Source organism: Equus caballus, chromosome 4, assembly GCF_041296265.1.
Source record: "Equus caballus isolate H_3958 breed thoroughbred chromosome 4, TB-T2T, whole genome shotgun sequence".
Taxonomy (NCBI): domain Eukaryota; kingdom Metazoa; phylum Chordata; class Mammalia; order Perissodactyla; family Equidae; genus Equus; species Equus caballus.
In genome coordinates, this window is record NC_091687.1 from 95,046,254 (window position 1) to 95,334,611 (window position 288,358).

At 37.4% G+C, this 288,358-nt stretch overlaps 1 protein-coding gene and 1 non-coding gene across 4 annotated transcripts; both read left to right on the forward strand.

Moving 5' to 3' along the window:
- Positions 1–47,912: 47,912 nt before the first annotated feature.
- On the forward strand, positions 47,913–194,047 carry CHRM2 (cholinergic receptor muscarinic 2). Of its 3 annotated transcripts, none has more exons than XM_023639765.2 (3): positions 47,913–48,303; positions 48,570–48,732; positions 188,654–194,047. In XM_023639765.2, the coding sequence occupies exon 3, from the start codon at positions 188,701–188,703 to the stop codon at positions 190,099–190,101; it is 1,401 nt and encodes a 466-aa protein (XP_023495533.1). In that variant the 5' UTR covers positions 47,913–48,303; positions 48,570–48,732; positions 188,654–188,700; the 3' UTR covers positions 190,102–194,047. The 3 variants fall into 3 exon arrangements, with proteins under 3 accessions (XP_023495533.1, XP_070122004.1, XP_070122005.1); XM_070265903.1 differs by lacking the exon at positions 47,913–48,303 and adding an exon at positions 48,377–48,428; XM_070265904.1 differs by lacking the exon at positions 47,913–48,303 and adding an exon at positions 124,099–124,164 and having other exon boundaries at positions 48,614–48,732.
- MIR490 (microRNA mir-490) lies at positions 83,737–83,805 on the forward strand. Its single transcript, NR_032828.1, has one exon. It is a non-coding gene; the product is annotated as a microRNA mir-490 (primary transcript).
- Positions 194,048–288,358: the final 94,311 nt, after the last annotated feature.

Sequence of the window (288,358 nt, forward strand, 5' to 3'; positions counted from 1 at the left end):
CAACTTCAGCATCTATTTCACTCCAGATCCAACTTATTATACCTTTTAGAACAAGTTCATTAAAGGATGGCACAGTCAGAGAATATTTTAGGCGAAAAGAACTATAACATTCCTCTTGTTAAATCCTCTCATTTTACTGATGGGGAAACTGAACTCTGAGCAATTATGAACCTTTCCTGAAGTTAGTAGATTAAGCAGGACTACAATCCCAGTTATTTGACTCCTAGATCACTGATCATTCTGCCACATTGTGCTTCTATAGGCTGGCAACAATAAAAATAAGTCCAAAGATTGTTTTAAAACAGTCTGTAAGGCACAATGAATACAGTGTTGAAAAAATTATCTCCAAATAGATTTCCTCTAATGAGAAACAATTCATGTCCAATAAGACTATAGAAATTTACAAGCTCTTGAGACAATTGCCTTGTGCATCTCCCAGACATCTCAAACTGTGTCTATTGAGCTAAAACACATCAAATTGAAATCCAATTGAACCGATCTCTTGGATAACTACAATGACCGCACAGGTTTAATTTGCCTGATCAGTTGAGTGAAGATGAGTTGCTGAAGAGAGCCAGAAAATTTGCCTGGAAAATGGGTTCAGTTGTAGATGTGGTCATGGTGAAAAGACAGTAACTTTAAAAACTACTTTTAAAAAGTCTATTTTGAGTTCCAAGAAACTTTCTGAAATCAAGGTCCACCATTTATGTATAATATATATATATATATTCCCAACTCCAACTCCTTTGGAAAATCAAGATTATATGTGATTGTTTACCATTTGTAGAAATGTATTTATAATTAATCTCACACATTTCCTTGTGAACTATTTGTGTTTGGGAGTGGTAAGGACATAAGGGCAGAGAGATTCATATTTTGTATATCTTTCTTTGTCTTATAGCTAAAATAAGATAGAATCTTAGCAGGTTGGAAGCAAAAGAACCTTTGTTCTTTCTGAGCTCAGACTAAAAGTCATACCTCATAATTCCCAACTAAGTGCTCTTTCCACTACATTCTATGAATTGTTGGCTCTCTTTCATGAATATCCTCATTGATCAAACAAGAAAGCAATTGTGTCCTTAATCTTCTGATCTGACTTAACATGGTGTCCTATTCAAAAGAAATGACGATCTAATATCCAAAAATAACTGAACAGCTATTTAAATTTTAATTAGAGTTTAAATGAAAATCCTCTCTAGAGTTCCATTCACACACAGTGTAATACTTCTTAACTCTTCTTTTTACCATCTGTTTCCCCAAAGCTCCCCTCATTAGAGCTCAATTGTCAATTGCTCCATATCTGACTTAAACCATTCTCCACTTTAAAATTCAGCAAAGGAAGACTTTTGTATTTCTCATCATTCCCCTCTCATCTTATGGCCCTTTTCTCTGCAGAGAGTTACTATCCTTTTCCCCATATAAATCAGTCCAGCCAATCTACCCCTTATGCTACTTTGCACAAATTCAGGAACCAACACATGATGATAGAGACACTCCTTGCATTGTTTTGTTTTTGCAAAGGGAAGAGATAGGACTGTGAATGCTCAACATTGATGCCTTTCTCTTTCAGATATCTTTTTGACAATTCAAGTTCTTTTCTTGGAATGAGGCAAAGTATACATTCATACATAAGTTATATGATTCTCATTTTATTTGACATTTTTTGTGTTTTTTCGTGTCTTCTTCCAGCTATTTGTTCCATGGTATCAATACCTACACCCAGCAAACCTTGTGTGAAGAAGGACTGAATGAGTTCTGTAGAACAAGGTAAGATATAAATTCAGACAGAAATAAATATGATTATATATTTGAGTTTCTGTGTCTCTGTTCTCAATTCTGTTTTTCCCTACGAAGCTACATCTGTGCCTAGAAAATTCTGATTGATGAAAGTAGCAGGGTGGATGAGGACTGTAAAAGTAGTCACTTTGTTTACATTTATACAAGTGACAATTCTAAAGCCATTGTGTGATATTACTAAGTGTATCAAAAGACAAATATAATTTATTCAAATACAAGATCTGAGATGGACATGAAAAAGGATTAATAATTCACCAGAAACTATTGGTTGTATTGTTCAACCACCACACGTCTGTTATTTTACATATCAAAAATTCTTCCATTACATAACCTTTATTTTAAATTTGGAGTTCAGAATGATAGTACTGTTATCACAATATGTCCTATTGTGTTTAACTAAATGATCACAAAAATATCTCCCATATTACTTGCTCTTCTTAAGTTAGACAATGACAAGGTGGGGACTATGTTTCTTCCTCTTGAATTTGGTTAGAGTCTGTGACTGCTCTGACACATAGAAGGAAGAAGTGATACTATATGACTTCTGAATCTAGGACATCAAAGGGATATAGTTTCCTCCTGGCTCTCTCTCATTATATACAACTTTAGAGCCCTCCGGCTCCAAAGAAATCTGACTATCCTGAAGCTGCCATGCTGGAGAGACCATTTGGAGAGACTATAAAGAGATAGAAATCCTTAACTGCTGTTTTAGCTTCTGCATTTCCCCAAATCAAACATCAGGCATATGAGGGAATAATGCTTCTCATGACCTCAGCCCCAGGCACTGTCTGTAGAAATCAAACAAAACACCCTTAAACAACCAATGGAAAAAGGAAGAAATCACAAGGGAAATTAGAAAATACCTTGAGACAAATGAAACAAAAACACATAATATCAAAATTTGGGGATGCAGTGAAGGCAGTGCTCAGAGGTAAATTCATAGCTATAAATGGCTACATTAAAAAAGAAGAAAGATCTAAAGTCAATAACCTAACTTTGTACCTTGGAGAACTAGAAAAAGAAGAGAAAAACTACATCCAAATCTAGCAGGAAAAAGGAAATAATAAAGCTTAGATCAGAGATAAGTGAATGGAGAATAGAAAAACAATATAGAAAACTAACAAAATCAAAAGTGGGCTCTTTGAAAAGATTAATAAGTTTGACAAATATTTAGCTAGACTGACAAAGAAAAAAGTGATAAGAGGCAAAGAAATAAAATCAGAAATGAAATTGGGGACATTACTAATGACGTTACAGAAAATAAAAATATTATGAGAATATTGTGAACAATAGTATGCCAGCAAATTTGATAATCTAGATGAAATGAGTAAATTCCTAGAAATATACAATTACTCAAACAGACTCAAGAAGAAATACAAAATCTCAACAAATTGATAATAAATGGATTGATTCAGTAATCAAAAATCTCCCAAGAAAGAAAATTCCAATGCTAATTAGCTTCACCGGTGAATTCTAACTAAGAATTAAAGAGATTTAAACCTGATCTTTCCTAAATTCCTCCAAAACATAGAAGATTAAGGGATACTTCTTAACTCATTTTATGAGACCAGCATTACCCTAGATACCAAGCCAAATAAAAACATCAAAAGAAAAGAAAATTATAAACCAACATGTCATGAATACAGATGCAAAAATCATCTACAAAATACTAGCAAAGTGAATCCAACGGCATATTAGAACAATTACATAGCATGACCAAGTAGGATTTATCCCAGGAATGCAAGGGTGGCTCAACACAAAAAAATCAATGTAATGTACCATGTTGAAAAAAAAATGCAACATCTCAATTGACACAGAAAAAGTGTTTGACTAAATATAGCATCCATTCATGATAAAAACACTCAGAAAACTAGGAAAAGAAGAGAACTTCCTCAACATGAGGGCATATATAAGAAACCCACAACATCATATTCAATGGTGAAAGACTGAAAACTTTCTCTTTAAGATCAGGAATAAGACAAGAATGCCTACTTTCACCATTGCTATTCAACATTGCACAGGAAGTTGTCATCATATCAATCAGACAAGAAAAAGAAAAAAAGGAACCAAATTGAAAAGAAGAAGTGAAATCATCTCTATTCACAGATGACATGATTCTATATATAGAAAATTCTAACGAATCCACAAGAAAGCTACTAGAGATAATAAACACATTCAACAAATTTGCAGAGTACAAGATTAACATGCAAACCTCAGTTGTGCTTCTATATATCAGCAATGAACAATCTGAAAAAAAATTTAAAAAGCAATGCCCTTTACAGTATCATATAAAAAATAAAACACATAGAATAAATTGAATCAAGGAAGTGAAAGATTTGGACATAACAATGACAAAACATTGCTGAAAAAAATTAAAGAAGACCTAAATAAAAGGAAAGACTCCCTACATTTACGGATTGGAAGACAATAATAAAAAAAAAGAATGAAAGAGTAGAGTTGGGAACTGAATTGAATTGAAAAGTTTGGAACAATAGGAAGTCAACAAGAAATAAATAGAATTAGTGAGCATCAGCAAGAGTCCAGTTGAGGTTAGAAAATATAACTTTTGCCCCATATTTGATCGAAAAATTAATTTTTAAAAAATTAGTGGACATCTGCTCTCTATCAGAAAGTTAAGTTCATGGTATTCAAAGTAGAATAAGATAATCTTCACCTTTGAGGTGAAGAGAGGTGAGGAGATATACTTAGGAATTTCTTTACACTAGTGATTACCAAAATTTAATGAGCATTAAAATTAAAATCAAAGGCTTGTTAAAACACAGGCAGCTGGGTCCCACCCTCAGAGTTTCTGATTCAGTTGGTCTGGGGTGGAACCCAAGAATTTACATTTCTAACAAATTCCCCAGTGTTGCTGCTTGGAGGAACCACACTTTGAGAACCATTGCTCTACAGAAACTGTTGGAAGTTGCTCCTGCTGGTGATCTGCAGACTCTTCTTTCCTTCATATTCTCTGTCATGTTCCTATGCTATTTATTACTCTCCCTCACTCTACCACCACTCCTTGTCTTGTCTGCTTGAAATACAACACCTGCTCCTCTTCCCCACTGCCATCCATGTGAATTTAATTGCATCCACTTGAAGCAGGAAAGGCTGGTGTTTTTCTCACCTGAGAAATAAGAAAAAAAAATTTACAGTTTTTCTCACTGTAAATTTTAAATGGCCTGTCCAAGATTACATACTCTGATTGTTGACACAATTAGAATTTGGATCTCTTTACCCCCAGCCTCAAGCCCTTGTCGGTAAAACACAGAGAGAGCCCATAGCTCTTATTCAGCTAAAGCTCTGGGAAAGGGCAGACATCACAGGAAAGCAATGCCTTATGAGTGCAAATAAGTCTTTTGAGGATCTTCCCTGATTTTCTTCTCTTTAGCAAATGATAATTAAATTATGACACTTGAGTGCAGATGGACTGTGTGTCATAAAATCAGGCGGACTTCCGGATTAGGATGGTGTCTGACCAGCACTGCCTGACTTAGCCTGTCTGAGATTTCAACAAAATGCCTGTGAAGACTTAAAATAAGAAAATCTGTAACGTCAAAAATTGAAAGTGAAAAACAAGTTACTGATAGAATCCTAGAGGAATTAACACTAATATAAGACCTATAAACTGCAATAAGAAACCATTAATCCACAATTTATATTGACTGCAGTGCTGCTCAAGAGAAAATCTTCTGACCGGTGTGAAGGACCACATGGGGGTGCCTATTCTCATTTATAGTCTGACACTCAGATTAGAAGTCCAGAGCAGTATCAACCAGAAATCCAAGCAGTGGTCCCTCTGCTGCCTTATTAGCTGACTGAGTTAATTCTGTCCCCTACCTTATATCCTCCCATCATTCTCTCCCCACATCTGTTTCTGTATAAGAATTTCCAGTATCAGAACACAGATGAATGCTGAAGTGGGAAGTGCTGCATTGCATTGAGACGTTGAAGTCAGCAGCAGAAAGGGCAGAAAAGGGTTAGGACTGGAGAGGCTGAGTAAGCAATATCTCTTTGGAGGTTACAGCAAAACAATAGTCTCTAGAAAGAGAAAAATCACAAATAGCTTTAGATCATTCCCGAGAAAATTCTTTTCTTTACAGTAAAAGGAACATGTACCATATGATGGTTAATTTCATGTGTCAGCTTGCCTGGGCTAAGGGATGCCCAGATAGCTGGTAAAACATTCTTTCTGCATGTGCCTGTGAGGGTGTTTCCAGAAGAGACCAGCATTCGAATCAGTAGACTGAGTAAAGAGATTTGCCCTCACCATTGTGAGTGAGCATCATCCAGTCCATCGAGGATCTGAATAGAACAAAAAGGCAGAGGAAGGGTGAATTATTTCTCTCTTCTTGTCTCTTCTTGAGCTGTGACGGCCATCTTCTCCTGCCCTGGGACATCAAAACTCCTGGTTCTCTGGCCTTTTGACTCCGGGACATAGACTAGTGCCGCCTCTTCTCCCTGTTCTAAAGCCTTAGGATCTTAGGTGTAACTGGGAGTTACACCATAGCTTCCCCTGGTACTCAGGTCTTCGGACTGATACTGAAATAAACCACTGCCTTTCCTGGTTCTCCAGCTTGCAGGTGGCACATCAGCAGATAGTGGAACTTCTCAGCTTCCATAATTGTGTGAGCCAATTTCTGTTACAATTTGCTTCTTATATATCTCTTTCTATATATATCCTATTCGTTCTGTTCTGCTGGAGAAGTCTGACTAATGCACACCAGGTCCAGGATGCTCTGTTTCAGAATAGTTTTCACCCTAGTAAAATTTGTCTAGGCTGCATATTTATCTATTAGTTCTCTCGTTTGATATCTGCCAAGAGAATTCTAACAACAGTTGAGGTACAGTGATAACAATTAAGAAGAAGTTTTGTTTTTCCCTTCATCTTTATCTCTCTCTTGGTAAATATTAAGCTTTGCTAGAAGATAGCTCTTATGTGAAGGATAACTAATAGAGTGGATAACTATAACACAATCTGCAGCATAAGAGGAAAATAGTATGCAGGGTTAACGTACTTTTGAGAAAATCTTTCAGGAAGCAAGATATAAAATTTAGAATGCATCAGTTCTTATCTTCTCATACAATTTAAGAAAATATGGCCTGTAGGATATGAGAAATGAACAGTGAATTGATAAGACTACAGTCTGAGATGAGAAAAAGCTATGAGGCAGATATAAATAAAAGTCTGATGAAAATGATATAGTAGCTTGTAATAAAATTAAAAATAAAAGGGCAGAAGTAAAATATGTATGAGAACAATAAGGGCAGAGAGGCACTACAGAAGATTAAATTAGTGAAGAGCAAGATGAACTTGAGATATTACTTAAGGAAAGGCAGAGGAAACGGAGGAGATGAAACATATTAAAAAGTTGAAATACTTCCACCTTTGGCAGTATGACCCCAAAATAGAATTATATTTTCGATAGGACACATTTTAAAAATTTATTTCTGTGTTCACCATTCTACTCAGCCCTTCAGAGAGTAGGGGGATTTTGTTGGGAATGATAAGCAACAGAAAGTCCAAGCGACAGGTTTGTGCTGAAGATAATTGGCTATAGCAACATTACTGTTGGGATATTGAGCCTTGAGCCAGCTAAGAGGCACAGGTTTGAGCCAAGAGTCCTGTACTGAGCCCAGATGCCCCATGTGCTAGACTCTGGCTCCTGGCAGAAGCTGAAGCAAACTTTCCCGGGAGGAAAAGCATCATGAATTTAAACTCATAGGAGTTGCATAGATTAGCATCAAACAATGATATCCTATCAAAGATCTAAAATGCTCAAAGAGACAGAAAATCGTAAGTAAAAATCAGCAAAAACAAGAAATAACAGGTATAAATGCCGGGAATGGAAGACACTGTAATTGTCAAATATAAACTGTAGACTTCCAATGTATGAAACATTTAAAGAAATAAAGGGTAGAAACAAAAATGCACGAGTGATGAGAATAATAAGGTAGCTCTTTAAAAAAATAGAACTTCAAAAAATGAGATATAATTGTGAAATCTAAAACTTAATTGATGGTTTGGACATCAGGTACACACACACACACACACACACACACACACACACACCTCTGATGGTTAAAATTTTAAAAAGCACTATATATCATGATAAAATAGATAACATTAAAGGCTGGAAGAAGATGTTGAAAGCAGACAAAGAGAAATGATAGACTTAAAAAGAATGACAATTAGACAGACAGCAGACTCAAAAGCAACAATGGAAGTCAGATGACAGTGAATTAATAAACTCATAGTGTTTAAAGAAAATGACTGTCAAGTATAATTACATACCCAGCAAAATAACTTTTGAAGAACAAAGGAGAAATAAAGACATTTTAAGCAAAACAAAATGAGAGTTTGCGAAGTACTGGAACTTAAAGAAACTTCTACGTATCAATGAGAAAACAGTCCAACAGAAAAATAGGCCAAAATATGAAGAGACCCTTTACAGATAGGGATACACAAATGGTATATAAACATGCAAAAAGATGCTGAAAATTACTATCAAAGATATAAATTAGAAGTATTTAATGAGATATAATTTTGAACCAATTAGATTGACCAAAATGATAACCTTGAAAATTTAAAAAAAGGTGTGGATCAGCTTGAATTTTTATAAACTGATAGCGGAAGTATAAATCTGTATAAGCAGATTGAAAATAATTTGGAATTACTTTGAAAACATGAGTATTCGCATTACCTATGACAGCTATTACACTCAGGTGAAACTGTAGAGAAACACTTGAAAATGCAGCAGAACGCATTCAAAATGTTCATTACAGCCCTAATCTTAAAACAAAAACTGGAAGCAACATATCTGCCCCCACTGTTAGGACAATGGATAAGTAAAATAATTTATCAAACAATGGATTATTTCACAGCAATGAAAATAAGTGAACTCTAGCTACATGTAACATGAAGAATTTTAGAAACGTTATATTAGATGGTTGGGGAAAAAATAAGGATCCCAGAAATCTATAAGTAGGTTGATACTATTTTTATAAATCTTAAAATTAAGCAAAATTAATAAATGGACTATCATGAATATGAATGTATATACATATATTTGTGATTTTTTAAGACTATTTTTAAGATGCAGAGGGATGATGAAAACGAAATGAGACTGGCCCCTCCTTGGAGAGAGATACAGGATGGGATGATGGGGAGCACACAGGGAAATCCATTAGGATCATAGTGTTGGTCATGTTTTAGCCATGGAGTAGTGTGACAGGATTGCTAGTATTTGTATTATGCTTTATAACTGACACTCATGTCATCTATAGTTTTTTTGCATGTCAACTATTATATTAAAATATAAAGAAAAATAAATATAAAAAAGAGCAGTTGACAAATGTTTCATTTTGGATATAAATTAAGATAGTTTGACTTTCTGAAGAACAGAAAAGGACAAATGGAAGTGAAGCAGTAACCAGAATAGAAAAGAAAAAATATCCAGAGCTGAAGAAAACATGAGTCAGTTAAAATATAATAAAAAATTTTAAAAAAATGAAAATCGAAAATAAAATATGGTAATATTTTTTCTCTTAAAATGTGCCCCAGTAAACAATCACAGAAACACTGAGACCAAAAAAAAAAAAAAAAAGAGAGAGTAAAACAGAACATAACAAAAATAACAGCTTACAAAGAAAGAAGAATTAGATCCTGGATAGAACATAATTTTTATTTATTTCTGAGTTCATATAAAGAGGGTTACCTGCCTAGCCTGAAACTTCAAGGTGGGAAGATGAATGAGGGTGGAGTGTAACAGGTTACTAAGAAAAAGAGAGCTGGCTGACTTTGAGTTATCCTCTGCAGTCAAGAAGACAATGAAGCAATTTTTTAAACAAAATTAAAATTTTAATAGTGAAAAAATGGAAGCAATTCAAATGATCAATAATAGAAGAATTGTTAGATTTGGCTATATCCATACCAGGAACATCATCTATGCCCTAAAAATAAGATTGCAACCTGACTAGTACTCCTCAAAACTGTCAGGGTCATCAAAAATAGGAATATATGAGAAACCGTCACAGCCAAGAGGAGACTTAACCCCCAGCAATAATCAAAGATGTGAAAAAAATATTCAAACACAATTGTTTATTCAACACTATTCATAATACTGAGGGTATGAAGCAATCTAAATATTTAGTAATAAGATAAAAGTTTTAAAAATTTTGATACATGCATACTATGAAGCACTATTCAGCTATCAATAAAATTTTATGACATTATGAATTAAATGAGATAAGAACATTATCAAGTAAAAAAGCACGTTACAAAACAATATACTGCACAATTTCTGAACAAATCTGGTCTCAGAATATCTGACATCCACTTTTAAAGGTTTCTTTTCTCCCACCTAGGTCCCCAGGATAACCTGGATACAGCAGATAAGACCAGAGTGGCCATCTGGCCTAACCACGCTCTCTGCTAGCCAGTGGCCTGGGATGTGGTTGGGTAAAAATTTTGGCAACTCAAGGATAATGGAGACTATTCAGAACAACTGGATTCAATCTATTAAGGAACTGGAATTTTTTTTTTTAAGATTTTATTTTTTTCCTTTTTCTCCCCAAAGCCCCCCAGTACATAGTTGTATATTTTAGTTGTGGGTCCTTCTAGTTGTGGCACGTGGGATGCTGCCTCAGCGTGGCTTGATGAGCAGTGCCATGGCCGTGCCCAGGATTCGAACCAACGAAACACTGGGCCGCCTGCAGCAGAGCGCGTGAACTTAACCACTCGGCCATGGGGCCAGCCCCAAGGAACTGGAATTTTTAAACAGAGAAAGAGTTGAGCAGTTTTTGGTAGATATGTAAGTCAAAAAAACAAAACTAACACCTGGAAAACAGCCTTGACGTGGAGACACCATCCAAGCTACAGCAGTGATAGAGCTCCGGATCAGGAAAACACAACATTTGCTACTAAAACCTGATGAGTAGACCTGCTTTAGAGTCTGGATGACTTTCCGATCCCCAATCTATATTCCTGTCTCCATAAGGACAAATTACGTTAATATTCCCGAGTACCTGAAAGATGTTGTTTTTTCCATATATATCCTTATGCTAAATCCTATATTACCTCAAGTCATTTTGTTCCTTGTAACGGAAAAGCCCCATTTTGTAATTGTCCTTTTTTTGGATGACAAATCTATGAACACATGTCCATACACACTAAAGATAAACAAAAATGAAATATAGCAAAATCTTAACACATTTATTGAAATATGCACTGAGTGCTTACGATGTGCCTCACACGAACCCAAGCACAGGAATATAGCAAGTGAACCAAACACCTGCTCCAGAGATTGCACCGTGGTGGGATTCTGCCAGTAATTGTTCTTTGAATGCTGGGGATTTGGGAGACTTTGGTTTTATACTTCTTTATATATTTCCAAATTTTCTACAATACACTTTTTTTTTTTTACCATGAATCAATGTTAGTTTAAAATATAAGAAATATGTCTTCCCTAAGATTTGCTTCTGATTTCCACCTCTCAAGGGAAATGCACTAAGAGGAAACAAAAGCCAGAGAACTAATATTTTTTTCCCTTGGATGAAATCAACAAAGAGAGTAGCATCCTGTGAAGAAAAGATTTTATTCCTCTGATACAAAAAGGCAATAGAAATAGTTTAAGAAGAACAACAGCATGGCTTCTGAACGGTACACTACATTCTGATTCCTGCTATCATCACTGTCACACCAAACATTTACAGAAATTTGCTGTTTTTCAAAGCATTGCCTTCTCTTATTCTCCCCAAACTTTGGGAGGCAGGCAATAACGGCAGATACCATTATTTCTAGCATGCAGAACCATCATAGGTTAAGAGAAGTTAAGTCACTCTCCCCTAGTGACACACTTTAAAAATGGCACAGACTCGATGGAACCTTTGAATTCTCACTTCCTGTAAGTGTCTTTCCGCCACACCCCCATGCACCTTGTCGTGGGGCTGGCCTTTGTTATCATTCATCATGATTATACTACCTCAGGGAAAATCATAGTTACAGTGTTAAGAATTACTTTCTAATGAGGTTTTAGACTTCAAACAGGCTCTCTGAATCCCTGAGTTTTGGTGGAATAGATCAGCGAGTACTTTGAGAGGCACGCTTCCATAGGGTGCGGCAAAATATAACTTTACTCCTTCCTTTCATTGTTCTTCTAAACCCACTATTTGGGCTCAACATTTTTGTTTTCACTGTCTTTGGGCAGATCTAATAACTCTTTTACTCTCTGGAATATTAAAAAATTCCTCTAGTCCCATTTATCACAAGAAAATCTCCATTTCCGTAATTAAAATGCTCAATCCAGTCTAATCACAACTCCAAATTTGATGTTAAATAGTCACTCCTTCCCAGCGTGATACGCTTCAAGCTGGGCAGCCTTCAGTGAAGAAATAGGCTGTGCCCCACAATGTCTCCAGTTCCTTGTCTTTTGCTGCTTCTTATGCTGACCTGCTTCCCCCTACAGAGTGTTCTTGTTGGCCCCTGGCTGGATGTATGAGCGGGGCAGTATGGAGGAAAACGGGAACAGAAAAGATTTTATTTAACATGTCAAGATATGGTCTGGTGTTGGTGTTCTCTGGGTTTACGGAGCGTTTAAAGCTGACTTTCCTGTATGGTACTTAATGGATATCTTAGAGGTTCTCCATGGGAAATATTTGGTTGTATCTCTCTCCACATGGGCAACAATCCCTCCTCCCACCAGACACCAATGTGGCCATTGGAGACAGTCCCCTCTGCATGTGTATCTGAGGGTACACCTTCAGCTTCTTCCTGCTGGGATAGCGTCTCCCTGGAAGGAAGCCCTCTTGGAAGTGTTTCCTTTAAAATAACCTGCAGACCAGCTCACTGCTGCACGGCTGTCACCCTATCCAGAGCAAAGACACAGTCTGCCTTGCTGCTAGTGGATGCTCGCCTGACTCCTGTGGAGACTTCGTTTTCCCTCTCCCATTAGCTCCAGCCACAACTTTTGCCTTTAAATTTCTGAGACATGGGACAAAAATCTGTCTCTTGTGTTCCTCCAAAGTGCAAGGGATATATCACAAGCTCTCTGAGTGACCCTCTTAAAACCCCTTTCCTTTGACTAGAAATGAGAATGAAATACCCTTTCCCCTTTCTCTGGGGGTGGGGGGATGCAGGAAAATATCACAACTCTCTCAGAATTTGACCCCTAAAGTCCCCTCTCTAAGAAGAATCATGACTTCTCTTCTATAGCCTGGAGGTAGGTGAGTGTCATGAAACTGTCTTCGTACATCACTCTTGCAGGTCCTCCATAAGTGGTCTAACACTTCTTTGAATGGTATAATTAATTGGCCCTTATTGTTTTCTTTCCGACTTTGGGGCCATAATAAAACCTAGACGGAAAAAGCCCTGCTTTTTCTGTTATTTGGAAGTTCAACTGAAGATTTGAAGATGTAGCACCTATGGGTTCTAACTCAAGAGTTTTTAGAAACTGTCCGAGGGAAGGTAGTGAACTCAAAGACAACTCTCAATAAAACCGAAATATGTTCACCTGGTTCCATCTACAGCAACTTGCCAAAATGACACTATTGAATGTTGCTAGGCGTTTCAGTGTAATAATGTGACTTTCTTTGTAAAACGTAAACACATGTCTCTACCTCTTCACACATCACCAACTGCCTCTCCACACGTTTGCTTCTGCTCATTACCATTTATCTAGAAAGATAACTATAAGCTACCTATAAACCAGTGGTTCTCAAACCTGGATGTATTACGTGAGGAGCTTTTAAAATATACCTATGCCCAGGCCCCTCCCTAGACCAATTAAAGCAGAAACTCTGGCGATTGAAACTAGTCTTCACAGTTTTAAAAGCTCCCAGCTGACTCTAATATGCATTTAGGGTTGAAAACTGCTGCTGTAAGCTCTCAAAGCTGGGATGCCACTTAGAGCTAATCTGCATTCAATCTTTTCATATCCATACATAAGGAAGGATAAGCTACTTCTTTCTTAAGTGATTCTGGTTCTTCTCTTGACCTCCCAACCCAGATGGGGTCATGGTTCAATAAAATACAGAAGCGTGGATAGACAAAGAGGGAAGGACCCCAGCTGCCTGGCTCCTGGCACTTCTACCTTTTCACCTGAAGATTTGCATTTGACCCCTGCAGGAGGAGAGGGAGGACAGAAATCAGATTAATTTTTCTGAGTTTTAGCCGGTGGGATATGAATGCCTTTCATATCTGAGCTGCAAAAAGCAGACGTTTGCTGGATCCAGGTCATAATAGCTCAAGAGAGACAACTGTTAAATTTTCAGGAATTTTGGAAGCCAGTGTTGTCACATTAGTAGCTTGAAACTGGCCGTGATGGGAATATTTACACCATAGAAATGAGCGAAAGCAACAAATCAGGGCTCCTTCCTTTGCCTCCAGAGAACCAACTATCAAACATTTACCAGCAAAGCACTGAATGTAAGCATTGAAAAGGTGCTTCTCAAACTTTGTCCTCACTATTGAAGTTCAGGGCAAAGGATAGGTGGCTTTGCAGCTCAATCGTTCTTTTCCTCAACAAAACTGGTAGAATTACCTCAATAAGATATTATAGGACTGGAGAAGAGAGGACCATGAACCAAAGTCCGTTCTAATAAACTGTATGCTAGTTTATGTAGATCTACTAAAGTGTATTTAACATAATGAAGATAGAAATGTACTGTAGGTGTTTCTCAACTTATTAAAGTTAATTGGTGCCCTTGCAACAGTTCAGCTTTGCTAATTAGTACCCAACTTGTATGTTTTTCCAACCTATGCATAAGGAAGCAGTGTTTTTGTTTTACTAAATGCCATGTTTATTGCCTTATCTTGATGTGCAGATATGTTTAGGTAATTTAAAAAATTGTTTCTGTAAATTATGGATAAATAGCATCTCTCTTTCTCTATAGAGTAAGGATTCACTTTAAGTGGAAAATACTTTATGCAGGATTGTATTACTTTGCAAGAACATGTTACTGTCATAAATAGGTGACATACAATGAAGACTATGGTGGAAATATCCTGAGATAGGTGATTTTTTATCTACTATCTCTGTATCGTCTCTTTCATCAAATAAACTAAAATCTTAAACTTAACCCAAACATTCATGAAGACCAGCCCAGGTAGTATCAGCTGTTTAATGTGTAAGTAATGTTATATATATGAGTAGCAGATTCTAAATAAACAAGTAAATATCCTGACCTTGACTTTATTAAACTTGAATGCTTCATAACTCCTATAATTTTCCACGTCTAGCAAACCTCAAGCAGCTTCCATGTCCACGTCCTCCCATCTACATGTTCCTCTCTGCATGACATACAGTCTCCTTCTGTCTCTATGTGTCCCATATGTCCAATTTTCAAAGGACTACCCATGACCCCCGCTTTCCTGGCCCCCTCCTCTTAGCTAACCTCCGTGATTCAGAACTCCATTATGAACTGTACTTCCACATCCTTTATTCCACCTTTCAGGCTTCATTAAAATGCATTGTGCCTGTGATTCCCCCATCCCTTCAAGGACTTATGTTGTGGTACTTACATTCATAACCGAGGACTTCCTGGAAGAGTCAGTGTCCAATCCAAAACATCCATCTAAATACTGAGAGTTTCAAATCAAATGTAGAAGAATGTTGGGGCAATTTGAGGGTAAATGGTCATTTGCCAGCTCCCGGATCCAAAGTGGAGAAATGCCTTTCACTTTTCCCTAACGGAAATCCTTGGTCAACCCACAGCTGGGATGGCAGGAACTTTGGTAAGATTAACTCTCACCAGTAAATATTTTTTGGCAGTTTATCTAAACCACTACATCTGTAGCAGTATTTTCAGCACTTGAGCTTGGCATATGATAGGAGAGAGAAACTGGCATCTTGTTAGGTAACCTCACCCAGTCCCTACTCATCACATGTATTAGATTGTGCCTAGAAACCTCAGAAAGGTTTGAGTCTTTTTTCTTTTATTGTACATTCAGCTGATGTACTGTTGTACACCCAATCCCTTTTGATGTAGGAAGACTCATTCATGATATTAGAAAATTCTTAGGATATAGTAAATGAGTTAATAAAAACAATGTTGATAATTGTTCATTGTGATTATAACTTAAAAACATGCAGGAAGAGAAGGCCTTCTTCCTGGGTGGTGTAATTATAGGCCAGTGATGTTTATTCTCTCTGCTTTGTTTCTAAACATTAACATAGTATGCATGCGTAAATGTCTTTTTTCTCGAAAAATACGTTTATTGGAGAGAAATTCCTGATCATAGGCTCTTCATAATCCATTTAACAGGACTTATTAAATGAGTCAAACCTAGTCATACAAGAGACCAGCTGAGCTTTAGAAATCAGGGGAACACTTGTTATTGGAAATTTTTCCCATCAGCTCATTGATACCTGATATTCTTCTAATTAAGAACCAATTATTTTGATCTCTATTGAACAACTAATGTCCAGTAACAATCCCACAGAGAGTCAAATAACAAAAGCCACATGCATATTGAGATATGAAGAGTCTATCCTGAGTGCCAGAAGGAAGCGAGTTCCTCTACTCCTTCCCCACCCCCTACAAAGGAACTTTAGCTAACTCAAGAAATTAAATCAACATAGAGGACTCCCATTCTCAGTAAGTTAGCGCCATGACAAGCGGCACTTCAAAATCCAAACCAAGAAAATGTTCGCATCCCTTCTCTTCACACTTCTCCGGATCTCGATTCCCTGGTGCAGGTTTTAGTTCCAAACAGCAATCTTTCTACTTTTTTGTTGCCTGTGCAACAGCCACTTTGTTATCTTTCCGGAATTCATTTCATTGTCTCCCTTTTTAACTATGCTCTTCCATCTGCTGTCACTAAACTGGAATGTCCCCAAAATGTAAAGTGAGTCCCACGGGGAATTGCCTCAAAGAACCATTTGCCTGATAAACAGCAAATTGCAAAATGGGTTTTAAGTTCTTTCAATTAACAAAAAAAAAGGAGAGTAGAAAAAGAAGAAAGAAAAGAAAGGGAGACAAAGCCTTGCTCAGCTGTTGAAGGAGCCCAAGACTTCACACTTCGTGGCAGAGTAGCTTGAAATTTTTCTAGGGTGGGGGTTGGACAGAGAGGAGGATAGGAGCTGTCACATTTCTGCTTCTTATTATGAAGGATCTCAGAGCACTTAAAAGCTCGCCCCTTTAAGGTACCTCCCCACACAATATTTACAATGAGGATGTTTCGTCTGCCAGCTTGATGCTTGATGCTCCATGCTTGATGGAAATGGAAGTGCTCCCTCCTCTTTTTGTGGGAAAGTAGTAGTACAATTTTGGATGCTTCAATATGTACAACTAGATCATGGTTCAACAAGTATTTATTGAGTGCCTAATGTGCAGAACCTATGCTAAGCACTGGGTAAATTAAAGTATACATAGTCCTTGACAATTGAGCTTACTGTCTGGCGGAAGAGACTAATACTAATAGGTAATCATACAAACAGCTGAACAATTGCAACTGTGAGTAGGGCAATGAAGGAGTGGTACATGACATACGAGAGTCTGTAAAAGAATTTGTTCTAGCAAGGGGTGCCAAAGTGAGATGCTTGATTGGAGATCTGAAGGGTGAGTAAGTCCACTCAAAAGGTAGGTGAGGGCTTTAATTAAAGCCAGAGGAAAAATCTCTGTATGCTGTGCAAAAGCCCTGTGGTAGGAGGAAACATCCCAAGTATTGAGGGCTAGCAGACAGCCATCCTCACTGAGGCAGGAAGAGTGAGAATGACAGAGGTAGGCGGGGTCCATATTTTGCCATGTAGACAAATATTAAGGAGTTTTGCTTTTGTAGTTTTTATTCTGAAATAATTTTAGTTTCATAGAAGAGTTCCAAAGATAATACAAAGAGTTCCTATATTCCCTTCACTCAGGCTTCTCTAATATTTACATCTTATATCGCCATATTAACTTGGTCAAAACTAAGAAATTAACATTGGTACAACAGGATTAAGTAAACTACAGACTTTATTCAGATTTTACCAATTTGTCCACTAATGCCCTCTGTCTATTTCAGGACCCAAATCAGGATGCCGTGTTACTTTAATTATCATGTGTTCTTAGTATCCTTAGTGTCTTTGACAGTTTCTTAGGTTTTTCCTTTTCTTTCATAATGCTGACACTTTTAAAGAGTACTGCTCAGAGATTTTGTAGAGTCTTCCCTCCATTTGGTTTTGCCTGATGTTTCCTAATAACTGGAATGAGGTCACGGATTTGGGGGAAGCATACTACAGAGGTGCAGTGTCCTCATCATTACATCGTATCAGGAAGTACGTGATATCACTAGGACTTCGTACTGATGGTATTAACTCTGATCATTTTGTTAACGTAGGATCTGTGAGGTTTCTCCACTGTAAAGTTACTATTTTTTCCTTTCCACACTCTATTCATTAGAAGTGAGTGCTAAGTCCAGCCAAATAGAAGAGGATGAAACTCCACTTTTCGGAGACAGGAATAGCAAACATCTATGGACATCTGTTAGAACCACCATAGAAATGAATATATACTGGAGGGACATACTTTGAAGCTGCGTAAATATCTTGCTGCTTCTTGAAATTTCACCCATGAATTTTAGCATGCATTAGTAGATCATGCCTGGAGCAATTATTACTGAGGTGAATTTTTATTTCCCTCATTCTTTCTATTTTTAATATTTAGAATTCTTCTGTAAGGAAGATTTGTCCCTTCTCCTCCATTTATTTACTTATTCAATCATTTACTTATATCAGTACGGACTCCTAGATATTTATTTTGTTTGGGGGATTATAATCCAATGCTATGATTCCTTATTTTGTTGTTCAAATGGTTCTAGCTTTTAGCCATTGGGAGGTCTTTCAGGTTGGTTCCTATGTCTTTTGACATGTTCTGACATTGTTTTTTGAGTAATCCTTGCTGTCTGGCCCCAGAAATGTTGAACCAACTTTGCGTTTCTGAGAGAAACTCCATTTGTTTGTGAACATATCAGCCTTTTTATACGTTGCTGGATTTGACTTCCTAATATTTTGGGGTGGGAAGGAAGTGGGTGTAGCTATAAAAGAGCAACATGAAGTATTCGTGTAGTGATGAGCTGTTTTGTATCATGGCTATGTCAACATCAATGCCCTAGTTGTGATACCGTACTATACTTTTGCAAGATATCACCATTGAAGGGGAACTGGGTAAATGTTACACAAGATCTCACCATAGTATTTCTTATAATGAGGTAAATCTACAGTTATCTCAAAATAAAACTTTTTGTTTAAAAAAATGACAATTGTACAATGACAAATGGAGGAACAATAGAAATACACTGTTGTAGGATCCTAGCACTATACCTGACGTAATATATTAGAAAAGAATACTGTAAACTTTAAAGAATCTACTAAAAAATTAAAAAGTTACACATATGTGTGTGTATCTATCTATCTATCTATATATAGTCCCAATTAAGGATATATAAAGCTAATTAAGGATATGAAATGAAATCATGAAAGATAATCAATTAAAAAGAAAACATACAAAGAGGAGAAGGGGAACAAGGAATAGATAGAGAAATAGAAATCAACTATTAAGTAGATAGACTTTCATCTTAAAAAAAGTACATTAATATAAATTATCTAAACTCACTAATAAAAAGGCAAAGATTTTCAGACTGGATGAATAAGCTATACTTCACCATAATCCACAAAAACCCCACTTAAATATAAATATAAAGAGTATTTTTATATTTATAAGTATATTATGTATAAAATACAATTAAAATATGCAAATGTAATATTTTATTAAAAATAAAAGGATGGAAATGTATGTTTTGCTAATATTAATTTCAAAAAAGCTAGTCTAGTTTTGTAAATTTCAAAGTATAACTCAGAACAAGGAATATTACCAGTGATAAAGGATATCATTCATAATAATAAAGCCATAAATTCATCAGGAGGACACAACAATTCAAATATTCAGGCACCTATAACAAACTTTCAAAACACATGAAGCAAAATGAATAGATCTGGAAGGAGAAATAGACATATCCATAATTACATCTGGAGGTTTCAATAGCTCACTCTCCAAAGTTGACAAGTCAAGAAAATAGACAATTAGTGAAGATAAAGATATAGGGAACAATAACAGATTCATCAAGTAAATTGACCTGATAGAGAGTTGTAAAAAATTACGTCCATCTTCTTTACAAGTACACATGGAAAATTTCCTAAGATAGACTACAATCTTGGCCATGAAATCTCAATAAATATGAAGTGATTAAAATCATACAAAGTGTGTCCTCTGACCACAAAATAAATTATAAATTAATAACAATAAGATATCTGGAATACCCCAAATATTTAGCACATTTCTATAAAATTTATAGGTAAAAGAAGAAATGTTATAATGAAAAGATTTTGAATGTAATAAAAACAACAATGTAACATCTCAAAATACATTGGATGTAGCTAAAGCAGTGCCTCTATCCAGTGAAACTTGAGAAAAATCCACTTTCACACCAGTCTCTACATTAAGCACAAGATGACACAAAAGGAATTTGAAGCCAATGGTGAACTGAAAATAATCATAAAAATAACAAACCCCAAAACAGATCAACATTTGTCTAGATTAATTCAACCCTCCACACAGAAGGTCTGGCAGCAAAAGAAGCATGTGCATCTCAGGCATAAATACTAATTATCTTAGTTATACTACCTTACAAACTATGTCCAGTAATCAATCAAAATTATAAGACATCCAAAAATGCAGATAGAAAACAATACGTGGTCAAGAGACAAAGCCATCAACACAACCAGATTGAGGAATGATTGAGATTCTGGAATTTCAAACAGGCATTTAAAAATAACCATGATTAATGTGTTCAAGACTCCAGTGGAAGAAATTGACAAGACGTCGTAATATGGGACTTTTCAACAGAGAGGTGAAAACCATAAGAAAAAGTCAAAAGGAAATACCAGAAACAAAATCCGCAGTAACAGAGACGAGAAATCACTTTGATAGAATCAGCAGTAGACTCAAAACAACTGAGAGAAGAATCCGGGAATTTAAAGATTTTTCCACAGAAATTACCCAAACTGATTTCAAAAATCATAACCAAGTGGAATTCTCTCTGCCTGATTCTCTCCCTCTCCTCACCCCTTCAATCCGCGCTCCAGACCCCTGTCTCTCACCCAATAAAACACATCAGCCGTCAACAGGGAGGGTGGTCATGTGCACCACGAGGCCATTACAAAAGCATCACAGTTTACCTGTTGAAATTGAATTCTGATTTTAGACAAGTGAAAAGAGGTGACAGTGTTCTGGAAAAATCAATAAAATAAAGCAAATGCAAAACTAAGGCAAATTTCTTTCTAAAAAATTACGTATTTTAATTCTTATACTTTCTTGAAAATAAGTACAATAAAGAAAGAATATCCCACCCCACCACCAAAAAGGATAATCACAGTCACTATTTTGGTATAGCTTTTCAGACATTTTCCCATGTAATTATGAAAAAGAATATGAAACACCTTATAAAAATAAAATCAAATATGCATATTGTTGATTTTTCCCTTTTTTTGCTCCAGTGTTCACTTTTAATTACAATTTTTTACTAACAGTTTTTAGTTCATTTGTTTTCACTATTTGCCTTGTTTTTCCTTGGTCAATGATCTTTCATTTAGTTTTATGATTATTATTGAAAATACTTTTGTTGTATTTTAACATGTTAAATAATAAGTTAAAAATGTTATGTTAAAAATACGTTATGTTATGATATGTTTAAAATGATCCACTCTAGATGTCATATAAATATATGATATATTCTCATTTATCTGGCTACTTTTGCTCAGAATTATATTTGGGAGATTCAATGATGCTGTTGCTGTGTATATCAGATTTCATTTCTCCTTGTTGCTGAATAGGAGTCCATTGTTGAATGTTCCAGAATTTTTTTATCTTACATTTAATGTTTTGATAAATACTTTTGAAAGACGAAGAGGAAACTGGAAGAAAAGTCATTACTACTTATTGGGCATTTGTTTGACAAGCACTGTGCTCGACAATTTACATGCATTCTGGCAATTACTCCTCACAAGGAACCTGTAAAGTGTATCAAATTGCTAATAAGTGACTGATCCTGGACTTGAACATTTACCGTATTTATTCAGCACCCTAAATCTTCACAAACATGAAATGTTCCTTCTTCACCTACCTCCAAAAGTATGTAAAACTGTTTCCTTCTACAGTAACCACCACTGTGGTAACAAATGGTTAAAAAAATCCTGCCATATTTGTAACATCAAATCTTACATTGATAGCAAAAATCATAAATCTGCAGAGTGAAGCCATATTTTTCAAGTGTATCTAAAAAACACTTTGAAATTCTTTGATATTTCTAGGGTGCTTTAGTTTACCTTTCTTCTCTTTTCTTTTTATCTTTTAACTGTTTATATCAGGAGTTCCTTGCTTCTTACAATAAGGACTCGTATAAAATTCCAGAGACAGAGGAATCCACAGTTGGTTCAATATTGATATCTAAAGTAGGCTTGCCACTGTTAGTAAATAAAAATATAAGAATACCCAGTTAAATTAGAATTTCAGATTAAAAAATGAAAGCTTTTTGTATTTAATGCTGCTGTGAAATTTTTGGAACAATTCATATTAAAAAATTATTTGTTGGGGCCAACCTAGTGGCACAGCAGTGAAGTTCGCATGTTCCACTTCAGTGGCCTGGGGTTTGCCAGTTTGGATCCCGGGTGCGGACCTACACACTGTTTGTCAAGCCTTACTGTGGCAGGTGTCCCACATATGAAGTAAAGGAAGATGGGCGCAGATGTTAACTCAGGGCCAGTCTTCCTTAGCAAAAAGAGGATGATTGGCAGCAGATGTTAGCTCAGGGCTAATCTTCCTCAAAAAAACTTATTTGTTGTTCATCTTAAATTCAGATTTAATCGAGTGTCTTGTATTTTATCTGGCAAGTCTGATTGAAATTAAAACAATGTAGTTTTTGAGATTTTCCCCCCTGATGAATGATAATCCTGTGTGGCCCAGGCAAATAAAAACAGAAGATATTATCACAAATGTTGCTTACTGGGTTTGTTTGTGTAAAAAGAACAACTAAAGTCTACAGTTAAAAATGCTTTCTCCCCTCCTCCATACTAACCCCCCTCCCAAATACTTTGAGGGAAAAAACAAACAAAAAGCAAGGCACTGATAGCATGCGTGAGGTGCCTTAAAATAAACAGGGTCCACTTTTTGTTCAAGGGAGGGTGTTCTCATGGAAGTAAGAACTCATAAATACAGGCAAACATTCCTGCAATGAAGATGATTAGTTGGGGAGGCATCCTCTTCTCCCACTTCTGTCCCATTTCCCACTGTATTGCAATCTTGAAACAAATCTGGAGACAGCAGCTTTGCAAATCCAGTGAAATCATTTCCAAGCAGCTATTATGAACCACCTAGAGTAGGGAATGCCTTCTCCTTTTCCAACCATAAAACTGGTGAAGATATTGAGGGTAGGCAATTCGAGACTCAGACTCCATTAACTTCCTCTTTGGCTAAGAGCTGGGCAAGGACTCTGAGAGTTATCGGCTCCCTCTGGCACTAGCCTCAAGCCCCCATCTGCCAGAATAAGAATGAGGCTCTCCTGGATGGCATGGTTATTATTCAAAGTTAGCATGCCATTCAATACAGTCTATTTAAAACTTTATTAAGAGCTTGGATTTTTCCTCCCTATAATTTAGAGGGCAGAACAGAGAGGCAGTTTGCTCTTAAGACAATGCAATTGTGAGCTCCTAAGCTGTTGTCAGACCGACTTCTCCTCCATGGAAAGTAAGTCCCTTGATGTGTGCCAGAGACCTGTGTACCCCTAGATTAATGAGACAGGGTTCGTGTAGCTTGTGCTTAATTCTGGACCTTAAAAAATGGTGAAGCGACAGTAGTGGAAAAAATAGAGGAAGGAATCTAAGTGGCAAGTGGGAGACTCGAGTCTAGTTAACCTTTTTCTCAATCTTGCTACCCATTAGTTGTATGACCTTAGGTAAACTACTTGTCATCTTTGAGCTGCAGTATCCTCTTATATAAAATACTGAGGCTTGACTAGATTATTGTAAAGATCCTTTTGAAGCTAGAGGTTTATGGCATTTTATGTTGGCTTTTTGCTTCCCCGGAGATTCTTGTGTTTTGTTCAATTCTTCCAGCTATGCCACTGCTTGAGCAACAGTCATAAATCACAGAGCTCACTGGCTCCCTAACAACTCTTTTAGAAACCTTTATGTAACAAACTAGCATAAGAAATATCAAGGGCTGCAGCCTAAAGGGCCTCTGGGAAGAAAGGTAAAGATGTATAATTCTTAAAAACAAAACGAAAACAAAAACAACCAAAGCACTGAAGTATAAATGAGAAAAGGAATAAAGGGGAAATACATCTGAGGTGGATATTCAGATAGTTGGACAAAAAATGAGTAGGAGAAAAACACAGGGGAGCAATCTAGTAGTACAGGTTTAGAATGAGCTCCTGTTGTTTCCATGGGGTGGTAAAGATATTACCCAGGAAAAGAGTGAAAGAGATTGCAATGCAAAGGAAGGAAGAAGTTCAGGCTGCAGAAGCAGAACTGTGTTCGTTCTTCTGGGGAGCAGAAGGGCTATAAACTTTTCCTAAACATTCTTGAAAAATAAATAAAGCATGTAGAATCACACGCACAACTACCAATTTGTATCCTTGGATTGTTGGGCTATATGACAGAAAGGGGCCAGTGAGGCAAGGTAATGAGTGGGGTGGAGTAATTGGGTAGTGGTTCGTATTATGGAATGGAAGAAACTAGTCTTGTGGGAGTGGGGATGCAGAGGAAATGATGGGGAAGAAGAGCAGTGATGTGTGTCTATATTGCCTGAGAACACTGAGCAACAGCATCCTACTCAGGAACTCTTGACAGTGTTGGAGAGAGCTCTGAAAGTTGAACACTTAAGGAAAGATGGAAATTTCTTCAAATTCTTCCTATACTTTTCATTGAACAGTATATAGTTCAGTGACAGAACAGAAAGAATATTTGATTTGACAGACACTTAAGTTTAGATTTCATGGATTTTTTCCCTTGGGCAGCTGATGGGTAACTGCTTCCTCAAGCTGACTAAAAAAGTAGGTTTACCCTGAGCAGCAGAGGCAGCTGGAACCATGAGACTAAGTCTCTTCCTGAGATAGATACAAGCTTCACAGGAAAAAGATACAGACTATGTTCTTCCCCCTCTCTTTCTACCAATTATGCCTATCCATTTTATTGGGTTTTTTTTTTCATTCACTTGGATGTAAACAGTGGAACATAGTCTCATCTGATCAACAGAATGGAAATGGACTGAGTATATGTCTTTGACTTTTACCAGTTGATGTCAAGTGTAGTTCACATTTTCTACCAAAAAAACATGATATGAATTTAAAACATGAGGACACAAAATAGAAAGGAGCCTTAAAATGTGCATGACTTTTGAGTAAAGAGGGATATAGACAGTGGAATAAACAGTGAAGTGGGTTATTGTTTTCTAAGCAGCACTGTCTCATAGGTCAGGAAAGGAGATGACTATCCCTAATTCCATGAACCTTTTAAAGCTGACCTCCTTCGATAGCCCATTGTGTCTATAACCATGGTATCCAGTCAGTAGGCTCTGCACTCCTGGCTCTACAGCCACCATGTTGGACTGAAGAAAGACTTTGTCACAGACATTGTCCTCTCAACCCCATCTTTCAAATGTATCTGTCCTCAATTATCTCTTGTTTCTGTTTAATCTAGTTTTCAAACTAGGCAGCTAGACAATATGTCATAGAAAGCCAAATTGCAGTTACTGAACACTTACTATGTGCAAGCTCTGTATTAAAAACTCCCGAGAAAACAAAGATGAAAAGAAAAATCTCTGCCTAAGATTCCCCTTCTAGCTTTAAATAAGGGAAAAACACTGAACAAAGCTAATTCACAACAAAATATTTAAAAAAAACAACCTCAGAAAAAGAACGGAAGAAGTGTTGAAAATGAGGAAAAGACAGGAAAATGTACAGAACAAGAAACATGGCTTAAAAGCAGCTTAAAAGATAATAAATAAATAACAAATAAATGCAATGTATGTACACACATACATATTCTAGTAACGTTAGCATTTTTATCAATCAGATTGGTAAAAAATGGAAACATCCAGATTTGTTAGTATGAGGAAAAATAAATTCTTGTATATACTGTTGGTGAATTTTGGAGGGGAACTTATAAAACTTTATCTAAATTTTAAGCATATTTACATTTAACACTACTAATTGCTTTCTGATAAATCTCTTCTATAAATGTTATATAAGTATTCTATGTATGAGCAGAAACATTCATCATCAAGTTCTTTGTCATAGTAAAATACTGGAACAATCCAAAAGATGTACATATATATAGATAGATATAGATATATGACCACATTAAAAACATGTGTGTGTGTGCACATGTGCATATGCTCACTTTGAGAAGAGAACAAAAGAGAGATAGTGAGGGGAAGTATTGAATGTGAGCTCTGTGGAGCAGACTGATTCTTTTTCTAGGTACGCTCACTACATATGTTATTTAGATGAGTGGAAAAATAAGTCTAAACATTAATAAGTTCTTAGGAGTTACTACTTTGGGTGGGGAGCTTGTGGGGAAGTTAGTGGTCTTTCCATTTTTTCTTTGTCCATCTCTGTGCAGTTTGAATGTATTATAGTAAGTAGGTAGAACTTTTGTAATTTAAAAATCAATAAGAAAAATTGAGATATCACAAAGCACCATATGGTTAATATTCAGGTGAGTTACAGAGACAGTAAAAGTGATGTAGGGATTCAGAAAAGAGAGAGAATGTCCAAATGGCTTAATCATGCAGGATTGATAACAAGGGTCACATTTAAGTTAAGTCCCAGAGGATACTGCATTAGAATCCACGGAATCTGAGTATTAGCATCGTCTTAGGTGCCAACTCACTGAAAGTTGCTGAGAACAGTGGAAAAAGCACAGATATCATATTTCTGAGCTGTGGATCTAAGATATGGAGCTTTCACTTACTGAAGGAATTGGGTCTGCCTAATCTCTCTGTATCTCAATTTAAAATAAATGACTTTAGGTATCTCTCAAGATTCTTTACATTCAAGAATCAAGTAATATTTGGGAAGGAATGAGCATTTCTAGGGAGGAGGAACAAGATGGCAGAAAGATGCAACTGTAGTTCAGAAATTAGTGAGTAAACCAACTTTTCCCACAGAAAAAGGTTAATAGAGAAGGATAATGGCAAATATTGCTGAAAAGGTAGAGTGTGAATCAGATTGTAGATGACTTTGAATGTCAGGCTAAAAAGGGTGAACTTCACCTAATGGGAAATCACTGGTGATTTCAGAGTCGGAGACTTATATTGCCAAACTACTGCTTTAGGAACTGTATACTTTAGGAACTTTAGGCAGTGATATGAAGAAATAAGAGATTAGAAGTAGGGGGCAGGATTTTCTGGATGTCCTGTCAATAGACAAATGTGACGTAAAAATAATTTGCATTGCACACTGGCCATAAGAATAGAAAAAAGGAGAAATCTTTGACCTGGTATTAGAACAGATAACAGAGGCCTCAGGGTTGGAAGATGTAATTTTGTTGCTGATATTTCAGTTTGAGGAATAAAAATATTAGACAGAAACGTGAATGTCACTATTGGATCCTGTTGTGGAAAAAAAAGAAAAGGGATTCAAATTTAAGCTCTGGGTAATATTCATTAGGGCCTTTGTCACTGACTTATAAACTATAGGGGGTACATTTAAAATCTTTATTCTTGCCTGTAAATGGAAGTGGGATGATCTACCCAACATTAGCTAACACAAACACAGTGCATTAAGATTTGAAAACCACAAGGGACGTGTGCCACACATAGGACAGGGCACAAGGAGCTCCCCTCCCCCCGTATTTAAATTGTACAATTTTTATTCTAACAAGTGAAATACTGGGAGGTTTAAATTTTGCCAATTTTATGATGCAGACTTCTTTTGTAAAGATAAAAATATATTTTATTCTTGCACACCCTTTCTAATTTACATAGCCCTTGTAAACTCTTTGACTTTATTGGATACGCACAACCCTTTGAGCAAAGGATGCTGGTTATTACAACATTGTTTTGCATGAGGGGACTTTAACTCAGAGAGGCTATGATGATTTACCCAAAGGCCAGTGGCTGATTAGCAGTGGAGCTGAAGTTAATCGCCCAGGTCTCTTTCACTGCAGTTACTCTGACAACAATGTTTCCTAAGGCGCAGTGACTACCAAAGGGTAGTTTCTCATACATCCTTATACAGAATATCAGAGTAAATATAGACGATTTCAGAAAGAAAAAAGGTTTATTGATGACTGCATTTTAAAGTTTATAATGTAACTAGCTATATATCAAGGAATAAAGCTGTCACGTGTGTCCATCACTGAAGATGAAGATTGTCACTCAGAGGAGACATTCCTCCCTCCAGCATGTCCAGTAGGGACAGCTGTCTGGTGGTCATCACAGTTCTTGCAGACTCTAACAGTGGACGTGGACTCACCATTCTCCCATATCTTCTTTCACTTATCTACAGCTCAATATCATTTTTTCCCTCTCAAACTGAGAAAGTTTACATTACTTTTCTCCATTTGGATCTATATCACACAACAATTTCTACAAATCTCAGCCACAGTTATTTTTCCTATTGTAGCCATCCCAAAAATTAACCGTGGAGAATTGCCACATTAGAAAAAGCATCCCTTTTGCACATCACGAGGATGGATGTAACCTGTGAGATTCCACTGGAGGGATTTTGGGATATCTTGTGGACACTTAATGAGGAATTCTTAAAACTTCGGTTATTTTGAAAGTTATGTTGAATCTTGTGTTTGAGTATAGTAAATGGTGAGATGGAGGTGGAACATTCTGCAATACAGAAAGTCTTTATCCTTTGTATTAACTTGAATCTGCTAAGAAGCAGATGCCAATATGGCTTTAGATATGCATATGAGATTTGTTTAGTGGAGTAAGGAATCGTAGAAGGCAGGGAGATCCTTTAGACAGCAATATAGATCTAACATTTTTGGAATGTGAGAAGCAAGGTAGGAGGATTGGGCAAAAAGAATCCTGGACTGTAGCACAGTTGCAAGAACAGTCTAGCCAGGTTCCTATAGAGTCCTTGAGCCAAAGCCAATAACTGGAGAAGTCCCACGTCTCACCAGCTTGGCCTACCTTGGCACCTTGCCAGGTTTAGTCATTCACTGGGAGCAATCCGTGGGAAGTATGGCTTCCATGGATCCAGAGGGATGGCAGCTAGGGTCACCAGTCAGCTGTGCTCACCACAGCAGGAGATCTGGGCAGGGCATTTTCATGGCTGCTACATATTGATATTATTCATGTTTCTCTAAAACAGCTTTGATGTCTTAATATCATTAGATGTTCTTAGCTTGATTTGCCATGAGATTCAAGTGGCCCATTGTGAAGTCAAAACTACTGAATGTCTTGTGCTTTTAAAAAACCACTTAGCTGGAATTATACATGTCTTGGTTGAATCAATTTTTTTGTTTTGTGTATTTATGCATGGATGCATAAAGACAGTTTTCTATGTTAAAATAAAATATATATGTAGTATATTAAATATTTTGTGCATATCTCCTATTCAACTTTAGACTTTATATAAGAAAGTTATATTGACAAACCATATTGATTTCTCGGTAGTAACAGAACTAATTGGTGGCACTTAGAGGGAAGACTTCTGAAGATCAATGGCATAATGACTATATTTCCCGCAGTGTGTGTTAAGATCTTCACAAAAGAATCTTAAAAGCAATAGAACACTTTCTATTTAATTTTCTACTTGTTTCAACTCTACAGAGGAATTTGTGAGTTTTAATCAAAGAGGGATGTCTGGTCACTTAAACAAGGACACTAAATTTTAAATAAAGCTTGGGCAAGTCACGTGTGTGTGTGTAAATGTTTATACTTATATGAAATTAATATAGTCATTAATGGCTGGATTTATTCTTAACGAAAGATTGAAAAGGAACATAGGCCAAAAATTCAGATGACCTGAGTTTGGGTGTTAGTTCTGTTATGTCCTAATATTAAGGGGCCTTACATAAGTCACTTTAACCTTTGCAATCTTGTTTCACTATTTAGAAAATAGAGATAATTGCTCAAATACCTTCTTCATATAGTTTTTAGGAAGGTCAAACGAACTTTGAGCTCACACTGGAGTGGCTCTGGATGTTTCTGTGAAAACATTAAAAACTGGAATTGTGATATGCCGGATAAATTATCTATAGGAGTTGTTGATAGTGTGGCAACATCCTTCTTCAAAGGAGTTTATTAAGTCTCCTGAAAGCTGCTCTGTATTGTCTCCCAGTAAAAATATAGAGAGTCCCTCCATGTCCATAAATTCTCCTCCACGAGGAGAGATGAGTGTCTTCTCATTCATTTATTTGTTCAATAAGTATTAATCAAGCACCTTTCAGGCACTGTTCTAGACACTGAGGGATGCAACAGTGAATAGGAGTGAGTCAGATGTTAGACAGAGTCCCTGTTCTCATAGAGCTTACCCTCTATGTAAATCCCAGGAAATAGAGATTTGTGTACAGGAGGTTTATTGGGGATCAATATATATCAGAGAGTGAATGAAGCAAGTTTGGGCAGAGGGAAAGGCTAAACTGAGAATCAGTTGCAACAAGGGCCTCAGAAAACCCCAGATGCAACCTGGAGCTGAGATGGCATTCACACTGACCATGTGCTTGATGTGGTTGCCCTTAGGGAGTGACAAAACCTTGAGCGAAACAGCTTCCTTTAGCTAAGGGCAATGTCGAGGGGAGCGGGTTTATCACACATGACCTGTGAGCAGGCAACACTCTCCACAGCTTGGAGAATGAGTGTCTAGTTCCTGAGGGGCTATCTGAGTGGTTCATCACAGCATCTAGTACAACCAATAAATGTGTGCTGTCAGGTGGTGACTGGTGCTATGGAGGAAAATAAGGCGAAGCAAGGCATTAAAGTCCTAGAGGCAGAGGGGGCCTTTATACAGAAAAGGCAATAGAGTATATTGAGAAGAGACATGAAAGAAGTGAAAGCATGGGGCATGCAGATTTCTGTGGTCAGAACTTTCTAAGTAGAGGAAAAAGGAACTGCAAAGGCTCTGAGGTAGGATATGATGGTTGATGTGTTTGAAGAACAGTGTGGAAACCATTAAGGCTTAAGTGGCATGAATAGAGGGGAGATGGGTAAGAGATGAAGTCAGAGAGCTGGTTTGGGGACACAAGGGGTCATAGAGTCATACTCACCAAATGTTGAGTTTCTACTCTAGCCAAGCCTGATGAGTAAGATATCAGTAAGCAAGAATGACAAGGCTCCTGCTGTTGTGGAATTTATATTCAGTTGCAAGGCTGGGGAGTACAGAGCAGTAGATAGCAAAAATATAAAAGATTATATTCACTGGTGGTCAGCACTAAAAAGAAAATTTCTAAAAGGATATAGTTATAGAAAATGAATGAGGTAGAGAGATATCTTTAGATTGCATGATCTGGAAATTACCTCCAAAAAGTGATATTAGAACTCAGACTTGAATCATCTAAAATGACATTAGAACCTATACATAAACAAGTGAACAATGTAGAAACTATACACAATTCACACGTATTCATACTTTTTCTCTCATTTCAGCTAATAGCGTGTGGCGTTTGCGTAAATTCTATCGGGTATGGTTAACTTTAATTGTGCCAACCTCACTAGCCGGGTACAAGATGCCACTGGACTGACTTTTGAAGACAGGTGGGCCACCAAATCCTTGGATTCATTGTTTTAGGTATGAGACCAGAGTCCTGATCATCCCAACTCATTAAAATCACTCCTGGAATGCAAGGCTAATGAACGTCCGGAGAACAAAATGGATAGAATTGGTCTAATTTAGCCACCATTTGTCAATTTTTCATTACCTTATGTAATTAGAACGTGGTGAATGAGACTAAGGCAATCTCTTATGTGAGTCAGTTAACTTCACACTGTTCTATAGTCACTTAAATTTATTATCTCAACTAACACTTCAATTCAATTCACCTCAGAAAATGCTTATTAATGACTGATCGTGTACAAAGCACCATGCTAGATGCAACAAGCATACTTAGATGATGAATGTATGGTCCATGCCCCCAGGAAGATGACAACAAAATTAGAGGAGGTGATATTTATGGAAGAAGAAGAACCAGACTGACTGTGATCAGTATTATGAAATCACAGTGGCTAATCATTAATTATTAAACACTGCTTTTGATCATGAAGCAGATAAGGCAAGTGGACTTAAAGCAACCCATCAGCAATACTAAAATAAACTTTAAAGAGCATGCCTTTGACCAACATTAGCAGCGGGTAGAAAATAGAACATTTATTAATTTACTTATTCATTTTTCTCAGATGTAATATGTTATGGATTATATTGTGCCACCTCCCCATTCATATGTTGAAACCCTAACCCTCAGTACCTCAGAATGGGACCTTGTTTGAGAAGGGGTTTTTCCAAGTTAAGTGAAGCCATTAGGATGAGCTCTAATCCAATATGCCTGGTGTCCTTATGAAAAGGTAAATTTGGAGACAGTCTTGCCAAATTTGGAGAACGCCATGTGAACATGAAGACAGCATTTTACAAGCCAAGGAGAGAAGCCTGGAACAGATCCTTCTCTTGTAGCCTTCAGAAGGAACTGACCCTGCCAACATCTTGTTTTCAGACTCCTAGCCTCCAGAACTGTAAGACAATATTTTTCTGTTACTTAAGCCACCAAGTTTGTGGTACTTTGTTATGGCAGCCCTAGCAAGCTAATACACTAAATTTAAATATGCTCTGAGTTAATGTTTAAAGATGGGAAAGACGATAGCTAATACATTGATTAATTCATGCTTATATATTTATCTAGCTTACCTGGAAATTAGAGGTTTGGAAAATGTTTATTTTTAAGATGACTAAAGTTTGCTCACTCAAGTGCTGCCATTTTTTTCCTGTCAAAGAAATTAATCTAAAATGTGCATAAGCTTTTCTGCCTTTTTAAAGAGTGGAGTTAACATAATTCAACCACAGGATCATCAGGATGACTCAAAATATTTAGCCAACTTGTAAGATAGCAAAGGCTTCAAGGGTTGTTAGGGTGCACGTTCTGGCTGTGGCTCCAGAGAGCTCTGCTTCTTGAGGTCTTAGGATGACCTTTTATTATTTTTTCTTCCTTTTACTCTTGCCAGATTTCTAGCCATCCATTCTCCTTAGTGTCTGAATGCATGTTCCTTAATTTTTATAATTGGATACAGTTAATCTTCTGTTGGTTGAGAAATCAGATAACGGAGTCCATAAGAGTTATATAAAAGAAGAAAAAAATTGGATCTGTGTAAGTGTCTGAGGAATTCCCTCACAAAACATATCTTGTAGTCTTTTTTTTTTTTTTAACATCTATTTTTAAAGCAAAGGAGACGTCTGTTTTCTTGTTTGCTCGGAACATATAGATATGTTCCAAGTACTGCATTTGGTGGCAGTCTGTCTTCTGACTAAGTAAGTGATTGCTTTATTTTAGTCTTAAAACATAAGGCTCACTGCCCTGTTCTCACGGGTATGTTAATCATCTGCACATTCCTGAGTGCACTGTACTGAAAGAGTCATGTTCTTAGAATGAGTCTCTGATTTATAAACAGCCAACTTTGGGACAATTGTAGGGAAAAGATTAGGAGCTGATTTCAGAGAAGAGAACTGTCCTTTGTTCTCTAACTCAGATGATCTGAATGCTTAATTTGTGAAGTAAATATTCTTATAGAGAACTTGTACTGGAAACTCTTTAAACACTTGTCACTGGACCAAGGTGGTCAGAACCCAGATTTCATGATATTTTCCCTGATCCAGTTCTAGTTACAACCCTGCATCTTCTGCTCCTTCTCTGCTTGCCCTGCTAATTTTCCATTAGTCTCCCTGCCTTCCCCCCGTTTTTCCTCCTCATCCTAAGATCTCTCCCTAGGCAGTCTCAGCCTTGCCCATGGTTTCAATTACCACCTAGGAGCAAATGACTCACAAAGTTATATATCTAGCTTAGACCTTTATTTGAGTTCCAGATCTGTTTTTTCAACTGTCTATTTGTCATCCCCTATTGTTTGTCTCAAAGTTCCTTCAAATTTAGTATGTGCAACATGAAACCTCCTCTGAGAGCTTTGTTCTCTTCCATTGGTTCCAGTTTTGGTCTATAGCATGATCACCTCAGATTGCAAGATGTCATCCTCAAAACCCCCCTCTTCCTCCACCATATCTACTCTTCACCAAATTTCATAAAATTCACCTCATCGAATACTTTGGAATTCATCACTTTTCTTTATTCCAACCACAATGCTCCTAATCAAAGTTGTCATCATCTGTTAATTGGTCTTAGGCAATGGCCAAGATGACTTATCCACATTTACTCTTGCCTACCTCCAATCCATTCTCCTCTCTGTGGCCAGAATTTTTTTAAACACATTTGATTATAATCATCTTTCCCCTCCAATAGTCTCTCATTACGTTCATTATAAAGACATTTTTCCTAAACATGGCTATAGTTCTGTGCATAGTTTCTCTCCACAGTGCCTGCCCAACATATCTCCTCTCATGAAAGACATCCCATAAATCTCCTCATTTCTCCACACTGGGTTCTTTTCATTTTTTCTATTCTCCATGCTCTCTCTGACCACAGAAGATTTGACCTGTGATTCCTTTTTCTTAGCAAACATTTTGTTCCACTCTTCACCCAATTAATTTCTCCTCATCTGTGAGATGTCAATTCAAGCTTCACTTCCTCAGGCAATCTTCTCTGACCTCCCTGGCAGATTCAAATCCCCCTATTAGGTACTCTCAGAGCAACATGACCTTTACTCCCTTACATTTATTGTAGTCCTCATTTTCTATTGAATTTGTGTGATTACTTGCATAATATTTGTCTCCTCCACTACAGTGCAAGTTCTATCTTTGTTCACCATTTTATCCCAAGTGTTTTGCCCTGAATCTGGCATATTATAGTTGCTTAATAAACATTTATTTAATAAGTGAATGGATGAAAAATGATGACATTGCAGTGATTCAGAGGCCATCTTGACTCCTAAGCATTGTCCCAGGGTTACAAAGAAAATTATGAGAAGAACTTGGGCTAGGGTATAAAGATAATGGCAAAAAAAGTGACTGCACCTAAGTAGTATAATTGTATAGGTAAGAAATAAGTTAGGTCCTTAGCTATATTTTTGGGGTTATATTTTTAAGAATTGGAGATACTGGTTCAAACTTCTACTGTGTTTTTCAAAATAAATATTAACATGTGAAGAAATAGACATTATTAGGCAAGAAAAAAAGTTGTCATTGTTCAGAACTATGATCTATGTCCAATCTTGGTTCAGAGCTGTGCAGCACTTTCTTGGACCCTGGCTTATGCCTATCTCAAAGTCTTTACACTAGCTGTTTCTTCCAGCTGAAATATTCTTACTCCAAAACATAACAGTGCTCACTTCTTATCACCATTCAGGTTGCCACTGAAATTTCAGCTCCTTAGTGTCATGCCTTCCTTGACTATCTTTGTCAGTCAGACTAGGATAGATTATGCTGTGGAGAGAAAGACAAATATTTGTGGCATAAAACAACAAAGTTTTATTTTGCACTCCCACTGCATATCCATTTTGGTTAGCAGGAGTCAATCAGGGACCCAGGCTGCAGAGCTGCTACCATCTTGAATATTGCCAGTTGCTGTACTAGAGAGAAGGAGAGTCCTGGAGGTTCTCACAATGGTAACTAATGCTCATCTTCGAGTCACATCAATGCAATTCACATCTCATAAGCAGAACTAATTGCATGACCCTATCCCACCACAACTGCAATCTAACCTTATGCCTGTAAGGAGAGAGAACTATAAATATTTGGCAAATGGCACAAGATCTTTTTACTTGCTTTTGCATTTTATAGTAATTATCATTGTTTGATGTGACTATATAAATCTTATCTACTATTTAAATTTTTAAAAAATTTCTTTTCTTCCCCAAAGATAGGCCGTAACATCTGTTGCCAGTCTCTTTTTTTTCTTCTTCATCTTCTCCCCAAAACCCTCCAGTACATAGTTGTATATTCTAGTTGTAGGTCCTTCTGGTTGTGCTATGTGATGCACCACCTCAGCACAGCTTGATGAGAGGTGCTAGGTCCATGCCCAGGATCTGAATTTGTGAAACCCTGGGCCACCGAAGTGGAGCATGCGAAGTTAACCACTCGGCCGCAAGGCCAGCCCCCATATCTATTTTTTTATTTCTGTTTACTGCCTGCTTCCTCCCACAAGATGCCCATGAAAACAAGATTTTTGTCTTAGTCAACCTTTATCTCTAGTACATAGAACCATGCATGGCATATTGTAGGCAGTAAATAAATATTGTTTGTTACATGAATGAATAAACAATGCGTGGTGGCTTTTCTTAACCCATACCTTCTTCTATCCAAGGCTTCTAGTACTGAGCTCAGTTTTTCTTTATTATAAGTGAAGAGCATTACTGGACTTCAATGATGGGTTATAAGCAAGGGCTGTGAGATTCAAGGCAGAGATTGAGACTAGTACATGCGCAGACAAAGGGAAGGAAATTCAGACTGAGGAAGTTCACAAAAGCTGCATGAGAAATGCAGCATTGGGTCAGAGAAAATCTGACATTCTGGCTTTGCCAAAACTTGACTCGGGGCACTTGATGGTGAGGCAAGAGCTACTTTAAAATGGAGGCAACTTTATACTTCTTTCTCAGGTTGTTATCATCCCAATCACTGCACAAATCTCAGAAATGTCAATACCACAGAACATTTGACCATTCAGACCTATCCTGATGATCAATTACGAAAGAATGTGTTCTGTCCTCTCTCCAAGGTACTGATTCAAAACTGGTAAATATGGCTGAACTGTCCTAAGTGCTGAACATTTAGAATCAATAAACTGCTTCCTCAAAACTTTTGTACTTCTCCCCTCCTCACCCCAGGTAAGTTATTGTAGCCACTACACTTGACTGAGACGTTTGGGAACAACACTTGGCACAATTATATAGCCACTAACATAAGCACCCATCTGGAAATGTGGACAAGATAAGTTAATGCTATACCTACAATACCTAAATCACTTTCTTTGACGCTAGTGGAAAACTTAGTATATTAGTTTCTTAAGGCTGATGTAACAAATTCCCACACACTTTGTGGCTGAAAACAATGCAATTTTGTTATTTTATCATTCAATATTTCAGAAGTGCAACACAAATGATAGTGGGCTAAAATCAAGGTGTCCGCAGAGCTGCATTCCTCTAGGAGAGAATCTATTTTCTTACATTTTCCATCTTCTACAGACTGCCTACAGTCCTTGGCTCATGGTCCCTTTCACCTTCAAAGCCAGCAATGGCAAGTTGCGTCCTTTTCACATCACATTACTCTGATACTGAGTCTTCTGCTTCAGTCACCCACTTTTAAGGACACATGTTACATTGGGCCCAACTGAGTAATGCAGGATTATCTCCCTATCTTGAAGTTAGCCAGTTAGCAACTTAAATTCCACTCCCCATCTAAATTTCTTTTTTGCCATGTATGATAACATTTTCAGAAGTTCTAGGGCTTAGGATGTGGACATCTTTGGAGAGGGAGGCATTGTTCTGCCAAACAAATTTAGTACATATAAACATTGAAGATTATAAAAATCACCATAAAATTGGCCAAAGGTGTATTATATATACCTGGGTTTCTCAAAATATAATATAATAAATATTGAGGTATTAAAATATTTTTTAAATAATCTGGAATCATTAGGAATTAGGATGGACACATTGTCATTTTGCAGATAAAGAGAGTGAAGCATGGATGAGTTAAATTACTTATCCAAGGCCAAAACCTTGGAAGAATTGGGATTAGGATCCAGGGCACTTTCTACTAAGACATTACTGTTGTATTCCATTTAGGAAGCCAGGTTATTTTGTAATACATTTTAGAGCAAATCTATCAAGTGGCTAACATTTGTTCTTAAATTCATGAAGCCAAAAATCCTAAATTTACATTACTAGGGTAGTTTGAAAATATAGAATGAGTTCATCCTTTGATGTTGGCCAAACGATCATTCCTCTAAGTACATGATGCAAAGGGGTATTCTGATGCTTATGGTGACCTAGTTACAAGAGGCTGATGTTCGCAGATGTAGCCAGGTGCTTATTCACTCAATTCATTCCGTAGTGAGAGGGCAATATTGTGTACAGGATACATCCTTTCCTTGAGAAACTGAAGTTTGCCATTTGCTGATCTCACCACATAAAATTGTGCACGTAAGTAGACAAACATTTGGCAAGTTATTTTTAAGTGAGTCAAGATGGTCACTATTAAGGAAAAGTATAAACATTGGTAATGATGGGGGCAAACTTAGGAGAAGGTGAATGGAGACTTGAGATCGACTCCAAAAGAACTATTCATCTACAAATTCATGTTTAAAATTGTATTACGAAATACTATCTATACTAGAGAGTCACTCTTATTTTTTAGGGCTAGCTGAAAGCTAAACCCTCTGGGTGTTTATACATAGTCACACAGAGATGCTTAAAAAATGCTGTCTCCCTAGCACTGCTGTGCTTTGTAAAACTGGCATAGGAGATGCTATTTATATCTTTAATAAAACACTTAGATTAATTTTTCCGGTTCACCACGGATCCATTTTAAGAGCCAGAGTGGCACACTGGTTTTGGGTATTAGACTCTGACCCTGATCCTTAGCAGCTAGATTGCTATACATCTCAATTCTTCCCTCCACCCTGTCACCACACCCCCGGTCTCTTTTGAATAGTTCTTTTTGTCTATGCCATCAGGTTTTTAAAGAGGCTCACAGAAGACTGTCACCACACAAGGGAGAAAGCAAGCAAAAGCCAAGAAAAGAAATAGAAGCTTTCTCCAACTATTTTTGTTTTTGCTACTTATTTACCTTAAGAGCTCAGTGGAGTGCGCTTATAAGCTGCATTTGAGAAGCTGAGAACTTTCATCTTACTAGGAGAGGCATGCTATAGTTTCTAGCAGTTTAGCAAAAGAGCACAAAACCGTGGCTTGCTGCCTTTTTCTGACATCGCTTGTTTTAGTGTCCCATCCTCACGGGGATATGTTTTGTGCTGGACATAGGGAACTAGCTCTTGGTTGTCTTTTTTAGATTATGAGCATTGGCTCCATTAGGATATCTAATTTCACTAGGTAAGTGCCTTTTTCACATTTTTTCCCCACATTCCCTCTCTCCATCTTAATCACTTTCCATCTACAGCAATCATTTTTAGAATTTATTCCTATTTTTTTCTCTCCTCATTAGTCTGTTAATTTGATGTTTTCCTTTTAGTTCACAAGTTAAATTCACCAGGGATATCTCCAGATTATAACAACAAACAACAATCAGGAGTTCTGGAGAGGAGAGAGAATAAAATAAGAAATTTTGCCACTTCTAGTATTGCAGAAATAAGTCATGGTCACTAAGCAGTCACAGTAAAAAATGTTTTTAATGTGTTGGGATTATTTTTAATAATATATAGATAATACATTTATGTTAATATGTATATTACTGTTCTGGCCAAAGATAATAAGCTTAGTGTCAAAGACAACTCATATTTTAATACGTTTTAAAATTCTTTCATGAGAATCATCATCATATTCATATAATAGCATCCTGAGAAATGATAGTTGTTTAAGTTGTGTGCAATTGATCACATCAAAATAAAGTTGAGATTAAATACATTTAAATGAAACTGACTTGATAATTGGAGGAAGGGTCTACTATGCGTGTTACTCAGCTGTGGTGAACACACTGATTTTTACAAGAAATGTTGTCAGGTTTAAAAGAGACAGCAGGAGCATGGGTCAGGTCAGAATTTTTTTCTTTTTTAAATATAAGAAGGAAGAGTCCAAATCTAAACTCACACAGAAGCACTAGGCAGTAGAGAGTTTGGGTCAAGATTTTCTGGTGAATCTCAACCCAATCTGTATAGGATGCATAAGAACAGAGTAATTATTGGGCCTGGGAGAATGTTTAAGGACAAGAAGGCTTGGAATGAAAAAACATTTGTGAATTTAAGTGGATCAGAAAGAAAATCTGAGTTTCTTGCGTAAAGGCATAGATTCATAGGGAGTTTGTCTGTATCATTTTACTATCAGAAAGTATTTATGGTCTAGAGGATTAGAAACTAGTTCCTATAGTTAAGAGATATCACTGCTCATAGTTTTAGAAGCCAGAGCAAAAGAACTGTTGGAGTCCTATAATTGACACAGGGCAGGGCAGGCGTCTTTGTTTCAGAGTAGAAATTTCATCTTTATTTATTGAGAGCCGTATAAGGAGAAGGGGTACCTAGATTTGATATTCCAAACCAGGAGCTGATTGACGAGACTAAGAGAGTAAAGAAAAAGAGACACAGTGATTTCCTCATCTTTCTGGTAAGGATACACATATATTCTTTTTCTGGTGTAATGTGAGTGGACAAGATTAACACCTGCCCAAAACTTTGCCTGTTTCCAGCCATATATTGGCTAATATTCTCCTAAGTAGACATTATTTTTAATTAAGAAGGAAAAACTTGCCTGAGGGAGTTGGAATTGGGCAAGGAGAAAAGAAATCAGTCATTCACATCACCATTTAATTACATATCCATAGTCAATAATAATTCACTTTTTACAAAATGATTTTCACATATATGATTTCATTTAATCATCATGATGACTCCAAGGCAGAATTTACACATTATTTACATATGAGAAAACTGAGGTGTAAAGGGATGAAGCATTTTGTCCAAGGTCACATAGCTAATAAGTGGTGAAGTGTTTGCTCTGCTGTGTGGAGAGTTTTGGACCCCCTCTTTCCCACATTTTGGTCCTAAAAGCAAGTCTACTGTTTATACTTTAGCAATTTTCCACCTTCTTTGCTCTCCTAGTATTGTTTAGGTCATCCCTGCTTCTGAGATGATGATAAAGAAGCTTCTATAAGGCATTGCTCTTCTTAGATACTGGGTAGCCTATTCCCGCTTTCTCCTTGAAAGCTTACATCCTTTGCCCATTTTCATTCTCTCATTCATCACCCTGGGCCCACTCTAGGGAGAGATATAGAAACAGAGAGAACATTCCCAGGGATATGTCTAGTATTATTCTGTAAATTGAAAGTTTAAACTATGGCTCAAAACAGGTTTCCATTCCTTTAAGTCCATTCTCTGAACAGGGACTGCATTCCAGTTCTTAGTAACATTGCCCTCATCCCCAATGCCATTATATAATTAGAATAAGCTGTAACAACCATGACTAAGAGTCTTCTTCTCAAGAAATTATGGAAATTTCCATGTGCCAGAGATACTCATTGCTAAGTAAATTTGTAGTCACCTTATTACTTCCAAAACACAAAACAAAATTAGCAAAAGAAAAAGAAAAAGCTACAGAGAAATTGGAAGTACATCCTAGAACATAGTGCCCTAGACAAAAAGTGTATAGGGATGCTTCTGTCCCATTCTAGCGTGAAGATATTAAAAGAAACCTCAACTAAATTGGAATAGGGAAGGCCTCTAGGAGGAGCTCTCGTGCCCTATCATACCTTGTCAGTAAGTCCAAATAGGAAGAGACCTGTGCTTGCATCTCTGACAGGAAGGTGCCTACTACTTTACTACACAGCAGAAGGAAGATTTCTCTCTTTGCTGGGCAACAGTTCGGCCAATGAGAGACTGTGGCAATCCAACCAAAGAGAAATCTTTACACTTTGGACTCACAGTTTCCTCCAATGGACTCTTGGTTTATTAGAGCCTGTCCCCACTCCCCCTTTTCTTCTTTAAAAGCAAGCCCCTCCTTTTGTTCCTTTGGATTTGCCTATGGTCCACCATAGCCTGCATTTCCTGAATTACAATTCCTCTTGCTATTCCCCAATAAACTCATTTTGCAGGTAAAACTACTGGCCAATTTGCTTTCTAAGTTGACACTAGGCTTCTCCATTAACTAACTTTGGAAATTAGACATTAGTTACATTTGTCCACCTTGAAAACTATAAAATATGAGTCTGAGGTTTTAGTAGATCGTATGGGAAAGGAAAAATAATTTTCCCTCTACCCTTCTAGGTTCTGGGCTGAGATCTCCCTGTAATAAAAGATAAATTAACAGGAGAAAAACAAATAAAAGTTTAAGAACATGTATAACTCCAGTATACATGGGAGAGACCCAGGAAAACTGAGTTATTCTCTGAAATGGCCCAAGCCACCCCCTTTAAAACATTTTCAGCTAAAAATAAAAGAAGATATTGGGGAAGAGGTTGGAAGAAACCAGTTATGGGAGGTTTCCAGGAAAAGCACAGTAAAGAAGGGAAAAGTTGTTAGGCAGATTTAAGCCATTGCTTTCTCTATTGGTAAGAGTTTCTAGAGATTTAGAGTTATTCTTCCTTTCCTGGTACATAGAGAGAGGGAGACACCCTTACATATGTAGATTTCTCTTACAAATGTAAATGTCTCTTACAAAAGGGTAACTTCTACTCAGTTTTCAGAGCTTCTCCTGTGTCTACTGTTTCTTAAAAACAACCAGCTCAAAATAATCAACATGCCAAAGAGGCATAGTTTGGGGTGGCATATTCTGCTCTCAGAATATGGTCATTAATATGTGTCTTCAGTTTTGCTTTCCTGTACCTTCTGGTGATGGCTTTAAATATTTTAAGTATTGTTTCATCATCCAGAATATCTAACTCCCAAGACCTAACTTGTTGTATGTACCTTACAAATCCCAGGTAGAGTATCCCTTAGGCAGATTCCTCCTCTGGAATCAGCTCCCTGATTTAGTGCTAAGGCACTTTCCTGAATTTCCAATGGGTTATGACATCCAAGATTTTATCTCAGGTGCCTAAGAACAACATTTCTGTTTATTTTGTTCTCTCCAGCTGAGTTAGCTTGGGGAGGACAGGAATCTTTTCTTATTTTTGTGGTTGCCCTAATATCTAAGAGAATATTGAATGATATATAAATATTTGTTGAGCCAACCTCTAAACTTCAAATTCAGTTTATGGTAGGCTTCTGAGAAACACTCAGCTCTCAGAGGTGCAAGCAGGCCTTCTCTGAAGTGTCCCTGCAGTTTACAGAGCTGCAGAAGGAACCACGGCAATGGCGGCTTGTTTACATGAGACTTGCTCAAGAAAGAAACGTTTCCAGTGAATTACCATCACGTGGGAGAATTTGTCTCTTCATATCCTGGCATCAATAAAGGAGAGCACATTGTGTCAGTTGTGGAGCTCTAAAGGTAGATTTTGAGTGGTTACTATTGAAGACGTTCAATGATTACCAATACACAGTTATTGGGCATCATTTTTTAATTTTTTTTGAGGAAGATTCGTCCTGAGCTAACTGCTGTCAATCCTCCTCTTTTTTGCTGAGGAAGACTGGCCCTGAGCTGACATCCATGCTCATCTTCCTCTACTTTATATGTGGGTCACCTACCACAGCATGGCTTGCCAAGCGGTGCCATGTCGGTACCTGGGATCTGAACCGGCAAACCCCCAGGCCGCCAAAGCGGAACGTGCGCACTTAACCCCTGTGCCACTGGGCATCCTTTTTAAATTAACTCACTTTCTAGGAAAATATTTGTCAATAAAAGCCTTGTAGGAACGTAGGACATGTATTGACTTTGCCTGGGGTCTTGCTTCCTTCCTTTCTGCAGGGATTTATAGAACACTGCCCATGAGATTTTGCAAATGAGGGCCTTAAGCCCAAACGCAGTCACCTTGCTGGGTAAATGAGGAAGAAAGGACAAAATGTCCAGGATCCGTCTTATTAGGCACAGTAAATCAGGGAATGCTTTAGAAAACACTTCTTTGGGCACACTAGTAGGAGAAAGAATCTGTTTTTAAAGGGAAAAGGTCTGTAGGGGGTGAAAGGATCAAGACACATTCAGCTGAGTCTTGCTTGGCAAAACACCTCTTTGTGTATCACAATTACCTCAGTCACTCTCAAGAAATAGAGGGTAGATCAAATTTAGTGAGGAGGCTGTCCTATGTTGTGGTGGCTCCCAGGATATGTTTCTTTGGAATATGTTAGCATTTCCACCTGTCCACTGAAAAGCCATTTCAGTTAGCTTAAGAACCAGGTGGGTATATGATCTGAGAAATTATGTGAATTCCCAGGGGTAAGTGGTTAATTCACTCTTAATTCTAAGAAATTAGGTTTCCCTACAGACTAAAAAGGTTTTGAGTATTCCTAGACCACTCTTTCCTGCACAAGCATCATTGATTCAAATAATTTGGAGCTTCCTGTGCAGAGAAGAGACTGATAAGACTTCCAGTTTCAACTTGACAGAATCTTATCTCCATCTGAGATTCCAGCTTCTAACTTGGGGTGTGAAAAGGGGAAATTTAAGCTGTTTGTCAAAATACACCCTGAGGTAGATGTGCTTGAAGCATTTTTTGCTTTCGTTCTCCCAGTCTAAGAGATTCATCTCTAAAGGGAAGCTGGGCGTTTCCTCCTGGAAGGAGGAATGTGCATACAATAAATGCTTCTCTAAGTAAACGTGTGTCCCCTGTGGCCTTTTTCTCCTGCTTTCTTAACACTGATTTATCACCATCATTGCAGCTGCTTAACATTTTGCAGGGCGGTGTTTCACTCCTGCCCGCCCCCCCCACAGCTTCTTTGTATTCCCTGTTTGAAAAAGAGCTCTGTATTTTAAATGTTTTAGACTCAGCAGCAGTAAATGTTTCAAGGCTTTGGATAACACCACCACTGCTAGGAGGGGATGAGTTTAAAACAGCTGTGATGCCAAACTTCAAGAAAGAGGAAAAGAAAAAAATAGCAAAGCATTGTTAGACTGTCACCAAACATTATCACTCAGAATCAGTCTCATTTGTATATGGAAACTCCTATGGCAGGCTCTGAAAAAGAAAAGCTTAGGATTTCCTCAGAGAAAAAGAGATAATCTTTTTTGGCTGAAGAATAGAAGCATTTAAATGACTCTCAGGGAAGGTTTGTAGGGAAAATAAGTAACTCTAAGAAGAATAGTGTGTCTATTACAGGGCTGTTATTAAGATTTCAAAACAGTGAGGGAGACTGAAGAATCCATTTTATGCAGTGACTGTAATCTAGCTGAGGTGCACTTTTAACCCGGGATTGTTACATTTCAAACTGAGGTCCAGGAAAAGAACAGTTCCTTTGGCCTACATCAGATAAGTCAGCCCACCTTTTCCAAACCTCCTGCTGATAAATGCTGTGTTTCCGAGTCCAACTCTCAAACCATTTGTGTGAGTGGGAGATGAAGAACAGGCAAGATCTTCTGCTCTTGGCTCATCTTCCCCATGTACGCAAAGTCCTCATCTTCATTTTCTTGGTTCTTTGAAAGCAGAAAATTAAGAAAATGTTATGGCTGCCATACCTGGTGGGAGATCACTCAGGTTGAACTTGTTACCCTCTTAATCCACTTATGATGACCGAGTGCTGATTTGTGCATCTAATTATTGAAGTCTAATTATTGCTGCACTGAAATTAATGTGGCACAGGACAACATGCACTACCTTCCCAGGAATGAGACCCGTCACTCCCCTTCTCCTCACCTTAGCGGTGACCTTATTTACAGCCTTGTTCAAAAGCAACTTTGTCAAAGATTCAGAGCTCTTCAGTGTATGCCCAAAAGTGGCTTTATGAGGTTGCACTAATGAAATTTGGCTTCACAAGTGGAAATTACTAATTTATTAGTGTTCTTTGAGGTGGAAAATAGGCTTGTAGATAAAGGGAAACCCATAGGTGCATTCTATAAAGTCTTCACAAAGAACTTTTGAAAATGTTCCACACCATGGCTTACTAATAAATGTAAAGCTATATTCCTGGGATGGGGGAGTACTCTTTTATCTCAGAAAGTAAACTGGCTTAAGAAGTAAAAATAAATGCCAGAATATGCATGATCTTTTCTTGTATAGAAAGAAAAACTAGAAGGGGAAAAGAATGGGGTTTCTTGGGGTCAATATGATGATGGATGTTTAACACTCTTCTTGCATGATGTTGATGAGCAGTATGGTTTTCACCAGCAAAATTCACTCCTAAATACTCTGATTCAATAGGTCAGAGGTCTGGCCCAGGAATGTGTGTTTTTAAATCCTCACTGACAGACTTACAACTATAGTTAAGTTGCTGTCTGCTGGACACTCTTCTGAAAAGTTTACATAAATTAACTCTGTTATTCCTTACAACAATCCCAGGAGATATTACTATTATTATAGCCCTTTTATGGATAAAGAATCTGAGGCACAGAGCAATTAAATAATTTCTCCAAAATCACACAGCGAGTGGCACAACTACAGGAATATACATTTAAAAAGTCTCTTCTGTGATGACCTAAAAGAAGAAGACGTACATCATTGCGGATTGTTTGCTGAAAACGCTGCTTCCGTTTGCAGCTTCTCTCTAAACGGCCATAAGTATAGTGATTTCTATTGAACATAGCAGTTCAATTACTCATGGACCCTGTTTTATTCAAGCTTAAGAAAATAGTAGTTAGTTTTCATTGGCTTTATGCCTTATTGCTCTTTTTGGAGTACGCAGCCCTATTGGTAAGAAGGCACTAATAGCATGAAAGAACAAAATAGCAACAGATCACTGGGTTTTCTTTTTCTCCATTGCTGGTCCAGGCTCCATTCCTGTTTCCTCTTCTGCTTTGTTTTGTGTGTGATTGTGTGTTTTCAAAAATACTCAAGAAACTCCATGGGTTTATGGAGGCTAATAGACAGAAATAATGGAGTAAGGAAGGACAATGTGAATTTATTTTCAAAAGAGCACCTAAAGGAGAAGAAATGCAAAATCAGATATTTAGTGTAATGGCCCAAGTGCTGGGGGAGGTAGAGATCAGGACAACGCAGAGCTGTCTTGATTCTCTAAAAAATATCTTATAATCTCCCAGAGATGGTGGGATGCAAGGATGTGGAGGCTGAAGGCAGAGTCACAGTATTATAATGCATTATTTCAGGATGACTTCAATCAGGCAAAATCAAGTTTGTGCTATGTCCTGCTTGGTGATAGCTATGAGTTATCAGACGGAGTAGAAACTTCCAGCTACAGGATTTCAAGTTATCAATGAATTTATATTGCTGTATAATTAATTATCTTGATTGCCAACTGCTGTATAGATGTTCCATATGAGTGCCTTTCCCTGCTAATATGCTTGGAAGCTTAGAAAGAACAGGGGCAGTGACTTTTGCTATTTTCTATGCTCTTTGACAACTAGCAAAGGCCTGGGCATTGAGAATTGAACTGAATTTAGTTGGATATATTAAACCAATGCATGTTTAGCTTGCTTTTTTCCTGTCTTTGTGATCTAAAGGTGATGGATCTAATTCTGTGTTATTCAGTTTAAGGTTTTAAGTTTTTTCATCTGATTGTCAAAGGTGGATGAGAGAAAGTGAAGCCTATACAACATATCATATATTGATGTTATCTTCTTATACTTTCACAAAAGCAAGTCTTGCCCTCAGCTATACTTTAGAACCATATCATTGTACCTTCATCAAATGGGTTAGTACCTAAAACTAATGAGTACTCTTGTTGGAAAGAACTTAAAATGAAGACATAAAAACCTAAGGCTGATCAGAACACAAAACGTTTGCATCCTAATTTTTTCATAGCTCAAATTCCATAAAGCACCATAAATATTTTATAATCCAACGCCTGTTAGTTGAAGAAAACATGGTCACTGACCTCTATAATAAACCAAAATTAACTTTCCCTCTAACACATTTGCCGATGTACCCAAGTAACAATCAGTGAATGGTTCAACACGATTATATGTTTACAAAGCATTGTGAATTTATTCTAACATTTTCCCACCTGGAAAGATTGAGTTTAAGCATCTTCGGTAATCGAAAAGCAACGCTGCGTTTTTCCCAATAGTCACGTCACCTTTATAGCAATCATATACTTGTAGGAATGGGACTGAGTAGTGGCGGTGGTATTTGTATAGGTTCTAATGTAGAAATTGCAGATGGAGAGCTGGGCTCTGGGGATGGCCATGGAGAGGAGCGGAAAGGAGCCTGGAGAAAAGGCTGTCATGTTTGCTCAGAAGAACCGCCAAATCAGAGAGCAGAGAAGATTTCATTGGAGGAGCGCCTTCAATAGCAACTAATCCTGTCATATTGAAAGAAAATTGTAAATGTTCTCTCCAGAAAGTGTCCGCCCATTGCAGCTAATCGAACACACACGCACCAACACAGACACGCTCTGCTGCGATACCAAAGGCGCCCGGGAGCAGAGACTTGCTCCAGCGAGCGCGCGCGCGCGCACACACACACACAGGAACACAGGCACGCGCGCGCGCGCGCGCACACACACACACACACACACACACACACACACGCCAGGCTGTGGGTTGACCAGAGGCTTGAAACTGCAGATCCCACTAGGAAATTGCCAGAGGCATAGAAGTAGGTGTTGCCTCCCACACTGATTACTACTTCCCCAGCACTTTGGTGAAGAAATGAATCCCGCCCAGCTCGCCGGTCCATCCAGGTCTCGGTTCTCTTTTGCTCTCCAAACTCGTCTTCGTGAAAGACAGGTTTGAAAGTCCTTTTTGCTTCTTCTTTGGTGGTTTGGTGTGGAGAGCTGGGGCAGCGTGGGTTTAACTCCAGTCCAAACCGCTAAGGGGATCCAGATCCGCCAAGTGACTGGGACGGGTGTTGGGTGAGCGACTCTGTTCGCGCGCGCGCGAGCCCCGCAGCTCTAGCCGGAGCCTTTGGGTCCGCTCTCTCCCCGCCCCCCCCTCCCGCCCCACCCCTCCAAAGTGTCGCGGCGCCAACTAATCTTTTCCCTTTCTCTTGGAAGATCAAGGGAGAAAGCGAGCCAGCGGCTAGCTTCAGATACTGAGCGGTGCGCAGCTCGCTCCCGGACTGGTCAGCCCTGAACCCGCGAAGAGCTCCGCGCTCCTGCCAGCCTTCACCAAGGAAATCGCAGCTCGGGGAGGCAAGTGGAGCTAAACCGGCGGCAGGTAAGGGCACCGCGCTGCCCAGCTCTCAGCTTGCCCGCGCCAGGGGCCCTGGCACGGCGGGGTCCCTCCCAATCCCCAGAACCCGGGGCCGGGAGGTTGGGAAATTGGAGGATGGCCCTCCACAAGTGCAGCTTCTCAAACGGAAACTTTGGCTCCTGGGGCTTGGAGGGTTGAAGGCAGCGATGGCGGGTTGGCAGGATGGGGCAAGTGAGGCACAGAGCGGGACGAGGGCGCGATTGCGCGGGTCACTGAGTCCGGAGAAATGTGGCGAAGGCAGCCTGGGAGCCGCGCCTGCCGAGGCATCGCTCCCTCTTCCAGCTTGCCATCCCCTCCACTGTCACCCGACCTCCCTACCCCTCCCCGAGATGCCGTCATGGAAAAGACAGGAGAGCTTCTCCCTCTCCTGCCTCTCACGCTCCTTCCTGCCCGGGGTCTGGCCCCGTCTTCCAGGCGTTTGGGGTGGAGGCCCGGCCATCTCCGGCTCGGCGCGGTCCCCTAGTTTCGCCTTCCGAGCAGCCCCTCAGGTTCTTGCGCCGGGTGGCTGGAGGGAGGCTTGGTGCTGCGCTCCGAGGACTATAGCCAAGAGGCAGGAGGGATAAGAATGAGGAAAGGGTCCCAGGACAGAGGAAGAGGAAGCCTTTTGCAACCCCATCCCATTTCGTCCCCGCAAACGAGGTCGGCTGTCCGCCTCGGCTTGGGAACTGGGTCTCAGCTCGGGGCTCGCGAGGTCCTGGACAGTGCCTGGGCTTCGCGGACACCCACCTCGCCATGGGCCCTGGGCCACCTCGTCGGCGCCCAGGGCTGTAGATAGGGGGCCGCTGCACCCAAAATGTCCCTCGCCGTCCGCGCTTGCGGACCTGGGCTACCGCCGCTAACTTGTAGCTCTCGGAACCCGGGGGGTGCAGTCCAGGGTAGATCGCACAGAAATTCCACCTGTGCACCTGCCCTGCGCCCCTGGGGCGCCCCCCGCGGGGTAAGAGGAGGCTTGTCTAGGGGAGATCTCAAGAGGTGAAGATATTCCCCCGAATTATTGACACAGAGAGTGGCACATCCTCTCTGCCTCAGTCCCCCTCCAGCGTCCCCATCCCTTTCTCTATCCTCCTGCCCGTCGCCGTCCTCGAGGCTGCTTTAAACCACAAAATCTTCCAAGGGAGGGTCCACCGAGCTCCCCAGTCCCAGGCCATGAGACCAAGGCTGTTGGCTGTGTGGAGATATGTGGGGAGTCGCTCGGCATGGAGAGGCAGCGGGAGAGCAGAGAAATGGAGGCAAACACCTAAGGCAAGAGGAGCTGCCCGCTGACTTCTCACCCAAGCCGCCCTCCTGTGTCCTTATGTCAGTTCATGGCCATGGCACGTCTGTGACTGAGGCCACCAAGGGTTCCAAGTCTGCCAGCCCCGGCGCGGTGAGCCCAGCAAGAGCACGGCGCCTCCCAGTCCTCAAGCTCTGGAATCCCCCACATTGACTTTCTATTTCCCTTTCATCTTCTCTTTTCTTTTTTTGGTTTGTTTTGCTTTTCTTGCTCTTTTTCTTAGCACTGGGTGGCAGTGGGTACGTGGCAGCCAGCCGTATGGTTTTTCCGTCCCCTAGTACACGCAGCCAGCAGCACAAACACACGTCCCCACACTCTACCGCGCACTGGCGGGCGCTCAGGCACGCAGCCCCCCTGGACGGCCCCAAGCTCCTGCGGCCCCGGTCAAGGGCAGGGCCGGAGGAGAGGGGAGACAGTCCAGTCTCCTGAGACAAACCGTGGGGCGACAGGAAAGGCCTGCGACAAACTCAGATTTGGGTTGGACGTGGGGTGGGGGGAGGCTCAGGGCGAAAAGTCCCCCAGAGCTCAGGCTCCAACTGAGCGGAGCTTAAAAGGGCCGAGGTTGGGGCGCCCCAGACCTCCGCCCCCGCGGTGCCTCAGGCCAGAACGCACCCGTCGTGCGCAGTCTTTCTTCAGCCCGCCTAGGGAAGTCCAGACGGCCAGGTCCTGGGGTGTGCCAGCACCTCACTTTGCTCCAGGCATTCTGATTTACCGGGATTGAGAGGGTTCTGAAAGTGAGGCAGCCACAAACTCCTGATGCTCAACCCCGCATCGTGCGGCTGTTGGCAACCTGCATGTGCGTGTACACTGTATTGAAAAACATCTGGCAGAGCACATTTTCATTGATAAGCAAATAATAAGGATGATGCTACACTTTAGAAACTACAAACAATTAGGCGCGCGCCCGTGTGTGTGTGTGTGTGTGTGTGTGTGTGTGTGTGATCTTTGGGGCCGTAACAACAAGGGCATGGGTGATCATAGAAGTAAACCAGTTGATTTGGTCGAGAGACAGTTCCCTCACCCCCCACCAGGAACTGTATTGGGCTGCAATTCAGAAAGTGGACTTTCGAAACTCTTGTCAAATGGATGGAGGAATTTTGTGCCAACAATGTCGCAGCTTTGCAGGATTTGGCAGCTAAGGACTCAAGAAGTAATAAGTTAAAGTGAGATGAATGTTTATTGTTATTACTATTATTAGTAATGTGTCCCAGTTGTGGCAGTACAATAGATAAGCAACTTCTATTGACTGTAAAAGCTTTACTAGGCTAAACAATTCTGCCAGTAAAAAAGGAAAAATAAAGCTTGAGCCTAAAAAGGAGTGGAAATTCCAGCCAAATCAGCTTACTGTTTTAAATATCTCTGAATGAGGTGGGGTGGGAGTGGGGGAGAGTCCTGGGACCTGAAGTACAGGGTGGGCTTCCTGACAGATGCTTGGTCTTCCTAGAAGAAAGAGGTGTGTTGTTTATTAAGTGTGCCTGAGGGTGTCTGGAGGGGGTTGGAGTGAGAAAACAGGCAGGTTGTAATATCCCTACCATTGTTCAAGAGAGCCCAAAGCACATGTTTGCAGCTCTCAACTGACGTCAGGTGCAGATGTGGAAGACACTAGCAGTCAAACTTAGGTAAAAGTCCCCTTGGAATTAAGCCCCACAGTCTCTCAATTTTGGGGTCAGAGATTGCTATCTTCCCATATGTGACCCCATCCCCTTCTTTGCCCAGATACTCCCCCCGGCACCAACATCAGGGTCTTGGATGTACATTCAGTGGCAATTTTCCAGGTCCAGCTCCAAGGCAGGCAGCCCCCAGGCCGAGGGCACAGGAAGGAGGGGCAGCATCAGAAGTTTGGTGAAAACAGCAGTCCCCAGCCTGCTGGCTGGCAGGGAGGCATGGCCCCCGCTTCAGTGGAGGAGGGTAGGCACACTGATTAGGAGGCACATGGCTCTCTGACCCACAGCAATGAACAGAGGTAAAGCAACTACAAAAAAGGAAGAGAGGACAAGAGAACAAAGGAAATGAAGAGGGAATAGGAGAAAGAAAAAGAGTGAGGGCAAGAATCTGTGGGTATGCCTTTAACAGCCCCCAGAAGTGTTGGGTTCACCCTACGTGACCTGTGTCAGTCTGTGTTTGGAGTCTGTATGCCTGTGAGAGAGTGCCTGTTCGCACTTGTCTGAAGACCACCACGCAAGCCCCACTATTCATCTTATCTTCATCTTTCTTCACTTTACTCAGTAGTTTCAGAGACTAACAAACATTTTGCCACACAGTTAGCTTGAAGAACTATTTTTCTTCTTTAAACTAATAATTGAGTTAGTTGAGCATTTTGTGATGCAGACTCTGTGTCATTTTCCTCAGTGAGTTCCTGTATGTTAAAGACTGTCAACATCCTCCTTGTGACTATTACCACCACCTGGCTGTCATTCCCTATCACCTGTCCCCACTTGGTCTACCTTTGGTTCATTAGCAGGTGTTGAGGCTGCTTGCATTAAAGGGTATCAGAGCAAGTGTGCTGATTGCATTCTCCAAAGCACAGCGGGGTCACGTGGTGGTGGTGGTAGCGGTGGTGTGTGTTTTGTTTGGGGCAAAGGAAGCAGGTCATTTTAGTTTGGGATGGAAGATAGAGTCTGTCACATCCTAGGAGCTTTAAATGTTTGTTGCATGAGTGAATAGACGAATCCATTTTCTCATTGCAACAATTCTATCAAGTGGGTGTTATTTTCCCTGTTTTACAGATGAGGAAAGCAGCATTCAGAGAGGTCAGGTAATGGCCCAAGATCACACAGCTAGTAAGTTGCAGTCCCTGGATTCAAACACAAGCCTGTTGGACTCCAGTCTTTGTCTTATGCTGTGCTGATGGGCTCTCTATGAATAGTCACAGTGCTTGTTTTCCTGTGTTTGGGGAAATCAAAACCGTGGTGTTCGGAGTTTAATCACGTTCTCCTCATCCTTTAATTCAACTCTGCATATTCTTGTTGGATCTCCCAAACAGTAAGCAGGGAAGATTCAGTGCCAACTAGGTTCTTAGTTGGCACAACATGCTTGTTCTGCTTAATCAGTGATGCCTCTGGCAGAGGCAAACAAAGGCACAGAAATTACCTGATATTTTGGCAGATGTTATTTCCACCTATAGCTATACCAAGATTCTCTTTCGTCTGGTGCAAAAGGATGGAAGAGAATTTTGATATCTTCTGGTTTAACTCATAATGGGTGTTGAAGTGGATCAAGAGGCTTTTACAACGTGATTCAGCTCACCAAGAACTGCCTAAGGACACACGGATCTCCCTTCCAGTCTACTTGTTTCTTCGTTTCGCCATGCTGAATGAGTTGCACTTTCTTTCTTAAGATTGCTGGCACTGAGGTTCTAAATTTCAATGGAAACTTGTAACTTTAGTTATAATGTATTAGCCACCTTGGCTCTGAAAGGCATAACATGACTTTGCGAAACTATTAGCCAAGGGTGAGGTAGGTTCTGGCTGGTTTGCCTTCTTCCACACTTTATATATTCTTGTCTTTATTTCATTTCCATTTTTTTCCCCACATGTTCCAGCTCCTTCTTTTATACTGTGACCTAAATATACAATCATCTTAACTGGTGCTGTTACCATGGGAATGTTTCATGGTGGATAAGGTTACATGCTAAAAAATTGGTTTCTTTCATTAGCAATGGAATTCCTTCTCTCTCTCAAATCCAGGCTTCCACTGAGTGATGCCCTCTGGTGTTCAATAACAGAAAGCACATTACTCTGGAGCACATCATTTTTAAAACTTTGAGAGAATTTCAATTTCGATTGTAATTTGAAATGGACAAAACAACAAAGACTTTTAATTAGTATATTTTTAAGCAAAGAGATTAATAGAAGATGTTCATTGCCTGGGCATATTGACTACTGTTTGCTATGAAGAATTCTAGAAAGTTACAGGTGAGGGGGGATATTTATAGCCTTATGTGTTTAACGTTGTTGTGAAAATGTTCCTATAGGAGACAAAGAGATTCCATTGAGATATCTCAGGAAGAAGAATCTAATAGAGGGGCCGGCCTGGTGGCTAGCAGTTAAGTTCATGCACTCTGCTTTGGTGGCCCAGGGTTTGCTGGTTCGGATCCCGGGCTCGGACCTAGCACCACTTATTGAGCCTTGTTGTGGCAGGCATCCCACATATAAAATAGAGAAAGGTTGGTGGCAGATGTTAGCTCTGGGTTAATCTTCCTCAAAAAAAAAGAAATCTGATGGAATCTTCTACATGTTTAAGTCTTTAAGACTTCAAAATAGAAGTTTTCAGTCTTTAGAATGGGAACATTTTCTTGCTGGATAGGATATATAAATATTATATATATTATATTAAATTATATATATAATTCCTTGTTGTGTTATGTGATAAACTTGGCAGTTTTACTCTGTATTATTATGTGAATAGTAATATCAATTTGCACATTATTAGTAATCAGAAATTACATGACAAATTAGAAGTGAGGCTGATATGCTACAAATGTGCCTTCTTTCCTTCTCCAAATTCTACTGTCACCACCTATTGGTGTCACCAAGACACACCTGTCTCTAAGACTTGTCTAGAATTCATCCCCTCCTCTCCATCCACACATCTTTTGCAGACCTTTAGCATCTCTCACATGAACTATCACCAGAACCTTATGTTTCTAACTAGTCTCCCACCTCCAATCTTTCCCTAGTACAATCCATGCCTCACACTGCCAGAATGACCTTTCTGAAATGCAAATCTGAACATGTTATTCTCTTGTTAGAAATTCTTCACTCTCAACTATCTAGGATAAACTCTAAAATCAAACCCACATGAGATCTTCCATAACTGATCAAAGCCTTTTTGCCAAGCCTTATCAGCCCTTTCTGCCTTCCCCCACAGTTCGAGGACGTAATACGTAGAAATAAGCTAGTGGAATGACTAGCACAGAGTAAATGTTATTAATTTGTTGGCTAACGTACTTCTTTTTCTCTTTATTCTTTTGCTCCTCTTCATCTAATTTACTATTATTACAATACTAAAAAGCAATGATAAGCACGACTTACACTAGCTATCCACCAAACTAGTAATAATAGCTAAGAAAGGCCATGATGTGGCAAATGTTTTGCTGAATATTTTACATCTTATATCATTTAATCTCCCACAGTCAGGGACATAGGCTGATACATTCTAGGTACTCAATATATGTTTGTTATTGTGGTATGCACAGTCAATATAACAATAAAGACATTTTTGGCACTTAATATTCACGGCAAAGTTCTTTGAAAGGTGAAAACTTTGTTTTTTCATTGCAAAGAGCTCTATGGGGTTGGCTGAACTGTTTTCTTGGATATTAAACTAAACTGTTTACAAAAGGGTTAACCTGTAAAAGTGCTAAGCAACTTGGATGATCTTACCCAGTCCTGGTAGTAGAGCACCAACTAGAACTTGTTGGGGATGCTGATGAGGTCTGAGATGAGAACAAAGGCCATATTTTTTATAAATATATACAGTTCAAATGTATTGGAAATATGGAGCTTTGTTTTCTCTAATATTTTGCACAGATAATATGTTACCCTGTAAATATGCCTAGTCCCCATTCCATTTTATTGTATCAAAGAAGTTATAAGCATCTCTATAGCCTAAACACCAATTTAAATTCAAATTTCCAGTCCATGGATAATATGCAACAACAAACATAATAACAAAACTAAGGATCTATGTTTTTAAGATCAGTGAAAATAAATAGCAAAGAGTGTGGTAGCAGGGCAGTATTTTGAAGTTGTCTGTATATACCGGGTTCAGAAAAGCAGAACTTCTCTTTTCTGAGGTTGAGGACCCTATATACTGAATGTTGATCTCATGGCAGAGATGAACCCACTTTTTCAGCAGTCAATATTCATAGTCATGAGGTAGAGTGCTTTGAATAGCCAGATTCTGAATTAGTTAAGTCACTACTGTCTTCTAAGAAGTCTCTTAAAAATGATTCATTCACTGGCTGAGTTCTTGAAATACTCTACTCCTCTTGCAAAGACTTTGAGTCAGCAGGTTTGGGGTCAGATGTAGGAATCTCTATTTTTAACTAGTACCTCAGGTGATACTGAGGTGGATAATCACAGGACAACATTAAAATAATACCAAATTGAAGAATAGGCATATATGGGGCATTGAAAAGGAACGAAGATAGGATGCTCAACCCACATCTTGCTGCCAATATCATCACATGAGCTTTCCACTTTGTGTGGGCCATCGAGACTGAGAGCTTAGCTGTGGCCAGAGACTTTTTGATTGTCCAGTGTGGGTGATGAATAACAATTCAGGAGGACAGCCATGGATAAAGATGCTTCTCTTCCATGTCGTATGATACCTGTACCTGTTTGTTTACATGGGGTAACCCCCATCTGTGTAATTAATGTTCTTAGAGTTAAATCAGTCCTGGCCATTTAAGAAATAAGCATGTGATTTCTTTTCTATGCCTTGTTTCATTTTTCCCCTGTCCACAAGTCCTCATTCTCCCTGATATCTGCCTGGGAAGATAGCTTCATGAGTCCAAAGCTCCTCTGTGCTCCCTCCTATCTAGTGTTCTGTCTAGGCTTTTCATTACTAATCTAGCCTGACCAAGAGCCTGGCATTCTTCCACTCCCTCTCTCACGGCCCTAGTGGAGCCGTTCATGGGAGTGAGGGAATTGTCATGGGGATACATTTCACTGTTACTATTGCAGAATGTTGGTGCACTGTGCTGATCCCCAGTCAGTGACTGATAGAATACTCTTCTAGAAATTGGAAAGTTCTAACGATTTTTCCTGATGCTATTCCTCACCCTTGGTCGTGAAGATGATTCTTCCACTTTGAATAAAGCAAAGAAGCTTTTTTTTTACCTCCACAACTATTCCAAGTCGACAAACAACACAGAATAATATAGAGAGACGAGCCCATTTTTTCTTGATTATTTAATTAACTACTGAGGAGCTCTTTAGAAGGCATGAGATAGAGAGCTAAAGAATTACCTGAAGGCGATTTTTCCCACTCTTCAGAAAAGCTAAGCATATAATAATTTTATTGGTAGAGGGAAGAACATAGTTTTCACACGCAATTTCGTATTGTTGAACACAAGGAAGCTTTTCTAATACTCCCTGCCTTCCTCGGGACTGCTATGCGGAAGAGGCTTCCACCACACAACTGGCATGAAAAGAGGAAAACGCTACATCTTTGTGTTTTTTGGAGAGCATCACAGCATTTGGTTTCATTTTTAGGGAGAAGGTAAAGAGCAGCCTCAGGGCCAACGTGTTTCCCAGATCTGTCAGCTGTTTTCTTGCTTCATCCTCAAAAGTACTTTTCTATCCGATTTTATCAGCGGAGTGGCCAATTATGTGTTCATATGTAAGCCCAACTAGTACAGACTTTTTTTCACCTTCTGTCTTGTGTTCTGGGAGTACTGAAGGCGGGGAGAGTGGCAGATGCTGTAGGTTTAATTTCTGTTGTCTCTGAGCACTGGGTGTCATTCAAAGGTAAACAAGAAGTCACCATTTTTCTGTTATTTTAAAGTGAGCATGACTGGATCTTTTCCACGACTGGATATTTCCACATTAAGGAACGTTTCAGAATTTTGGCTGAGATACTCTTCCGTGGCAGTAAGAACAACAGCAAAAACAATGAAACAACAGCTGCTCTTTCTTGAGTGTCTACCAAATTTTAGGACCTGTGCCATTTCTTTACATATATTATTCCTATACCTCACGCCAACCCTATGTGGTGGATGTTTGTTGTTTTTTCTTTGAAGTGTAGAAACTGGTGTTTCTTGACACTGAGTAGGTTGCTCTGGGTCTAAGAGTGAGTTTATTCCTTTGGGCATCAGTCCATGTCTAAAATCGATGAGTTTAAAAATTTGGGGTTTTTTTGTTTGTTTTGTTTTACTATACCGTAAGCACTTTCTTTAAGAGAATATCCATTATGTTATTTGGCATCTAATTCTGATAAAGCCAAGGAGAAAGAAATAGGGAAGAAAAAGAAATAGAGGCCCATCACACTTTGAGTCACTGTTCAGAAAAGGGAATCATGGAAACAGAGTTTATGTTAGAGAATCAGTCTCAGATGAGATGGAATCTGTCTTGGCCACTTACCTCATGGCTTAGCCACATTATAACCTTCACGTTTGAAAATGCTTGATCCTTCACAGTCCCCGGGGAGATCTTTTTAGGCACAGAGGGGGAAAGAGTCTCAGCAAGGCTTCCAGGTATAGAATTTCTAAGGCATGATATGTAACTTCATCAATATCTATAAAACATTGATATATTGGCTGTGAAAACACTATGTGTTAGTAAAATGTTATTTTTTAATCTGCTTCTATTCATATTGTTTTATCTATTCCGTTCCTCTGTGAAACAATTGCTGTTACATTAACCTCTGCATTGCAGGTAAAAAACAAAAGGCCAAAGTAGTTAATTATTCCAAGGGATGAACCATCAGTGGATTAATTCTGTTCCTGTTTACATGTCCATTGTCAACTCTGTTTGTATGTCTCAAGTCTCCTGAGAATCATTAGTGTCTATTGGTAAATGATAATACCAGCTAATTTTTTACAATTAATTGAAATTTCACACTCTTACATTTTAATATCAGTCAATATTTTTATATACTGACACTTTTAATCAAGGATTATCTTTCGCAAGGGAGCTACAATAGGGCTCTAATTAATTAAAGTGATAATTGCTCCTCTCCCTTGCAATTTGTTAGTTACATAACACATTCTTCAGGAAATTCACATCCTCAGCATTCTTCTTTAAAGTTCCCCCATTTATAAGGAGATTCCTTGGCTTCTATCTCTGTTGGAATTTACTAAAAATGCAAATTACTTTTATTTTCAAGCAGTGATACAGAAAGGAGGTCATATTTATTTTCCAGCAAGTTTCTATATTCAAACAAAATAAAATGACATCTTTCTATCATTGAAGTGTTCAGATAGAATCCCAGGGGTCATTTTCACGGAAGAAAGGTTGTCAGATGTTTCCACTTTGATGTGCACTGGCTTATTTTGGCTTCTTTATCACAATGCAAGTTCCCATGGTTCATTCCTCTTGACTCTTTCTTCCATTTCTCAATCCTCAGCTACGTAATTGCTCCTGCCTCTCTGCAGCGTTTTCAGTGCCCAAGGTTTGTTATATTTTTCCCTCTGGTTTAGTCCTATTATTTTAGTAGACATTGAATCTAGACTGTTGGCTATAATTGGCAGTCCTGCTCTCTTCTCCTTTGATAGATATTGCTCCAATTTCTTTATTTTGGCACCTCTTGGTGGGAGATGCATTTTCAGAAATAATTGATGGTGGCTGTAAATCCTTTAGCTGATTTCCCTAAAACTTAGGAATTGCAGATCATGGAAATCATTGCAACATATACTGGTCAGATCTTCTAAAGGTCATTATCCCTATTTGCTTCTTTTAATTAAATTAATGTGACTTATTCACTCCACTTGCAGCAAATATTTGCCTACTTTTTAAAATTATTTTTTCCTCCCAAGCTCTCGTGTGTTCTTACTTTACTTTCCCAATATAATTGAAAATGAAGTGATATCAACAGTTCAATTATTTAATATTCAAACTTATTTTTTCATTACTCTGTATAATTATCAAAAGATAACTTTTCTTACTGCATTAGTTTGGTTTCTTTTAATGGATTTTATTTTTTAGAGCAGTTTTAGGTTCACAACAAAATTGACTAGAAAGTACAGGGAGTTCCCAGATACCCTCTTCCCCCCAAAACTGACAGCCTTCCCCACTATGAACATCCTGCACTAGAGTGGTACATCTGTTCCAATGAGTGAACCTACACTGACACATCACAGTTGCCCAAAGTTCATAGTTTACATTGGGGTTCACTCTTGGTGTTGTATGTTCTTTGAGTTTTGACAAATGTCTAATGACATGTATCCACCATTATAGTATCATAAAGAAGAGATTCATTGTCCCTCAAATCCCCTATGCTCCTCCCAACTTATCCCTCCCTCCTTCCTAACCTTTGGCAACCACTGGTCCTTTGACTGTCTCCATAGTTTTGCTTTTTCCAGAATGTCATATAGCTGGAATCATACCATGTGTAGCCTTTTCAGATTGGTTTCTTTCACTTAGTAATATGCACTTCAGTTTCCTCCATGTCTTCTCATGGTTTGATTTCTCATTTCGTTTTAGTGCTGAATAATATTCCATTGCATTAGTTTTTCTTTGGTATTTTCATTAAATCAGTAAATGTTTTCCCTTACTTCTTGAAGGTAAATTTTAGCTACACGTTAGAGAAATAGTCTTTTCATTTTGTCGTGTATATTATTTTACTCTTGTATTGGATTTTCTCTACTCTTACGTTTCCATGTTCTTAAATTCTGGAACTTTCCAATAATAGCCAAAGAACTTATATTCTGAATATTTTATTTCTATCTCTTTTTTCTTCTTCCTTTAACCCACCCTACCCTTATTTCAGCACTTAGTGAGAAAAGAGTATCATTACTTGGCATTTGTGGGTTTTATTTAACTATTTTTATTTTCCCATTATTAAGTTTTTCATAAGATGCTTTTTTGTAATTCAGGCCACAAACATCTTCACCTCTTTCTTGAAAGATTTAAATGGTTTGCTTATCCATTTTGGAGACGCTCGTGCTCCCTTGAGTCTTTAAATACAAGGAGAGGGAGAAAAGGACATCCCAGAACTGTTCTTTCCCATTTCTCATTACCAATTGGTCTTCCAAGACTTAGCAGTCATGCTCATGATGAAGCTAAGTAAAAAAGCTGAAAACTTATTCAAGATATGTCTACTGACCCCTAAATGGAACACTATAAGCACTAGAAGTAAGAGAAGTCTGAGAGGTTGTTTCGTATGCCTCTGGGTTGTGTGCTTTTCTCTGTTCTCTGCTTTTAGGAAAATTGATGCTGTTCGATATATTGGTCTAGTCATTCCAGCCGCTTAGATGTGGCCTTGCACTGGGCAGCTAATAGTACCCACTTTTTTAACTTGACTTTTAGTATCTTTGCTTGGACCCACTCTTCTACTTACACACATCTTATATTCAGCTTCTTCACACGATGAAATTGTCGTGGATATTCTTTGGCTTTATTAGAAGAAACCTGCTCTATAGGGGCAAGATTTCTTGTTTGTTTGTTTGTTTTAATTCTTCTCAGCATTGAATCTTATGCCTGGCTCTAAGCTTGGCTCATAGCAAAGCTCAATAAATATTTTTTAGCGATGATTTTATGCCACTAGTCTGCTAAAAGTCCAAAGTTTCTTTCGACCCTAATCTCCTTCTCTTGGTTTCATAACAGCAAGTCATCATTGTCTGAAATATCTCAAAGAAACTCTCTTTCTAGGTAAAGTTTTCCTTTCAGTATAAAGCTTCCCATCTGACAAATCTTCTCACTTTTGAAACCAACCCTTCATTGAAGCCTAAACAAAATGTCCTATGGGCTATCTTTTTAGCTATATAGTATTATTACTTTATTTCAGCTGAATCTAATTAATATCTAGCACATGAACTTTTAAAAGGACCCAATTTGTTTGTTTTTATATGTAAAATGATTGAAACAAATTTTAGCTAGGACAGATCACATGTGATTTAAACAGATCACTTTTTTCCCCGACTCTAGGATGGATTTACAGGACCACTGACTCTTTTTGTTTGATGCTATCTACAAGATATATGACCAAAGACGGAGATTAATTTACATCATGAACCTACATACCATTCTGGATAATTTGCCACACTATAACTTTGGTCTTACACACAGAATTGGAGTATTCATTTATTTGTTCTTTTATTCATTCATTCATTCAAGAGATATTGGCAGAACACCTGTTTTGTGCATAACACTAACCCTTGTGCCCTCGCTATCCCTCTTACCTGACTCATTGTTATCATCACACAGGAGTATCCATGGGGGAAGGAGAGGTACTACACTCACATGCCCACTTTCACCCTCTGTTATGCAGACTTAGCATCCCTCCTAACAGCACTGCTGCAGTCTCCGCAGTTATGGTGGAACTGTGCTCCCCGGAAGTAGGAAGACCGCTGACTGACCTTCACCACCTCCTAGAGAGCTAAGAAAGATAAGGTTTCAACCTTTTCCCCTGACTTGAGTTCCTGGTATACTCCACTGCCAGGTAGTATAAAGTAGTGGTTAAGAATATGCACTTTGGAGACAACTGTACCATTGTCAGTTTGCCTTTAGTTCCTTCGACTTCACAGATTCAAGAATTTAGTGAAATGTTCAACATCATCGAGTCTGACACCTTTATTTTGCAGTTAAGGAGACTGTGAGCAAGAAACAGTAGTGGTTGTCCTGTAGGTGATAATGAGTTGAGGTGATAGAACCATTCAGATTTGGGGTCTGAACATCCTGCCCCCCAACCCATTGTCAATATCATTACCCTACCGTGACTACTCCTATGAAATGTTCCATGTGATTATTTTTAATCTTAGAGTTTAATTCCTTCTAAGAAAGATCTGAGACTATAAAAACCCCCTTGTTATTCTTCCTCATTTGTATGGAACTTCTGATTCTTTTTCCACCTCCCTTCCTCTGTTCTCCTGACGTTTTACAAAGGGGTCTCATGATTTAATGGTAAGATTTTGTCGGAAAGCCTGAGGTTCAAACATGAGTAACCATGAAAACTTTAATGATGGATACGACATGGTGCCAGCCTGTCAGAACAGAGATCAACCATTATGTCATTCTTCTGGGTCCCTGCTGAGAATCAACTTTGGTTCAATGAGCTACTCCAATCTTGAGAGTATCTACTCTCCTGATTTCCAGAAGTTTGGGAGACCTCATCCATTCATTTTTGTTACTGAATTGCATGTAGATAATTACGATTTTACTAATCCTTGCAGTATCTTTTTGGATCAATATTTATATTTTTAAATAATATTGATGCTTATAAAAAGATATCAACTCAACCTTTTAATTTTATGTAATAGAAAATAATTGGAAATAAATTACACAATGTTTTTGTTCCTTAGAGATGTATGACAGCTTTTAAAAAGCAGAAGAAAGTATGATGAATAAAGCCTTTTAGAAATAGAATCAAAATCCACTTCTTTCTTTTGCTTCCCCATTTCCTGAGGTCATTAGCAAACTCTGTTGTCACCTCTACTGCCAAATTGGCAAACATTGTCCATGCAGTATCTTCAGAGCAAAAAAAAGGGACAAATAGAAAAGCTGTATTTTGATGTCATCTCTCCTAATTCTGTCAATGTACTTTTCTTCCAAATAGCAGATTACTTCATCCTGAAGTCCTGATAAACATAAATGTAATTAGCTTTGCCACAAATGTTTTCAGAATGAAGTGCCCTTTTTTTGGTTGTCTTTTTGCTTTGTTTTATATCAAAGGAAAGTGGAGAGGAGAAGCAATTGGTGGCGAGTTGAGGAACTGGTGTTGCCTGGGACACTGGGCATTTCATGGTCCAGAGAAATTCACAATGAGGTGACAGAATGCTCTCTCAGACCACTGTCACTTACACTGGAATGTGATGTACTCCTGGGGAACGTGGGAAAGGCACTTGCAAAGCTATTTTAAGAGGCATTTGCAACTATGAGAGGATGAGGAAGTACAGGAGAACATCCCAGAAGCCTTGTTTGTAAATACTGTATTCTTTTTAAGGGTTACTCAGTGGCCAAAGCAAAAGGATGTTTTGCCAGGAAATAAAGCTGCTTCTCTTGCCTAACTAGAAGAGATTTTTACACTAAATGAAGACTTAAAATTAAAACGGAAACATTTCAACAAAAATCACAGGAAATTGTTTGTTTTGTGTTTCTCCAATGTGAGCTCCCAAGCTTATCAACGATCTGTTGCCATTAGTTAGTACCAGTAAGCAATCCATCAGAAGATGGATAGGAATTTGTGTTCAGAGAAACCATATTTGAGAAGGCTGAAGGCTAATTTCCCTCCACGTTTTTAGAAAATGTTTCATTCATCTTCATATAGGCTCAGAGAAAATAATTTGGACATAGATGACAATCTTTCTTTGGCAGATGGCGCCTCCTTAATGATGGAGAAAAGGGAAAAACAAATCGGACGCCAGTGTTTCCCACCTTCTCTGTCTGTGGAACCCCTATGGATTCCCAAGAGAGCTGGAGTACAGCTTGCTCCCAAAGATGAGCAGGACTGGGGAAAATCCTTCGACTCCAAATTCTCCCAGAAAAAGAACTCAAATTCCAGAGATATCATATATACAGTAGTCCCCCTTTATCCACAATTTTGCTTTCAGCAGCTTCGGTTACCTGCTGTCTGAAAATATTAAATGTAAATTTCCAGAAATAAACAATTTGTAAGGTTTAAGTTGCACACCATTCTGAGTAGTGTGATGAAATCTCCTGCTGTCCTATTCCATCCAGCCCAGGATATGAATCATCCCTTTGTCCAGCATCTCCATGCTGTATATGATACCACCCATTAGTCACTTAGTAGCCCTCTTGGTTATGAGATCAACTATCATCAGATAGATTGTCCTATTGCAGTGCTTGTGTTCAAGTAACACTTATTTTACTCAATAATGGCCCCAAAGCTACTATTAAAAGCCATCACAAGAATAGTGATGCTGGCAATTCAGATATGCCAAAGAGAAGCCATAAAAGTCTCACTTTACGTGAAACGGTGAAAGTTCTTGCCTTTATAAGAAAAGAAAAAAATTCTAACTTTTATTACTGTACATTGTTATAGTTGTTCTATTTTATTATTAGTTGTTGTTAATCTCTTACTATGCCTAATTTATAAATTAAAATTTATCATGAGTATTTATGTATAGGAAAAAAACACAGTATATGCAGGATTTGGTAGTATCCACGATTTCAGGCATGCACTGGAGGTCTTGGAATATATCCCCTGCAAATAAGGGGGGGGCTATTGTATATTCACATTACCCATATTTAAAACTGAGAAAAAAAAGCCACTACTCCTGTCAGTATCATTCTCATCATTCTGCATTTTAAAGTTTACTTTGCTGTCTCCCTGCAGTATTCAGTGGGTTATTGTACAGAAGGCACATGTAAGTGCTTTGCAAGGGACGGACTTGGGTACACTGCAAATACTTGTTTATTCATTTATCCTTCAACATTGATTGCTGCAAAATTAGGTCCAGCCAGGTACTCTGCTGGACATCTAGGATGCAAAGATGATTAATCATAATCCCAACCCTCCCAGTCTATCTTGGGAGGTAAAGTGAAGAACAAACAAGGATTCACAATAGACTCCAGCAATCGCAGAAGCAAAGGGTGGGAGTAACCCAGCTGAAGCTTGGTTTAAGAGAGCCTTTAAAGAGTGAGTAGGGTTTACCAGATTGATGGGGGATGTCTTAGTCAGCTTGGTCTCCTATAACAAATTAACCATAGACAAGGTGGCTTCAACAACAAACATTATAACTGAGTCCTTATATGCATATAAGGTGTTTTGAACATATAAATTTATATACAACAATTCTAAATGTAAGTGCATGTAAAGTATGAAGAGAATAACTACACTTTACTATAACTTAGCAAGCAATGGCCGTCTCAATAGAGTAAACAAAAAGTATCAAAATATGTAAAGTACACATTGAGAGGTCAGAAAAAGAATAGTGTGGATTTGAGCAAATAACCCCTTATATTTGCGTGTTGCTTTAGAGTTCCCAAAGCCCATCATTGCATTGTTTTAGAGCAGGGGTTGGGGCCAAGTACAGCCTTTGACCTGTTTTTATATGGCTTCTAGTCAAAAATGTTTTTTGCACTGTTAAAAGGTTGTTAAGAAAAAGAAGAAGAAGAAGAAGGTGCAGCAGAGATCGAATGTGGACTCCAATATGTCTAATATATACTACCTGGCACTGTGCAAAAACTTTCCCGGCCCCCCTTCAGAAGAAGCTGCATAGATAATTGTAGTGGTTCTCCCAGTGTGACTAGTTCTACCCAGTTCCACTCATGGAGCTAAGGCAGGATGGCTAAAGCATAATGGCCCCGCTTCTTGTAGTTTAGGTTAAGGAAACTCAATTTGTTGTGGTGGTTCTAACTGGCAAATTCTGTATTCTGTTCTCTCATAAATGTGCCTAGTGAATCAAGTGTCTCAGTTTGGGTTTCAGAACTGTCGACGAAAATAATCCATAACCAATCTATAAATGAAAATTTGGGATGAGTTTATTCTGAGCTAAAATCTGAGGACCATGGCCGGGGGCCTTTCTGCCCGAAGGAAGAAAGGGGACCAAAGAAGTGAGGTATACAGAGTGGTTGTATACCCCCAAACAGGATGTTTCACGTATGATTGAAATGTCCCTCCCACAATAGTCACAAGATTGCCCTGAAGGCACAGTGCTTGATGGACACAGCAGGTAGTTGGTCTGCTATCTCCAAGGGCGTAGCAGGAGGCAAGTCTATTGTCTCGAGCTGGGCGGTCACAGGTGAGTGCAGCAATCAGTTCCTAGCCTAAGGAAAGATGCTTAATCTCTAAGGAAATGCCAACTTTGGGAGGGGGAGGGAAGTTGCACCTTTATCTCAAGGGCCTTTGTTCTTGCCGTAGGGAATATCTAAAGCAGATATACAGTGGGTGCTCAACGGCCTCCGTCAGACGCTTTTGGAAAGACAAGGTCAGGCCAAATTAGGTTTACACCAAATGGCTTCCTCATAGTCTCCAATATATCCTATTGCTTGCCATTTCTATTTGTCAGAACTCAAGTCCATCTCTTCATCTTTGTGCTTGATTCCCACTCTCTTGACATCATATTTGTGGATTATTTAATGCTTGTTTAAAATAAATAATACGTTGTTAAAAAAAAACTTTACAATTTACAATGGATTCTCAGACCCATCACCTCATTTCATTTTCACAAAAACTCCAAAAGGATGATAATAACAAGTTGAAGAAATTCAGAATTAGCAATCTCAAATGATTTGTCTAGGGCGATACAGCCTGCAGGAGAATTCAGAATGCCCCACTCCCATCCAGTTGTGTTTTCCATCCTTCTCTCAGAAAACCCATTGTCATTGCCAGACATGCCCTTGAGTGTGCAGCAAAAGTCAACTGCAAACTCGTCTGTGATAAATCCTCTAGATGGGTTACAGAGAAGTAAATTAAGAACGATGGGTACAAACTTTTCTCTTGAATCAACTCACCCTCAAAAACAGGCAATTCATTGTGGAACTCAAAACCCCAGTCACCCTGCCTCACAGGAATGACTCTGCCTCTCTCTAGAGGAAACCAAGTGTCCCCTCAGGGGAGATGAGGAAGAAGTCTGGATGCTTGACCTCTGTGGAGCAGCTCCCATTTGCAGGACACTTAGGATGTATTTATTTTTTAATTTTACTTGGAAATCCCTCGTGACCTGACTGTGTCTTCATTTTACTTTTGAAGAAGCTGAGGTGGAGAGGAAATGTTCTCCGTCCTTGAAGGTGCTTTGATGGCCACGCTTGATTCACTGAGAGACAACCGCAGCTCCAGAAATTTTGGGAAGACAGATCTGAGGGAAAGCTACCTATAGGAATTTAAATCCTCTGGGTGGGGCATAAGGTTTCTCCTGGGAGCCCTGAGGAGAGCATTCCAGGACTCCCTGATACACTACAATTTCTCAGGGATGGATTAACATCAACAATCCTCATTCTCTTTTCTTCCTTGTCATGGCTCTGCTGGATGTCTTGCTTTGCCCTGCTGTATTTAAACATTTGAATTTTACCCATGCACCGCCATTCGCCACAGAGGACTAGAGCATCAAGTCATAGCTTAGTCCATGGGCCCCTAATACGAAACCTAAGAAAGTTCTTCCTATCTTAAAATGGATAGGATCCAAATTCCCTTCTTTCCTGTGATGTCATGCCCATGTCTGCACTGAGGAGAGGAGAGATATGAGGCCTCCAAGAACCTTCCTGGTCTAATCCTTGCTTCCGCCTAAAGTGAACAGTGGATCCGTGGTGTTGGAAGCTATGGGAATTCAGTGAGAAATATTTTAGCAGGCTTTCAGAAAGAAATTACATATATGAGTAGGAATAACATTTTTCAAGTCACACCAATCATCAGCCCTCAATCTTCAGGGCAAAAGGTCTCTCTGCTAGCGAATGATTTTTGAGAAATGAGGAATTAGCATTTCCTGCTCAGACTGTTTGTTGATGAGACTTATGCCTCACTCTTTCCCTTAATTCAACCTGGGGCCAGGATCTGATTTATTTCCTCCAGTGGGAAAATCATAAGAACAGTTATTCTTCTTAATAAAGTGACTTGGGAGCTTCAAAGAAATGTTGCTGTGATTATTCCAATTAAAAGAGATCGCCTATTCAAAAAGGAACTTTTTTTGTCTCATAGCCCAATTTGCACTGTCCTCATTTCCTTCAGAATTATTGCTTTTGAATATTGATAATATTCAGTGCTGGTGGGTAGGTGTGTTCTGAGACAGGCTGGTGCGAGGTTGCATGCTCAGCCATCACTGAGTGCTAGCCCTTTGCAGGGAGCTCTGAGTGCACAGGGAACCACTCCTTCCGCAGAGGGCACTTGACTTCAAAGCACGCCTAGCTCTTCTTGGGCTAAGGAAGAGAATAACCCGTTTATGCTTGTTTAACATTTACTGTGTTCACATTTATGTTTGCTTCTATTGCTATCCTTACCATCTTGTGAGGTGGGTGTTATTATTGATTTCTAGGTGAGCAATGTGAGTATTTTAAGAGTTTGCCCAATCTCAACTGTAAGTATATGACAGAACCAGGAAAAAATTAATTTTCCCAACTGAAGTGTGCCACACCTCTTTTCAAAAAAAGTGACTCTCAGGACATCATCCAAGCCTGCAGTGTCTTCATTTCTATAATGGATATCGCTAATACCTGTACTTCTGACTTCATAAGATTATTCAAGAATCAGAAGAAATAAATTTGGAGGTATTTTGTAAACACTTAAAATGTTATATAAATGAAGTGTACTAAAATTGTTATTGCTGTTTACAATAATTTAGATTCAGATAAAACCTCCAACTATATTTATTTTATTTACCTATATAGTACTGTTACAAGGATGCTATTTTTTTCTACGTTGAACATATTTTTAAATTATATTCCTTGTCTTGTTAGACTGACTAGCTTTCTCCTGTTGGACCCAGAGATATTTCACAACCACAAAGCAGACATGAGAACTTGGCTACCTTCTCAGTCAACTAGGATTATCCAGTGAGGATGAAAGACTTCTCCTTGCCCTGGCACACCTTATCATATCCAGCCGTTCATAACTGTTTTCTGTCAAAGTCCAGCATGAAACTTACAATTAATTGTCCTATGGGAATTTTTTTCTAACCTGGGGTCATAGGTTCAAGTTATTGCCAAATTTTCAAGGAAATTCCTTCAAAACTGATATAATATATTCCTAATCTTGGGGAGAGTTAAGGAATATCTAGTTTGCACTTAAATATGGTTTTTGAAAGTGCTGACTTGTATCCTGCCGAGATGGATTGGGAAGGAGGTAACTGAAATATAATCTAAGGGAAGGTGTGGGCACATGGAATTGGAACAAAGCTGTCACTTCAAAGCTCTCTCGTGTCACTGCCTCTAATACAAGGCAATGTACTGCAGTGCGTACACAGCTAAGAATAACCAATGATATTGATCATATGGTCTGAGAAAAAAGGAAGGTTCTGAACACAGTATTTTGTGACCATTAGCTACCTTTTAAATTAAGCAGTTTTCCTTTGCAGAGTCCCAAAAGGATGTCAGTACTCAAAAGAAAATTGCCATGTTCTGCAGTAGTGAGAACTTGTGACTCAGAGGCAGAGAGATCATGAATAGAAACAGTCTGCTTCTCAGGGGTATTCTAGGGAGAAGCCCCAGAGGACTGGCTTCATCTTAATAGCCAGAAACCATGGCTTCTGCTCTAGTCAGTAATAGAAGCTTCCAGCCCAAAGAGGGGGCAGGGTTTGCCACTTTGGCTTTGCCAACTTGAAGTAGACTATGACAGTGCCCCTATCCAAAGATGCTTTGTAGTTATTAAAGCTGCCGTTTACTGAGTACATCTTCAGATCTAATTGCCATAAACGTATGCGTATATATATATGTATACACATATGTATATACATATGAAGCCGTATATATGCATACATATAACCTTATTCAGTCTTCACCAAAACCTTCAAGATAAATATTATCCCCATTTTACAGATAAGGAAAAAGAGGTTTAGAAAAGTCGAATGACGTAAACAAGGTCACAGTGCCAGTAAGAGCTGGAGCTAGGATTTAAATGCAAGCCAATGTCTTTGTCTCTAGATCACATTATCATCCTTAGAAGTTGTCATAGAAGTCATAGAGGGGTCAAGGGTGTTTAAAGAAAAGAGGTTTTGGGAAAGACATATAGAAAAAAGTCAAGCAACTGAAAGTCACCCCTTCTGAGACGCTCTCCTTGACCTTCCATCTAGAGCAGGTCCCCCTCTCAACCTTCAGTGTTCTTTTCAGCACTTTTTGTTTTCGTGTGTACACTGGTGTTCTTTATTATTGCATTTATAATACAGAAAGGGATAATAAAATAAGTACTTGTGTTCCTGCCACCCAGAAACGTTTACTTTTTTTATTGCAGTAAAGTAAAATATATGTAATATAAAATTTACCATATTAACCATTTTTCAGTGTACAGTTCAGTGGCATTAAGTACATTCACGTTGCTGTGCATAATTACCGTTCTTTATCTCCAGAAATTTTTCACCAAACCGAACTGAAACTCTGTACCCATTGTTCTGTATCCTCTGCCATCTTCTGGCAACCACCATTTTACTTTCTCATTCACTTGTTAGGTATCACCTAGACATCCATTCCCACCTACCTAGCATCTCTCTTTGGATGTTTCACCACATCTTAACTTAAAGTACTCCGAAGTAAAATTTTGCAACCTCTTGAAACTTGTTTCCCCTTCTTCCTGCATTCATCCACACTGTCTCCCTATCTTCCTCATTTTAGGAAATGGCACCACCATCAACTAATTTGCCAAGTCCAGAAATGTAGAACTCATTTTTTTAAATAAACTTTATAAATTTTAGCACAATTTTAAAATTAACAGAAAAGTTACAATGATAGGTCAGAGAATTCCTATATACCCCTCAACTAGTTTCTCCTGTTAAGACCTTACATTAATATGAAACTTCTGACCCAACTGATGAACCAATATGGACACATTATTATTACTTTATTGAGATTTCCCTAGGGTGTTTTTTTCCCTGAGGAAGATTTGCCCTGAGCTAACATCCATTGCCAATCTTCTTTTTTCTTTTCTTTTTAATGTGGGCTGCTGCCACAGCATGGCCACTAATAGACGAGTGGTATAGGTCTGTGCCCAGGATCCAACCTAGACCACCAAAGTGGAGCATACCAAATTTAACCACTAGGCAACTGGAGGTGGCCCAGGATTTCCTTAGTTTTTACCCAATGTCTTTTTATGTTCTGAGATCCCCTCCAGATACCACAATAAATTTAGTTGTCATTTCTCTCTCCCGAGACTATTTGACACTATGACAGTCTCTCAGACTTCCCTTATTTTTGATGACTTTGACAGCTTTGAGGAATCCTGGTCAGATATTTTGTAGAAGGTTCCTTAATTTCAGTTTGTCTGATGTTCTTCTCGTGGTTAGACTAAGCTAAGATTTTCTAGGGGGGAAGACCACCTAAGATCAAGGGTACATGCTATCAACACGACATCATTGTTGATGTTAAGCTGGATCACCTGGCTTTTTTAATTCTTCCCTCGTTACACTCCTTATCATGGTCTTCAGTGCATGATCTAGAACTTCTCACCTCTCCAGTCTCATCTTGAGCTACTGTCTGCTCCAATCAAGTCTTACCCACATTTGTTTGTCTTTCATTATTTTGAAAATGATATGCCCTCTTCTGCTGTAATGCTTCTGCTTAATGTATGCCATATACTGGTCACTTCATGGAGGACCTTCTCATACTTAACATGGAAAGCATCTTCTCATTATTCAGTCTGATTATCTGCCACTCCTCAGAAAGCCTTTCCCTGTGAACCCACTCTAAAATAATGGCTTGGATTATAAGCCATTTTAGCACCTTATCTATTTCCTTCCTAGAATTTAATGCAGTAATTTATGTAACTTTTACTTTATGTCTTTAATATCCCACTAGAAGGCAGGGACAAGAACTCACTGAATCACCAGGGCCTAAAATGATATCTCATATCCAGTAAATAGTAACATTGGTTGAACAAATGAATGAATATATTGTCTTAGATAAACACCAAGCTTGACTGAAAGATGAGGGGAAATTATCCACATGCATTAGGTAATTCTAATGACAATTTATATTTAGAGAAATCTCTTTTTCTTAAATTATTGATAGTTGGTAAATTGTGCTTCATTTAATTTATTTAATGTTATCTTCCTTGCTTTGATACAAGAATTAAGAGTATATTTTAAGAAGATTGAAAGAACAAGATTTACTTTCTGTGATAAATACAGGAAAACTTTCATCTAAGTCTTCAGTGAGATGATATTGGTCTTGTGAGACCCTAGCTGTGTTATCATGCTTAATGGTCCCTGAATATCAAGATCGTGCAAACCAATAGACAAAGCTCAAGGGTGAAAGAAAAAAAAAGATCCATGGCATGAGCAGAATGGAGAATTATGGCTTAAGCCTAAAAACAATCAAGCAATCAAATAGGTGTCAATAAGTTCATTTGGGCCCAAATATGATAAGAGCTTAAGCACCAAGATGGAGAAAATTTGTGCATATCTGAAGATGCCTAAGGGTGATGGCAAGGAAGAAAAAATAAGGTACTCACCAAAGTACTTTTACAGTGAAGTTAGATTAAGAGTTCATGTCTCTTCTATCCTCCATACTATGAAACAATAAACAGAAGTCCCTCTATCCTGCTCTTCTCTCTTCTTAAAGCTGCCATTCCACCGACCTCTTTGAAATTGCCATCAGACTTTTGGGAGCAGTCCTCCCCTCTGCTCACCACCCACTTTCTATCTGATCTCTCCTTCCCGACTTTACTGACAGTGGCACCCACATTTTCCCTAATCCTGTGGTCTTTCTAGGGCTGGTCCTTCTTGACTGGGAAGGGGTGCTGCAAAGACTTGCAGTAACTATTTGTTTGAGAACGTAGGCAGCAAATGTCATCCTTGCATTATGCCCCAGCACTTCTGGAAGGACTCATTGGAACCATCAATTTGCCTGAATTAAAATGATCTTACCATTGGTTGATCATAATGACATAGAGTCAAGATAATGGTGCAAACTCTTTCTTTTCTTCTACCACTGGTTCACCATTTAGGCCACAGAGTCATCAGTTAAACCAAGCTTACATTGGGCTACCTTCCACTATCCTGAGCTGCTGCCTGATAAGGTTTTAGCTTCATTATTAGGTTTTGTCTCACAGTCAGGCTCATTGAGGTTACTGAAGATCCTGGCTCCTGGATCCAACCTTGAAGCCAGATAGGAGAATCTCTGCTATATTGGAGTCTTTCATAAGAGGAAGTGTAGTCATTTCAATGAAGCCTTTTACCTGAGAATATAGCCATATCGGATTAATATCTAACTGTTATTATGCTGATAGACTGCCTTCCTATCTGAGGCAAACAGGGGATGGGCTGAGGGGTTGTGTTGACCTGGAAGCGCCATCCTCCATTAAAAGAAGGGAGATTGTAGATAGAGAGGAAAGAAACTCTTGGGAGCATGAGAGATGATTGTGATTGATTACTAGGCCTGAAGCACTCTTCTCCGTAAATACGTCTCATATTTTATTCTGCCCTTCTTTTATTTCTATGTCCTCAATTTTTCTTTTTTCATTTTTTGTGGCTATCTGCTCCCTTTGCTCTTGACCAATTCATTCTACCTTTACTCTCACTCTAAAGTTAGAGTATTTCCCACCCAAAAGGCCTCTTGGCTCTTCTTGGTTCTATCATCATGGAATTATGCTCAGCTTGGAGGTGACACCCCTTCATGTAAATCATTATGTAAAATCATAGGAGATTACGAAGTATTTTATAATGATAAGAACAGAAGCATCTCATCTCAAAATATCCTCTCTGATCACTCTCTATATGAATGATACCAACGATGTCATTATTATCATCATAGAAGGTATATAAAGGATAGCATATGAATAAAAACAATCCCAAAGGATAAGTAGAAAACATAATGTTGGTTATCCCTCAGAGAAAAACATAGTGAATTTTTATTTTTATACTTTATGGAGTTGTATTTTAATTTTACAATGTGTATACATTTATTTTTCAATGAGAAAAAAAGTTCTTAATGCTTTCAAACGATAAAAAATATGTAAGCTACTATATTCCATAAGCATCCAATGTTTAGCTGTGGTCAGTCATCAATCCCCGAGAATTCTTCAGAAAGCGCAGTATTTCTTCAAAAGGACCTGATTGTCATTGCTGTCAATGGGGCATAGCGTAACCAACAAATTGAAGGCTATCGTTGAATGGTTTTGTACATTTGCACTTGAGCTTGCTTGAAATGGTTTTTGTTTCTTTTTCTGAGTCAGTATTCCATAATTCACAGAGCTTTGGAATATCTAGGCATCTCTTTGCATCTTAGAGTTGGAAAATTTTTCTAGGATCAGCAAAGGAAATTAGGGCAAAATGTTTTATCTGTATGAATTCAGATATTCCTGGAAATAATAACAATATATTTTCACAACGTTATAGAATTATACAAAATATTTTCACAATATTATTCTTTATTTGATCTTCATAATGTGCCTGTGGGTAGAAATATAAAGCTGTGTGCTTAAAATAGCTCCATTTCCAGTTTGATGAAATTTATATGTGTCCTATAATGCATAATTTTGAGCCTGTATAATGAGAATCTAAGTCTTAACTTTGCAGAACTCTCTTAAAATAAAATATAATTTGAAATCCTCCAGTTTTTAGCAAATCAATACCCCAATTTTTCTTTTTGATGTATGCTTGGAGCTACAGCCTTTTTTCCCTTGTTCCATTCCCATCTCTCCATTAGTCCAGAAGTTGTATTTAAAATGCAGAATTTGGGGGTTGGCCCATTGGCATAGTGGTTGAGTTCACACATTCCGATTCAGCGGCCCAGGGTTTGCAGGTTCGGATCCCAGGACCAGACCTACCACCACTCCTCAAGCCATGCTGTGGCTTGCAGGCATCCCACATAAAATGAAGGAAGATTGGCACAGATGTTAGCTCAGCGGCAATCTTCCTCAAGCAAAAAGAGGAAGATTGGCAACAGATGTTAGTTCAGAGCCAGTCTTCCTTACACACACACACACACACACGAAAGCAGAATTAATAGGCAAGTTCTATGAACCTTTTCTGATGTTTCTGCTCTTCTGGCCATGCTGTTTTCATCCATGACTCAGATTACACTTCTTAGCATAGATTCTCTGAAATTAAATTTAATACCTCTGTTAGTAAACAATAGGAGTTTTAGTCTTAATTTGCCCATTTCCCCCTGTCTCCCTTGGTTTCAATGGCAGGATTCACCCAGTTTAAACTTTCCTGCTACTAAACTCTCATCCTGCCCATAGCTCTTGACATTCCTTTGGTAGATCTCTTTTTCCCTTTTATGGAAAAAGTCTCAAATGCCAAGTTGTATTTGATGGATTAATATGCCCTTTTGCTGGTGCATTCTATTATTGATGTGATTCTGTTTTGTTGCAGCCTTGCTTTGTTTAATGAAACATACTTGAAAACCTCTTTTGCACCTTTAAAAAGTAAAGAATCCACTGGAATGCTCAGGTACCTGTAAACAATTTTCTCAACCTATTAGATGTTCAAATAAAGAACTAAATAAAAAGAAAGTACAGTTACCATCACACAAACGTGGATTGGATTCCAGGACATTTAGGAATATAAAGCTCTGCTTCTGGCCTTGCAAATCTTGAAGGTGTAGACTGTCAGTGAGATCAATTAATTTGAAACACATGTCAGGGGGCTGGGAGAATGTGTGGTGTGTGTCAAGTTGGGAGGAGTTCTTGGGTGGACTTTTTGAACATAAAATTTCTGCTACCTGTTCCATGCTTCAATAGGGTAATAAAGATTCATCTTTCTATTTCTTCACATATAATGCAAGAGGAAAATGAAAACATTTGAGTAGTCGGAAAATTACCTCTAAATCTTTTTAAAAGAAAAACCCTCCAAAACAATAGTAGACCTGTTCAGAGAGAGTGTCACGTCATCTGGGCGTCAGTCCCCTCATCTGAAAGTGAGAGGGCTGAACTAGATGACCACTGAAAGATCTGTGAGATGATATCCATCAGAGGCATTTGGAAAGTCAGTCTTAGTTTCCTATTACAAAGAAAGGCCTTGCCCCACAATTCTCTGAGAGACGGAGCATGATTTCTAAATGATTAAGAAGGCTTAAAGTAAACGTTGCTTTCCTGAATTCTCATGAGTTCCCTGAATTCCCTCTCCTAGTCTAGGTCTAGGAAAGCATTATAATGCAGTCTTCTAGTGTATCTAAAGGCAACATTACTTTTCTCACTAGAAGGGATTATTTCTCTAAGTAGAGTGTGGTACTCTCCAGGCTGGAAGATTGATTATTCAGTAAGTTGTAAGCCCATACAACCCAGAGAGATATAAGGCCCCACTGCTTTTTGAGTTAGTAAGTTTGCCTTGCATACGTGTGCATGTGTGTGTGTTCACGTGCACACTCATGTGTGTATTCAGAGTGGTGGTAGCTAAAAATGAAAAGTACGCAAGAACATCTTTAGGGTCATGGAATGAATCTCAGATAAGGTTGAAGAATCACCAGATGGGAGAACTTGATGTGTTTGCTAAATTAAAGTAGTTCAGAATGACAAGACTAAAGAGTGGTGGGGAAGGAGTGGTGAAGATGTGGCTGCCTAGGTTGGCAATGACACACTATCAAGAGCCTTGGATATTGCCTTAACAAGGCTGAGTTTAGGAAAGTGAGGCATCATTAGAGGGTCAATCAAGGGAGAGAAATGGCTGATTTGTGTTTAAGAAAAATGAATGAGATTGAAGAATGCAAGGTGATTTAGAAAGAAGAAAGATTGAAAAGAGGGAGGCCAGATAAGTGACTCAGATAAGAAAGGGTGATGACCTCTGACCCAAGTCAATGTTGATGCAGGTGGCAAGGAGGGCACGGATTGGAAGCATATGAAAGAGGCAGGGTAGATTAGCCTGGGTGATTTGGCATATATGGTGGCGGTGATGGTGGAAGGTTGGCCCAAAAGGATGAGGCCCAAAGAGCAGTCAGCATTCTAGGTGCGTAACTGGGCAGATGCAGATGGAACCAGTCTTATAAAATTGATGATTAGTTCAGTTTTGAACTTCTGAGTTTGAGGAAATCAATGCGTATTTAGACAAGTATAGGGGTAATGCTATTGGATATATAGGTTTTAGTAGAGTGATTTGGACTGAAGATATACATTGAGTATTTACCAGCATATTCATGGCAAACTGTTACTGCATATGTATATTCACATATAAACAGTTTATTTTCAACTCAACATTTGTTCCCGACTCAAAAGCTCTCTTGCTGTATCCCTTTACGGAGTAGAATTGCCAAGTGGCCATAAAAAAGGTAGATTTGTAATAAATGAGTACCTAAATTGGAAAGCAGTGTTAGGTCATTTTTCTTATTAGAAAACACTTTATCTTTTATGTATTTGCTTGCTTTTTGTTTTCTGTTTGCCTTCTGAACACCTAAGTGTAACTCAAATTATAATTAAAGGGTCATGGTTGCACCACTGTTAGAGCCATTTTTAGTAACTGTTAATAACAGTCATTAAAAGTCAAAACAGATGTGGCTTCTGTGTATTTCACAGAGGACAGCTCATATTTGCACACCTGCGTGTCTTCATTTTTACTTTTGTGTAAACCTAATCACTATTTCTCCCCACTTTTTGTCCTTCATTTTATGTCTCCCCTCAATGTGTTTTTTAGCAGGTTTTTAAAATAAGAATGCTGGCCAAAACAAAATAAAATTTTAAATGTCATCTCTTTCTAAAATCAACATACTATCTGATTTTTATACCTGTTTCTGTAGTGGAATCATAAAGGCCGGCTTATACTGGGTATACATTCCTCTCTTGAATACTTCGAGATTGCTAATGATGTCAGCAATGGTCACATCGTGATGGCAATAAATAAATTCCAAGTGATCATATTTCTTCTTATTAGATACTTCAGCTAAAAAGTTGAAAGTGAACTTAATGAAGAGCAAAATGTTAAAATTAACATTGAAGACTGTGAAATATTTTTCCTGGGATTTATGTATTTCTCATAGTCCATAAAAATGGTTTCTTGGAATGCTTCTGTGATAAGCTCATGTTAGCATCATGTGCTTGTAGAATTAAAAACAAAAATTTAGCAGTTGTTAAATGCTTCATGTAGTGCTAACTGGAGAATATTCTTAATTTGATGACAAGCTATCTTTATTAACAAGCACTAGATATAACTAGTAGAAGAGATAGTTTAGGTCCTATCAATAACCAGTTTTTTGGTACATTGATTTTATCATTCATGCAGTTAATTATTTCACATTGTTAAATCTCTGAAGACTATGGATTGAATATTCAGTAGTGTGTGTCTGTGTGTGTATGTTTTAATTAATAGATTATGTGGAGCCCTTTCTGTGACTCTGTTAGAGAAAGAATGAGACTAACTGTTCCAGTGGCTAATTCGCTTTCAAGGTTAGAGAAAGAAGCTGACCAAAGAGGATGAGCCATATCTTGACACACAGTAAATAGAAAGTAGGATAAAAGATGTATTCAGTGTACACTGAGTACAGTAGATCCTAAAGGAAGAAAGATTGATGCCACGACATGGCTACACAAAGTGGTAAATTAAAAGGCTAAAATGAACACTATTTGTTTTGATTTGTTAAAGAAACCTAACATTGTTACCTATCAGGACGGACACAATAGTGAAAGATTTCAAAGGGCTTCAAATCTTGTTGCTAATATAAGAACACACGTAAAACAGTTACAGAAGAAGAGAAAATTCTAAAGAATTAATAGTCAAGAGTTAAATTATCTTGAGCAAATCTTCTGTGCTAAAGTGGAGTTGGCGCTTTATGGCTTATAGTGAGTGTGTTGTGCTGTACAAATTCATTCTTCTTCTTCGGAAACTTACTGCTAAGGAATATTATGTAATTCTGAATTTCAATATTTTAATTATATTTCTAGTGATTTCTCATATCTTATAACCTGTAGTTTCAATACTAAACTAGTGGGCATATTCTATCGCCCTCAAAACAAGCAATTTCATTTTAGGAAGTTCTCACGCATATGTTGCTTATTTATTAATTTAAAAGGAAAGCTAACTCTGTATTGAAATCTCATCATTTAGCAAACTGAAAATGACCCCACAATTAGGCACCCTGAGAGAACTTCCTGTTACAGCATAGAGCACAAACGACTGTTCGTTAACTTTGTAACGTGAATAATTGACTTCACCCCCAAAAGAATCTGAGCCACTGATTCTAAACTGGGTGGGTGTTTGTAGGGTTCTTGGGGGATTCTTACTAACCTGCCTAGTTTCCATCTACTACCCAAATGAGATAAACAATACGAAACTTGTTTTTAAGATGTCACATCTTTGCATATCTGTTGGTTAAGAAGTATATGATACTTAAACAGCTAATTCATGTCACTTAGAGCCAGAATATATGTCACTCAATCAAATTAAGAAATTAAGGAGGCATTAATATAAGAGGCTTGAGAAGTATTTCACTATTCCCTCTAGAAAGAATGCAGTAGATGTACAGAGAATATTAAATTCTGCATCCTCCTCCCTAATGTGTTTATGTGCATTGTAGATGTAGCAATCCATTTCTTGTTTTACAGTTCCTTCAACTAAAAGACCTATTTTTGAGAACATCAGAATCTTCTTCAGAGTTAATATTTGGAAGAAAAGATACAGAGTATTATGAATTAGCTGACACACAGTAGATGTGGGTGCACTTCAGAGTTTAAACAGCATGTTTTCATGCAAATATCTATAGCAAATTCTTGAGAGAAGATAAATACTGAAAAGTGTATGATCAAGAAAAATAATTTCCTCTAAACAGCAGTGCTAAGTTTTTATTATTGTCATTATTTTTCCTTTTGTTTTCCAGGAGGCATTGAAGACTGTTTAAATAAACAAAAACATGCACAGAAACCTAGTGAGCCATGATTGTGTTTGCATGAATTCATAGGAGAAAAGCAATTTCACATAAACAGAGGCAGGGTTGTTTCTGATACCATCATCTCCACCCACTGTGATATCTTCCCCATCCCTCCACTCCGAACCTGAGAACAGCCCAGTGTGGACATGGAGATACTGGTGAAAGGAAACAAGGACCCTTCAACAAGTCTCATACTAACCAAAATGTTTTGCTCCCAAGTTCGGGTTTTTTTTTTGGGGGGGGGGGGATTATACCACATTGCAACTACACTACAGCACAGAGAGCGGTAAAACAGGACTGACTTTGCTCTGTCAGTGATTGGGAGCAGATTGCCTTGAAAATCCATAAAATAGGGCCATGGTTTGGAGCAGTAGCATCTGAATGACTCTGACCCCACACTTGTTCTGGTTTGGGTTCTCCCAGAAACAAGACCCTACTTCTGCTTGGAAAGTAAGTGCAGGGAGCTATGCAGGGAAGAGGGCATGTAAAACGGGAAAGGACAGGCAGCCAACAAAAGGTTTTCTAGTAAGCTAGGCACCTCGAAGTGTTACTGGAGCTTGAACAAGTGGGAAATTCTAAAATATGGTGACAAATCACTAGCCTCATAATTATCTTGCCTGAAGATTGAGGGAGCCGGAGTATTTATATACCAATGGCTGAAATAATCATTATTTGAAGGCTGCTCCTAGGGGCTATAAATTCCTGGGGCATTTCCAACTTGACACAAGGGGTGGGCAGAGCAGACTTCCTAGGTTCCTAAAAAAGCTTTCAGACACAGAGAAGCAGATATGGGCATATGGAAGCCAGCAGGAGGACGCTGAAAGACGTGAGTGATGTGGGTGGGTACTGAGAATGTCAGCTACATAGCTCTAATAACAATATTTTGAGCTCTGATCAGTGTATGGATATTTATTTATAAATTATATGGATGAATGCGCTATCACTTCGTTATATATTGTAATGGTAACATGCACAATTTTTTAAAAGGATGAGTTAAAAATAAATTCTTCCTGTAAGCCTGTGGATAGCCTTGCACAGCCCCTGGAGTGTAGACACCGCTGTATGAAGATCACTGTGCTGGGAAAGTGAAACGTCCTTTCGGGATCCAAACAATAATGAATTGCACGAAATTAAGGACATAGAGTGGTGAGCCCTGGTTCTTGGAAAAGTAGAAAGGTATAGTGGGTTTGCAGCAGTAATCAAGGTAGAAATGGACTGAGGCAATTTGGATACACAGGCCCTTGAGAGACAAGATTCCAATATCACTGTGGTTATGGCACCTAGGCAGATTTGAAAACAGACACACTAAATACTGACCAAAAGAGAAGAAAAACAAGTATTTCTTCATTCAGTGGATACTTATGTTGCATCTCTCATGTGCTGGGCCCTGTGCTAGAGTGAAACAGACAGGCCAGCGGCTGCACGCTTGAGCTTGTAGTATAGCGACAGGAATACCAATGATCTTCCATCTTGAGGAACCCACTGTGGCCATTCCCTTCTGTCCTTTTTTCTCCTTTCCATTACTATTGTTAGACATATATGGATGCTTTCGATCCTTTTGTTGTAAGGACCCAGCCCTTTAGTTTCTTGATCATTGCACTTATTAAAATAAGAATATTAAAAATTTCTTAAGTGTGTAAGCTTTACAACTTACAAAGAACTCGCACACACATTATCTTATTCATACCTTACCAAACCTCCTGTTATTATTTCCAAACAGTACATGGAGAAGCATGGAATTGGGGTCTAAGTGACTTGCCAAGATGTTGCTGGTCATAAATTGTTAGAGCCCTGAGATGAGATGAAATCCAAGTTTTCGGACACCGGAGTGTGTCCGTCTCTGATTATGTTAATCTATTATATTGCTGGAGAGGAAGAACTGTCAATAGACGCAGTCATTCTCTCCTCCTATAATGAAACGGTATTCTTAGTTAAACTAGATTAGATAAATTAAGAGCTATCTTTAACTCTTCAGCCTCCCCTTACCAGATCATTATTCTTTCCATGGCTGTCAACAGGCACCAGGGTCCTCTCTGATCCATCAAAGCCTATTCACAGATCAAAATATGAAAATATTCATTGACAACTAACATTCATACTATGATCTTTCTTTTAAACTCAACTGTCTATCTATATATCCATCTATCTATTTTTGTAGTCAGTTGCCAGTAATTAAGATAATTAGAATCATTTTTGGAATTAATAATTGATATAATTTCAGAAGAGTTTGGGTTTGGATAGCAACTTCATAACAAGTGAGAAGTTAACCTATAGTGTCTTCCAAGAGTACGCGCCTTTCAATTTTTCTCTATCTCTCTAGTTGAAAAATAACAGACATAGCCCCAGTTAAATGCACCTAAAAATCAGAAACAGGTAGGATATATGTGTTTAAACACAATCCTCCCCTGGTCCTATGACCTTGCACTATATGTGCCAGCACTTTCATTGCCTACACCTCAGTTCACCCTGGGGACAGTGGCTATGTTTGCAGAAGATATAACTGCAAGGCTCTGGTGCAGCCAGTGTGCCTACCTGTGAGGAACTGAGGAGCACAGTAGAAGTAAGCAGGGCAGAAAAAGATTTCAAGGAACCCATAAAATGTAGCTCCACGGGCACCAGGAGCAGACCACAAGGAGGATGGAGCAGCTTAGACTGGGGACAACCATGAATGGAAAAGGGAAAATCACAGAAAACTAGGCCCTTAAAAGTTGGTTGCAGTTCCAAGTGATATCGAACCTGAAGTGAGTTCGCTCACCCGTTGCGCAGCAAGCCAATCTCTGACACCGAGGGTAGTGGAAGAAAGTAAGAACTTTATTATTGCACAGCACTGAGCAAGGAGAGAGGGCAGCTATTGCTGAAATCTCAAACTCCCCAAACAGCTAAAAGGAAGGGTTTTTATTTGGGGTTTTAGGTACGGGATGGAGAGCCTATGGCCTTGCTGGTCAGAGCTTTCCCTCCAGCCTGTATCTCTTTACAAGGACGAGATAATGAATCCAGGTGATTGTCCTTGGCTGTGTCTGTCTCCCTGGAGGATAATGGATTCTGGAGCCAGGAAGCCAGGGAGTAAGCAGGGAAAGAGTGTTTGGGTTTTAACCCCATACATGCTGGGTTTAATGTTGGGAAACCAATATTAGTGTCGGTATCACAAGCCCAGGACAGTTTTTACATGTGACTGTTAGCTGACCATCCTTTCTCTGCCTTGTAAGTATAGATGACAACCATAATCAGAAGCACTGTCATTGAACTTTGAAATTCCACAGCAACATGTAAATACGGCCACCAAGCACAATTTAATACGTTTTGTTATACAGCAACCTAAATTTTGTACTCTCTGGACCTTTATGATAAGGCAGACACAACGTGCAATTTTTTGCTAGTTTACTTGTTCATTTTTCTTTATCAAAGGCAAAATGTCCACGCCTGGGATTACTCTGGAGTCTAAAAAGTATGCATCATGGCTAAAAGCTTAATAATGGGCCAGAAATGGAAAATGGATGGAGAAAATCCTGACAGAGAAGACCAAGGACAGAACCTAATGTGGGCTAGTGTAGATCTAGGTTGTGAATTCTCCAACCAACGATGGTGAAGAGGAGCTCCCTTCACTTTATGGAGACCTTGCTGGTTTGCAAAGTTCATTGTTCGACACCATGGATCTCCAGGTGGGTCACGTTTAGAGATACACCAACCTGGAGGACTCCATGCTGTTGAGCTGTTCACAAGCAGCGGACACTTCTAACCCACCTTCCCAGGAATTAAATTGGTGTCTTCCATGTATGTGCAAATCTTCTTCATAAAGAAATCTTACTCTTCCCTCTTTCAAAACTGGAGATAAACTTCCCAACTCTGCGTCAAAATATGTTATTTTGTGGATTTTATTAAAGCTGGTGTCTCAATGCACTCTATTAAAATGGAAGCAAATATAAAAATTTATTTTTGTAAAGGCTAATTAAAAATAAGAGAGTAAGTAAAATACTTATTTGTGGATTTTAATTATGTATAGAAGGATTTTTAGTGATAGGTAAGTCTAGTATATAAAACACTGAATTTTTTCTAAAGTTTGAATTTATTGGACTTAGGTTGTATGTAAGTATATTATTCATAAATAATGAAAAATTATCCCTTGCTTTGCAATAAATTAGTTCCTTGTTTTTATTTAACATCTTTTTGAATTGGGTAGATGTTTTATATTAATGTTATAAAATGGTCAATATAACTATATTATTTTTATAAAAAATAACAAGGTTGAAACAATCTTTCATGTTATATTTTAATAAGAATTCTGTTGTCTTTTACCAGTAATATGGCACTGGGGTTTGGTTTAAAGTAAGTGTTATGTAAGGAATTTAATTTTATCAAATATTTTCTTTTTAATGCATTGGGATTATTTTATATGCCTATATTTTATTTATTTATATAAAAATAGGTATATAAAAAATATATACTTTTATTGGGACTGTTATATGATGTACCAAATTTTAGTTTTCCTAATATTAAGACATTTCCAAATTCAATGGCTTTAATTGTCATGATATGTTACTCTTTTAATGTACTGTTGAATTCTATTTGCCAATATTTTATTAATACTTTGGGCATTTACATTTATAACTGAAATTGATTTAAAGTTTAAAAAAATTTTTAAGTTATATTTGTCTCATATTTATATCAGAGTCACACTGATTATATAAAATTAATTGGTGGCTTATTTTTCCTTATGCTGTTGAAAAGTTTATATAGCAGGAGGGTTGTTAATTCTTTAAATATTTGAATGGCCCACCTGTAAAATATTTGGTACAAAGCTCAGTCTTTTTTACAAAAATTTTAAAAATTGATTATAACATTTTTAAGCCATTTGCTTATTAATATTTTATGTTTCTTCATTCATTAATTTTGGTAAATTATGAATTCTCTATCGATTATCTATTTAATGGAAATGCTTACAATTTTTATCAAATAATTGTGTATGATTCTGTTAAACTTGATTAGTCTTCAAATCTGTTAGTAATTTTCTTTTTCTAATTTTAGTTGTATTTTTCTCATGCTTTTTGGTAAAGTTTGCCAGGTTTTGTGAATTTTAAACTTCTTAATTCTCTTGGTTTTGATTTTATAATTTATTACCTATCTTATTTTTGCAGTTCTTTCTAATTCCATGGTGATTTTTGTTTTCCTTTCGTTATAATTTCTTGACTTGAACACTTAGGTCCTTCTTCTTTTTAAGAAATCCTTCTTATATAGTATTGAGAACATTTATGACTATGAATTTGTCTCTAACAAATGCGTTGGTCTCATCTAAAAGTTTGATACAGAGTCTGGTAAATAAGAACATCGGGCTAGAATGAGGCCGGCTTAAGTGTGATTTCTGCACATGTTGTGAAAGGAGCTTGAACTCATCAAGAACTTCATTTTAATTTATAGTAAAATTACTTACCTTACAGTGCCTTGCAAGATTAAACGAAATAATATATTTGTAATTGTAGAGAAGAAAGACAGCAAAATCAAATGCTCAACACAAATAGTAGTATTTGTTGAAAATCATAGTTTGGTTTTTCTGTTGACTAATAATCACTTTAATATTTAATAGCTAAAAACTGTTGAGTATTTGTTGCTCTTGTTCTTCTTGTTTAAAATTTCCTTATCAATTTCTAAATTTATTACTTTTTAGTAACAAATGTAGTCTTATAATATCTATTTTTTGAAATTTTCTGTTTTTCAGTTTTTGATTACTTGGATAATTGAAAAGAAGTTGTCTTCTTTATTGAAGAGGACCAGTTATATACACACACATATGCACACATTTTATTTATATTCATTCCCCATATTCACTCTATTGTTTATTTCCTTTTGTTCTTACTTATTTTTTTAAATCTACCTGATCTATGGCTGAATTTGCATTTCTTGCGCCTATTATGTTTTGGTCAAATTCTAATAGCTTTTTTTAACACATTTTGAATTTTATAATTCAAGTAATCATAATTCATAATTATCACTATTTTCTCTGTTCCATTTAAAATATTTTCCCTATTATTCTAATTTATATGAAACTAATATTGCTACCTCCTATTTCTTCTCTTTTACTTTGTCTGAGAAACATTTGCCGTACTTTTATTTTTAAATTCTCTGTGCCATTTTGTTCAGGTCAGTTTCTTTTAAGTATCATATAATTGAATTTTATTTATTTTTGATCCTCGAGTATTTGCTTTTAAATTGGTAACTTAATCCTTATATTTTCTCTTCTCACATTTTTTCTGCTTTCATTTTATACTTCCTTTATGTTTCATTTCATCTCCATCTTTTGCTTTCTGAACTCTCTTTCTCACAAAATAGTGATTTGGAGAATATATATGTTTTCAAGATTTAATTAGCCCTTAGTTTTACTTAGAAAAACTATATTTTATCATTATTTTATAGTAATTATCAAAGCCAATAGTGGAATGTAATATATTTTGAATTAGCATTTGCTTATTTCAGACTCAGTTTCAGATCTTTTGTGATATAATGTAAGGATTTAGAGTGAAATTATTGCTATTAAGTTTTTGTATTTTCATTGTTTATTCATATCTATCTATACGTATTCTCTTTTATTCCAATGTTTTCAATCAGTTGTGCTGTACGGTACAATCATTACTTTACTACTTCTTGTTTCACTGGTTTCTATGATTACAAGTCCTTGTAGAGCAGGATCTCTCTATTTCTAAATTATTTATTCTGATTCAATCTCTTGGAAAATTGATTTAAATACTTAGTTTTGTTTTAATGAACTTAATATTTCTTGAGCCAACGCATATTTATGTATATCTTTATATTGCCTTCACACATGAATATCTTAGGTGACTATAAAAATCTCAAATTCAAAATCTTCTATCCCTCAAGACTGTAAGTGCTTCTTAAACAGTCCATAAATGTGGAGGCAAGAACAACAGTTGCATCACCTCCCTGGGTGAGAACTAGGATGCGTTGCCTTGATAGAACCTGAGAACCCAGCCCTCAACTGGATGGATATTTTTGTGAAATATTCTAAGCTCTTTACTTATTTCACATTCATTCCGATTATTAAGAAACACAAAATCAGGAATGTTCTAGTACATTCTAGTTACGTTTATATTGCTAAATTTCACCCTGAATCCCTAATTTTTTCATATTCAGGAAAGAGCAAATTTTTTAAATGAAATTCACGGTGCCCCTTTGTGCCTTTCTCTTGAGGGTATTGACAGTCTGTGTAGCATGCTTGTATTTTGTACTCTGTCTCATCCCAAGGTACCTACAAAATAGGCATTACCAAGCCAAAGAATAAAAGAGAGAGAGGAAGATTCAAAATTTCCAACAAAAAGATCTCACTTCTAAATTTTCTGAAGTTTTGTAAACCCCTCATTTCCATCCTCGAAGTTTCATCTCCTCAGACTGTGAAGGTGCCATCAGGGATTCAGGAAAGAGAGAGCAGAGCTCGCCAAGCTCTCAATCCAGGGCAGGATGGAGTCCATCTCTTACCTAGTTTTTCTTGTTTCTTCTGCCAGTATCCTTCTGCCTTCCCAGAGTGCTGCTTCCCTGTTTCTCCATCAGGTAAATCTGCTTGACTTCCTGGGAGATGCCATGAAGCATTTACAAAGGAATCCTTTACATTCATGTTTGAAGTATGAGTATCAGTTTCTACTGGGGAAATAGGAAAAGAGCATCTTCAGCATAGAGAATAGGAAAAATAATAACTACTAAATGTTTGAGGACTTAATATATGCCTGTAACTCTAAGCCCTTTATATTCATTATCTCATTTAATTCTCAAAACAACTGTATGAGATTAAAGTTTTAATTATCATCCTTCTTTTAGGGAGCAAGGTAATTGAGCCTTGTGTCATTTGCTCTTGATCAAACATACAGGAAATGAAAGGACACGGTTACAACGTGCTTATTCTTAAGTGCAGTGCAATATAGCCTCCATGCTTTAGCATCTTTGGACTAAAGGCAAAGTAAGATAGGGCATAAGTAATTGCGTTTATTCATAAGCAAATATATTTTCAGATTCTATTATGATAGATTTTATAAATTGGTGTTTGTTTTGTTTTGTTTTGTTCTGTGAGGAAGATGGCCCTGAGCTAACATCTGTTGCCAATCTTCCTCTTTTTTACGTGGGATGTCACCACAGCATAGCTTGACAAGTGGTGCTAAGTCTAAGCCCAGGATCTGAACCCGTGAACCTTGGGCCACTGAAGTGGAGCATGCAAACACTACGCCACCGGCTGGCCCCTAAATTGGGGTTTTTAATATAGACTGTGGTAAAGACTTTACAAGCCTGTAAATTAGAAAACTGGGGCAGTCGGGTAGCAGAGGTGAGGTTACTTACCCTGATACATCGGTAGAGTCGAGCATTCTGACTAACAGTTGTTGAAGAATTTTCATCTCTTCTCTCCTCTTTGGCCGTAGCAGTATGCTTACGTGTATTGACAAAATTGTGAATGATCATGCTTTTTTTTTTTTAACGAAATGAACAAGCCCATTGTGATTTTCAAAGTGGAATTTTTGACAGGATCAGTATGTTTATCTGCAAATCTAAGTTATTTTGTTGATGAATATCCTGTAAAACATCAGCAGAAAATCTATTTTGACTATCTACAAATCTTATGATATATCAAGGAAAGGAAGAGGTGAAATATATATGAGAGAGTAAACTTGGAGGATCAAAGAGAAGTCGGCACCTCTAATATACAGGAGATTGCCTTAACATACGCAGAATTTGAAATGCTAGAACCACTTATACGGGCACTGAGCAACAGAGAAGTTTTTAAAAGATTTTGAATTACGAGTTGTCGAGTTGACGTCTGCCTAGTTTTCTGCTTTATTTTTATGTGTGCTAATTGTGTGCTAATATGTTTAATTATGCTGATCGGCGAGGGCCACACATGCTTCTCACTGGGATTTCATCTCATTGACTCAGGCATTACTCTGGGCTCAATAAATGCTTCCAATTATTCTGAATATTACTTTATTCTAATGAGAAGCCATCAACATTCGTTGGGGGAGAAAAGGAGAAAATAATAAATACGCACAAGGCATAGACAGTGTTGTTCTCTGACACGGAGTCGGCAAGCACAGTTATATTTATTGGAGCATGTATCCTTTCTTTGTAGGGGAGATAATACTAGACAATAACATTTACTGATTACTGTGTACCAGGGCTATGCCTTTTGAAAGATTCCTTTATTTAATCCTTATTACAACATGAGGTAGGTACAATTTTATGCCCACTTTGTAGACGTGGAAACTAAGGCAAGGAGAGTTCAAATAACTTACTCAAGGTCACACAGCTCACAGCTTATAAACGTTGGTCCTAGGATTTGAATTAAAAAAATTCAGCTGCAGAGTTCAGGTTCATAATTATGCTAAATTGCACCCCCCCCCAGGATCTTCTATATGTATACCTATGCATGTACATGTATATACACATATACTACACATGCAGAATAAACACATTCCTAAAACACACACTGTTCAAGCATGTCTACAGAGACTCTCAAACACAAACCTGCCTCAGTGTACCCCTTTAGGTGCACTTCCTTCTTCAATTCACACACACATTTATACCTATTTCTCACATAGCTGACACAAATCTATACAAATATGCATAGATAAACAAGCATTTTTGTCAAAGTTGTCAGAGAAGGGCTGACTTTAAGGTACTGAAATCATCTTGTACTAGGTCATTTGCAGAGCATACCCAACAATGGATGAAAGAAGTGTTACTGATTGAATAAACTTTCTCTCCAAGATAAAATCCCTCCAATATAAAAATATATATATTATATATGACATACTCCAAGAGCCATTTATCTTTAGTAATTGGGTGACTAACAGTAAGTGTGATTTTTAGCCAGGTAATAGGTTGGGTTGGGGCTAGGGCTAGGAGAGCAGGTACGTACGTGGGAAAGAGAGCAAAGACAGCATTACATTCAGATTATTTAGTAATTCAAGCAGACAAAAAGATCCCTCCCTAATTATTTTGTTCTTCATATTTAAAGTATTGCCCAGTTTTGTATATAGTATCATAACTTTATAAATACTCATCAGATATTAATTAGTTATGATTTTCACTAGCATAGTAAACGTACGTATTGATTCTTTTAGTAACATTCTATTTCCATATGATCTTAATGCTTCTTTGTTTTCTGGAAGTTTGAAATAAAGCCAAGTAATTATTGTTGGAATAAGATAGACCCTCCAACAGGATTTTGAATCATCTTTCAGAACTTTAAAGTCCTTCTATGAAGGCACCAAATGCTCTATTGGCTCAGCGACTACACCTGTCACCTTTGTAAGATATGAAGACTGCAAATCTCTTTTCATCACTGAGATGCCCAGAATAAAGCCTTTCATGTTTACCAAGGGAGGACATACAAAGGAACGTGATTGGAGGTGTGCAGATGCTTATGCACAGCTAAATCTGCCATCACTCTCTCCTCTCATCTTTCAACAGCATGTTGCTATCTTTGAAAATTTGAATCTGACTTTTTCATTATTGTTACTATTTTTCTGTGTGACTGATGTTTTGCTAATGATGAGTAGTTTCTCACTTCTGACTGTATCATTCTTAGGTTTAAGTGTGACTAATTAAAATTAAGTGGGGTGTGTGTGAGTGAGAGAGAGACAGATGATGTCAAATTAAATCATTCAAATTTTAGTCACTCCGCTGTCTTTCCAAGTAATGTGTTTTTAACTTAGTTTTTGCTTAATAATTTAATTGTTCCAATATGCAAGTTCTATTCCTGAGTAGTGGAGCTAATGTTTCATGGTTTCTGTCACTTCCAGAGAAAAGTTTAGCTATTTCTGATCAATCTCTTCCAAATAGCCTTGGTTTAAGAGTAAGTGACAGAACTAACAACCTTACTGTACAATGATGTTAAATTATTCATTTGGGGAATAAATTATTTTTTATTTACTTTTTTGCAAGGAAAGATTAGCCCTCAGCTAATACGTGCTGCCAATCTCCCTCTGTTTTTTTTCCTCCCCAAAGCCCCAGTACACAGTTGTATACCCTAGTTGTAAGTCACTTTAATTCTTCTATGTGAGCCGCTGCCACAGCAGAGCAACTGACAGACAGGTGGTGTGGTTCCAAGACCCAGAAGTCAACTTGGGTTGCTGAAGTGGCAAGAGTGTGGAACTTTAACCATTAGGCTATCAGGGTTGGCTCAGGAGTAAAGTAGTTTTATTTAGCAAACAAAATGTTGGATTTCAGCAATGATACGGATTAAATATTAATATTTTTTCATTTGACATCACTAAAATCATAGCTGAACATATAATACCAAACAATATATCTAATATAATATCTTAGATTGATAGCTCCTAAACATTACAGCAGCAAAATCAACAACAAAAAGAAAACTTAACCTTTACTTAATTCTTACTATACATTTAGTACTTGCCTAGGTATTCTACATATACAACCTCTGTGTAAACTAGATGCCATTATTTTTTTCCAATTTACGTTTGAGGAAACTAACGATCAGAGAACTTATGAAGTAACTTGCCCAAAGTCAGACAACTAGTTTCTGGCAGGGCTGGGACTCAAAGCTGTGCCCCTCACCACCACACAATGCTGACGCTAATTTATTTGCATCCTCAGGCTATATCATCACATACACACTAGTGTGTGGAGGAGGGAGCAAGTGGAGTGATTGCATTTGGTTACAAACAACACTTAGCAGCTAGTTACAACCTAGCTATAAAATGTCTCACTTCAATCAATTGCCTTCTTTTCAAACCAGTTTATGTATTGAATTTTCTCATCCTTTTTCATGTAGGTGAATCTGATTTTCTTCTCTTTTTATTTGCTTTTTTTCTCTATCCAGATTATGATATTCGTATCAATGTGGATTAGAATAAATCTTAAGGCAGCTTTTTAGACACTGTGGAGAGGGGATCTGCTTTATCAATAGATCCAAACGAATTCTCAAGGGATCATCCATAAAATTCTTCCATTTCTTTTTTACATATTAAAACCATATTAAATATCTCTTCTTATAGACAATGCTTTCAAAAAATAAATTAAATCAAGAATAGTAGGCTAATGGCCATTTCTCATTTTCTTTATAATAATATCTTCGACTGTTAAGATTTTGTCTTTGCAATAAAAATGTGATTAAAACACAGCTATTACTTTTTATATTTTCCTATGAAAGTCTCTTTATAGGAAAAGGAATGTTTTAATATTAGAAAAAAGATAACTAAATGCTTCTGACTCCCTCCTCCCTCAATAACATTATGGTTTTCTTTAAGCAAAATATGCTTAAATATTTACTTCTTTAATATTGGATGCTATCAAAGAATAACATAGTTGTTTCACTTCTTTCCTCCTAAATACATTCAATTCAATAAATATTTATTGAACACGTACCACAAGTTACCTTAGATTTCCTGTTGTGTTTCCATCAATTTTTGACATGTTTTACAAGTAATTTGTTCACAATAATATTTAAGGGACAAAAATCTGAGAATGGTTTATTTTCTTAATAAGTTAGAGCAGATCTATTTTAATCTTAGTCACTTCCACTTTAGTGTACTCACTTGAGTGAGAGAAAAAGAAGTAGAATTTTAGTTATTGCTTGTTAATTTCCGAGTATGCCCAAGGGAATGTCCCTTCACTGCCGCATGTGTATCACAGCAGGGAAAAATATTGGTTTGAGAGATATAAAGATGATAAATCCTGCTTCTTGTCCTAAAGGAACCCAGACGCTGTGCCCACTTCCCATCCTTTCCTGCGCTCTCTTCATCACACTTAACAATACTGTCACTCTATTCTACTCTTAAGTACATGTAGATCTTCTCTTTCTCAGCAGTGGAGAGCACAGCAGAGACTTGAACCCAGAACTTTTGACTCTTGGCATAGTTTATTAGGTGGTAAAGAGTTTACCACCTAAAGTATTGCTATTTTAAATGAGAAATAGGACTGAAGCCTAAATCATCCCATGGAAATAACCATATTAATTATAAAAGCATAACTAAAATGGATAAATATTTGTCATTACTACCACAAAGCTGCTGACTGACTAAATCTATTACCAACATACATAATATTAACTTATCTACACCTTAGTTTCATCCTCTGTGAAATGGGGTAATAAGAATACCTGTCTCATGGGGTTGCTGTGCAGGGTAAACATGGGAATTCACCAGACAGCTTGCTGTGATGCTTGGCACATGGTAAGCCTCAATAAGTGTTATTATAGTATTGTTATTATAGTTTTATTTAGCTCCTTACTATTACATAGAAATGAAAAGAGGGGAAAAAACCTAGAATGCAAGCGGAAAACTGACATTTATATATTAATTTATGATAAATATAAATTTGTAATTAATACATTTTAACAAATTAAGCTCACGATAAAATGTTTAACTTAATGAGTAGTCAATATCTATCCAATAAAACAATATTTTATTAATTTATATGATAAATGTTTTTGAGTTCATACCTTCTTCATGGCTGGCATCATTCTGATCGAAAGATTTAGAATAAAAATAAAATAAATTATGGATTAGTCTATTTATTATTCAAGGTGGCAGAATATCGGCTTTCTGTTTCTACAAAAAGGAGTTAAGGAATCATTTTTCAGAAGCAAAAAAAAAATCTTTGGAAATCCTGCTGAAGTAAACTCTCATATTCTGGAGGAGGTCTCCAGAGCACATTTACCTATTTTGAGGAAATATTCCTTCTCAGCTTATGCCCACAGCAAGCAGAGCTGAACTGTCTCTGCTCTCCAAGACTGGAGACCTGAAATACAGAGTAGCTTTACTGAAGACCTAACAACCAACTGCCATTTATGAGTGCATACTAATTGCATATCACTTTGGCAACATTTAATTTTCAAAACAATGCTTTGAAGTGGGTATTATTTTTTAAACACAATGAGGCTGAAGCCCAGAGAAATGACAAACCATGTAGATAGCAGGTCTGGGATTCTGAGTGCAAACGCCTTTCATTTTCCATTATAGTGTATTGCCCACTTTAGGCTATTTCCCAAAACTCATTTCCAAATGCAGGAACTATTTCCATCCGGATTGGTGGCACATTGTGCCAAGAAGAGTGCCATACTCTTCATTCGCTATCTGGTCATTCATTAAATGCCATTTTGGTATATTGAATGAAAAGTCTGGACCTTATTGCAAAAGATCACACAAACCATGAGAGTGAAACCTAACTTTAATGCCTTCCCTCTCATGCTTCACTCAAGCTCCTGTCTTGCATCAGGATTCCAAAAATACACATGCAATCGCTTACCTCCGCTTCCTTTTATTTCATTTCACTATTGTTCCGATTGTTAGTCTTGTTCCCGGTTCATGCAATTTTTCTCAATTGATTATGCAATCACTGAAGTGGCAACCTCAGACTCACCTACCCTCCAGTTGATTGCAAAGGATTCATACAGCAGCGTCTGAAGAAAGGTTATATTTGGAAGAAAAACAATTACAGCTTTCATTCGTTATTGCATATTATAGTGGTTAGTAAAAGAATAAATACTGTCAGCCTTCTTGTTTCAGAAAGGCAGAGCCGGGCTCTTTGGAGGGTGCTACAGGGCTTTCACTTTCGGTCCCCACCTGGGAATGACTTCACCTCTCCCACTTCTGGGAGGAGGGTCACTTAGGAGCATCATGACCTGCACCTGGAGCAGCCCATGAAAGGAATCAGGATAAGCACCTTTAAAATATGTAAAGAAAAGAAAGCAGAATTATATAGGAGAAGGAGCATGGCATTTGCTGATTCAAGTGCCACCTTGATGGTGTGTTGGGTAGCTCTAATAAGCAGTGGGATTTTGAGCCTCAGTTTCTTCATTTGTAAAATAGAAATATTAATCAAACCTACCTTATCACTCATATAGAACTATTGTAGGAGAACAAAAAAGGTAATGCAAATGACAAGTTTTAGTAAATTGTAAGTTACAGCCACATGTTTGTTATTATAATGAAGTAAACTCTGTTGAGTGAATGGCAGATTAAATCCTTGGGCACTTTTAGTTTTTAGATAATTGCTGATTTCTTTTCAGAACAGAAAGAACTGAGGTCCTGTGTGATACCCTAGTGGACTAGAGGGAGGGGTTAATGCATCCACCAAAGTGTCCACACTGTCTCCAGAGTATGACTTACAGGCCTTTAAAGAGTTAGTATTGTTAATTAACTTAACAGACCTTCACTGCAATGCTCATATCATTCCTATAAGAAATATACTTGGGGAGAAAAGAAACGTATTTGGAAAGAGAGATGTATAGCTATTGCAAGGCTCATTTTGATAATTTAGGGAAAGCAGAATACAAGGAGATATGCCTTAGTAAAGTTGTTATATTACTTGCTTAAAGTCACAGAGTACATTCATGCATTAGCAATCTCAGGTTCAACGGGACTAATTAATTAAGGCTGTGCGTGCACACCATAAGATTAATTTACTGAATAATTCACCGAGAAAAGTCTGTTCAATTTTCAAGTGCTGAGACTATAATAAATCATTGATGTGACTAATTTACGTTCCTTGAATTGACTGATAGGTTTTAAATTGAAGTGATCAGTAATTTGGACACATTGATCCCACTTCATGTCATATATATTTTTAAGAAATCTCGAGACTTTTGAGGAACTGGAACATGTTTTTCTTTATAGGGAGATTGAGGAGTCTCGTAAATTTTCAACTAGGAAATTCTTCTTTAGACCCACATATATCAACAAGTTCCAACTTCTGGTCACAATTGATAAATCAGGAGAGAGAATTATGTTGGTAGTGATATGCAAAATTCTCAGGAACTCAAGGAGAGAGGCTGACAGAGAAATGCCTGCTATTATTCTTTGTGACAGAGTTCTCGTCTATGCTGCCAAGGACTAGCCTCGGTGAATTCAGTACAGCATCACACCAAACGATAGAAAATGTGGCAAGCACAATTATGTTTTCCAAATCAGGAGACATTTTGAAAAGAAGAAACTCATTTTTTTTTTTGGTCCTGTGAGACAGTCTAAAATGTGTATTGGACAATCACACTTTCTTATTTAGAAACAGAAACCAGGCAGAATTGGATATATCTTAAAGGCTGTGTCATATTCATCTTTATAGAAGTTCTGTCCATCTCCAAGCCTGGCCCATTGTAGGCGCTTGCAGATTGTTGTTGTATTAATAGAGTAATGATCTAAGAAAAAAAATAGAATAGTGGATGATCTAACTCAGTGGTATAGGTGCTATTTACAGGAACCATTACTGTATCATTCTCGCTATTTTATCGGACTAGCACCTCCTATTGGGGAGAATGTTCTAGCTTTCCTTTTACACCATCATTACAGTTGCCATCTTAGTTTTCATATCAGAATTATTATGATTGGGAGCGATGTAAACATATAAATTAAAAATGATCTTACTTCTGTAGTATCTCAATTTGAGAAATAGCTGCATAACTTTGGAATCTATTTTTATATTAGAAAGAAGTATAAATGAAAATAAGAACACATTTTACTAGTCTTTGGCTTGTGTTTCTTCATGTTTTCTAATCCTCATTTGAGATACTATACTATTCTCTACAGAGAAGAATTCACTTTATATTGGGTTGACCTTGGACTTCATTGAAGAAGGTATGTTTTTTTTTCAAGAATTGAAAGAATTTCATCTTATCTATAAGGTTCCCTCAAAATATGGATTCTGAGAATCATATGACTTTGCTCAACTGAAGATTTATTTTTTTATGCTATTTTCTTTCTGTTCTTTTCTTTGAGTGGGTATTGCTACATTTCAAGTTCTCAAAATATTTTCTTCCATATTTCTCTATTTTTTCCTCTAAATGTACGTTCCACTTTAAAGTTTGTCTTTTTATCATATTTTTCCCTTTTATTTACTTACTCCTTTTCTCCTTAAATATTCATTTCTTTAACTTTCCTCATTTTTAATATTATAGCATATTATGTACCTGTGTTTTTTAAACAACCATTGAAAATGCTATTCACTATATTATATAAGGATCTTCCTATATAGACACAAAAGCCAGATTGCTATTACCATTTAGAATCAAGAGAAATTGACAGTTCATTGTATTGTTGCCTCTGTGTGTCGGTGTGTTTGTGTGTGTGTAAATGTGTACATGTGTGTGGTTTCTTCAGCTATCAGGAAGCTCAACTTTAGAGCCAAGTTTTGATTTCAGTTTAGAAGTTTCCTTTGTTAGATACTTCTTATGTGTCACTTCTGCCCTTTTTCCTATGAATCCTGTTTGCTTGACCCTTGTATTGATGGTTCTAGTATATACCTTAGGTTTATTATAAAACCTCACCAACTGCTTTTCAGAAATAGCTATGTCATGAATTTAAAAGAAAGACATGATAGCTTCTACATACAAGTCAATCACATTCACTATCTTTAACTTTCCTCATCTTTTCTTTGCTTTCATTTGTATTTTTTTTAGGCTTGTCCACTTATTATCTGCTTGTCTTCCTCTTTCCTTACATCCCTCTTCTCCTCTCTCCCTTTCTTGGATGTTCAAATCTTTTCTCTGTTTGGCATTAGTCACCATATCCTTAATTACTTTATCATTTTCCATGATCTGATGTGTGGAAATGTGTAAATAATAACCTTTGTATGTCTCTTTGCTCCTGTCAGTTTATAATACTAACATAAGAAGATATTACTGCTTGACCCATTGAAAGGAGAGGCTGGTTGCTGGCTGTCCATAGACTCAAAATCGTAAAGGGATCCTGGGAGTTTAGTTGGTTGTGCCTCCTGTGGTTCTACTCTGCATTACTAAACCCTTAGAGCAAGTTTGCACACATTTATTACTTTTTACACGGAGAGAATAAGATAAACATGCATGGATGGTGGATTCCTGTTAGCTTTCACCCTAGCTAATGGCCATTCTTCAGCATAAACCAATCATGAATCAGTGTCACCATCTTTCTAGAACATAGGACAAGCCCAGGCAAAACTTTGGTGTAGAATTTTTTTAAAAACTTTCATTTCATCTTTCCATTGGAATATTTCTCCCTTCATAAGAACTCAGGTAGTCAGTAAGATCAGGGTTAGGGTTAGGAGTAGGTGAGTCCAGCTGACAAAAGGCAAGTAGAGTCATATTGGATATGGATTATTTTGGTTTGTTTTCCCGGGGTCTTAAACACATGCATAATCTACCTAATGGAAAATCCATCTTAGAGCAGAGGTGATCAACTTTGGAAATTCACTAAAAGCAGACATGTAAGGCCTTTGTTTTAAAATAACTGTGATTTCTGCTGAGAAAGAAGAAGAGAAAGCTTTTAAGAAATATGGAAAATGGATGAAGGGAACAGGAAATAGAAAGATCCAGCGTGTGCATGCGGAACAAAATGCCTTGTCTTTCCACCCAGGTTGTAAACCACTGAAGCGGGGCATTGTTCACCTTAAAGCTTTCTGTCCATTGGTGCCTTGGAAGGGTTTATCAAGCAAAGGAATTAAATAATGATTATTTACACCTCAGGAGAGAGAAAGCTGAAATTCACTAATGCATTATGCCCTCTATTTAACATAGATATTTGATGAAATTTTGACCTAAAAATTACTAGCTAATAACAACTGGTGTTTTGTTTCATCCTTTTTAATACTAAAAGCAGTAAAAGTTAGGTTATTGAATTTTAAGATTACACGGAAATTCTAAGATTTATATACCACCTTTTAGAATTCGTACCCTGTGTTCAGTCATGTCGCTGTTGTTATCCTCTAACTTCCATGCTCATAAAGTGGGATTCCTAATCATTTGGTGAAAATATTTCCCTGAAATGACAGTTTTGACATTGTCAGCAAGACTGTTGATTCTCAAGGCTGGTGTTACAGAGATGTTTCCAGCTGCCCAGTGACCTGTCTTTCTGTGGGAACTTTATGGCCCTGTGCTTCATTCCTGGTCAGTGGGAAACTCATGACTTAAAGCAGATACCATGGGAAAGGTATCCTAGGCAACACTCACAGCCCGCGTCACTGCTGCTTCCTCTTCAATGATGGATGAATAGTTTTCGTCGGTGGTGGTCATTTCTTTTGGGGAGATCCACACACTGAGGGCCTCTAATGTCAGTGTATAATGAGATACGAATATGAGAAAATCATGTTGAGTGGCTTCTTAATAAAGTGGAAATCTGTAGGTATCTGGAGAAATAGCTATTACGAATGGTCCTACTACTTTTCCCAGGCAATGGACATTTACAACTTCTGTGTAACTATCTGTTTCTAAAGTGCAATGTGGCAGAAAACAGTTGGCCATTTCCTTTATATTATGCTGAATGGATAACGTTTTGAAGACCCCCTAGGACATATCATAACATTTTATCTTACCTGTTCTCAGTTCAAAGCCCTATATGAAAACAATCATCTGTCTAGCATTACTGGGAAAAAAAGGTGCTTCTATAAGTGAATTTTCACACAATGGTAGTACATTCCTTTAAACTTAAAATTTTAAAATGGGATCATTTTAGGATCAAGATGCTTTCATTAAAACTTTCAATCAGATATAAATACTTCTTTAAACGTCATACATTCCCATATGTTCTAAGACTCTAACAAAAATGGTTTACCTTAATTAAAAATCATGAGAAACATCAATTAGTACTAAGTAGATTACTTCAGATCTCATATTAATATTCATAATGAAGCTAGTGTGTTCTTTCCAACTTGCAAATCTAGTCAAGTCATTCTGCTTAGAATCCTTCAATAGTCTCCAGTAGTCTCCATTACCTATAAGATAAGTCCGTATTCTAGTAAGTTCTTCAAATCATGTCTCTTCTTACCCCTTCGGTTTGTTCTCTCTCTCTCCTCACCCTTAATTCTGGACCCGTAGGAGACTACACACAGTTCTCCTAATGTACGACAGTGTTGCATGGCCCTGGTCATTGATGCTGCATTTTTCCAGAGAGCCCGTTCTCTCCATTTCTAGCCGGTGATCACCCACTCAACTTTCAAGATTCTGTTTGTTTCACCTCCTGGACTAAGCTTTTCCTGACGTGTTGCTCACTTCCACTCTTATTACTTTGGCACATTCAGCCCGATTGTGTTATACAGACATTTCAGTCACAGTAGTCATCAATTTTTGGATTGCTTATTTGTCTAGATGTTTAACTCATGGTGGCTTATTCACGTTTTTTGTATTTCTCAGTGTTCCTCAATAACTGGGGTTTCCTAATGCTTTATACATACTTATAGGATCAGTGAATGTAATGCAGTGGTGCTCCCGGGGGATTCAGAGACATGTGGGACACACTACCGCTAACTAAATGACCCCAGGTGTTCTGATAGTTTTATAACTTGTGCCTGATTTTTATGGGTGTTTTTTTTCATTTCTTCCCATTTTGTCAGTTCTTGCTGCTGTCAATGTGTACTCTTAGCTGAGATGCTGAAACCTTCTGCACCTCAATTCCTTCCTTTTATAGTGATTAATAAAATAAATTGGAGGAGCATAACAAAGTGATTAAATGGTTGACCACCAATGTTTGCAAGTGACTCAGATTTTGAACTTCAATGAGACCTCACATCCATTTACAGAGCTTGAGAAATAGTGTGTTCGTAATCACTGCGATGAATGGAGCTCATCAGCTCCACATTGTAAATCCACACTGACCACATCTGTGAGGCTCTTCAGAGCATTTCAAACCTTCATCTTAGAACATTTCTGGGGGAAGTGTTAAGGTGCTGCTCCCCGGGAGGCTGTTGCCCTACTGCCTTTTGCTCTTATTGACTAGAATACACTCCTTTCATTCCCCAAACCCTGAGCATAGATATACTATCTTCACATATTAATCATTTTGGGAAAAAGTATCATCACCTTAAATCCAGCACGCTTGAGATCCTATTATTCCTCAAAGCCCAAGCTGGAAAACCCTCTACCGACTCAGCTTTCCCTGTGCTCTCCAACTCTTGGCACCCAGTGTTTCCCCTTCCTGGACACAAACTCCTCATCTACCCACTTCTACCAAAACTTTCCACCATCCCCTCCACATTTCTCATCTCTATCATGAACAATTTTGCTTCCCCACAGCTTCTTCCTTGAATATCTCTCAATCTTACCTGACACCTTATGTCCCTTGGGGGTTCCTCATTCCCTGCAACCATCCCAAATGGGGGATTCTTACTTTTTCACAGCCCAAGAACCTCAGGATCTAGATGTGGGTATTGGAATCCTCCAATCTCACCAGTGAATGCTTCCAGACCATTACTCCTACGCAGTGACATAAAAGCCCTGCTCTCCTGTGGCTCATGCTGCTGCTATATCCAACCTTCACCCTTCTCATTTCTTTTACCTACCAACCTCCAGGTCACCCTGTCTCCTTCAATGGAGCTTCAACTCCTGGCCTACACTCTTTATTTCCTCTTCAAGTCTTCTAACCATCCTGGATGGCTTTAATGCCCACCTATCTAGTAACTTAGTCTTTCAGTCTCTTCTCATTGTCTCCAATGAAGTTTCCCTTCACCTGTTTCAGTTACCAAAACCCAGAAGATTGTCATCATCTAGAACAGTTCCATCACTTCTTAAAGTCCCAAATTCAAACATTCCGCTGTCTGGCTCAACTTCCTACCCTTATAGCTCTCTTATTCCAATTACATGCTCTCCTCAATACTATAAGCAATTTGAAACGTGTTGCCCTCTAACTGAACTGTATTGTCAACCTTCTTCTCTCTTCACTTCTTTCTCTCATTGGTTTAAATTCCACAACCCATCACTTCAAATACTCTTATCACTACTTCAAATCACTTTCTTTACTGCGTTCTAGTCACACTCATTCAGAAAACCCCCTTTCCTAATAAAAACAAGTCTGCCTTCTCTGATGCTACATCCTGCCCCCCAAGTGATGCTGTAGATATGTCTCCTCCTGCAGACTGGGGTCACTACAAAGTCATGGTCTCCAGCTGGAATGGGGCCCTCAGAGATGCTCAGGGATCTTGTTTCCAGAGTCAGCATTGTTATCTGTTCTGTACTCTCCTGAACCTCATTTGCTCAAGCAGCAACTATGGTGTCATCCTTTACTCTTTGCTTTCTTTCATGCAACTTATCTTATCAATCAGAAATCCTATAAATTTTACCTCACAATTTTACTTCTCAAATCTCTTTGCATTTACACTGCCACCACCTCAGTTCAGTCCCACATCATATTTCCTCTAGATTATTATAAGTACTTTTTTTTTTTTTAACCAGGCTACCCCTCTGGCCTTGTTCTTCTCAATATAGTAACTAATAGGATCACTTGATCACTTGACAATGCAAATCTGTCCACTGGCTTAAAGATGTGCTTCTATTTCTTAGCAAAAAGCCAAAGCTCCTTTATGTAACATTCAACCTTCCGTGGGGTCTTCTGCCATAGCCTATTATCAGTTTATGTCTTTCCACACTCTACTTCTACACACACTCTCCATCTACAGTTCCTTTACATTCCTGCCCTCCTTGAACTCTACAAGCATCACATTCTGGCTTCTCTCTGTATCCTGGCTACTCTCCATCACTGCCTCCGACAGGCCAGAATAATGACAATTTATCTTTCAATTGTTGAATTTGATGTCCCTCCTCTGGGATGCAGTCCTTAACTCTCTCTTCAGCAACTGGGAGCAGTTAGGGAGTTTTACTGGTACTCTGCTCTGATTAACAAAGGCCCCATATGTTGAGTTGTTGTTTCTTCTTTCCCTGCATTTGCATGCTGAGGTATAACCTGACAGACGACTGTTTTGGGTTTTTTCAGAGAGAAATACTTTACAAAGGGATAAGAGAAAGTGACCGTCTCAGATACTTGCCAAATCCTCTGAGCCTCAGTTTACTTGTCTGTTGAACAGAGATTACAATAGGACTTTTGGAAGAGGAGTACTGTCATGATCAAGTGATTAAATGAACTATCATATGTTAAATGCTTGGACAATATTAGCCCTTAAGTAAATTTTAATTACAATGTCATTGTGTAGATTTATTAGAGCAGAGGGGTTTTAGATCATTAATGCAAATCTGATGCCATATTTTATGTAAGATGTTTCTTTTAAGTGATCTACCCATACATCTGGCAAACACAAAGAAAATACTAATGCATCTTACAAAAATAGAGGTCCTAAATGACAAAAAAAAAAAAAAACAAACAAAAAAAAAACCCCAAAAGCCACTCAGGTAAGCCATTTTTTTAAAACTATAATCAGTAAACATGTGAAATTTCCAAGCCAGATTTTGAGTTATGGGATCACAATAGGCAGCAGGGACTGTGTAAGCTCCACACGTTGTCCCAGGAACTTGCTCCTTGCTCTGTCTACACAAACTGATTGGATGAGTCAGTGTGAAAGCTCCTTTTTAGTCAAGTAATTTATGAGTTGTTTCAATCTAATCAATTGGCACCCTCATTCAGCCAAAGTTAGGCACTGAGAGATGAGTGGCTTCTTAGAAAGAACTGGTCATGAATATAGATTCAACACAAAGAGACTTGCATTGCATTAAGGAACATCCAAAGAAACATGGTAAGACCTATATGCCAATATCTCTATCAGCATGTGTATATACCATGCATTCTAATGATTTTTTACTAGTGTTGCAAATGACTTTTTAATGTTTTCACTAAAAATGGTTTTCATAATTTAAAAAACAAAATGAAAGGGATTGCAATTATTTTCTTCTCATCTCTTGCAAATAGGTAGGGTACAAAAAATTTCTCATCTGTTCACCTGAATACAAGGTCTCTAAAGGAAAAATGTGTGTATGTGCATGCGTGGGTGTGTGGGTGTGGTATATACACATTGTTTCTGAGATCCTATGGAATTCTGCCCCATTGATGCCCTAGCAAGAGATTCTAGGTTTACAATTACTTTCGCATGTTGGGATCAGTTATCATAACATCATAGATTTATCAGTGGAGTAACCCAGTTATTTTCGCAGACTCCCCACACTCTGCCAACTTTGACTTGTGGTCATTCATGCTTGACACCTCCAATGCAGTTTCACCTCTGCCCATATTCTGCTTCAGACAGCTCTAATTGTTATGAATCCCCTTTTTACAGCAAGCCAAATTTTGTTTCTCAGAACTTCCATCTATTTTTTTATGGTTCTATCTTCTGTAGTAACACAGAGACCTGGAGAAATAGAATTAATATTTCACATATTCGTCTCCAAAACCAGCTCCTGTATTTGCACCTACTTTCTTGTAGTTTTATAATCATTTGCTCACTCATCGTTCGGCCAGCATTGATCAAGCTTTTACTAAATATGGGTATTGTGTGTGGTGCTATAAGGGATGTAAAGAAAAATAAGACATGATCTCTTCCTTTAAGCAGCTAATGTACAGCAATTTGTTAATGTCTCTCTTAAAATGTGACAGGCTGAATGGGACATAACCCTCCAGATGTGTTCTGAACAATGAAGACTACAATCAGACCACTATTTCTCATGGTCTGAACTCCATGTTTCTATTAATGAAGTCTATATTTGTTTTGGCCTTATAGCTGTGTCAGATATTGGGTTTCTGGTCAAACAAAAACTCAAGTCTTTATCTCAGCTACCTGAGCTAAGTGCTATTCATAATTGTGTCTACTCAGGTGTTACTAGCCCCATGTTACATAGGGGATTTTAAGGCTCAGTGAAGCTGTGTAACATGCTCAAGGTCACAGAACAATTAAGAGAAAAGTAAAAGGTTTGACTTCCCAATGAGTATGTTAACTGATGACTCTTATTTTTTCCCTAAAAGTGGTACAATCTGAAAACATAAACAGCTTCAAAAAAGTTCATCATTGATAGATCCTTAATGGAAAATAGGGGTGTTTTGAGATACAGGCTTTCATGACCTTCTAGCATCTCTTACATATGGCAGGATCCCTCCATTGGCTGTGTGTTGGGAAGCTAATTATTGGCACTTCTTGTATCTGCAAAAATATTCAGGGATTTTTATCTAAGACAGCCTTTGTTTCACTCTCAATTATCCTTGTCTTTGGCTCATTGCATCTCCTTTTCCTCTCTCGATTGCATGCCTGGTACTGAGTATCTCCTTCATTGTGATGTTTACTGACTTCCTCTACATTGACGCTTGCTAGATGTGACTACACTTTCTATTTGCCTCCTGGGAGGAAATTGCCTGCAATTTTTAGATTCCACTTCCAGGCTTTGAGCTGGTTCATCTTGCTCCTGCTTATAACTCAACTCAGATTAATCTGTTCAACACATTTCTGAGCACCTACTATGTGTCAGGCAGGGATAGACTGCTGCTCCTCGACAGGTAAATTTGTATACACTTTTGTGCCAGTATCTGGGATGGAGTACTGAGTAATATCTGTCCCAGCGTGAAAATCCATACTTTTTATCCTATCACATAAATCTATCTTTATAACTGTCAGATCTTGAACTTTGCACATTCGAGTCCTTGAAACTAGAGATTAAGGTAAATAGGTTAAATAATGAGCCCCATTATTCCTTGTCTCTTAACTGAGGCAGTCAACTTCAAATTGCTTATGAAAGTTGTAGGATGAAACATTTCAAAGGAGGTGATGGGAATGGATGGTATGAAAGAAATGAGCTCTTTGTGGAAGAGAATTGAGTCCCAGGAGTCTATTGTATCTGTCTCCATTCTGCTGTAGACTGTAGTTTTTACTCTGCTATGAGAATCCAGGAACAAGGCAGTTACTGCGTTTGCAATGCCTCCTGATGGTGTTCCTGCTGCAGCTGTCAGATGTATGGAGACATAATTGATGAAATTCTATTTATACCCAGGGATAAACTTAGAAAACCAAGCCATGCCTCTTAAACTGGCATATTCAGTGGATCCCCTTGCCGCAGTCTCTATCATCCAAGTGTCAACAGTACACATTTTCTGTTTGCCTTAAAGTCACTAATTGGTTCACACCTTTGAATACACTAATCTTGGAACAGGAGTGCAGCTTCTGATGTCAGAAGGCCTGGGTTCAAATTTTGGCTCTATTCAGGAATATGTTCTCGAGCAAGTTGATCAACTACTTCATCAGTAAAATGAGAATAATGAAAAGTGTCCACTTTACAGTGTTGTACCGAGGATTAAATAAGCCTCATTATATAAAGCCCTTAAAACAGTGCCTACATATACAATAAGCACTCAAAATTAGTTGCTATTTTATCCTCATTATTACTACTTTACCTCTACTTCAGACAGAGGAATAGATTGTGTGCCAGAAGGTGCTCTGGACCAGGAGCCAAAACACCTGGGTCACAATATCAGGTGTGCTACTAGCAACCTATGTTACTCTTTGATCTTGGACAAGTCACTGAACTTCTCAGAGACTCAGTTTCTTGGTGTGTAAAATGGGTGTATGTGGGCAGAATGTTGCAATGTTTTAAATGCAGATTTCTTTTTCTTTTTTTTTTTTTTTGAGGAAGATTATCTCTGAGCTAACTGCTTCCAATCCTCCTCTTTTTTCTGAGGAAGAGTGGCCCTGAGCTAACATCCGTGCCCATCTTCCTCTACTTTATATGTGGGATGCCTACCACAGCATGGCGTGCCAAGCAGAGCCACGTCCGCACCTGGGATCCGAACCTGCGAACCCCGGGACGCCAAAACGGAACATGTGCGCTTAACTGCTGCACCAGTGGGCTGGCCCCCTAAGATTTCTTTTAGCACCAAAAGTGATCATTATCACCATCAATTGATGGATCCCTAGAAAATACAGCTTAAAAAAGAAGATAAGCATTATTGAGGAAATTATATTCTTGAAGACTCTTCAGGGAACCATTAAGGCCTATAGGAAATGCTTATGCCAGAATATACAAATTATAGACTAAATAATTCTACAATGCTCCACCTAAGGACAGAATTTCCAAAATAAAGTTTTAACTTAGGTGACAAGCTATTTGAGGTCAGTGTGGAAGCAGAATCAGTAAAGTTTTATTTCTCAGAGGAATCAGGTACGCCCTCATTTTCATTCTCATCACTGGTAGGGAATTTCAATATGGGTATAGGAGTGGAAATTCTTAAATTCTGTTCAGAGAGGTTCACCAAGTCACAAGGATCTTACTCTAAGTTGGTTACTCCTAGGAAGTAAGCTCATGATATAGACCTTGAAAACAGACTTAGAATTTTAGGGTATTTCTCTGATATGCTATAGTGCTGGGGTACAGAAGATTCTCATTAGTCTGAGTAGAAATTAAGCCTTACATTTCATATCCCAGATCTTTTCTCAGAAACAAAACTGTTGGGGCTGGCCTGGTGGCGCAGCGGTTAAGTGCACACATTCCGCTTCTCAGATGCCCGGTGCTGGTTTGGATCCCGGGTGCAGACATGGCACCACTTGGCACGCCATTCTGTGGTAGGTGTCCCACATATAAAGTAGAGGAAGATGGGCATGGATGTTAGCTCAGGGCCAGGCTTCCTCAGCAAAAAGAGGAGGACTGGCAGTAATTAGCTCAGGGCTAATCTTCCTCAAAAACATTAAGAAACAAAACTGTTTCTTGTTCTATGATGTTGCTGAACAGAACCTTGCACTGGAGAATGGATCAGAAAAGGGAAAAGCAAATGTGTAAGAATAAGAAAACATGAGCCAAAAAAGATGAAGTAGGAGGAGGAGAAAGAGAAAGAAAACGTTGCTATAATGGTGAAATCTAGGAACAAATCCCAGCTTGCTGACTGTGTGACCTTAGGAAATTTATTTAACCTCTCTGAGACTCACGATTCCCATGAGTAGTTTGGGGATAATAATGTCTTCTTTGATGGATTTTAAAGTAAATGAAATATGGAAAGTATCTAGCATAGAGACTGGAAGGTGGTAGATGTTCAATGGGTTGTAGTGATTACTATCTGAATGCTAAGGGGGGAGGTTTGAACACCCCATACTATGTTGATCCTGGAGCACAGTCACATGCTTTGTAATTCTTCAAAACATCAGAGGAAACAATGTTTTTAATATTCACCCACTTTACTTGTATTCATTGTAAATAATGGAACTGATTGAGTTAGCAGGGTGGCTATTCCAGCTGCTATTTCTTTCTAAATGAGATTATTTAGTAAATATTCTTCAGAGAAGAATTCACTCATGATTTCAAGGCTATAGAGCAAAGAGGCTGCAGCTATACCATTCTTGACTATGTTATAGACCGTATTGGAAAGAGCTCATGATTTTGAATCAAACATTTTGTTTGAATGCCAACTAAACCACTTATTGGCTTCTGTTTCAGGGTAAAACATTTAACCACTGAGAATAAGATTATGTAACTTGAGATGGAAATGGAAACAAAAATAGTACCTATCTCAAAGGGCTGCTACGAGGATGAAATACAGATGTATATAGATGTATTTCTTGAGGAAGTATAAAGCACTGTAAAAGTTAATGTTAATTATTGATTGTATCTGTTACAGAACAACAAGGCAAAGAGCTTCCCTTCCTCTTAGATTCATTATGTGAATGAAACACAGGATGAGGTGAAGGATTTCTCTTTCCTTTTTGCAAATGTTTTTACTTCCAACATTTTGAAACTAAATGTAGTTGGGGATTTTCCCCCACACCACTCAATTCTCCAACTCTCCAGACACCAACAAGGTGTCCTATAATTCAATTCAATTCTGACACTAACTACCCAGAGTTAGTACAGACCCCACAGGTTAAGGGCTCAGTCTCACAAGACTTCCTCCCACTTGAGATGCCAATCGCAAGTCCTGGGCCTCCTGTATTTCTGACTGGCCAGCTATAAATTGGAGTTCTCATGGCCCTCTCCTCAGGTTCAATAATTTGCTATAGCCACTCACAGAACTCAGGGAAATACTTTACTTACTACGTTTGGTTTTATTATAAAGTATATTATAAAGGATACAAATGAACAGCCAGATGAAGAGTTACACAAGGCAAGATCTAGAAGGATCTCAAGCACAGGAGCTTCTGTTGCCAAAGAGTTGAAATAGGCCACCCTCCCAGCATGTGGATACATTCATCAACCCATAGGTTCCCCAAACTGTGGTTTAGAGTTTTTTAATGGAGGTTTCATCACATGGGCATAATCAAATATTAACTCAACCTCCTGACCCTGTCTTCTCCCTAGCGCTTGGGAGGTGGGACTGAAAGCTTCAAGTTTCTAATGAACATTTGGTCTTTCTAGGTACCAGCCCCCAGTGTGAAGCTATCTAGGGACCCACCGAGAGTTGCCTCATTAGAACAAAAGATGCTCCTATCATGTCCATCACTTAGACAATTGCAAAACTTTTAGAAGTTCTTGTGCTGAGAACCAGACACAAAGACCAAAACTATGTTTATTATATCTCAATATCATATCTTTTTCCAGGATCAATAGATAGAAGTATAGAACCCTTGGTCATTTTACTTTTTTCCCCTACCAACTTGTTCTGTGGAAGCAGCTTCAAACTTACTAATTGAATGAAGGCAAACTTCTTAATTTTTTTTCAGCTTTATTGAGATGAAAATCAAAACCATAATGAAATATCACCTCACACTTGTTAGAATGGCTGTTAACAAAAAGATAAGACATACATGTTGGTGGGGATGTGGAGGAAAAGAAATACTTATGTACTGTTGGTGTAAATGTAAATTGGTCCAGCTGATATAGAAAACTGTATGGAGGTTCCAAACTTCTTAATTTTAGACCAAATTAAAAACTTGGAATTCTTTCTTTGCCTCCAAAGTCACAATAATTTTTCTGAATAGAGCAAGAAGAAATGTGCATCTATCTGGCCTCTTAATTTTTGTAGACACAGCTATTCATATGAGAAGGAGGTTATATGTTCTGCCTCAGTCCACCTAAGTTTTCATTACCAACCCAAGGAAGCTGGTGATAAAGATATATAGTAGCCATCTCCTCACCTTTACCAGGTTCCAGGGTAGCCTCCTACAAGATGTTCAGGCCCGAGGAAGAAAAGGCAGTCCCACTTTTGACCACTCCTGCTTTTTCTAATCCCTTATTTTCTCCCTCCTTCTTGCCAGTCCAAGACTTGTCTCTCTCCCACAAGAGTTGGATGAGAGATGAAAACCTGTGGGTTGATTGAACTAGGAAAGGCTGAATCGTAGAGAGAAGAAACATACTCATGGAGAATGTAAACAATTGTAGAACTGATGAGCAGTGCAAATTGAGGGAGGAGTGGAATATTTGGTACTGTGTTTTCAAATAATAGTGAAATAATATGTGTCTTTATTGAGGAAAAAAGAGTTACTAATTAGAAAGATGTAATGAACCTCTAAGTTAACAAAGACAAAAACAGAATGAATAAAGTACTCATCAAATCAGCAAAAGTAAGAAAGAGGCTAAAGAAGAAATCACAAAGGAGAATAAATAATAATAAAGTTAAATGGAAAGATTAATATCAAGTCTGTTAGTCATTATACTAAATATAAATGGACTGGATGTTCCATTAAATAACAGAGATTATCAGATTGTATGTTAAAGAGAAAGCTCAATACATGCTATGTATGAGAAACAATTAAAACAAAGAAATAAATGTTTATAATAAATAATGGGCCCCAATGTCAGTGCTAATCTAGCTGATTTTTACTTCTAAAAAGTTATTTCTGTTTTTATAACATAGATTTAAAGGAATACAACCCTGGATTATCTGGTCTGTAGATTTTCTGAACTATATGTTCCATATTTTGCATTGATTTATTTACTTTTTATCTAACAAAGAAATAATGACTTCTGCCATTCAGTGATATAGTTGCATACTGCAGCTAAGTGAAAGCTTTATTTTGTCAGTCTAGAATATTCTTGTGATTGGCTTAGGCTTTCAAGTCATTGCATTTTTCCTCTTTATCTGCTACTCTGGCTGATAGATAGAGCTGCAATCTATTGGTTTGAGTTGATATAATTTTTTATGTGGCATTCCTATTGTCTATTATTTTTTTGTACTAACCATAATTGAAAATCTTATGTTAAAGACTGAAATGCATTTTGAATGAGAAGAGGCATTATTAATTCTGTAATTAAAATTCCAGATTATTTCTTTGTTGCTTTCTTTTTATTATCTTTAATTTTAGAGCTACATTTTCCTTTTGTTGTTTAAAAAGAGAGACAAATATTGCTATTGTCCTTTCCTGATTTGCCACATGCGTGTGTCAGCAGTAAAGGTTTCAAAAGGATTATATTGTGCCTCAACTTCATCCATGATTTAATTGAAAATGCCGATGTTCAGGCACTGGACATTCTGAATCATAATGTGCATTTTAATAAGATGATTAGCTGATTTGTTTGCATATTAAAATTTGAGAAACACTTCTCTAGGAGGTTCTTTTTTGGCTTATATATTAATTCTGCAACTAAAATTATCATTGGTCATACAGTAGAAAATAATGGCCAGAAAAGTCTTCATCCCATATTCCCACTTTGCTTTATCTGTAGGAGTTTGGGATTTAATAGGGTGTTTAGTCATGAGAATTATCCTATCCTAATTTTTCTGGTATAATTATTTCTTTATTTGTATTACTAGGATCGTTTTAATTCATTCTTGGTTTCAGTGGCTTAGATATGTGCATGGTTAATGTTTATAAACATCTTCAGAAACTTTCTGGAATTGTGTATAAGTAACAAATAGGAAAAAAATCAAAAATGTGTCTTTTCTGATAAGAGCATTTATGTTGGGAAGTGATGACACTTTAGCTTTCAATTCAGTGGAACTACTTTGGGCACAAAGACAGAAAGGGATTTTTGTTCCAGCAAATGCACAGCATGAACAGCTGAAACCAGGGAGAGATAGTGCACTAAGTATAGCAGTTAAGTGATAAAGATTTTGATTCCTAAAGTGGCAAGCTCCAGGCATCAAAGCAGCAGGAGCAGCTTAAGGCAGCAAACAGAAATGGCAAGAAATTCCTGGAGCTATGAAGATGCCTTTGGGTACTGTCAGAGAGAAGGCCAAGTGAGGAACATCCTAAAAGGACAGATAATTACAATTGGTGACAGTTGATTCTAGATCGTACAAAGCACCATGTTTTACTAAGATACCCAAATCAAAGACGTTCTCAAAATTATTTCTTGTTTTCTTTATAAGGATGTTCATTCCTGCACACTCTTGATTCCCACCCCTCCTTTAACTTTGCATACCTGCCTTACACTGTCCAGACTTGCCTCCTTGACGTGATCCTTTGAAGATTACATTTCCTTTCTTAACCACTTAAATGTCTTGCTTCAATTTTCACTTCCAGAGAAGTGGCTGAAAAATACATTTCAAGTCCAGGTATCCAGATCCCAAAACAAGAATATCCTGATACACCTAAAATTTGATAAATCTGAATGCAAAAAACAAACGAATGTATGACATTTAGTCCTACACACAAGACTTTCAAATTGTGTTCCATAGAGTCGTGGTTTTTTTTAAGGATTGCTTTAGGAGCCCACACAGAGTATAAGGAGATCAAGCCACTGAGATTTTTGGAGGAGCTCCCTCTTTATCAGCTTTATACATTGGTGATCTGTGTGGGCTGCATTTGGTAAAATAAGACCACTACTAGTAATAAAAATAAAACAACCATAGAAATAATAAACTACTTCAAAATTTACATTATAGACATTATAGAAATAAAAAGGACTATAAAGGAGTACTGTGAACAACTGTATGTTACCCTGTTAGATAACATAGATAAAAAGGACAAAATCCTAGAAATACAAATAATGAAACTGACTCAAGAAGAAATAGAAATTTTGAATAGACATGTAATAAGTAACAAGAAGGAATTAGTAATTTAAAAATCCCCACAGAGAAATGCTGAGGCCCAGATGGCCTCACTGGTGAATTTTACTGAATGTTTAAAAGGAGATTTAATACCAATTCTTTATCAACTCTTTAAAGAAAACAGAGGAGGAGCCAACACTGACCAACACTTCTTATGAGGCCAGTATTATCCTGACACCAAAACCAGACAAAGACATCACAAGAAAACTATACCTAATATTTCTTATGAATATAGACATAAAAATTCTCTATGAAATACTAGCAACTGAATCCAATAACATATAAAAATGATCACACATCATGATCAAGTGATGTTTGTCTCAGGATTGCAAAATTGGTTTAACATCTTAAAAATCAGTTAATGTAATACACCACATCAAAACAATAAAACACACAAAAAGCACATAATCACCTCAATAAATGCAGAAAAAACATTCGACAAATTCCAGCATCCTTTCATGATAAAAAACACTTAACAAAGTAGGAATACAAGGGAATGTCCTCAACCTGATAAAGGGCGTCTATGAAAAGAATGCAGGTTACATTAAACTTAACTGTGAAAGACTGAATGTTTTCCCCCTAAGATCAGGAACGAGACAAGCATGTCCACTTCTATTCAATATTTTATGGGAAGTTCTGACAAGGACAATTAGGCAAGGGGAAAAAAAAGGGTATCCATTGTAGAGGAAGAAGTAAAATTATCTCTATTTAGAGAGTCCATGACCTTTATATAGAAAATCTTAAGGAATCCACTGAAAAACTATTAGCTCTAATAAATGAGTTCAGCAAGGTTGCAGGATACAAGGTTAGTACGCAAAAAAATTGCACTTGTATATACTAGTGCAATTTTTCTTAAATGAAAAACCTGAAATGAAATTAAGAAAATAATCCATTAAGAATGACATCAAAAATAATAAAACACAGAAATAAATTTAAGAAAAGTGCAAAATTTGTACTGTGAGAACTATGAGATATAGTTGAAATAAATTAAATAAAATAAATGAAAGAAGGTCTAAATAAATGGGAAGATAACCCGTATTCAAGGATCAGAAGACAATATTGTTAAGACAGCAATACTTTCCAAATTCATCTACTACTTCAGTACAAACTCTGTCAAAATTCCAGATGTCTTTTTTCAGAAATTGACAGGTAATCCTAAAATTCATAGGGAAATGCAAGGGGGCCCAAATAGCCAAAACAATATTGCAAAAGAAAAGAAAGTTAAAGGAATCACTTTTTTTTATTTAAAAATTTATTATAAAGCTAAAGTAATCGAGACAATGTGGCGCTGGCACAAAGATAGGCACATAAGATCACTGGTAATAGGTTTTTGTGACCTATTAGTTAGGCAATGGTTTCTTAGATATGACACATACAATCCATTTCTATCATTTTCTCAAGGCCCAAGACTTTATTTCTTATCTCTGTTATCCCAGTGGCACTTAAGTTGTAGAGTCTAAAGTTGGGAAATGTCTTAATTTATATGCTCAGACACCCTAACTCAGTGGTTCTCAACCTTGCCTGCACATTGGAATCATTGGGGAGCTTCAAAAAAATACTCCCTACATCTCACACTCATAGCTTCTGGTTTCATTGGTATGGGGTTCAGCCTAGGCATCAAAAGATTCTAAAGTTCTTCAGGTGATGTTAATATGCAGTCAAGTTTGAGAAACTTACCCTAAGTGAGTAGTAAATTCCTTATAACTAAGACTTATTTTATGATTCATCATATCCCTAGCACTTGTGAGAATACCTAAAATGAAAAAGATGATTAGTTAATCATTGCTGAGCAAGCATTCTTTTATTATAATTCTTTATCCTATGTTATTCCTACATTCATTTCTTGAAGAAATAAAAACGATCAGAGTTTTTCAAAAATTATGTTGATGTAAAAGTAAACTCAAATGTTTTAGTCTTGTATTACTCTCCTGAATCCATTAATAGGAAGACCTGAATAGCCACAGTTCTGTCAATACTGGAGGCACCACCGACATTGGTTACCTATGACTCAGTTTGGAGACATCATCACTGCTACTGGACATTACTGGCTTAGAGGTCATGGCTGATTCTGTGAACTCTTTTCCCCTAAGCCATGCAATGTAGAAATAAGAACACACAAGAAATAGCAGTTGTCTTTAAAGAGGGTGCAGTTTAGTAAAAGAGATAAAACTCAATGAGCCAGGTACCTGGTGACATTCTATTTCAGAAATGATGTACTTAACACTAGAAGTGTTTTCCTTAATATCAGAAATTAAACCAGGATGTCCACTATCATCACATTCACTTTAACAATGTATGGAGGTCCTGACCAGCATATTGAACAAGAAAACAGAAATCAGAAGGATAAGATTTGGAAAGGAATAAGTAAAACTGCCATTATTTACCAATAATATGATTTTTTTACACAGAAAACTCAATACAATCTCCATATAAATTATTACAAATAATAGAATATTTCGTAGTAAGGTGGCTGAGCAAAAAGATCAATATGCAAAAAGGAAATTGCCTTTCTATGCCTCAGTAACAAATAACCAGAAAATACAATTGCAAAGAGGGCATTATCTACTGTAGTATCAGAAATTACCAATAATCTAGAAATAAATTTTAAAAAGTAATTGCAAGACACAAATAAGAAAAACCATAAAACTGTAAGAAGCGTTAATGACCTAAATTAAGTGGAGATTGGATTTATATTCAAGATTGGGGAGACAGTATTTTGAAAATATCAATTCTCCCTTAGTTGTGCTTTAGATTCAGTGAAATTCTAATTAAAATATCTAATAGGAATTTTCAAGGAATGTTATAAGCCAATTCTAAAATCTTCATGAGTAATGAAAAGCCAGAAAAACTGCTCAACCAGATGTTGAGACTTATGAATTTATATTAATTAAGACACTATGCTTCTATGCAAGGATAAACAAATTGGCCAAAAGAATAAAACAGAGACCTCAGAAAGAGACCTGTACATATATGGAAAACTGTTCTCTTACATAAAGCACACAGCATCACTTACAAAAGAAGTCGGGTAACACAGAGGCTAGATGAGATACAGTCGGTTCTCTGTATCTACAGATTCCCCGTCTTCGGATTCAACCAACCACAGATAGAAAGGCCTACAGTGGTTGCCTCTGTATGGAACATATACAGACTTTTTTTTTCGTCATTATTCTCTAAATAATACAGTATAACAGCTATTTACATAACATTTATATTGTATTAGGCATTACGAGTAATCTAGAAATGACTTAAAGTATATGAGAGGATGTACATAGGTTATATGCAAATACTACGCTATTTTATATAAGGGACTTGAGCATCCACGGATTTTGGTATCTGTGGGTGTCCTGAAAACAATCTCCTCCTTGATACCAAGAGACGACTGTACCAGAATGGGGTGAGTGCATAGCAGTGATGTGAAACAGTAGATCAGATGATCATTTGAAATCAAGCTGGATTTAATTAAAGTACCAGGCAACTGAAACTTAATGGTGAGGTTTAAACACTCACAAAGAGGAAATTCAACTATAGGGACCAAGATTTACAGATTGAGTCTTTCTTGAACTCTGAGTTGTCCTCTGAGTTGAATTAGCAGCTGTTCCCATTGAGTCTGAAGTCCTTTGGGATGCTGTTCCAGAATGTACTGTTTGCTTAGGTGACTCCACCCTGCAGTTCTCCGTTACTTTTATCAGGCTAAGTTACATTAGAGGCAGGGAGCCATCTTCAAGCTTATAACATCAATTGTTATTTTTATCAAAAAGTAGCACTACCCCTTTAAGGCTGGCTCAGGTATCCATGTCAGTGTTCACATCCTGGGAGAATATGGTGGCCTTGGCTAGATTAGGAAAGGGAACAGCTCATTTCCTCTTCACCTAAACATTAGTCCTCTGGAAACTTTGCCTGGGGAAAGCAGAAGGGACCTAACCCGAAGTCCAACCCTCCACTGTTAACCCTTAGTGAGATTTACATTAGAAATACTTACCCTGTGATTGCTCCCTCTGTGCTGCCTTACCACTGACCCCACCTCTCCTCTACCACTGGGAGGGTGGTGTTAATTTCAGTAGATATCGCACCTTCACATTCGGAACCCCTGACAAAGAACTTGTTTTCAAGATTCAAATTTATGTTTGGGTTCAGTGAGGACTTTCCGTCATCAGTCTAGCCACATGATAGAAATGATTGGCTAATACACTAACTTATATGAAGTAACATCCTTTGCCAATGCTGTTTACTCTCCTAACAGCAAGTAAGTGATTAACTACTATTGTTGAGGGTCTGAATGATGCCCTTGCCTGTGATATATTTTAGATAAAGATATGTATGTACTCACATGGAGACAAGTAGAGAAATGGAACACTTAAAATGCCACCCAATCGCTGAATTTCCCATAGTCAGGAACAAAGGTGGAAAGTATAAATATCACAATGCGTTGTACTATAGCTGGATGTCACAGGTGATTAATAAGCACCTACTAATAGGTTTGTTCAATGTTAATGTAAAAATTACCTTAAAATGAATGACATAATTCAAACTATAAATCAGTCATCACAGATTACAGATCAATCGTAGCTAAATTGTTTAAGATCCTCTTCTGCATGTGTGTCTGAGTTTTGTGTGTACACAGAAATGAAGAACTGATGTAATACAGGCCTTAAGTGCAATAGTCATTCTTTGTTTTCCTTCTCTGCATTTTCTAAGTTTTCCCCAACTACCTTGTAATCAGAACCAAATCAATTAATTTTCAAATATGAGTAACATTTCTATACAGGTTCTAATAGGACATTTGGCATTTTCTTCCATATTACCCCTTTATGTCTCTACTTGCTTTCTTTGTAAGTTGAAAACGCTCTAAATTGAGGTGTCTGGATATAGCTGGTGACTTTATGTTACTGCTCTCCTATAATCTGCTCTATTTCAAACAGATCAAGGTCACATGTGCCTTCAAGTCCCAAGATCAAATGATTTCTATCAAACTAGTCACCATGAATAGAGTTTCTTATAGGCCCCCTGATATAAACTAGGAGTACATTGTACTTCATTACATTCTGAATACTAATATACTCCAGCTTTTCTTGCTGTCTCTTGGCCTAGAGCATAGGCTTTGACTGGAATGAAAATAGGTAGAATTTGCTAATTTTTTTCTGATTTATTCAGTGTTCTATAGAAAGAATGATCATGGTTTTCAATGGCCCCATAAATGAAGTTACAATTCTCAGTGACTCAAACATACAGGCTCAGGACAGCTAGAATAACTGTAGGTTAGGAAGAATTTTCTCTCTTGTGAAAATTCCTTTTTTCTCGCTTTAATTACTATACATAAACAAGAAGCCAAACTGAAATAAGAATTAATTTCAGAATTTAGTAAGACTGTTTTCTTTCTCAATGATTTTTGAAAATATCAGTAACGTTTCTAAGATCTGTCTTGCATGCAGATGCACTATATTATAGTATGTTCACCACTTGGTCATCCTTTTTATTTAATAAGCTAAAAATAAGAGGCAAGGCAATGATGGTGATGGCATTGGACTCCAGCTCCCAGGGTGGAGAATTGACGTTGTGTCATTGTCAAAAACCGACTGCTTGCCACATCCATTGGTGTTAAACACAACATCTGGTTCAGTATAATTAGGTTTTCAAGTAAGTTGATGAGAAAATGAGTCTTATGTGCTTATCCAAATGGAGAAGCATGAAGAATTTTCTTCTGATTGACATAAATATACAAGATGGGGTTGAAAAAGTAGAGAATCAGTTCTTAAAATCACACTTCTGACATCAAACATGACCATGGCACATCACTTGGGAAGGGGAAATAGAGCCCAAGTTTTCTCTCAACACCAAATACGTGGTCGATGATGACTTTTCTTGCATGAAGTGTAATGGGAGAAGATCTCCTGTGATTGTTCTCTAATTGAATTTGTCCCAAAAATAAAGAGGAATTGAGCCCAACAGCTTCATGACAGTGAGTGCAAAAGCATTGGCACTGTCGCCAGCAAGGCTATGAATATAACTGGATCACTGGACTTCACTCTTTCTGAGAAGAGAATGGAAGGCATTTCCAGAATTGGGAAATGGCCTGCTGGGTGGTGTGGAGTTTGGTGGCCTGGCCCTTGCCTCCTCATCTTGTCAGGATCTGAATACTACTCTGGAATAGTCCATTGCTTGGAAGGTTGCTTCTCCCTCAGAGTGGCAGTGTTATTGGGTCTTTGGTTAATGGCTTTGGAAACTTTTAAAAGAACAGAGCTTGAGAAGCTGTTTAACATTTAAATAATTACAATTCTAAGAGCAGGATCACTAGAGATCATGATTTTAGTTTAAGGAAACTTCTTTGCTGGTCTCCTTTCACGACTTCATTCTGAAGTTACCTCCTAATTTCAACTCCACTTAGCCATCACAGACAACAACCTATTTCTCCCCAGGAGGAAGCAGCAACAAAGGGAAACTGCCACACAGGTCTTCTTACGAGACAATACAAATCCCACGACTCTTCCCTCTCAGAGAAGTAGTTCTGTTTCCCTTTAGGAAAAAATGACCATTGTGTCTCTCCTTTTCTAGGCTTAGACGGGTGTGGAGCCTATTTAACTTGTAATTCATTCAGGGCTTTACTGGTTTTAATAACAATAATATGTACTTGAGTTAAACATGCTGAGATGTGCCTCTTTCAAGTTTCGTGGATTTCAGAAATTAACCTCTTAAGCTTCAATGTTTTTTTATCTGTAAAGTGAGAGCAATTTATTTCTTCTACCCAACTAATGAGTTGTTGTGAAGACTAAATGAGAAAAAAATATGCAAAAGGACATTTTATTTGTTAGCATTCTATGTGAATTTTATTACATTTTCCTCTTTAAAATAGAATTATGAGATTGAAATATCAAGTAAATAATGTTAGATGTTCTTTAATCTGACTCTAACAAAAAATAATAAAAATAAGTGTAGGGAGACTTACTGTCTACATTTTTCACCAGAGGAGACAGTTTCACATATGTTAAGTGAATTGGGGAAAGGTGACACAACTGGTTCAAAAACTCACATTTTAGGATATTTTACATTGACATTTGATAAAGTTACACAGGAGAAACTATATTTGCAATGAAGATTAAATATTGTGAAATGTAAGAGGAGTTATTTAAATGAGTTCGTAGCTGGTTACACAGTTATATCCAGTGAAAGTTGATTGTGTATCAATGTTTGTCTAGGAACAGGCCACTAGTTGTGTTTTATTCGGTACTTGGTTCTTACACTTTGTAATACATTTATTAATGGCTCGGATGAAACCCAGAAAAAATACTTAATATATTGTAGATAATAATAGCTGAATAGGATAGTTTTAAAATTTGGAATCAGAAATTTAAGCAACATCAATAGGTTTAAATAATGAGCCAAAACTAACTAGATGTTATTTAAGAGAATAAGTACAATATTATACACCAAGCCTCAAAAAATAAACCAAATAGAAAGAAGATGTAGTTTGTATGAAAGAGTGACTTAAGTTGATGACAAAATCAGATTACCTGTGGTGTAATTCACATGCTATAAAGCCGTGAATACAATCTCAGGAAGTGACCTGAACAAAAAGCAGTAACAGTACCACCCTCTTGGACAGCCCATTCCTCGAGAGGAATCTTTATATAGTGGTTGAAGACATAGACCAAGGTACTAGATTGCCTGGTTGAATCCTGGCTTTGTGACTGTCTTCAAGTTGTGTGACTTTGGGAAAGCTACTTAATTGTCTGATCCCTTGGTTTCGTCAACTCCAAAATGGAGTTAATCATGGCTCATAGAGTTATTATGAGGCTTATTAGCACAGCCCAGGTGCTCAAAACGAGGCCAGGCACGAAGTTAGGTATCCATTATGATTATCACTGTTAATTCTGAATCACAAACTAAGAAAGGGAATCACGACCTAGAATATTTCCAGAGGAGACAAATAGGATGGCATGAAGATAATAATGCATCCCTATTTGTTGAATATTTATTAAGTTCCTAACCATGAACTAAAGCATTTATATTTAATCCTTTTAAAAACCTTGGGAGTTAGGTACTATAACTTTCATACTGTATATGAAAAAACCTGCAAATTAGAAAGGTTATATATAACACAACCAATAAGTGATAGATGTCTGCTTGACTTTGAAAAACCTTTACCCATCAATTAATGCTCATTTCAGGATCAGCTAACACAACTGAGGAAGTTTGAACTGGACAAGCAGGGACCAAGTAGAAGCATATTGTCCCCTAACATTTGAAGGACTCTCAAGTAGAACAGAGATTTGACCCTACCCAGCTAATAATATAGCCCTACATAAAGATTCCAGGACAGAGTTCAGGTTCATCTCCTTATCTGCTCAGGCCTGCGTTTACTGCATTAACCTCTTATCTGAACTTCATACCACTAAGCTTTTCTTAGTACAATTCATCCTGCATCCTGTTATGAGATTAATCTTCCAAAAATACTACCACTATTATATCAGCCTCTAGCTTAAAACCCTTCAGTGCTTCCTCCATGGTATGTAGGATAAAGTCCAGATACCTTAACCTGACATTCAAAATCTTGCATGACCTGGTTGCAACCAACATCTAGAATCACTTACTTTTAAGACCAAACGGTGCCTAAGACATTATGTAGTTCTGCCCCATCATTATCACATGAGGAAAATGAAGCTCTGAAAAGTTACATGATTTATCAAGAGCCTACAGCTAGTTAAGAGAAGGTGGATCAATATCCAGAAGTCTATACTACTCTTGCAAACAAAACAGTCAAACCAATGACAATAACTGAAACAAAGTAAAGTATGTTGTCCTGGACCATATAGTAGGCTTCCCATGTACATTTCTTCCATATACTCCAGAGAGAGGTTTCTCTTTCTTCCCCCAATTTTAAAAATTTCATATTTTTAGAGAAGTTTTAGGTTCACAACAAAATTGAGATGAAGGTACAGAAATTTCCCATATATTCCCTGCCCCCTCACATGCATTGCCTCCCCCATTAACAACATCCCCTCCAGAGTAGCACATTAGTTACAAATGATCAACCTACATTGATGCATTGTAATCACCCAAAGTCTATAGTTTACATTAGGGTTGGTTCACTCTTGGTGTTGTACATTCCATGGGTTTGAACGAACATATAATAACATGTCTCTACCATTATAGTGTCATACATACAGAGTATTTTCACTGCCCTAAAAATCCTCTGTGTTTTGTCTGTCCATCCCTTAACCCCATCCCCAACCCCTGGAAGCCACTGATCTTTTTCCTGTCATCATAGTTTTGCCTTTTCTGGAAAGTCATATACTTGGAATCATACAATATGTAGCCATTTCAGATTGACTTCTTTCACTTAGCAATATGCGTTTTACTTTCCTCTATATTTTTCTCATGACTTGAAAAGTTTGTCTTTTTACAATCTGTTATTAATATCTTCCTGTAGTTTTTTTTTGAATGTATAAATATGTCTGGACTGATTTGTTAAAAGCACATATATATGTAACTCCAGTTTGCCTGTTAAGTGCCATGTTGTAGTCATTGAGGTTCTTTTGCTTTTCGTTTTAATTTATTACTTGTCGTTGTTAACTTTGAGCCCAGTGTGAGGTTGAAAAGATATCCCAGTAGTCCTGGATGCTCCTGTGTAGTTGCCACGTTTGTGGTTTAGAAAGAAAATTGCCATTTCTGGAGTCAAAACGTCTAGTACTGACACCTTGGCTCTGTCCATTTCTGGCTGTGTGACCTTAGGCTAATAAACACACCCCTTTGAGCCTCAGTTTCTTAGGCCTACACATGGAAATCTGTATCTTACTTTTGACACTTGTGAGGCTTTGTTGAAATAACGAAGTGAAAAAACTTTGTCTGCCTTTAGAGATTGAGCTGAATCTCAAGAGGAGGTGAGGGTACAAGGAGTCCAGCTATTCTTCATAGCAGTCTTTCTTTTGAACACCTCATGTAGGTCTTTGCACATTAACCTAGTAGAATAATGACATAATAAAGTGCAATATATTTCTCTCATTGGGACCCCCTGTCATCTCCCTGAAGGTCCCCAGCCTCTGCCAGAGCTGGAAACTTCCAAACCACAACCAGTGTTTTCTTCGCTTCTGCTTTGTGCAACGGGAAACACAGGCTTTTGTGTCCCGGCAGCTCCCAGAAGCTCATCTTCCTCCATCCCTCAGGAAGTGCTCCTGGCCACTGGTCCTAGAGGACCAACGTCAGTCCTATAATTAAAACCCAATAACAAACAGGGCATCCCTGCAGGACCCAGTTTTCAAAGCACCTATTTTGAAAGATAAAACACATTTTTGTCGGGAGGCCCAAAGTGCTGCTCTCTCATTCTTTCAGAACGCACATCCTTTCTCTGTGATGTCTGACATTTTTAGTTCTCTTGTCCCTTTACCCTTTCATTTAACACGTCACTCCTTGACAGAGGCTCACCTTCACTGTCGGGGAAGAATAACCCCAGGGTAGGCTGTTTGCTCATCATACTCTGTGATGAGGAGGAATGCAGAGCAATAATTTAGTTTTTCCCAAATCTCTTTATCCTCTTTGATTTTTCTCATGCTTTCCTGGTTTGCAGGCACTCACTGGGGCAGCCACAGACAATACACTAGAGACTTTTTTTGTTTGGTTCTTTTCTTCTCTCTCTTTTTTTTTCCCCACTCCTTTCAAAATCTGTCTTTGTCCTTCACTTCATTGTCTAACCTCTTACTGTCAGAGTCTTCATTCCATCCTAGGAGATGTGATGTATTCACATTTCCATTTTAAGCATAGCCTCTAGGATTAGAAGGGAACTTAGAGGTCACCAAGCCCAGCTCACACCAGGGCTCTGTCTTCAGCTCATGTAACAGACAGCCATTTAGCCTTGCTGTGGACACTTCCAGTGCTGGGAAGCTCCCTGTTCTGCAGTGCAGCCCATCCTGTTATGGGAGCACAGCCATCATCAGGAATCTTTCTTATTTTTAGCTGTCATCTGTCTCCTGGTGACATCAAACCATTGCTGAGGTTGTCTCTGGAGCTGTACAGAATAAATCTATCACCTCTTAGACATGTTATCTCTTCTCATGTACTCCTTTTATTCTATCTATGGCTTCAGCTATTCCTAATAGAGTGCAGCTTCCTGATTTGTTTCTTCAATCTCTGGTGGAAACAATTTAGCTTACAACTGCTGTTTTCTCCCTAAAACTGAAAACAAAGAACACAAGAGGAACATAACTTTCTGTCACTGGAATAACATTTTTGTTTCTTTTACTAATGCAACCTAAGACCCTTTGCATTATATATGAATTCTCCAATTATGTTAATTTATTCATCTATGATACATGCTGTTCTTATTAGGCTGGTAACAGATGCCAAGCTAATATTTCATTGACCAAAAGTCAGGTCCTGAATCAGTGATTCTTTAACTTGTTATTATCCTTTGGGAACATTTTAGGGCAAGAGAAAAAGAAGCTCTGGCAAAGAACAAAAACTGAGGACAGGACCCAACAAGATTTTCAAGGTAGGATCATGTTTTAAATTGATGTAGTGTCAGATGGTCTCACAAGACTCAGCTGAAGAATGGAGCAGAGATCAAGACGGTTCATAAATTCACTCAAGGAGAACACTAAGTATCTTGAAAATACCACAAAAGGAGAGAATGTGCACCCTCGTAAATACAAACAAAAGCATTGGTTAATAGACTTCTTTCAGAGAGTTGAATACATATAGACACCGCCTTCTCATATGTACAAAAGGGGATATCTGAACACATATTCATAGACAAGGGCAGAACCAAACTGAAGATCATGCCCAGCTCTCTGGCAGGTGGAAGGACTCTCAGATATGTGAACGTGCACTTACTGACCACAGAAACAACAACAGGACAAACATGACCTTCCAAGTTGGTTTTCTAAGTGCAAACGGGCATCTGTCAGCAGGGAATGAAAGAAGCTGGGAGAGAAGCAACTACATCCACCAGGCCATTGAGTGGGCTATGCAGTGAGAGTTACCTTCAGACGGGGATATTGGGGTATGGATAAGCAAGCCCTGAGAGAAAGATGCATAGGGTTGAAAGGGCAAGAAATGTGGCTAGGGAGGGCAGGGTAAGACAGATCAACTAGAAGAAAGGGGAGGATTAGGGGAAAAAAATTAAAATTTGACCTTGTTATCAGTCACATAGATAGTGTGGAAAATGTTCCTGGAGACTTTCTCATCTCAATTTTTGAGAGCAAGTTTCCTTAGTTTTACTAATATTAACTGTTACGTTTCAGCAATCATTTATTGCGCAGTTACTATGAGCCTGCCTAAATGCTATTCATTTCCTGTAGTATCTCAGCTAATTCTCACAACTTAGTAAGATGGATATTATTATTCTTTTGTTAGTGAAGAGGAAGACAAAGATCAGAAAAGTTAAATAACTGTCCTAGATTACACTTCTAGTAGTTCAAGATTCAAACCCAGCTAGATCAAAGGATTTAAGCACCAAGACGTTATGATGGATGGTTATTCTTCCATATCGAACCAAATGGCCTCCAGGAGTCAGCTCAATTCTTCTGATCTTGTATAGTTTGTAATATACGGAATGAAAAATAGCAGTATGTTGAAATGGAAAGAGACCCAAACTGGGAACTTAAAGGTAGAGATTCTTGTCCCAGGTTTGCTCCTAGCTAAATTCATATCATGCAAATCATTCAGCTCTTGTGATCAGCTGCCTCAGCTGGCAAATAGGGATAGCAACCTATCTCAAGGGTTATTCTGCTTTGCTTGTGAAAATATTCTTAATATAAAAAGTAATATATAATGCAAAGTATTTGGATCATATAATCAGAAGGACTTCAGAGACTTTGATGTTGGAAGCAATATCAAAATCCATGATATAAACTGATCAAATTATATTAAATCATTTCTGTATTAATATGAAAAACACTTATGGAATGCCAACAAATCAGGTATTGTGCAGAGCATTAGGAGACACAAAGATATATAAGACATAGCTCTTCCCTCAAATGTTTACTACCTAAAAAGTTTTTACTTATGTTACTTGCTGTATTTCAAAAAATGTAATTTTAATTCCAGTGTATGATTACTTGTGTGACAATAAACTATACTACTTTTCTTGGATCTCTTGTGACTGAAAGCACAGTGGAGGAAATCAAGATTTGTGGTGTTGGTTTTGTTTTGTTTTGTTTTTATTCACTCCCAATACTGAGTGAATACCTTTGCTTGGTACCCCTATTCTCTGTGCTATATTATATTCAAACTTACTGCAAGTAGAATGATGTTCCTCATTTGTAAATATATTTATAAATCACCTGAATCTGGAGAGGCATAGCAATTTTAAAATGCTCACATAGTGATCTGTATCTACATCAAAGGCAGAAAGATATGAAATTGTTTCTGGAGGAAGCATTTTCCTCTAAAAGGACCATTTCCTGACTTAGTAGAACTTTCTGGTTCAGTCTGTCCACTTCTGGGTTCTCAGTTACAGACACAGGGAATGGCGATTATTAGACCTATTGTAGTTACTTTCTAACCAAAGTGGACTGTATGACTGGGGTAGCAAAAGGTTTAATCACTGGGTTTGTTCTATAGAAATTTCTGCCTCAAATCCTCAATTTTATGTTAGCCAGATTGTTTTTGCTTCTCATTTCCAGTTGATCAAACCATCCTTGTCTCAGTAGAGTGAGGAAGGATTTGGCCAGTCTTATGTCTATGACCAGCAAGTAGCTGGAACATCACGAAAATACCAACTACACAAACAGTTTAGGATGATGTGTTTTTCAGATGATTTGAGAAAGGGAAAAAGTAAAAAGAGACACATGTCTGATCTTGAAAAAAAGTATATGTGTGCCTCTCTAAGTTATCCCATTTTCTTAAGATCTAGGGATGGGAGTTTTAGAAGGGTAGAAATAATGTTACAAATAGTGTGTGAAATTAAGGAGAAAACAATACAGTAATTGAAGTAATTTGCTTTTTTTGTACTTTGATAATAACAAAGGTTAGTATAGACCTGCAGTAAAGTGATTAGTATGGATTTTTATCAACTTAAGTAACAACACAGTCTTCTCTGTGGAAAATTTATTATAGCTCTTTTATCATGGCTGGTTTGGCCATCTGCCCAGGAGACGTCTTCAGTTATGTCATGTACCTGTTAACCTGATAAGGATTCTTCCTGTCTGGAATTGCTGCTAAGAAGGTTTTCTTCTTTAAAGAGAATGATTGTCCCCAGTAACATTATTATCATTCACAATTTACAGATCAAGAAACAGAGGTTAGGAATCTTAAGGAGGATGGAGGTGATGGGTCTGGTGGTGGGGTTAAATGCAGCCAAGAGAGGTTGCCCTCTATAGAGCTAGGAGAAAAGATTGGGTACAGCTGGAGAGAAGTCAATAGGTGGCAAGGATGGGTGGTTTCTCTCTTAAAAGCATTAATTCCTGACAACGTAGGAGACAAGAAACAATTGTGAGAGTCGGGGAAACTTGAGAAGAGCAGTGAAGGTTTGAAATAGCTGTTGAGGGAGTTTGGATAGAGAGAGGACTAAAGAGGACACTTGTGAGGTTGGGATCTTGTCTTAGTTATGGTTCTAGTCCTCATGGCCAGGAGATTTTATGTAGCAGCAGGTAATAGATAAATCTGCCACCAGAGCAACTAGAATGGTACAGTTCACAAAAAGATTCCTACAGGATGGCAAGGTTCAAGAGATCTGAGTCTACCAATGGGTAAAGTAATGGACTATGGAGTGTGGTATAGATAGGAATGGAAATAAGAAAATGACATTAGGGAGAAATTATTAACTAACAGGAAAATAGAGGGTCTAGTAGAGAGACTTTCTATAGCTAAGAAGATAGTATATTGGAAATAAGAAATGTAGTGAGCCAGAATACTAAGTTGGAGTCAGAGAGTAGAAAATTAAAGTTTAAGACTTCAAAGATGGAATAATTTGAGTTATAACAAGATTAAACTTGTGTCAAATGGGATTGGATCACTGAAATCTAGTGGAAGTGAGGGCAAATGGAGTTGAAGAGGTCAAGGAAATGTGAGTCTAGGACATTCAGCGGGTTAACTGCGTAGACATTTAAATCACCCAAGTGGTTAGTGGGATCAGAAATGCAGAAGATCATGAGTCAAGAGCTAAAATCTTCTGAGAAAGTGAGTGAGTGAGCATGGATTTGGCTAAGTGGCAGTGGAGGTAGGATTACATGGCAAGAATGTCAAGTTGTGGTTTCTTGGTTAAGGGGAAAGAGTTTGAACAACAAAAAGAAGTGAGAAGACTCTCCACTACAGGCTCTGTGGTGCACAGAGAGGGGAAAAATTAGCAGCCTCCAATGTGTAATCCAGGAAGGCAGCATCCTTGGGGATGGGTAGTAAAGGCAAGTCAGTTCACAGTGGATAGACAGAGGTTGCAGAGCAGGAAGGGAAGCGGGGGCAGCCATGGGAGGCAACCAAGGTGGAATGAAAGAAGGCAGTAAACAGAGAAGCTGTGATTTGGGGCAATGGTGAAGGACATCAAAAACAAGTGGGAGGATAGAATTAGCCAAGTGAATCAAAGAATTAAAGATACGTCCATACTTAGTCACAGAGACCCTGAGCTGTGTCCTCGGCAAGACGGCTTTGTTCTCTGTGGCTCATTGCAAAGAAGCCTGTATTACAGAAGGTAAAGAAGTCAGAAAGTCATACTTATCACACTGCAGATAAATCATCTTATTTAATCTTCATAAAAACTCAAGAATGTAGACATAATTATCCTCAGTTTTTAAAAGATGAAGACACAGAAACTCAGAGAGGTGAAATAATTCCTCCAAGGTTATTAATGCCAACGAGTGCTTAGTACAAAAATCCAAATGCAGATCTGTCTGAAAATTCTTCCTCTTGTACCAATTTAGAATAGGCACCCTGCTCTGTGTCCACAAGTGCTTTGGGTAAGTCACCTAATTTCTAGGTCTGATACTTTATCTAAAAAAAAAACATAGCAATAATGTCAGCTCTGTCTAATACTGATTGACTTTTCAAATGATCAAGTGAGATGTTTGTAAAAGCAGTCTGAAATAAACATATAAAACTATACATGCATATATTAACTCCATTCATGAGTCTACTCTTTTTTTGTACTCTTAAATCTCTACAAAGACAGGTGAGTAAATTACTCATTTATTCATTAACTTTAAATGTAATTGCGTTTCTATAGTATAAACCTATACTATAAGGAATCACTAGATGCAGAAAAGGGAAATATTCACCTTTATAAGACCAGATTGTTTTCTATAAGGAAAAATTTCCCCAGAAATGTAGAAGGGATCATGCTCACTCACATTCTTTTTGCCACATGCTATCACAATATTTTGTTGTTGTTGCCAATCTAGTGGGATTTAAATGGTATCTCATGGTGGTCTTCACTTGCATTTCTCTGATTATGAATGAGGCCGAGCATCTCTTTATTTGTTTATTGGTCATAAATGTTTCCTCTTCTGTATGTTAATATTTTTTGCTTATTTTTCTGTTGGCGTTATTGCCCTTTTCTATCAAGACCCTCTCATTTTATAAATGTTGAGTTTGCATCAAGATGAAGTAAGGTGCAGAAAGGCACACAGTGAGTTGGTAAAACAGCCTGAACTAGGACTGAGTGAGTCCAGTGCTTTTACTCTATAGGCCTGGCCTCCTTTCCACTGAGATTCTTCCTGCTCAAACAGAGGCACCGCCTGGGTGAGGCCATTTGCACGAGACCATGTGGAATATTCAGCTGTGATGGTTCCTGTTACTTCAGCTTTAGTCTTCCAACAGAAATGAAACAAAATGTGGCAGACACATCAATTACAAGGGAACCCTGTCAATTTTGATGATACATGGAATTTGTTGTAAAGCAACCACTAGCACAGAACTCCCAGTCTGGAGAAAGGTGGGGGTCAATGTAGATATGATTTGAAATCTTGTGTGAGATATATGATAGGCATTAGAGGAATGACAGTTGGAGCAGAAAATAATAAAATGTGACTTGCTAGAGAGGCTGGCTGGCTGGTCAGAAATTTAGGAGGTTTTATCACTGCAGCTTACTTCTCCTATGTTTCATGGTATTTATAACACACTTGATAGTTTCTCATTCTTCTCCCTCTGCACATGAGAAAAGAGGGAGTGGGGGATTGACATATGAGAAGAAGAGAAAGAGAAGTGATTTTCTGACGTTTCTTAATGATATCCTCAGATAATAACTTTAGATCTGAAATGGGAGAATACTGTACAAGCACGATATTTTAGTGGATTCATTCATTCATTGATTCATTCATTCACTCATTCCTTCCTTCATTCTCACTCTTTCCCACCCCCTTCATTCATCGTTTTAAGCACTGAGTCATCTTCCTTAAACAATATGCTGAGCTGAACTACTGAGGAAATTATATTTTTCTATGAAATGGTGTCCGGTGGGCTACATGAATTCTTTGCCTCTCCTCCTCCTATCAGTGTCCCAGATTTTGCCTCCTCATCTTTCCTTCTTGTTCTTTTCTTTCTCCTCCTTCTTCAGTGGCACTCAGATTGAGGAGAAAATAGTGTCCCTGGAGCTGTTTCTATGCAACTCAGATTACTCCCTGATCAGACTCACAGGATCTGGCGCCCTAACCCTTTAAACATTGAACTGAAACCCTAGATCTTTAGGGTGGGTGGGAGCAGAACACTGATCATTGGTTGGTCCCAACATGTGTTCTGTGAGATGAACCCTATGACTGGCGAGCTGATTGCCATGACAACGGCATAAGCAGCTGGGAGGGCTTGTGGGGATGTAGAAAGGTAAAAGAGTGGACAACTTACAAGTGAAATTTTGAAGACATCCAATGATTTCTTTCCAACATTTTGTACGGGACAAACAGTTCTTTGTTTCTAATATGACTATATAAAATATTATATTTGCAACTACATCATGTTCTATCACTACAGAGTGCAAAATGTTCTTTTAAAAGCAATATTTTAATTACACTCTTACTTCCCTTGTTTTTTCTCCTCCTTCCTTTTTTCTACTATTATTCCCATATTCACTTTATTGATTTATACAATTAGTTGAGCTATTATTGAGGATCTTATAATCTCTAACCCTATCATTTTATAGAAGAGGAACATTGTTTAGCCCGCTTAAGTTCTTAAATCCTGAAGCTCTGGTCTTCCGTCTTCTAGACTAGTATCCTCTATTCATTCTGACCAGAGGTTATACTCTAGGAAAGTCCCTCTCAGATATCTTTTGACAGCCTGTAGACCAGCCCCTTTTTGTTTTGGTTGCCAGTATCAATACAGCTGACTTTGTGCCATTGACAAATGGACCTTGCAGAGACCTTGTAGAGTTATCCTTTATGGTAGCTTACCAAAATACAATTCAGTATAGAGATAACTTTTCCAGTGCATTTGTTTTCTAAGATTCTCCAAGATCACAAATATCTTGGTAATATGAATTTAATTTATTTTACCTATCCTTAGGAACCTATATTTAATAAAATCTCGCATCAAATGGGACATTATAATTATGCCACATAAACAATAATTCATTCAACAAACATTCATTGAATACCTGTCAAGTGCATCAACTGATAGGTAGAGAAAATATAGAGGACAGCTATGATTTTTGCCTTCAGAGAGCTCACAGGCAGTGGCAGAAACAAACATGTAAACCAAATATTTAAATCCTATGCCAGAGCAAGCGTTGTATGCCCTAAAGAAGGAGCCAATTTTTTCAGGATGACAAAGCAAGCCAGGAGAAGGCACAGCAGAATCAGAGAGACAGTGCCTGTTGGCTCCTAGTTGTACCCCTTCTTCCCCCTCAATGTGGGTCCATCAACACTGCAGACTGATGGTGGAGGCCAGAAGATTTATCTAAGCAGCAGGATACTGCCTTAGACAGGCACAGGCATTCTGTTTTCCCTTCCAGTGTCCCTTCCAACCTCTCACCATGATAATGAGAGGGGAGCTTAGCCAAAGCTGAACTAGTCAAGTGTATAACAAGACATGAATCTTGGTGGAGAAATAGCCTTTCTAATGTGGGAAGAGTCTTAAGAGCTCAGCTACTTATATCAGTCAAAACTCTGTGCTCTTCCTTTATACTAACACAGACTGAGTGACATCTTGATAAGCTACCAAAATGGGGGAGGAAATGATCCAAGGCCAACCATTTTGTCTCTGCTATTTTTTACTTTATTACATGCACGTATATATTTTCCCCCAACAATGCCATTATTAAAAATTGATGACCTGTTGTCTGAGCAAAAAACCAGGTACACATGTTTAGCTTTGTGTGAAATCTCAATCTTTCACCATTCTCTCTTTCGTGTATTGTTCACCTTACTTCTAAACTTAAAAAAATGTAAGCCATTCCACAATTCTGTCAGCTTCTCCCTCCATATTGCCTGTCTTTCCATGAGGTCCCATGGACTTGATTACTTGTATACTATCTTTTATGCTTTCGTTCAACTTATTTTGATTTCTTTTGACTAACCTTTGCACATTTTCCTCTTCATATTCATGGATTTCCTATCTGAACTCCCTTTCTGATTATTTCTCTCCCCAAAACAATAAGTTCGTGGAACTACAAATAACATAGGAAGACTAGAATATAAGAAAAATACAAAAGACTTTTGAAAAGGTTTGTGTGCTGGGTATATTCATTCTCCACTCTCTCAGCATGCTTAGTGCCCCAGGAAGCTGACCCAAATGGACTACAGTCACACGCTGCATAATGATATTCCAGTCAATGACGGACCATATATATGACAATTGTCCCATAAGATTAGTACCAGAGAGCCTAGATGTGTAATAGGCTACACCATCTAGGTTTGTGTGAGTACCTTCTCTGATGTTCACACAACAACAAAATTGCTTAATGACACATTTCTTGGGACGGTATCCCTGTCATTAAGTGACACACGGCTGTGCATCAACAGTTCTCTCCTCCTTTAACTGCCAGTTGGGTTCAACCAATAGGAGGCACCAGAAGATGATCAGAAGACAAGAGGAGAAGTAGATTAGAGTATTTATCACCTCATCTCTCCTTTGGCCAGGTCACTACAGATTGCCGCATCCCTCTAAAGACCAAAGTTCCTGTTAGGCAGCCCTCACCATACTTACATTCTGGTTCTAGGAATCTCTTTCTTCTCTTCCCCCTTCAGGCCTAAGATATTAATCACCCCTGCTGGTCTTGTATGCTAGGTACTGCACTTTCCTTTCTTGGTCCCTTTAGGGCATTCTCATAGATTTGTGTTGGGTGGTAGGATATACGAGCCTGAGGATCAGAATACAAATTCTTAGGATAAAAGTATAGATTAGTAGTTGAAGTTGGGGGTGATGTGCAGAACGGGAAAGGCAAATGGCTGAGGAGGGATGCTTAGAGGGTGCTCATAGGTACCCCAGGCGATTTTTCTCTTGGCGTTCTTGCCGTATTATCCTCTTCCCTTCTCTTTATCCATGAATATTTCCTTCATTCAAGAATATACAATGGTTAAATTATAGCCAGGAAAGGAATGAGTGATTCTTTAATGGGCAAAACATAAGTAAAAATCTTTTCAAAAACTTCTGATATGTAACAATAAGTCTGTATAATAACAAGTTTCACTATAAATTCTTTTACATGGGCTCTGTATTTATAAAAAGAAATGCTTTTGTTAGGCTTCCTTTTCGCTAATAACATTTCTCCCTGGCTCTTTCGATTGCTTTCTCCTCTTTACAGCACGTTAACTTAAATGGAGCAGGTCTTGATCTCTAGGATAATTCTCATTTTGTTGGATGCTAATTATTTTCACAGGTAGCGGAACAGCAGGATAAACCCTTTTTCACAGTTTCCCTTATTGCTCCAGTAGTCCCAATTTCCATCTAGCCGTAAAACAGTTTTAAATGTGTGCTTTCTTTAACACTAGCAACTCATTTTTGAGAAACACATTCACCTTTCCCTTCAATTTCTCATGACCGAATTCTAAAATGTGTCCTGACTGCTTCCTTCACTAGCCAAGATATTTTATTCTCCAGTCATATCAATACATTATTAATTCATTTCTTATTAATTTTCTTGCTGATCCAAATTATAATAATATGAGTGAAAATGGCACTTTTAGTAACTATTCCTTTGATGTTTCAACTTGGTATTTGTTTACTTCCTGGAATATTCCTGCCTTCACCTCCTACTTGACCCCTTAGTACTTCCCCCATGGTAAAGTCTCAATTTTAATAGCAGAATAAAATGGGCAACATTCTACTGTATGCATTATCAGCATATTATTCATCAAATTCCAACCATGAGTTGCATATCCACAGCTATGACAGAACACGGTTTGGCTTACCATTTCATCTCCATGAGGAGTCTCTTGGCCTTTTTCTTTCTACGTTCTTAAGGAGACAAATTTGGCCCTGTCAAGCTGTTAGGGTCCTAGAAAGCATGGTCTTTAGTCTGAGCAGTTTGTTTTGCACAATTTTGGATTAACTACTGTCACACACTGATATTTGGGGAATTGTCTATGCCTTTTGGGGCTCGTTTTTTTTTTTAATACTATCATAAAACTAAGTTGATAATAATTAACGAAGACCTATTCTCTTTGTGCCTGAATTTCAACTTGGCACATTCAACATATGTTATAAATTACCATATGAACACTAACTACACTTGTTGTCTGCATACATAATGTTTTTTTTTTTATTAATGTTATGATAGATTACAACCTTGTGAGATTTCAGTTGTACATTTTTGTTAGTCATGTTGTGGGTACACCACTTCCCCCTCTGTGCCCTCCCCCCACCCCCCCTTTTCCCTGGTAACCACTGATCAGATCTCCTTATCAATATACTAATTTCCACCTATGAGTGGAGTCATATAGAGTTCGTCTTTCTCTGACTGGCTTATTTCGCTTAACATAATACCCTCGAGGTCCATCCACGTTGTTGTGAATGGGCCAATTTTGTCTTTTTTTATGGCTGAGTAGTATTCCATTGTGTATATATACCACATCTTCTTTATCCAATCATCAGTTTCTGGGCATGTAGGCTGGTTCCACGTCTTGGCTATTGTAAATAATGCTGCGATGAACATAGGGGTGCAACGGACTCTTGAGATTTCTGATATCAGGTTCTTAGGATAGATACCCAGTAATGGGATGGCTGGGTCATAGGGTATTTCTATTTTTAACTTTTTGAGAAATCTCCATACTGTTTTCCATAGTGGCTGTACCAGTTTGCATTGCCACCAACAGTGTATGAGGGTTCCTTTTTCTCCACAACCTCTCCAACATTTGTCGCTCTTGGTTTTGGATGTTTTTGCCAATCTAACGGGGGTAAGGTGATATCTTAGTGTAGTTTTGATTTGCATTTCCCTGATGATTAGCGATGATGAACATCTTTTCATGTGTCTATTGGCCATATTCATATCTTCTTTTGAGAAATGTCTGTTCATGTCCTCTGCCCATTTTTTGATCGGGTTGTTTGTTTTTTTGTTGTTAAGCAGTGTGAGTTCTTTGTATATTATGGAGATTAACCCTTTGTCGGATAAGTGGCTTGTAAATATTTTTTCCCAATTAGTGAGCTGTTTTTTTGTTTCAATCCTGTTTTCCCTTGCCTTGAAGAAGCTCTTTAGACTGATGAAGTCCCATTTGTTTATTCTTTCTATTGTTTCCCTCAACTGAGGAGTTACAGTGTCCGAAAAGATTCTTTTGAAACTGATGTCAAAGAGTGTACTGCCTATATTTTCTTCCAAAGGACTTATTGTCTCAGGCCTAATCTTTAGGTCTTTGATCCATTTTGAGTTTATTTTGGTGTGTGGTGAAAAAGAATGGTCAATTTTCAATCTTTTGCATGTGGCTGTCCAGTTTTCCCAGCACCATTTGCTGAAGAGACTTTCTTTTCTCCATTGTAGGCCCTCTGCTCCTTTGTCGAAGATTAGCTGTCCATAGATGTGTGGTTTTATCTCTGGGCTTTCAATTCTGTTCCATTGATCTGTGGACCTGTTTTTGTACCAGTACCATGCTGTTTTGATCACTGTAGCTTTGTAGTATGTTTTGAAATCGGGGATTGTGATTCCGCCGGCTTTGTTTTTCTTGCTCAGGATTGCTTTAGCAATTCGCGGTCTTTTGTTCCCCCATATGAATTTTAGGATTGTTTGTTCAATTTCTGTGAAGAATGTTCTTGGGATTCTGATTGGGATAGCATTGAATCTGTATATTGCTTTAGGTAGCATGGACATTTTAACTATGTTTATTCTTCCAATCCATGTGCAAGGAATGTCTTTCCATCTCTTTATGTCATCGTCAATTTCTTTCAAGAAAGTCTTGTAGTTTTCATTGTATAGATCCTTCACTTCCTTGGTTAAGTTTATCCCAAGGTATTTTATTCTTTTCGTTGTGATTGTGAATGGGATTGAGTTCTTGAGTTCTTTTTCTGTTAGTTCATGGTTAGTGTATAGAAATGCTACTGATTTATGCACGTTAATTTTATACCCTGCTACTTTGCTGTAGTTGTTGATTATTTCTAATAGTTTTTCTGTGGATTCTTTGGGGTTTTCTATATATAAGATCATGTCATCTGCCAACAACGAGAGTTTTACTTCTTTGTTACCTATTTGGATTCCTTTTATTTCTTTTTCCTGCCGAATTGCTCTGGCCAGCACCTCCAGTACTATGTTGAATAGGAGTGGTGAAAGTGGGCACCCTTGTCTTGTTCCTGTCCTCAGAGGGATGGCTTTCAGTTTTTGTCCATTGAGTATGATGTTGGCTGTGGGTCTATCATATATGGCCCTTATTATGTTGAGGTACTTTCCTTCTATACCCATTTTACTGAGGGTTTTTATCATAAATGGGTGTTGGATCTTGTCGAATGCTTTCTCTGCATCTATTGAGATGATCATGTGGTTTTTGTTTTTCATGTTGTTGATGTAGCGTATCACGTTGATTGACTTGCAGATGTTGAACCATCCCTGTGTCCCTGGTATAAATCCCACTTGATCATGGTGTATAATCTTTTTGATGTATTGCTGTATTCGGTTTGCCAAAATTTTGTTGAGGATTTTTGCATCTATGTTCATCAGTGATATCGTCCTGTAGTTCTCCTTCTTTGTGTTGTCCTTGTCAGGTTTGGGGATCAGAGTGATGTTGGCTTCATAGAATGTGTTAGGGAGTTCTCCATCTTTCTCAATTTTCTGGAACAGTGTGAGGAGAATAGGTATTAAGTCTTCTTTGAATGTTTGGTAGAATTCTCCAGAGAAGCCGTCTGGTCCTGGACTCTTATTTTTGGGGAGGTTTTTGATTACCGTTTCTATTTCCTTACTTGTGATTGGCCTATTCAGATTCTTCATTTCTTCCTGATTCAGTTTGGGGAGACTGTAGGAGTCTAGGAATTTGTCCATTTCTTCCAGGTTGTTCAATTTGTTGGCATATAGTTTTTCATAGTATTCTCTTATGATCTCTTGTATTTCATTGGTATCTGTTGTGATTTCTCCTCTGTCATTCCTAATTTTATTAATTTGCGATTTCTCTCTTCTTTTCTTGGTGAGTCTGGCTAGGGGTTTGTCAATTTTGTTAATTCTTTCGAAGAACCAACTCTTTGTTTCATTGATCCTTTCTATTGTCTTTTTTGTTTCAATATCGTTTATTTCTGCTCTTATTTTTATTATTTCCCTCCTTCTACTGACTCTGGGCTTTGTTTGTTCTTCTTTTTCTAGTTCTGTTAGGTGTCGTTTGAGGTTGCTTATGTGAGCTTTTTCTTGTTTAGTGAGGTGAGCCTGTATTGCGATGAATTTCCCTCTTAGGACTGCTTTTGCTGCATCCCAAATGATTTGGTATGTCGTGTTCTCATTTTCATTAGTCTCCAGATAAAATTTGATTTCTTCTTTAATTTCTTCAATGATCCATTGTTTGTTGAGAAGCGTGTTGTTTAGTCTCCACATTTTTGCAACTTTCTCTGCTTTTTTCTTGTAGTTGATTTCTAGTTTAATAGCATTATGATCAGAAAAGATGCTTGATATTATTTCAACTCTCTTGTATTTATTGATGTTTGCTTTGGTTCCCAAAGTATGGTCAATCCTTGAGAATGTTCCATGTGCACTTGAGAAGAATGTGTAACCTGCTGTTTTTGGATGAAGTGTTCTATATATATCTATTAAGTCCATCTGGTCTAATTTTTCATTTAATTCTATTATTTCCTTGTTGATTTTCTGTCTGGTTGTTCTGTCCATTGGTGTTAATGGTGTGTTGAGGTCCCCTACTATTATTGTATTGTTGTTGATGTCTTCTTTTAGTTCTATTAAGAGTTGCTTTACAAATTTTGGTGCTCCTGTGTTGGGTGCGTATATATTTATAAGTGTTATGTCTTCTTGGTGGAGAGTCCCTTTTATCATTATATACTGTCCCTCTTTATCTTTCTTTATCTGTTTTGCTTTGAAATCTACCTTGTCTGATATTAGTACAGCGACACCTGCTTTCTTTTGTTCATTATTAGCTTGGAGTATTGTTCTCCATCCCTTCACTCTGAGTCTGTGTTTGTCTTTGGGGCTGAGGTGTGTTTCCTGGAGGCAGCATATTGTTGGATCTTGTTCTTTGATCCATCCTGCCACTCTGTGTCTTTTGATTGGGGAGTTCAATCCATTTACATTTAGAGTGATCATTGAGATGTGGGGGCCTACCACTACCATTTTGTGTCTTGTTTTCCGGTTTTCTTCAATTTCCTTTGTTTCTCGTCCCATGGTTTAATCTGTTCTGATGTAGAGCTGCTACTCTCTGTTGTTGTCCTTCTACTTATCTCCTCTGCTCTTGGTTTTGTAGCCCCTTTCCTTTTTTGGATTTTTCAGGAATGAGGGTTTTCCTGAGGATTTCCTGAAGAGGAGGTTTTGTGGCAATGAACTCCCTTAATTTTTGTTTATCTGGGAAAGTTTTTATTTCTCCATCGTATTTGAAGGATATTTTTGCTGGGTAGAGAATTCTCGGCTGTAGATTTTTGTCCTTCAGATTTTTGAATATATCATTCCACTCTCTTCTAGCCTGTAAAGTTTCTGCTGAGAAATCTGCTGATAGCCTGATGGGGGTTCCTTTGTAGGTTAGTTTCTTTTGCCTGGCTGTCCTTAGTATTTTCTCCTTGTCATTGACTTTTGCTAGCTTCACTACTATATGCCATGGAGTTGGTTTTCTTGCATTGATAAAATTTGGAGATCTATTGGCTTCTGTCACCTGAAGATCCACCTGTCTCACCAGATTTGGGAAATTCTCAGCCATTATTTCTTTGAATAGGCTTTCTGCCCCTTTCTCCTTCTCTTCTCCCTCTGGTATACCTATAATCCTTACGTTGCATCTCCTAATTGTGTCTGATAATTCTCGGAGAGTTTCTTCATTTCTTTTTAGTCTTGCTTCTCTCTCCTCCTGTGCCTGCAGCAATTCTATAATGACATCTTCCAAATTGCTAATTCTTTCCTCCATATTATCGACCCTACTGTTCAGAGCATCTAGATTTTTCTTAATCTCCTCTATTGTGTTCTTCATTTCCAATATTTCTGTTTGATTCTTCTTTATCGTATCAAACTCTTTTGTGACATAGCTTCTGAACTCGTTGAGTTGTCAGTCAGAATTCTCTCTTAACTCATTGAGTATTTTAATGATGGCTGTTTTGAAGTCATCATCATTTAGGTTATATATCTCATTTTCTTTGGGGTTGTTTTCTGTGTATTTGTTACTTTCTTTCTGTTCTGGAGATTTAATGTATTTTTTCATATTGCTTGATGTTGTTGATTTGTGCCTCCGCATAGAGATAGAGTTTAGTTGCTGCTTTCACTTGTTTCAGCTGCTGCGGTGGGGGAGCAGCTGTTTATACTGCACCAACCAGGAACCCTGTCCACAGTTGCTAACTGGGCCTGGGCCCCTCCTCGTAGCCACAGTGGTCCTTTGGATTTCCTCCTCTGCCGTGGGGGCCGTCACAGGGGGGCTTCAGGCTGCTGGTGCCTACTGTTGCAGCGCACCTAGATGTGCTCCCTCCTTGGGGTCTGCAATGGTGTTATGGGCTTTTCCAGCGGCCAGGGGTGGGATCACTTATATTTGTCACTCCGTTGCTGTCGGCACCCACAAAATCTCACTTGTTCTCTATGGGTCACAGGAGAGCTATTGGCATCTTCTACAGTCTGTGGTTAGTTCACCTAGCTATGCTGCTTTTGCCCTGGGGTCTTCCAGCCTTGTGGCTGCCAGCTGGGTGCCTTCTACTGGTGCTGTGCAGAGGCTTTCCCTGAGGCTGCTGTGGGCCTGTAGGGTTTCCCCCTAGGCTACGGAGCTGGGTCTCTGGAACTCCCCCCAGCCCCAGTCCTCTCCGAGATCTCCGGCAATCCCTAGTCCCACGGGGCGGGCAACGGCAGCTGGGGGTGGCCCCGCCCTCTGGGATTCTCTCCGGGCCTCTCCCGGAGCCGTGAATGCTCGGCGTAGCCCCTCTGCTAATGGCAGACAGAGAGTTTTGTCTGCTGCCCGGGCAGAACTCCGGCGCTTCCCCTCCGGGTCACAGAGCCGGCCTTTGAAACTTCCCCCAGCCCCAGTCCTCTCCGAGATCTCCGGCAATCCCTACTCCCATGGGGTGGGCAACGGCAGCTGGGAGACCTCCATACCCTCAGCGACTCTCTCTGGGACCCTCCGGGCGCCGCGAACACCAGGCGGGGTCTCCCCGCCAATGGCGGGGAGAGACTCTCCCCACGGGCTCAGGTGTGCAACTCCAAAGTTTCCCTCTGCGTTTAGGAGTAATTGCGGGGGGTTTAGGTAGGGTTCTGGTCACCTGTTTCCACCGTCGCTCCTCTGTTGTGTGCTCGCTCCTGCCCTAGATGTGTGTAGATCCTCTAGGGGGCGTCCGTTGGAAGAAAGCCGCTTGCGGGTACTAGGCTGCCTGTCGGGGTTGGAGAGTTTTCACCTATTTCCATATCCTCCCGGAGGAAAGTCTGTCCGCCTTCCGATGTATAGTCACGTGGGTATCTCAGACGTCCTGAGATGCTGTCTGGATATCCTTTGTCAAGCGATAAGTGTCCAAATAATTGTAGACTCGAAGGGGGAGAGACAAAGAGGACTACTCACGGCGCCATCTTGGATCTTCCCCTGCATACATAATGTTTTTATTTTAATTTCTTTGTTATATATTTTACTTGAATAAATGGCGATAAAGCATTCACTGATATTTATTGAGCACCTTCTCTCATCCTTATACGACTGTTGGTGTTAGAAGTAAGTCAAAAGGAAAGATGTTTAGATTCTCATTCCACCCTGATGTAGATTTTTGGTGGGAAAAGAAGAGACACTATAATTGTCATCATAGATAGTAGAATTTAAAAAGAATTTTGAACAAGAAGGGTGATCTCGTGTAAAGATGGAGTCTATTTCAGGATTCTGGAATGGTATAGAACATAGCATATGGCCTTTACGAGAGAAGAAAGAGAAAAGATTGTTAGTCAGTGGGCTTTTTGTTTTGATTCTTCTTTGGTTTTTATGCATTCTTTTTTATGTACTATTTTTTTTTTTCTGTTTGAACAGTTTTCTAGATGATCCTTAATATAAATGTACTGTTTAAGGAGAAATGCCAACTCTTAGTCATCTAGAAAAGCTGCTTCACTCTGACCTAAGATTAATGGGTATAGATAGTAACAGGAAGCCCAGATTGGAAATAGATCTGGTTCTGGAATCCTCCATTACTGAACAGCAATATGTAAAATATATGTACATAGAGCTCATCAGTTGCAAAAGGTGACAGGAAGCCTCTACCCACATGCTCACTCCCCCTCTGCCCAGAGGATTTGAAAATTATTAGTATACTTCTTTTCTGTTGTTAGAGCATCTTCATATTATCTTTCATTATTAAGTAAATGGCAACTGCTGACACATGAGCCTCAACTCAAATCCCTTTGCTCGTGGCTATATATTCAGTTGCCAAAAAGGTTGTTTAATGTAAACTTAAGTAACAGATCAGTGCAGACAGTGAACAGAGACAGGGAATGGGAACGTAGGAAGATTTTTGCTTTTGCTTTTGTTATTATTATAATATCCATTCTACCAGAGGATGTGTGCAAGCAGTAGATTGATGAGCTCTTTTTCCACTGACCCCTCAGCAAACACTGAACATGCACTCCTTGGAGGCTAGATTTGAGGTGATATGAAGTTAGCCCTGGGACTCACTGCTCAAGAAAGCAGGGGAGACTCTCCCTCCTCCACATCTCCTCAGGAATGCCTAATGAAAAAAGTAGGCATTTTGGCCTGGGTTGACAACCATCTTGGCTGGCCCTATAGACCATGTGCCAAGACTACACTTCAATTTGTGTTGGGTAGGCAGAACAATAAGCCAAGAACTCAGCCAGGGCAGGAAGGCAGGGCTTTGAATGCCCATTTCTATGCCTTTTCCAGAACATCTTTGGGGAGGCAGCCCATTCCTAGCAGGCTGGGCAGAGTATTTGGGCTCTAGCACTCGTAGCTCTGTATGGCACAGTGGGAACAGACGTTTTCTTTAATTCACTTATATTTTCTCATTGTAAGAACAAGGAACAAGGTCATCTGCTGAGACTGAGCATGAGTAAGTAAGTATTGAGGATTGGAAGAGACAAAGATGACATGAAATAGTTCTGTAATGGAGATAGGAAGGAAATGGGCCGCCAGCCCTGTCCTTAACATCTCTTCAGTTGACAGTAATATTATTCCAGAGTTTTAAGAGTTTGAGTGTATCTCTCTGTATAGTTTGCCAGAGGCCCACCAATTGTTTCCTTGCCTTCGAAGGATGTCTGGAAAAGATGGCTGAGAGACTTTTGATGTTTGTGCCCTGGAGACTCTGAACCTCTTCTTGGATAGGCACTGATGTCACGTGAACGATGGTGATCCACGTCATCCTCTTCACCTGTCTTCCCATCTCTTTCCTCTCCTCAAGTCCCCTCTTCTCTCCCGAACTCTCCATGTATAAATGACCAGCTCTTCTCCTCTGAGGTCCTTTCCTCTTCCTTCTCTTCATATTCTCTTCCATCTACCTTCCTCTTACCATCTTTTCCCAGATTTTTTCCCTGCCTCTTACCTCTAACAGCGTTCTCTATACACATCCTTCAGCTAAAAAAAAATAATTTGAGAATTTATCCACCAATAAATTTATATAATTTATAAATAAATAAATATGCACCTACTACTGGACCAATTTTTACATTAAAATATATCCCAAAGTATAAATTTTAAAGGGGGCTGTGCCCTTCTGCCCAAGATAAGTGATTTCAGTGAGGGAATAACAAGAAATTTGCTTATTGAGATAAGGGTGCCTGAGAGACGTGAGTACCAACATCCAGTTCCAAGATTGCCAATCTGGCAGGCCCATACTGAGCTCCGTCAGAGTGGAAATGTGGTCGTTGGTGAGAAAGTTGTTAGGAGCACTTCACAATATCCCTAGAATTTGGAGGGGGTGCTTAAACATGGAGACAGAAACCAGTGCTCATATTTTTCCATTCTGATAAAGGACTGGGTGAAAAAGGACTAGGACATACACTGAGAATTAAATTAAGGGTAGGGGGCTACCCCACCCCAGTTCCTAGTAGCCTCATACAGTACAGATACCATCCCAGTGGTTTCTGAGGCTCCAGGTGAAGGAGAACAGACAGCAGAGGAAGAGCAGGGGCTGTGAGGCGGTCCTGGAACCTGGTCACAAAGCAGCTGTGCCCCAGCCTGAGACGAGGTTGAAGGAGTGAGCTGTTGCCAGTGGCCAAAGACAAACAAAACTGCTTCTCTGTAACTGGGTCTTAGGAGATAGAAAGGACTGGAATAAGACTGCTTACCATCCTAAAAAACCATCCACATTATCCATATAGAGACTGCCATGTTGACATAGTGGCCAGCAGCCCATGGAATGAATGAGCTTGCACCTAGTGCTGCCTATACATAATAAAGATGTAAAAAACCCTGCCAGAGGATTTCCTCCTTCCTTTTTCCCTTCTCCCTACTCCCAACACCAGAAGTGCTAGACCCTGGGCAAGGAGGGAAACAATGTTCCAGGGCCGGAAGACCCCACTCACTCACTCCACAGCACTTGAATAGGAGGAGGGGTCAAATAGACCAGGATACATCTCACTCAGGAACCAGAGAATTAGTCCCTGCTTGTGATGGGGGATGTCTTAATGTGGAGTAGACTGCTATAATAACTAATAATGGCTGGGATCTCCCCAAAATAACATTAAGAAGTTATTTGACCAAACATAGTTGAAGCCAATGGTTAATAAAATATTTACAATATCGTGTTTGTAGCTCACTGTGTTAGATGCAATAAACCAATCTCACAAGAATAGAAATAACCTGAGCTTAGAACCAAACCTACAAATTACTGTATTTTAAAATGTTACCATAAACATTTAAAACCATATTTTTAAAATGTCTTCAATACAATTCCTCTCACTGAAAATATTTTTAATTGTACATTTTTAATAAAAACAAAGAAGTTTCTGTTTAATTAAAAAAATAAGTAATCTTTTAAGATATTGTTTCTTTGGTTTTTTGTCATTCTTTGAAATTTCTACTTTGGGGTATGTATATATATTTTTGAGATTTTAGTTTTCCTTTTTCTCCCAAAGCCCCTCGAGTACATAGTTGTATTTTTTTTTCAGTTGTGGGTCCTTCTAGTTGTGGCATGTGGGATGCCACCTCAGCATGGCCTGATGAGTGGTGCCATGTCCACGCGCAGGATTCAAACCAGCACAACCCCAGGCGGCCGAAGCAGAGCACGCGAACTTAACCTCTCTGCCACAGGGCCGGCCCCTTTGGGGTATATTTTAATGTAAAAATTAAGACAGCAGTAGCTATATGTTTATTCATTTATTTATAAATTGTGTAAATATCTTGGTGAGTAAATTCTCAAACTTTTCTTTTTAACTGAAAGAAGTATCTAGATGTATTTTGTTAGCAGAAAGAGGTAGGAAAAAGAGATCCAGATAAAGAAGAGAAGAAGGTAGAAGGAAAGAAATATGAAGAGAAGGAAGGTAAAAGGACCTCAGAGAAGAAGAAGGGCTGGCCATTTCATGTGGGGAAGAGAGGAGAGGAGAGAGAGTTACAGACAGGAAGGGGATGAGGAAAAGATAGGTGCCAAGACTTGGGTCATCATTGTTCACATGACATCAGTGCTATCCCAGAAGAGGTTCAGGGTCCAGGGAACAAACAAAAATAGCTTCTCAGCCACATTTTCCAGACATACAAAAGGTAATGGAACAGCTGGAGGGCCTCAGACATACGACACTGATGGGCATATAGCCAAATTTTTATAGCTCTGGAGTAACAACATTATTGTCAACTGAATGGGTGGTAGAGGGTGGAGTCGTGGGGTGAGGAGAAAATTAAGTAAACTCTAAATAAGAACAGAAAGCCATGCTGTGGTCTGTGAGGTCATCTGCTAGACTTTTCATATTCAAATACGGAAACATCCTTTCAATTCAATGTTAATGGAGACATATAACTTTTGGAAAGAGTGAAAATTTCATTTACTTAGAATTGGTTTGGAGCAAATCAGCACACACTTAAACGATATGCTTCACCTGCTGGAGAATAGCATTGTATTGGGAATAAACAGCAGCATTCCCATTACAAGAGCCAGGAAAGGTCTAATGAAAATATACATTTATGCAAAGTACTTTCTGTACTACTAAAAACCACCTCAAAGTGACTTAGAGTTCACTTATAGAAAATAATTAAACCCCTGGAGATCAACAAGTATTCATTAAGGGCTTAAAATATGTTCTATACTGTAGTTAGAATTATGGTGGATATAGATACAGTCCTTGCTTTCAAAGAACGTGTCCACTGGTAGGTAAATTGAAGATAGGAATTACAATATAGATTTGATACAGTTATAGTTAAGCACTTATGTTAGTATTTACAAAAAAAGAATGCTAGATAAATTTAATAGAACTTTAAATTAAATTTCTAAATTTAAATGTAATAGTACTGGATTTAATAGAACTGGATTTAATTTATCTAAAGTTTAATAGAACTGGATTCTGTTTAATAGAATTTAATAGAAACTTAATTTAATAGAACTGGATTTAATAGATTATTTAATTTAATCTATTTAATTTTAATAGAAATTTAATTTAATAGATGTAATAGAAATTTAATTTAATAAAATTTAATAGAACTGTGATATTAAAAGGAAGAATGAGAGGAGGGAGCAGATGTGTGAAGTGGAGAAAAAAAGAGAGAGAAAATTACTTTTGAGGCAAAACATTGTCCCAGAGTTCAAGAGGAGCAAAACAAGAAAGAAACAGAAGGGAAAAGAGCAGGAAGTTTAGACCAGAAGAAAAGAAAGACAAGATAAACTGAGGATAGCCAGAGTAATGGAGACCACGGTGCCTGATTGTTTACCCGTTCCATTTTTATTTTCTATTAATTCATACATTATTGATCAAGTGTTTTTCTCATAGGCAGCAGGCATGGTGATAAGCAATGAAGAAATAAAGAAGACATGATCCCTCCCCTTGAAGAACTTGCAATTCAGGGGGAACCAAGTAGTGAAGCATTGGTTACATTACAGTGGGTCATGGCTGCTTTACCAGAAAAAGAAGGGCGTTCACAGGAGCTCAGGAGGAAGTTAATTTACCTAGAAGAGCTGTGTGCTCCAGGATCTATGATGTTCTGTCCTCAAGGATGAAAATTGAAGGAAGAATATGCTGAAATTAATGTATGACACTGAACTTTCTTTATTCAAGCCATAATTCTCCACTAATCTAATTTAGTCAAATAAGCTCTGATTCACCTCTTCCCACCCAGAAGCAGGTTTGGCTAACCAGCGATCTCAGCTCTGATTTCACACTGGAATCCTCTAATACTGATGCCTGGCTCCCAGGCTGGAACAATTAAATAAAAATCACTTGGGAGGAACCTGGGCAAAGGAACTAATTAAAAAAACTTCTCCAGATGATTCTAATGTGCTTCCAGAGTTGAGAACCACCAGCGTATAGGTATATATAGACTTGGACCAACTCCCGCATAGCAGAAGCTTGTCAAATGTCTCTGGCTTGGTTCCAGATGTTATAACGGAAACGGCCTCTTCTGTTGGTGGCAATTATGTTCTCTCATTGTGCTTTGCATTTGCACACTTCACTGTTTGGTTGAGCTCATATGACATTTGGACGTTAATGAAATAGATTTTATTGCAGAACATTCTTGTTTTGAAAATTTGGCTCTTTGCTGCTGGGCCATACATGTTGGCCAAAATGTAACTAGTCAAATAATTCTTTCCCAGGTGTATCTAGTGAAAAAAGTAAATTCTGACAGAATACTACTTTCATGAGAATATAATTTTCTAAAAATATATTAGTATTAATCGCAATCTTTAAGAAATGGGCATACATATATATATCAATATATTTTAAAAGAGAATTAGAAACAAATTAAGAACTTTTATATTAAATACATTTGTATATTATTGCTATTTAGCACAAAACTTCTACTTCAGCTTGTTCTCATGCAAGTTTTAACTCTTGCTCTCCTGCAGATTTTGTAGGCAATGAAGACTAACCCAAATCTTGACATTCTATGACGTCTATGAGCCTTTTGAACGCTGCCTGGACTTTTTGTATTATGGTCTTCAGTTGGCCTTGGCAGTTTAAGGACTGAGAGCAGAACAGTTTTCAATTGTCTGCCTGCAAAATATCAGAAGATATTACAAGACTAGTGAGCATTGCCAAAATGCTTTCTTCTTTCTTTGTCCAGTCTCCCACAGGAAGTATTGGATTCCTACATCCTTTTCTTTGTAGTTAGAAAAAAAGGAGCTGAAATGCCCATTAAAACAGAATTGCCCCTGCTTGATAGGCTTTTAATCAAAGTATACTGTCCATAGGTGTCTGTAGCACAGGCAGCCATGTGCCTAGTCTCTCTTCTCTCTGTGACATCTACTCAGTTTTCTTACTCTCTTTTCTGACCAACGGAACAACTAAATTTAATAAAATAATTGGTAACTGTTTATTAAAAGTGACTAAAAGTAACCACAACCTTCTACTTACCTTAAAAGGAATTAAGTTCTTTTCCCTTCTGAAGCTTTAACATTTATTTATTTTTTTAACATTTATTTTTTTAAACTTTTTTTTCCTTTTTCTCCCCAAAGTCTCCCAGCACATAGTTGTATATTCTTAGTTGTGGGTCCTTCTAGTTGAGGCATGTGGGACGCCGCCTCAGCGTGGCTCGATGAGCAGTGCCATGTCTGCGCCCAGGATTCGAACCAACGAAACACTGGGCCGCCTGCAGCGGAGCGCGCGAACTTAACCACTCAGCCACGGGGCCGGCCCCCCCCTTCTGAAGCTTTTAAACACAATTTGAACAAATTATTTTCTGGGTATTATAGAGTCTTACAGATATTGGAAAACTATAACAAAACAGATGTAATATAAATGGTAAAATTTCTATGTCAAGAATTCTATTAAAATATGTGCAAATAGCAAACCATTATGTTGTACTACAGAAATAATGTAATGTTATATGTCAATTATATCTCAAAAATAATTATATTGAAATATAGAAATCTGTAAATTCATGCAGAGAAGCATTCTCATAAACTTAAATTATGACAAATTAATAGAGAAACAGAAGCAATAGTGTTTAGGGTGATTTGTTCAGACCGTCTTGTTACAATGCTTTCTTAAACCAGGTATCCAAGCTGATGCAGAAACAATGTGTATTAAGGGTGAGGGAATTCAAACATCTACATATTGCTTAGGAATCCGTTTTTGCTAAATAGAAACAATCTAAAAGGAAATGTCTTGTTTTACTGTCAGTTTCATTCTTCAGAAGCTGAGGAAGTAGTCAATGGAATTGCTACTATGGATTTACTTCTCATTGACGAAAGCAAGTTGATAGGTGAAATTAAAGCAAAAAGAAATTGTCAGAGAGAGTGGCCACACCATTTTATTGTGCACAATAATAAGTACATTTTGCAAAAGAAATTTCAAATCAGAAGAGGAGGCATAAGTAAAATTACATGTGCAGATACTCTAAAAGAAAAAATAGCTCAAAATAAACGGAAGGGTTCAGAAAAAAAATTAGAACAATAGAGTTAAAACAGTCATGATGAGCAACCTAGGTGCCCATCAAGGGAGGAATGGATAAAGAAGATGTGGTGTATGTACACAATGGAATACTACTCAGCTGTAAAAACCATGAAATCTGGCCATTTGTGACAACATGGATGGACCTTGAGGGTACTATGTTAAGCGAAATAAGTCAGAGAGAGAAAGTCAAATACCATATGATCTCACTCATTAGTAGAAGATAAAACAACAACAAACAGTCACATAGAGACAGAGATTGGATTGATGGTTACCAGACAGGAAGCGTGGAGGAAGGAGGGTGAAAGAGGTAATTAGGCACGTGTGTGTGGTGATGGATTACAATCAGTGTTGGGTGGTGAACATGATGTAATCTACACAGATATCAAAATACTATGATGTACACCTGAAATTTATATAATGCTATAAACCAATGTTACCAAAATGAAAAAAAAAAAGAAAGTACCTTCCCATCAAAAAATAGTAACCATCCCCTCAGGACTCCCAGAAGTATATGGGAAGAGAATTCGGCAAAAGACTAGAATTAGTGCACTCAAGCAGGAGCGAGGCTGGATCCACTGTATGTTTGGTCTTTAAAAGAGAATGTGTCCTCATTTCATCAACAAAATGAGACACACCTGGAACATTTGACTGTATCCTTTTCTAGGTTGTAAGCTCTTTCAAAACAGGGACCTAGCATGTAAAGAAAGATTCAATGATTATTTCTGAATGAAAGGCTAAAGACATCCTTGAATTAAACCTTTTAATTCAAACCACTCAATTTAAAGCACCACCAGATCACACGTCTTGAATTTTTATACCGTGAATTGTATTGCTGTTAATATTATAAGGTAACCACTTTTCTATGTAGTCGTAATTGAAGAAAGAAAGGGGTTCTATGTGTTTAAATCACTTAGTTGAAAAAGATGTTCACAGGCTGTTGTTCTTTACCAATCGTGCCAGAAAGAGCCAGCCAAGGGGGCCCAGAGGCTTTCTTAATACAATGCAATCGTGTAGCAGGGGTTGTGCGGCTACCAAGAATGAGAGTCAAACTACTTTAAGTAGAGTAACCCAGGGACTAACCGATGTTCCTTTTCCCAACGAAAAAAGTAGGGATCGTGATGCTAGATCTCTAATTACTCTTAGAAAGATTAACAAGAAAATAATTTTAAAACCTTTGTCTTTGGGAGGAAATTTAAAAAATAATTTTACAAAACTGTCTTGATGATGAAGAAAGAGAAGCTTCTACAGAAACAGAAATGAATTCAAAAAGAGCTTTCATCTGAGTTGATACGGCTGTCCTCTAAGGTCCAGCTCCCAGGGGTCAGCTACAGAAGCCGTTATCACGATGAGTTCATGTGTTCAGGGGATACACATGCACAGACTGGGATATGAACCACTAGACAAAAGCATATGCAAAAGAAGAACGTGTTGGAAGGGTAGGAATAATAGTTGGGGGAAAATACCTAAATGAGCTAAAACATGTTTAAAAGAAGAGACTCAAGTGGGTGGTAAAAATAATCTTAAGCCTTCATTTGGAGAAAGAGCTTAAGAAAAAGCTGGGTCGCCCGCCTTTAGAATATGCTATAATTTTAAAGATACCCAAAAGGCAATACAACGCAGGAAATGTTGTTTTGCTTCCACATTTTTCTAGGAAGAAGAACATACCGTAAACGAGAAAGGGCAGAATAATCACTGATGCCCAAAAAGGGAAAGTCAACATAGAAGAGTCTTGGTGTTTTAAATTACAGGCTCTAAATGTTTGTCTTCTGCAAACTAAGAAAAATAAATACAATTTAGTTGAATTTATTTTATAAAACTCTAATTTAGAAGTGCATCCGTTATTCTATTATTTTTTCATTTGTTTTGGCAGCTTTCCCATATTTTTGCTTTAGTTTTTGTTTTAATGAAATGATGGCGATCGTAGATGTAAATTAGTCGTCATGTCTTTATGTAATGAAATAAAAAGTTGGCAATGTTATGTTAGTTCCTGTTTTTAAGTTTTGTTGGCTCACAAAATTCAAAAACCTGGGAGTCACTAGATTTTATTTTTCAGTTTTCAAAATTCCTTTGAATAAGGAATAAATGCACATGATAAGTACATATAGTCATGCATCATTTTGCCTGCTCTTGTCCTCCAGCCTCTTGTCCTCTCAGTTTCTCTCCAGAAAAGTAACTATTGTAATTAATCCTGTACGTAATTCTGCACAAGTTCTGGAATTTGCATAAGAATTGTCTGTGCTTTTTAAACAAATGGCAGTGTACACAACTCACCTGTAACTTGTTTTTTTCACATAAACTATATATACCCCAGGACATGGGCACCTTTAAATTGTATTTTGAGTTGAAACTAAATCTAGATGTTAAAATAATTTATTGATGTGTTTGTGGAATCAGTGTTAAAGTTCTTGGGAAATGCTGTTGGAGGAAAGGAATGTCATAACACAGGAAAGATGAAAATGTTGCCTCTGTATTTCACAAAGCAGCAAAAGAATAATTTAAGAACTTATATACTGGTGAACTTGACATCAGTAGTGAGCAAACTTTATGTTTAGACCGATGGCTTAGGTACATATTGAAAATTAGCATCTAGTGATGACTGGGAATAATCCTGAATTCATAAGACTGTATAAATAAAAACTTCATCAAGGTTTCTGAACTGATATAACAGAAGATGTCATGTATTTTTGTACATTTGGATTATAACTAGCCATTTGACAATATTTTTCGGGATCTGTTTTGGGCAAAACTATAGACGGTAGAGACAATAAAGTGCAGTTCAAACCTCATTGAACAATTTCATCCAGAGGAGATTAATTGAGTACTTCTTAGAGGGACCTTAAAGGTTAACTTACCCAACTAGAGTGTTGCAAGGTTTTTTCTATTAGCATTTTGTCAATCCATTGATGACAAAGTTGGCATGATTAGCAAATTTGTGAATAATGCAACCATGGAATGAAAAATATTGAAGGATATGAAGGAGTATCATATTGGAGTCAGAATTCAAAAAGATCTTGACGTTATGGAACAATAAATAAATTAAACCAAAGTTAAATTTTAAAGGGGTTCAAAATATCAACTATCGAAGTACAGGGAAGTAGATCTGGCTTAATAATTTATATAAAGAAAAGCTGAGCATTTTATAAGTTAACTTCAAAGACATCCTTCTTAACACACATTAGGCCCTTCCAACTTAAAGGCAGGAAACTTATTTAGATCTAGGAATCTTTTTTTTTCTTTTGTTATTTCCTCCCTTAAGTTATTCCTGTTCTCTGTTTCTGTAGTATCTATTACGTTTTTGTCTCCAACCTTCTCCCTTTCTGTTTCTTGGCCCCATTTCACTCCCTGTACCCGTGCTTTAAGCTTAGTGTTCCCTGGAAACTACACTGACGTTCTGAGTAATTTGATCCAGTGATTTCCTTTCTTTCATAATCTGATCCCAAATATTTCTGTCTTTTAAGAATTTTGTAAAATGCTGGAACTACTGCTAGCTTTCTAGCTCTGTTGTGGACTTCCTTCACACACACACACACGCACATTTATGTTACATCATGAGAGTTTGAAAGGTATAAAGGGTAAATATTGTGTTCATTGATCTAGCTTGATCAATATCCATTCACATAAACCAGTAATACAAGCGTGTTATACAATCATATGAGCATTAATGGAAATCTGCTCAGGGAAAGAGCAGTAATAATTCTACTCATCAGAGCCTATTTGAATATTATATGCAGTTCCATGTATAATAATACAGAAACCAAGTTACATGAGGAATGTTTGAAGGAAGTAGAGATATTCTTAGAAAAAGGCACGGGTAGTCATCTTCAGTTATTTGAGGAGATGTTACGTAAAAGTTAAACATATTTTACAGATCTGCAGAAAACAGACATAGGATCAATTTTTTTTTTGAAGGATGGGTCGTGAAGTTCATTTTAGAATAAAGAATAACTTCTTAATGTTTAGGCCTGTACAAAAGCAGAATGAGCTACTCTCATAGTTGGAAGTTCCCCAGCACCAGAAATGTTCAAAGACTAAGGGATGACTTATCATGAATATTTTAAAGAATAAAACATTTGCTTACCTAATAGTGCCTCCTAACTTTTCAATGTTTCTTTGGGATCTTTACATTCTATCTGACCCTCACTTAAAGTTTATTTCTCTTCTCTGGATCCATCTGATTCCTAATTATCTGCCTGGTAACTACCCTGCTTTGAACTCTGATTTCCATGTGTCTCTGAATTCTTGACCCACTGCTTATCCAGTTTTGACCCTGTGCCTTGTTCACTTCTAGACCTTGAAACCATCCCACCTCAGATTTCCCAGGTTGTCTTAAAATCTCATTGCCAAACCACTTATCCGGTTTTATGTGCTGTTTTGACTAGGCCTTGCTCTCATGCTCATCCTGTGTTCAGTGCTTTCTTTTATGTCCTGATTCCCACAAATATTACATCATAGCACTTCATCGTTACAAGAGTCTTCTACCTGGGCACTGCCACCAATTTATCTTCCTTCGCTTTGGGCCTCCTCATTTCCCAGAGACTAACATGCACCCTTCCAGCACATTAGTCTTTCAAAATGCTACTTTAATTATTGCTTATCTTCCCAAAATTATTTCCTCAAAACCAGTGTTTCCCACTAACTGTGGGATGAAGTATACATTAGTCAACTTGGGCTGCTATAACAAAATACTGTAGACTGGGTGGCTTACATAATATAGTTTTTTTCTCACATTTCTGGAGGCTGAGAGGGTCAAGATCAAGGTGCAGGCCAATTCGGTCGCTGATGAGGGTTCTCCTCTAGCTTGCAGACCGCTGCTTTCTCACTGTGTCCTCTCACGGCAGAGAGAGAGAGAGAGAGAGAGAGAGAGCAAGCGCTCAGGTGTCTCTTCTTGTAAAATCACTGATTCCATCAGCAGAGCCCCACCCTCATGACCTCATCTAACCCTAATTGCCTCCCAAAGGCCCCATCTGAAATACCATGATTTGGGGGCTAGTGCTTCAAATATGAATTCGAGGGGGAGACAAACATTCCATCCATACAAAGTGCATGTTTATGGTCTGGTTCCAAACCCTATTTCTAGCTTTATTTCTTTGTCCTCCTTTACATAACCCCTCTCCTTCAACTAAATCTGCTTATTCCCCTTTCTTCATGACAGCATTTCTGCCCTCATGACTCCCTTACACAATATATCCCTCCCCTCCTTTTCAAATCCTACCCATCTTTAGCTTATTGTATTTCTTCTATTATTCTCTTAAACTGTTTCAATTCTATATTTTATTTAACTTTCCATGACTACATTGTGGGGGGTAATTTTTCCACAACTACCTTGTAATTCTTGCTGAATGCAGAGACCATGTCTTAAACTTCTTTGTACTGAGTACACAGGTCTTAAAAAAATGATTTTTAGTTTGATTCACCTCCACTCCTTCATTCATTCAGCAGCATTTAATGACCGCCCACTTTATGCTAGTAGGCTAAATATAATTCCCCACCATGTGATCTGATTCTCAAAACTTGTTACTCACCCTCAATCTTCCATGTCAATCCCTTAGAGGAAAAAGGTCATTCCTCTTTTCACCTTTGTGTTGATAACTTTACACAGTTAGGCTGCCTCACTGATGACTCTCAGAGATTTTGTTTGTGCCATAAGCCTAAGGTGACCATTTTCCTGAAAGTTTCATTGCAAAACAGAGAGAGAAGGTGAATTCAATGTCCTTTTAACTCAAATTTCAAAACATCTGAGGAAAATATTGGAAAAATTGGGCAAAAGAAATTGATTACTCTTCTTCTCCATCCCCTCGGTTAATCTGAAACTTAGCCCAGTGTCTGGCAATAATAAGAACTGAAAAAATAGACTGAGTATTCAATGAAATAATCCTGAAGACAATTGCTGAAACCTGCCAGCATAGAAACTGGAAACATTAGAATTAGGACCAGATCTCAGAGATCATCTAGATCAACTTGTTCATTTACTAGATGATGGAACAGAAGTCTGTAGAAGCAAAAACATTTGCCCCCAAGTCACACAGAAAGTAGCCAACCTAGATTAGAACTCAGATTGTCCCACTCAGCACCAGCACTCCGTCACGTCTATCTCGTAGTTTAGACCACGCTACTTCAGTGAGTTTGGGTGGATAATTTAAAGATGTGCTGAAGGAGTTTGGGGAAAAGACGACAGAAAAGGATAGTTACAAGAAGACTCAGGAAGAAAAACACAAAAGGGAAGACAGATTTACTTTTAAAAAAGCAATTGGTGATTGCTATCTTTTTTTCATGACGTTGGTAAAGTTCTGCGTTAGAACCAAAGGACAAACTAAAAGAGTCTTGTGTTCCTTACAAGCTACAGGATCTGTTTTTTGCATCTACTACTGGCATGTGTATTTTTGGTGTTTATCTCTAAAGGGAGGAGACAGTGGTAAAATCTTTGAACTCTCTGTTTAACTATTTGAAAACCTCTGCTTTGTTTCTATGATTCTAAAAAGGGCAAAATGATCTGACTGTGTTGGTACTGATTGATCTGATATTTGGACATTATGCATACTGAGCCTTAGAGGAATAGAAACACAACCATTTTGGGAATGTCAGCATGACTCTTTTTTTTACCCTGGCTTCTCTCCTAAAGTTCAATAAAGGCCATCTTTCAAAAGCACATAAATCCACTTACAGATAAAACAAAACCAAAGGATTTACTTCCTTTATGTGAGGGTGAAATCCTTATTTATGTCTTAAACATCTCTTCTACCTTCCACCTTGGGGAAAGCTTCTTGTATCTGTGTTCATTTCAAGCCTGTCTCATCTGTCCTCCTTCTTTGAATCTCTGCCTTGTTTTGTCCAACCTGGAGGATAATAGCGTCTATTACTTTATATATCTTGTTTCCAGAAACAATAGCCTGTGGCGCTTCCATTATTTATTCTCTCTCCTTCTGTCAGTGACATAACGGTCTGCTGCTTGCCAAGAACTCGGCTTTTCCAGGCCAGTGATTCCATTCCCTCTAGCATTTTCTCAGATTTAATTCTTGTGAAAGAAAAAAGAAAAAAATTATGACTGATAGTGCTACCAAATGGAAACTCAGGTTTGAATGAATTAGGCTGGACTTTAACATGTGCTTATGGCCAGCATTTGAATTATTGATGAAGGTGTGGTGATGGTCATAATGGTGGTAGGTAATGATGATGATGCTGGTGGTGGTGGTGTTGTGGTGATTGTGATGGTGGTAGGTAACGATGGTGGTGGAGATGGTGGTAATGATGGTGATAATGGTAGTGGTGGTAGTGATGGTGTTTATTGTGATGATGGTGGTGGTGGTGATGATGGTGGTGTTGGCAGTATTGGTATTGGGGGTGATGGTTGTGCTGCCTATTTGTTGATCTGCCTTTTTTTCTAAAAAGTCATGTGGTTTTGGGGATGATTTGATCCCATTGTAGAAAAATGGATAAAAAATACAACAATAATTTAATAGGCTAACATGACAGTAAATAATTAATAATCAACGTTATACTGTTTGATTCTCAAGAATGGAAAATAGTTAAATTGCCTCTCTTAAGAGTAAAACATTTCATAATATTGTCATTCTCACTGCCTCCTTGGCTGCAATCTCATATTTTTGTTAATTTTTGTATGGGAGATCCAAGATAAATATAAGAAATAAAATTGGAAAGTATCTTATGTTTATGTCACCTGAATAAATCAGACTACTTACCAGAATGTATTTAATACGCTTCTCCCAAGCACTCAGGACTGATTTTTGGGGGGCCGGCCCAGTGGCGCAGCAGTTAATTTCACACGTTCCACTTTGGCGGCCTGTGGTTCACCGGTTCAGATCCCGGGTGTGGACATGGCACTGCTTGGCAAGCCATGCTGTGGTAAGCGTCCCACATATAAAGTAGAGGAAGATGGGCACGGATTTTAATTCAGGGTGACTCTTCCTCAACAAAAAGAGGAGGATTGGCAGCAGATGTTAGCTCAGGGCTTATCTTCCTCAAAAAATAAAAATAAAAAAATAGAAAGATTGATTTTGGCACTGAGAGGTTTTCATGGTCTTTGTTATCAGGTCAATATATTTTAGGTCAGAAGATATGGTATTTATTTATCTTATAAATATTTGTTGAATACCTTTTATTCACGAAGGTAGGACATGAATTTCTTCTACGTCCTAGACGCTGTGCTAAGAAGAGGAGATACAGTGTTTGCCCTCAAGCTCCAAGAATATAAAATTGTAAATACCATTGCATAACAAGAAATTTGTTAGAGTGGAAATGGAAAAGTGTACTGGAAATCAGAGGAAAATACACCTACATTTCACTGGAGTGGTCAGGGAAGGGTTTATTTGAGAAGGAAACATTTTAGCTAAGACTTTCAGGGAAAATTTAAGCAATGAAGCATTCAAATAGAAGGACCAGAATGCAGACAAACACACCAGCTTGAGTGCATCTGCCTTACTACAATAACTGCAGCTAATTCCGTGTTGCTGGAGTATATTATTCAGGTAAGAGTGTCGTGTGGGAGAATACAGTACCAGCTTGAGACGAGGCTTGGCAACAGGCGGAAGCCACTGCATGGAAGATCTTGTAGGCCATTCCATGTGAAGAGTTTATTCTCTGTTGACTGATTTTCAACAGCAGATTGCCATATTGAAGTTTGTAAGTTAGAAAGACCATTGAGAGGTCAGAGTAGAGGGTATATTTGAATAAGACTGAAGGCAGGGAGACCAATTGGGTGGCCTTCAAGGGAGAGAACTGAGGAGACTCCAATCTGATATAGTGATGGCAATTGTGCAAAGGTGGTGACTAGTACACAGTATAGAAAGGAAGCAGTATCTTAGGGAGTTAAAATTTTTTTTAAATGTGAGAATATTTAAGGATGATTTCCATGTGTGTGGCTTACAACACAGGACTGAACAATGCAATACAGCGTATAATTAGAGGCTAAAGTATGTAGTTTCAAAAATAAGTACTTTAAAGCTCACAGGAGTGAGCAATAATTGAAGATAACTCCTTGCAGAAGGTGTCAGGATGTAAGGTGAGAGATCAGAGAAGTGGGACATATAGCACAGTAAGAAAAATAATTTTCCTCAGTAACTTTGAACTCACTTTCTTGTTTCCTGCTTGTGTTCCGTAATCATTGACTCCCAAAGAAGAAACTCTCCCCATCTCCTTACTCTGAAAAAGTAGGGTAAGTGGGTTTAGACATGGTTCACAGCCCTTTCCCAAATAAAATTATATTTCTAATTGGAGAAATATGTAAATTGTCTATCACAGATCCCAGTAGAGAGGGACAGAGGGGGAGGAAAGGAAGAAGAAAGGAGCTAGTTAGTAATTATTTTCATAGAAGAAGGGGAAGGCGTTAGAGAGTAAGATTTTACTTTTTAGTTTGGGAAAAACTAATTTGCAATGCCCCAATAAAACAAAATAAAATTCAGCAATAAAATAATCACATTGGCATTCTAAAACATGAAAACGCCATTTTTCATTGCTTTCAAACAAGGTCTATAATATCGAGGAGCAGATATTTGCTTCTTTATTGGGAGTGCTATAATATTTCCATTTATTCTATCTCTTCCTGTTGACTTCACTTTTGCAAGTTGATTCAGTGTTTGTAACAAAGCATATAAGATCAGTGCCTGTAATATAAGACAAAATGACAGAAACAAAACAAGAAAATAAAGTAGGACAGTTTATTAACTTCTCCAACCACACTGTGGGTAGATCAGGAAATTCCAATGTTCTCAAGAATGATGGTGTTCTTGTTCATGTTTTCAAGACGAATGTGTTGATAAATATCTGAAATATACATCAGTGTCCGTGTGTGACACAGTACTGTTTTATTTTAAAATAAATTATCATAACTATACAGATGGGAGAATGATCTTCCCAATGAAGTTCCATTGGAACTAGACCCTGAAGAATGGTTAGAAATTGACTAGTTGGAAGAACATATTATGAAAAGGGAACCACATGTACAAACCCGCAAGGTTGGTCTAAGGGCTAAGCATGTTTGGGGTATACTCAGGACATCTCCAGGCTGAAATTTAGACTGAATATCAAGGAACTGTGGGATATAAAGTATTACATGAGAGAGAATATTTTCAAGGTTAGGAAGTTAGGTTTGGGAAGACCTTAGAAGACTTGGAATAGGAGAAGGAGCGAGTGACATTACTGCTTTATGAGTGATAAAATATTGACATTATTCACGCTAATGAAATTAATAGCTAACACTTAGTGAGTGCTTATAATTATAAGTGCCAGACCTTAATAACTAACTTAATCCTATCATACCCGATTATATAGATGATCTATTATGGGTTCTGATTTTCCAGGTTTGTAAACTGAGGAAGTGGCCAGGGAATGTGTGCAAGTAACACAAGTAGCACATGAGAGAGCAGGTTTGTGAACTGGGCACGGTCTGGGATCTTAACCTCTGAATGCAGTTTGTTATTTGTAAGACAAGATGAAGAGGAAAAGGAAAGCTGAGAAACTACTTAGTAGTCTAACGTCATGTACCAGATCTGAGATTCTGAGATACTGATCATTAGTGACTACAGAGGAGGTCCATATGTGAGCCTTCGGTTTTACTGAGTAAGATGTCTATTCAGGCCAAATTCAAGCTTATGTAAAGAGAGAAACTCTTAGTCCCTGTTGCAGAGATGAATCTTACAACCAGGCCTGAAGCTACTTGGCCCCTGGAACAATGCCCCTAATTGTCTAATTGCAACCACTAGCCATAGTTTCTTAGTTTCTTTCCCTCAAGGGCAGTCATCTCCTTAATTCCATTCATAGAGTTTTGTTTCTGAAAATGTTGCAGTCTATTGACTATTTAAGTGGTGTGGTTGCTTTTCCATGAAAAGCATGAAATTCCTGTTGTACTATGTGTACTACTATTGGCTTTTAGGAAAAAAAATGTAAGTAGCTTAGCGTCGTTGTGGGAGACAGAACATCTGTTTGCTTTGGAATCCAAGAGAAGCTCTCCACATGGCTTCCCTCTAAAGCAGATTAGTAAGCAACTTGTGAATAAATTATCCCAAGGGATTTCTTGTCCACATGACTAAGAGTTTGTGTCCCCTAGAACTGATTCCATCGTTTTAATGGTTACATAATCTCCGTTCTCTCTGGGATACATTTCTAATGGTAAAGGGACGTCATGGTTTCCTCTGATTCTCCAAACCTCTCTCCTTTGGATATTCTGTCTCTTCCTGATCTGTCAAATCTCTCTGAGGATATACTTCCCTGAAACTTTTTTTGTTTTTCCCACTTATCCATTTACCAAATATTCGTTTACCATTTCTCATATAGAAGGTCTTATGATAGGCACTAGGTTTACAACAGGGAACAAGGCATGGCCAATTTCTTCAAATAACAAAAGGAGTAAAAAGAGTTGTCGGTGTTAATATAGAGTTAGTTAACAGTGTTAGGAAAGATCAGAGGAAGGATACCTCATGCATCTCGAGGTATTGGGAAAGGCTTCCCACAGGAAATTACTTTTGGGACTTGAAAGGTCTTGTCCAACATGGTGACAGGGCAGGGGAATGAATGGGTTGCTAATGATAGACTGTCATTCCAGAGAGATGGAAAAGAATGTGCAAATGCAAAGAGGGAAAAGAATTATTGGAATGTCTAGGACTTCCATTATTTAAATTCAAATGGCCCATCCATTTTGTGATTCAGTTAGTGTAGTATTCCCAAACTGTGTTCCATGGCATATTTTTTTTCTATAAGATATTAATCTATATCCTGTGAGAAATGTTCTCTGGTCAAGTGATTTTGAGAATTAACTGAAATAATCTAAGTTAAAATGGTTTCTTTACTGCAGAATTTTTAATACATCAGTGTAAAAGGTGATTTACCAAAAGTAGAATTGAGGGTGCTACTTTTCCCAAACTTAATTGAGAGCGAAATGGTTTATTCCACAGAACATCCTTTAACAACTTGTGGAGCTAGCGTTCTATAGAACAAACTTCGTAAACACTGGTCTAGAATCATAGCAAGGTGTTGGAGACCCTGATTCCAAACTTTCTACATGCAGCATTGAGATGCAATATGCAGGTGTTAAAACATGTGCATTTCAACCATATTATTTTTGACTAGCCACTGAGATTTTAGAGATTGCCAGAATTAAGTTGGAAAGCCACCTGTAGTATCTTCAATGTCCTGAGTCATGATATTGAAGAAACCAATGGAGTTTGTGCCAACCTAAGCAGGATTACATTTCAGTCTTCTGAGAATGTTTCCAAGAAAGGACCTAGATGAGCATCTTAGAGACAGTTCCAGTGTAGCCTAAATTTGCTTGTCTTAGATTCAGGACATATTGTAATGTGAGCATTTCCTCAAGCCCCTATGTGGTATTCCACTGGAGAGGGCCAATGTTAGGGTGGGTTTGCTGAGTTATATGGAACTCAGTTGTTCTGCAAACCTCTTTGGGTGAAGGACACGTATGGTTACGTCAATACTTCCCATATTCATTTGGCAAAGAGCAGCTTTCACACTGAGCTAATTTTTAACCAGTGAGCGAGGCAAACAAAATCTTCTAATAGCTTTTCCATAGCACAAATGGTTAGAGGGGAGGAGGATCTTGAGGACAGATGACACCTCTTGTTTGTTCTCTTTGATATAAATGGATGGATCCTCAATAACTACATCAAGTGGCCTGTCCCTTCACTATTCTAGAAATAGACGAAAATCCAGTCAGCTGATTCAAGACTCATTTAGGCAGTGATGGAAATGGAGAGGATCGCCCATTTCAGCAGGCCTGGAACCCACTCCGTAACTGTTTTTTCAGTTGAATCCATGTCTGTGGGAGCACCAAAGCATGTCCTTCTTTTGGCAGTCTTTTTAAAAATCAGTATGAAATACCTTACTTTTTAAAAAAATTTCTCTAGGTACTCCATCTTTTTTCCCTCAAAAACTAAATTATTTATATTGATATTTTCCTACTATGACATTCATTCATTCTCCAAAAAAGTTTAAGTAATGTGCATATGGGCTCAGTCCTATTATCAAGAGATGCTAAGCTGCAAGCTCTCACTCCAATAGAAGAGCAAAGGAAAGCAGACTGTGTATACAAATGATGCAAGGTCCTATTAACAAGTTAGTTCAAGTCATTGTAAACTGCTCAACTGCCTGCCAGACACAGGCCTTTTTCTTTCTCGTGTCTTTAGTTCACCTATCAAGATATGTTTGGCCAATTAGGATCAGCTGTTTTATTTTATTATTTATTTATATTTTTGGTGAGGAAGATTGGCCCTGAGCTAACACCTGTTACCAATATTCCTCTTTTTGCTTGAGGAAGAGTGGCCCTGAGCTAACATCTCTGCCCTTCTTCCTCAATGTTGTATGTGGGTTGCCGTCACAGTGTGGCTTGATAAGTGGTGTAGGTCTGCACTCGGGATCTGAACCCGTGAACCCAGGCTGCCGAAGCAGAGTGTGCTGAACTGAACAACTACTCCACCAGCCTGGCCCCGAGGATCAGCTATTTTTGCCCTTTCTTGATTTGCCTGATCATAATTTTGAAAATGTTTATCTTGTTAAAAATTTGGTCTGAGGGGCCGGCCCAGTGGCGCAGTGGTTAAGTGCACACCTTCCCCTTTGGCGGCCCAGGGTTTGCCAGTTCAGATCCCAGGTGAGGACATGACACTGCTTGGCACGCCATGCTGTGGCAGGCATCACACATAGAAAGTAGAGGAAGATGAGTACAGATATTAGCTCAGGGCCAGTCTTCCTCAGCAAACAGAGGAGGATTTGCAGCAGTTAGCTCAGGGATAATCTTCCTCAAAAAAAAAAAAAAAAATTGGTCTGAATGTCTAAAGACATTCAGTTAAGAAAATGTCAAATAATGCTTCCCTCAATCCCTGGGGCAGACCCATCCTCGAGCAGGTTCAATCAGAAGCATCTTCATAATATATACCTTACCTGGGCCTCCCTTATCTGCAGGGACCCTTTCCAGTGGTAGTCTGAATAGAGGTTTTATGTTGCTCAAAATCTCTCTGATTGTATATGAAATGTACCCAACCTATATTAGACTCCATTCGCTTATTAGGACATTCATTCTTTCATTCATTTACTAACTCAACTTCTGTCTGTAATCCTATGCAAAATATCTCACACCCTTGAATTGAGTAAAACCAAAATAAGCAGGCAAAACCAGAACAAACCAAACAAAAATGGTTTGCTCTTCTACTTGAGAAAATGTACCTTCAGTGTCCTTGACACAGTTTCTTACTGCCTTCAGGTAGCCTTTCTTTTTGTTTCTCTTTCTTTTTCTCCTCCTCCTTTGTCCTTTCCTCCTTTCCCTGAAGTCCAGGTTCACAGCCCCTTTTCCAGAGTAGCATCAGGGGGTTGTGTTAGAAGAGCAGCAGCCGACATTCAGAACTTCTTTCTTCTGCTGCGGACAACCATTCAGGCCCCTCTCTCGCTTCAGACACAAACCCAGCCCCATCACCACTTGGCTTCTGCTTCTTTCCTCACCTGACCGGGCCTGTACTGGCGGCTTACCCATTGTGACCTGCACTTGCACATTCTGAAACCAAGGACTTCCGCTTGCCATCCAGAAGTAGAGGTCAGAAAATGGATCTGGAGAAAATTATCTCAAAGCTATGCCGAGTCTCCTTTCTGGCCATTTATTCAACTTAACACCAGTTATTGCACACCCAATGTTTACCTCGCATGGTCCTAGAAGTTGAAGATATAAACACTCAAAGCCTCTTGAATGAGTACATTTACCACTGCACTTCACAGTGATGACAGCTGTGCCAATGGACTGGGGTAGGGCAAATGAATAAATTGTACGCAGGCAAGGACTCATCAAGTAAGCTACTGATGACTATTTCCAGATGACTATTTCCAAGAGATTGGCCTTTTAAATTTGCATCCTTCCTTTTTTAGTCACAACAAAATTGCCCTCTCTGGGGCCACTTAAGTACTCTCTTAAACACATTCAGGCTTTAATTAAGTCCTTCTCTCTTTCAGGGACTATGTATAACACTTTTTATTGATCCTAGGAGTTCTAACATTTTCATTTTATTGCATTTTTTAACAAGCAAACAGGTAGGGGAAAAAAGGTGCATAGATTAGTATTGTATTAGTATTTTTCCATTCTAGAATGAGAAAGAATGTTGTGTATGTAAATCATACTTGCAAAAATATGTACACAGATATATCATCCTCCCTCAAATTCAAAAAATATACAACATTATATTGTGTTGCAGGAAAGCCTCTTTTTATAGACAGATATATCCAGAAAAATTCAAATGTGGACAGTCACAGTGGTTCCTCACTAAAAAGGAAAGGAAATTGAAGGAAACTGGAGGAAGGGAAAAACGGGAAAGAGAAGGAAAGTAAGGTCAGAAAAGGAAATTAGGTGTATGCCCAAAAACGTAAAGCGATCATCTGTAGAAAATGGGATTTAAGTGAATAATTAACAATTTGTGTACTGAAAGCTAACATTTTGAGTGCTCACTATCTGCTGACTTCTATGCTATGTGCTATACATACATTATTTCATTTAATACTTACAACAATTTTATGATTTCTTCATTGTATAGAGGAGGTAACTGAGGCACAGAGAGCTTAAGTAATTTGTCCAAGGTTAGTAAGTCTAAGTTAGAATTCAATGGTCCTGTCTGCCTCAGCCTGCACTCTTTACTGCTTCTCTTACAATTATAACAAATAGAGGAGGCAAACAGTAATTTAGCGGTCAATTAATCGAACTCTTTTCTGAGCCATTGCTTGCCTGAGAAGATGAGCAAAAAAGAGAGAAGAAAGTAACTAAATACATGAATTTATATTTTATACATATGTTAGATTAAATATTATTATTGAATACAGTCCTGTGTCACTTAATGACAAGGATGCATTCTCAGAAATGTGTCTTTAGGCAATTTCATCATTACGTGAACATCACGGAGTGTACTTACACAAATCTAGATGGCATAGGGTACTACACACCTCGGCTATATGGTACTGATTGTATGGGACTACTTTCATATGTGCAGTTTATTGTTGACTGAAATGTTCTGTGGTGCATGACTTATTTTATATGTATATAGATGTATAGTTCAATTATATATACATATATAAATTTTTTTCAAAATGGCTGAATATTGACAATTTCATGTGGTTCAAACACACACATGTATTTTATATATGTAGACATAAATTTATGTATTCATAATAATAATTAACACATTCAGTGCATATTAAGTTTAAGGGAATATTCTGAGTGCTTTACATTTATTATTTCACGTAGTCTTCCTACCAAACCTATGAGCTTGGCACCATTTTCTCCATTTTATAAAAGAGGAAACTAAGATGTGAGGAGGTTATATAACATTGAAAGTCACACAATTAGGAGATGATACAGCCAGGATCTAGGCCTCATTAGTCTGATTTTAGACCTCATTCTCTTGACCACAATGCTATGTTGACTCCATATTTCACATATTTATTTCTATATGTGTTAGGGGAAAATCCATACTGGAGTAAATTAATTATTAAGGACTCAATAATATTTACTTTTATAGCTTTCACTTTTTGCATATTGCCTTCATCTATCTCCTCCCATTTAATAGATCTTTTCTATTTTTATTTAATATTTGAAGAGATGAAGTTCAAAGTAGTTAAGTAACTTATTCAAGGTCACACAATAATTAATGACTGAAGTGGGGCTCAAACTTAGGTTATCAAGATCAAAGGGCTCAGATTTTTTTGAGGAGGATTAGCCCTGAGCTAACCTCTGCCACCGATCCTCCTCCATTTTCTTGCTGAAGAAGACTGGCCCTGACCTAACATCCACACCCATCTTCCTCTACTTTATATGTGGGATGCCTGCCATAGCATGGCTTGACAAGCAGTGTGTAGGTCTTCACCTGGGATCTGAACCAGCGAACCCTGGACTGCCGAAGTGGAACGTGTGAACTTAACTGCTGCGCTACCAGATCGGCCCCTCAAAGGGCTCTTTCTATCTCAGTGTGATGGTAAACACAAATCTATGCTAAGCCAGATGCTTAATTGAGAAGCAGTTTACTTAATGAGAATAAAATCTATCTTGTTTTGCAAACTCATTGCTAGAGATGTGCATCTGTGATATCCACTGTGGTCTCAATAGCCTTTTGTAAGGGGTTCAAGTCCCTCTGCTGTTGAGAGTTCACCCTAATGACAGAAATGTGTATGCTATCTTGACTCCTCCTCCTCCTTCACTGCCCACGTTCAATCACACATTTTAAAACTTAGCATCTCTTTTCCATCCCTATCATTTTTTCCCTAGGTCCATTCTTTGCCACGGATCACTGCCGTGACCTAGGTACTGGTCTCCCTGCCCCTGGTCCTGGCCCTTCAAATCCATCCTCTACACACTGGTCTCAAAGATCTACTTAAAATACAAATTTATGCATTGTACCTCCCTTTTCAAAATCTCTCATCAGTTCTCCATCCACTATAGCATAAAAGTCTGAATTTCTTAAGCAGGGCTCATGAGCATTCCACAATTTAACTTCTTTTTGACTCTCAGTCACCTGCTTTTACCTTCCCAGACTCAATTGTGTATTTCCAGCACCACTGAACTTAGATGCACTGCAGTTTCTGGCCTTTCTAAATGTGCTCAGATTGCTCCCCACCACATTACCGTGATTATCACGATCATGTTTAATTTTTACAGCAAATTTTTGAGATGGGTACCATAATTATTCCATTCAGAATATTGCCAGGCTTGAGTTAGCTTTCTATAGCTACCGTCTAGAGGTCTGAAGACGGGTGGTACTTTTTCAAAGATATTTATGCAAATCAATAGTCTTCTCCTGGTTTTCTTTTTCTCTGATGGAAACTCTTTTTCTGCCATGTCTACAGCTGATAGAATTACAAGCATAATCAATATCCAATGATGCCATGTGAGGGGAATTTGGCAAACACACTGTATCATGAAGGCAAGACACGGCTGCTAAAATTAATAGATTTTATAGACACAACTTTAAGTTGCTGTGAAGTCACAATAATCCTTTGGAAAGGTAGATCTATCAAGTCAAATTGTACATCAGATACTGTTATGATTTTAAAAATAGTAACTAATTAGTTGTCATGTTAGGACATTTTCTTAACTTCATCCTAAGGAGGCCAGCCATAGAGCAGAGACAAGCTGTTTGTGAGGAGAGGCCTGCTATTCCAAATCAAGTTAATTCAACTTCTCAAGAAGGGGGTCCATACTTTACTTTAAGCACCTTGTTTAGTATGTCAACATTTTCTGAGTTTGGACATTCTTCCTGATATCCAAAAACAAACCTCTATTCTGACTAGTTCATAGGCTCCTCATCCTTATACTTTGACTACTTAAGAAATATTTTATTTCAGTCCTAAAGAAGGAAGAATCATGGGGGAAGAGGAGGCCAGAGGAACACATAGCAGAAACTATCATTTCTGTAAGTAAAATGTAGAGAGGAGGGAATGAAGAAGAGGGTAAGGCTGAGACTGGGAAAATATTTTAAAAAATTATATTCTTGGTTACAAAATTGTAGATCACAGATGTATAACAATATGCATATGTTTAAGTTCCAGTCTACGTATAATAATAATATCTGTGCAGCCACATATATAAAGCACAAAAAAAACTTTCAGCATGTTAATGCTTACCTTAGATGCAATGCTCACAATTGGTAACAGAATTAAGAGGAATGAAAGAAGCGATACAAATCCATTTATCAGTATGTGTAGTGTCCATAGGCACAAGCCAGTGTAAGTGGATTCAGTATACTCAATGATTAAATGCAGCGTAGCAACCAAGATTTTGAGCTTACATCTAACAAATAACTTGAAATGTTTTCCCCAAATGATAGATTGAGGCGTAATAAACACAATCTCAGTCTCTCTATATCTTGTCTTAATTCAGGCACACATTTGCAATTATCAAATTAATTCTAATAAGCTCTACTGTTAATCTGGGCACAATACTGATATTTTTTAATAGCTTTTAGTTTCATTCTCTATCTGGACTTAGCTATTCGTAATTAATAAAAATGTCAGTTTCTTTGGGGTGGTGTTGATATGGTCATTGCATCAGTCATGGTTCTCCAGAGAAACAGAACTGAGAGGATATATATATAGGGATATACATATACAGTTGATATTCATTATGTATGGATTCCACATTTGTGAATTTGCCTACTTCCTAAAATTTATATGTAACCCTAAAATCAACACTTTCTTTGGTACTTTCTTGGTCATTTCCAGACATGCATAGACCAGTAAAAATTTGAGTCACCTGACATACATGTTCCCAGCTGAAATCAAAGAAGGTGATGCTCTGCCTTCTTGTGTCCTTTTTGTGGTCCATTTAATGCCACGTTTTCCACTTGTGCTTTTTGTTGGTGATTTTGTTGGTTAAAATGATTCTCAAGCATAGTGCTGAAGTGCTGTCCGACATTCTTAGGCACAAGACAGTTTTGATGTGCCATATGGAGAAGATACATGTGTTAGGTCATCATTCAGGCATGAATTACAGACTGTGAGTTCATTGTTAACGAATCAACAATATATACGTGTTAAATAAGAAGTCTTTAAATGGAAACTCATACATACATAAAACAAGGTTATGGATTGATTAATTGACAAAAATGTAGTGACCAGAGGCTTCCAAGTACCTAACCCTGTAATTCCCCTAGGAGCAATGGTTCAGTATTCACTAATTCAGTGTTCATGTGGACTTTAAAGAATATAACTACTATGAGTAACAATGATGTACTGTAACTCTCTCTTTCTCTCGATTAATTTTGAAGAATTGGCTCATGCAGTTGTGGGGACCAGCAAGTCGACATCTGTAGGGCAGGCAGGCTGGCAGGGAACTCAGACAGGAGTTGATATCCCAATTTTGAGGCAGAGTTTCTTCTTCTCCAGGAGGCCGCAGTTATTGCTCTTAAGGCTTTAACTGATCAGATGAGGCCCACCCGAATTATTGAGAGCGATCTCCTTTACTTAAATGCAACCAACTGTAAATGTCAACCTCATCTACAAAATACCTTCACAGCAACATCGAGATTCGTGTTTCATTAAATAACTGGGTACAATGGCCTAAGTTGACACATAAAATTAATCATCACAGTTTTGGTAGATTTTGATGAGCTTATAGTGAGCTGAGTTCCCTGAGTGGTGTTTTTATTTATAGAGGCAAGTTATAACCATATATTCACACACATACACATACACAAACAAACACACAAAAAAAGAGAGAAAAACAAAATATTCCTGCTCCAGCAGGTGAGAAGTTAACACAATTAGGAGCAAAAGCTTTGCTACCAGACGCCCTTGGCTTCAAGTCTGAGCACCACCACTAGCTGGCACTGGAAAACCTACTGACCTATAAGTTTCGTCTATCTGAAAGAGAGGATGACAATAGTACCACACTTAATATTGGGCCTATTCTTTTCAGATATTCAAAAACTATTAGCTCTTCTGTGATGGCCCCATGGCCTAGTGGTTAAGTTAAGCATGCTCCACTTCACTGGCCCAGCTTTGGGTCCCGGGAGCAGACCTCATCACCATCACCAGCCATGCTGTAGCAGTGACCCACATATGAAATAGAGGAAGATCGGTACAGATCTTAACTCAAGGCAAATCTTCCTCAACAAGAAAAAAAAAATTAGCTCTTCTCGGCACTAGCTCCCTGGGGAATGTGGAGAGAGATGTAAGGCTGTGCACATGCACAACCTCCCTTGAAGAGGAAGCTACAGCCCCTTGGCAGGCATATAGAGAAGCGTCAGGGATGGCCAGTGAGGGAAAGCAGCCAACTCTGGCCCAGTGGCTTTCTGCTTGTCACTAAATAAGCCCAGCTAAGAAGAGCATAGACACAGGGTAGTTGTAAGGTTTTGATCCTATTTCATTAAGAAAGAAAAGCTTTCACATACATTAGCCGTGGAATTCTTATTCCAAACTTCCATGATCAAGGAACTAAACCCGAAATCAGAGGGAATAGGTAAGATGGGTAAAAATACAGACCCCACACACTTTCCATTCCTGATCTTTTTTTCAAACGAAGAAAGCACTAACAAAATCTGTCCTCATAGATGTCACAGCCACCAATGGGAAAGTGAAAAATTCAGTCAACTAGCTCACAGACACAATGCAAAAAATGAGTGTGCCCATGTTGCCACTGTTTTTTTTTTAAGGGTTACTTGCTTCTGTGTGATTGTTGAAATGCCATGTAAATGCAGAAAACTCAAAGATGAAGGGTGAGATCAGGACCTTGCTGTTCCAAATGCTCTCTCTGGTTCTCTGAGTGTACCTGCTGCCAGGCTCCAACCCCTTCGCTCACCTCCCCATCACAAAGTGACAGACCTTGGGCAGCTTGAGGGGACATTCTCAAACAAAAATAAACCTGTCGTTTTTATAGTCAAAAAAGTGTCAGAGCTCAAACATCAATGGTGATTTGGAGGAGTCAGTAATGTATTTCATGTCCGAGCTTGCTGACATTTAGTGGTTACTCCATATGAAAGTTATTTTCGAGATGCTCTTGCATTGTAATCGAATCAATAGATATCTTTGGCTTAAAAAATGTTATTTCCACTTTGCATTTTACTCGCTGGGCCACACTACATAAGCCACATCAGTTCCTTACTCAACACAGAGGTATTTATTTGGTTATACAGTATTCACTTTCCTAAGTACCTTCTGCTCCTTTCCAACAAAAAGACACATTGAGATTCATTGTCTTTACTCAAATAACTGCCACAATTATTAGGTTATCTTTCAAGTTATGTGTGATTAAAGCAAATATATTAAATATTTTGGCTATAAATTTTTAAAATTGATAAGTATCAAATTATGTGATAAAAAGTAGCTACGACAACTACTACATTCTCTACAATCTCAGCTAATTATAGAGTGAGATAGTTGGTTTAATCAGGAAGAGGGGCTGTGCAGATTGATGCACTGTATTCATCATTTTGGAAAACTTTCATTACTATACAGGATAAATTTGGAAGCAAGAGAATAGCCACCAAGTTATTGTAATAATCCTCATTCGAAGCTGGGAAGGCGGTAGAATAATATGAACTTTAATAAATATATAAACATACTTTTTAATCAATATAGCAATTATTTGTACATGGAAAGTGGCCACATGTAAAATTGTTTTCACATGAGAATGTATCTTACAGACATTAAGTAGAGGTGGCCAAATACAAAATTAATAATTTTATTTTATTAGCAAATTCCCTATAGTCTATGAATTACTTACATATGCATCTATCACAATTAGAAATATAGTGACAAAAAAATTTATTCGTTGTGAAACTAAAAATAAGAAAGGTCAATCTTAGCTAAATATATAGAAATATACATAAACAAACACATATCTATAAAAATGTCACGTTAGATATCTATGAAGAAAACTAAAAGACGTCATAGAGGGACAAAAGAGAAAACTTGAATGAATGGACAACATTCCTAGGTGGGAAGACTTCAGGCAGTCATTAATTTTTTCCAAGTTAATTTATAGCAGTCCAAAAAAAAAACTGCTTAAGGATAAAAGGGTTCACAAAATATTCTAAAGTTTATATTAGTATAGTATGAAAATATAATAAAGATAACTAAAAACAGAACACTAATAGATTGGATTTATAATTAGAGCTTCTAAATATATTATAAAATAACTGAGGAAAGATAACGTTACCGGTACAAGAATAAAACAGATAAAACCATGGAATAGAATGGAAAGCCTGGAAATAGACCCATGTTTATGGAAACATTTAGCTGATATGAGAATTACTTTTCCATATTTGTGGAGAAAGTGTAAGTTGCTCAATAAATGTTCCTGGGTGATTTTTAAAGTATTTGGAAAAAAGTAAATATTAGATCTCTTCATACATTATTCTAAAATATAGGCCATATAAATTACATTTTCATGTATAAAATATGTGAAATAGTTAAAGGAGATTATCTTAAATATTTGCTTATTCAGAGCGGAGAGTCTGAATAGTTGAATGATACCATAAAGTTAAATATTAATAGACATATACATATCCAAAAAAATCCCCTGTAAAAAGGGAAAATAAAAGTGGGTCAATGGTCAATAATATTAAAAATGTAAAACTTCACAAATCAATACAGTGATGGTTAAAACTTCAAACAGAATATTTTACTTATCTGACAAATTTTTTTTTTTAAGATTTTATTTTTTCCTTTTCCTCCCCAAAGCCCCCCAGTAGATAGTTGTATATTCTTCGTTGTGGGTCCTTCTAGTTGTGGTATGTGGGACACTGCCTCAGCGTGGTTTGATGAGCAGTGCCATGTCCGCGCCCAGGATTCGAACCAACGAAACACTGGGCCGCCTGCAGCGGAGCGCGTGAACTTAACCACTCGGCCACGGGGCCAGCCCCCTGACAAAGCTTTTTAATGATAATTCTTATTTTTATTAACAGCTGTAGGAAAAGAACAATCATCCATTGATGGTGGGATTTTACAATCAAAAATAGCAAGTATGTATAATTTTGGCCAATGTTTCACTTTTGGGGGATTTATGCTAAAAAGCAACCAGAGATCTATAAAAAAAATTATGTACAAGAAAGTTCACTGCAGGATTGTTTGTTAGAGTGAAAAACTGGAAATGACCTGTGTCAGAAATAGAGGATTGCTTAATTAAATTATAGTGTAGCCACAAAACTAAATGTAATGTACCCATTAAAATGATGCATTAGAACATTATCTAATGTCAAAGCAAAATGTCCATGATTATCTTTACTTGAAAATGTTAAAAGCCAGTAAATGCCAAAGATCAGAAAGTGGGGGCTTACAGGCCAATTCTGTCCACACACACAAGTTTTGCTCACTTATCAGTATTTTATAATGTTGAACCAAGATTTAAAAAGTAGGAGAATACACATAAAAATCCAGATTTCCTGTGTATCATTACAATCCTTATTATCTGACAACTTTGCATCCACGTTCCCACCTCAGTGGGAGCTGAATTCACTTATACCCAACCTGCTTCTCTCACTTTTCAGTTCTTGCCTGACCTCAGTGAGACAATGAACTGATGGATACCCTGTGATCTAAAACTTTTAAAGTTTATAGGTGTATATACAGGTGAGTGCATTTACTGTGTGCTCATATATATATGTAGGAAGACGTATAACAAAATTTTATTACCAGTATAAGTTCGCAGGTGCCTCTAACCATACTGTAAGGACTTTGACAGCAAGAAACAAGTCAATATTTTTCACTACTTTCTCCCTTGAAGTTAGCTCGAAGAAAATTATCTGTTGAATGGCCAGGTAAAGCGCATAGCTCTTGTGAGCCAGGCATAAATGATTCAAAATCTTTTTTCTTTTGGTTTACTTTTCTAATGATCTAATGTGAAAATCAGAAGAAAATTCATGATAAATTTTACTTTTTTAATGTCCAAAGGCAGAGGGAAATGTGTAAGCAGAGCGAAAATGTATCATTACTCAATGCCATGTGTTTTTAAATAAGAAAAACATACCGTTCTTAGTTGAGACCTGACACAGAAATCCCTGGCACTGAATTCTGCTCTATAACACAAATCATGATACAAAAGCCAATTGCTTCCTGTCTGATCTTTGTAATTTTGTTTAGATTTTGGGCCTCCATTGGAAATTGTCAAAATACCCTTCCTTACGCTTTGCAAATTGTTGCATATCTCAAACACACTTTCTCCAGGAGCCTTCCTTTCACTTCCCTCCCTCCTTGCAGTGATACTTAGGCAACGATCGTAATGATGCTGTAAAACCAGCATGTAAGTCACTGAGAGACTATTTCCAGTCTGTCCACTAAATAAGTCCAGGATAAAATCACTGGCACAGAGGTGTCAGTTAATTGAAGAATCAGACAGCTGGAGAGACCAGACTAGGCAAGAAAACGCCCTTATCCCAAGGACAAACCTTTGCTCTGACGTTGGCAAGAACACGCAAATGAACTTGCCAAGTAAATTGCTTTCCTTCCCTAATACATGATCTCTTGCTCCAGTGCTAAAGCCCCTTTTTAATGAGTTGGTAGGTAAACATGGAGCTAGATTGAGAGAATTAGAGTATGTTTTCAATATTGAGGGTGAAATGAAGATACAGATAGCAATTTGAATCTAATTTTCAAGCTTGCATGGATGAAGGGTCACAGAGGGAAGCTGAGATGTACCAGGATATTGGGGGTGGGAGGCATGGTGATAGTGACAAAGAAAACTAGCTGACACAAAGCAGAGGCCTCTTCAGTAAGACCAGCACAGCCCAAATAGTATGAATTCAAGAGATATGAACAGTTTTCTCTCTGCAGGTGCACGCAGTACAATAGTTAGGAAAATATAGATCTAAGGCAGAAGTCAGTGACGGTCATTTCTGACCTCTCAGTCAGTATCATATGGATCCTAAGCGAATTAAAGTAAAATTAGAATCCTAGAATGCTTTTAGAGCTGAAAGAGACGTTAGAGTTGAACATCCTCACTGCCGCAGAAGGCAAAAATCAAACTTAGGGAGGTTAAATACCATCTCCTGGAGGAGAAGGCAGATATTTTACCATCACAGACCCCTGCTCTTTGCATGAGTTTATACCAACATCCCTCTTCCAAAACAAACAGATCCGCAAGAGAAACGGAGTGGATGGAGTGATTCTGTGTCTACCGTCTGTAGGCTTGAATTCCTGAAGATGCAGCCGTCTTGCGTAATTAAACATTTTGGTTTTGCAATGAAACAGATTCAAAATAAAAACCCCTGTCAGATAGCATCTCCAAGTTCCCAACTTAAAAAGAAAACATGAACATTTGCTCAGAAGGAGAAAACAATAGAACCAGCTACTAGCCAGCTAAAAGAGAGCAAAATAGGTGGTTTGCATGAAAGTAGGCGCAGCAGGAAAATCCCCTCAGATTCATTCAGTGGCTGACATCAGACGGTATCAAATCCTGAAATGAGAGGAAAATGCTTCCTTAGAGAAAGTGATAATTTGGGAGCTGAGGCTTATTTCACATGGTAGGTTTGTTTAATCCAGTCATTAAATTGTCCCATGAACAATATTTTATATTTGTATCCCCCTTTCTTTCCCATTTATTTGGTTTTCATCATATAGCCTAAAAATGGAAAACATTTGAGTCATCATTAATAATGACATTTTGGAGCTGGCCCCGTGGCATAGTGGTTAAGTTCCTGTGTTCCACTTCAGCGGCCCAGGGTTCTCTGGTTCTGATCCCGGGTGCAGACCTATGCACTGCTTATCAAGCTATGCTGTGGCAGGCGTCCCACATATAAAGTAGAGGAAAATGGGAACACATGTTAGTTCAGGGCCAATCTTCTTCAGCAAATAATAATAATTCAATTTACTGTTTATCATCCTTCAAAATATATTAATAAACAGAAGTAATACATGGTATATTTTCGCTCTGAATATTTATAATCTGATTGCTCTTCTTAACAGGACATGTAAACAGAACACATAGCACATGCTGCCTTCCCAATATGTACACTGCCACTATCTGGCAACTTAGGATCCGTTTCTGGTTAATGTTAGTGAAGAGGAAGCAATTATTTACTATAAACTTGTACAGAGTTTAGTACTAAATGGTGATTATTTAAGAGAGATTGTGACTCCATGAACATTGTGATCATATGGGATATGTAGAGGAAATCTATGCAATTCACTTGAGCTTAAGAAATTAAAGAATATACTTTCCAAATAACAGAAAGCAGTTAAACGACAGTTCCAACAGATCTATTGTACAGTTGACAATTTTACAAAGTATGAAAGTAATTCTCTTTCTGTTTCTACTCCAAGCCTAGCCAGAGCCAACTTTAAGCTTTTACTTAAGTCTATGGATAAATGTTGCGGAGCCTGGACTGGGAAGCTTGGTTTAAATTCCTTTGTGAGTATTATCTCATTTAATTCTTGAAATAGATCTGCTGAGCAGGTGTTATCACTACATAAGCAATGGGAAAATGTATTCCTGGAGAACTTAGAAACTTGTTAAAATTTGGAGTGGGCTTACACGCCCTGACTAGAGTTTGCGGTTGTCAAAGGGAAGATACTCAAACAGCTTGCGGTCAGAAGATCAGGTCAAGCCAGGGCCGAATTCAGAGACAGACAATGATTCAGGCAATTGAGGATGGTTGATTTGAAATTGAAATCGAGTTAAAGATCCTGCTCAATAAGATGGCTCTTGATACCAGTTTGGTCAAGACATTGATAGTTTATTATAGGTTCTGACTTTAAGTTGCATAGAGTCTCCATTCTTCAGCCTCCATTACTCATGAAGTCCTTTGCCATACACTACCTTGCTCATACTCAACACATGGCCTTTAGGAAGTTTCCTGAACTCTTTGTTCCTTGATAGCTCCAAAACTAATTGAATCTACTCTCATCTTTAACCCCTTCCCTTCTGTTCGCGAGATTAACCGAGGCCATTCTCTCTCCATGTCCTCCAAATACCATCCCAATACCATTCTTTTCTGCTTCCTTAAGTTCTTGCCTGATCAGTGATACCTCTTGCTCTTAAATGTTTAGATCCTCACTCAGCAGAGTTTTTCTTCTTCAGCTTATGTCATCCTTATTTAAAAAAACAAAAACAAAAACAAAAAACAACTAAACCAAGTATTTTCAAAACCTCACCTAACCTACTTTTCCTTCAAATCACCTTTTTTTCCACTTTACTTTACCCTCAAGTTACAAATAAGGATCTGGCTGTCCACCTTGTTGCTCTATTATCCATCTCAATCCTGAACATGTACAAAACTACATTTCATGACTTCTTATTCCCTGGCTTTTATATCCAGAGGATTTCCATTTTATGGATCCAATTTTCTAATTCATTTAAGCTCAGGATAGGAAAATATTATTGTTTGGGTTCTGTAAATCCATTGAGCCTTTTAAAGGAGCCATTTAAAGGTTTGCCTCTGTTTGAGAGGGAATGTGCAGTTCGCTAAGAACAAAGAAGCTAGTTATAGGTTGGGTGCTTCTAAAACTTGGAATTATACCCATACAGAAATTAAACTTTATTCAAGTGGCTCCTAACATTTATTTTAAAACACAGTTTGGAAATCTGAGGATGTACAGGGCATTGTGCCAAACATAAGGAAAAATCACCCCACCCCATTTCACGATCCCTGCCCCCATCATGCCTGTTTTTGGTATTTCTGTAGTCCAGCTACTTTCTCCTCCTCCCTTAGACTGGGCTATACCACTGTGACTTACTGCTTTGTGCACATAGTCATTTGTTATTTTAACAACAATACCAAAGAAAAAGAAAAAAAAAAACATGGAGCAAAGCAGGTCAAGCTGTCACCTTTCAGCTTTATAGTGGGCTTTGAAAGCAACCAAACAAGGGAAGAGCCAGAGACAGGCTGCTCACAAGTTACATTCCTAAAGGCAGACACAGAGCTGAGGATGTTATATCATGAAGAACAGACTGACGCGGGCTACAAATGAGTCTTTCCTTGGAACACTTTTAAGTGTTCCCATCCTGACAGTCACGCATGAACCAGAGTGGAGGCTGACTGCAAGATGCATAGTCCTCATATCCAGGGTTAGGATGCAAATTGGGCCGTGGCACACTGGAGAGAGCCTGCAGAGCAGGATGTGGTGGGCCATCTGATCCCCAAAGGACTATCAATACAGTAGGTCTGAATCCCTTGTCTTGCTATTGGAGTTCGGTTCTAAAATGATCATAACCTCTGGATTCTAAGATGGTGAGGCTATGTCTGCTGTCAGTGGAATAGTGTTTCCAGATACATTCTATAGTCACCATATCATAAATAAAGTTAAGTTTCTTACTCCTAGCCAGTCATGATAGAAGAGTAATCTGACAGCAGAGATTGGGAAATTGACCTCTTGTGGTGGTTCCTCAGACGATCTATGTCATCTCCTACAGGCTACACTGAAGATAGAATGGGTGAGGGAGAGAGTGAATAAATAAGTAGAAGATAAGGATTTGGATAAACAGCTTGGAAAAGTCAAGAGAAGTAAGCATGGGCCTGAAATAACTCACTCAAGAAAACTAGCGTTTGGCAGAATGAATGCCCTATTTTTTTTATAGAGTATTTACTTTCAATTCACAGAACTTCTAAAATGAAATTTTAAAAATAGTTGTTTCGTTGAAAACAGCATTTAGAGTAATATGGTAAATGTAAGTCACAGATTAATTTTATGCATATTCACAGATCATGTAACCATATTGCTCTAAGCATTCACAATTTGACACAGAGTGGAATTTTGCTATTTTTATATTTAACAACAAATCTCTCTGTTTCATTATTTGTTCTAAATTTGTGTAGAGGCAGAAATTTTTTTTAGTTCCCCAGAAGGATCATGTTTTCCTCCAAAATAAACTGAGGTTCTTTCAGCTAAAATGTAAATATAGAATCACTAAATAATCTTTCGTTATTCTGTAGCCTAGGAATTTAAAACGGAGGTTTACTTGTCTGTGACCTTCTGACGTTTTGGTTAAGAAGAGAATTAGTTACTATTCTTTAGATGGAAGTTTCTTGAAGTTTAGACTGAAGATTCTTACTATCTCAGTGTAAGAATCAAGATACCATAGAATGATCATGGGGTTTCCCAAGTCCTTAAGATGAATGGAAGCAAATAATAAAAGCAGCATAGAATAGACTTATATAATATAAAAATTACTTTTTTATTTTCTTGGGATAAATACAGAGTGCCTGCTTCATTCCCCTTTCTTTTCTTTTCTTTTCTTTTTTTAATGCTCTACTTTTTGGTTAGAAATCACTTGGTAATTATAATGAACTTAACAGTAGCGACTACTTAATGAGCACCTGATAAGAGCCTTATGTATTATGTATATTTTTTTTTAAATTCTGAATGGTAAATTTTATTTTCCATATTTTTAAGATTGGAAAGGGAGTCAATAGACTTATGTTCACACAACCAGAAAATAGCAAAGATAGGCTTAAGTCTCAGGTTTAACTCCAAAGTTTTGTCTACTGCATCCACAGACAAGTCACAGTTATCTGTGTACAAAAGTTACAGAAAGAAGAGCGAACATCCTTATATAGGAGCAGACCAGCCCTCTGCTGGTGTGTCTCTTAGAAGGACATCCAGACCCTGGGGGCCTTTGCTGCTCTTTCCCTAAACAGGAAGTGATATTTCATGAAAAATTTTCCTTGGACTATTAAGACTTTCCTTGGACTTAGACCTTTTTAAGAGCAGAGACATTATTTCTTGCCTTACTACTTCAATGTGTTGTTCTCCCTTCTTCTTCAGCTAATACTCTTGGCTCACACTTTCACTCAAGATGTTTAGGTGAAGGAATGCAGGGCAAATTCTCTTAGCCTCCTATTTCCTTTCATTTTCTGTTGTTTGGGGGATTAGTTAATTACTCACAGAATCCTTCTGTAACATGTTCTCCTACAGGTCCAGTTATGAATATTCCTGTCCCAGCAGAAAACACAAACTAAAACTGCTAGCTGATGGTGCAGTTGTGCTTGAAAGAAAAAGCATCCTGCCTAGCAGATTTGTGTACAAGTCCCAATCCATTTACAGTCTATCTATTGGAAGACTTTCCTTTCTCATGCATTATTTGGGTACAGAAATTAAATTTAAATGCCTCTATAATGTGAACTGGTCAAAGTTTACCACTTTTTACTAGATAACATGGTGAAGAGAAACGCACGTAAATTATGCTGGGGATATTTACCAACCAAGATGGTATAGTTCCAGAAGGGAAGTGTCATTTTTGTCATAGCTTTCACACCGGGCTCAGTGAACACAGAATCTGCCTCCTGGCGAAAGGTAAAGACTCACATTTGTAATTCTAGCTCAGTTTGAATGAGATCTGATTTTTTTAAGTGTTTGGGGAGTCTGAAGGTGAACAGGAGTTGGAGTATTTAAATATTTAAATAGATTTGAACTAACAGTATAGGGAGGCAGTTGAGGAAGTGAAAGTTTGGTGTAGCATTTGATGACATTTAGCACATATATTAAATTATGTTGTGATTCCCCGTGGTTATCACCAAGAAAGTGGTTTTATTTCAAGCAGATAGGAGAGTTGATTGTCCTGATTTACCACATAAAGCTCTTCATTTTCTCTGACCACTTGCTTTATTTTAACTCTAAATTAGTGCTTTAGATACAAAAATCTTTGCTGACTTGATGCAGCTTTTTATGTTTCCTCATCTCAATCGCCATTAGATCATTTAGTAAAGACTTTAATCTTCTCGCTGCTCTCGTTTTTCACGTTTTAGTGGGATAACACTGTGGTCATTTTGCTCGGTTCCAGAAATAGGCTGCAATCAGACTCTGAGGAAACAATCATTTTGTCTTTCAATTGGAAACAATAAAAATAGTTGCTGCCCATTACACTCTACTTCATTACTATTTTATATTTATAGCTTCATTGAATCTGATATGAATCATAAATACATGAGGCCTGTGTCATTTCTCGCACTGAAAAGTTAAAGGACACAAGACGTACTCTTATGCAGGTGAATTAGTTTCTTTGGACTCTATACCTACATTCTAGATATTACTACCAGAAGAATGATGGTGTCTGTTGCATTTATTTTAAGAAGTGATAACCAAGAGAATTATGTCTATAAAACCCAATCCACATATGTTTACATTTTCATATGTGTATTTTTATGAAAAGAGCAGCACATGGATTGATTAATTTTTCCTTTCTCTCCCTAAGCGATGCAACCTTAAGTAGAGACATGCTTATAATAAGCATGGGTTTCTAAGTACAACTAAGTGTCTTTTTCTCTACTTACTGTTTATAAGATATATTAATTTGTATTTTATACTTACTCAGAAGAAGAAATCTTTTCATCACATTTATTCTGAACTAATCTGGTTACTTTTCAGAGGAAAAATATTAACTTACTCTTTTTCAGCCTTTCTCTGAGCCTTAACTGAGTTTCATTCAAAGCTGTCCTTGGTCTGCCTATCCAAAGTTCCATGCTGCCTTGTGCTCTGTCTCAGCTTCCAATGGAAGGCACGTGCACCATTGAAAAGGATTCCTAAGGGGATGCATTGTTGGGAATTGCTCAGCTTCTCTAGAACAACAGCTTTCATTCTAGAATTTTCTATCAGAGTCATAATGAGCCTCAATCTCTCTGCAAATTTGATTCACATGTTTAATTCAAAGCAATGAATTAACTAATTTAGAGTTATTAAACCAACAGACTGCCAACTTTAGGGAAAAAAAAACAAAACAAAATTAAAAAAAAGCCGACTATACAAATTTGCAACTTCTCAAGATGGTAAGAAAGACTCAGGCATTGATTCAAATACAGCTGTCTAATCATATACAACGTTCAGTAGCGCTCTGAGGATTGCTTCCGTTTTCCTCTCGCTCCTCTTCTTGTGAGAGCACAACCTTTAGACAGAGGGCTTCCTGCACTTTTGCAGCTGTTTGGCCTAGGTCACCCTACTTAGCGAGCACCATTTACTAAATTATGTTCGTCGTCAATATTGAAGTTCTGTCAAATTCCTGGAACAGAAAGGGAAGGGTGCTGCAGTGCTTATTCCAATGGAAATTGATTCTTAAAGTCAAAAGAATGCTTTATTCCATACTGTGTTTTGTTTATAATTGTACAAACCTCTTTTCGTCTTTGGCAGGCTGTGTATTGTGTGGAAAAATAACTAAACGTGCCACAGACATAGAGACAAGGGCAAGGGTATTAATTAAGTCATTTTTAGGCCTCTTTCCATTTTAGTCATGAAATTTTTCTAGAGTTAGTGTTGTTTAAGCCAGCCCTGGTGGTCTAATGCTCAAAATTCCACGCTGCCACCACCATGGCCCTGGTTCATTCCTAGTCAGGGAACCAGACCATCCATCTGTCAGTTGTCATACTGTGGAAGCTGCATTTTGCTGTGATGCTAAAAGCCATGCCACTAGTATGTCAAATACCAGCAGGGTCACCCATGGTGGACAGGTTTCAGTGGAGCTCTCAGACTAAGACAGACTAGGAAGAAGCACAGAAGATGTTCACAATAAGATAAAGAGTTAGTAAGGTTCTATGCATGAAAATATATGACATTTAAGATTTGAAACTTTTCCCTCAACGTGTGAACTGATATATAACCTTTCACAAAAGTATTCACATCAGTTACATAGAAGTTCTGACATCGACAATAACTGTCATAGAGAGAATGCCAAAGTTGCAGTATTGGCCTGGACACAATGATCCTCTGTTGTCTAAAGCAAGGATCCAACTTAAAGTTGGGGCATAGGGATTAGTCATGGCAAATCAAAGGAATAAATTTTGGGTGCACACATTTTCTACTAGGTAAGACTGTTCCTTAGAGAAATGATAAATATTTATAGCAGAGTCTGGAGTCAGGCATTCTGGGTTTGAGTCTCAAATAACTTAGTTCTTTGACATTTAGTTCAACATTGATAGAAAAGCATAGAATAATAATTACTCCAGGAGTTACGGTGGAGAGTAATCATGCTCAAAACATGTTAATTATTATCAATATTATTATAATCATTGAAGATTTAATATTATTGGTAATTTAATATCATTGATCATGATAATATAGTATTATCAGTACCAGTACACCCCACACCTCCTCACTCTTAATCTGTTTCATACACACACACACACACACACGCATACAAAATTTCCTGTTAACTACTAAGAAAGGTGATTGATTTATACCCATTTAACAAATGTGAGTATTAATAGCATTTCTATAATGCTTAACACTTATAGATCACGGTTCAGAGACATGATCTCTTTGATTCTTACCACAATCTCCAAGAAAAATAGGGTCGTTATTCCTTTTTGAGCAAAAAGAAAATTAAGCTTCCTGGAAGTTAAGTGACATGATCAGACTCACAGCTAATAATTACGAGCAGAGATTAGCACCCACAGCTTTGTGAGGATAATATTACACCATGATACATTCCTCACTGCTTTGTACAGGGACTCACGTAATGGAGAAACTAAGGGCAGAAAAGTTTTTTTCTCGTAAGTTTCCATAGTACTTTCAGGACATAGTCATAAACTAAGGTTGTAAAATACCAAATGGATTATTATACACTTGCCACATTAAGATGCTGAGTCCTTTGAAGGTCATCTTCATTGTTTAGTCTGTTGTGATTATGTTATTTCATCAATGATGTAACTATTGCTTTAATAAAATCCTATGATGCCACATCAGAAGTAAAGACTTTTAAAGAAGTGTAAACAGCAGAGATGACAAGAGGTTAATGAAAGGAAGCCATTCTCTCTAATAGAAGAGGAACAGTCTGTACATAGCTTGTGTACCACATGGGCTGAAAGGAATGCCATCCTTCAAACTCTTGTACTTGCTGCCAAGTGAGATGTTTTCCATTTTTACAAATAATGTTGGTATAAATAAGCAAATATTGTAACTAAAAATTTAGAGGATATGATAGCAGCTAAGTATGTTAGCAGTATACAAATTTACTATATTCTACCTGGGTAAGAATTTCAGGTCCCCCAAAATGGAATGTGCCTTCCTAGCAACCTCTTGGTATAGTTCATCATCATACAAATACTTAACAATTTCACACATTACTGGATGAAGTATGATTTCCAAACAGGGAAGGGAGAGAAAGCGTGTCTAACCGAAAGGTAAGGACATTGGTTTTAGTTGCAGATCTTTACTCACTAGCCTTGAAACCAAGGACACTTCGCTTAATCTCCTCTTATAGCCTCAGCTTCCTTCTTCAGATAGAGGGGATGATAGGACCTGTTCGGTATATTTTATAGAATTGTTAATATTAAATGAGACAACATATATTTGAGAGTCCTAAGATTATGTTTTCTTGGGTTTTTTTTCAGTTGAAAATTTAATGCATGCTCATGGTAGACAAGAAGGGAGAAAAAAAATAACAAACAAATAAATAATATGAAAGAAGTAGAGTGAGAATCGTGCAGCTCTATTGTGTTGCAAAGTTTTAGAAGAATAATAGTTATTATTATTAGCATAAGTTATGGCAAGAACCAGATGACCATGGACAAATCACTCACTCTTACAGTTTCTTAATCTATAAAATAAGAGATCAAATTAAATTTATTTTTTAACATAAATGTTATATTTACACATTATTCTTAAGAGGAAGTCGCCAAAAAGTTTTTTGAAACTAAAATAAATATAGTCCTATGATGTATTGAAATGTATGTGAAGAATAAAGTGTCAAACAGGACATTCAGAAAATAAATGTTTGGTATTTTTCAATTAAAATTTATTAAAATGAACATTGCATGAAACAGATATATATATATATATATATATATGTGTGTGTGTGTGTGTAACTCAATTACAAAAAGGTCCATGAATTTATCTAATGAATAGACAAGCAAGTCAGACTTCTTGACTTATAAGCAAGTCAGAATACTGATCTTACAGTTACCTTAGCGAATAAGGAATCAATAGAATAATGAGTGGATTAGTGAAATTATTTTGTTTAATTAAACTACATGAATAAACAATTGTATGAATGATGACCAAAAAAATTCTGTTAAAGAAAAGTATTATTGAAACAATTCCACTGATTAGGTAAATAGGAGTTGAATTGATAATATTAATTGTTGATCTTGTATTAATTCAACATTTTTTGAGCACCAGTTATACTTGAGGCAGTGAACTAGATAGTAGAGCTATAAAGACTAAGTCAAAACTCACTGTTTTTCTACTGAAGGAGGAAAATACATAGACAGTTGTATCAATCCGTGTCCTATGGGTCCAAGGTATGAACAGGGGATCTATGAAAATAGAAACCTGAAAGACTACTAACTACATGAAAACAAGTGCTCAGCCTCTCTAGTAATCAGAGAAATGCAAATTAAAACAAAAATCTACACTTTCTCTCTCTTGGATTGGCAAATCTTAGGAAGTTGCATAATAACAGTTGTTTAAAGGTTATTGAGAAACAGAACTTGCCTGATGACAGCAGGACCTGCTGCAGCCATCCAGGAGAACAACATGGCAGGAATCAGAAGGCTTATATGCATACCTTGGTTCAGTGGTCCCACCTCTGGGCACACATGATAGGGAAATTTATATGCAAGTCCAAGTTCTTATATCGTATCATTTTACATTAGCAAATTAAGATCATAAGGGAAAAGAAAACCATTATATTTCCACAGTTGCAGCCAAAGAAATAGTCTAAGCAATTCGAGCAAGTGCTAAAGGAGAGAAAGGATAACGGAATGTGAGAATTAGAAATGAAAAGAAGCAAAATATTGTTAAGATAAAAATAAGAGAAGGATCTTGCAAAGACTGGTGAGGATGTTGGTCATAGTCTAAGGAATGTGATTAACTTGGCTTTCCACTTGACATTCAAAAGACTCTAACTCAAACAAACAAGCAAATAAAAATGACAGACAGAATAAATTGACACAAGCCGTGCTATGGAAGCAGAGTTGAGAAAAAATTGGCTAGGCCAAGAGTTATCAAAAGGGTTTCTTAGAGTTCATGATGCCTGCAGGCAAAATAGGGGGCACGGGTGGGAAATGTGAGGATGAAAGGATAAGAGGATGAAAAGAAGGTGCTTTAAGGCAGGAGACAAGAATATAAAATGGCATAAAGTCATAAAACACAATGATATGTTTGGAGAACTGCATATAATTGCTTTATATTTGGGATATTTAGGAAAGTGAGATACTTCTGGAAAGATGCAAGGAGGCAAGATTATAAATTTTATCAAGGACTTAATTATGTCAAGAATATCAGGAGGCAGGGCCTAACATAAGGAAATGGTAGTAAAAAAATAGGAACAAAGTATAAATTCAAACAATATTTAAGAGGTAGCATTGACAGGTCATGGTTACCCCTTGGCCGCTGGAAGTATGGAAGAGGCAGAAGGTCAGGACATGGCTCAGAATTTTAACTTGAGCACTTAAGTGGTGATAACATGATTCACAAAGATGGTTAAAACAGGATATGGAGAATTTTGGAAGGAAATATGACAAGTTCCATTCAATCAAAATTACTCTCCTGACTAAACTCTTCAATGTTTCTCCATGACTTACGGACTAAAGTCAAACTTCCTATGTTTTCCATAAGGACTTTATGATGAGACCTCTACCTCTGTATACCTCTGCAGCCTTATGTTCAAATCGGTCGTGCTATGCTTTAATAAAACCAAGCTCCTTGTAATACCTGGTGAGGAGTTTAATAGTGAAGGAATATTTCCTCCTAAATTTAATACACAAGAGACACTGGGGATGTTCATGTGGTGGATGAAGACCAAGCCAACAGAGATAGGTTGTGGTGTACGAGGGTGGGACAATACATAATGAACCAAATTTTAAAAGAGATAAGAGAAGAGAGACTTTAGGAGTGTTTCCAAACATAGCTTATGGGTTCTAAATCAGGATGTCTGGAGTGAGCCTGAGAATCTGCATTTGCTTTCATTATACAAAGCTATGTTCATAATGAAAACATTAAACAGTACCCTGAAGCATATAATGTCAAAAGTAAATGACCCTTTTTAAGCTCCTTCCTCCTGGCCCTGTAGCTGACACCTCATGTATAATTTTGGAAGGCCAGCTGGTGAGTTGCATTCCGTTAACATCATTCCCCTGATTAAACTCTTCAATGTTTCCTCTGATCTGAAGATTAATATATATATAATCATCATTCTGAAAAACACAGAATTAGATTCTCTAATATTCTGTGCCTTGCTTTGATCATGTTATCTTCTAAGTTTCCACAACAATGCCAGAACACATATATCTACCTCTATCTTTTAAAGGCTGTGTACTATTCCATTGTAAGAGTATTCCATAACATATTTAACCAATCCTCTGTCAATGAATTGTTTTAATATTTCTAGGAGTTTTTTCTTTGCTGTAACATTTGTGAATGAACATCCTTGAGTAAACTTCTTTGCACATTTTTATAACTATAGCTGAAATATAAATTTCTATATGTAGTATTCTTGAGACAAGTGTTTCTTCATTTTAAATTTTTGGAAATGTATATAAATTTTTATAGGTATAGATAAGTTGTCCTCCAAGGAGGTTACCCCAGTACTCCAACCAATAATGTCCAACAACTTTAACACTGTGAATGGGGAAATGGTTTCCATTGCTTGTGTTTGCATTTTTTTTCTCAGTCTAGATTAACAGACATCTTTGGGTGACTTGGATTGTCTTAAGGTACCTTAGACTGATGACTTAGGGACAGAATGATGGGTCATGGAAAGACTAAACCACCTCCTGTATCTCCACTAATGTGTTTGCATTTTCAAATTGTGAGGTTTATGAAAAACATAAACTTTCCATATGTTTAAAGTTATTAACATTTAATTTGCCTTTTATCTAACTAATATATCAATGTTTTAGCTTGTTAGTCTTCTCATCTTTCCTCATTTATTTTCAAAAATCTTTGATGTTAAGGAAATTAGGTAACTTTCTATTATGTGCTTTACAAATATTTTCCCAATTTTTATTTTTACTTTTATTTTTTCTATGCAAAAATTTTAAATAATTATGTAGCACTTCCCTATATATTTCTTTATGGACTCTGAGTTTGGGGTTTTATTTATTAAAGCCAACCCCCTCCTAAGTCATAGCTTTTTAAGAATCCTTGAAGATAACTTGCTTTCTAAGCTGAATAACCTTTTTGTTTAAATGCTATTTGTACTTTGAAGGTGCTTAGCAAATTATTTTCTACATGGATTTCAAGGGAAAACCACTGCCCCACCTGTATCTCTTTGTGATTAGAGGGACGTGAATGAATAGACATTTCTGAATTTTGAATGCCCAATAACTTCTCAACAATGCTTCCTTTTTGATTCACACAACTTACATAGATTTTGTCAGTTTAGGCTAGTATTTCCTACAGATGCTGTGTCTCCAGAAACGTGTCATGACTCCTTTGATGAACTTTTAACTTTCTTTCCTATGTCTCTTATAAAAGATCACTCAATGGTTGCCTGGCTTCAGTGTCATTATCTGAAAAATGATGATTATCTGTTTACTTAAACACAACCAAGATGGGTAGCAGAAAGTACACTGGGGTTTAATAATTGCTTCTTTACCCACCCATTGCTGCCACCAGAGCATATGCCTCTCAAAGGCAGGGACACTGTCTTAACGATCGCTGAATGCCCAGCATTTATGACAATGCCTAAGACAGAGAAATTGTGCGATAAGTATGTGAGGACAAAGTGAATGAGTGAATGATTGAACAAACTAAGGGTCGTAGTCTTCTCTCTATCATTGACTTGATATGTGACCTTACATAAGTTATTTAATCTTTCTGGGCTTCAGTTCCCTCTTCTGCCAAACAAATATAAATCCTAGCCTTACTGTACCAAAGATTTGGCAGGAAGAACAGTAACATAATAGACTTGGCAGTGATTTGAAAAATAAAACATTCAGAAAATTGGCATAATCATATCGATATGTATTTAATAAATAACTTCTTTTGCAGGATATGGAATATTGGAAGTGCTAACCACGTGACACTAACTACAAGTGTAAAATGGAGATCAGAGGAAAATAATAGTCATTGGGAGAAGTGTATTGGCTAATACAGCATTATTATTATGTTATCTTTATTATTATCATTTTCAGTATCATTATGGAAAACACTTAGAGCTACCAGGTGGAAAGATGCTACTGACTATAAAAGTCACACATTCAATATAACAAATTTTATGTTTTCTTTTGTATTTTGTCCTCCTACTGGCTTATTAATTTTTATGTCCATACCAGAAGCTCTTGATGCTTTAGAAAGTTTATGTATAATTTTGGTTTATTTAGTTCAATTCATCAATATTATGCTCAGTTAAATTGATTGATGACAGACAGATAGATAGATGATAGACAGACAGATAGACAGACAGATATTCATGTCTAGGTATGGACACGTTCAGAATGTTATCAGACTTCAAATATATTGCTAGCCTGAAAGGATCTTTTGACCCTTCCACTTGAAATTTTTGCCTTTTATGTGGAGAAGTGGGGCAGGTAGGCACAATAAACATGTAGAGGAAGGAGGGAAGATTTTGGCCAAAGAAAATGAGGCTCAAAAGGAAAAAATCTGATATATTTTAAAGCAATGTTTGTATTATATTTGTTAATTTTATTCTATTTCTCTGCAGGTTTAAATGTTTATTTGGCTTCTTGGCTACTGATTAGAGAACACAAAATGAATAACTCAACAAACTCCTCTAACAATGGCCTGGCTCTGACCAGTCCTTATAAGACATTCGAAGTGGTGTTTATTGTTCTTGTGGCTGGATCCCTCAGTTTGGTGACCATTATCGGGAACATCCTGGTCATGGTCTCCATTAAAGTCAACCGCCACCTCCAGACTGTCAACAATTACTTTTTGTTCAGCTTGGCCTGTGCTGACCTCATCATTGGTGTTTTCTCCATGAACTTGTACACCCTCTACACTGTGATTGGCTACTGGCCTTTGGGACCTGTGGTGTGCGACCTTTGGCTAGCCCTGGACTATGTGGTCAGCAATGCCTCAGTGATGAATCTGCTTATCATCAGCTTTGACAGGTATTTCTGTGTCACGAAACCGCTCACCTACCCAGTCAAGCGGACCACGAAAATGGCAGGTATGATGATTGCAGCTGCCTGGGTCCTCTCCTTCATCCTCTGGGCTCCAGCCATTCTCTTCTGGCAGTTCATTGTAGGGGTGAGAACTGTGGAGGATGGGGAATGCTACATTCAGTTTTTTTCCAATGCTGCTGTTACTTTTGGTACTGCCATTGCAGCCTTCTATTTGCCTGTGATCATCATGACTGTGTTATACTGGCACATATCCCGAGCCAGCAAGAGCAGGATAAAGAAAGAGAAGAAGGAGCCTGTGGCCAACCAAGATCCAGTTTCTCCAAGTCTGATACAAGGAAGGATAGTGAAGCCAAACAACAATAACATGCCCAGCAGTGATGATGGTCTGGAGCACAACAAAATCCAGAATGGCAAGGCTACCAGAGATGCTGTGACTGAAAACTGTGTCCAGGGGGAGGAGAAAGAGAGCTCCAATGATTCCACCTCAGTCAGTGCTGTCGCCTCTAATATGAGAGAAGATGAAATAACCCAGGATGAAAACACAGTTTCTACTTCCCTGGGCCATTCCAAAGATGAGAACTCTAAGCAAACATGCATCAAGATTGTCACCAAGACCCAAAAAGGGGACTCGTGCACCCCAATTAATACCACTGTGGAGCTAGTTGGTTCTTCGGGTCAAAATGGAGATGAAAAACAGAACATCGTAGCTCGCAAGATTGTGAAAATGACTAAGCAGCCTGCAAAAAAGAAGCCTCCTCCTTCCCGGGAAAAGAAAGTGACCAGGACAATCTTGGCTATTCTGTTGGCTTTCATCATCACTTGGGCCCCATACAATGTCATGGTGCTCATTAACACCTTCTGTGCACCCTGCATCCCCAACACAGTATGGACAATTGGTTATTGGCTTTGTTACATCAATAGCACTATCAACCCTGCCTGTTATGCACTTTGTAATGCCACCTTCAAGAAGACCTTTAAACACCTTCTAATGTGTCATTACAAGAATATAGGCGCTACAAGGTAAAACAGCTTGGTAAAGACAGAAGGTAGTCAAGGGGAGCTTGGAAAGAAGAAAAGGGATAAAAGAGCTCCTAGTTTTAAAATCTCTGCCATTGCACTTTATAGTCTTATTATGGAATGTGCAATTAAGGAGCCCAACAATGACACTCTTATGGTGCCTATGCTCCAATTTGAGAAACTTGCACCTTATAAACCCTAGCCTTTTAGGAGCAATGAGGCCATGAAAGAGATGTGTTGGAATTGTGGATTTAAGTAACGATCTACGCTTTCTCGTTCTCTCTTGAAGAAGGGCTTTCGAATCTGCAATTTTATCTCTGCACAATGAGATTAATAACCTTGCTCCCTTTTTTTTTGTTTTTTAAAAATTTCCCCGTGTTCCATATGAGGATGAAATGCCACAGTTACAAGCTAACATGGAGACTTAAACGTGAAGAAATAGACATACGTTGGGGAAGTGAAGGAATAAAATCAAAAAAGGATGTAGAAATGGTCTCCAGAGTGTTAAGCATATATTATTATTTTGTTATGGTTTTATTTGGAGAAATGCAAAGTAACAAATGCCTATTTTTTTACCTTTCCCTTTTCTCACCACCAAAAGAAAAAACAAACAAAAACAAAAAACCTGAGTAGATCACATCATTATTTTCTCATTATGGCATTGGTTTTGGCAGTTCCCCATTCTACATTGTGTAAGGGCAAAATCTGCAGGATTTTCACTAAATACAGCCAAAGACAGCCATGAAAATGGGCATTTCACCCTTTCCCACCTTGTCCTTTGCATTCTTTGAGGGTATAAAAGCCTACAAGGATTTAGTTCACTTATGATCCTCTATGTGAAATGTTTTCACCCATCTGGTTTTCTTCTAAACTAGCCTCTTATTTTAATAGAATAGCCTACCTAATACATAAACACGATTGAGAAACCAAGTCATTTTCTAAACTGAGATTTCGTCAAATTAAATAATGGTCATTCTAGTTGGAGAAAGTTTACTGAGGCCCAATGAATTTGAGATAAGAAAATAGAAGTTTGAAAGGGCATTCTCTTTCACCCTGAATCTGCCTGACCCATGTATGAAATGTTAACTTGTAAAACATGAACCCCCGGCCTTTGTCAGCAGGAAGAAGATGCTGCCTTATTCTTTTGGAATCCTAAATAGGATTAACATACTCACGTGGCACCGGTGACTTCTGGGTCAGTCCCAAGAGATTAAGACCTTCTCTTCAATGCCTGCTAAAGGATAGTATTTAATTTATAGTCAAGTCAGCTTGTGTATAACTATCCTATGACCAGTGCAGGGGGAAAAAAAGAGTAATTCAAAAACATTTACTGAAACCACATGTTCCATATTCCTCAAATTGTCAATTATCTCTAAAATTTTTTAACTTCAAAATTCTATCAATAGAGGTATAATAATCTTTGTGATAGAAATGTAGTTGATAACTAAACAGAAGCTAAATGAGCTCAGCAGAATCTGAAAAAAGAATGTAGGTGGCTCTACCTGCATCACTTTTTAGCACTTGTCTAATTCTAGACCATAAAAAAGTCAGGTCAGGAACTATTACCTAAATGGTGGCTTTATAAAGAATCTTGCCCATGTAGAAACTTTTTATTTGGTACCCCAAATAAATATATGATTATATTGATTCACATTTAGCTAGTTATTTTTATCCCTCAACTTTTTTCTTATTACCTTTGTTATAATCTTCCAATCAGATTTTCTAAAGATGGCCCAATTAATAGAAATCAAATTTATAAAAGCCTTTTCAAATTTCATATTTTGCATTTTAGACTTATGGGCTTCATGATATTTTGACCAGTAATATCAATGTGATTTGCATGATGAATTTGTCAGTATTAGACCTTAGCATTTAATTAGAGTTATTTTGTGTCACTTGGCTTATTGATGGCATTTCAATTTTGAGAATTAAAAAAAAAGCACAAGGTAAACTACAACAAAAAAGAATAGTTAGTAAGAAGCAAATTGCCAACAATATTTGTATGTAACTTATCCTACATAAAAATAATTTCTTGTTTGAATAACTTGTCACCCCCCCAATCTTCTATGTGTGAACATACAGCATCAGTTCATAAAGATTACTCTATAATTACTTACATGTAAACTTACATTTTAAATCCATATTTATTTTTATTTTTATTTTCAAATCAATGTGTCACTTGAGTGGAGGAGACATCAAGCCAATGGACTCTGGTTTGCTGTAAACAAAACAACTGACTGGCTGAATATTTCACTTATTAACTTGTTGTACCATTGTGATGTAGATTCATCTTTAGTTGAGATGAACTCTTTGGATTCAAGGATTCAGGATTCTGGATTTGTTCTTTTTTTATCTGCTGTAACAATCCAACTCACCATGAACCAAACTGGCTCTTACTGTCCATTTCTACTCTATCCTACCCTTCCTTCCTTCTATTCTTGATCTTCACCTTAGCCACCATAACCTTATTGAAAGGGCAACCACCAAGCAGGAAAGAAAGGAATTGAATATAGACTGACATGTCATGGAAGCTTTGTCAACCGGAATCAGAAAAAAAGGAAAGAATACTGAAAATGGTAGATAGTTAAAAGGATATGGAGATTGTATTCAAAGTTTTGCGTTAACCATTGCTGGATTTGTCTATTTCAGTGGCTGTCAACTAGGGACATTTAACAATGTGTGGAGACATTTTTGGTTGCCACGACTGGGGGTAGGGCTATTGGCATCTAGTGGGTAGATGACAGAGATGCTGCTAAACAGCTCACAATGCACAGGATAGCCCCCCACAACTAAGAATTATTTGGCTCATAATGTCAATAGTGCCAAGATTGAGAAACCCTGGTCTATTTTAAGAGATTCTAGAGCTTGCTTTGTATAAGTGGGAAAATAATCTTGTATCACTATTAGAATGTCAATGCAAACTGCTCACTTGTTTGAAAAAGGTAATGCTCACCAATCATGTATCAGACACACTGTCATCCATTGAGTTTGGCATATTTGTAACTCACAGATTGGGAACACAGGACACATCTACATATCCAAAGTCACCAGACCGTGCACATAGCACATTGTTTCCACCATCTTAATGTCCGATGATGATTGCCACAGAGTCCAGTCAAGTGAGGTTATAGTAGTTGGCCGTTAAAATGGTTGCAGTCAATATGGTAAGTTTCTATTGGAGCTGCCATTTTTCCTTTCAAAAACGTTAAGGGCCTCTTTCAGAAATAATGTAATTCATCTCCTTTGTTTTCACTGAAAAGGTGAATATCAGTCAAGAATTTCTGCTCTCCTCATAGCAATAATGTAAATATCCCAGAGTGGTCTTATTAGAAGAGGAGATTAAGAATGTGAAAAAGCCAGTTCATTTCTTGAAAAAAGAAATCATTGCCCTTTTATCAGTTCATTGTTCAATTTAATGCTATCTCCCAAGTGTTAGGACAAAGTCACCAACATAACAAGTCACGTGGGATAAGTTTTCCAGTTTGAATGTGGAAGCTAGAGGTCCCACATTCTCCTGCTCTTTCTTCATTCACTGCTTTTTTGATCCTGAAAATCTGACACTGAGGGAGATGGGAGTTCAAAATGATGGCAAGACATACTTAGAAGTGCAATCTACTTTTATTTTCTTCTACTTAGTTCATTGGTAGTTACCTTTTCTCCAGTTTGATAATCTCTTTCAACAACCACAGCACTGGTATTGCAAATAGATTAGGGAAGCACCCAAAGCTGGATGAACCGTGCAAAGTGTATTTTCAGCATGTATATACAATACCACGCCTCTTAAATATGCTTCTCTTAAAAGGGTGCACGCTGCAGCATGAACTGTGTGCATATTTAATGTGTCTTCCTGGAATATGCTGTATGCTTAATATACATATTCTATAAATAAAGTAATGAAATGTATAATAGAAATACATATTTCTGTATGCAAATAAATATATTATACACAAAAATCTTAATATGCTATATGGTATCTGTTGCTTCAGAGTAACAAGAGTAGATTTTATATGCCCAATTTTAAAAGAAAGTCATATTTGCTTTTGAAGGAAGAGATTTAAGAAAACAGCTAAAATCCTACCCATAGTAATGTTAAACTGTTTTATAATCTTTGAAAGCATGGCACTGATTTTAAATGGCTCTTGGAGGAATATATTAATAAATCTTTGCTGGTGTCATCCCACGTGACAACAATGCTTTTTGCTCCTGTGCTCCTGACAGGCCTCTAACTAGAATCTTCCTGGCTGTGACTGTCCCAACAGCTGTGTTGATCTCACGTCTGATTGCCTGATGAGATTGCAACCAATTCATTGACACACAGCTTTGCTCTCCTCCAAATTAACTGATTTCTGTCAAATAAATAATCATACTGGGAGGAAAGGATGACCTTCAAAATGTTTTTCATTCTGAAAGGCAAGGTAAAAATTGCACAAGCACTGTATTTTGTAAACCACTCTTTTCGGTTTGAGTCCAATACGGCATCCCACACATTAAAAGCCAAACATTTTTAGTGTGGCATGATATTGCAAGTTTCTTCAAGAAATTATGAAATAGGTGGTTTATTTCTGAGTGTTCTACCTTTTCTCCACAGCATTTCTCTTCCTTTCCTTGTTGTTCCCTCCACTATGCACATTCCCCGACATTTTCTTTTGCCCATTAGCATGCGGTCTTTGTTAGCAAATATTGTTATGATATTGGTTAATAATAGGCACGCGATCCCAAGAGCTGTTTGCATTTTAATAGAAAAAGCATAAACACTGAACATTTGCAAGATTTCTATTACTCTTTAGATATCAAGGCTTGCAATGGGATAGACATTTTTCAATGAATTCTAGTTTTCTTCAAATTTTATGACATACACAGATGTCTATCTGCTTCCTAAATTTTACCTTTTCTGCCACAATTCCCCCCTGTGAATTGCTGTCCCTTATTTGAACCAAAATCATTTCTTGAAAAAAATTGAGCTTTCTATCAATTCTCATTAGTTTCTTACTGATCCAGCGAAATGTTCTCATTTCATTTTTTTAGAATTCGAATTGAATATTGCATCGATGAATTGTCCAATGCTCTTTCTGACTAGGTGGTTGCAGATACTGAGACAGGAAAAACATCTTGCCATCATAAAGGGAGAATTTTGTACTTCACAACATATATCAATCTTTTTCAGCCAAAAATAGAAGCAGGAAGTGTTAAGTTGCGGAACATAGGTATTTATTAAACCGGTGACATTCTAGAAAATCTTTTCTTTGGCTTCCTAAACACACATTTAAACAGTAAGTCAAGGGAAACTGCAAAGAAAAAGAAGGCATCCGTCTTCTGTACTTGTACCATTTACCCAGCAGCTCATCTGAATCCTTAAATTATACTTCTACAGAAAATGTGGCTATCTTTGGAGGTTTTATTGAAGATTTTTTTTTTAAAAAAAAGAAATATCCTTTTCAAGTTATTATTACAAAATAAAGGATGGTATTAGTGAATAAATTGTGTGTCTGTGTCCAGAAAGATTTACAATGGATTGCAGAGGTGGCTAATTTAAACATGGATAATAGTTGGACTATTTGTATAAAAAAAAAGTCATAATTCACTCTATCCTTAATTTTTTTTTCCAACATCGTCAGTCTTATTCTCCTTGCTGCCTGTTTGTAGAGCAGGTGCTTACATTTGTGATGGTGTGATTATCTTTACTAGAGCCATATTGTATCACACCTTATGTCAGTGATTCTCAAACTTTAGGCTGCGATAGGATCACCTGCAGATCGTTGGGCCCCATCTGTAGGTCTGAGGTGGGGCCTGAGATTGTGTTTCTAACAAGTTCCTCAGTGACCCTGATGCAGACCACACTTTGAGAACAACTGACTTTTATAGTCTAATGGAAATTTTCACCAAAGCATTGTGATAATTAGCAAGACATTTATTATTGATGACAAAAACTTCACATTTAAAATACTACCCACAGGAAAGGAAAGTTTTTCTTAGACATAAATTTTGTTGCTTGCTTACTTTCAAATAGGCTCCTTATATTTTCTACCTCTCGGGAAACTTCCAGGCCCATGATCTGAACACCAGAGATTAAAAATAACCATATTGATAAATTTACTTGAAGAACCATTAGCACATCAAAGTTTAAGATAACAAATACAGCAGATGCTTGAATTCTATCTGCAATATCTCCAATAAAAGATACTTTAAACATACATTTTATTGATATCCTACATTATATATATTTGCATAGATCATGTATACAAACACATTCTCCTCATATGAGTATTCACAATGAATCTTTCCATTATTTCACTGTTTAAAATTAATGTTAAGTAAAAAATATTTGCATTTTAGAAGTAATTCTTCAACCTCTCCTTAATACACACACACATATATACAACCACACATCCTCGGGCACATAAACACCCAAATGCACACTCATACACACATGCACACACAAATAAATACAACACAGTCATGCATAAAAACACATACAAGTTTCACCATATATATCTTGATAGTCCCCAAAGGCATAACCTTTCTACTGCTTCCAAAAGCTTTGAGAACTCTGCTAGAGAAGACCTTGAACTCTCAGGTCAGCCAAGTGGTATTGAAGAAGAAATTCTACTGTCTCCTTTGTGCTCTGATCAGTAAACTGTAGAACTTTCTCACAGCTCCTAGGATCATGGGAGTTCCAGCTTTGTGTCTGCCACCAACACATCACGGTCATCTGAAGACCATCTCTTTGGTACATGCCAGTGATTACGTGAGTCATGGTGAGAAAATATACCTGAAATGTATCATAACACCCAGAAGACATACTTATAATTACATATCTTCAGGATGGGTACCCCCAAGCACTATACAGCTAGCTATACAATATGGTGCTTTTAACATCAACATGACTATCTAGAGAGCCAACTACAAGAAAAAATTGATGATTTTTCAGCACATTCCTTTTGAAATCTGAAGTACAAGAGGTCATTTAAAAGCCATTTAAAATATTCAATGGGCTGAATAAACCCATTTTATCTTTTTTCTCGACTTTATTGGGTAACTTAACCTACATAGAAATAATCATCTGAACAACTTTGTATTTAAGCAGAAAAAAAAATAACCATAAAGAATAAAATTAAGAAGGACACAGGAGCATAACTGCATGACATGCCAGTGAGGAAAAGAAAACATATCCCTAAGCTCTCTCAAAGAAATAACAATAAAGATTTAACAGATCTTCTTTTCTTTTTTCAAGTTTTTTGCATTTTTCTGTGTGTTCACGTCTCTCATATCTTTTTAGTATTTTTGCTAAGGTCATTACTAATGTTTTTTTAAAGGTAATTTTCATAAATGTTTTAAGAGGCAAACACAAAAACTGCTGTTTCCCTAGAGCTTGTTTTTTATTTTTCTAGTTTCGTTGTTTGTCGATTTTTGTTTTGTTTTTGATTTTGTAGTTGACATTGCCACTACAGAAAGCAAAAACAATAAAAAAAAAAAAGCCCTGCTGATAATGACACATATGCTTTAAACATGAAAACAAATCAACACAGCAAAGATATGGACAAAGGGTAAAAATACAACTTTAAATGAAAAAAAATCTATGTAGACAATGGTTTCAATTTGTAATTATTTTTGAACAATATGGCATTGATTTCCTCTGTGGTCTTGTGGGCCCCCCGACAGATGTTGACAGCGTGGTGGACACTGGCCCTCGGTCACCCTGAGAAGAATTCTGGACGTAGCCACATGCTGTTGTAAACCAGGCCCTGCAGGGACGTGAGCGGGCTTGATTATCATGATTAAATCTTGGACCTAAATCAAGGAGTTAAAGCCTGCCAAGACCTTTGTTGAACACGGAGTGTGTGAGAAATTCCACAGTATCACAACCTTGGGAGAACAGAGGAAGAATAAAATTACTGAAAGTTTCAGACGTAATGAAAAAGGGAGCTAAAGCTTATGCTCAGTGTATACATACCTACTGGGAAGCACATTTTAACAAACAGTGTTCCTTGGCTGTGCACAGGTTAAATATTTTATGTAACTAACAAATTAGGATTCCAAGCTTGCGTTAGCTATAATGATTCCTAAAAACCTGTCATGACAAAGGAATCTAGTATCTTTCTTGTTTCCACTGCTTTGCTTGTTATTAGAGTAAGAAACGTAACATTCCTTAGAGAGAAATTACACACATAGTATAGTCCCAGTCTTTTTAAAGTTCTATTTAAAAAACAGTTATTTGAATGTGTGTGAATTCTAAATCACATAGTGAGATTATTTAATAAAGGCAACGTACACACTAGAATAACAGAAGACTGTATATTCTTTAAAAACATTGCTTATTCTATAAATTGAATGAATGTAGTTTTGATAGAGTCTTTAATGATAATTGAATTTATGTGTAAATTGGATTGGAGAGATATATAGTATTGGTATAAATTACATATATTTATACAAGTCTATATAATTACACATTTTATTTATAAAAGTAAAATACATTTAACTGCATAGTAGTAGGAATTTAATGGACAGTGATTCACAAATATGAAGAATGAGGTATGTACCAATGGAAAATATTCAACATACCAAAGGAGTCTTGGCTTAAGTGTTGATGATGTACATATGCAAAGACATTCCAACTTCCAAATTCAGGGCTGAGGAGAGAGTGATGCCAAATCCCAGAAATAGTTGGAAGAGGATAATAATTACATGCCGTGTCCTTGGATGTGTTTTTGCCAAGCTGTATTCTTAAATGAAGCATTATACCAGTCAGAAAATTCAACAGTAAATTTTTTTCCGTATGATTCACCATATTTAGAACACATTTGTAAACATTTTGGAAGTCAGACTCTAGGTATTCCTGAGTACTCTTTAAGAAAGAATACCAAGTGGTGCAAGTTCTTCACTTGATAAATTACTAATTACAAAGCAAATTAGTGCAAGCTCTGCCTTTACCCTTGAAAAATTTTCATTTCACTTTCTCTGTCTCCTAGATGAAAACTGCTCCACAGCACTCTTTCTATCCTCTGCTTTCCGTTTCTCAAATATCTAAAATATTAGATAGAGGGACTTCAGATTTGCTCAGGTTTCTAGAAATACCTGGTGGGTTCGGTATTTAGGCAAGCTTTCTTTTTGTGTGTTTTCCTCAAATCATTGACTTTGAAACATTGATCTGGAATTCCTTTCCTCTTTCCAAATGAGGAGAAGTAAGTCAAAACTCACACAAACTAATTCCAAATGTTCTCATGTATACATAAGCCAAGAAGTACCATGATGAATGGGCTTCACTATGGTAATCTCAAGTCAAATCTCAGGTCAGGGATGGCATCTTCTGGAATGTCTCTCCTGACTTTCCTGACTACACCAAAACCTCCACTATAGCTCCCATAGCATTTTTCACAATTGCAATTTTATTTATGTTTGTAGGATTATTTGCATAAATTTTTGTCTCTGCCTGTAGACTATAAGCTTTCTAAGTATGAAGACCATGTCTGCATTTGTTCACCTGAGACAGTGCCTGATATATGGTCACTGTTCTCTCTCTCTAACATTTTTTTCTCCACCCACTAGTCGTGAACCTTGAGAAAGTCATTTAATTTCTTCCTATCTAAAGATACGCAATATTGCCATAACTTGTATATATTTATGTAAGCAATATTTTGAGGATTAGAAGTAACTATGTAGAGTTTGGAACGTTCCTAGCAGAATACCTGACAAAGAGGGGCATTCAATAAAAGCTGTATATTTATAACACTTATTGTAGTGAAAGACTGTAATAGAGTTTAAAGATTCTAGGGGTTTTCAGACTGTACTTTGCAGAGCCCTAAGTTTCCCATCAACCCAGCCAGTGCTTTACTGGGACATGTTGACTTCTGGACTCTCTGGACCACTTCCTCAGAGTGGAGAATTAACTTTGAAACACCCAGGAGGCAATTATTGTTTCCTTTTGCAACACAGCTTAAATTCTTTAATTTAGTTTTTTGCTTAAATAATCGTATATATCACAGTAGTAAGATTATTGGTATCTTATACAGATCTAGCTCATTTTATATGCCAGGACTTTTATTACTTAGATCTGGCTATAATCATATGAGATGTTGTTGTCATACTCATTTTATAGAGGAGGAATCGGAGGCTCTGTGAGACTAAGTAATTGCCCAAGGTCACAGCTGGTGTGTGCTACAACCAGTAGTCAAATCCTTAAAGAGATTTATCACAAACAGCAAACACATAGAAGGAGCTTGATCTGGTTTCCTGGGTCCAGACCTGGTTGACACCAGTTGGACCGATGTAATTATTAGGCCTCTCGTACCCCTACCCCAAAAGTACTGGCTTGGATAATATGATATATAGTCATCCTTTATCTTGGTGGAGTGGAAGGAGCTCTAGGGCAGCCTTTGGAGGATAGTTTCTGGTCCCAATTCTACCATGTCCTACCTGTAAGATCTCAGGAACTCTCATTTGTCTGGTTTAGCCAAAATATTAAGTTACTCCAAGCACTTTAAAGATTAAACAAATCATCATCAGAAATATTTTACAGAAGATTAGAATTGACACTAAGGGTTGAAACTTGATATCTACAGTCCGTGGATGCTTTAAGCAGCTTCCCAGAGCTCATCTGATCTAAGGATTTGAGATTAATCTGTCTGTGTTTGGGATTAGAGTGGGCACACCAATAGGTAGGCATTTCAGAGAATGCACGCTAGGTAGAATCTTATTTTTTGTATTAAGTTGAAAGATGTAATACATTTAAGAAATTAAATGAAATGCCTCCCAGAGTAAATTCACTCATCCAACTTTTCTGCCTAAAAACATGATATAAGCAAAATCTAAATGATCTCAGAAAATGATGAGTGAAGTTATGACTATTTCAACTAAATAAACTAAAGAGGAAGAGAAATGAAGGTAAACTCACTTTACACTATACACAAGGAAAAGCAGAGCAGTGCACCACCTCCCATTTTAGCCAAAACTAATTTCATCCTCTTAGTTGTACTTAGCAGTGGGAGATAAGTGCATTATGACCAAGCTGCATATTTTGGCAGAATTAATCTGTTTTGGGGAAGCTTGGATGTCATTACTGAAAATCAAAATATGGATAAATTCTACCAGAAAGAAAAAGAGAAAGTCTCTATATATTTATATATTCTTATATTGGAATTCCCTTATTTCCTTCCAGGAAAGGTATAAATAAAATACACGACATATAATACATATTTGTGTCTTCCTGTATTGACACCACAACCAGTATTGTCCTACAACAATGCAGCTCTCAGAAGTTTGAAACTTTTGATAAGACAGAACAGGTTGTTTTTGTTTAAACTCTCCCAAGTTTCTTACAGTGATTGAAATTTTTGGAATTTCTATTAAGATTGTCAAATACTCTGACATTAGTCTTCAAACACAACAGTTTCTACTGCCTTCAAGCAAAACAGTGAAATTGTCATGAATGGAACAAAATGCCTCTTCATAAAATGCCTACTGACTTCTTCAGGGAAATTTACACATTTTACCCAAGGCTATTCTTAGAAATGTGCAATATTATTCCCTTCCTCAGATGAAGAATTTGTGACTTACGCAGTTAAATGATTTGGCTTACACTGGTTTGATCGTCTTTAAATAAGGAAACAAATTGCTCCTTCACATTTAAAAGAGCACATTCTGGCAGTAGAAAATTATAGACAATAAATAGTTTTCACATGTGCTTATGGTAGAGGATATTGTATTTTCCTTTCCTAATAAGTTCGAGTTTTTAAGGAAAGTCTTTTAGGGGATACTTTCAGGTATGAGTCAAGAATTTAGGCATTGTCACAAGGTAAGTAAATGCCACTTGAGGTCACGGCAGTGTAGACTAGTTGGCTATGTCATCCCCAAATGGTGCTTGGTAGAGCAGGCTATAGGACCCAAAGATTTAATTTTTTAAATTTATTTCAAAATGGTCTCCCTATTCAAGTGACTACTATAATTGCTTTCCAAAATAGTTCAAGTATCACCAAGATTTTATTATGTATTTTCCCTGGAATCCAACTTGCTAAAATTAAAAATTTCCCCCTTTTTTTTATAATGAGGATAAGAGGGTGAAAAAATCATCATCATCTTTAGAAATAGTCTCAGGTAAATTCTGATGAAGCTGCTTGAGGTTTTCAAAGTATTGACTATGAAAGCTGAAACTTTGGTTTTCTATTTCCCTTATTTACTCCTAAGAGTTCTAATCATATTTCTTACTCCAATTGCCTCAAAAGTCAGAAACAATTTTTCAATTCAAAGTAAAGTCCGACCTGCAAGGAAAATTCAGATTGACGAGAAAGATTGGAACTAAGGACTGTAGCAAACTATCCAGAGAGATCCCAGTAATGAATGACAGACCTAGAACAGCGAGTTGAAGGGAGCAATAGATGGCTATCTATCAGGTAGGATGTTGGCCTCATACAGAAAGCACAATAAGAAAAGGACTTTATCATTGGTCATTAGGCAGAGTCCTAACATTTATATCCTGACAACATGTAGCAGGGTATGCCAGATATTTTATTTAGGCCTTCGCAATCCACTACCTTCTCCATCCTGGTCTGTGGATTATGGGATGCTGATCTGTATGCACTGCATTACCCTGCCCCTTTGCCCTCTAGTTTCTAGTTGGAGGAAGCCAGGGGAACTTGCAGGATGTCAGAAGATAGGAGAATGAGATCATAATATTTATTCCCCTGGGCTACCTTTCTTTTGGTCCACCATAACTTGACTGAGCCCTTCTACAAGAGACTTGTTTAGGTGTCCTCTCTAGGTACAATAACTTACCCTTCCACTGGTGTTCAGGCCTAGGGATGGTGAAGACTCTTTATCATTACTAGCCCCCGGACCTTGACTATTCTCTGATGGATTTCCTAAACACTGCCCTGACCTTTGTGTATAACACTTTTATTAAACTTTCCTCAAAGTACCTAATTTTAATGGACTGTCTGTTACCTACTGTGCCCCTAAGTTATAAGCAAGAGATATTCATTAAAGTAGCAGAGTGAATGTCTCTAATTTTCATGAAATGCTTAAGAAAGTAATTTAGGACTTCAGTTCTTAAGGAAAGGATTCAAAAGGCAGAATATTAAGACAATGACTAAAGAATAATGGAACTATTAGGCATTCATTGCTTTCTTCAGAACTACAGTCTAATTTGATGTGTTGACCAAACAAATCAGGAGCCAATTATTATTAATTATTTCATTTGTTCATAAAATCAGTTACTCAGCCAATATTTATTGAGTGGGAATTTTATGCCTGGCTCTGCACTAGGTGCTTGAGTACAGCACAGGGAAGAGGCAGACAAGCCTCTCCAGCATGGAGTCTGTGTGGCTGAAGAAAAATGAGTGGACGGAAGTCCGGGAGATGGTCTATGGAGGGCTTGGTCTGTGGAGACGTTGGTCAGGCCATGTGAAATTTTTTCAACTTCATGCCAAGCTATTAATGAGTTTTGAAGAGGGATGGCATAGGACCAGATTTGAGATTTTAAAATGCCACGCTCGTAGTGGTGTAGACAATGGATGATGACGGACACAGAGAGATCAGTGAGGGGATTATTGTAGTCGCTAAGATTTCTGCCTTGAATAAGGGAATGGTTCAAAGTGCTATTTGCTGGCATAGTTAATATTCTTTCTTGTCAATGTTTGAATTTCACAGAAACATCTAAAGTTTAATCACTAACTGTGGTGGCGTCAACTCTCTGTCTTGTGCCAGAAATGTATTACTTAAAAGAAGTGAAATATTTGCTTAATTTTTTGTTGTTTCTAATGTTGTTTTCTGTGAACATTTTTTAAGGAGCTGTATAGAAAAAGAAAAATTTACACAAAATGTCAATGATTATTTATGTGACTATTTTGAAATATTCATTCACCTTTATAGTTTGAAATCACATAACATTAACATACCTTCCCCAAAACAGACGATAAAGAAGCTCTACATAAATAGTAAATAACAATGAATAAAATGAAAGAACGAATGAACCATCATTCAAATCTTTCTAAAATATTTACCGTGATCTAAATATCATATTACCAGCTCTTTTGATTTGAATGTTGAACAGAACAATGACAACCGTTAGAAGGAATCCACTAGGAAATTTACATTTCAAGACTTGGGAGTTACTGTAACAGACAGGCAACAGAACTAGTTCTTACGCTACGTCGGGGGTGAATTTATACTTTTTATCTAAAGGCAAGGACAATAGTATTAATATTTTGGAATATTTGGAAATATTCCTCTGAGTTTGGAGAAGTCTCCTACATTATTTAGATGTCAAATAATCTATGAGACAAACTTAACTATTCTGATATTCTTGGATTTTCCTTAGCTCCTGCTTCTGCTATTTCTGGCTCCTTTGTCAGGTAAAGGAAAAAAACAGTGTCAATTTTAATATGCACCTTTCTGAATCAAATGTAATAAAATGTCTGGCTAATTTTTTGTCTTATTCTATTTAGTTAGAAAATGCTCAAAGTCTAGAGGCTACAAACACATTAGAATGCCCATTTATTTCAAGAAAAGATAAAGTTCTTTATGGACACTGTCAATTACAAAATACCCTGTGATGTGAATGGCTTCATTACTGTCTGTCCCCCTTTTTCATCCCACCTATCTGAGAAAGAGGCTTTAGAAATTTAGGGCTTTGATATACAAAGCAGAATTCACAAAGGAAAAGATTTTCATATTTGTCTTCAGAAATTTTTTTAAAAAAATCTATGTTACAATAACCCCCTTAGTCAAAGCTAAAAGACAAACTGGAAATTGTTCACAATATATATAACATAAAAAAGTAATATTCTTAATATATAAATAGCTTTTGAAAATCAATAGCAAAAAGAAAAGCCTTACAAAAGACTGGCAAAAGACATGAAAAGCTAACCCTCCAAAAATAGAAATATAAATTAAAGACCATTAAATATCCTCATTATTAACAAAAAGGCAAATTAAAACAACAGAGATTCCATTTTTATATTAAAATTTTTTAAAGAGACAATGTTTTGTCTCAACAAAAGCATGAATTATTTGTAGGCTGCTGGTGAGCTTGTTAGTAAATTTTTGTTTTCATAAGAAGTTTGAAAATTTACAATAAAACGCCAAAACTGAGCATTTACCCTCCTCAATAGAGAAAAACAACAAAACAAAGAGCAGATTGTTTGAAAATCTCAATAAAATTGACAAATCTCTAACAAAATGGACAAAGAAAAAAGAGAAAAGATACAAATTATCAGTATCAGGAATCAAACAATATATCACTCGAGACCTTGCAGACATGCAGAAGACAATTACGGGGTGATACAAACAAAACCATATATATAAATCTTCATATACATAAATTTGATAACTTAAATGAAATAGGAAACCTTCTTGGACCACAAATAACCACAACTCACCAAATATGAAATAGATAATTTGAATATCTCTATTGCTATTAAGGAAATTGAATTTATAATTTAAAAATATCCAAAATAAAAAAGAAATCTCCAGGCCCAGAAGGTTTCACTGAAAAATTCTACCAAATATTTAAAAAAGAATTAACACCAATTATATACAATCTCAACCAGAAAAAAGAAGAGAGGGGAACACTTCTGAATTCATTCTATGATGTTTTATTTCTAAAACCAGACAAAGATAGCACAAAAAAAGACTGCAGATGTAGAAATCCTTGGCAAATTATGAGTAAATAAAAAGTCATCAATTTATAAAAAGAGTTATTCACAGTGATTAATTGTGCTTTATTTCAGGGATGCAAGATTTAGTCGTTATTTGAAAATCACTCAACGTAATCTACCATATGAACAAGCTGACAAAGAAAAACCATATGACTAGGTGATGCAGGAAAAAGCATTGGACAAAATTCAACACCGTTTATGATAAAAACTCTCAGGAAAATAGAAATAGAGGAAACCTCCACTTCATAAGCAGCATCTTCAAAAACCTATTGTTAGCACTGCATTTAGTGATGAGACTGAATGTTTTCCCCATAAGATTGAGAACAACACAGACTGTCCCTTTTTACCACTCATAGTCACATAATGCTGAAAGTATAACAATGTAGGAAAAGGAAATAAAAAGCATATGGATCCTAAAGGAAGAAATAAAGCCATCTCTATTTGCAGGTAACATAATTATCTATGTAGAAAATCCCAACGAATGTACCAAAAAGCTTCTAGAACTAATAAGTTAGTTCAGTAAGGTTACAGTATGCAAGATAAACATACAGAAATCATTGTATTCCTGCATAATAGCAGTGAACATGAGGACCCCAAAATAAATTTTAAAATGCAATACCTTTTACAATTACTAAAAAAAAGTCAGATACTTAGGTATAGATCTAACAAAATGTACAGGATATACGTGAAAACTAAACAAGGCTGTTGAAAGAAATTTTATAAAAATATCTAAATAAAAACAGAGACATATTGTGTTCACGGATTGGAAGACTGAACACAGCAAAGATGTCAATTTTCCCAAGTTATATACAGGTTTAACACAATTCCTGTCAAAGTCCCAGACGGATTTCCTTTTAGATATAAACAAGATTACACTAAAATTATAGGGAAAGGCAAAGGAACCAGAACAATAAAATAATTTTGAAAAAGGAGAATAAATTGGGAAGAATCAGTCTACCTAATTTCAGGACTTAAATAGCTACGATAATCAAGACTATGTGGTATTGGCAGAGGGATAGACACTAGATCAATGAAACAGAACAGAGAACCCAGAAATAGACCCAATACACTCAAATGATTTCCGACAAAAGAGAAAAAGTAACTCAATGGAAGAAAAAGAGTCTTTTCACTAAGTGATGCTGGATGAACTGGGCATCAACAGGTCCAAAAAAAGGAACCTCAACTTAAGTCTCATACCTTAGACAAAATTTAATTCAAGTGCATCACAAACTTAAATGTAAAACAAAATTATAAAACTTTAAAAAATCACTCAGGAAGCATATCTTTCGTACCTAGTGCTGGGCAAAATGTTCTTAGATTCGACATCAAAAGCATGAGCCATAAAAGGAAAAATTGATAAATTGGACTTCATCAAAATTAAAAACTGTTGCTCTCTGAAAGACTTTATGAAGAAGGTGAAAAGACAAGCTATAGACCAGGAGAAAATATTTGCAAACCACATATCTAATGAAAGAATAGTATGGAGAGTATACGAAGAATTGCCAAAACTCCTCAGTAGAAAAACAAATAATCCAGTTAGAAAATAGGCGTAATACATGAACAAACTTTTCACTGGAAAGGAGATACAGATGGCAAATAAGCACATGAAAATTTTTAGCATCATTAACCATTAGAAAAACGCAAATTAAAACCACAGTAAAATATCACTATATATTTATGAGAGTGCCTGAAATATACGTATGTGTGTGTGTGTCTCTCTCTCTCTCTATATATATATAAATATATACACAACACTAAATGCCAGTCAAGATGTGGAAAATGTTAGATCACACATACGTTATTGATGGAAATGGAAATGGTACAGCCACTCTGGAAAACAGATTGGCACTTTCTTAAAAACCAAACATGTATTTACTATCCAACTCAGTAATTAAACTCCTAAGTATTTATCCCAAAGAAATGAAGAATTATGTTCACACAAACTCCCATACGCGAATGTTCATAGCAGCTTTGCCTGTAATAACTCCAAAATGGAAACAATCGCGATGTCCTCCAACAGGTGAATGGTTAAACGAATTGTGGTATGCCTATACCATGGAATACTACTCAGCAATAAAAGGAAAGAAATATTCGAACATACGACAACCTAGATGAATTCCCATAGAATTATGCTGACTGAAAAAATCCAATCCCCAAAGGTTATAAACTCATATTTATATAGCATTCTTGAAATCACAAAGTTGTTGAAATGGAAATCAGAGAAATGGTTCCCAGGGTTTAAGAAGGTGGTGAAGGAGGGAGGGAGGAAAGTGACTGGGGCTATACAAGGGCAACCCCAGGGATCCTGTGGGCATGTCAATGTTCCATCTTGTCTGTGTCAATGTCAATATTGTGGTTGTGATATTGGACTATGGTTTTATAAGATGTTATCATTGGGGAAACTGGGTAAAGGGTACATGGGGTCTCCCTGTTTTATGTCTTACAACTGAATGTGAATCTAAAACTATTTCAAAATAAAAATGTTAACTTAAAATATTATAAGTGGTATATTGACCATCTGGTCACCAAATGTTCATTTCCCCTTCCCTTCCTTCCTTAAAATCTACCAACTTCCCCCCAAATGAGAACAACCATTCTTTCAATGCAGCCAGCTCAGAAACAAAGCTTTCTGTGTGATAGGCAGTTCTCCCTCTTTGCCTGGCAGCCTATGAACTAAAAAGTCAAGTTGTCTGTACCCACACTACTTTACTCCTTCTCTCTGCCACACACACCAACATGTGCAATGGTGAAATAGGGACAGGATAACCACAATAACATTCCCATAAGAATGGGGGGTAATGGGAAGCACACAGTATCACTGGTCCACAGCAATGCTGCAGTCCCCTTGGGCAGCATAAAGGCTCTCTATTTGGGGAGCGAGGGAAGTTCCTCATTCTGTTCTAAGGGAAAAATTCCCTTGGGCATTGTTCTACAACCTACTGATCCCATCTTCAGGGATCTGCATCCTTGTCTATTATTTACCTGGCCCCGTATAAAACGTAGAGGAGCCTGCAGAGTGTGCCCTCTTGGGAGCCTGTCTCCTGCCAATAAGGGAGCTTAAGGTCTTTTGTTTCTGTTCTTGTATTTTTGCTTTGAACAAAGAATTTTTGGTCTGGACTCATAGTCTCTTTGGAAATACAATTTCTTCAAACACTTACAAGGCTTCTGCTCTGTAGGATAGTCATTTCCATGTCACAGTAACCATACTTGGTAATGTTTTTTGGTTTTTTGGTTTTTTTGAGGAAGATTATCCCTGAGCTAACATCTGTGCCCATCTTCCTGTATTTTATATATCAGACGCCTCCCACACATGGCTTCATAAGTAATGTGTAAGTCTGTGTCCGGGATCTGAACCAGCAAACCCAGAGCCACCAAAGTGGAGCACACGAACTTAACTGCTATGCCACCAGGCTGGTCCCCCGGGAGTATTTTTGAGACAATGTCTGTTCTGGTTTTTTTTCTTTCATTCTCACTAATGTTATTTAAGTTGCACCTAACTTTAAGCTACCTGAAAAAAATAAGTGAAAAGATTACATCTTATCTTTGTCCTGAGTCACTTTGTGTAGGTGAGACGTTTTACTGGGGCTTCACCATGCAAAGCTTTTAAAAACGTATTTCTTTCCATTTGGGGCTCCAAAAGCAGTCAGCTTTTCAACCCACCAAGTCCTAACTTCTACTCTTTTTTTCCTTTCATTTTTGCTTGCACAGTGGTCAATCAATTTTTAGTTCAACCCTTTCCTGAAATAGTTCACTCACAAATGCCAATACACTCTCTTTCCAGAATCCCCTAGAGTTGTGTGCTCAAAAGGTGTGCCTTCTGCTCCCAAGTTACTGAAAGCATCCATTTTATCATTGTTTAACATGAACTTCCCTCTTCCCAGGTGCTTAAAACAATTTTTTAGCCACTTAAGGTCATATATTTTAGATTATTGTTATCCTTGCACGCCAAGGTGCAAGTCTCTGTATTGGTAACTTTGGTTGCTGTAAATCTCAGTAGCTTAAGACAGACACAGACTGGGTACTTCTCTTGCTCAGTTCATTTCCAAACAGTGACGCAGGTATCCAGATTCTTTTTAATTTTGTCATGTCACCAATTCAGAATCTTAAAATTTCTGGCAAACGGATGGTAGAAAGAAAGAGAGAGAGAGTCAAGGGTCTGGTGGGAGAATTTAGAGACAGACCTGAAAGAAGGTATACCAGTGTTCCTTGGATCTGAATACAGAAGAATCAGCTTAAGGTTTTGTTAAAGTCCCCACTCCATTGACCCAAAGTAGTTACATGGCCATAATCAAACTTCAAGAGGAACTTGGAAATTTAATTTTCAGTGTTCCTAGGAGTAGGATTTAGATTAATGAGTAACTGGGCATTCCCTGACATGCATGCTTTACCTAATATCAAGATTTATTATAAAGTCAGATGGTTAAATCACTGTGGTATATGTAGAGGAAAAGAGAGTTTAACCGCTGGAGTATAGTAGAGAATTCAGAAACAGATCCATGTATATGCAATATGGAAAATGACAGTAAAGGCATACCAAATCATAGGTGAAAGGATAGACTATTCAATAAATAAATAATGAGATATGGAAAAAATATTGTTTTTTTCATAAAACACAATACTATAAAATTGGTAGAAAAAAATATAGAATATCTTTATGACATTAGGGTAATAAGAGACTTTATAAACAAGTGCTCCAAGACATAAGCAAAAAGGGAATGCAAGGCAAGCCACGTAAAGGCAAAGCTGAGAGACAAGCCCCCGTTGGAAGAAGATATTTAAAACAAATATAAGCACCAAGGATTAGAATCCAGAGTACTTAAAAATCTTCGTAATCATTAAGAAAAACATAAATGATTAAGTAGAAAAGTTGACCCAGGATAAAAATAAATACAATGACCAAGAAACTTATGAAAAGGCATCCAACTTCTATAAGAATCAGGGAAATAAAAAACAACATAATATCCTTTTTTTGCGTATTAGATGGGTAAAAGTTCAAAATATAAAGTGTGGGTGGATTAGAGGGAGATTGCCACGCTCATTCACTGCTGGGAGATGTAAATTGTAGCTACATGAGAAAGCACTTTCACAGCGGTTATCAAAAGTAAAAACGTGTTTACCCTAAGACTCACTCGTAAGCATCATCTGAGACTAACACTTGTATATACGCATATGGAGGCATGTACAAGAAGTTTCATTGCAGTGTTGTTTGTAATTGTAAAAGTTGTTGAAAATATAAATATCTAATAACGGAAATGCAAAATTTACCACAGAAGTATGAAATGTTATGCAAATATTTAAAGAAACAAACTAAATAAACGTGAAAAAAGCAAGTTGTAAAGTAAATGCACAGAATAATAAAAACTTATATTTACAAATATGTTACACAGACACACAGGCAGAATTATATTTTACAGTTTCCATTAGTACCTATATATGTATGCAAATGTATGGGGAACATTCTGAAAGATTACACAACGAACTAAAAACAGCCTCATTCCAATGACTGAAAAATCAGGTTTGGGAGTGGTTGTCACAGGCGACTTCAACGTTCTTGGTAATGTTTCAATTTTTAAACAGAGAAAAAATATTACTTGTGGGGATTTAAAAATGAAGCAAACAATAGCAATAATAAAAATTGGAGTGGAAATACATCAACATGTTAGTAATGGACACTGGGTGGTTGAATTGTGACTGCATTTCATTTTCGTTTCTCCATTTAGTATTTCTCTTGTGTCTCTCAGGAACAGATTTTCATATTTAAAATTTTAAATCACACAAAACATTTTAGTGAAAATAAATTATGATGCATGCATAAAAGGGGATGCTATCTCATCAAAACCTAGACGGATTTTGTTGACATGGGAAGTTGTTCACGCTCTCTGGTTAAATAAGGCTGCAGAATAAAACATTATCTTAGTTATAGATTATCATTTATTTCAAGAAACAGAAACCCCTTCAAGCCAGCCTAAGTGATGGAGAATTTATTATAAAGACTCATATCTCACAGATATATGCCAGAAGCAGAGGCGAGCCTTGCAGGAAACAGAGATGAACAACATAAATTTTATGATGGATCAAAGCTGCTATTGTCTTTCTCCCGTTTTCATAAAAATAAAAGATAAAGGAAGGAAAGTAGAAAGAAATAGAGGGAAGGAAGGATTGATAAATACTTTCATTTATTCATTCTTGGAAAGGAATGAATGAGGGAAAGAATAAATTAAGGAAGGAAGTAAAGAAGAAAGGAACACAGGGTTAAAAAAGGAGGGAATTATTGACCGACATTATGTCTCTTTACAAAATGATAAATCCCTTAACATTTCAAGACCATAAGATCCTGAGCTAAATAAATGATGTGCTATCATTTTCCCTGAGTATTTTAGAAAATAAGATCACGGTTCTGGATTATTTTTATTGCATCCCTCGGAGGAAGCAAGGGGTTTCATGAAATAACCTTGGGCCTATTTCCTGTGACGTATGGTTTCCCTCAAAAGCATTCACTACAAGAACTCCTCCATAGAGATGCACTCTAGAATTTAAGCCCTGAATCAAGGGACTGTTCCCCTTTGCCTTCTTCTTGGAGTGCTTTCTTTTCTGGCTAAAAGTGAGGGTGTGGTCAACTGTACGAGACCAAGGACGTTTAGGAGACACCATCTGCATGCAATGTCTAACTGCCCAGAGATACTCAACTGCATTTTCTGGTGCTATGTTTTATTTCAATATTTCATGACTCTAGAAGCCATTATCCCATGAATTAATTTTATGATTTCAGCTAGTTAGAACCCACCATTTTCAGTGATATTACAGAGTTTGAGATACATCATGCATGTCAGAACCCTCTCTACCTCTTTCATAAAGAACACAGCATATAATTTTATCCAGATAACCTCAAACACTCCATCTTCACAGACGATTCAGAAGCATAATCCTCTGGAAAGAGAATTATATAATTAGATATAAAAACTTCAGTTATGTTTGGATTTAATGATAAACAAGCCTCAACAATTTTTGAGTAGATTTGCTCCTTAAGGGTACTACGACTTTAATCTGAAGAAATTTACTTCAAACAGAAAAGTACCAGATACTGTTAAATGTCTTCCTCAAAATTTTACTATGAAATATGGAAATAATAATAAGTATCTAATTCCGCCTGTCCTCCACACTCTAAATATGTAGTCTAAAAGTGGACCTGAGTCTGTATAACCTGTGAAATAAAGTTCTTTTTTCTACAGATTTTTGACGTTCTCTGCATGAAAATTCTGCTTAAGTTTTTCAAATAAATGCCCTCAGCTATAAGAGAATAACTCTGCATTTTAAGCATTTTACTTAGAGTCTGATAGTAAACTCCTTAGGTATAATTAAAAAATTAATTGTAAATGGCTGTACTCTTTAAGGAACAAAACCAGGACAATGATCCTGTAATTTAAAATTAGGATAAATTCTTGCCTCACTTTACCTTCCCATAAAAGGCCAGAGACACCGTTCCTTACTTTTAAATTCTGGAAAAAGCCAATCGTTAAGATGGTAACTTCTTATAGCACAGGGATCTTCATATTTCCTTTCTGAGTGTATGAGTAAAAATATTAATTTCAACCCAGATGAAAGATGATTTTTCAATGTAACCTCAGGAAAAAATAACAATGACAACAAAAAATGAATGAAAACATATCATATTATTAGAATCATAATATAACTATAAGTAGTTCCTTTTTCAAATTTCCACTAAGACAATCTCAATGATTTTTATCATTTGAAGATTTAGGAGAATTCTTTGGAGGGGTGTTTGGAGATACTCCTGCAGAAACAATAATAATCGGAGGAAATACAAATACCTATGAGGGAGACAAGACTCAAAAGGACAGTAAGAAACAAACAAAAACCAGTTAGCCAAGGCAAGGAGCCCAAACTGCTGATGGAGATTCGGACCCTGCCTTCATATATGTTAATCCAGTATATAGCAAATACTCAATCTCGTCACATGTATTCAGCATCTCATGATATATAGGGCATTGTGACATGCACAGGGATAGAAAGAAAAAGTATCCCATACTCCATGCTCTCACAAAGCTTTCATTCCTCTATCAGAAGCTCCATAAATATTTCATGAACACAAGTTCTCCACGAAGGAATGAATGAATAAATGAATGAGTAAATTGATGAATATTCTATAATAAAATCTTTACACGGAAAGTGATCATTGAAACAATCATCCTAAAGCACGAAATTTAGGCAGTATCTCTGGAACTACTGATAACCATTGTGTGAATTGAAAGTTCCAGTTTTATTTGATTTGGGCTATAAATATAAATATCTAGTGATGATCAGAACCCATGAAAACAATTTGTCATTGCAGCACAGTGCTGAACCCCCGAAACTAAGAATAGGGCTTGGCACATAGCAGGTACTCAAGAAATATTGGTTGCGTAGATATAAAATGCATGTAATACAGTAAATTAAAATAGGTTTTCTTTAAAGAAAATCACCCTCTCATCAAGCTCTAGGATCAAATCATCAAGTCAGTAGTAGAAACCAAGTACTGGGGCCGGCCTGGTGGCAGAGCAGTTAAGTTCTCACATTCCACTTCTCGGTGGCCCGGGGTTTGCCGGTTAGGATCCAGGGTGCAGACATGGCACTGCTTGGCAAAAGCCATGCTGTGGTAGGCATCCCACATATAAAGTAGAGGAAGATGGGCATGGATGTTAGCTCGGGGCCAGTCCTCCTCAGCAAAAAGAGGAGGATTGGCAGCAGTTAGCTCAGGGCTAATCTTCCCCTCCAAAAAAATAAAGAAAGAAACCAAAGTACTTTTTGAGCTGTAAGGATTCCCAACCCCTGTTAACCAAATGAATCCATTCCAAATTGTAAAATACAGAGAAAGCAAAGTTGCCTTCCCATTAAAAAATTTTAAGGCTGATTTACATGGGTTTGAGAATAAGGAATGTGGCATGAGGATTCTGTTCCCCCTGATCCCTGCCTCCTCTCCAGGAGCCAACAAGAATATTTCTGTTTTTTCTCTTTCACTCTCTCTCTAGTCCTTGATATTCAGATCGCCATGAAGTCAGCTGGAAATGGAAAGAACACAAGTGTAAATTCTTTCTGACAACACTTTGCCATCGCTCTGAATTAGTATGCATAGTAGCTAATATGCTATGAAAGTCACTTACCAATAACAATGCAATCTTTGAATACTGATCTGGATGGACACCGGCCATAAGGGAAAGACTGATATTCTGATTGGATGAGGTTAATAAAGGAGCCTTGGGCAAAATAAGTGACAGAAACTCATTTTCATGCAGCTCCTCCACCCTGCTTTGACTCACCTCTCCCCCTTTCTTTATATTCCATTTAAAGCAGAAAAGCAGCATCGATTTATGAAGGCGATTCTATATCTCATCCTGATATTCCTGCTACTTCACATATCTATCCTGCAATTGTGGCACATGAGTAATTAGTCCAATAGTAGAACAATCATATTTGACTTTTTTTCTCCTTGAAATTAACCAATAGCTCTTTTAGGGATTTAAGGTAACATTTAGTATTTTTTTTTCCATTCATCTCTTTGGAAACCCATTTCCTGTATACCTCAATAGATTAGACACGGTGGGTCTCAAACCTGACTACATAATAAAATCCCCTATGAAGATCTTAAAGTGATACTGATGGCTTGGTTTCACCTCAGAGCAGTGGAATCTGACCCTCTGAGAATGTGGTCCTAGCCTCTGTATTTTTTAAGCACCCTCGGTGCTTGACGTGAGCTAACAGTTAGGAACACTGAGCTGTGGTTATTGGTTCGGTCCTGGTAGACCTAAGTACATTTGTGAACATTTTTAAGACCATAAGCATCAATCTTGTCCTTGGAATAGGTATCTTCTAGCACACGAGGAGAGCAGGAATAAAAGTTACTGGAGAGCAAGTACCTTCCCACTTCACAGAGAAAACACTTATTCTAATATAGGAACCCAAAATGGAATCTGTATAAGGATACTATCCTAAGTTGTTTTCAAACTTTTTATTTTGGAATAATTTTAGATTAACAGAAAGTTACAAAGATAATGCAGAGAATTTCCACATAACCTTCACCCAGCTTCCCTGAATGTTAACATCTTACTTAACCATAATACATTTGTCGAAACTCAAATCCTAACAGAATTCATACTATTAATTAAACTACAGACTTAATTTGGGCTTCTCCAACTTTTCCACAAGCGTCTCTTTCTGTTCCAGGATAGAATCTAGGATACCACACTTGGCACTCAGTCAACACATCTCCCTAGTCTCCTCTGTGAGAGCTTCTATCTTTTCTTGTTTTGTATGACTTTGACATTTGAAGAGGCCTCATAAACTGTTTGGTGGAATATCATCAATTTTGACCTGCTTGATCCTCCCTCATAATTAAACTAGGGTTATGGATTTAGGGGAAAAAAACCTGAGAGGTGATTTGTCCTCTCGTTACATGATACCAGAAGGTGTATGATATCAACATGACTGATAAGTGACTATGTTAACTTGATTGCTTGGTTAAGGTGTCTGTCAGGTGAAGGTGTCTTGTCTGTCAGGTTTCTCCACTATAAAGTTACTATTTTATTTCCTTTCTATACTTTCTTTGGAACTGAGTCAGTAAGTCCAGGACATACTCAAGAGGAAGGAAATTGCAATTTGGAATTCTGTAAGGGAGAGTTGTTCCTTCTTCACTATTTATTTATTTCTTCAATTATTTATTGTCATCAGTATGGACTCATGGATTTTTATATTATTCTTTGGGATATAATACAATACTATTGTTATTTTTTTGGTGCTTGAATTGTTTCACTTTGGGCCATTGGAAACATTTGGAAGTTGACTCATGTCACTTTGATATGCCCCATTTTTGTTTGTTTGTTTTATTTTTTTTTGAGCATTTTCTTACTTTTCGGCTTCAGAAGAATCTCTGGGCTCATCTTGCATTTTGCATGCCTCAGTCCTAGAATTATCCCCAACTGGTTTCTTTTATTAGAATATGATCTTTAGAAACCAAGATCCGAGTACTGAGTGTGCTCATTATTACTGGAGTGTCACTATGGTGAGTTTTTAAAAATTGTTTTCTTTTTTACTCAGCACTCATATTTAAATCCTGCTCTTTGAAGAACTACAAAAATTCTCAGAATCTGCACATTAAGGTAAAAATAAGATCCACTGTAATTGTGAGGCATAAATTCTGTTCTTTAATCTGGTGCTACGTACCTGGACGTTTTCATGATCTTGGCTTTCTTTTTCTAGATATTTTCATTATTGGTTTAATAAAGATATTAATGACCTCTGTGGTTTTTTCCACATACATGGTGAATGCTGCCTACAATCTTTGCTTGAAAATGATAATCACATAGTCCTAGAAAAAATATTCTACATGTGAATGACCTTCTTTGGTCTTATTAGTGGTTCTCAAAGTTGACAGACATCATCAAATTTCCGGAACACCTAACAGCTGACAACTGAGTTATTTACCCCACCTCTTACATCAACTCTCAAGAGCACCACATTTTAGTGATTAGGTTTTTTAGAATCATTTATCCCTTTTCTGTTTGTTTGTTTCAAAAACCTAAAGTGCTCAACAAACAGCAGCTGTTTCTAATTAAGGCTTTCATAGGAGGCTTGATGGATTTGGATATGGGTTAGTTTTAGTCACAGTAGCATTTGGAGCTTCTTCTCCAACAGTGAGACTATCAGAAATTGGCATTAAATCTTGATCGTTAAATCCCAACTTAGAAATAACAGACGTACTTCAGAGACAAAGGAAACAAAACAAGGGAGAGTCTTGTGAAACATTCAAGTTCAGTGCAACTGTGCTGTCAGGGAACTTCATTAAATGTCCACAGCAATTCAAAGGTAAGACTCACACAAAGCCAGAGTGATTAGTCCTGGCTCTAGAGCCACTGTGTCCGCTTTCCCTCTTCCCAATGACACCACATGGAAAATAGGTTGAGTAGGAATGTGATGTACAAGCTCCGAGGAAGACAAGATGTCCAAAGGTAAAATGTCATTTTCCTTGGTGTGTGACTAATAGCAGCTGTGATGAACAGCTTATAAGTTATTCAGTGGCCTTTGTTTCAGTCATTCAGTTGTTCAGAGAAAGCCGATTTACTATAATTTACTGCTGTTGAAAGCATTTACATGGATCTATGTAACTGTGAGATGGAGGGGCATAAGTCTGCCTAGAAAATTCAAAAAATGCTGCAAGCAACAAAACTGAGTTTTCAAAAGTGAATGAACACACAAAGAGCATAAACAAAATGAGTAGAATAGAACTTAAATGTTCAATCATTTCTCACAGGAAGAGAACTCCAATCTTGAAAATATACTACTCTGAAAACAAGGAAAGAATTTTTTGAAATATCAGATTATTACTATTATTTTTTTGGTGAGGAAGATTGGCCCTGAGCTAACATCTGTGGCAATCTTCATCTTTTTTTTATGTGAGATGCCACCACACCATGGCTTGACAAGTGGTGCTAGGTCCATGCACTGGATCCAAACCTGCAAAACCCTGATTTCTGAAGCAGAGTGCACAAACTTAACCACTACACCACTGGGCTGGCCAAGATGTCAGATTTTTATTTCAACTTGATCTACAGTCAGTCTCTAAGTACTCTGGAAATACTCGTTCCCTGAAGGACAAACATGGGCACTTACTACTTATTTACTGGAGTTCCTTTCAGGACTTTATCTATGGTTTCAAAGTCTTTACTGTGACATGAAAAGAGGAATAGATTGCACGTACGCACACTCTCTCGTGAAACCGATTCATCTGCTCCTGCTGAGAAGAGGAGACAATTAGTGTCATGAAGAATCTTTTAGTCCAGCATCAAAGTACCATTACTAAAAACAAAACAAGAAGACAAACAAAACAAGAGGTAGCATAATCTCATTATGCTTTTACCAGAAAGAACAATCCACTCTTGGTTCCTTGTTTTTTTGTCCATATATTTCCTTCCTGTTGCATTGAAAAGGTGGGTTTTGCTTTGGCAATATCCTGATAAATGAAAATAGAAAATAATCAAAATAAAACAGAGGGGCTCTGTTCCCTTTCACAAGGACTTTCCAGGAGCCTCCCTTAGTGAGTGGAATTCCCTAGCGCTCTTGGAATAGAATTTGATGTTCCAAATTAATTGACATGAATCTTTTCAGGAACAATTCCATTTAAAAGGTGATTTCTTTGCATCTTAAACCTTTCTAGTCCTATGATTCCCACTGTGTGATCTTCTTTCTATTGATGGAACTGCTCATGATGCTAGATTAATTGCAATGCTGTGGCAGTTAATCAGTCTTGCTGTTATTTTTCTATTCTGTGCCCTGAAAGATGTAAAAGAAATAGAAAGTCTGGTTCCATATTCAAGAACGCCCCAGACCTAACACGGATAGCCAACACTTCCTATGTATCGGCATGAAAGAAAAATGGAACTCATAATTTATAACAGGATAAAACAGAAAAAGAGTAATGACTAAACTTCATTCTGGCAGAGAGACTAGCAAAAGATGTCTTGAAGTGAGACGAGAATCCAGTAGCCCTCAGTCCAGTTATGATCTTCTTTAATACTTTCTTCCTGAGGCTGTTAGAGGCCATGGGAGCCTGGGGGGGACTCCTGACTCTAATCAGCTCAGCATAGCTTTGTTCAATTTTAAATATTAGAATTCTGAGTAAGATTCCTTTTGAAAATAATGGTGTTGCTGCTTAAAAATAAGTGCAAACATCAATGGACATTTTGATTTTAATTCCATTTCCAACTCTAGAGACTAGCTTCCTATACTCAGACTAGAACTTCCAGGATCCACTCTAGCAAGAATATCTTCCAACCATCCCGTTCGATGCCATATATCTCACTAGAGCACTTAGCACACTTTACTTTTATCATTTTTTAGACGTATTTATCCAGACACGCTTTAACAAAAGATGTCTATGATTTACAAAACTGCAAAATTTTAGGCAGATATTTTGACAGCAAAATATTTGTCTCCTAATGAAATAAACGTCCATTTGCTTATATATTTTGGGAAGAAATTGTTTTCTTTTGAGGATTCTCAAATATTACTTAAATATTTCCTGTATTTTTCAATGATCGTACTAAGAGTCTGAGTTATTAAGGGTCTGAGTACAGAAAGCTTTGGCTCAAGCCTTTGATGATCTTTTCCCACATGATTTGACCAGAACAGGATAAATTTTGAAAACTTCTGTTTGGCAAAAACGAACTCTAACTAATAACTGTTCTTTCTTTCATTTTTCCATAGATTTATAGTTTATAGGACACAGCATGACCTTAGATCTGCATTTCCTCAAATAGGTTCTATTCAGTATTAAGGTCTTAAAACATATTCATGGGTTTTAATGTGAAAACAATTATTATGGCAAACTATTTGGAAAGGAGTTTGAAAGTGACATAAATTTGTTTACTGATGACTTCTTGGAGTGTGTTAGTATGCGCTGTGAATCCCCAGAGGAAAACAAAGTAAATTGCTTAGGGACCTCTTTCTGTCAAGGATTACCTCCTGGGATTACTGTTCTGCAATATACTTTTGGAGAATCATTCACTAAGATATTTCCTCCATTTTAAAACTTTGATGATATTAAACACAAATACACACATACTGCAGGAAGTGCTGATGGGGTACGTTCATAAAAATTCATTGGTTGATTTACTGGAAAAGGTAATTTCTTTTTCAAGACTGATAAATTATAAATTGTCTAAATATCTTACATTGTTTTAGTTTGGTCCTTTAAAAAATGACCTCTTTTTCAGGCAAAATCCATTTATTCCTACTAATTCTCAAATTGAATATCCTTCAAAAGAGAACAGATTCTTATATTCCTGAAGTAGTAAAAAGTATGGGTCTAAAAGTTGGAAAATGGAAAAAAAAATTGTCTCTGATAATCCATTTTAGGTTTGAGAGTCCATGGTCCTTAACACTGCAATTTCTCTGTTATCTGATAGTCTAGAAAAAAGAATTCTCATCTCTGCCCATCATTTAAGTATTACCTGACTGTCTTAGTCCACTCAGGCTACTATAACAAAATACTGCAGACTGCTTGACTCATAAAGAACAGAAAGTTATTTCTCACAGTTCTGGAGGCTGAAAGTCCAAGGTCAGGGTACCAGCATGGTCTGGTTTTGGTGAAAGCCCTCTTCGGGGTGACAGACTGCAGACTTCTTGCTGTGATCACACGGCAGAAGGGGCAAGAGAGCTTTCTTGGGCCTCTTTTATAAGGGCACTAATCCTATTTATGAAGCCTCTGCCCTCATGATCTAATAGCACTGATTATTATCACCATGAACCTAAAGTCCGGACAGACTCTCATGGACTTATGCATGGATAAATATAGATTAGAGCATGGTGGGGTGGAGTGCAAAGGGCAGCATGCTCATTCGAGACTCCATGGTCAGTTTTTCTTTGCCTCGTTCTTGAACTTGAATGGATGATCAAGGAATGCCAGATGTTGGAGTAAAGCCAGAAACATAGAATAGAAAGACTAAGCTAAGCAAACAAGGAAAAAAAATACCTGAAAGAATCAGAAATAACTTAGGGAATAAAGGAGAACTAAAACCACAAATTAATTACTTCCTTCCAAGTAATTCAAGGAGATATTACTTCCCTATGTTATGAGGAAAGCTGTATCTCCAAAACTGACGTAGGGGCCACAAATCCCTATTTCTTTGCATGTCTAGCAATTTTTTGTTGAAAGCATGTTAATTGTGTAATATATTGTATTGACTTAAAGCACTGTTTTGTTTTTCTGAGGTTTTTTTTGTGTCATTGTGATAACAGGCAAATAGACAACTAACTCGATTTAATTCAATCTGTGAAATTTGTCTCATACGCAGTGTGCAGCTATCTATATCTTGGTTTTTTTTTCTTTGCTCCCTATGACTTCGTAGCTCAGATGCCTGTAGCTATTAAAGTATAAGTCTCTGCACCTAGATAAGGAATAGATTCAAAAACAGAAAGTTTATAAGATTCCCTAGACTTTCAGGTTTTTTTCAGGCTCCATGGGATCCCCTACGTGAGTACACAGTTTATCAACCAGCCAGAAATGTGGAGTATCTGTTATCTTAGCTTCCAGAAATTGCCCCCTTACATTAACAGCTCTGCTGCCATCTGTCATGAACTGTGTCTGCCACCTTCAGCTCAAGCTGTGGTGTAGAGAACACCCCAAGACAAGAGGGCATGAATTACATTTTTACCTAATACACAGTAGTTTGCTAATTTTTTTAAATGAGTAAATACTTATCATGTTGCCATTTTTCACTGTCCTTCAATAGTGGTTGTTAGCAAATTTTTTTTTGGTGCACGATATTTCTCTGCAGAAAAGAATCACACAACTTTATCAAGCTGCCAGAAGTAAAGTCACTTCTTATATTTTAATTTTTCTGACTATTATGGACTTGAACATCTTGTTTTTATATTGACCTTGAATCTTGTGACCTTTCTAAACACATTTAGGATTTTCTACATAGACAAATCAAACAAATAACAAAATGGCAGACCTAAATAAACATTTAGGCATAAAAATACTAATAATAATATTAAATGTAAAGGACTTAAATATTCTAATCAAAAGAGAGATTGTTTAACTGAATAAAAAACAAGAACCAACTATATGTTTTCTATAAGAGAGATACTGAAAATCAAAGATAGTATAGGTTGAAAATAAAAGGACAGAAAAATTACTTAAGAACCATAAGCATAAGAAACCTAGAAAGGCTATATTTATGCAGAAAAATAGACATTAAGAAAAGGCATGCTACTAGTAACAAAGAAGGACATTCCATATATAAATGAATTCTGTTATAAATAAATTAAGAAGAATTGAATTCATATGGAATAAGTTCTGAAAATCAACAGAAGTAAATTAGAAATCAATAACAAAAGAAATCTGGAAAAGTCTACAAATATATAGAATTTTTTTAATAACAAGCACATTTTCTAAACAACCAAGAAGTCAAAGAAGAATTCACAAGAGAAGTTAGAAAATATCTTGAACTAAAAGAAAATGAAAATACAGCATACCAAAATTCGTGAAATATTGCTAAAACAGTGTTTATAGGGACATTGAAAGCTATAAATGTTTATATTAGAAGACAAAAAAAACCCCAAAAACAAAGATCTAAACATCTACATTGAGAAGCTATAAAAAAATTTAAACCTAAATTAGTTTAGTAGAAGAAAGAAGAAGAAACAATAACATCATAAAGGAAATGGATGCAACAGAACATGGACAAACAGTAGGGGAAATTAGTGAAAACAAAAGCCAGGCACAAAAGACTACATACTTTTGCAAATGCCTGGTGCCAGGGATTAGCCGGAAGGGAATAAGGGAGCTTTTTGGAGGTGATGGAGCAGAGTGAGTTTCCTGAGTGTGACCTGTGCCGTCTCACAGGGCCTCATGCTCAGAAGGGCTCTGCCTTTGGGTTAACGCTCTGCCCTCACCATTTTGAAATTTTTAATAATATTTGACCAGACACCCACATTTTCATTTTACACTGGGACCCACAAATTATGCAGTCAGCCCCAGATCGAACTTTGTTTTTGTGGTGAATGCATGACTCTATACATTTACCAAACTCATCAAAGTGTACTCTGAGTGATTTTATTGTTTTAAATTATAAAACAATATAACAAAGCTCTCAAATATAAAAAGAAATAGAAGGAACAATAAGATTTTACTTTGCAAATCATACTAGCAAAATGCGTACATAAAGATCTATAAGACATATTGCCAGGAGGTCTGTCTGTGTATATGCAATTTCATTCCGTAATGAAAGAAAAAAGTGCTGCAGGTGGTTTGGACGACTACTTGGAAATATCTATTAACATCAGTATCATATAGGTATTTTGACCCAACAATTCCACTCTTGTGAATCTATTCTATAAAAATAAAAGAAACAATTTTCAAATCTCTCTATCTGCGAATGATTACAGCAGCACTGTTCATAGTAATCAAGAACTGGATACAAAGTAAATGCATTAATATAGGAATTCTTTGATATATGTTCACACATATATACATAAAATATTTTGTGGCAATTAAAAATGACTACTACATGACATAATTTAGAATGACTTCTATAAGACTTGTTGAGTGAGAAAAGGAAGATGCGTAAAATAGGCTGTGATATCTTTTCATTTTGGTAAAACAAGCATTCACACAACATAAATCTATACATATGTACAGGATTAAATTAGTACAGAGAAAACTGTGGAAGGGCCCTATGGAATTGGAGTGGCACTGGTATAGAGATGTGAGGAAAAGGAGAACACGGCTTTTTATGAAAAGATCATCTCAACAATTAATTGTCTTTCTCATTGCATCTCTGTATTTGATGCGTTCTTTTATAAATCAGTAATTTTAATGATCATCGAAAATCTCTGGCTTTGAAGGCACACGCACTTAGATTTATATTCGATCTCCACCATGTTCCAGGTGCACTCATTGTTTAAGTTACTCAACCTCTTTTTAAATTCACTACTTATTTAGCTTGTTTGTAGTGAGAATTAGGATAATGTCGAAAAGACTCTCTTTTTTTTATTTTTTGGAGGAGGATTAGCCCTGAGCTAACATCCACTGCCAATCTCCCTCTTTTTGCTAAGGAAGACCGGCCCTGAGCGAACATCCATGCCCATCCTCCTCTACTTTCTATGTGGGACGCCTGCCACAGCATGGCTTGACAAGCGGTGTGTAGGTTCACACCCAGGATCCGAACCGGCAGGTCCGGGGCTGCCGAAGTGGAACATGCGAACTTAACCACTGCGCTGCTGGGCCGGCCCCAATGTCTAAAAGATTCTTGACAACTAGAAAGATAGTAATCATAAGTGCAATGAATATTTATTTTATAATGATAAATACTTGGCAATGCTTCTGAGTATAAGCCCCTTTGACGTGTCCATGTTAGTTTTATATTTATAGAACACTTCAGTACCCAGAAAAATGTTTTGAACATTAGAAGGATTTCAAATATCTGTTGAAAGAAGCATTAAACCTTGAGTAATACATCATCATCTATCTATTAATCAGAATAGTTAATTAATCAAAATCCTCCAGACTGGATTATAAAGGCAGAGCCCAGCTTCATATTTATTGTAATAACGAATATTTCCTATTCTTAAAGCATAGCAAGACAAGTCATTACATCGGAGCTGCAATTCAGTAATCAAAGCGAATCCTTTGGTTGTTTACACAAAGGAATGAAAATAAGGTTCTATAACAAGAGTGATCAGATAATTTATCATCCAAATGAGGATATTTTTAAGAATGAAGGTAATTGGCCAAGGTAGGAGAAGACAGTAAGGCATATCGTTAACTGAACAGGATGTTGGGAAAGTGTTTGTTACAGGTGAACTAGGTAGGACCATGTTTTCCTAACTCTGCATAGCCCTGCATAAGGACCAGCCGGAGGGGAATAGTTCATCCGGAAACTTAATTGAGCTGAAGTCTCAAGGATCTGCATAGAATGCTTCCCCAGTAGCTTCAGCTTGCGGCCTGTACTCTAAACTTGAGAGAGATTAAATACAGTCTATAAAGACCACCCTCTAGGAGCTGAGAGATTCAAAAACATATAATCAAGAGAAATACAAGTAGGAGAAGAATTACTCCAGATTATTACACCAAGGAAAGAGATGCTTGCTTGCTTTCTTCTGAGTTTACATATGAGATTTTACATGGAATATACAAAGGCAACTGGGACTCTGGACTTGATTAGAAAGTCATTGGCAGAGAGTGGCACTTTTAGCAGAGGTTCAGTAAGCAGCACATCTCTAGAATTAAGTTGAGAACAGGCAGCTAAAAGAGAGTAACAGGTGAATAAAATGAGTTTAAGTCTGTAAGACTTTCAGAGTACAAGAAAATGGTAGCCTGGATTGGGAACCACAGTAGGAGAATGGAAACTAAAAGATTAGCAACCTTACAGAAAATTTGGGGCAGGAAGTGGTCAGATGCTAGTTAAGAGGCTTCAGCATAAAATACAGGGCATCAACAGGTAAAATGGAAATGGATGCTAAGCTGAAAAGTCTGTAAATTAGAGTTTTCCTCACTCATTGAAGATCCAATTGTCTGAAAGTGGAGATGCAGAGGAACATCTGACCTTAACTTTGAAAGACAATAGGGGAGGAAGCAAGATATTTCTTGACACAGGTCTATACAATCTATGTTCCTGGCTATCTGAAAGCTCGATTTCCTGGCACCCTTTCCTCTTGGAAATTTACAATTCACTAAGTGTCATATCATTATCAGATTTTGATGCAGACTTGAAATAATGAAATACAGTAGCAAATTCTTTAAACCTCATATCCTATCTGCCTGTCTCCGCTCAGGAGAGAGGGCAAATGAACACGACTTCTGCGGCCCCCTGGGATTGGCATCTTGTAGGCAGACAATCAGAGAGCAGAACCGGGTAGCATCAAGCTCTCTGAAAGCTTTTAAATAAAGGTCTCATGATTTCCTTCCTCCTTCCAAGTGTGTTGCTGAATTCATTATGGATGGAGATATATTCAAAATTAGATTTTGCTATGCCTGATGGACTTACACTGACACTGCTTTTGTCTCATCTACCTGGCAGCCATAATTTGGATCTCTAGTTTGCATAAGACAAAATGCTTATTGCCCATTAAAGAAGGAACAGTAAGCTAGCCTTCTTAGTTAGACTAGACCTTTGGATTATTGTCATGGTGGGGGATGGCAATTCATTCTTAGAACATAGTTATGAAGGATTTTTGTTTCTTTGTTGCAGTCATGCCACACATTCTCTAGTAAGGAAGGGACTTGTCATTCAAGAATAACATAATGGTTAAAACTGGGAACATTATTTGAAGTTATATGAACTCTATTTCACATTACCAGTAATTTTTTTGAATTCTGGCATTCTTGTCATCTATGGGAAACCAATTAAAATGTGCGGGTTATTTGCTATTTTTTATTATGTAGCTTCTATATATTGTTTCATTTTTAAAAAATAAATATTCTTCACTATAAAAAATTAGCAATAGAGATAAGCAAGAGAAATAAAATAAAAATTAACCTGAAGTCCTACCCAAGCAATTTTTATCAGTATAAATTTGATGTATATCCTTTCAACACTCTCTCTATGCATATATAAAATAACCTTGCAAAACTGGGGTTTTTGAATACTAGCTTTTAAAAATAAAAACATATGTTGTTTTCTGTAGCAATATATCTTGAATGCTTTTCTATATCCATATATATTCAAAGGAAAGTTGGTTACAAAAGATGGGTTATACACACATATATACCCTGGCTTGCCCCCAAAATTTTGAATACTAAGATAAGAGTGGAGGAATAAAAAAAGCCATCAGGAATCTACAAGAGTAAAAATAGCTGAAAAAGAAGCAAATGCAGCAAACTTTTGGAAGCTGAAAGCAGATGGATGAGTGGTAACTGATTTAACAAATACAAGAAAGCAGAATCCTACATTGGCAATGGGGAATCCCAGATAAACACCGGAATTGACAATGCCAGCTACCTCTGAATAGAATAAAGGTGTAGCTAAAGCAAGAGGCTTGTGTAGGGTCTGTTATATCTCCTCAACTACTTGCACATTCTTAACCAGATAACTGTCTCTTCCTTGCTTGAGATTTATGCTCTGAGGGGATAATTAGAGTGTCTCTGCACTAGGGGGCTGGGGGACGATGTATTTGGCAGTGTGCCAAAGTGAAAATGGAGGATTAAGTGTAGGTTTACATAAGAAATGTTGAGATTCTTGACGTTTTTCTCCTACTAGCACCCAGGCACCCAAACTTCAACCCTCCCGAAAGGAGACTGAAAAACTATTTTCTAGAGAATCTGACCAGCTTCATGAGGAAATATATAAGAATATTTACAGTAGGATTGTCTACAAAAACACAGCCTAGACGGATAATACAACAGTTAAACCATAGGAAACAAGCCCTACCTATATTCAGAGTTTAACATCAGTCTTTTAATCCTCTTCTCTTAAACATTAGCAGACAACCAAGGTTACCCGCCTTCTGAGGAGATCCTCTAAACAAGAAAGACGGAAAAAAAGAGGTAACTCAGAAGAAATAGACTCTACGGGAAAAGGACACCTTTCCTCAATTTTTATCCTGAAAAGTGTCAAACCTAAAGAAAAGCTGAACGAATAGTGCAATGAATGTTTTACCACTTTTGTGCTTTCTGTCTCTCTCTCTTTCTCTCTCTCTCTCAAGTGTTGAATCATGAAATTTCACTCCTAAAGAATTCAGCATATATCTTCTCAAAATAAAAGCTTTCCCTATACAATGTCATTTTACTTCTAAGAAAATCAATAACGATCTATATCATTTACCGCCCACATTATCTCACAAGTGATTTTTTTGTTTTGAGGAAGATTAGCTCTGAGCTAACATCTGCCACCAATCCTCTCCTTTTTTGCTGAGGAAGGCTGGCCCTGAGCTAACATCTGTGCCCATCTTCCTTCACTTTGTATGTGGGACGCCTGCCACAGCATGGCTTGCCAAGCTGAGCGTAGGTCCACACCCGGGATCTGACCTGGCAAACCCCCGGCCACTGAAGCAGAACATGAGAACCCAACAACTAGGCCACAGGGCCAGCCCCTCAGAAGTGATTTTTATTGATGCTCTATTTTTATTCCACGATGCAATCAGATTTCATAAATTGCACTTTGATTTTGTGTCTCTTTAGATTCTCTACTACAGAACAGTCCCTCTGTCTTTTGCTTTTCATGATGTTTAGTATTTTGAGGAGTCTAGATCAGGTGTCTTGTAGATAGAATACCCTACATTCTAGATTAGACTGACTGTTTCATCACGATGTCATTTAACTTATTTCTCTATTTCTTGTAGTTCCTGACGATAGATCTACTCTATAGATGATAGTATTTTGTGCTCTTATTATACCACGTTAGGAGAGTATACAAATTTAGATTAGGCCACCAATAAGCATAATTAACGATGCTGAATTAGTGATGCTTAACCACTTGGTTAAGGTGGTTGCCACCGGATCTGAGAGGAGAAATCTTAAAGAAACAGGCTATCATTAGTATCATAAAACAGACAAAAGAAAATTTTGCAACTGTGAAATAAAAAGAAAATGTTTTTACAAATATTGAAAGAAATCAGATAATAACTCCTTAAAAATATACACATAATAACAGATATTCAAAAGTCAGTTGAAGATATGGAAAATAAAGGTGACGTGATCATCTAGAAAACAGAGAGGGGGAAAAAAAGCTGAATAGGAAAATCAGAGAGAAAATATCAGAAGGTAGAGGAAGAGTCCAGGAGATCTAATCCACGACTAGAAGCACTTCCATACTTAGTAGAAGAAAAATGAAGGAGATAAATTATTAATAAATAATTCAAGGAAATTTCCTTGACTTGAAAGATATGTTTCCAGATGAAAAGCATCACTAAGGAGCCAGCATAACGCACATGGATTTTTCCTCTATATTTGCTCCATTAATTTGCTTCTCTTCCAGCATGTAACTTCATTTATTATAGCAATATATATTAATGTTTCATAGGGTACATCCCTGTCCACCCTTCTTCTTGTTCAAAATTTTATTCATTTTTTTCATTTAAATTCATTATATTTAGTATCATTTTGCAAAATATGCCCTTCTCTAAAACCTATGTATATTTTGATTAGGATCGCATTAATGTATATATAAATCTGAGTCCCAATTTTATGTTTAGAATGGTAAGGTTTCCTACTTGAAGTCATTTGTTTTAATTACACGCAATGGTCATCTTTTATCTCCTCTGCTATTTTCAATTAATTGATTTGTCTATAAACTCTACAGTTTTTTGCTATTCATAGGCAATTTGTGAATTTTATACTATTATAATAAATGGGATCTGTTTTCCATTGCATTTTCTGTATTGATACCTCAGACATAGATTTATAAGAAAAGCAGAAGAGGCCAGTATTGGTGAAGATGCAAACAGCCCTGCTGGGTGGATGCTCCCTGAGCAAACTAGCGTGAAATTCAAACTGCCCAAACCAGAGCCCAGATCTGATCTGGACTGGTATTGAGGTCCCAGGTGGCTCCAGACTGGGGTGCTTCTGTAAGAATGTCCAGGCAGAGATGATTGGGTAGCCTGATTGTGATAACGTCAAGGATTTCATGACTGGCTTAGAGGCTGGATTGCAAAAGTAGTAACTGAGATAAGACTATTTTCCTATTAAAAGACAGTTGAAGTACGTCCTGGCCTTCTCTACCAAGTGCCTTCACTTAGCTTAACATGGAAAATTATAGCTCTACAAATCCACGTCTTCTATTTTGATAACCTTCTGTGCAACTCTTTAAAGCAAAGTGATGTGGTATGTCCGAAGGAAATCTCTACTTTGGGGGATGTGCAAAATCATCTTAAAAATCTATTTTTAATATTTATTAAAGCAGTTGAATTTAATACTACTGAGCTTCAAAAACAAAAATATATCGAAAAAGCTCTTAGAGAAAATAGCACCAAGTAACAATTGCTCACTAATTCTAAACTGTAAACACTCCAAGTTTTCCCCTTTTCCTTGAAAATTCCAAAAAAGGGAAACATTTAGCTTATTTCTTGCTTTTTCACTTAAACCAGAGGATTAAAAGTCTCTTAACTTTGGTTATCTCAATTGCTCTCTTTATTCAAATATTTCAGGGCTAATGCACCCAGAGGGATATCAGGTTTCTGAAGCCACAGGTATTTCATTTCAAAGAGCCTCATTGCACATAAGCTTCGAGCTTTACTGCAGCATGATTCTGTGTAAATAATTTCCACTTTGTACAAGGAGAAGATACTCCTGGCAGGGAGTCTATCTTGGCATGGATATTCTAATCTTAATCTCTGTTCAAATCTCTTGTATGAAACTCATCTTTTGAGCTCCCTATTTCTACCTGGGTCAATTTTTGCTAAATGACATTTTCCTATGAAATTATTTCCTTTAGGTTTTCATTTCTTTCTTTTTTTTCCTTGGTGAGGAAGATTGGCCCTGAACTAACATCTATTGTCAATCTCCCTCATTTTGCTTGAGGAAGATCATCCCCATGCCAACATCTGTGCCAATATTCCTCCACTCTATATGTGGGATGGCACCACAGCATGGTTGGATGAGTGGTGTGTAGGTCTGTGCCCAGGATCTGAATCCATGAACACCAGGCCACCGAAGCTGAGTGCATGAACCCAACCACTACAGCACCAGACCAACCCCAGCTTTTCATAAGTTTTGCAATATATTTGCATAAAATATTTTGTGTGCAGCTAAACCTATAACTTCTTCTGTATCTATGGCTATGTCTCTTTTATTATCCTAATAGTATTTTTGTGTCTCCTCTCTTTGTTGTTCATCAGACTTGTTAGGGTCTAAACAGAGAAGGGCTTTCTTGCCAGAGAAGCAATTCCAGAGAGCTCTGGATGAGGATCAGACCCTTCCTCCACAGCACTAGTTAGGGTCTACAGACTTTTCAGGGTAAACAAGAATTCTCTGCACTGCCACACTGTTATTCATATGGCACAGCTCTGAAAGAGGTTCACAGATATGCCCTCCTCCCATGTTCCTGTCTATGGGAAATGAAACAATGAGAAAGAGGGACATAGCCTATCAAATACTGAATGAAAATAATAATGGAATGAGAAATTAACTCAACGGCCCAGAGTTCACAGGTTCAGATCCCTGGCACAGACCTAGCACTTCTCATCAAGCCACCCTGTGGCAGAATCCCACATAAAATAGAAGAAGATTGGCACAGATGTTAGCTCATGGCCAATCTTCTTCACACACAAGATATATGTATATATATCATGGCCAATCTTCTTCACACACAAGATATATATATATATATATATATATATATCTCACTCATCAAGACTGAAGATGTCTACAAGCAGGTGATACTAGTTTCTAATTTTCCAAGTAAACCTATATCAGGCAACATGTTTTCTTAACTGCCTTAGGAGCAAAGCTTAGGAGATAATTGGAGAGACATTGCTATGTAAAGAGAGAGAACAGTAGTGGATAGCCTGCTTTCTTTCTCTTTGGTACATGAAGGGTGTATGACATTTCCATGGTTGAAGTGGGCAGTGAGTCGTAATACTATGAATGCAACAAAGAAGAGTGCCTGTCAGGTAAGGGCATGTCAAGAGCTTAGAGAGTGAATATTCTGCCGGTGGTGGGATTTATGAGGAAATCATGGTGAAATAGGTCAGGCCAGATAGAGATCTCTCACATGACATGAGAGAATTGTGCAGCTCTCCATGAAGGATCAGCATGTAGACACCTGCCTCCCAGGACCATCACATGGCAGTCAATGTTATGCAGAGGGATGACAACCATGGGAAATTACGTAACTGGCATCACTCCTTTTTCATTATTCCCTAACATTGCCTTCAGCTCCAGAGGAGTTAGGCACTGATACAGGAAGATAATCCTGGTCCCAAAGCAGAACAAACTCTCTTCAACCCTGACTCTCCCCTCCCCTCTCAAGGACTGAGGAGGAGTGAAAGAACATCTTGCCACTCCAAGTCTCTCAGGCTGAGGCTTACCTGGTACTCGTGGGAGAGGAGGAGATGACACTTAAGTAGGAATGTGAAAAGTGTTTTAAACAGAATGTATATTAATTGAGATACTTGTTAGAGCAGGTTTAAAAAAATAATGAGACAATATAAAAAGAAAACATCTTCGTACTGTTATGCCTGCTCAATATCCTAATTACACACACAATATAGTTAGGAGTGACTATTGCTACCATGTATAAATAAGACACCAGCTCCCAATTCCCCAGTCGTATAGAAATATGTAGGACACAAAAGATGCTCCAAAATAAGACATATCTACAAAACTTAGATAATTTATCTATAGCTTAAAATCAAGAATTTGGGGGGTTGGTTTATATACAATTTTGAAAAATTTGATTAGATTTAAGATGAAATCTTCCCATCAAGTATTTGGTAAAAAATAACTATAATGGGCTGAAAATTTATGTATACAGCAAAATTTAGACATTTTAGAGATTTTTTTTGTAACTGTGATTAACACAAAACCAGAAAATGTTGATGAAGCTATTAAAAAGAGAAGCAGTCTCAGGCCAAGCCAATAGCAATATTGTGTAGCTTAATCATTGGAAGTCATAGTCCCACTGAAACCTGACCTGATCCATCCCCATTTGAACAATCACATTCTCCTCTTTAGAGGAGAGTGACCAGCCTGATGAAGGTTGTGGAAACCATGCTACCTCTGGAACAGATGAAGAGGAACACATGGGTTTATCTTAGGATGATAGTAGGGCAGTTGTTAAAGCTCTTCCATTTATTTGAAGGATTGTCATGCAGACAAAGGATAAGCTCGCCCTTACATGTTCCTGAGAGCAAGAACATTCTATATACGTAAAAAAAAAAAGATTATCAATGATAGCATAGGGTACAACAAGCCTTATTCCTCATGGGGGTGGTCGTGGGAATGTGCTGAGTCTCTCATGGCTGGGATTTTCCAGCAGAGGCTCAATGACCATATGTCAGAGATGCAACAGCGGGACTTTCTGCACCACATAAGAAGATCCAAAAAATAATCCCAGTAATCCAGCAAATAATAGTTCCAACTCTAAACTCCATGTTTGTAATTGGACCATATACAATGGCGTTCTTCTCTTGGTGGTTTGGGTACCTCCAGACTTTTCTCTTTCCTTCTTTCTTTCTCTTTCTTTCATTTTTATAGAGGAGTAGAAAATTGATTTGAGATTTTTCAGGCTTCTATAATTATATCCACAGAAATCACTTTTAGTACATTGCAAAATGGTGTCATTATTTACCTTTGTATATGAATATTTGGAGCAGACCTAGTATAATGGTATGTTTTGACATGTTCACGATTTTATATTTACTTGAATGTATGTACATATGAATCTAAGGACAGGTCTGGAGCACTTCCTAACCCTAGAATATTGGATTCTTTAGTGCAACAATTTATTTGGTTGAATAAATTTCAGATCAGCTTTATAAACGTACATTTTCTCTATTTAGTATGTAAAAGTCTACAAATGCCTCAAAACATTTCATTCATGCCTAAATTGGCAGCAGTTTTCTCCTTCTTTTTGGCAAATATCCTTCTCACTGGGGTTTGTGCAGAACTAATGCCAAACTTACTCAGTGTGGTTAGCTTGTGTTTGTGCAACAAACTTATCATCCACAATGAACACATGGCTTTTAGACACAGGAATTAATCAGTGCTGGAGAGACACGTTCCTGGCATAGATTCTGGGCTGCCTGCTTGCATAAGCCTACATTTGGGATCTATTATACAAAGCAGGATGCAGGGCTGCAGAACACAGAATCCTAATCACAGTTCTCTGTCGGCCTCAAACTTTGCAGAAAATGTCTGTTTCAGAGAAACATAGTGAGAAACAAGGACGGATAGTTAAACTCGCTCTAGTAATATGCCTATCTCACAGGGCTGATCGGAGAATCAAATAGAATATTATGTGTGAACACACTTTAATAATGTATGTCCTGCCTTATTTAAAAATGAGTTAAAGTAGCTTATAGTGACATAAAATACGGCAAGACACCATAAATTTGAAATAGATGAAAAAAAGAAAGCACAGAGACGAGTAAGTTAACCCAGAATGAGTCTAATGTAAACCCTATGTCCTTGCTTTTGGCTTTCAACAAAATTGGATTTGATCATTTTATCAGTTAACACATAGAGGGACATTTGATCAATTCCATAGTGCACAGTGTCCATATGATTAAATTGCTCGAGAAAAGCATTCCTATTGCCTGGATTATGGTAGAAAGAAGTTTCTTCTATGGGTCTTTCAAAATAGAACACTCTTTGTTATAGTGAACAACATACGCCCCTCAACAACTTACCAACATTTTCATAGCTTGGTTGTACTGTATTGTGATACATCCAGAGCAATTCTGGAGGAGCCAATGACATACACAAGGTTTGAGGTCTCTGCTGCTTTGTGTCCGTCTAGACTGGGAATGCCAGGAGAAAAAGAAATGATCCCTGTTAAAACACTTCATAAAATGCAAAACAGCATGTAAATGCAAGGTATAATAATTTTCATTATCTTTATGACTTTGAAAGCCAGGTGGTGAACTTGAGACTTAATGCAATAAAAATTGAAAATATAAAATATTGACAACAAGCAAAGCTATTGGAAAACTTATTTCCCTTTTGTTTCTCTTTTGCTGGGAAACAATTTTCCTCTCAAATATATTTGACTCTTCCACAGAAGTACGCAAACTAGGAGAGCAATCACTGATCTACAAACAACTTCTATGTTGTAATGGCTCAGAACTTCTGGATTTCTGCCTATCGTGGATGGCAGATTCTCATAGTAAGGAGAGATGATTTATTCACACAACAAAAGCAGAAAATGGAAAATCTGAAATATTGAATACTTTAAAATGCATTCTGCATATTTGAATGTAGGTATATATGATATTTTAGAAAGCACCAATGATTCAAACCAAATACAGATATTGCACCATAATGACCTACAAACAGACCTCTGTCACCAGGGGTCCTTGTTACAAATTTTTATGGGAGTGGTCTTCATTGCATTTACATTAAGCCAACACACATCTATTTAATTTGAATGTCTTCTTTCTCTAAAGATACCATTCATTTTACTCTCACATTTACTAGGAGCAGAAGAGAAGGGTTTTGTTTGTTTTGTTTTGTTTTGTTTTTTGCTTTTAGAGTTTTTTTTTAAGTTAGAAATGACTTTTTCTTCGTTACTGAATAGGAAGGGGAAAAAATAAATGTTTCTTATTTATTTGTTAAATATTTTAGGCCTCTACTATGAACCAGGTGCTAGGTATAAAACGCAATTGCTGTCCTCATGAAAAATAATGACGATAGTAAAAATAGCAAAAACATTTAGGGCCATTTACTCACTCAAGGCCTGTACTTCGTTCTTTATATGCCTTACCTCATTTTATCATCATGGCAGCCCTATGAAAGAGTCACTGTTAAATGGAAATAACAGATGAAAAATTGATCCCTAGAGAGGTTAGCTAACTTTTCCAAGGTCACAAACTTAGTGGGCTGCAAAGTAGACAAGTATATTGTGACTCTGGGCCTTTTAACTATGGCAGTATAGAGGCTTATAGCTTCTTGGTAGAAACTCAGAAATAAACAGAGGCATGGTTCATCAGGTGGTAGAACGAGAAACTTGGGGGTTATGGCATTTTGAGGGAGGAAAATTCCAGTATCATAAACAGACTTTGTGGAGGAGATTTAAGCTAAGTCCAAAAGAACATGCAAGATTTAGCCTGGTGAAAGAACTGTGGGGAAAGAGGGAAGTGTATTCCAGACAGAGCAAATGGCATATCCCTGCCATGCCCATGAACTAAATTCAGCATAAGGTACAGAGGAGAAAGTGGTAATGTAAAAAAGAAATAAGCTAAACAATTCACTGTCTACAAAGAAATGTAATACATTGTCAGCGCACTCATTGAAAACAAAACAGAAGTCCATTAGTGAGAAAAATAAGATGACATTTGATTATATTGAGATCTAGGGACATAAATTATATTTAATTATTCTTCTCTTCTGTGATGTATATTACAAATTTCTTTATTCTCCGTAGAGCTTAAAGTGCCTTCAAGGACTTTCTCACCTCCACCAGCTTATCCTTCTGCTTTATTTAGTAGTCTTATCCACTGACACTTGAAATATTGTTCTAATTAAAGTGCTGGCACTTTAGGGGTGCTGTGAAATTTCTCCTAGAAAAGCGCCCTCTTGTCTTTCTCATCATGAAACCAGGGAATAGGTTTAGGGACTCATCAAGTTTCAAATCTTTTTAAAGCCTCTAACAGTTCATACTGTAATCTCTCCCATGAATGATTGTCAGATCTGGGGTTAGAAATCACCATGCTAGACCGAAAGGTTAGCTTTTTCAGCATTTTTATGCTTTTCAAAATTTCCATAAGAAGATAAATGCTGAAGGATCAGTAAGCGCAACAGCTTGGACACCCACTGCTGCCACACAGGAGTGTGAAATGCCTCCATCTGACTCAGAATTAGAGATGTAAAATTGTCCTCTAGCTCAGGATTAGAGCTTGGCATTAAAAGTATTTATAATGTATGTTAGCAGAAACTGTGGGTTTGGAAAATCATTGCTGGAAAACTGGAATTCTTAAGAGAAATTCCAATAAGCTTCAAGGGTTCTGGGCAGAATATGTAAATATGGAGGAAATAGTCCATCTGCTGGATATCTTCAAATTATCTATATATAGCAACACTTATTTTAGTCAAGAGTAAATAATATCTTGCATCTTTATTTACATGTGGAAATAATCCTACACTTTTTTTTTTTTTTTTGAGGAAGATTAGCCCTGAGCTAACTACTGCCAGTCCTCCTCTTTTTTTGCTGAGGAAGCCTGGCCCTGACCTAACATCTCTGCCCATTTCCTTCTACTTTTTATATGTGGGATGCCTACCACAGCATGGCGTGCCAAGCAGTGCCATGTCCACACCCAGGATCCAAACCAGCGAACCACGGGACGAGGAGAAGCAGAACGTGCAAACTTCACCGCTGTGCCACTGGGCCGGCCCTAATCCTATACTTTTATCTCTTCCTATTTTACACTGTTCAATCTCCATCCTTATTTTTCATGTAATCAATTGTCTAGTTTGCATATTGATGTATATCACATTCATTTATTCATTTAAGAAACATTTATGATATGCCTATTATGAAACAGGCAAACTGCTAAAAAGTGAGTATACAATTTTGAAAAAAATATATGATTCAAGCAAACTGAACAGCACTATGAAGGCCCTGGAGTGGAACAGATCTTGGTATAGTCAAGACCATGAAAGCAATCCCATGCCGCTGTTGCCTCATGATGCTGGTAAAGATTGACACGAAATAAAGCTGGTGAAGAGCCAGAGCCAGAGCCAGACCATAGCAGCTGGATTTCTGTGTGGCTCTCCCTACCAGTGAAACAAAATACAACTTGTTAATCAAGATAAACTTTTACATAATTTTTTTTTAAAGATTGGCAACTGAGCTAACAACTTTTGCCAATGGTTTTTTTTTTCTGCTTTATCTCCCCAAATCCCCCCAGTACATAGCTGTATATCTTAGTTGCAGGTCCTTCTAGCTGTGGCATGTGGGACACCCCCTCAATGTGGCCTGACAAGCCGCGCCATGCCCGTGCCCAGGATCCGAACCTGCGAAACCCTGGGCCACTGCACTGGAGCGCAGGAACTTAACCACTTGGCCACCGGGCTGGCCCCCTACATAATTTTTTAAGCTAAAAAATGAAGGCTTGCCCAAATTCTGGTTGTTTTATATGTACGTTTCTAATCAGTTACATTTCAGGCTTTGATTTATATTTAGGATTAATTTGTGTAGTTTTGAAAAGAAATACAGTCAGCTTTGAAGTGCAGTATATTGGGAGAGATGGCTCTTCCTGTCATGGTGCAGTGGACCAATTGTCATCAGGATTTTAAATTTGATATTTGAAGAAAGATGTATGGTGGCTAATTTGTTTTTCTCTTTTGGCACCTGAATTATTATTTGGCTGAATAAGGTCATTTCAAATCAAACAACCAACTGTATCATTTCATAAAATGAAGGAAAATTTTACAACAAAAATTGGGAAAGGTATGATTTCAGAATCTTTAAATTGGACAAATTTAGTGTTATGGCAAGCTAATTAAATGTCCTTATTTGTCTCATTTCCCTCTAAACTGAGGTTATCTTCTCTATTCACCAAGGGGCCAGCACTTAGTAGCCATTAACATACATGACATTGCATGAGAATTCAGGCAAGGAACTTACAAATTACATATACTAAATTCTGACATATAACTTTTAATATGATGAGTTCACATAAAATTCTAGCAGTGAGTCAAGGGGCCAATTCCTGAAGTAGACTTGAGAATTGGAGGAGGGCTGGCTCACTGGGCGTGGTGTTCCAAGTAGCCTTTAGAAGGAGATAAATTAGGAAGTTAGTCTGAAAAATGCCACCTAATAAGAATGTGCTCCAAAGACATCAGAATAACTAGTTGTTTGCTGTGAAATACGTGGAATTCAGCAGGTGACAGGAATCCTAAGACATGCTGAGGCTAGTGGAGAGCGGTTGGTTCAAAAGAACGTAATACGATCAAGAGCGAAGTTGATCAGACAGGATCTTAATGGGCTTACACAGGGGACCTTGTAAAGCTGTCAGCTGGAGGCTTGTCCACGGTTTTCTCTATTTCTGTGTGTAATCACTGCAGCCCAGTATTAGGTGGCTGGAACCACTCGTAGTGTGACACTGACTTCTAAACTGGCTTTGTTATTCTGTCTGTTATTTGTAGTGTCTTCTTGAGGAGAGTATCCATACTAGATGAGACTATCTTCCGACTTAAGAGAGAGCCTGGTAAAAAATATGGCTCTTTGGACTTTTATGAGGTTAGACTAATTGGGAATATATTGTTGTATTTCTATACTTTCTCAGATTTCTTGTACTCAAAGCTCCCTGTCTATGCAGAGGAATTAAAACCTTGAACATCACTGCAGTCCACGGTTCCTCCTCTCTGCAGAGCAAAGAATTTCCTCCTCCTGGTTCTCTCTTTCTCTCTGGACATCCAATTGTTTGGATATTTTAGCTTGATCTTACGAGTATCTTATTTTTTTTTCCTCCCATCTTTCTTCTCTTTGTCATTGGTTCTATTGGAGAGTTTCACTTCAAAAATTTATAAATATCCTATTGAATTATAAAAGTCTGCCGTGATATTATTTATCTAAAGTTCTTTTTTTAAAAAATCTTTGATTTTTTTTTAACAACATTGTGTTCTTATTTCATGGATCCAATGTCCTTTGTTTTGCTCCGTCTCTCTGAGTGTCTGTGATACTGTGATGCTTTCGTATTTTCCATTAATCTAAGTTGGAACTATGCTTCTGAGAATTCCCTTTCCCCTATTGTCCTGGGTTCCAGTTCACGAGTGTAGGGCACCAAGTGCAGCTCACAAATGTTGCACTGATCTGCTGACTACTCTTGGTAGCCAGGCCACGAACCCTCCAGTTTCTGCCAGATCTCTTTCTTCAAACTCTCTAAGTCCTGGGCCAGGCACATCTATGGTATGTGGCAGAAAGTACCTGTTTTTCTGCAGAGGATGAGTCATTGAGGCCAGAGGTGATTAGAGTCAGGTTACATTTCTTCCTTATGGGTTCTGGTTTGTGCTTGCTGTCTTCCGCTTCTCCTTCAGCTTTTCTCCCCAAGTGCTAGCCCTTCTGACCTACAGCAATCCAACACCACCACGTGGTGCAGAGGCAATAGCCTTCCACCAACACCTTCACTGGCTCCCGCAATTGTATAAGACCTACACCCTATAACAAAGGCCTATTCCATATCACTAGTAATGGTTCTGCTTCCCTGCATGAACTCTGTGCCCTTTTGGAAGTTAGAAAGGAAAAATAAAAAGAACTAAGTCTGGGAATTAACATAGCTGACCAGAGAAAACTGAAAGCTATATGTTATTCAAATATAAAGAGCAAATATTGATTTAACCAAAAGATCTGTTAACTATATTCCGAAGATAGGGAACGGGCTTCTAAATTCTCATTTTTCATATTAGGACATTAAGAGATAATATCTAACTTGAAAAATAAAAAATATTAATATAAATGATGGATAATAAAATAGTAAGCTGGTAAAATTGACCATAAACCAAATGAAGTGGGAAAGATTTGCACACACAGACAAAGTAAAAGCTATGAAAAAATATATGACAATTTAAAACCAATCAGTGCCTATAAGACATCACAGAAGGTAACTATTTGGTTCTTTGCATAATTTCGATTACGGACATAGAGTTTGGCTTGCACAAACTTGGAAGAAAATCAGCACATGCCAGAAAAAATCCAGTGAAGCAAAAATATGGTAATACAAGCAGGGAAGTTAACGAACCTACTATAGTCATGAATGTGAGCAGGACCATGAGACCATTCAGATTGTAGCAAAAATTAAAGAGGAGTCAATACAAGGAATAATGGAAAAAAGGGAAGCTCTTTGTTATTGCTGCTGTTGTTTTTAATAAAGTTGGAGCTCTAAGCATGCAAATTTGATTATTTCTAGCGTGCTCCAGTCTGTTGTTTCTCTAGCTCAGTTCCTTGTGTGTTTAAATAAATCAGTGTAGGCATATTTGTGTTACTTTGCCTCTTCTATTTTTCCACCAACTAATATCTATGTAGAAGCTGGTTCTTTAATTAGGAGTCATTGAAATTCTCTCCCTTGGCAATGCCAGATGAGGTTCTAGTGATTACAGCAGTCCTAACTGAACTGCTTGCCCTGGTCATTGTGGTCACAAAAGTAGCCTGAGAACACCTAGTGTAGGGAACATTTTTATAAATACCAGAAGAAATAAGTCAATGAATTGAAAGTAGCAGACTGTGGAGAGTAGGAACTGGGTGGGTGGGGCAGGAATGGAGTAAGGAAATACTCTTTTTTGTTATGAGATGTGTAAAATTATATATTTTAAATTATTATGCTTGTGTAGTATTTTGTTAAAAATAAAAAGATAAAGAGACATATAAAAATATAAAATAAACATGCCAATTGACCACCCCTAACAACAAATAGTAGGCCTATATCTTAAATATTCTGGGAGAAAACTGCTTTCATCTAGATTCCTATCCATAATCAAACTACTAATTAAGTTTGAGGGCAAAATAAAGATATTTTTAGACATTTAAGTATTTATAAAATTATCTTCCCATAAATCTTTCCTTAGGAAGATACTAGAGGATGTATTTACCAAACCAGAAGAGGCAGAGAAATGAGGTGCAGAAAAGGATGAATCCAGTTCAAGAGGGTGGAGGAGAGATGTCTGAAGATGGCAGCTGCACAGCAGGTCTAGAGAAAAACCAGTCTAGACAGGAACAGGAAGACAGAGGAAAATAATTGTGAATATTGACAAAATGCAGACTACAGATGCTCTAAATTAAACACTAGAGAAGCTTATCTATAAATTTCCAGGAACCATACACATGACATATTAAAAGCCCAGACCTGCCCTGGAGAAGTTGGCACCATTAAATGCATCTACATTATTGATCAGCTTCCGAAATGCTGTCTGGAAAGTAAACAAATTTATCTGGCTGAGTGCCCATGCTGCATCAATACAATGGAGAACTATGTGGCCATTTAAAAGAAGGAGGTGTATCTATATTTACTGACATGAAATAATAATCTTAATAAACTAGGAATAACAACAAACAAAAGTAAACAGGCCTGGCAAAATAATTTGAATATAACTTGATTGGCTATTAGCTATTGGCTTCTAGCCAGCCAAAATGGGAATGGACTAAAGTCCTTACTTTGGGAAGGAAGATGTGAGAAAATAATACGGTCTGGAACAGAAATGGCAGGCAATTCACATCTGGGATGGCTCCTAGGTTGGCCAAACCCCACTGGACCAGGTTGACAAAATAGGAGCCAAATTGATTGCTGGAATCCCTGCCACTTTACTGAATAGTTTAGCCAGCAGCAGGGGCCAGAATTTTCCCTTAGCTATTTAAGTGAAAACAAAAAACTGCCACCAGCATAGGGACAAACTCCAACTGAGACCAGGAAAGGTTAAGACCTTGCTCCCTGAAGGCTAATCTGTATAGTCTCACCCCAGTCATTTTGTTAACCCCTCCAATAATGCAGTACTGAATTTTATTCGATTGAATTTTGTATCCTACTCATCATGCTGTAATGAGGGTTTCCATATATTTTTAAATGAAAAATTCAAGATACTAAACATTATATATAGTATGCTATCATTTGTGGTATAAAGAAGAGTATTTGTACTCATACACACACACACACACACACATCCAGGTACAGTCCATATATGCTCCCAGCTATATTTGGGAGAAGATAATAAGAAACCAATAACAGCAGGTAGAAGTGAAGCACAAAGATGGGGAGGAGACTTACATTTGTTGTACACATTCTAGCCCTGTTTGAATTTTAATTATTTACCAGTTATCTATAATACTTATTAAACATAATTTTACTTTGAAAGGAAAGGAAAAACAAAGTCATGATAATGCAACATTTATTTAAAAGAGTCAATACGAAAAGGAGTGGTGGAGAGTTGATCCAGGATAGCCCTAGACTCCTATAAGGAGGATTAGAGTAATGACGGTACAAAGCAGGTCGCACGAGATGAAGGAGATGGAGCTAGGAGGAAATTCTTACCACATGAATGAAAACATTGTGAGTAATGAAATTTTATATATATATTTTTTAAAAACTAAGAGCTGAAATTAACCTACCTGGAGAGTATACAGATTTCACAGTAAAAGTAAGGATAAAGAAAACAAAATTGGGGCCGGCCCTGTGGCCGAGTGGTTAAGTTTGTGCTCTCCACTTCAGCAGCCCAGGGTTTCACCAGTTCGAATCCTGGGCGCAGACATGGCACCGCTCATCAAGCCATGCTGAGGCGGCGTCCCACATGCCACAGCTAGAAGGGCCCACAACTAAAATATACAACTATGTACTGGGGGGCTATGGAGAGAAAAAGCAGAAAAAAAAGAGAGAAGATTGGTAACAGTTGTTAGCTCAGGTGCCAATCTTTATAAAAAAAGAAAGAAAATATTTTACTTGGATTAGAAAAGTTTTTCTTTATTTGAAAATTTTCTCTAATTCTACCATATTGTAGTGAACCTGCTTTTCAATTCTGTAAGATTATTTCATACCTTCCTTTTTCTAATTGAATTTCTTCCCGTACTCCACTCATGACATTCGCCTCATAACCCAAACTTGAGATGATAATTCCGTTCTGTATTTTATTGAGTAAAAAGAATTTAGTAGGGAAAAAAATGACCCTCATCTTCCAACCACTCGGGTAGAAATCCAACTGTATTTCCACTCATCTTATATGTGCTCCTGCTAAACTCTCAAACCTTCCGGAAGAATCCATAGAGAACTAAAATGGCTTTGATGACTCTCATCAGACTGCTCAAGATCATTCTGCTGCAACTGGCCTCTTTGCCAGCTACAAATATACAAAAACAAAATTCACTCTTCCCAGACTTTCCTTCCCGTCTTTCCTCTTTTTCTTATGTGTAACACTTTTGCCATTGTTATTGACAGCAGCCTAACATTCTCCTTCATATATGTAAGTCAAATATTAGCATGCATATAACTAATTCAATATCTTGAGTTGCCCTTTGACAATTTATTTCTGGAGTTTCCACTGAATCGTTATTGACCTGAATCCTAAAATTGTAGCAAAAAAAATTGTGTACCCTAAAGTCTAAATTGTGCATTTCAAGGAGGTCAATTTCTCTTGGTTCCTTTGGTAAGTCTCATGTGCAATAATTCAATACCTCAACTCTACCATATTAAGCATATTTCTTAGTTAAGTTTGTTTCTAGGTATAATTCTGATTTGTGCACAGTTGATTATTTGTTCCCATTGAGGGCAAAAATAAAGTCATCTGGCGATTTCTGTCAAGTAGCAGACAACAGAGGTTAATTCTGATACTTTGGAAATTTGGAAATTTACAGGTGAGAAGGCATTAGCATTTCGTCCTTCCATTCATAAATAGAATCTGTGTTTGTTTTTGCTCTGTTTGCACCAATATGTATTTCTTTAATTTTAAAATTCAGAGCCCCTTTTTGCTCCTCAAACTCAAGACTTTTTTTAATGCTTTCTCATTATGGCCATAATAGTTGCCAATATTTATAAAAACAGAGGTTCAATATCAAAGATGATATTCATTTACAATGGCCTCTTTTAGGAACTTTTGATTTTGATAAAGTGTTACACCTAAGCGGAGCCCTAGAACAGAAAAGAAAGAATAATCTCTAGAACGAAAAAAAAATCAGCTTTCTTTCATTGGTTAGAAGTCTCTAAACAATGGAATCGTTCCAAATTAAGGTCCCTTCAGACATTTCCTAATAAGGCTATACGAAAGACAGAGTAGAAATTGTCGTCATTGAAAATTAGGCAACGAAGTTAAAAAATTAACACAATAGCCATTTAAATAAAAACATTTTAACAGCTTTATTAAACTATAATTGACATACAGTAAACTGCACATGATTAAAATTTACGATTTAATGTTTTGATATATGCAAATACGCATGAAACCATCACCACAATCAAGATGGTGAATATATCCATCACGCCCAAAGTTTCCTCATGCCACTTTTTATTTTTATTCAGGCTGGAGTGAAATGGCTCTTCACAGGCACGATCCCACTACTGATCAGCACAGGAGTTGACTTGTTCTGTTTCCAACCTGGACTGGTTCATCCTTCCTTAGGCAAGCTGGTGGTCTCCCACTCCCAAGAGATCACCATATTGATGCCGAACTTAATGTGAACATCCGACTGGCATAGGGCACAGCAGCCCAGAACTCCCGAGCTCAAGTGACCCTCCTGCTTCAGCCGCCCAAGTCCAACAACAACATCCCTTGGCAGATGATCTTGTGTATTGTAACTGGCATTGTAATCGGACAGAACATCAAGAACTTCAGAATACATGTCAATCAAAGATTTCTTAAGCTTTTTCTGACAGGTGCCTTTGTCATCTTTCTGCAATACTAGCATTCTCAACTCTTTGTTCTCCTCTTCTAACCCTTCCAAGATTCTCTGGTACTTTGAGTATGCACAAGTTCTTCTTGAAGTTGGTCAATTTTCTCTGACACGTTGCGCTTCTGTTAGGCATAGCTCATGTTATATTGGCCAGTGGTTTTGCATCCTTCCTCTTCATGCTCTTGAACTTGCTGTTGCAAGAGAATGAGATCACCAAACAGACCATTTCTACAATGCTTCTCACTTTCGGATCCGTGATCTCTTGCTCTAAATGCTATTTCTCCGGGTGACCCTGCCTGGAAAAGTTCTTCACTAAGCTGAGGCTTTCAACAATCTTGTCAAAGTTGGATGCCAACTTTGCAAGGTCCTCTGAATTAGGAAGGGCTTTTCTAATTTTCTCTAAATCAATAAACTCATCAATCTCCCACACAATGTCAGGCACAATCCGTTTATAGTCACTAAGGTGAAGTATCACGTATTTCCAGTGATCAAAAAGTCTTTTTGGCTGTATAAACACTCCCGACAGCAGATCCTAGCATGAGACATATAAGTTTTAAGAATCTTGGAGCTAATCTCACTGGCCAAAAATTCCTGCAGAACTGGTAGCCATATTAATTAAAGTTTCAGTTTCTATGAAGGAAGGTTAGTTAGAGAACAGAACTGCTGAAATGATATCCTCAATTGGGGTCTTTGAAGCTTTAAGGTAAGATGATGTGAATGATAAACACTTCATGAAACCAGATGCAGTTTTGTAGCGATAAGCTTCCTTTTATTCCAGAGCTCTGTTTCACTAACGATTGGCAGACTTCACAGGCGATGGCAGTCCAGTGAAGTGGCTACATGCCACCAGTGAGGAGGTCACACAGCCGCCAACATGGCTAGGTGGCAGCCCTGGTGTCAGCCCCAGTCAGGCTCCTACTCCAGGAAGACGCCCTCGGCAACACAGGCACAGAGCAGCCATGGCGGCCCTCCCAGTGGCAAATGGACTTCCGCAAGAGCCCACCCGGCACCCGTACTCAGTCCATCAGGCAAACCACCACCACAGCTTTCCTAGGCCGGCAGCACAAATGGTCCGCGGGAAAGTAACCTGTATACACAGAGCCTCTCCTCGTGCCACTTTTTAATCCCTTCATACCATACCTGCCCATTCACCCAATGCAGGCAGCCATTGAACTGTTTTCTGGCATTGTATACTAAGTTGCATTTTCTAGATTTTATATAAAGAAAAACCGTATGGTATGTATATAATTTTGTTAAGCTTATTTCACTCTACATAATTATCTTAACTTTCATCCATATTGTAGTTTATGTTAATAGTTCTTTTTTGTCACTGAGTAGTATTTCACTGTATGGACATAAAGTTTGTTTATGCATTCTTGTTTGATGAACATTTATACTGTTTCCAATATTAGTTAGTCCAAATAAAGCTGCTAGGAACATTCATGTTTAAATCTTTGTGTAAATATATCTTTTTATCTCACTTGGTCCAGTATGTTTCCATAAGCAGTGTGTGAGAGTTCCAGGTTCTCTCCTTCCTTGCCATCATTTGGTATGGTCAGTTTTTAATTTTAGACATTTTTATTTATAAAATTTCCACTTAATTTTCTTTTGTATCCTCTAGTTCTTTGCTGAGACTTTCTTTCTTTTTCATTTGTTTCAAACATGTGTATAATTGCTTGTTAGAACATTTTTTTATGATGGCTGCTTTAAAACCCTTGTTAGATAAATCCAACTGCTGTCATCTCGGTATTAGTATACATTTATTGTCTGTTCTCATTGAGCTTGAGATCATCGTGGTTCTTGGTATAACAAGTAATTTTCGACTGATACCTGGATATTTCGGGTACTATGTTTTAAGACTGGATTTTATTGAAATATTCTGTTTTAGCATGCTTCCTGTAACACTGCTGCTATGGTTGAAGGTAGACAGCACCTCATTACTGCTAGGTGGGGGTGAAAGTCCAGTTTTGCTCATCAGTCCCTGTTGACGCCTGAGGTAGTGGGACTCCTTGTTAGTTCTGGGTGAGTGGGAGTTCAGGCCCCACCCTAGGCTTCTACTGCCACCAATCTGCTTAGAAGCAGGATGCTTCATTAGTTTTCCTCACCTATTCTCCACTAACACTGCGGGGTGTCCTCGTTACTGCTGAGCAATAATGAAAGTCTTGACTCTCCACTAGGTCTCCTCTGATACCCCTCCTGCAGAGAAGAGGGACCCTCATTACCACAGATGGGATGAAAGTACAGCGTCTCCATGTGGTCTCTGCTCACACTTCCTAGGGGAGGTGGCCTTGTTGCCCCTGAGTGGAACGTAAGTATTTACCCCCGACTAAGTCTCCACTGTTGAGAAAAGGGGGAGGTGCCTTGTCACTGCTAGGTACAGGTGGAACTCCCAACATGGTTTCTGCTAACACAGTGGAGTTGCAACATTTCTAATTGTGTTCTCTTTTTCAATATCAATATAGTTACTTTATGTCTTCTCTCATGAATACAGTGAATTAGAATGCTTTGACCTTGACCATCCTTTGCCAATATTATGTGCATTCTTGTGTGGTGGTGTTTAACACTTAATAGTAGTCATTATTATTATATGTTGGTATACCTCAAATTTAAGGTTATCTCTCCTGAATGTCCCAGTTTTCACTTTATGGCTTCTACCATCAGTAATTTTTCAAAAAATCTTGAAGACTATTTTCTCAGCCTGTTTCATCTTTTCATACAGTGAGGCCCTAAGTTTTAGACTCACTACTTTTTTTCTAAGATTCTTAACCCCAACCGTTTACAAATGCATGATCACAAATTCTGGGCCAGCAGGGATATTTAAGCGTTTTATAAGGTTAAGTAAGTAAATTATGATCCAAATTACATGTACTGTACATCCTAAATTTTTCATACTTGGACTCTATGGATAATAATACTGAATTCACAGGGAAATGAAAATTATAATGCTTAAATTTAATAGTTTCTCAATAAATATTAATCCACTTTCCTTCATTTCTAAATTTTGTAGGTCTGAAAATTTTCAAGATATGAGAGAAGGCTGAAAATTCATGTTTAGTTTGAAAATATATAAATTGGTGGTTTAATCTCTCTATTCAGTCAGTAGGCTGTTTTTATCTTTCTAATTATTCTGTTGAGGAAGCTCTTAATGAGCATGTTTTAGATATCACAGAAATAAAACTTACTAAGACAATAAGCCCTTAATCCAATGCAATTCAACAAATATGCTTTGAGTGCCCATTAAGTCTGAGGCCCTGGACTAAGTACTGAGGAGGTGCACATCTGAATAAGACTCAGTTTCCGCCCTCTAACATGGCAAGAATGAATCATTGACAAGGTCAAGAATAGAAAAGAAGTCTATTACAGAGTTGTTGCAAAGCACTGTAATCTCATGCAAGCGCACTAAAGGAATGGAGAGATAGAGCAACAGAGAGAAAAGGGAAATGTGGCAGAATGCTGGGAACTTTGCACATGGGGTTTTATAGGTTTCTATGGAAACAGTTAGACATGAATGCATGGGTGCATAAGGCAGTCTTACCAGGTGCCTCTTATTGGTTTGGAGGAGGGAAAAATTAAATTTCCATGACAGGTACAGATTAGCTGAGTAAGTAGCTTTCCAAAGTGATGTACTTGCAAAAAACAGATAAACACTGTCCAGAGTGAAAATGTTTGTATTCTCCAGTGCCAGCTGGGTAATTAGATCTCCCCTTAGAAAGGCCCAGATTGCAGTTTGTACTTTCTGACCATTTTACCCAAGATAGCAAGATCTTCTACACAGAAGCAATTTTCTGGGGAAAAAAAAATCTCATAATATGTAGGTAGACAGTAGGAAAGAAAATTGAAAATGGGAGAAAAATTGTACCAAAGAGAACTCTGCAGACTTTTTGGAGGTTACTAAAATAAGGCAAGGAATAAAAGTGTGTGTACACATAGGAAGTTATGAAATATTTATAATGGCATTGAGACGTTGAGGCATTTGGCAGTGTGGTGAAGCAACAGTTTCTGTTGTGAATTGGGATTTAGGAAACCAACACCCAACCGCCCATCACAGATCAAGAGGTGACAAAGAAAGAAAAGACAATGTCGCAAAAGGAATCTAGCTATCTAGGTATAGTCTGAGTTTAGAAAAGATATGGTTTAATTTCACTCCTTTCAGGGACACAGAAGACAAAACATAATATTTGCTCCTTCCAAACAAGATAGGTAGATTTGATAGGTAGGTAGGTAGGTAGGAAGTTAGATACATACATACATATATACATACATACATACATATATACATACATACATACATACATAGACATAGTTAAATGCTATTTCTGCAATGATTGAGTTGTTTACTGAATCTGAATAGTATAGATAACAGTGACAAAAGTCAACACAAGCCCTCAAGGAAACATAAAAATAATAATATTGGTAGGCAAAAAATTAAGCATAAACTAAGGATTATTTCTTAAATCCTAGGGCGGGTGGAACAAAGTATTCAGAAGGGAGAGGTTAATTGGAAAAATCATGAAAGGAGGTGATTTTTGAGTCATATTTCAAAGATGTGGTTGACTGTAGATTGATAATATGAAGGTAAAGACCATGTCAATGTATGGAAATGTTGTTTGCAACCCAAAATAAAAGCTATAAACTTTGAGCAAACTTTGATGATAGGTAGATTGTAAGTATGGGGGCAAACATGCAAGTCAGCAACAGGAAACTATTGGTACTGAATTGTCCAGTTTAACAGATACAGTCATTGCTAGGCTGCCTTTAAGTAGTATGCTACCTCTCTCGTCTGGTATTTTTAGTACATTCCACTGGCTTGGACATTCCACTTGGAACTTCTCTTATGGAATCCGGAAGGGTAGGTCCTGGAATAGATACAGGAAGAATGATGCTGAGATAGGTGTAACCAGTCCTTAACCTTATGTTGCTTTTTAACAACAAATACATTATAGAAGTAATATAGCAATATTGCTACAAATGTATAAAATATAGAAACATATAGAAATAACTTATGTATCCAGCATCCTTATATAATTACTACTGTTTTTTATATTCTCCTTTCATTTCTACAGTTTCTTAAGATATTCACACTATCTTTTATTGAATGAATGTGTGAAAAAAAAATAAGAACATAACCTATCCTTCTTTAAGGCCTATGCCAAGAAATAAGATGTAGAAGCTCAATGTTGAGACTCAGAAGACCAAGGAGATGGCAATTAACTAAAATTAGGCTCTCTGAAGCCGTGGAACTGACTACTGGCTCTTATGTTTACTAGCTAAGGGATCTTGGCTAAGCTATTTAATATTGATGAGCCACCATTTCCTTAAGTGCAAAGTGAAGATGATAGTACCAAACGCAAAAGGTTATTATGAGGACAAAATAGTCATACAAGTCATTTAGCTCAGTACCTGGTAACTATTAAGCAATCAATAATTGCTAGCTATTATTGTGTTTTAAAGTATGTCCAGAGTCACAAGTTATTTGTGACATCCAGAAAAACAATACAGAATCATTTCCTGCCTTAATAGTTTTAAAGTTAAATTATTTTAACATCAAATGTACTGAGGCTCCAAAACATTTCTTCTTGATCCCTTATGGTCATCTCTGTCCCCACCAACAGCCCAGGAAAACCACTAATTGGCTTTCTATCACCATAAATGAGTTTTGTCTTTTATATTATTTCATATAAGTGGAAACAATTTGAACCGTTTCATGTCTAGCTTCTTTAACTAGGCATGTTTTGAGACTCATGCAAGTAATTGTACATAACGGTAATTTGTCCCATATTTTGGTTCCAATATTATCCATTGTTGAATAATATTACATTGCTTGGATATACTACAACTTGTTTATCATTTAATTGTTTATGGAAATTTGGGTTGCTTTCCGTTCAGGGCCATTATTATTAAAGCTGCTATGAATATTTGTGTACAAGTCTTTTGATGGATATATGCTTTTCTTTCACATGCATGAATATCTAGGAGCAAGATTCCTCGGTTTTATGTTAAGTATATACTCAATTTTCTAAGAATCTGACAAACTGTTTTCCATAATGGCTATAATATTTTACATTGCCACCAACAGTTTGTGAGTTTCAGGAGCACCACATCCTTGACACGACTTGACGTTGCCTGTCTTTTTAATTATAGCCATTCTACTGAGTGTGTATCGTATTTTGTTGTGGTTGTAACTTGCATTTCTCTAATGACTAAGGGATTTAAGCATCTTTTGTGCATTAGCTATTTGTATCTTCCTTAGTGAAGCATCTGTGCAAACTTTCTCTAAATTTTTGTTGTTTTTGAGCATATGCCTTCTCCTTATTGAGTTGTAAAATTCTGTATATATCCTGGATAGAGGTCAAATATGACTATTATGGATATTTTCTCCCAGTCTTTCACTTCAATTCAATTTCTAACAACAATCCTTCTGGAATTTCAGAGGTTTTAATTTTGTTGAAGTCTAATTTATCAATATTCTAATGGTTTGTGCTTTTGGCTTAACATTTATTCGTCTCAAGGTAGCAAAGATTTCCTTTCTCCATTTACTTCTAGAAATTTAGTGGTTTTAAATTTTGCATTTATGTCCATGATCTCCTTGAGTATTTTTTCTGTATGGTGCATATGTTATATGATGTTATTACATTTTTGCCTTATGAATATTCAATACTTCCAGCATGAGTTGTTGAAAACACAATTTTTCCCCATTGCAAACTTTGTGCAAAATCAATTGAAAATATATGAAAGAATTTACCCTTGAGATATCAGTCTGCTTTATTGATCTATATATGTTGATTATTCTAGCTTTATTGTTAATCTTGAACTCAGGTAGTGTAAGTTCTCCAACTTTGTTCGTTTTAAGAATTGTTTTTCCCCAGCCTTGTCCTTTGAATTTACATGTAAATATTGTAATAATCTTGTCAATTTCTACAAAAATTCTGCTGAATTTTTTTGTTGAGATTGTGCTCAGTTACGATGCATTTTCACGTGTTCTCAGTCCTCTAAATTTCTGGCAAGTTGGCAGTTTGATCCAGAGGCTTGCTCATTCTCATATTCGGTCCCTTTGGCAAGACTTACAGGTGTTGTGTTCTTCGTGTTTTTTCATCAGCAAGCACACAATGTCTGGTTGTTCTGCTTTTATAGTATTAGCAGCTATTGAGTTTCAATGCTTAGATCCAATAATTCATTGGGGTTGCAAAATAGTGATACTGTAATTTAATAATTCGTTTTATTTACTAATTAAAATCTTTTTATAAAAACATGTTTAATCTACTGTTTGATTACAAAATGGAGCAGTTCAGACAGGGAATACAAGGCAAATACTTCGTTTTGCTTTATTGACAGTTTTCAAGATAATGAATTGGTTCCCTATCATCCTCCAAAGGTAATCAATTAGATTTTAAAAAATTGTGTTATTAATTCATGTATTTAAATACTTTTGATGAATTTTAATAAACTGAATTTTTTACCCTTTTTGAAAAGCTAATACCACCTTTGGGTTATGAAAGGACTATCCTTTCCAAAGGATAAGTATCCAAAGGAAAGTAGTTTGCAATATTTTGTAATTATATTGAAATATATAATTTACAGTTATACACAGAATCACTGAATTCACTGGTTAAAAATGTATAGTGATACAGGGGTCGATGTTAGTGAACCAAGTACCATAAATTATATTTTTGTCAATAATATTATTTTTCTAAATAGAGAACAAACCTTGTAAAAGTTCTCCTATTTGCATGGAGTTGGTTTCTGACATCTGAAAGCAGATGTTTTAAAACTATATGAATACCTAGCAGCCTAATATTCCTAACCCGACCAAATGCCAGGACCATCTAAAATATTATGACAACCAAAATTACTCCCACAAAATATCCTCTAGGAATTGACATTATCCCCATTGAAAACTTCTGATTTATCTCAAGTGCACATATAAGTTTAATTTAAACAGCTTCTAACTACAGTTGTAATGTTACTTCTGTTGAGAATGCATTATGACTCATAATATGAGTGCTAGGTTCATTTCTGTTCTGCCTCTGAAAGCATTTCAGAAAGAAAGTGGTCTGGATACTTTAGGGCACGAAGATTTTGTGAATTTTTTAATGCTGAACTTAAAAGGCACATTTTTAGGTCAGTCAGTCCTGCTCAAATATTATGGATTAAAAGATTTTTTTAAAAAATCGCTTGTTATTGTGAGACTACAGAACAGGAATGTGGATCAAGACTCTCATTCATCAATGTACATATGTATGTAAGCCAAGTCATGTATGCTGGGGAATGCCTATATTTCAAATGATTGCAGGTATTTTCTGCTAAGAGAGCAAAAGGAGAGAGGAACAATATGTTGATAAGAGTCGGTGACACTGCACTCTAAATAACAACAACAAAAGTCTTCCCTGGAGATTTCTGATTATTTCTACCTTAGACCTGCAAACTAGATGGACCTTCTGGTGCTGAAAATTCACACTTCAGTTTTTCTAAGTTCCACACTGTCGAGATAATTCTTTTGAAGGAAATCCCAGTGCTGGACCACACCATTCTGATGCCAAATATCATCCATGAAGTGATGATTGTTATTTCACAACTTCCCAGGTTGGGGATTCACACATTTTTATAAGCTGAACAAATAAGCAGAAGTAGAGAAAATGGAATACATTAAATATGTCTAGAGATGAAGATGATTTTGTACACAGAACACTTCTAATTTCTGGTGTTATCTTAAACATTTTCATAAATCACTGTTACTTTTTGAACATCTTTCTAATTTCGTTCCCTCCTACCCTACTGCTCTTAGGTGTCTGTATTTCCTCATTTCCTCCATCCATGAGTTCACCCATGTCTCGTTATCATTCCAAATTCATAAGTATTCATATTTTAATAGTTTGGAAGTCACAACACTGTTTTCTATTTCTGTATCTATGTTTACATGTGTAGTCTTGTATATATAGGTGTGTGCATTTATGTGTTGCCCTCTTGCTATTTATACATATATTCAGTTATATGTGAGACTTAACAATCAGTGTCTGTCAATCTGCCTGTAAGTCTAATTATATAAATGTCTATATGAATGATATAACTCTATCTATATTCTCTATTTGACTATCGATGCATATAAAATATGCATCTATCTGTACGTGGATCTATTTCCAGCAGTATGTATGGACAAATGCATGTATATAGATATGGGCATATATGAATATGAATATTTGTGAGTAGGAATGGTTCTCTTTCTTTCTCTTTCTGTATGTATGTGTACGTGTGTATGTAAAAATATACATGCTTGGGGCCGGCCCGGTGGCACAGTGGTTAAGTTCGCACATTTTGCTTCAGTGGCCCAGGATTTGCTGGTTCGGATCCTGGGTGTGGACCTATGTACCTGTTGTCAAGCCATGCTGTGGAAGGCTTCCCACATAAAATAGAGGAAGATGGTCACTGGTCATGGATATTAGCTCAGGGCCAGGCTTCCTCTGCAAAAAGGGGAGGATTGGAGGCGGATGTTAGCTCAGGGTTAATCGTCCTCAAAAAAAAAAAAATATATATATATATATATATATAATGCTTAAGTCCTTTATGGTTTTTCAGGATTCTCTTTAGGATATTTTATATGTACATATGTATAGGCAATATACATTTGTACATAAAAAATAAGTAAAAACACTTCATATTTTATAACATTTAGCTATTTACATTGTACTTTCACTTTCATTTATTTCTGTGTATCCATCACCAATTGGTTATATCTGATTTTGGGGGGTTTACTTTTAGCCATATTTCTATATTTCATATCCATACATCTTATTCATCTTGTATAATTATATCAAAATGTATACCTTGCACTGTCCCTCATTCCCAGTTGATCAATAAATAGCTGTAGACACTGTGTGCATGTATTCAGGAAGTGTAGGTATGCACACTAGAGGCTATATGTTGAGTGACTGAGCGTTCTTCAAAGCCGTGGAAGAGGGGTTGTTCCTGAGGCTAAACTATAACATCTCTAAAAGAGACTGGCTCTCAAGCCATTGCAAGATAGACGTGCAAGTTTTAATGAGATAAACTTATAAGTATACGAAGCATTAAAAGGAGCTCTAGTTTGCTCATATTTTCCCCACATACTCAGATATTCTCCTTCTTGAGAGAGCTTTTAGGACCTTTTAGTATTTACCTCCTTATTTTCAAATAACACACATTACTCTGTCTGATTTTCCGTTTACTTTCTATAATGGAAAATGAGAGTTTATCTCCTTTATATCAACCACCACACCAACACTCACACTGACCCCAGTTAAAATATATGGTTGCATCAAATATAGTTATATATAAAAATGTGGTTGTATCATATCAAAAACATGGTTATATATTATTCTGTTTATAAACATTCAATATTAATGTTATAACATTATGACCATGCTAATACTCTTTGTAATTGAGCCAGGTGGTTTATTATTTCTTTCATCTTTTTCTTGTGCAGCTTTATATTCCCCTACTTATTTATGTAGTGTATTTGTACATATTTTAATGCAACCCTCAGATCTGGTAGAACTGTAAACATATTCTCAGTATTTCCAAAATCCTTCAGATAATACATCAGTTTCCTCTTTTTCTTATGGAAGAAAAAACCCCGAGAGATATAAGATTGTTTCCTCATTTATGCTATTATTTATATATATGTATTTTTGCTGAGGAAGATTAGCCCTGAGCTAATGTCTGTGCCAGTCTTCCTCCCCTTTATATGTGGGATGCTGCCACAGCATGGCTGATGAGTGGTGTAGGTCTGCACTTGGGATCTGAACCCATGAACCCAGGCCACTGAAGTGGAGCACACCAAACTCAACCACTACGTCCTGGAGCCAGCCATTATTATTTTTATTTTAAATACACACGCACACACACACACACACACACACTCACTCACAGGATAAGAAAAGTCTGTGGAGGATATTCCCCAAGGTCCCTGAAGACAGGGACCAGATTGGGGTTGCCTGAACATGACTTAGGTTTACATGGTTAAAAATCACAGATTAGAGATAGAGGGTTACCTTCTTCTAAAAACCCCAAAAAAAGGATAGCAGAGGGACTTTTCAAAAAACAAAGTATTAACCTACGCGGACAAAGAGAATGGTAAAAGGGGTAAGCAACGGAAGATTGTAACACAGTTTTGAAGCAAGAAAGAAGATGGATAGTGGGTAAAAGACTTTCCGAAAATGGAACTGGGTATTGCTTCTGGGGAGCTGGGCAGTGGAAAGGGATGTGAGGAGAGTTGGGCAGGATCCTACTATGTTAAGCCTTGTAGGATATGACTATTTAAAATACACTTGTAATTACATTCCTCACATAGATGCACACACGTACAGAGTAAGATCAGTATAGCCCTTGTTCCATGTCTATCGTTAGTGGTACATGCATAGACCTCTGACTTTATTGGTATTATTTTAATTTTTACTTATTAATAATGAATACTTATGAATATACTGCCAAAACTAAGAACTAAAATATTATCAATAACTTATATCTACCTATGTGCTTCTCCCATAATGACATATGTTCTTGTCTATCCTTCACATCTTGAGTTTATTACCTTTTAGACTTTTTTGTATCATAATTTATGTATATGGTTTTATTGTTAGTTTTGGAACTTTACATAAAGGACATCATGTTATATATTTCTTCTAAGGCTTACCTTTTTTACTCAGCTTTCTATAACTAAAATTCATCTGTTGTACATAATTGGAGTTTATTTCCAATTCTACATAATATTCCAGTGGATGACTATATCAAACATTGATTTTCTCTCAGTTGATATTGTTTTTCCAGGCTTTCGCCATTATGCACAGGGAAACTATGAATCCTGGTACACAAATCCTGGCACATATATACTGAAGTTCTATTGGGCAAGAGTAGAAATGCTGGGTCACAGGATATGTGAATGTTCAACTTTAAAGGGGAAAACTTGTTTTTCAAACTGAGTCATAACAATTTGTAGTCCCACCATTAACCTCTGCTGGGATTTCACTAATTCACATACATTTTAATACCTGGTATTTTCAGACATCTTAATTTTTTTTTTTTAAGACTGGCCCTGAGCTAGTGTCTGTTGTCACTCCTTTTTTCTTTTCTTTTTCTTCTCCCCAAATCCCCCCAGTACATAGTTGCGTTTTCTAGTTGTGGGCCCTTCTGGTTCTGCTATGTGGGATGCTGCCTCAGCATGATTTGATGAGTGGTGCTAGGTCTGCACCCAGGATCCGAACTGGTGAAACCCTGGGCCGCTGAAGCGGAGCGTGTGAACTTAACCACTCGACGACAGGGCTGGCCCCAGACATCTTGATTTTTGACAACTGGTTGTAAACTAGTATGCTATTGAGGTTGTGATTTGTGTTTCTACATTACTGAATTTCCAGACAGGATAAGATTCTCTTCTCACGCTTATTGATTGTATAGGGTTTTTCTTTATATTTTGCTTGCTCGTGTCTATTGTCCATATTTCTAGTGTTACTTATTTTCTTCTTTTTAGTGTAGAGATTCTTCTTCTTTTTGATACTAATCCTTTTTCAACTTTATATATGAGAATAGTTTCCCTCAGTTTGTAGCTTGCATTTTCACCTAATTTAAGGTGACTTGATAAAGAAAAATCCTTAATTTTAATGTGGGCTAATTTATCATTTTGTTTCACTTACAGATAATACTTCCTCTATCTTAAACTTTTTCCTGTTCTTACTTCGTACGTTTTCTTCTACATGTGTTAAATTATGTTTTTGATATTAAATGGTTCTGAACCCCTGGGACTGATGTTTCGCTATATATGCTATGTTGTAGGATCTGTTTTCATTTTTTCCACATGGATAGCCACTGGATCCATTTATTAACTAGGCCCTCCTTTCTCTTTTGGTTTGCAGTATATCTCTGAAATATACCTCATCTCCACTTATTGCTTTTACTCTTACATCAGTCAATTTTCCTATCCATGAAGTATCCACAATACTTCAGTCCTTTACTTCCTATTGTTTTATAATAAGTCTTTGTATTTCTTAGGGCAAGTCTGCCCCCTCCTTGCTGTTTTTCAGATTATTTGGCTATTGAGGTCCTTTGCGCACCCGTAAACATTTCATAATGAAATGATCAATTTTCACACACTGTCAGTTGAGATTTGAATTGGAGTTGTCTTTAATTCAACACATAATGGTATTTATGGGTGCCATGGGAACCAGTCTGTTCCAACATATATGAGTTCACTTTATGGATGAGGATGAAACTATAGCTTTCAAATAGAAGTTGATTCCATCTTTCCATTTCCAGATGGCTCCATACGTTGACATTTTCTCCCTTCTCACATGGTTGTTAACCCTAGAGCATATCAAAATGTACCTTCTTGCCAGATTCTACATAATTAGGTATATAAATTTGTAAAGAAGTTAAGTTGTGCTCTGTAGATAAACTTAGGGGGAACTACCATCATTACAATAACAAGTTTTCTTATCCATTAACATGTTATCTCTCCTTCCATTTAAGTATTTTAATACTTTTCGGTAGTTTTATAATTTTGATATACACATCATTTATTGGATTTATGCTTATTTATAGTGTTTATTGCTATTAGAAATGGTACTGTCTTTTTTCTTTGTTAAGTGAAGCTTTCTAATTGTTTGTTGCTGTGACTAGATATGAACTGATATTTGTGTGCATTGATCTTACATCCAGTAACCTTGTTCGAATTGTCTCTTTTAATTTCCTATGAAAACAACAACATAAGCAATAAAGCAATTCTATTTCTTCCTTTCCAATCTTTGTGCCCTTAATTTATTTTACATATCTTATTCCAGTCTTAGACTTGTAATGCAGAGTTAAATAGAAAGAGTAAAAGTGAGAATTCCTGTCTTGCTCTTAAATCTAAAGGGAATAGTCCCATTGTTTCCTCATTTCAGATTGTGAATATTGTAGGGGGTTTGCTGTTATCTTGTATCAAGTTATGTTAGTTTCCTTGTATGCTTAACTTATTGAATGGGTCTTGAATTTTATCAAACTTTTTTCTGTATCTATTGAGATGAGCATATTGCTTTTTCTACGATCTGTTAGTGCAGTGAATTACATTTATACATTTTTTTCTATTAAAACGTTGTATTCCTGGGGTGTATCTAACTTGTCTATGATGCATTTTTTGAGAATTTTGAGTTTCCTTTGCCAAAATTTTGTTTAGGATTCTTGAAATCATGAGGAAAATGGACTATAATTTTGTTATTTTATGTATTTTATCTAGTTTTGGGTTGTATTAAGGTGTATTATATTGTGCCACGGTAAACATACTTCTCAAATTTAAGTGGCTAAAATGTCATAGCTTTATTTATTGCTCATGCTACTTGCTCATCTCACATCAGTCACACAGGGACTCAGGATGACAGAGCTTTCACTGTCTGGAATATCGCCAGTCACCAGGGAAAAATGGACATAACAAAGCCTGCACTGACTATTAAAGATTTTTTTCTGGAAGTCACTCACATCGTAGCTATTCATATTTCCTTAGCCAAATCCAAGTTAAATTACCATGGCTCTCATCAAAGGATTGGGCAATTGCAATCCTCTCAGGTTTGCAGGTGGGAAATAACTAAACGATTGGTAAATAGCTCTAATTACTACCATAGTTCACTTTTTTGGAAAGAAAATATTTAGTTCTCTGTCCTTCCCACATACAAAATATGCCCTGCACCCACCCAAGGGAAGCAATGCAAAAGTCCTTTCTAGTCATGACATCAATTCCACTACCTGGGATATCTAAGAAATATGGTGGGTTTTGTGCAGTATCTTGATATTAGGTCTGGATGTGTTTCCTCTTCATTTGAAGACCTATGAACTCCTCCAAAATTCAATATGCAATAGTGGAACCAGGATATGTAACTGCAGTAAACATTCTGGCAGAGGAAGAATTGGAGTCACACAGCATACATTGGTCCCACATAACAGAGACTTGTTTGTAGCAATTCTGAAAAGCCATATTAAAGATTCCCCCCTAAGTTGGTGGGGAGTGATTCTTGAATAGGCCTGGTTCTCCTCCTTGGGAGTAGCTAACTTATCCAGTTTTCTCCCTGGATTCATTCTGTGTAATTGCTCTTCTTCTGCTCCTTCTCCTCCTCCTCCTCCCCCTCCCCCTCCTTTTCCTTCTCCTTCTTCTTTTTTCCCTATTGGCTGTGTCTGAATTGGACCTCAGCAAGATGTTCTTCTTGGAACCTGAGCAACTCTCTTAGTTCGCGTCTTGCCTATAGATGGTTGGAAGCCCCAGGATCTTTTTAAGTATCAAACAGTCATGGTCTATTTTAGTAAAAGCTGTTGATTCTTTTGACAGCACAATTTTCTAGAACATATTTTTGGCTTCTTTATTTTATTGCAGTCAGTTCTATGAGCAATGACCACACAAGTTTCTTTTGAGTCACAATTCTCACTTTGAATATTTCTTTGCTTTCTCTTCCCCTTGCCTCTCTCTCTTTATTATCTGTGGATACCTAGGACCTGTAAAAATGCCTCATACTGCCTGCTAAGTTGCTGTAGTTGTCCCTTTTACCAAGTATTTAGCCACTACATAATAAAGACCTTGACTCTTCTAGTGTATAATAAAAATTGTCCTTGCTATCTATCATATATCCCATTAAATCAATACCACATATTTAAGGTTGTTTTATAGCACTTCCTATATCAAGGTACCGGTAGCCGTATCAGTTACCATGAAACTGATTTTGCCATGTGTGATATTGTGATTTATAATAAGAAATATATATTTGATCTTCATTCACTCTTCCTGGCATAGAGCTCCTAAAACCCTTGGGATTTCCTATGAGGAGAGGAATAAAGGTGTCTCTTGTTATATTAATGAGGTGACTTTTGGAAGAACACCTAAGGATGGGGGCTGGTTGCCAAGCCATACGATTAGAGGATTGGAACTTTCAGTCCCACCCTCTGACGTTCAGGGAGGGGAGAAAGCTTGGAGATTGAATTCAGCTGCCAATAGCCAGTAATTTAATCAATCACGCCTATGTAATGAAGCCTCCATCAAAAGTCAAAAGGAGAGGGTTCAGAGAACTGAGTCGATGAACCGGAAGGTGGAGATGGAGATTTGGGAGAGAGTAGTGCACCTGGAGAAGGCATGGAAGCTCCATACCCTTTCCCTATACCTTACCTTGTGCATCTCTTCCACCTGGCTGTACCTGAGTTACATCCTTTGATAATAAACCAGAGATCTCATAAGCAAAATGTTTCTCTGAGTTCTGTGAACCACGCTGGCCAATTAACTGAATCCAAGGAGGCGGGGTCACTGGAATCTCCAACTAAGAGCAAGTCAGTCAGAAGTACCTGGGCTTGCAACTGGCATTTGAAAGCAGGGAGTGCGTCTTGTGTGACTGAGCCCTTAGTCTGTGGAACTGATGCTATCTCTGGGTAGATAGTATCGGAATTTAGTTAAATTGTAGGATACTCAGATTATGTTGGAGAGTTGCTTGTTGGTGGAATTGAGTTCAGGATCCATAATACCATAATAGCAAACAATCTCCAAATCTAAGTGTTTTAATATAATAAAATTTTATGTCTTGGTTATTATTTGGGGTTGGTGGAGACTGTTCTCCAAGTTGTCCTTACTTGGAGACACAGAATGATGAAGTCCTTGTTAATCACACTGGCAGGGTAGGGAATGCTGCAAACTACGTGCTGGCTCTTAATGGCTTCCACTCTCAAATAATTGGCGGAAGCAAACCATGTGCTATGTCCAACTGCAACAGGGTGGGGAGGTGCAATATTACCAAATGCCCAGAAGAAGGAAGAAAAGAATATGAAATAATCATAATATCTACTACGTGCATCAAATAAAGAATTCTTTTCAGCTGAAGATGCATAGGGAAAAAGGTTTAGATGCAAATGTTGGTTGAGATTGTTCCAGATTGATCATGCTGGAACATTACCTCAGGCTAATATGACCTTTTGGTCTTTCTGATAGATGAGGTCCTATTGTAGAGGTGGAAGCATAAAGAGATTAAGCCTGATACCACCAAACATTCTCAATATCACACTGACTTATTTTATTCTGATTCATCCTCACTGAATTGTCTTCTAATAAATTGTCTTTCTGTGTAGCTTGCTTACAAGTAAAAAATGCACCAACTAGGGAGATGTGAACATTCTGTCCTTTTACGATCATAATTCCCAGTGAAATTTAGTAAATCAGCATTCTCCTTTTATATTGTGCGTGAGATTTGTTAGCGTGAGTCAGCATCACAAAAGCTGATCAGCTCTGCTACACTGATGTGATCAAACTCAGAAAAGTGGTAAATTCCCAGGAAAATTGCTGGAAAATCTAGAGGCAGGGGCAATCAACCTGACATTGTTTCCCTTAACTGGAGACCACACGGAACTGCATTTCTAAAGAACAAAAACAGCAAACAAAATCTTGCCTTTCTTCTTTTCTTCAAAAGACGCAGGGTGAAAAATATAAGAGAAGGAACGGTGGAAGGAAGAGGCTTCAACTTGTGTTTGGATCAGAATCAGAGGCACCTGCTTGTAGGGGGAAAGCTGGGCACTAGATCAGAGACAACAGCTTAAATAAAAAATAGTCAGAAAACAGGCGCAAGTATAAAGCACAGTGATGAGTTGCTGAGCACAGTGAAAATCAACCCTGGCTGATGAAGCAGCCAAGAGAGGCCGCAGAACTGGCATCAGCAGATCTCAGCTTAGTGCAGACACTCTCCGTGTCCCTGTCCCAGTGGCCTTTTTGTTGATCCTTATACACAACAAGCTTAACCTTACCTTATGGATTTTGAATTGGTTGTTACCTCTACCTGGAATGCTTTCTCACCAGATTCTTCACCATAAGTACAAATTTTGGCAAGAGGTGGGGGAAAGCACCTGCTGGCTGTGCTTGCAATAGTGCCCTTTTTACATCATAAGAGTGATAAATGCTTAACAAATGCCTGCTGAATGAATATGACAGCAATGAATGGCTAAATCATGTCTTCCTTGCTTAGAAAAGGAGGCCAGTTGTTGAGGCCATACTGACACAGCATATTAGCAAAGCTGCAGAGGAACAAACAGGAGCCTGCAGATATAACGTCTTCATAGGCTAATACTGAACAGGCCTAATCTTAGTGGTCTAACACTGTGGTAAAACGTAGGACAATAAGTAAGAGTCAGGAAGTCTGAGTGTGATGATCATGGCCAACAGATGGTAAATCAATTATAAAGCCTCGCACAAAACACCTATTATTTGAGCAGATGCACCAGAAGCCAGGAAGAATTCTTGTTAGTCTGGAGCGAGGCATGGACACAGAACAACATGAGAATGAGAATGACTGTGCGTTCTAAGATGCCCACATCTCCCTGTTTTCCACCACTCTATGTCCATCCACCATGACGAACAATCTCCATTTAGAGGTGAGTAAAAACTGAAAATGGATTATCTTGTGCCCATCAGACTCAGGTTAAAAAGAAAGAAAGAAATATGCCACACACAAAAAATGAGCTATGTTACTAGGCATCTGAATAGTATAGAACAGCAGTTTTTCACAAGTTAAAATAATTTGTTAAAGATATTGAAATTAAAGAAAAAATTTAAAAATTAAATAAATCATTGCCTTGGAATAAAGAACTGAAGTAACAGATGCAAGCTCTCAACTAAGGGATAAGAAAGGGATAAAATTTAGCTTTCAAAGCCCCAGGAAGAAAATTTCCATCAATAGGGATGTAGTTAAATATATTTCAAAATTTTAGAAAATTGGTGAAGAGATGTAGGTAACACACAAATAAGTCCAGAAGATACAGATATAGACATATATAGATAGATAGATATATGAAAGAGAAATAAATAATACAGGAAGAAAATTGCTAAATCCAAAACTAGTCCATCTTACTGGGGAAAATGTATAACCTTTAGATTTATCATCTTTTCTGGATAAAATCATTTGCATCTAATTAGTTTCCTGCAAATTAACGTCCAAGTTTAAAGAGTTGTAAAATGTCTGATGCTAATCAATGGTAAATCAAACAGAGGCAGATGTCTCTGGAGTCAGTAGGTCCTTCGGCAGGTTTATTAGCATAGCCTGACAATGAAGGTCACGCTGTCATCCTTTTGCCTTGTTTCTGTTTAGGATGGTGTTTCTTAACAATCTTTTCTTGTGATAAATAGTCGTCTCCAAATAGTATTATTTTACATAAACGGTGTTAGAAGATGAATCTGTGAATTCATTTATTTTTCTCTTTCAACATTATCTCTTTCTGCACTAGATAGAGTGTGAGATTTTGTTGTTTTTCACTGATGCATAGGTATTCCACTGTGTACTTTCACAAGGTGCTGTATTTCACAAGAACTGCATTCAATGAAGTTTGACAACAAATGAGTTTGACAGTATATGCAAAAGCCAAATCAGATGTTGATAAGACCAAAGATGTTTAATTTTGTATTTCTATTTGTATTGGATAATAATATGCATATATATGTTAAAGAACCTAACCAAAATAATGCACAGTTACCTGAGGAATAGAAGATGCTGAAGGAAATTTTGAAGTGCAAATTATTGGAAATATATCATGTTTTAACTGAATATTTAAATACAAGTGATTGTTTTACATAAATTGAAGTTGAGCTTATTATTTTTCTTATCACTTTACATCCAGAATCTTTAGAGAGGAGTCAACAATGAATTTTAATTGAAGGGAGAGTGGGCATGATTAATTTGGACCCTGGCAAGTACAACAGGAGCTGATTGCTATTAGAGAGGATCCCTATAATTAGGAGAAGTTTCATATTTGGCTCCTCTTCGTCATATTTATGTTGACTCAAAGCTAAAATATGAAGACTAGAAAGTCTATCACATTGCCTACACAGGCTCACAGGTGGTTCAGCTCTAGCTCTGCTGATTAGGTCAAGTTAGAGCTCAAAGTAAACCATTTAAACCATTACAACTCATAATCAACCAATGCAGTTCCACCGATTTGTACCAAGTACTTTTTTAATCTTTTACACTGTCTAATGGCATCATTAATAAAAGTAAAAATGAGTATCGGTCATATTGCAAGTAGAGTGCAACTTATATTATCTTAGAATTATAAGAAACTAAGATATTTAGGCTTCTGGATAATTAACTATCAGGTTTACCTCTTCTATTCACACTACGCCAAATTTATTGCTGATGAAACTAAGCGATTAGACAATTAACAATTAAGAGATTTTTCAAAAGGTGAACATCATAGAAATCAAGTATATTGCTTCCCTACTCTGTGCTATTACCACTTTGAAAATATCCTGATGCCTTTTCTTATCAGGATAAGAAATTCTTTCTCATATCCAAATTACAAGTCACGTTTGTGATTCCTTCTGTGTAGAGAATAATGCCAACAAATGCTTAATTAAAGTATTTACACATCAGAAAAACACTCCTGGAGTTCTGTTTACTTGTGACATTGTACCGTGTATCTCTACATCTTTTCTCTTTGTGTTGAGTAGGCAGAATTCAGAGTTCCGGGAGAGTCTGCAGGACAGAGTAGCAGAGAAAAGAGAACTGCACAGAGAACTCTGGAGACCTAGTGAGGGCCTCCCTTGAGTATTCAACTGAATACTGTTCTGAGCATGCATGTGAGGAAAGTAACTGAGGCCAGGGAAACAACCACTTAAAAGGATAAGACGTAAGAGTGTTCAGTGCTCCTACAGGGCAGGAAATAGTGCCTGTTCCCCTGGAGATTCTGGTGATTTATGAGCTACTGTATAGAATATGCAAAGGTTCTTTTCTCATTGATGAGGATTTAATTAGACTGAGCACTGCTCTGGTCTCACCTAAGAAATCTTAAAAGCTACAATCAATAAAATCAAACTATATGTGAGTAACTTAATTGGTTTCTAGAACAAAGCTGAATAATATTGATAGAAACACAAAAACACCCAGCACCCAAACGAGGTAAAATTCACAATGTTTTCATCCAATCAAAAATTACGAGGCATGAAAAGGAACAAGGAATGAAGACTCATAACTAGGATATAAATCAATTAATTGAAACCTACCCAGAACTGAAACAGATGTTAGAATTAGAAGAAAGTACATTATAACTGTTATTGTCACTACAAGCAGAGTTATCAAACTACTAGAGATGAAAACTGCAATGTGTTTTAAAAGTTATGTAGAGATATGGAAGATGGCAAAAAGACCCCAAATCAACCTACTAGAATTGGAAACTACAATGTGTGAGGTGAAAAATACACTGGATAAGATTAAAATAAGATTAGACTTTGCAAAACAAAATATCATTGAACTTGAAGACATAGAAATAAAAACTATCCAAAATGAAAAAAAGAGGAAAAAGAGAATGAGGGAAAATGAACAGAGTCTCAGTGAGCTGAGCTGTGGAGCAACTTTAGGAGACACATAAATAATGTCTATAAAAGAGAAATACATATAAATAACATCCATAAAAGAGAGAAGAGAGAGAGCAGGACAGAAAAAATATTTAAAGAAATAATGGTTGAAATTTTTCAAAATTTGATGGAAGCTATAAATTCGCAGATCTAAGAAATTCAACAAACAAGAAAATTTAAGACACATAAAGAAACTACTCAAAACTGGTGATAAATAAAATTCTTCAAAGCAGCCAGAGAAAAAAAGACATGTACATTTAGAGGAACAAAGATAAGGATGGCAGCAGATTTATCACCGGAAATAATGTAAGAGTGAAGAAAATAAAACCTTTTTAATGTACTAAGAAAAAAACCACCTGTCAACTAAAAGTCTACACCGGTCCAATTGTCTTTCAAAATTTAAGGTGTAATAAAGACATTTTCATACATACAATATCTAAAAGGATCCATCAGTAGCAGACTAACACTAAAAGAGTGCTAAATGAAGTTCTTCAGGCAAAAGAAAATAACACCAGATGGAAACATGGATCCATACAAAGAAATGAAGAGGATCAGAGAAGACGATTACATGATAAGTATAAAAGATATTTTTCTTACGACATTTAAAGTATTATCTTTAAAAAAAATAACTGGCTTTAAATAAAAATAATAACAATGCTGTGTAGTTTATAACCTATCTAAAAGTAAAATATATGACCACAACACCACAAAGATCAGAAAGGGAGAAATGAAAGTGTATTATTGTAAGATTCTTACACAACACATGAATTTCATCTGAAGATAGACAGGGATAAGTTAAAGATATAAACTACAAATACTAAAATAGCAAAGTGAATTATAGCTAGTAAGCCAATTAAAGAGATAAAATGAAACAATAAAAATATTCATATAATCCAACTAAAGTCAGGAAAAAACATAAAGGGAAAAAATATCAGATGAAATCAATAGAAAACAAATAGTGAGATAATATATTTAAATATGGTGTTAGAAATAATCACATTAAATATAGATAATCTAAATGTGCCAATTAATAGTCAATGATTGTCAGAAAGGATAAGCAAGGAATATCCAACTAATTGCTACCTGCAAGAAATGCACTTCAGATAAAAGGCAAACATAGATCAAATGAATGAAAAAGCTATACCATGATACTTTCAGATGAATTTAGAATTAAATATCAGATAAAGTATGTTTCATATCAAAGAATATTACTAGCAGAAAAAAAGAAAAAGTTACTACATAGTGTTGAAGGGGCAATTTCCTCAATTGGACATAATAATCCTAAACATTTGTACGCCTAATAACACAGCTTCAAAGTATATGAAGCAAAATCTTGCAGAACTGCAAGGAGAAATAGACAAATCCACAATTATAGTCAGAGATTTCGATATCTCTTTTTCTATAATTGACAGGAAATGCAGACAAAAATTATTAAGGATATAGAAGATTTGAACACAATCAACTTAACCTAATTGATAGTTATAAAACACACTAGCCATCAATGGCAGAAGACACCTTCTTTCCAAGAGCGCACAGGACATTGACAAAGATAGACCACATTCTACTCCATAAAACAAGTCAGAATAAATGTTAAAGGATTCAGTTCATACAATGTATGTTCTCTCTTAACAAGGAAATTAAATTAGAAATCAATTACAGAAAGATTAAAATCCCCAGATTTTGGAAACTAAATAAGTCATCAGTAAAAGAAGAGATCAAAAGAGAAATGGGAAAATATTTTGAGTGAAATGAGAATAAAAATACAACATACCAACATAAATAGCGCTAAAGCAGTAATCTTAGTGGGAGGAGTTACATCACTAAATACCTGTAACGTTAGGAACAAATGTGTCAAATCCCCTTTAAACCAAAAAAAGGAAAGCAAATTAAACCCAAACAAGAAGTAGAAAGGAAATAATAAAAACCCGAATAGCAATCAATAAAATAGAAAGCAGAACATCAATGAAGCCAAAAGCTATTTCTGAGAGAGTAATAAATTTGATAAACCTCTATCCTTGAGAGAAAACATAAATTATAAATATCATAAATGAGAGGACATCACTGAAGATTTTACAGATATTAAAAGGATGATAATGAAATACTATTTCTTTAAAACTTTGAGACAATAAATTCAACCACTTAGATGAAATTGAGAAATTCCTTGAAAGACACAATATATCAACATTCACTCATAAGTAAATAAACAATATGAATATCTTGATATCTGTTAAGAAGTTAAGTTTGTAGTTAAAAACTCTCTCACAAGGAAAACTCCAGGCCTAGATGGCTTCACTGGAAAGTCAACCAGTCATTTCAAAAGAAAGAAGATTGGCAACATTTAAGGATGAAGTAATGCTCATTATATACAAACCCTCCTGAAAACTGAAATGGAAAGAATGCCTCCTGTCATAGTCCTCCTGGGCTGTCATAACAAAGTACCAGAGATGAAGTGGCTTAAACAACTGAAACTTATTTCTCTCAGGTCTGTAGGCTGGGAAGTTCAAGATCAAGGTGCCAGCAAGGTAAGTTTCACCCTGAGGCCTCTTTTCTTGGCTTGTAGGTGGCCACCATCTCATTGTGTGCTCACATGACCTCTTCTTTGTGCAGGCATGTGTAGAGGCAGGGGGGAGAGAAAGAGAGAGCTGGCTAGCACAAGATCTTTGACATCTGGGAAGGGCACTAATCTCATCATGAGGGCCCCACCCTCATGACCTCACCTAAATCTAATTACCTCCCAAAGGCTCTGTCTTCAAATACCATCACATTGGGGGTTAGGGTTCCAACATATGCATTTGGGGAGGACACAAACATTCAGTCCATAACACCTCCCAATTCATTCTACAAAATCAATTATCACCGTGGTACCAAAACTAGACAAAGATACTACAAGAAAAGTACAGATAAATATTCCTCATGAGCATAAATGCAAAAAAATTTAGTAAATTGAACCTAATGATACATATATAAAAAAGATATATATATATAAAAGATAATCATGTTCAAGAGGAGTTTATTCCAGCAATGCAAGATTAGTTTATTATTCTATTTTCTTCAGTGACATTGTCCTGTCAACAATTCATCATATATTTTGTTGTTTTAAGAACTTTCACAATATTATAAATTTTTATGCATCAACAGTATTATAATAACCCATTTCTAAACATACTTCAAACCTTTCCTCCTGATTATTTTATTTCTTCCACTCAATAAACAAATGCCCCTGATTGCTTTAAACTTCTTTTCTCCTGGAGAGCTTAATGCACTTTACACTGCTTCAGTAAAATGATTAGCAAGAATGTCTTATCACTATTACATGATAGTCTCCCCAGGCAGAACCTGAAGTCTTGCTAGAACTAAACTGGCAGAAGTTTATTGGTATTTTTATCCAGTTGTAGGTGAGACAGCAGAGAGATGTCAACATAAAAAGCTAACATAAGGACTAGCTGGACTTGTTAATGCAACATAGACAAAACGAATGAAAAGTGTAGTCACAGGGTACACAAAAAATGAAAACAGGAAATTAGAACAAGCCATAGAAAAGCCAGGGAGAGAACTAACCTGAGAATGGAGGAATGCAAATAAGACCAAACCAGGAATCAGAGAGCAGTGTCTTCAAAAGCAGAGGAACTTAGGACTAAGAAATCAATTAATCGCCAGAATCCAGGATCATACAAAAAGGGAGAAGATGCATTTACAGAGATTAAGCCTGAGAAAGTGTGCCTAGATAGAGATATTATTTGCAGATAATCTCCCCAAAGTTTCTGTCTATACTCACTAGCTTGAATTAAATGCTCCTCCTATGCACTGAACTCACATAGCTTCCTGCTGGTCAGGAAGCCTTTGGACAGGAAAACAGACGACAGGTTCATGGAATGAGGGGAGGCAAGCCAGGACAAATGGTCTCATTAAAATAATTCTTCCAGCTGAATTCTCAAGCCACCCATGTCCAAACCAAGTATCTTTCCTGCTTTCAATTTTTGCTTCTACCGATGTTGTAATTTTTCTTACCACCTTGATGTGTTCTTGGTACCACCTTGTAAAACTCTGTTATTGGTTCTCACTTGCTCTTAGTTCCATGGATGTTAGCCTGAAATTGTAGCCTACTTAAGGCTGGGACTAGAAGCTTGCGTATCCTTGGCTTCTTACTCAGCCTAGTCCCACCCTCACAGTGGCAGGGGACATCACACATTGACAAGATGTATTGTTTGGAAGACCTTTCTAAGACCTACAGAAAATGCTTGGTAGAGGTATGTCTTGGTGGTGGTTATTATTATTATAATAAATACAGGAATAGAGTTTTAATAGTATGCCAGATTCCAAATCAACACATTTTAGGCAGCAGGGCTAAGAGCCCTTGTCGAACAGGGTGTAGAAGGGCAGAGTTAAAATTATATCTCTAATTATTGCTGCCCATAATTCACTTGAATGAGATGAAATCCTGAGTAAAATGAAAGAATATAAATTAGGACAGAAAGAGAAGCTCTGATTTGAGAAGTTGTATAGAGTTCAGAAAAGCTGAGGGGGGCCGGCCTCATGGCCCAGTGGTTGAGTTTGCATGCTCCACTGCAACAGCCCAGGGCTTCACTGGTTCGGATCCTGGGCGCGGACATGGCACCACTCATCAGGCCACGCTGAGGCGGCGTCCCACATGCCACAACTAGAAGGACCCACAACTAAAATATACAACTATGGGGGCTGGCCCCGTGGCCGAGCGGTTAAGTTCGCGCGCTCCGCTGCAGGCGGCCCAGTGTTTCGTTGGTTCGAATCCTGGGCGCGGACATGACACTGCTCATCAAACCACGCTGAGGCAGCGTCCCACATGCCACAACTAAAAATGGACACACAACGAAGAATATACAACTATGTACCGGGGGGGCTTTGGGGAGAAAAAGGAAAAAATAAAATCTTTAAAATATACAACTATGTACTGGGGGGATTTGGGGAGAAAAAGCAGAAAGAAAAAAGAAAGAAGATTGGCAACAGTTGTTAGCTCAGGTGCCAATCTTTAAAAATAAAAGCTGAGAAAACTCAGAGAATCTCTGGATCCTTTATTCTTTCCCCTCGCTCCACAACGTATACCAAAATTTATCTCAAAATGCCGTTGTTCATCTTCTTATCATTAATATTCTTCCTATTTTGACACTTTTATGAATTCTGTTCACACTTAATCCTATTATAGAATCCTTTGGCTAGTAGGTTGTAATTTAGAGGGACATTTCCTTGCAGGTGTGTTCTTAATTGAGTCACCGTCAGCAGCTGAAATTCAGCAGACCTGACCAAGAGGGAACATTCCACTGGTCTCTGCTCAGGAACGTGACTGTTAGGCCCGTTTACTGAATTGTAGATCACCCACAAATTGCAGCCACCACGTCTAAGGAATGTGCTTTCTCATTAGATAAAAGATACTATTTCTCTCCCACACACGCAAAACATACTCAGTTTTTGTAATGATTCTGTAAAACAACGTTTGGATAATCCCGAAGGCATCAATGTAGCATGATAGCGAGGCCACAAGAAATATATACAGTGATCCATGGTGTGTAAGTCACAAGAGTCTCTGCCTCCTCTCTCTGGGGGGTTTTTTGTGGTTTTACTCATAAAAAATGAAAAATATATGCAGTGGAATAGTGAAGTTGAAAATACATTTAAAGAAATAATTTGTTTTCTATCAAGGGTCACAAAAACAGCCATGAGGCCACAATATTGTTCCTGCCTCTTATTTCCAAAGTGGAATGAGATTATCATACAATAAATCTATTATAACATGAGTCTTTTAAAGGGAGAAGTTAGAAAATAACCAAAGAAGGGAATATTTTAACCTTAAGAGAGCAAAAGAAAACACATGCAGTAATCTTAGATGGTTATTCTACTTGTTTTGAAAATGAATGTATTGCTGGAGCCGTCCCACCCCGCGACACTCCCTCTGTTACGGAGCTGGGATTCCTGTCGGAAAGCCCCATGCTGCTGTCTTCCTGCCCTATTCCATTTCTAGAAGTTGTGCTGTTATGATGCCACAATGCTGACAGATGGTACCAGACAGTACAGTGGGAGCTATTTGAGCATCAGCCTGCTTCACATAGCCCTGAGGATAACTGCAAGGATGGAGGCCGTGATTAGATGGTGGAATTCAGTGACCGTTTTTCCTGCTTATGTTATGAATTAGGAGCACTCTACATAGAAACAAGATGTGCAGAGGAGCTTGTTATTAATGTAACAAAGAGATCCTTTCAGTATCTGCAATTTACAAATACATCAGTTCCCAGCCCTTCCCAGGAACTTAGTAACAGTGAAATCAAGTTGTTTAGAACACACAGATTTTTCTCGTTTCCCATCCTCTGGGCAGGGGACACTGAAATGAGTTACTGAGGGAGAATTTAAGAATAGTAATACTATTAATTCACACTTGTACAGAGTACCTAACAGCTTACAAAACACATACATAGACGTTACCTTATTAATCTGCACAACCGTGTGAGACAGAGTACTAACATGATTGCCATTTCTACAAAGAAGAGAAATGAGGTTTAACACGCAGAAGTAACGTGCCAAGATCCCATGGCTTTTAAACAGTGGAGCTGGAGCTTCAGTGTTCATTTTTTTATTGTAAGTTCGGAGCACTATCTCCACCAAACTAAAAAATGACCAGCTAGCTCCAAAATTGGAAAATACCCATCTATTATTAGGCTTAGTCCTCTGCGAGCATCGCCAGTTATCTTTGCTTACGCTGGATATCCATTCCAGGCATGGAAGCAGAGGGCATTTTGAGCATTTGATGCCTCTTAGAGCCGCGCTTCTCAGAACGTGGTCCACATTCTGGTGCTGGTCAGCTATTTGTAACTGGTTAGCAATGTGATAAATGCCAAAATTGAGAATATGCATGTGGAAAATTTTATGGCAATTTGACAGAGTAATTTTTATGTCTGTTGAATAATAAAACATTGAGGCTTGTATTTTGTATGTCCTTTTTAAAAAGTTCTATTTTTCTACTCATTTACGCTTATTGTATTTTACAAAGGATCAGTCCACAACAGATTGAGGGGGAATGGTCCCTCTCCAGATGTTGCATGAGGAGCAATGCTTGGGGAATGCTCACTTTGCTCTGCCGGATAACACATCTGTGTTCAGACTCATCAGGGCGTCCTTAGCAGGCTCTGCTGCACTCTGCTGAACTGACTTCACTTGGATTCTTTCTGAGGGCCTCCTTCTCATTGTTTTCCAAAGAAATCTGAATTTCCGTAGCACTGAAGACATGGTCTGTAATGCCCACTTCTGAAGAGTGGTTGTGTTGGTTTTCTATTCCTGCATAACAAATTACCACAAAATTCGTGGCTTAAAACAGCACCCATGTGTGATCTCACAGGTTCTGTAGGTAAGAAGGCTGAGCATGACATGACTGGGTTCTCTGCTCCAGGTCTCACAAGGATGTTCTCAAGGTCTTGGCAGTAACTGAGCTCCTCTGGAGTGCAGGGCGCTCTTCCAAGCTTATTCGCGTTGCTGGCAGAATTCAATTTCTTGTTGGACTGAAGTCCCTGTTTCCTTGCGGGGTGTCAGTGGGGGATCACTCTCAGCCCTAGAGCTGCTCTCACGTCTTAGCCACGTGGCTTTTCTCCATAGGCAGTACACAACATGTTTGTTTGCTTTCTTCCAAACCAGGAGGAGAAGGATTCCAACATTTGACTTTCTTTTAAAGGGGTCACCTGATTAGATCAGGCCCACCCAGGACAATCTCTCTTTTGATTAACTGAAAGCCAACTGATTAGTGACCCAATCACTAGATTGATCTGTCATGTTCACTGTTCCCACCTACACTCAAGGGGTGAGAATTATGCAGGGGATGTACAGCAGGGCTGAGAATTTGAGGGGGCATCTTAGAATTCTGACAATCATGGTCCTTAACACATGATAAAAAGACACAAGAAAAATGCATGGCTATATGGACTTGTCTTACCACTCTCCTTAAATAGTTCCCTGTTATTATTAATATTATTAATTAAAATGTGTAAGTTTCCATTTAGGTTGAACTACAGTGATTCTATGGCTGCCTGTGGCATCAATTTCTTAGCAGGAGGAAGCATCTGTCCTAAGAGGCATTTTGATTTTCAAATAACAAAGGTCTCTATCGCCTTCATGCAGCAAATCCAGACCCCTCGATGTTTTCTACCGTGGCACTGCCAGATTGCTGGAATTATACTCATTACAGCCAGTAATTATGAGACCATGGGACTGTGAATGGAATAGAGCACATAACCTTAGGACAAGGTCAGGAAAGGTCAGGCTCTGAAACTAACAAAATCCATACACAGTACAACCATGCATGACAGCACCTGTAGCTCAGCCTGCAGTGGGGTTTTGGAGAGAGTTTACTTCTGAAACTAAGGCATCAAAAACCAAATCTACAAAAAAATGAATATAACATCAAATAAATTGCAATCATGGCAATCATAGTCCTGTCATGAGGGAATGCTATAATCACAGAACAGTTTGGACGCTGAGAAGAAGTCATTGAAAATTAGAAATTTTTATTCTGCCTGTAGTACTACCTGAAGATGATGAAGCGCCAAATGATTGCCTTGGAAAGAATCTATACCTTTAGTGGTTCCATCCCCAATGGGAAAGAGAGTCGCCAGAGCTTTAATGCCTATGCTCTCAATACCCTTCAATTCTGTTCATTAGCAATAGGCACTGACATTTGTATGGTACTTTCAAAAAGAATATTTCATCGTTTCATGGACATACTTTTATTTATTATAATCTTAAAGTCTCAGAACAACCTCCATGTTATGATGTTTTGTCAAGTAGATTGTCCTAATTTGGGGCGGGGGGGCAGGATGCTCTATGCAAAGAGTTAGAACTCTGGTGCAAGTAACAGAAATTACTAACTAAAATAAGCTAAAAAGGGAGGAGGAGCAGATTTATTACAAGGGTGGTAAAGGGTAATTCTTAAAAAGGGATATAAACATGGCTCTTAAACAGATATAGAATAAACACCTGTCAAAGATTTTATTTAACTCATTAATTAATGAGGCAAACAGTAGATGGTACAACTCGTTCAAAAAGGAACTCAGAGTACTACACTTTTACAATCATATAAGGAATGTTGACACAAATTTACAAATGTGTGCAGTTACTCTTAACAACTGAATAAATAGAATTTTTGAGGGGAGAAACAAGACCCGAACTTCCTTGTATTCCACCAAAGTACAACCAATTTGTGAGACCCATGCAGAAAGAAGCGGGTGAATTATTTTGCATTTACATTAATGGGGACCATTGCATGATCAAAGTTGCCATGTCAATGAGCTGGAGGTGAAGGAAGATTACAAAACTAAACTAACTCTATCAGTCTAGTTTTACCAATTCAGGGATCTCGCATAGATTAAGAGTTAGATTTATCTGTTTATTGTTTGTTATGAAAACTAAGAACTTTGTTTTAACTTTGTAAGATCGTCCTTTTATAGACCCAAATCAAAGTATCTTTTTACCCATCCTTCCCTTCCCTAAAGACAGCCTTCCTGTTCCAGATTTGCTAACAGAAGGGGACACTGTGGGAACATCTTGATAATTGAGACGTCGTTAGTCTAATTACTTGTATCATACCCCTGCTTCACCTTCGCCCTCCCCCATTTCTTGGAGAAGCATCTGCTAAATGTCAGTAGTTAAGATGTGTCAGACAGAATCCAGAACTGCATAGCTTAGTTTGTTGGGAAGCAGCCAGAGAGGAGAAGAGGAAGAAAAATATTTCTTTCAAATTCTTTTTTCAGTTGTTGTCCTGATTGTTTTACAATGAGAGAGAAGAGTCCAACAAAAATCTAAGAAGATCTTTGTGTGCCTATGTGGGTGTGTGTGAGCATAGTGTGTGTGTGTGAGAGAGAGAGAGAGAGACAGAGACAGAGAGAAAGAGAGACAGAGAGAGATATTAATTTGCCAGTCAGGCAAGGGTAAGGGTGTACACATATTCGGGAAAAAGCATGACATCATTGGCATGATTTATATGTCTGTTAATGAGTTAATGATTTAATGGCTGTTTAAATAGGGTGGAGAGTGGAACACATATAAAACAGCATACCACTTATGCCCTGAAGGATCAGACGTTAAAATTTAGCTACTGAACTAGGTGCCATTCATCTGTACATCTGACTATGCGGGGATGATATCTATTATTAGCTGTTAATCAAAATTATACATAATATCTATTAAAGGCAAAGGTGATACAAAAGCAACAGTTTCTCTTGTCTCCAATAAGTGTTTCACCTAATTTCTTTATATGTGGAATTGGGGTACCACCAACAGTAAAACAGGAATTCTTTCCTCTGCCCCTCATAGGAATGGCTCTTTCACTGATGCAATTGATATTTTAGTATCCGTGGAGGTTTAAATCATTTGAGGAAGAAAGATCTGTGTGTTCACACACCACCACTTTATTTTGTCAATAATGACATCATCTGCAATCAGTATTATGCATGTTTGGTCCCATAGAATAGTGGTTCTCAACTTGGGGTGCCCCTAGAAGCACATACTTCCATTTCAGATGTACTACATCAGAATACCCAGAGGAGAGGCCCTTTTTAAAAACCCCAGAGCTAGAGCCAGCCCCACAGCGTAGTGGTTAAGTCCAGCGTGCTCTGCTTCAGTGGCTCAGGTTCACAGGCCCAGATCCTACACCACTCATCAAGCCACATTGTGGTGGCAACTCACATACAAAATAGAGGATGATCAGCACAGATGTTAGCTCGGTGCTAGTCTTATTCAAGCAGAAAAAGAGGAAGATTGGCAATAGATGTTAGCTCAGAGCAAATCTTCCTTACACACGCAAAAAATAATTTAAAAAATAGAAATAAAAACAAAAACCCCAGAGCTGATTGTCATCTATGCCAGGCTTCAACAACATGTTAGAGAAGCTGTGGCCCCCTCCAAGCTGCCATATCTGTAATATCAGCAGCCATTGCTATGGACATGCACTGCTGGATGGGTGCATAAAAAGGGAAGAAAATATTTTTTGGAAAAATAAGTATTAATTAAAATACAAATCATTTAATAACTCCTACATCATCAGATAGAAACAAAGACCAAGGAAAGAAATATAAACAACAAAGTACACGTTACTTACCCTCTATCTAAGCTGTTCATTTTGACCACCACTGGCTGCTATTTCCTCTCACGAGATTGAGCACACAGGTCATCTCAAAGAGGACAGGGACTTTGTCATACCCTTTGCTGTATTTTCACAGTTAAAACAGTCTTGAGCATAGAGTATGGACTTAATAAGTATTTGTCGAATGAAAGAATTGTGTTCTCAGAGTCAGAAATCATTTGGGGATGCAACTTCTCTGACTTAGACACAATCCTTTGATTTTTATGTCTTGGGGATTTTTTTCCAATGTAAAAGCTTCACTATTCTAATAAAACTTGGAGCACAAATACCCTTCAAGCCTCACCTACCCTTCCCTGCAGCCAGGCTCACCTATGAGCTGCTCTATTCCATAACGCCCATTCCTCTGCCTCTCAAGGCCAATAACCCTGTGTGCTCCCTAATGGGAGAGAATTTCCGTCAAACTGATATTCTCTGCTCCAGGATCTCAGCTCTGTTTTCAGTGGCCAATAACAAGAAGAAAAAAGTAAAGGAAAATGGTTAAATGCACCTTGTTCCCTCTACCCTCCCCCAGGCATAGTTGTTTAAAATATATTTTTTTCCATTGGGAAGAGATTACTTTTGACCATAAAATCACCCACTTTCCTCTTTGAACTGTAGCAGACGTTAAAAAAAGCAGAGCTTATGCTTACTTCTCTGGTTTCTATAATTTACCATTTGGCTCAGACCTTTGGTTGAAACAGCTCTGAATTATTAAAGGGAACAATGTGTTTTCCTTTCTCTGAACATTTTACAGCATTTAATAAAACAAACTTACTCACTCACTTAGAGATATTTACTGGACACCTACTGTGCTCCAGGCCCTGCGGATATAAGTTGAATAAGACACAGACAGTCTCTGGATGCTTTCTAGAGGAAGAGACATGGAAGCGAGGCAATGATTAACCATGTGAAAACTACCCTGGTGGAAATATAGGTATAGTTCCGTGCGAGTATAGGGGAGGGATCTCAAAATGTGATCACTCTAAAGAAAGACTGCTTAGTGGAAGTAATACTTGAAGTGAAGTTTTGAAGACCGGAAAGAGCTACATAATAAGTATGTGTGTGTAAGAGGGAAGTAAGAAGCTCTTAAGGCAAATAGAATGAGAGCGTTAGGTATGAAAGTGTGAGATATAGCAAGACTGACTTGGGAAACTCGAGTCTGCTGGAGCTGGAGTATATGAAGTGTGGAGGGAGATTAGATGAACAAGAGCAGTAGAGGCGATGGAGAACGCATGGCAATCAAACAAATAAACTGATCAGAAATAGACTCAAATAATATTTGGCGTGTGATAAAAGTTTTATTTCAGATATGAGAAAATAATTGATTCTTCAGTAGTAGCTTGGGCAACTGGCTATTCACTAGGGCAAAAAAAAAAAAATAAAACTATAGCTCTATCTCACTTCTAATAGCAAATTAAATTCCAGGTGACTCAAAATGCAAAAATCAAACCATAAAGCCTTTAGAAGAAAATATAGGTAATGAATTTCTTACTAGAAGTTTAGAATAACACTTTCTAGGACACAGTGCCAAAAGTGAGAAAATTATTAAACATTCTGCTGAGTTTTAAAAGAAGAATGAGAAATTTTGCATGTCATAAAACAGCTTAAGAAGTTTAAAGTGCACCTGATAAAATGGATATACGTATCTACAGCATATTTTAGTAGTAATAATATTGGTAGCTACTATTATTTGATGAATTGCCAAGCAATCTTCTGGCATTTATATCCACCATTTAGTTTAATCTTCTCCACAACTCCTTACTGCTATTTTACAAAAAAAAGACACTGTAAAGTTCAGCGATCTTGCCCAGAGTCTTAGAGGTAGTGATTCTAGAAACTGGAGTTTGCACTAAGCTTGCATTAATTCCAAAGTCTGTGTGCCTAACAATTATAACACTGACTCGCAAGAGGATGACTATCTATTTATACAAAAATTCATACAGATCAATGAGGACCAAAAAAGAATGTCCCAAAGGAAAATGAGTGAACTATAAGGACAAATGACACCATCTCTCTCCCTCCCTTTCCCCCAACACCTTTATCACTCAGATATTGTCATATACATACAAATTGGCACTAAATCATAAAAAAAATTTCACTAGTAATCTAAAACCAAAATTGAAAAAATTGGAAAACAAGATATTAACTTTCATCTATCAGATTGACAAATATTAAGAAAATTATATCTGTTTAAAGATAATGTGAGGGAAATATGCTCACTGGTACTTTTAGCGGGAGTATAAATATGTATAAACTTCTGGGCAGTATTTTGGGAAGATGTATCAGTTTTAGTTGTGCATATCCTTTGACTCAACAGTCACATCCAGGAATATTTCCTAAACTAATAATCAGAGAAGCATGCAAATATACAAGATAAACTACAGAGAATTCATCAGTGTTATTGATAATATTACAAAGACTAGGAACAATTGATTGTCCTTTATTATAGGATTGGTTAAATACAGTACAGCCATATATCCTAGTCTTCCTAGGACAGTTCCAGTACATGGCTGGTGTCCTGTCATGATTAGTAATAGTGCCCCCCTTAACTCTCAAACTGTCCCATTTGTAAATTAAATTATAAGATCTGTCTATTTAAGTAATTTTTTAGCCACTACATTTGTCTATAGTCCTTCGAAATGAGGATATTAACCTATATCATCTGACATTACATGTCATATGTAACATAATATTGAGGAAAAAAGACCGTGCATAAAACAGCTTATGAAATATAACTACTATATTTATCTAAATATATATATTGTATGTACACTCATCTATTTACTAATGCAGTAAGTTAATAACGTTGTTGACTTCAAGCATATTTTATTTTATTCTTTATGTTTCTATGGTTTAACTTTTACAATAAACTTGTATTATAGTAAAATGAAGGTATTTTCTTTTGGGAAGAAAAGCAGGTCATGAACGTATAGATCTCTAGTAAATAAGATAATATGGAAGAAAATAACAAGTTAACCAAGTTGCTTTTGTGCTCATTACACATTAAAGTAAATGCTACAATTAAAATATTAGTATTAATATCAAAGATATATAGTGTATGAAACATACAAAGGCCTATAAAATTCAATAAATGTTAGTCTATTACTAATATTCAATAAAGAGTTGATGATGATGATGGATAGATAGATAATGGTTCAAGAACCAGTGTTACCAAGAATTTCATCAAGGAATAATTTGATCATTTCTTGGAGCTTTTATTTTGGGCACTTCATAGTCCAGTCTTTCACCACTTACTATATAAACTGCTACTCTATCAACTAAAACTGCTTTAAACTATTACTTGCCTCTGCCGTTCAACTAAATAATGGTTGAGAATGGCAGTAGCCTTAATGAGAAGTGATAGTGAGATAACAAGCACTTTTTCAGATCTGTCTGAACTACCATGTTCCTTTGTCCTGCATCTGCTGTCAGAGCTGAAAGTTGGGGCTGAATTTCGTTTTAGCATTGGATGGCTAATTGCTACTTTTCCCTTTCTCCATATACTAGATATTTTTTTCATTTACCATATAGAAAGTAGATGAGAGCAAGTGCTAATGTGGAGTAATATCAGGGCTCTGGTGTGCCTGTCTTTTATTGCAATTCTTTTTATTTTAATTTGTTTGCCTGCCAAATTTTACTTGGAAAATCATCATTGCTCAGAGCTATAAAAGTCAGCAGTTCTGCAGGATCAGAAACACTTTGGTGCTCTATAAAACAACTGTCTTTAATAAGTTTCAGTTTGAAATTTTGATACTTAATTCTATTAATTACAATTAAAAGAAATAACATCCCTAGGTACTTTGATAGTATATAGGATATACTTTCAGGATATAGGATATACTTACAGGATATACTGTAAGTTCTGTATTGATTTTTAAATTTAAGTGAGGAAAGGTCTTAGTTTGAAATAATCTAAAATTCTCATGTTAATGCATAAGTATGTATCAAAATTACTTTCAAACTAAACATGAACAATTAAATTGAGACATTCATCTTATAGCAATAAATATATATTTAGATTTGATATCTTTCTAACAGCCTAATTATGATACTAAATGGTATTTTGCAGTCTATTTTCCCTTTTGATGCCCGCATTTAATGTTCTGATCTTTCATTTATACTGAAATAAAAAACCTCAGTGAGATAGTCATATACCATCTTTTACAGCCATACTTGCTCTAAAATTTTATGATTCTGTGGTTCTATTGCAAAATGGTTCTGTTGCTACATATGGTCTTTTGCTCAGGGCAAAGTGGAAAAAGAGGTTGCATTGTAATTTTTATCCTAGCTGGTGTATTGTAGATGCGCAAATGCTCATCTGTGATGTTTCCCGGTATAAGATAAATGAGTATTTATCATGTATGTTGCATGACTTACTTAACCAGAAACATCAAAAGCTGACAAGCAGAAGGCTGACATCACCTTCCATGATGAAAAAATGTAATCACTTAACCAATATTTGTCAGCTTTTTAATATGTTACAGTTTCCTTTCCCTTTCTAAATAAATATTTGTTTTTGTGCCTTACTGCTAATTGTCTTTGTGCTGTTATAACAAGAATACTTTAGACTGGGTGGTATAAACAACATTTATTTCTCGCAGTCCTGGAGGTAGGAAGTCCAAGATCAAGGCACCAGCAGATTCTGTGTTCGCTGAGGCCCTCTTCCTGTGCGCTCACGTGGTGGAAGGGACAAGAGAGCCCTCTGGGGTCTCTTCTATAAGGCCACTAATTCCATTCATGAGGGCTCTCCCCTCCTGACCTAACTGTGTCCCAAAGGCCCCACCTCCAAGTACCGTCACATTGGGAATTAGGATTTCAGCATATGAACTTTGAAGGAACACAAATATCCAGTCCATAGCAATTTCATAATTTAGTATTGAAAAAGAAAAATGTAAAATTTTTCTTAAGATTGCAGAAGTGCCAAGACCCATAAAACCTAGATCATTCCCTGTGAACAGTAATTGCCTTCATTTCTACTAATATGTCTATGAGATCCAAAGAAACAGTATACCAGTTCATAGCACAACAAAACTGAAACCACTGATTTTTCCCACTATTCTTGCAGATTATGAAAAACATAATTTGTGCTTTCAAATCTTTAATCCATTTTGAGTTAATTTTTGCATATGGTGCAAGATAATTGTCTACTTTCATTCTTTTGCATGTGGCTGTCCAGTTTTCCCAACACCATTTGCGGAAGGTGCTTTCCTTTCTCCATTGTATGTTCTTGGCTCCTTTGTCAAGGATTAACTATCCATGGATGTGTGGTTTTATTTCTGGGCTTTCAATTCTGATCCATTGATCTGTTTATCTGTCTTTGTGCCAGTACCATGCTGTTTTGATTACTATACCCTTGTAGTATGTTTTGAAGTCAAGGATTGTGATGCCTCCAGGTTTGTTCTTTTTTTCTCAGGATTGCTTTGGTTATTTGGAGTCTTTTGTTGTTGCATATAACTTTTAGGATTCTTTGTTCTATTTCTGTGAAGAATACCCTTGGGATTCTGATTGGGATTGCATTGAATCTGTAGATTGCTTTAGGTAGTGTGGACATTTTATCTATGTTTATTCTTCTGACCCATGAACATGGAATATCTTTCCCTCTCTTTGTGTATATATATATATATATATATATATATATATATATATATACACAGTGGAATACTACTCAGCCATAAAAAAGACAAAATTGTCCCATTTGCAACAACATGGATGGACTTTGAGGGTATGATGTTAAGTGAAATAAGCCAGACAGAGAAAGACAAATACCGCATGATTTCACTCGTATGTGGAAAATAACAAATTCATGGATAAAGAGAACAGATTAGTGGTTACCAGACAGGAAGGGGATTGGGGGTGGGCGAAAGGGATAAAGGGGAATATATGTATGGTGATGGATAAAAATCATACTACTGGGGGTGAGCATGATGAAGTGTATTCAGGAATTGATAAACAACAACGTACACCCGAAATTACACAATGTTATAAACCATTATAATCCCAATAAAATTACTTAAAATAAACATATATATATATATATATATATATATATAATTTGTGACAAACTGCCAGTAAATTACTAGAAAGAATACAAGACTTCCTGATCAAACTCTGCTACCTTGTTTATCCTCTTGAACAGTAATCCCCAGAAAGTTAATCAGAAATCTCATTATACGAAAGCTTCATGTTTAATGCTGTCAGAATGCTGTTCCCCACCTTATCTCATCAAGATCTGTCTTTCAGCTAGTGGGACATAAGTTTTGGAAAACAGTTAAGCAGGATGTCCGGGGAAGTTGCACAACATGTTTTGAGGGACCATCAAGAACATCAGGAAAAGCCTGGCGTCAGAAATTTCCAGAGATGGTGTACTTTGTACTTGATCAGTTTAGAGCAGGGACTCTAAACCTAGAGGGTCCTGAGATCCATTGTATGAGACTGGGAAAATATTGCAGGCATATTAGTAAGTGGACTGTTTCTTTTTTCTCCCCATTGAGATGACTGAGATTCAAAGAGTTTATGAACTTCTGATGTGGAGAGAAAAGCAACAAGAGAGGGCCAGCTCACTCAAGGAGATGTGAGACGCAGAGTCTGAGGACAGAATGTCCTGGGTTAGGATCCTAGCTCTCCCACTCACCAACTGAGTGATCTCAAAGGTTACTTAATCTCCTTGTTCCTCGATTTTCTCATCTGTAAAATAGAGATGATAATAGTGTCTACCTCGTAGGGCTTTTGGGAGGATCAAGTGAAAGAAATATGTAAAGCTCTTGGAACAATGCCTGGCACATGGTAAGTGCTACATGCAAGTTAGCTATTATGATTATTTTGGAATTCTTCCGGGCACTTGGAACACAGTTCAAAACTTCTTGCTCCCAAGTATAAATCAAAATAGGGATTCGACTTTTGGAGATAGGGTAGAGATGAGGCATTTTGCTCCTGAGAAAAATTGTGTCTGAACAATGACTCCTATTAATAGATAAGAGAACTGGGGCCGGCTCCGTGGCCAAGTGGTTAAGTTCGCGAGCTCCGCTGTGGCGGCCCAGGGTTTGGATCCTGGGCGCGGACATGGCACCGCTCATCAGGCCACGTTGAGGTGGCGTCCCACACCCCACAACTAGAAGGACCTGCAACTAAGATATACAACTATGTGGGGGTAGGGCGGGGTGGGGGGGTAGGGCCGGGGCGGGGGTTGGGAAATAAAGCAGAAAAAAAAAAAAGAAAAGAAAAGATTGGCAACAGTTGTTAGCCCAGGTGCCATTCCTTAAAAAAAAAAAAAAAAATAGATAAGAGAACAAAAAAAATTTAAAAACATGGATTCTGTTAAAGTATCGATGTTAAAAAAGAATTTCAATGTAAAGAAATTTAAAGAAAGAACATCCTTTAAGATGTATTTTTGGCTAGGGGCCGGTCCAGTGGCCGAGTGGTTAAGTTCCCACGCTCTGCTTCAGCGGCCCAGGGTTTTGCCAGTTCGAATCCTGGGCGCGGACATGGCAGCGCTCATCAGGCCATGCTGAGGCGATGTCCCACATACCACAACTAGAAGGACCCACAACTAAAAACACACAACTGTGAGCCAGGGGGCTTTGGGAGAAAGAGGGAAAATAAAATCTTTAAAAAAAAGACTTATGTTCGGCTAGAAAAAAATAATTAGAAAACAGTTTTTAATTCTCTGAAAGTTTTTAAAAAATTGCTTCCATGAAACAAGTAAGAAAACCAGAAAGAGAGCATAAAGACAAAACGAGGTACAATGTATTAGAGATGAGTGGGGTAAGAAATAATTTCATGGAAATCAAAAATAGAACTGAAAAGATGATTATTAATTCTCTGTGGCAGCCGTAAGGAGCAGAAGTGGCACTGTAGAAAACTGAATAAGTGATATACCAGGCAAACTTGAGACGTTTCCCATATGGCAGAAAGAACATACAAGATGAGAAAATAGTGAAGAATACAATAGATAATGGGAAGAAATAATGAAGATACAAACTAAGACACTTTGTAATGACAGTTGTTCCTGAAAGAGTAACAGAATAATCGGATCCAAAACAATAATAAGAAGAAACATAATTAACATTTCCTTAGCTACAAATCAAATAACCAATTAGAAAAACAGCAGCGTGAAGACAGACTTGGATCATCATGTGCCAGAAAATTCAATGAAAATAAATCCACACTACTTTTTTCTTGTAATTACAAAGGTAAAAGAGAAATTTCTATAAGTATTCAAGATTAAAAATAAAAACACTGAAAATGAAATGTTAAAAATAGAAAAGCTGATTATGTTCAAAAGAACAAAATTTACCCAAACTTAGACTGCCTTCTTCAATAGTGATGTCAGAAAGCAGCAAAGCAAACTCAGTTACTATTTGAAGATGGCAAAATTGTGTATCTAGAAAACCCTGGGAAATTAAAAGAAATTTATTAGGAACAAAAAGAAAGAACTCAGGAAATAAAAGGGTTGCAGGATGGCCACCCCAGGTTCATGCTGTTTTCATCTTGGTTAATCTATATACTGGTTAATGTGCCTACAGAATCACGGCAAATCGGCTGCAGTTTTTGTTTTAGCCATAATTTGGAATTATCCAGTACTCTTCTCATCACCCCATTCCTTTAGTCATTTTATATAATGAAAATTAAAGTACCACCCCTTTTGAGAGTTCTTGGTATGTTGACAAAGACTGATCATACACTTTTCCTCAAAAAAAAGCCTCAATGAATTCCAAAAAGCAGAAATTATCACTTCGTAAACTTTGATATCTAGATAATAAAACTGGAAATTAAATCGAGATTTGAACAAAAATAACAACAAAAGCGCCTAGAAATTAAATTACTGCTAAGTAGCTCTTGCAATATTTCAAGGATTCAAATGTGACCCGTCCGAGGAGGAGAATGTCCTAAACTGTCTTATTCTCTAGAGAGCTGCTTCACTCTGCCAGCCACCAGCCACAGCACCTCCTCTCTCGGAGATCAGACAGCTCTGGCTGGGATGCCATCCCTGTCTTTCTACCAGGCTACTGATCGATTATGCATCTTCGTTACTTAATTTGTGCACTGAATGTGGAATGGATTCAGCAGTCAGAGGAAGAAGTGGAAAAACAAGGCTGTAATTATTTGGGATGTGATATGACTTAGGTAAAAGCTCTGTTTTAAGCATCAGCATCCTAAGTCCACAGCAATCCTATCTGGCTCTCCAAAGAGGTGTGCTTCTCTTCCTTTAAGTTTGGTACAGAATGCTCAAACCCTAGACACATTCTTTGTGGAGAGAGATGAGTGGCCAAGTCACCCCATCTTCACAGGAGGTGAAGAAGAAGCATACTGCATTGTCCCTCTACTTCCCTAGAAAGATGAGATGAGAAAACTGAAAGAAAAGGAGTTCAAGAAGGGTTTGGGGGAGAGAGAAATGTACAGAAAGCCAGAATTGGATTTTGAAGAAGAGAATTTGTTGCAGGCTAGTAAAAAAAACTTTAAGTTATTCTGGTGTTTTAATTCTAAAGGATGACGTTTCAAATAGGAACAAAGATGAGCAATGGGACTAAAAAGATCATCCTAGGGAGGTGAACGAACTGTGGCTCTTAGGTGCTCCTCCTTGTTGTACTTGAATGCTCCATGCTTGTCCCTTAACCCACGGTAATGTGATTGAGTATGTGAGTCTATTCCCATTAGACTCAGAGCCTCAGAGGCCAGACACCTGCCTGTCTGTGGGTTGTGCAGTGCCTGGCAATAATAACTGCTTGTTGAAAGAATAAATGATGTGGCTATGTAGATGAGAATTAGTGGTCACACAGAGAGTCGAAAGTCCCAACGGAGAGCAAGCAGCTGGTTATTCAGATTCCTTTCAACATCTTCGATGACAAAGAGCTCATTACTTGTAAAGGCAATTTGGATAATTTAAGGAAGTGGGTAACTTAACTTATTAATTAAATTGGATAATTTAGATTATTAGAATATGTTAAATTAAAATCTCCTTTCTTCGGTGGATTTTACCTTACAAAGCTATGTTGACTTCTGTGTATCACCTCTTTAAAATCTAACTTCTGCTAGTTTCCATCCTCTTTGTCATTATTACTATACGCAATTTACAGATGCAGAAACTGAGGCTCAAATAAACTAAATAACTTGCCCAAAGTCAGAATGCCAGAGTTGTGGCTCTTCTTGACTTGAACTCAGTTCTCTTTGATTCCATTAAACAAGAGCTTAACCACTCTACTGTACTAAAAATAACTACAATTCCTTAAAATGGACCACATTTTCAAAGCGTGACTTCTACAGCACTCACCATCTCAAAATCCTTTCTCCATATACCGTTTATTTTGTCAGTATCTCTCTCAAAGTGCAGCACAAAAATAAACAGTGTCTCCGATGTTACCTGGCTAGCACAGAGTGCAGTAGGACTATTACCAAATTTGACTCATTCCAGAGAGCTCCATTTCAGTAAAATAAAATTGTGTGAGTGTTACCAAACTTATATTTTGTGGTAAACGAAAATTCCAGATTATCTTTATATGAATTGTTTCAAAGAAAAGTCTTCCCAATCCAGTTGTAAAATTTACAGTTTTAACTAAAATGCAAGATCATTTATCTCTGTTAAATTTCATCATTTTGGATCAGGCCTGCCACAATTGTTTTAA

Excerpts from the sequence above, each read along its gene's own strand:
- CHRM2 (XM_023639765.2), top strand. The coding sequence starts at position 188,701 with ATGAATAACTCAACAAACTCCTCTAACAATGGCCTGGCTCTGACCAGT.